This window comes from Quercus robur, chromosome 1, assembly GCF_932294415.1.
Source record: "Quercus robur chromosome 1, dhQueRobu3.1, whole genome shotgun sequence".
Classification (NCBI taxonomy): Eukaryota; Viridiplantae; Streptophyta; class Magnoliopsida; order Fagales; family Fagaceae; genus Quercus; species Quercus robur.
The window spans coordinates 33,497,704-33,786,061 of NC_065534.1; the positions used below are offsets into that span (position 1 = coordinate 33,497,704).

The following is a 288,358-nucleotide window of genomic DNA, read 5'->3' on the forward strand; positions in this document are numbered from 1 at the left end:
AAGCTTTCCAGGCCACCTATAGGATGGAAGAAGAGGTGAACAATCAGAGTAAGGTAGCCGAGAATGAACGCTCCAAGCGCTTACTGGCCGTGCGGACTCTTAAAGCTTCCAAGGATGACCTTGCCAATGCCAAGACTGCCCTAACAGGCGCTATCCGAGACAGGGATAGCGCCTCGGCAGGTTTAGCCAGCGCCCAAAAACAGGCCGAAGACCAAACAAAACGTCTGCTAGAAGCCGAGGATCAGTTGCAAATAGCTAAAGAGCTGATCAAGGATTTAAATAAAAGACTAGTCACGGCAGAGCATGACAAAGGTGTGGCGCAGTATGCCCGTGACGAAGCCATAAGGGCCAAGCGGGAGGCTGAGTTTGCCAGAAACGAGGCTGAGGCTGCCAAGGAAACGGCCGAGGATGACAGTTACAACGCGGGGGTAGCTGACACCCAAGCCTCCCTCAAAGCCCAGATTCCTGGAGTATGCAGGCTTTACTGCTCCCAGGTTTGGGAAGAGGCCTTGAAGCGAGCTGGGGTGGATGCTTCTTCTGATTTGTGGAAAGCGGAAAAAATATTCTACCCTACAGCCATCCGTGAGGCCACCTCCATCAGCTCCATGGCTGTGAGCGACCAACACGAGGAAGGGGTCACTCAGTCGGAAACCGTACAGGTCGGCGCCTCTCCTGGCGAGCTGCTTAAAGAGGGAGAGATTCAGGATGTGATTGAAGCATCTCAGCATACGGATCCCGAGGTACCCAAAGAGGTTGCTGAGCCCGTGGTTGGCACTTAGATGCCTAATGCCGAAGAGCCAGCCATACTTGCCCAGCCCCTACAGGCAGTTCCCCTTGTTGTGGTCCCCCAGAGCACCGACGCCGATCCTGCTCAGCCTTCCCCAGAAGGGACTGTCCTCCAGGGCACCGAAGCTGATCCCGTTCCTCCTTCCCAGGAAGTGGCCGATGCAAAATTAAAGAAGTAGAAACCCCGGCCAGGCTTCGTACTTGTTTTTAGTTTAACGATTAATTTGTTTCTTTTTCATTTTGAAAACTTTGTAATCTGCTAGTAGATTGAACCTGTTGAACACATATATGAAATTCTTTTCTTCCTTTTTCCTTTTGGTTACTTGTTAGTTGCCCTTGCCGATACTTATTATTGTTTATGAATTTTGAACTAATTATTTTAACACGTATGAGTAGTTGTGCATGCGATATATTTAGAATCATATTTCAGAACGTTAGCTTACCTGCACTTGTGGAGCCTTGAACTCATGTCTGACCCTCATTCAATGGAGATATAGGCATCATCTGAGATGTCACGTGTAGTGTTAGGTTCTGCTTAGTATCCAGGTTTCTTTAAAGTAGTTGGTTTCCTCATAGGTTTGAGTTCGAGGACCATGCAATACCTTGGTTCTGTCCAAAACTTGATTTTTAAGTAGTTGGTTTCCCCATAGGTTTGAGTCCAAGGACCATGCAATATCCTGGTTCTGTCCAAAACTTGATTTTGATAAGTAGTTGGTTTCCCCATAGGTTTGAGTCCGAGGACCATGCAATACCTTGGTTCTGTCCAAAACTTGATTTTTAAGTAGTTGGTTTCCCCATAGGTTTGAGTCCGAGGACCATGCAATACCTTGGTTCTATCCAAAACTTGATTTTGATAAGTAGTTGGTTTCCCCATAGGTTTGAGTCCGAGGACCATGCAATACCTTGGTTCTGTCCAAAACTTGATTTTTAAGTAGTTGGTTTCCCCATAGGTTTGAGTCCGAGGACCATGCAATACCTTGGTTCTGTCCAAAACTTGATTTTTATAAGTAGTTGGTTTCCCCATAGGTTTGAGTCCGAGGACCATGCAATACCTTGGTTCTGTCCAAACTTGATTTTGATAAGTAGTTGGTTTCCCCGTAGGTTTGAATCCGAGGACCATGCAATACATTGGTTCTATCCAAAACTTGATTTTGATAAGTAGTTGGGGGAATTAACCCCTCGGCTATGACATGAGACCTTGGTTTTAGGGGAATTAGCTCCTCGGCCAAGCCCCTAGAACCATCCGTGCTGCTGATGCTACGAAGCGCAGCCCCTAGTAAAGAAACATAGCCCCTAGTGGAACTTTACGCTAGAACACTACAACCGGCTGTTAGAAATGACAATGGGACTGTCTCGACCTACTGCCTGTGCCAACACACAAGCCTTCCTCACAGACGGCGCCAATTGTAAGGACACGATTTGTAACGACCCATAATAATATTGGGTTCGCACGTAAAAAAGCCTAAACAATATCATTTATAGAGCGTGGGTTTGAAAGGCTAGGCCTTGGTCACAAGACAGTGGATTTTTTGTGGTGTTCATACATAATTAAATCGTGTTCGCCTTAGGAGTCTTTCTCCTGGAGGCGGGCTGGGAGGCTCTGGTTTTTTGCCATTTTTCCCAGCCAACCCTCTTGGTGCAATAATCTTCACATTATATAGCCCTTCTTGGTTGATCTTAGCCCTCCACTTGTTGGTCAAGCAGGTGCCCACTTCTGTACCTGTCCCATCAGCCGTCCCTCCTTACTTTCTGTTAGTTGCGATGATCGAAGTCACCCTGTCCAGGTGTCTTTTCTCATTAACATGGTCAGGATGCTGGCGGGTGCATTTAATGCGGAGGGGACGTATTTACCCTGAACCAGTTTTGCACCGTACCCTCACGTGGGTCCCATTCTACTCGCATCTCCTTTTGGAGGCTTCTTGGGAGTAGCCTTCATCGAGACGTTACTTTCCTTTTGGCATCCTGGAGCGCCGAGGATAGGGTCGTCCTCAGCTGTTCCCCTCGACACCTCGGTCTTTCCCCATTCGTCCTCGGCACACACCCTCCTCGGCATGGGCCCCGAGCCCTAATAGTGCGTGGGCCGGATCATAAGTTCCCTGGCCCCACACTTACCCTTAGAAGAAAAGAGAGAGACTCTTGAAAATATAAAATGCAATTGAAATCATGACTTCAAGTCACGTATTACAATTTCAAAATGAAAAAAAAAAAATATGTAATTTAAATTATGTATGAAAATATATATTATATTTTACATTTATACTATATTTTGTATGACAATTACATTAATTTACAATTAGTTATTTAGTTTGTAATTAATATCAGTTAACATTTTTCAAATTAATTTTGCTTTTAATATTTACCTTCTCTAAATTGAACTCCTAGTTCCACCATTAATTGCAACTTCCCATACTTTTCTTTAATTTTTTTTTTAAAAAAGTTCAATAACTACAATGAGAGAAGGTAGATTTAATTTATGAATGTCTCTATTAAAAATATCAGAAAATTTCAGTTGAGTTACAATATTCTTTGCAATTCTTTTTTTTTTTTTTTTTGGGAGAAACACAATACTCTTTGCATAAGTACGTATACTTTGTTCATGTGAATGTCTCATGTGAAAGGACTGGGTCTTTTTACGAAATATTAAAAAACAAATTTTTTAATTTTTTTTAATTTTTTATTTATAGCAAACAAATCCTTATTAACTATGTAAAGTGTCAGCCAACTCATCTCTTTCATCTACTTTTGTAATAAGTTAAGCGGACCCGCTAACGTCAATTCGCAAGCTTAATTAATACCCTATTAAACAGCGAAAGCATACGAGCAAGAACTGAAGAAAGTCATCCATTCAGGGTCATGTCCGATAACTTGAGCAATTGCAAGCTTGAAGTGGAAATTTAATGCTCGATCACATAGAACTTTCTCGATGGTGACAAGGAAAATCCACATTTAATTCAAACGTTATTATCAATGTGCTTACATTTTAAGTAAACTCTTACAGGTTAACTACAGCTTTGAGTCAACCAAAACACCGTTGATGCCGTAGTTTGTCACCACCATACGCGGTGAAGGTGTCGTTAATTAGCGCAAGCACACAAAAGTACAAACTAAATTCTGGAGAAATTGATTCTCCAAAAATAAAATAAAAATTCTGGAGAAATTATCTACTGCATCCCTCATTGTCAAAATTGGGATTTTACGTAGAACCATGGGAGGTAAGTAAGATCATAGATCGTAGGATCGAATCATGAATCGTAAGATTCTATATTACTTATTAAAAAAAAAAAACACATTAGTATTTTAAATAATCACATAAATTTTATGTTTAACGCATTAAAAATGGTAATAAAATTACATAATTTTGTTGACAATTAGCCATGTTAAGAGTTTGTTGTTCGGTTAAAAGCAATTCACTGTTACCCAGATGTTCATACATGTAGGAGTTGGGGGCCCACCTGCTTTGGATGAGATCAAATAGTTAAGACTATGAGGACTTGTAATTTAATAATCACAATCGAAATCAAATGAGTAAGTTAGGGGTGGCAATTTGTGTTCGCAGGTCGGGTTTGTGTCACGTCGTGTCATTAGTATTCGGCTATATGAATTGACCCGAACTTGACCTATTTAGTAAACGTGTCAAGAATTCTCAACCCGAACACGACTTGTTTATTAAATAGGTTGACCCGACACGACACGACACATTTAATTCGTTTAATTAACAAGTTATGTAAAAGTCAATACAAATAACCCATTTAATAACCTATTTGATTAATAGGTCATACCAAACCTATATAATTTTTATCAATTCCCATATATCTAAAATTAAAATACAATTACAATCATAAATATAGTAATAAACATATAAAAAACCATTAATTGAGCAATAATATCAAAATAACTAATAATTTTATAAGTTAAAGGGGTCAGACAGGTTCGCATGTTGAACACAAACATGACCCGTTTATTAAACAGGTTAACTGTGTCAACTCGAATATAACCCGAACCCATTTAGTCTCAACCCATAACCTGTTTATAAACGGGTTAGTAGTGTCGGGTTCGCGAGTCGTGTCAGATTTTGCCACTCCTATAGTAAGTTCATATTCGATAGGAAATCCATGAAAATTTATCCAAGTAAGCCATCAACTGTTAAGTCAAACCAGAGCCATCATCTCCAAAGGAGTATCTCTAGCTATTACTTCTAATTGGAGCCACTACCTCAAAAGAGTGTTGCGCACACTTTGACAAATCACTCGCCTTATCATTTATTACACCATCTATAACCTCCCATTGCATTAGATGGGATGAAACATGTCACTCTTTGAACTATCCAAGGTGAGTCACTTTGCAAAGCACCCTAGATTATGAGGAAGTATACCTTGTTTCAATTGTAAGCTTCCTCCCACTCACAGCTAAGTGGGCCCCACAACTGGTAGGTCCCACCAGCTGTGAGTGGGAGGAAACATACACCAGAAACAAGGTGTATTTTCTCTTATAGATTAAGGGTGATATCGATTTGGTGAGGTCAATCTTGGGGCATTTTTTGCACTAAATTGAGATTGTCGGTTATTGCCAATTTTGGCACCAGCATTAAATCATGGTGTGAAGGAATACCAAACCGAGCAAACTACATTTCACTCAATTTAGATGGTTCTCAATCTTCTTATCAACCAAATAAGGCAAAGAAAATAAACCCTATGTCCTTTTTTTCACATTTCTCAACACCCAAACGCCTAACACCTAGCCAACACAACAAATATATATATATATATATATATATTTAAAGGCTAAAATGCAAAGTGTGCCTGCGGAGCATAGGAATTTAAATAAGGTAATTGCACCATGTGTCATACCCATTACCGAGGGGGCCATTATTGTGTCGAGGAGGTCACACCCTCGGATAGTAAGGCCACGTCAGTGGCACGTTACTAGAGGAGGTCATATTGTACAGAAAGAGCTTCGGAGAAGGGGTTAGCCCTGACATGACTGAAGGGATGGTGGCTGCCACCATATTTAATGCATCCTACCAAACCTCCTGGCTGCATTTATGTGGAGAAGACTCCTGAACAGTGCTGCCTTGGCTGCCACAACTCACAAGAGGTTTAGGAAGGTGTTTGATGGGACAAGTACTCAAGTAGTGGCCTTGACGATCAATAAATGGAGATCCAAGATCATCTAAATGGAGCTATATAATGTAAGAGACCTTCTAGGGAGAAGGGATCAAAAAATCTGTAGAGAAAACACTGTAGCAACAAGAACTAAAATTGCATCCTAGTTTAAAAGAAATATACATAAGGACCACTCTCCTCGAATTTTGTGGAGGAAGAGTTTCTTTGCACAGAGCTTGTTTTTCTTTACTTTCTTACTATCTTTGATTCACTGTGCATGTTGTTGGATCCATTAAAGCCTAGCTTTTAAGCCCACTCTCTACAATTTCATTGTATTGGGCTCTTTAGGCCTTCATCCATTCATCCTTTGGGCTTAGGAACCAAAACCTACCCTTACAATAGGCGCCGTTTGTGGGGAAGCTTGAGGTTTAGTGAGTTCAATGTCCAACCATGGTAGGATTAGGGCAAGACCGGGAGGAGTCTATTGGTTCCCAATGTCAAGATTAGTTCCTCAATCTTGAGCAAAGGAGGGACCGCGAGGTTAGCGTACACACCACGAATACTAGTAGGAGCTAGTCTTGAGGCGAGAGTTACATCTCTCGTGAGGAGAATACCAAAAGCATGCAGTTAGAGATTGACCGTCTTCACAGGAGGCTACTTCGCGAGCGACGGAGAAGGACTCCTTCAAATTCTGACCCTTCTTCTGATGATGATGGAGATGGTAGCTACAGGCCCAGGTCCAGGACTCCTCCCAGTGAGTCCTTTTCATATGATGAGGATCGTCATTACAAGCGGAGGAGTAAGAGTCCATTTGACAAAGTTTTGGGCAATGATACTATGAGCAGGGCTTTTAATTAGATCTCTAAGTTACCGTTTGTGCGTAGAATTGAAGGGGGAAAGCTTCCTCAGTGTTTTACTCAACCAACATTCATTATATATAATGGCAGAACGGACCCTGTGGAACAGTCAACCATTTCAATTAGAGAATGACAGTTCCCTCTCAGAATGAAGCCTTGATGTGCAAAGTGTTCCCATCCAGTTTGGGGCCCGTGGCGATGAGATGGTTCGACGGTCTGAAAAAAGGTTCTATTAGCTCCTTCAAGGAGCTCACTAGGGCCTTTGGGGCTCATTTCGTGACTTGCAGTAGGGTTCCTCAGCCCTTGGATTCCCTGCTGTCTATGACCATGCAAGAGGGGAAGACCCTGAAAACATATTCTGACAGGTACTATGAGATGTTTATTGAGATAGATGGGAACTTTGATGACGTGACTATAAGGACTTTCAAGGTCGACTTGCCCACTAAGCACGATTTGAGAAAATCTTTGACCAGGAAACCAGTTAAGAGTGTGCGTTAGCTCATGGACTGTATTGATGAGTATAAGCAAGTCGAAGAGGACCAGTAGCAGGGAAAGGGGAAGGCTAAGGTGGTCCCTTAAGACAGAAGGAATCTTAGGTCGGATAGGTATAATAACAACCGACCTCGAAGAGATTTTACCGGGCATTCTGGACCTACTACTACTTAGGTAGTTAGTACTGTATTCCGAGAGTCAATACACCAAATCCTGGAAAAGATCAAGAATGAGCCATACTTTCAATGGCCAAACAGGATGGGGGAAACCCGATGAAACGCAACCAAAATCTTCATTACCAGTACCACCAGAACGAGGGCACACTACCGAGGATTGTAGGGCTTTGTGGAGCCACTTGGAGCAATTAGTTAATGCGGGAAAGTTGAAACAATTCCTGTATCAACCCAACAGACTAGGTGGTCAAGGAGGGTCAGGGGCTCAGAGAGATTCTTTTGCAAGACCGCCTTTTGGTACAATCAGTGTCATACTTGCTACTTCGGGAAAGATTGGTTCTCAGCCATCTAGGGTGATGTCTGTAGCTCGGGTATCTGTTGATGACTCATCCCTTGATCCGAAGAGGAGTAGAATGGAAGTCTAGTCGACTTTGAGCTTTTCAGATGAGGATAAGGTCGGGACCTTGCAGCCACATGATGATGCCCTGGTGGTCACCCTTAAGATAGGTGGTTACGATGTGAAGAGAGTATTGGTAGATCAAGGCAGTGGCGTAGAGATCATGTACCCTGACCTATTTAAGGGACTGAAGCTGAGGTCCGAAGACCTGACCTGCTATGATTCCCCTCTAATAAGGTTTAACGGTAAGGTTTAACGGGAAGAATGTCTTTCTAAAAGGCCAAATCTGACTACCCGTTCAGACAGGGACAGAGGTCATGGAGGTGAACTTCATCGTGGTAGATGTCTATTCCCCTTACACTGGTATTGTGGCAAGGCCTTGGCTTCACAGCATGGGAGTCGTACCTTCCACCCGGCACTTGAAAGTGAAGTATCCGTTTGGGATTGGGTTAAAGAGCTGGTAGGGAGCCAATCTATGGCCAGGCAATGTATGGTGGCCGTGATTAGATATTAGACCAGGGGTGAGTTCTCAGCCTCTACAGGGTGAGACTTATAGCAATCAAAGGTGCCAGTGCTGTCTACAGAGGTAGAGGAAGAAAGGGCCATATGTGAGCATTTGAAAATAGTTGCCATTGGCGACGATAAGGAGAAGTTCTTTCAGGTCGAAGTTCAACTGCCTCCTTAGGAAAGGCAAGAGTTGATAGATTTTCTCAGAAAAAATATCAACATGTTTGCATGGAGCGCCTATAAAGCCTTTAGGGTGGATCCGGATTTTATTTGCCATCGTTTGAACGTCAATCCCTCTGCCATCCTCAAGAAGCAACCACCTCGACGCTCATCTAGGGAACATTTTGACGCTGTCAAAGGGGAAGTGTCAAGCTCAAGCAGGATAAGGCCATAAAGGAGGTATTTTACCTCGAGTGGTTGGTCAACACAGTAGTGGTAAAAAAGAAAATTGGGAAGTGGCGAGTATGTGTAAACTTTACGAATTTAAATAAAGCTTGCCCAAAAGACCCCTTCCCCCTACCTCGGATAGATCAATTGGCTTCACGGCATGGGAACCGTACCTTCCACCCTACACCTAAAGGTGAAGTATCCGTCTGGGGATTGGGTTAAGGAGCTGGTGGGGAGCCAATTTATGGCTAGGCAATGTATGGTGGCCACCATTAGACATCAAATCAGGGGTGAGTTCTCAGCCTCTACAGGGCGAGGCTTATAGCAATCAAAGGTGCCAGTGTTTTCTACAGAGGTAGAGGAAGAAGAGGCCAAATGTGAGCATTTGAAAAGAGTTTTCATTGGCGACGGTAAGGAGAAGTTCTTTCAGGTCGAAGTTCAACTGCCTCCTTGGGAAAGGCAAGAGTTGATAGATTTTGTTAGAAAAAATATTAACATGTTTGCATGGAGTGCCTACAAAGCCCCTGGGGTGGATTCGGATTTCATTTGCCATCGTTTAAACGTCAATCCCTCTGCCATCCTTAAGAAGAAACACCTCGGCGCTCATCTAAGGAACATTTTGACGCTGTCAAGGGGGAAGTGTCAAGCTAAAGCAGGCTGGGGCCATAAAAGAGGTATTTTACCCCGAGTGGCTGGCCAACATAGTAGAGTTAAAAAAGAAAACTGGGAAGTAGCGAGTATGTGTAGACTTTACGGATTTAAATAAAACTTGCCCAAAAAACCCCTTTCCCCTGCCTCAGATAGATCAATTGGCTTCATGGGATGGGAGCTGTACCTTCCACCCTGCACCTGAAGGTGAAGTATTCGTCTAGGGATTGGGTTGAGGAGTTGGTGGGGAGCCAATCTATACCCAGGCAATGTATGGTGGCCGTGATTAGATATCAAACCAGGGGTGAGTTCTCAACCTTTGTAGGGTGAGACTTATAGCAATCAAAGGTGTTAGTGCTGTCTATAGAGGTAGAGGAAGAAGGGGCGAAATGTGAGCATTTGAAAAGAGTTGTTGTTGGTGACGATAAGAAGAAGTTATTTTAAGTTGAAGTTCAACTGCCTCCTTACGAAAGGCAAGAATTGATAGATTTTCTCAGAAAAAATATGAACATGTTTGCATGGAGGGCCTACAAAGCCTCTGGGGTGGATCCGAATTTCATTTGCCATCATTTGAACGTCAATCCCTTTGCCATCCTCATGAAGTAACCACCTCGGCGCTCATCTAGGGAACATTCTGATAATGTCAAGGGGGAAATGTCAAGCTTAAGCAGGCTAGGGCCATAAAGGAGGTATTTTACCCCGAGTGGCTGGCCAACATAGTAGTGGTAAAAAAGAAAAGTGGGAAGTGGCGAGTATGTGTAGACTTTACGAATTTAAATAAAACTTGCCCAAAAAACCCCTTCCCCCTACCTCGGATAGATCAATTGGCTTCACGACATGGGAGCCGTACCTTCCACCCAGCACCTGAAAGTAAAGTATCCATCTGGGGATTGGGTTGAGGAGCTGGTGGGTAGCCAATCTATGGCCAGGCAATGTATGGTGGCCGCAATTAGACAACAGACTGGTTGTGAGTTCTTAGCCTCTATGGGGCAAGACTTATAGCAATCAAAGGTGCCAATGCTGTCTACAGAGGTAGAGGAAGAAGGGGCCAAATGTGAGCATTTGAAAAGAGTTGTCATTGGTGACAATAAGGAGAAGTTCTTTCAGGTCGAAGTTCAACTGCCTCCTTCGGAAAGGCAAGAGTTAATAGATTTTCTTAGAAAAAATATTAATGTTTTTGCATGGTGGATTCGGATTTCATTTGCCATCATTTGAACTTCATTCCCTCTGCCATCCTCAAGAAGCAACCACCTCGGCCCTTATCTACGAAACATTCTGACGCTGTCAAGGGGGAAGTGCTTAAGCTTAAGCAGGCTGAAGCCATAAAGGAGGTATCTTACCCTGAGTGGTTGGCCAACATAGTAGTGGTAAAAAAGAAAACTGGGAAGTGGTGAGTGTGTGTAGACTTTACGGATTTAAATAAAGCTTTCCCAAAAAACCCCTTCCCCTGCCTCGAATAAATCAATTGGTGGAAGCAACTGTAGGCCATCCTCGGATGATCTTTTTGGACTCCTTTCAAGGCTATCATCAAATACCATTAGCTCTGGGCGATTAGGAAACGATTGCTTTTCTTACACCCACTGGGAATTACCACTACAGAGTAATGCCCTTTGGATTAAAAATGTAAGGTCTACCTACCAGAAGATGATGAACAAGATGTTTGAGCCTCAGTTGGGCAAAAATATTGAGGTGTATATAGATGATATGGTGGTGAAGAGTAAAGTAGAGTCTGACCATATAGATGACCTTAGGAATATTTTTGGGATACTAAGGAAATACAAATTGCACCTTAATGCTGCCAAGTGTTCTTTCAGCGTAGGCTCTGGCAACTTCCTGGATTACATGGATACCCATCGCGAAATCGAAGTTGACCCTAATTAGATTAGAGCAATTAATAACCTACACCCTTCTTGAAATCCCAAAGAGGTCCAGAAGTTGATAAGAATGATTGCCGCCTTGAACCGATTCATTTCTCGGTTGGCAGACAGGTGTAGACCCTTCTTCCAGTTGTTGCATAAGTGAAAGAGATTTGAATGGACTGAGAAATGTTCCTCTACCTTCCAACGATTGAAGGAGTATCTTTCTCGGGCACCTATTATGTCCAAGCCTGAGGAATTTGCTTACATTGCTGTAGCTTCATACACAGTGAGCTTGGTACTGATACGGGTTGATGGGAGGTTGTAGAGACTAATTTATTATGTGAGCAAATCACTACATGAGGTAGAGATTCGCCATTTACCATTAGAGAAAGCCATCTTGGCAGTAGTACTTGCTACGTGGAAGTTCCCAAATTACTTCCAAGCTCACATTGTTGTGGTTCTAACCTAACTCCCTCTTTGATCACTACTTTGGAAGGCTGATTACACAGGGAGGATTGCAAAATGGGGAACGATCCTAGGAGCTTTTGATATCAAGTATATGTCTCGCACTTCTATAAAGGGTTCGGTCCTTGCAGATTTGGTGGCTGAGTTTGCTGAGGCTTCCTTAGAAGAAAATTGTGAAAGGCCAAACATGGATGGAAAATCAGTTAGGATGATCTCCTTGTAGAAACCTCTATCTTGGAAGGTGTATGTTGACGGCACAGCAAATCAAAGGGGATCAAGAGTAGGGCTAGCTGTAGTATCTCCCGAAAGGATCATCATTAAGAAATCCTTAACGCTAGACTTCTAGGCCATGAACAATGAGGCTAAGTAAAAGGCTTTATTGGTAGGAATGGCTATGGTTTAGAAAATGGGAGGAAGAACGATGGAGATATTTTCAGATTCAAGGTTGGATGTAGGCCAAGTAAAGGGAGAACTGAAGGTCAGGGCCGTGAGAATACAGGACTATTTGAGTCAAGTTAGAAGCTTGCAATTAGAGTTTGAATCTTTCTCCTTACATCAAATCCCAAGGAGCAGAAACACACATGCTGACTCTCTTGCTACCTTTGCAACCTTCTCGGTGTAGAGTTTACCTCGGGTTATCCTGGTTGAAGATCTGTGCAAACCTATCGAGACGAGAAAGCAGAGCACCCTTATTCACCCAATTAGGATGGGGCCTAGTTGGATGGATTCTATTGTGTTATTTCTTAAGAATGACATTTTGCCCGAGGAGAAGGGGAAGAATGATAAAGTTCGGAAAAGAGCTCCTCAGTTCTGGTTATCTAAGGATCAAAAGTTATACAAGTGCTCTTTTTTTGGATTGTATTTGCTATGTATCCATCTTGAGGCAGTGGACCCACTCTTTAGATGAGCTACACGAAGGGATTTGTGGAAGTCACACAGGGGGCAGGTCATTGTCCCACAGGGCCCTCACTCAAGGGTACCGGTGGCCAAATATGCAAAAAGAGGTGCAAGAATACGTGAAGAAGTGTGACCAATGTCAAAGATATGCCCCAAATATTCATCAACTAGAGGGTGTCCTCAAACCCTTGTCTAGCCCCTGGCATTTAGGTCAGTGGGGCTTGGACAGTGTGGGGCCTTTTCCTAAAGCAGCAGGAAATAGGAGATGGCTATTGGTAGGTACTAATTACTTCACCAAGTGGGTTGAAACTGAGCCCCTATCAAATATCAAAGATGTGGACATCAAAAGGTTTGTGTGGAAAAATATTGTCACTCGGTTTAAGATCCCTCAAACCCTCATCTAGAACAATGGTCTTCAGTTTGATAGCAAGGCCTTCAAGATGTACTATTGTGAATTGGGCATTAAGAATAGGTACTCCACCATGGCTTATCCATAAGGGAATGGACAAGCCGAGGCTGTCAATAAGGTCAAAGTGAGTGGACTCAAGAAGAGGCTGGATGATACAAATGATAGATGGGTGGAAGAGTTGCCGCACGTTCTTTGGACATATCAAACTAACCATCGAAGGTCAATAGGGGAGACTCCCTTTTCAATGACCTATGGAGCTGAGGCCGTGATTCCTCTAGAGACCGGATTCCCAATGTTGAGGACAAGCTCGTTCACCCCAAGCAGCAATGACAACCTGTTGGAGAAAAGTTTGAATTTAATTGAAGAGTGGAGAGAAAATGCCATGGTTTAGTTGGCATACTATCAACAGAAGCTCAAGCAAGGGTATGACTCAAGTGTGAGATTAAGGCCGTTAGCACCTAGGGACTTAGTGCTAAGAAAAGTTGTGGGTACTTCAAAAAACCCAGCATGGGGAAAATTAGTGCCTAATTGGGAAGGGTCATACCATGTTAACTTGGTAGCAGGCATAGGTGCGTATTTCTTAGAAGACTTAGATGAAAATGTTGTACCACGTTCCTAGAATTTAAGTAACCTACGAAGGTACTATTATTAATGAAAGGTAGCTCTGCCATGCTCTTCTTTCTAGCATTATGTGTTATCTTTATTACTTGTTTGAATATTAAATAGAACATTGGTCATGCCTGACTCCTCGGACCACATACCTTAAATAAACTAGTGTATGACCCGCACAATGTGCGGGTTAGTTAGTTTTATTTATTTATTTTGAATTAGGATACTCTTATTTGTTATTTATGGTAAAATAAATAAAAATCTCTAATTTATAGGAATGGTATCTTAAAATTTTAAAGAAGCTCTATTAATATGGTATTACAATTTTCACTTATTTTATGAAGCTAACAAAAGGAAAATGAAGTGACGATAATTATTTTAGAATACCTGTCATCACTCGCTTGAAGCGTCAATGCTAGGTTTGTAATGCCCTTGATAATAACAGCCTTCAATCTTCTATATAATCCAATCCTTAATACATATTGGGTTACACCTCACCCACATAAGTAATAACCACTAACCATATACCAAAGTATATGGTAAACTTCATTCTCAAAAAAAAAGAAAGGAAACTTAATAAATTTAACATTGTGTTTTATTTTTAGTATAATGATTGTTAATTTTTTTAATGAAAGAATAAATAAAAAGAGTGATTAGATTCTTATTAAAAATAAAAGCAATAAAATGGTCTTAGTGTAAATAAAGACACATCTTGGGTATTTTGTGAAGCATGAACCTTCGAGGAAGGTTCCTATTAAATTACTTTTACTATTCCCAATCCCATCCGTGATTGAGATTTATCTCACCTCTACTATTCCTATAAAGTTACTTTTCCTTTCCTCCATGTTCTTCTTCAGTTCTTTACTTCTTCCTCGTTAGTGAACCTCTGTGAACTCCCTTCACATCAATTTTTTTTTTCCTTTTCACCATGCTTTTCTGCTAACAATTTTAATTTTCAGTTTTTTTTTTCCTTTTTTTAATAATTATTCAGTCTCATGAAAAATAGCACATGAAAATATTCTCACCTTTCAACTAGCTGTAGTAAATCCAACAACTTTCTTTCCATAGTAAATTATTCTATCACTGTTTTTGTAGGGAAAAAATGGTTCAAAAGGTAAATATAAATTGAGAGAGGTTTTGAATGAAAGATGGTCGTTGTAGTTAATTTCACAACTACCTAAGATCACGTTGTTTCAGATTTCTATTAATTGGCTGAAAGAGTTACAGGCTGTGTTTATTGATAAAAGTTGGCAGACAACAGTCTGCTTAAGCGTTTTTTCTTTTAAATGTAAGTATGTAACGGTTCCTAAAGCATTTTTCTTTCAAGGGCGAAGGAGTGCAATGCTTGATTTTTTAAATCCTGAAGACATGAAAGGCACAACGTCTTGCTTTTTATTCCATGCTTTTGACTGGTAGTGTGGCAGATTTTTAAGTGGGATTTTTTCCTACATGTCACAACCTCCTTAATTGTAGGGAAAGACTTTTGCTATTATATATAAATAGCTGGTCGCTAACCCGTGTGATGCATGGGATTATATAACTCTATCTATACATGCTTGGGGAGGATCCAAACAGCCAGAATTAGATTTTTTTCATCGCCATTAGCATTGAAGTACTTAAAGATAGGCTCATAGGTACCTTTTGCATTTAATAAAATTCTTATTTTTTTCAATAGAGGCTCACCAAAATAGGAAGTGACAATTTTTGATTCAGAGCCGTTTACAAAGAAAACAATTTTGTATAAAAATGTGCAATAAATTTTACAATGCCCATATAATAAATATAGAAAGGGAAAACAAATGCAAAATAAATACAGCAAAAAAAACCATATAGCAAACCAAAACAACATACCCATAATCAAAACCGAATCAAAGAATCCCACGAAATAGCAAGTTTACAAATGCGGCCTAGTATTGGGAATTCAACAATTCCCAAGGTCTTAGCCCTCTGTAAGCCAGGAAAACATGACGTGAAATTAGCTGTAATGCAGATATGGTCACGTACACCTTAACCTCAGCACTATATAAAATTGTAACAAAAGAAACAAAGAATTGATTTAAAAATTAAAAAGAACAAAGCAATAAAAGGTAGGACAAATATAACCAAAGAGAAGAAATTTACTATGAAATTCTGCATTGATGATGAGAGAAAAACCCCAGTGAATGAGCAGAGATTAACAAAATAAACATAAAAAGGTAGAGGAAAGTAACAAACCTTGGAGGTGGCATTCATAAACATCAAAGATTGACAATTTATTCAGCAATCTAACAACTCTGATTAGCTAAGTTTGATTATACTTTTAGCAATGTATAAAAGTGTATCTTATCAATGCCACTCCAAAGAAAATCTCTCTGTAGCTTCTCAATTGACCACCTCCACTAGAATAGAATGAAGAGAAAGAAAATAAGTAGGCAAACTGAAAAGAGTGCTCATAAAATGAGTTAACTTGTCTCCCTTGGATAAGTATATTTTAAAGAGTTAACTTGCCTCCCTTGGATAAGTACATTTTAATATACTTATAATGTAGTATAGATAGGGAAATCACCTGATGCAGTCACGGGTAGGATGCAACTTATATTATATATTACATGATAATATGATATCATGTATGAAATTTCATGAAATCTTAGTAAGCACTATGAAACAAAAGATTAGTACGATTGTGACACAATAGTTGCATTGCTTCAAATAAAGGGCCTCTTTGGAAGACCTCCACTAATGCCTAAGGACTTGCATCAATTTAAAGGCCCATTCGGATTGAAAAAGGAATTTTAGTTGAGAGTCCATCTTAGTCATTTGGCACTCACTGGTTCAAGTTTTATTACAATAATTACAAACTTACATGCAGGGTTAGAATTTACTTAATAAAAGGATTAGGATTAGTTTGAATTCGAGCTCTCATATTTATAAAAAGGCCCCTAACTCTTTTCCTGCAATGTAATTAGACTACAACTCAAACTGATTCCCTTGAAATTTGCCATAACAGGAGTATCTTGTAAGCTGGATTTAGAGGAGGCCCATGATTACATCAATGGAATTTCCTTATATATATGCTGAGACAATGTGGCTTTACTAAAAAATGGAGCTGATGGACTTATACCTGTATATCTAGAGTTAGATTCTTTGTTTTGGTCAATGTAGCATAGTATTATATGGAACTCTGCAACTTTGACAGCCAATGATGTCGAATTAAGGGAAGCATATACACCAGCTAATAAATGCCTGTGACATTCCTTTAGGAAGTGCTCGGGGGATAAATCTAGTAGTAGTTGGCCGGGCATTGAGTTCTAGGAGTTTTACCATTTGAATAGAGCTAACCAGACCCTGGAGGTAAAATATGAGTTGGTATATGGCAAGATAATTCTTTGCCAAAAGCACATAGGTAGAGAAATACCATACCATATCATAAGCTTCTTGGAATCCAGCAGGCAAATCCATCATTGTCCCCTGCCATTCATTTAACACTGCATGTACGAATTTATGACCAAAAAGCTGATAAAAGGCACAAAATTATTACTGCATCAGAACATACTAATATTAACAGCACTCACAGACATCTTTAAAAATAAAAATAAAAAACAGCGCCCAAAAAACATTTAATCTACTAAAGAGCATATTTAAGAATTATAACCTCTTCAAGAAATTTCTGTCTCCTAAATAGGCCTCCGCCATCCCCTTCATCGCCATCATCAAAGTCATCAAAGCAATCATCTTCATCGCCATCGACATCACCACCACCATGATTTATTTTCTTTCCAATATCTCCACCACCTCCCCCAATTGCAGTCTGGAATTCCAAAAGTATTAGTCATGTTGCCCAAGACAATGAACAATTCATATCACAATATGTTTATACCAAATTGAAGCAGTAACTTTCAGTTAATTGGTTAAAGGAATGCAAAACCTCAAATCTGAGTACTTAGACCTAGATCAGCACCCAAGTCACAAATAAAAGATCAAATCTATAAATATGTTGGTTCCCCCTAAAATAATACCTACATTCCTCAGAACACTGAGAGACAAAGCCTAGATAGAATTTGATCTTCTATGGTGTTTCCCTGGAAAATAGAAACAGAGAGGAAAACATGTTAGGAATTGAAATCTATAATTGCAGCAAACCCTAATTAGAAACTCCCAAATCCCAAAATTAATAACAACCCCCAAATCGAAAATCTAGTAATTTTCCCAGTGTCCTTGTTTGTTTTCTCAATTTCCTACAAAAATTTAAGCCTCAAAGTTATTTTGGAAACAAAAACCACAAATTATTCATAAGCAAGTAGATTAGGACAACAACAACACAATAGGAAGAGAGTAGTGAAGATTGAGGATTCAAGGTGATCTTACCAACGATCTGATACGTACCCCAAAAGATTCAAAGCTGGTGAAACTTTTGAGAAAAACAGGCCAAAGGGTTTTGTTTTCAGAAAATTCTCTTTTAAGCTATTGGGTTATGGTTCCAACGAACTCTGTTTTCTTTCCTTTTGATTGCAATTACTGATTTAAGCGGTTTGTTTTCTTTTATACTGAAGGCTATCAAAAGGTGTTTTGACACTGCCAAATAGATCAAAAGGTGTTTTCCAAATCAAAACCCAAAAAAAAAAAAAAAAAACTATGAATGTAGATATTAGAAAACAGGGAAAGACTTAGTGATATCAAAATAAATCGAAAAATTGAGAAAACATTCATGGAGAACCCAAAAGCCTAAAACAAAAAGGAATCAAAACCAAAATCAAATCTAAACCTTTCCAACAAAAAAACTCAATAAAAAGTAATATTTCATACCCAAGTCTAAAAAAATAGAGAAAAACGTACCGGAGCCGGTTCCGACGATCTGATGGTGGCAGATATATAGTCTAACGGTGTTGATGCCCATAGATTTTTCTTTCTGCTTGTACCGATGCTCTAAGTCTGGCGAGGGAACGGAGAACTCTCTCTGCCTCTCTATTTCTCTGTCTCTCTTTTCTCTCTCTCTCCTTTCTCCGTGAAGCAATCTTTCTTTTCTTTTCTTTTTTATGTGTTTTAAGCGGTTAGTTTCCTTTTATACCAAGAGGCTCCCAAACAGTGTTTTAACAAAGTGAATCATTGTTTTTTTTTTTTTTTTCGTTTTTTCCAAACGCACCGTGCGGGTTTTTTAAGTTTAAACTCTATACATGTCAGAATTTTAAGGGATCTTTTTTTCCTAACGTGGTAGCACCTCCCTAAAGGCTTCTACTATTATATATAGTATTAGATTAATATTCTTGGTTATTTGTTTAAGTGTTAAAGAGAACCTTGGTTATGTCTAGTTCCTCAGATCACATGCCTTGGGTAAATTAACACTCACCATCACTTGTTTGAATATTAAACAAAACCTTGGTCATGCTTGGCTTCTCAAACCCCACACCTTGGAGAAATTAATATTCTTAGTTATTTGTTTAAGTGTCAAACAAAACCTTAGCTATGTCTGATTCCTTAGACCACATGCCTTTGGTAAATTAACACTCTCCATCACTTGTTTAAGTGTTAAACAAGACCTTAGTTATGTCTGCTTCCTCAAACCACATGCCTTGGGTAAATTAATACTCTCCATCATTTGTTTAAGTGTTAAACATGACCATGGTTATGTCTGGTTCCTCAGATCACTTGCCTTGGGTAAATTAACACTCTCCATTATTTGTTTAAGTGTTAAACAAGACCTTGGTTATGTCTGGTTCCTCAGACCACATGCCTTGGGTAAATTAACACTCTTCATTACTTGTTTAAGTATTCAACAATGCCCTGGTTATGTCTGGTTACCCATGCTTTGGGAAAATTAACACCAAGCAATTTCACCAAGAATGGGACCTCGGCGTATTCATCATACGAAAACAAGGGCTCACCCTAGGTCTTGGTTTGAGGATTCTGAGGGTACATTCATAAGGTACTCTTAGAGTGAGAGACCTCAGACACCCCCCCCCTTTTTTTCCTACTAAGTGTTTTGTTTGTCTTTAAGGACTTAGACCTCCCTATTGATTACACCGTTTTCAGTACCAACACATAGTTATTTTTCTCACTGTTTACATGGGTTTAATTTATTTAAATTAGCAACAATTCATTATTATTAGCTTTTGTTAAAGTATGGGTGTTGGCCTATAGAAACATCAGCGATCTAACCTCTCAACAAAAGACAAAACACAAACTACAGCCAATCAGAGATAAGTATTGCAGGAATAGAAAAAGTTCATAAAGCAAAAATTAATGTCTTTTCATTCAACAAAAGGAAAAGTACATCATGAACTGGCTCAAATTGCCACAACAAAAGGAAAAAGTACAAAGAAAGAAAGAAAAATCCTAAGCTAAGCCTTGGCCAGAGGAGGGTCTTTTTGGCTGACCGACGGGTGGATGGGAGGATTAGCGGCCTTCTTCTCCTGGGCCACGGCTTGAGGCTTGGCCGACTCAGACTCCTTTTCCTTAAGAGCGGCTTCCTTGCCTTTGCCTTTGTCCTCTAAGCGAGCTTTACTCTAAGCAGCCTCCTTGCCCTTGGTCACTTCCACCCCGTGACATTGGTCACCAGCCTTACCAGGCCTTTGAGTGGCCTCGGGGAGGGGGGAGGGGAGGGAGGAGGGGCCTAGGTGGGATGAGGCAGCTCAGCCTCAGTTAAAGCAAGGGCGGCTTCCTCGAGAGCTGTTTCAGGAGCTTCTTAGAGGTCCTTGGGATAGTAAACTTTTTTGGTTTTCCTTTACTCCGAGTCCACAGGAGCTCCAACTACAGTCAAGGCCTCAGTCCAGACCTTGAGGCAGTAGTCCCTACAGACCCTAGCCAACTCATCAGTCAGCCAGGCCTCGGTCTCCTGCACTTCGAGTTCATAGAACTTCTGCCATACAGCGTCTGTGGCTGCCTGAGCCGCCTGGGAAGCCTCCTTAGCCTTTGATAGCTCCGCCTTTTGCTCCACCACCTACTACTTGGTTATGGCCAGCTCTATCTCTGTGTAGTGGAGCTTTTAGCACTGCTCCTCCACTTGCGCCTCAGCGGTCCTAAGGCCAACCTTCACGCTCCTCCGGTCCCTATCCACAGTAGCCAGCTTTAGTGCCAACTCCTTATTTCTGCTCTCAGCAACGGTAAGGTAATTGCTTGTCTCTGGGCGGAGGTTATCCGCGAGCCTAGCCTCATTTCGGGGGTCTTTTACCCACTCCTCAGCGATGAAAACCTCCTAGATTGCCTACACAAAGACAACGATGAAACACCTTGTCAGATAAGTAAAAATAAAAATAAAATTAAAAATTAAAAAAAATAGACCGGCACAAAATCAGTAGGGCACGTCGAGAAACTTACCAAGGCCAAGTTCCTCTTCAGGGACATGAAGAGATCTTGCTGCCTCAAATTCTTTAGGGCGTCCATATCCTTAGGTAGCTGGAGAGGCCGCTTTAGAGCGTTGGCCACATAGTGGGCGTTACTTCTCTAGAATTCACTGATGGAAGAGTTCCAGGGTATCGCCGCGCCAACTAACTCTAGTTGGGGGTTCCAAGTTGGATAGCACACATCAGCTGCGTGCTCAGCCTCCTTGCTTTTGACAGAAGAGGCCTTTCCCGTGCCCTTGGCCATCTTCTACTGCTTGGACTTCTTTTGAGGGACCAACTCCCCCTCCTCGACCAACTCCTTCTCCTTCCTCTTCTTCTTCAGGTTGGCGATAGAAAATGAGTAAACTGTAGGAGGGTGAGGAGGGGGGAGAGCAAGGGGAGGTTGAGACCTCGAGGCGTCCTTGGGCGCCGACCTCTTGGCCCTGTCCATAAGGAGCTCATGCAATCTCTTCTTCCTGTTCAGAGCCATTTCTTCTTCTTCTTCCTTTGAATTGTTGTCCACCTGAGCAACTTTGAACTTGGGGGTATGAACGCCGGAAGACCTGTCAAGCTCATCCTCCGAATCTAAGACTTGGACCACAGGCTCTTCTCACTCCTCTCTCTCTTCCTCGAGATAAAACTGGTCTATCTTTGTCTCCAGTGATAGCCTCGAGTAAGCTGTTTCTTCTTTCAAGACTGCTGCTTTGCATGGAGAGAGACGAGAGGACAACTCAATTGGCAAAATATCTTCTCGGGCTAAAAATTTGGGCTCCGAGACGTCTATCCGAGCTAGTTCAGGATCGCCTGCTCTGATCATGTGGTCCACGTCCTGAAACTTGTCGGACAATGGCTTGAAGTTGAGGATGAGGTGGACAAAGTGTTAGAGGAATAAAAAAAAAAAAAAAAAAAAAAGGCGAACCATAAAACTAAGTCCCATGTCAAAGGACCTAAACCTAGGGCACCCCATCTGGTTCTCCCTCCCAAGTTGGGCAGTGAAGACCGTCATGCCATTCACTAGAGACGATTAGGTAGTCATCTTTCATGCCTTTGTTGGACTTGGGAAGACACGAGATGAGCCTTACAACTGAAGACCTAGATTTAAGGTAGTAGCCCGAGTCTGCCAGATGGCACTCGTACATCCAAATGACGTCGTGCCAGGTGAGGTTCAATCCCATTTACTCGTTGAGAGCGTCTATACTACCTAGAATCCTAAATAGGTTGGGCGCACATTGGTGGAGGCATAGCCAATGGGCGATCAAATAATCCCTAGTCACATTACTCATAGGAAGCCTCATTCCCCCTTCTATGAAGGTGATCATGGGAATGACAACATCCCCTTCATTCCTATGGGTGAACCACTCACCTAGGGAGCTATATCACAAGGAAACGCCCTGGGGAATGTGATACAAGGCCCTAAACCCCTCCATACCAGTAGGAGAATCTATGAGGTGGGCAAACCTACCCATCAGAGCAGACTAAAGAGAAGTGAAAAAAATATTTGTGAAGAAGAAGTAAAAAGTAAAAGGCCGAGGAGACTGGCCGAGGAGAAAATAATCTAGGAGCAAAAAAACTTATGAAAATAAGGACAAGGGTCACTTCAGGAGCTTCTTGAAAGTTTGGAGATTTAAGAAGCCTTGAGAGTTCGAAGATTGGGAAAGGGAGAGAAATGAATCCCCCAGATGCCTTATATAGGAGGTGGAATTAGGTGGGAGTTATCCCACCCAAAATTTGAGGAGAAATGCTAGCCGTAGGATCTTCATCACACTGTAGGACGTGGGGAATAACGCACCGCCTGGAGCATTTAATGAGACGTTGCGGACTCCGAAGTGCTAGAACGGTTGTGGGGCATGCGAAGTGACATTCTCACATGTGGAAGTCAAAGAAACGTGTGAAATTAATTATCCAAGGTCAAAACCCCACTTTTCTCCTCGGATAAGAGGAAAAAACCGGAGTTCTAAGGGGCTATTGTAGGGTACAGGAATTTAAATAAGGTAATTGCGCCACGTATCATACCCATGGCCGAGAGGGCCATTATCGTGCCGAGGAGGTCACACCCTCAGATAGTAAGGCCACGTCAGTGGCACGTTACTAAAGGAGGTCATATTGTAGAAAAAGAGTTTCAAAGAAGGGGTTAGTCCTGACATGACTGAAGGGATGGTGGTTGCCACCGCATTTAATGCATCCTACCAAATCTCCTAGCTGTATTTATGTGGAGAAGACCCCTGAACAATGCTGTCTTGGCTGCCGCAACTCACAAGGGGTTTGGGAAAGTGTTTGATAGGACAAGCACTCAAGTAGTGGCCCAGACAATCAATAAATAAAGGCCCAAGATCATCTAAAGAGAGCTATATAATGTAAGAGACCTTCTAGGGAGAAGGGATTGGAAAATCTATAGAGAAAATACTGTAACAACAAGAACTGAAATTGCATCCCAATTTAAAAGAAATATACATGGACCACTCTCCTTGGATTTTGCGGAGGAAGGGTTTCTTTGCATAGAGCTTGTATTTCTTTACTTTCTTACTATCTTTGATTTACCATGCATGTTGTTGGATCCATTGAAGCCTAGCTTTTAAGCACACTCTCTACAAATTCATTGTATTGGGCTCTTTGAGCCTTAATCCATTCATCCTTTGGGCTTAGGAACCAAAACCTACCCTTACAGTGCCCTTTAAATTTGACTAAAATTAATTTTAGTCTTCTAATTTTACTTTCATTTACTTAAGTCCTCTAAATTTCAAAGTTACTCAATTCAAGCATTTTGTCCACTTTCGTTAAAATAATTGCCATTATGTTATCAATTAACTAATGAAAAAAAATAATTTTTTGAATAAAAAATTTTTGATTAAAAAATCTATAAAATATTTTTATTAATTTTATAGATTGTTTCATGTGAAAATAATATTTTTTATGGGCAATTTTTTAACAAAACTGGACTACAGAAGAGTTACATTGAATAAATTTGAATTTAGAAGATTCAATTGAATAAAAGTAAAGTTGAATGGCTGAAATAAATTTCAGCCAAATTTAGAGGGTACAATTTGCATTTTAGCCAAAAGAAATCAATAAGGGATACAGTCTTAAAATACATACCCACATCTTTCACTTCGACATCACAATTTACCTAGTGGTTCTTTTTTTAAACTAAAAGAAAACTTTTTGTCATTAAAGTTTGAGTTTGTCTTCATTTTGGCTTGTTCACATTTCAATTTTTTTTAACCCTTCATGAAGATGAAAATTTTTGAAAAATAAAAGGTCAAATAGAAAAATCAATCAAACATAAAATGTATAAATGACTAATGTATATGAAAATGAATCAAACATAAATACCAAAATGAAAATTTTGAAATATAAATTGATGGTTTTTAGACCCTTTAAAACAATTGATTTAACCTAGGTAATTAACCAAGTTGTTACTTAGTTCAATTTAACAAATCTAGGTTATCACAATAACAAAGATCATATCATGCAAATCAGTGGAAAGATAAATAACACAAGATATGATCACCTAGGAAACCAAACCGGTAAAAACCTGGGGAGGATTTGACCTAGCTATCCTCAAGGTAAACTTGAATCTACTATCTTGAAAGAATCGAAGTTCATACAATAAGACTTACAAGCCTCCACGCTCGACTTCTTATTGCTACCAACCAGTAGAACTTACTGACACGATCACGTGCAAGCTTCGAATCCATGGACTCCTTCTTTCTTGGATTCACCACCAGATACAAGCACACCCGCTTGTGTTTTCTTTAAGTGTTAAATTATATATGAATTTTTAAGTTTATACAATTGAAGGTCTATTAAAAACCGAAACTCTCGAACCTTAACCTCGTTAAAAAATAATGTGTCTTAGTCTCTTAGAGAAGAAAAAACCTTAGAAATGAAAGAAAAGAAAGAAAAGTTGAGCAAGAAGTAGTGAAAGTGTAAAACATGTTTATACATGGTTAAATTTTATTTTATTTTTAAAACAAACTATTTTGAAAGGAGGGGTCTATCTAAACCGATTCGTTGTTTTAGCAAGTTGGGTTTAGATCGACCCTTATTTCATGGGTCCAAAAGCTCTTATACATAATGTGCACGCAAAAAATGAGACTATTGGGCTGGGCCTCACTCGGGCTCACAATCTATTTGTATAGTGGGCTTGGATTTCCTACGTTGGGTTGTTCTTATCACAGAGACTCACCGAAATTATATTTCTATCACTCTGATTTACTCACCTCCCTCTATTCTCTATTTCTTTGCAAGCTTTTCCAACCCCTTTTCCTCCTTTAGCTTCTCATATTTATAGCCAAGCGTTAGTGGAGGGATTATAATTACTTTCATAGTTAGTGCAATAGGAGGTTCAATATCGTTAATCATAAGTGGGTGTTTAGGTGGGAGTGGGGTGAGGTGAGAGTGGCCTTGGAATTGGTTCCCACTCCAGTAAATATGCTTGGCAGTGATATTCCCTAAGGCACTGTTGGGCATACAAGAGATGGTGTATTTGAACGCATTTCTTCTTGTTTGGGAATGGTTCGCCAAGCAAGGATCAGGTGGCAAAACAAGGTGCGTGCTAATGTAGACTGTCTACTCTTCAGGGTTTTGAGCAGCACAAAGCTTGGGCCTGTGGCTATTGTAGGTTCGGGCTGGGGCCATGGGCCGCACTGCTAAGTCAGAATCCAAGGCTCAAATGGGTCTGGGTACCATAGTGCCATACACATACCTATATTTTTTCTTTGGATTTTGATAAATTATCAGGTCTAATCCTCTTGCCATTTATAGTATCAAACTTGAGGACTGTATGTGGATTCTCTTGGTGGACTCTCTCTCCTTCCTAAAGATTACACTTCCATAACCGAGGGTCCACCTCTTAATGGGAAGGCAGCAATAGAATATTAGAATGTAAGAGCACTAGCAATAGTGGTGCTAAATAGCTATATAGCTATTTTTAGCACCACTAAATATCAAAATGTACCCTACAATAGTGGAGCCAAAACTATATTTTTTGGCTTCACAGCTACAGTGCACTACTACTTTTAGCTACGTATTGTAGCTGAAAGGTAAAAAAAATATTTTTTTTATTTTGCATTCACACTGCTTTTGTCTCTCCTCACTACCTCTATGTGTCTCTCCCAATGTCCACCATGTGTTCACAATACTTTTGGTTGTGGTTGTGTTGTGAAGGTTGAATGAAATATTATTTTAAAAGCTAAAATAAAACCAACGCTGTTGGATGTGAGAACGTAAAATAGATAAAGTGATTTTTTGTGGTGCTAAAAAACTAAAAATTTGACTCCACTACTGTGGATGCTCTAAGTGCTGATTGTATTAGCTAAAATTAAAATTGTTATACACACTTTTTATACTAAAACTAAAATCATGAGTTAAAGACATGATTTCTAACCTGAAATTATGTATCTAATTCACAATTTCAATCAATTCAATTCGTTTGAAACACGGCTAGAAAGAAACATAAATGGACTTTTGTCACAACTTTTGCAACAATTTGCTCATGTGACAAGTTGTGAGTAGTGGAGTAAAAGTGGTGGGTCTACAACTTTACTCATGACTTACCACGTGAGCAAATGATAACAATAGTTATGGTCCTAACATTACTCACGAAGAGATACACTACTATAATGTGGTTTTTGGTATGAGGTAATGTTTTAGGATTTCCAGGAATGTTTAAAGATTCCCATATTTAGTTGCAAATCACGCTAGGGAATCAGATGCTAGGGGAATCTGGATTCCCCTTTAAACCTCTCTCAGTAGGAATGTAGATTCCCTTTAAAACGGGTGGGTATCTAGATTCCCAAACTTAAAGGAAATAGTATTTTTTATAAATTGACAATTTTAACCATTTTTCCTTATCATTTAAGCAATTAAGATAAAATATAAAATAAATCATCAATATCCTTTCCCTTGTCTTTATCTTTTTCCACCAAAATAACATAAATAGGATAGACAACTCTATTAATATATTCTTTAACAAAGTTCTATTTAGGTTTCACGTGTGGAAAAAAAAAAGTTTGAAGGGGATCTTCTATTATTGCCAGGTATTCACTTTTACTATTGTGTGTGTTGCTCAACAAATTATTAATAGTTTATATTTTGTTTTTCATTATTTATTTAGAGGAAGATTTTTTTTTTTTTTTTTTTTTAAGGACTTGGTAGTTCACATTCAAATCTAAGGATAGAATGGGAAAAAAATAAATAATTCATTTAAGATTCCTAGAAATAAACCAAATATTATCATCTCACATCCCTAGGAATCTTAAGAGATTCCCAATGAAACCAAACAGGAATAGCTACATTTTTAGGCATCCAAATTGCAAGAAATCACATTCCTAGAAATCTAGATGCTAAGAGTAATGTGGATTCTCCCATACCAAATGTCAAGTCTTTGTACTGATTGCTTGAAACCATTTGAGCTAAAGGATATATAGAATGTAAATGAGGTCCGCTACATGTCAACAATCTACATCATTAAGGGAACATAAGAACAACAAAGAAATAAAGTGAGAGAGACGTCTAAGATGTTACTGATGAATCATGATCCATAAACATAAAGCATGCCTTATGACATAATCAAATCTTTTTTATGTTCATCCACTTTGGACTTCAAATGATTCTCGAAAAAAAAAAAAAAAAAAAAAACTTTGGACTTCAAATCAAACTTCAAAAAGATTACAGGAAAACTAAAATTTCTACTAAAAAATAAATGTTTATTAAGCATTATTAGTTCTGAGACGACTTGTTCCTCTATAGTATCAATGTATCATCAACGATTTGAATAATTTAATAACTCTCCCAAAATCTTGGGATTGTTGGATACCAACATTAATCCAAGCACTATACGTTATATCACATAAAACAAAGTAAACAACAAGAAGATTATAAAGAAGATGGCAATGCATCATCTGTGAAAGTTCAAATAGTGTATAAAACACCCTTGAACATTTAGACCCCCAAAAACAAATTAACCAATTCAAACTTTATGACAAACAACTAGTGTGCGGAAAATGAACATAAGCTATAAACAGAATTGGAAATCAATCTAAGCCAATTATAAATCACATCCACAGCAGAAAATAAAAGGCAAAGATAAAGGAAAGGAAGATGCAAACACAAGGATAACACCCGATATTTTATCGAAGAGGAAACCGAAGCCCTCGGCATAAAACCTCTCTGCCGCCCTCCAAGCGGTAAGTAATCTACTAGAAAATGTAGTTGGGATACATGAACAGCAATAGACCCTCCAAGCCTAATCTACCCAGTGTACCTAAGCCCTCCAAGCTTCTTGCTCCAACGAGGTTGCGCCGAACTTATTTCTTTTCTAGCTTCCCGGATTCCGCTACTTGACCATAGCATCAACCAATGTAGATTGGTTCCTTCCTAACTGCTTCCCAAAACACCAAACAACCCTCTCACAGTAATGGATATGGTGAGAACAGGTTTTGGTAAAAGACCTCTCAAGGGTTTAACAATGGAGAGGAAGAGAGTTGAGGAATTTGAAGAGTCTCTTATGTAAAGATTGTTGATGAATCAATCTTGTTTTACTCTAGGGTTTTTCTCTCAAAATTCTCTCTGGAAGCTCTCATTCTTTCGTGCGTATAAGGGGTATTTATACTAGGGTGAGAATGGAATGTGAAACGTCAGGTTTTTCAAAACAGGGCTGGCTCGCGGCTTGGCCTTGTGACTTGACTGAGTTGCGAGATCCAGCCGCGAGATAACAGAACGGCAGTTGTCCTATTTTGTCCTGTAGTGCTCCAGCTAGCATGACGCTTCAACTTCTAGCATGCTTGGCATGTGTGCTACTTCTGGCGGCTTGCAGTCGCGAGTCACCCGCGAGATGCAGCCGCAGGACTCTGTTTTCTTGCACAGTCTTGAGCATTCAACACTCTATCTCACTCATTACCCTTACAACAAACCCACCTAAATACAGGGTTACTAATTGTTGAAATACAAACAAATTTGGTACGAAATAAAGCCAACAAGATGGTTGATTAAATTCAACCTTACAATCTCCCCCTTTGGCTATTCCGTGACAAAACCCTAAAACAGACTCTAGACTTAACAAGTGAGTTGGGAACAGTTGAGCAAAACTCACTCACACCTAATTCTAGAAACTGTGAGGCACTTGAATCATATGAACATGAAACTCCTGAAACACGACAATACACCATGATCATTGTATGCAGAAAACATGAAATGCATATGAAACAAGCATAAAGTGATCAAGCAAAGATGAAGTTAAGAAACAAACCATGGCTTGATCAAACAAGTAATCACCATAAGGTAGTGATCACAATGCTCATTTACACTTAGAATGAACACTTGAACATACAAGCTAACAAGAACAATGCAAGTTACTTGTATGCTCAACACTCAACGAATGCATAATACACCAAGTATATGCATCTAGGAACAATCCTACAAAGGCACAAGAGTGACAGTACTTAACAAGAAAATGTATGACATTTAGATAGAAGTACTGATTTAACAAAAACATAGAGGCTGCATATAGCATGGTACAAACCATAAAGCCTACAAGTAAAGAACATAAACCCTTAAAACTTACAGAAGCAACATGGGTACAAAACACAAAATACTGAATATAAACTTAGACAATATAAACTAAAAGTGCATAAAGTTTCTCCCCTTCAAAGTGATGAGAAGCTATGATGCACTTGGAACATATATACTTGTAACTTGAAACACTTGCACAAAACACATTAGACCCTCAAGGTAAAGCAAGTAATAAAAGGACAGGTATAATGTAACAAATAAATTGCGATCAAGTAAACATAATGTGAGACATGTGAGCAACTTGATCATACACCAAAATAGTCATATAGAAATGACTACAATAATCACATAGCAAAGCAAATGATCATCCGAACATGCATTCAATGGAGCACAATAGCATAGGGATATATGCATGTCCAAAACAAAAACAAAAACATGATGCGATGAGAACCACAAAGCATAACTTAAAGCACCATAAAGCCAACAATAAAACAAACAGAACAAAGTTTTCTTATTATCTCAATGTCTTCTCCCCCTTGGTATATGCATCTCCCCTATGGAATATCTCTCTCCCTACAAATGTACATGAGAAATAAAATTTCTCCTCCTAAGGATGTGCACAAGAGTCATATAGAAATGACAAAATACTCCGGTATACTCTCTAGAGTATACTCTCCCCTTTTTGTCAGGAATAGACAAAGGGTCAAGAAGAAACGAGGGCAAGAGATGAAGGTACGAACAATGCTAATGATGCATGAGGGGTGCGAGATGAATGAGAAAATGAAGCTCAAACCTAAGACAATGTAAAATGCTACAAAGCATAAGGTAGACATGACATGCTAGGATGAAAAAACAAGGTTAAGACCAATTCATGACAAGGGTAGCAAAGGTGTGTGCAAGAGGTGGCTATGTGCAATGCATGACCAATGCATGAAAAATGCACATGTGGAGCAAGGTGTGTTAAATATACAACCAATGAACCAAACATGTTCCTAATGAGGAAACATGAGAAACCCCAAAGTTTGGTACTCATCAAAGTCCAAACAAACGAGAAAATGTCTAAGAGGCATTTTATCAAACACCTAGCATGCACACTATGAACAATAATGTGAAACAATGCATGAACATCATGAAATCCTCCCTTAATACATGTTCTTTCTACCACAAGGGATCAACATCCAATGCAAATCAGGAAAAGAAACCAATCCCATGAAGAAATTTGACAAAAAATAAGTTTTCCCAACCCCTATGATAAAAATTCTAACCAAGAGCACAAAACTCTCCAAAACATAATCTAAGGATCATAATTATTGAAAAGAGTTTATAATTACCTTAGAAATGTTAATGGAATGAAAAACCATTCAAATTGGTTGGGTTTAGATGTAAAAATATTGAAAGAGGGGTTTTAGAGAGGATAGGAGAGGTTTAAAACAAGTTTCCCATGAAAAAACTCTTTAAAATGCTGATTCTGGGTATTTCGCGACTGGCGAGTCGCGAGCTGAGTCACGAAACCATTCTGTGTAAAACTCGCAGCTTAAACTCGCGGCTTACAGTCGCCAAAACGAGTAGCCAAAACTAGCAGCTTGCTGGCAGCTCACGCAAGTAGCCAAAATGAGTAGTCAAAAATTTTGACACTTGTTTTTCAAAACAGAAAATGTTTAAATATTGAAAAACAAAGTATGCACTAAACATGAATACAAAAAGTGATAAAAATCACTTCCAAAAACATATAAAATGATCAAAAATCTTTTTGGATTAATCAATATATGATAGAGCACACACACATCACATTTAGACAAGTACAATCTTAACAAATGAATAAGACATTCATTAAACATTAGGCAAATGTGTTGTGTGTGTGTATCAAATGTGGAATAGTCCTTAATCTAGAATGAAGTTTCAATGATCAATTCAATCAAGTCATACACAACTAGTACTAAGTCAAGTGGTCTATCTCAATTATAGAAATGAACATATATGACCTCCTACAAAAAAAATGATTACATACGATGAAGCTTTTCATTTGGCTTCTTTACAATTCATAACATTTGATTATTTTGAATCAAAACATCTCATTTTGAGATCGATGTTTGAAATTTGTGATATTTCAATTTGATGAATAAGCCTTTGGCTTTTTGGGCATAATACATTTTCATATAAGTCGCTTTCCCTTTTTCCTAGTCGAATACTAGTATGTGCGATGGCTTTTGCAGCTCATTATCTCTTTTCATTTTGAGATTTACATTTATTGAGCTCTTTAAACAATAAAAATAAAAGAGTGGGAAGAGATATAAGCACAAGTCTACGCATGTATCAAAACCAACATGACTATTGACTAATCATACATGACAATCTTGAAGATCGATTTACAACAATCACATAAAAATGTCAAGATTTTTCCCACAAAGATATAAGTGCAAAATAATAAGCTAAGCTCGTAAATGAACAAAGCCATTTTTACAAAGGTACAAGGCCAAACTCACATGTGATATGTACTCAAACATATACGATCAAACATTTTGAATTTTTCACTTTTTATGTGGTTTTGGATTTTTTTTTTTTTTTTTTTTTTTACTCACACAAAAACAGAAATATAAAAGTAAGATAAAAAAACAAAACACTGCATAAAAAAAATGCAAGATGCACAAAATGCATGAAGATATGACATTTAATGCATGAAGGGTCCTACAAAGATCGAAAGAATTAGATCAAGGACCAAAAGAGCGAAAGCTCAACCATAGGAACCCTTCCTCATCCAAACGAAACGATTTTTTGGAATGAGTGTCTTAAGAGAAATGAGACGAGGGTTGGAAGAATGAGAACCGGAGATGCACATAGTCAAGGAGTTAAGAGCATTAAACATTTTCTTTAACAACATGCTATTTTCACTCAAAACCGGTTTACTCTTTTTAGCACAATTTCCAAAAAACTCAAGTTTTTCTTTTCTTTTGATTCTTTTAAAAACATGAAACTTAGAGCATTGAGGTCTTAGATGACCAAAGGCACCACAATGGTGACACACAACGTGTTTAGGTCCACTAGGCCTTTTGGGAAGGGATCTGCAATATGGTTTTGTTCCCTCTTCAACTTATGACATTGAGTTCACTTATGACATTGAGTTCTTATATGACCAATCACATCACAATGGTGGCAAGTTGGAACAAACTTAGATCCATCCAAAGCCTTAGGTTGAGACCTAAACAGAGGCTTTGACTTAACAACCTTTCTCTCCACCTTTTGATTTCTTTTATGTGGAGGAATGTACACCGATTTGTCCTTTAAGGTAGAATACACACTAGGCACAAAATCGGGTACCACAACATGATTGCAACAAATATTTTCATCCTTTTTAACAATAGGTCAGCAATCAAACACTTGGCATGCATCTTAAGAGATTCATTTTCACATTTAAGATCATCAACAAGTTTGTTAGACAAAACAAGTTTAGCATCCAAGTCCATATTCAAACATTCAAACTCTTTCAGCTTTTCAAGAGAAATTTTAGCAAGTTTTTTATATTTCTCAACCAATTTGTTGGATTCATTGAACTTAGCAATAAAATCATCCTTTTCACAAAATAACTTGCTCAAATTCTTTTGAAACTTCTTAGCATTTTTCTTCAAATGTTTGTCAACAACACCCATAGATTCAAATTACATGTCATCACACTTATGAGGATTAACACTCATAGAGGCATTTTTACAAACACGTGGCATGTTACATTCATCACCAATCAAATCATACAAAGAGGCATACAAAGCACAATCCGTGGCAAAAAAAACACAAGGGGTCAAAGATCACACTTAGGTATTTAAACCACAACAAGTGTACTCGCTCTGATACCAATTGAAATTTCAAATAGTGTATAAAACACCCTTGAACGTTTAGACCCCCAAAAACAAATTAACCAATTCAAGCTTTATGACAAACAACTAGTATGCGGAAAATGAACATAAGCTACAAACAGAATTGTAAATCAATCTAAGCCAATTATAAATCACATCCACAGTAGAAAATAAAAGGCAAAGATAAAGGGAAGGAAGATGCAAACACAAGGATAACACTTGATATGTTACCAAAGAGGAAACCAAAACCCTCGGTGTAAAACCTCTCCGCCGCCCTCCAAGCGGTAAGTAATCCACTAGAAAATGTAGTTGGGATACATGAACAACAATAGACCCTCTAAGCCTAATCTACCCAATGTACCTAAGCCCTCCAAGTTTCTTGCTCCAACGAGGTTGCGCCGAACCTATTTCTTTTCTAGCTTCACGGATTCAGCTACTTGACCATAACATCAACCAATGTAGATTGGTTCCTTCCTAACTGCTTCCCAGAACACCAAACAACCCTCTCACAGTAATGGATATGGTGAGAACAGGTTTTGGTAAAAGACCTCTCAAGGGTTTAACAATGGAGAGCAAGAGAGTTGAGGAATTTGAAGAGTCTCTTATGTAAAGATTGTTGATGAATCAATCTTGTTTTACTCTAAGGTTTCTCTCTCAAAATTCTCTCTGGAAGCTCTCATTCTTTTGTGGGTATAAGGGATATTTATACTAGGGTGAGAATGGAATGTGAAACATTAGGTTTTTCAAAACAGGGTTGGCTCGTGGCTTGGCCTTGCAACTTGACTGAGTCGCGAGATCCAGCCGCGAGATAACAGAACGGCCAGTTGTCCTATTTTGTCCTGTAGTGCTCCAACTAGCATGACGCTTCAACTTCTGGCATGCTTGGCATGTGTGCTGCTTCTGGTGGTTTGCAGCCGTGAGTCACCCGCGAGATCCAGCCGCGAGACTCTGTTTTTTTGCACACTCTCAAGCATTCAACACTCTATCTCACTCACTACCCTTACAACAAACCCACCTAAATACAGGGTTACTAATTGCTGAAATACAAGCAAATTTGGCACGAAGTAAAGCCAACAAAATGGTTGATTAAATTCAACCTTACAATCTGTTAGTTGATAGCTTAGTATGACCAATCTTCCTATCATTGAATGTTAAGTTAATTGCCTTTCAAATAAGACCATAATTTTTATATTTAAAAAATAGATAGATAAACCAATAATTTTGAACTATTTTCTTTTCTTAAAGTTAGATGGTTTTTTTTTAGTGGGTTCTAGTTAATTCAACTGGCAAAGTCTTTGATAATTAAATAAGAGATCTAGGGTTCAATTCTAGCTGCCTACACCAAAAACCGATTGGTGTTTTGGTTTGATGATAAATAGCTATCACTAAGAGTAGACGCATAGGTTGAAAGTTGAAATTCTCTCAAAAAGAAAAAAAAAAGTTAGAGGGTTTCTTCCCCAATTAATTGGAATAACTAGGAGAGCTTAGAGAAAATAAGTGAACTCCAAGTTTGCCCCTAAAGAAGTAATTTGACTCTCAGGATAGTTTGATAGATCAGTACATCAGAGATTGCTCTACCATTAGAGATGAATGAAGAAAATAAGTATAGATATTGTTAAATATGGGAGGTGAGGTGGGGGATTGAATCCAAATTTCTTACTCTAATACAATATTAAATTAGTAATTCTCCCAAAAGTTTAAGCTTATAGGAGATAGTGAATATATTCATTTAACCTAATAATTATTAATATTATTTCCATGAAAATTTTGCTTGTCTTAGAGATAAAGCAATTAATTTGATTTTAATTTTTTTAGGAAAAAACAGCATTGTATCTTTGATATAGATAAGTGAAATTCAACTACTTTTTTAAAAGAGGGCGAAAGTCAAGGGATGTTCTAAGGGTATTAGTTTAGGAAATATACTCAATTAAAAAAAAATTATGAGAAAAAAAGTAATTAATTTTTTTTATAGCTTTTTATTTTTCACAACAAATCATAGTTAGTAAGTTTTTATTGTTTATAATTTAAATCCACAACTTAAATTACTTTTTTGTCTATCCTTAACAGCCAATAACAATCTACCATTTAAGATTTGTTATGAAAATATTGTGAATATAATATTTCTCTTTTATATTTTTTATAAAAATTATGTCAAAACTTTCTTAAAATGATTTATTACATGATTAAAAAAAAAAAAAAAAAAGCAAAAGTACTATTAATATGTCTTTCTATCATATTATTTCTTATTGAGAATATGCCAACAAAGTTCAAACAAATCTTTGGGTGCATATAAATCCCCGACATATCTACCGAAGGGAGGGAAACTGTTTTATTTTTTCAAGGGAGTAAGAAATTAGCCTGTCTTCAATGAATTGATGTACAAATTTTATTATTATCTATATATATATATATATATATATATATATATAAACGAAGCCTCTGAAGTTCCCACAATTTTCCACATTAGCAAATTATTTTTAAAAAAACATAAATGAAAAAAAAAAATAAGCAAAGAAAAACCTTTTCTAAAACCCGATAAAAACCTAAATATAAAAAAAAACATAAGTGCAAAAAACAGCTCTGTCGTTCCTCTCTTTGCTCTATTTCTCTACCTTCTCCTTCCCCAAAACCCAACACTAAAAATCAATCCTACCAAGAAGCCATCCACACACTGTTAGGTCCGAGATAGAAAGAAGGCATCACCAACTATATGGTTTCACAATCGGAGAGTTTTTCAGGAAGCGAAGGTGACGATGGGACCGCAATAGAGCTTGAAGAGAAAATCAAATCAGACACCGCCACTATTGGTAAATAATTTTCTATACCATTAACATATTAGGAATTCATGACCCTATATTATATTTTGATTAGGAATCCATAACCCTAACCAAATTTGGTTAGGAATCCATAACCCTATATTGTATTATAAATAATATTTTTTTAGGGATTATTTGTTACCATGCAACTCAGGGCTAAAAATTTGTATTTTTCATTCCTCTCTTCTGAAATTTTTTTGCTCACTTTACAATTCTGAATTTTTATTACTCTCTTTATATTCTTCAGTTTTTTTGGATTTAATTTTGTGAATTTTTATTTGGGTTCATGTGGCTACTGCTTAAAAACTTGACTTTAGTGTATAGTTTGGGGATTTAAATTTGAAATTCATAAGGAATTTTAATTTCTAATTCTTTGAGATTGTGTATTTGAAATTCTTTTATGATTCATATGTTAGATATTGGGATTGGTATGGGTTTGAATTTTTTATGATTCATATGTTAGATATTGGGATTGGTATTGATGGTGGGATAGGTTTATATTGTAGAAAACAACATTTAGATAGTTTTGGTAATAGTTGATTGTATTGTGCAATTTTTTTTTTTTTTTTTTGGCTGCGCTATTGTAACAGGATCTAATTTAGGATTTAGGGAACATTCAAAATTCATCAATTGCTCTTATTGGAGTGGTCTATATTGTACATGTGGTTTGTCACTCTTAAAGAGCATGATGTGCTGTGACGTGCTAAAAAGTACTTCTCTTTGTATTGGACACTAAATGTGTAGCCATAACTTTTAATTTTTGCTTGAAAGGTGATCCACAATATTTTACCTATGAATAAGCTCAATCTTTACTGTAGGAAAATAATTCCATCATTCTCAAGTGAAATATGTAGGGATAGTGCAGAATTAGTGACACATGAAATATGGGAGTGCTCAGAAGCGCCAGAGTCTAGAGACCAACCATGATGTTTCCATAGGTATAGTGTTATTAGCAAAATGGGCATGTCATGGAGGTGGAGTTCATGCTAAATATAGCCTGGTTGTTATGGTACAATTGGAACCAATGGTGGGTGAGTGAAGCTAGACAGCAATGAATTTGGTGCAGACAGCTTCTAATCTTGATATGGAAATTTATGGACGCTTACTAATTAGACAAGAGTGGTTGTTGAATAGTGTAGATATAGACCTCCTGTAGGTATCATGTATGTATTACAAGCAAATCAAGATCTAACATTTTAGATGGTTTTTTAGGATCATCAAGATCTATTATTGCTTAAATTTTATAAATTTTTTCTGCTATTAGATAATGCAATGGGTTTGAATGATTGATAGGATGCTTTTAAACCCATATATAATGGTTGCATGATAATGATTTTTAGTTATCAGAGTTCTGAAATTACTAGAAGTTAATCTGTAATATCGACATGTTTAATGTTGGCGACGCTCTTTTATTTGTCAGAATTGAATTGATTTTACTATTTCATGAATAATACTACATTCTTACATGGAAGCATCTATTAGTGGAGAAGGTTTTGAATTGACTACTTAATTCAACTGAATGTACATTGTATATTATGTTTGATAACATTCATTAGGAAAATATGAGGATTATCTGTTATTCATCCTCTCAGTAAATATGTAATCCTTAAAAATAAGTGATTTTTGTTATGATAAGCAGAAAAGCAGGAAGTACTACTTTGATTTGGATACATTGTCATTGGCCTCGGTTTTTGATTTTGTTGTTGGAAATGAATTTCTTATAAGGAGACATGCATATATTTACTTACTAATTTTATTGTGTTTCAGTATTAATCTCAGAGGGGTTTATGCACTTATGCCCACCGTGTAAGGTTAAATCTATAGTACTTGAAGATGTTTCACAAGGATGCAAAATTAATGACATTGCATATGATTTACAATTGAAAGTTCAAAAACGTGTATAAACACCCTTGAACGTTTAGACCCCCAAATTACAACTTAACCAATTCAAGCAATATGTCAAACAACAAGTGTGCGGAAACTTAACATAAGCTATAATATGGAATTGGTTAAAAACTATCTAAGCCAAAACAAAACACAATCCACAGCAGATAATAAAAAGGCAAAGATAGAGAGGAAGGAAGATGCAAACACAAAGACAACACGCGATGTGTTATCGAAGAGGAAACCGAAGCCCTCGGCGTAAAACCTCTCCGCCGCCCTCCAAGCGGTAAACAATCCACTAGAAAATACAGTTGGGATACATGGACAGCAATAGACCCTCCAAGCCTAATCTACCCAGTGCACCTAAGCCCTCCAAGCTTCTTGCTCCAACGAGGCTGCACCGAACCTTTTTCTTTTCTAGCTTCCCGGATTCCGCTACTAGATCGTAGCATCAACCAATGAAGATTGGTTCCTTCCTAACTGCTTCCCAGAAATCCAAACAGCTCTCTCACAGTAATGATAATGGTGAGAATCAGGTTTGGTATAATGCCTCTCAAGGATTTGACAATGGAGAGGAAGAGAGTTGAGGAATTTGAAGAGACTCTAATGTATAGATTGTGGGTGAATCAATCTTGTTTTTCTTTAGGGTTTCTCTCTCAAAATTCTCTCTGGAAGCTCTCTTACAATCGTGGGTAAAAGGGGTATTTATACTGGAGTGGAAGAGGAATGTGAAACGTCAGGTTTTACAAAACAGGGGTGGCTCGCGGCTTAACTAAGTCGCGAGATCCAATCGCGAGATAACCGTATGGCCAGTTGTCCTGTTTTGTCCTGTAGTGCTCCAGCTTGCATGACTGTTCACCTTCCAGCATGCTTGGCACGTGTGCTGCGTTTGGCGGCTTGTAGCCGCGAGTCACCCGCGAGGCCTAGCCACGAGTCTCTGTTTTCTTGCACACTCTTGAGCAATCTTCACTCTATCTCACTCACTACCCTTACATCAAACCCACCTAAATACAGGGTTACTAATTGCTGAATTACAAGCAAATTTGGCACGGAATAAAGCCAATTAGATGGTTGAATAAATTCAACCTTACAACAATTGATCTCTACTATAATGACTTGAAAATAACTGGAGACAATTTTATAATCTTTAATAAGAAAGTCAAAAACCTTAGCCTCTATCATAGCATGAGCAAACCTACCTTTCAGATTGGTGAAGAAACATTAGACACACACCTTTCAGTTGCTCGCACATTCTAAAATTCCATATCCTAAAGGAGCCAATTCTTCAGATTTCATATTCAAATTTCACGTGATTGTGAAAGAAGCATCTTTAGAGGGACTTCATGACTACTCTATACTTGCTTTAAACCAATGTAATATTTTTTTCCTTTTCTTTCAATCTGTGGTTTTTTTTTTTCTTTATTTTAAATACCACTTAGTATTTGCAAAGTCTCAAAGTCTCAATTATTAATTTATTATTTATAAGTTTGCTATGAGAAGGTTTTGGTGTTCTATTTTGGGGAGTCGGCATTAATAGTATTGTGGTAGTCCTACACTCTTCAGTGTTTGTTATTTTTAGTTATTGTTCATAACATGTGTTCAGTGAAATTTCTTTTAGAAACATATAGGAATTTAGCATGCTATTGTGACTAATGGCTATTAGAAATTTTTGATAAAATCACGTTTCTATGCACCAATTCTTTTGGCTTTTCTTAATTGATAAAGTGGGCTACATCTTCCATTACATCTATGTCTTGCTATTTTCCCAGGAACATATATTTGCTAAATGAGCTTCTATTTGTTTCAAAGGAAAAATATTTTATTTTCAACAAAAACAACTGTTTAACAACTTGCTCTGTTGGGTTAAATTATTGTAATTGGCTGCATATACTTTCATTCAGAAGAGGTGCTTAATTCAAGGGCTTTTCACCCCTGAGAGGCTAAGCAGTTTACTTACTATGATTGACAAAAGAAGCATAGTGACTAACCATCTTTAATCTTGCTGTTTGTAGCATCACAAATTCACAATGTTAATATTTCTTGAAGGTCATTAAAATGGATATTAGCTAGTGTCATCTCATCATATACATATAATAAATGCAAAAAAGCTACATTTGTTGGGTTTTCTTTGGTTTTCAATGCAACTGAGCAATTGTAGCAAGTAGTTATGGATAAAGAGGTTGAACATGACCTAGGTGCTCTAGGAGGGTGCCTATTTTTTTTCTTTCTATATTCCTAAAAGGATTTAAATTCTAGACATCTAAAGTTTTTGATGGCATGATTTGTTTCCAATCTAAATTCTAGATCAAAAGGATTCTAATTTTGTTGGCAAAGTTCTGCCTCCTTTGCCTTCCTTTTTGCAAAAAAAATTGGTTGAGAATAATAACTCCTATGAAGCTGAAGCTCCAGTTGTTTCCAATTGATGATGGTACTCACAAAATGGTGAGAGATTAAAAAAAAAAAAAAACTTCTACTTTTTGATAAGTGAGATTTAAAGTTAAAAAAAAAAAAAAAAAAAAAAAAAAAAAAAAAAAAAAACTTAAAGAGTAGCATAATCCTCACATGAGGCTCTTTTTTTGTGTGAATATTGTTACATTTTAATTGAGTTGGTTGTTTGTAGTTCTTTTGGGCACTTTTATATATATTATTGTGAATGATGCTTTGATGAACATTTTCTTTCATTCTTTTTATTTTCTTTTAGGTTTGGGAAGCGTTGTAGACTTTGCATTTTATTTTCTTTATTTTCCGCTAAATTGAAGTAATTTCCTATTTGTAGTCAGAAATTTTTAATTGAGGTGTTGGTCTTTCTTTCCTCAAGCAAATGAGTTAGGCTGCTTATATTTTGTACAAATGTAACTTTTGCTTGAAACCGCCGATTGACAATTTTTATTCTTAAAAATTTTAACTTGCAGGGGATGGGATAAAGAAGGAGGATGCTTGCGTCAAGACCATCAGGTGGAATACTCTCATGGAATTGAGAAATCATGATAACTCTTGCAGCTACTATTGGCTTGCAAGAAGGAATGGAGGACCTACATTTTTTTTTTTTTTTTAATAGTAGTGGTTTATCCTAATAGTTTAGTTTGATTTTCATTTTGCTTGCACCCCATTAAGTTGAAATGTTCCCTCAAACATCACTGTCTTAGCTTTAAGATAAAGATAGACTTAGCATTATTAGTTACTATTACTATATAATTTTTTTTCAATAGCTTGTTGTAGTAATTGTGGAAATTGTTAACAGATGAATAAAAGCACTTAGAGTGTGCAACAATTTGATATACAAAATTTGATGTTTAGTAAGCATTTGGTTCCAAGAATACTAAAGCCAAGAGTGTGAAGTAGTTGCATGTTTTGGGGGGTTGTTTGCTTTTCTGGCATTATGTCAATTGAGCAAGAGGTTTTTATGGGATGCTACGCTTCTAAGTATGCATCTAAATAGGTGTTTGGTATAGTAGCAACTGTTTGGTATAGTAGCAATATGAAGTTGAGACAACTAATAATGAAATTGAAAATTGGGAAATGGTTTGTTGTGCGCTTTAGGTGGAAGTTGAATCTAAATTGGCTCTTCGATGAAAAGTTCATGTAGAATAATTGTTTAAATTATTCTTTATTTTATTATTTTTATTTTTATTTTTTGTTGAAAATTTTAATGCAAACTTTGACTGGTGTAAAATGTCATTTTGGTCAATTTTGTGAAAAGTTAATTGGCCATTGAAACAAAAGTGTGTAAATATTAACTGTAAACACATCCAATTAAGAAAAACTCCAATCCTCTAATACAACCTTAACTAATAGATAAATGCTATAAATTTGTAAAGTTATTATAAAATGTGATAAAAGTTATGCTTTTATTTAACAAAATCAATGCATTTCTAAACCTCTAAGAACAACTTTTCATAGTTAGATTTTACACAAACTCCTTTGTGATCCTAACACCTTATGCCATTAAGAAAAAAAAGTTTAAGATGTTATAAAACTATAGATTTACTATTCAAAATGATGTTATACCCTTTTTTTTTAGTTTTAATAAAATGTTAATCTATTGCGTCCGTTATACAATGATTGTTTTTTATCATTAGACCTAAACTCTTATTTTAAAAGAATAAAAGAAAGATTAAATTTAATAGAACAAAAAGACGGATTAAATTTATTTTCCAATAGTTTTCCCGTGTATCGCACGGGTTAGCGACTAGTTATTATTATTATTATTATATATTTTTTTTGTCTTTCATATACTTTTAAAAAATACGTTCTATTGGTCTACCCAAACTTGAATGCTACTATAGAGTACTTGACTTGGTTAATCCAATAAATTCAAACCACAAAATGACAAGTTGAACCTTCTAATTATCCTTTTCGATCATTGTGGTTTGAGTTGGAAGAATCAGCGCACAAAGTTTGTTTCGGTGCAACATTACTTATTCTATATTAAAAAAAAATTGTATTACATATTATATATATTGATGTTTACAAAGCTACACATTCTTGGCTTGGCAGAATTCCAAACGACGGGCAACACAACATATGAATTATGACCAGTGCGACACCCCAAAAAAAAAAAAAAAAAAAAAAAAAAAAAAAAAACCAATGTATCTTTGACTAGAAAAAGTAAACTTATATGCCTTTTCTTTTGTAGGAAAAGAAGTCCACTAAACTAAAACAAGTATATTTATACTATGACTCTAAAAAAAAAAAAGGTATATTTATACTATATTGTCGAAGAAAGAAAAGTATTTGTTTGATTATTTTGTTAGACCGGTTCCCTCTTTCTACATAGGAGGTAACTTTGTTGAAAATATCATATTAATTTGTTTTCCTTTTATTATCTTAAAATAGTTTTTAAACAAGCTTGGGTTCTTTTTCATTTCTTTTCTTTTTTCTCTATCTCACTTCATTTTTTGCTTTCTATATTATATAAACAAGATCGAATTCAAGTTACATCTGATATAACTTTAAAGAATATTACACTACTTAATATATTTTTAATTAGATGCAACTTTTAACGAATTCATCATTGGATTACATTATCTTCATGTATTCTTCATGATGGCAAAAGTTCAAGGTGATCAAATTAAAGATCAATAATCATGTCGTCAATTAATCAATTTTTTTAAATTTCAGTTTTTGTAGCTTAAAATAATACATAAAAGATGAGTTTATGGATCAAATAATAAATAATATCCAATTGGCATGAAAATTGGCATGCATGTTAATTAAGAACGTATACAACATGTAATCTAACTGTGAGATTTTCAAAATATGTATTTAATAATAAGTTATTGGATGGAGTGATATTACATAAAAGATGAGTTGATGGATTGAATGGTAATTAAATAATATCCAATTGGCATGAAAACTGACATGCATGTTATTTAAGAATGTATAGAACGGGAAATTATTTTGTACTCCCGGAGTACCATAAATGTGTACTCCCTCCTCTCACATGAATGGTGGGTTCCACTAATTAAATTCATGGTGGGACCCACCATTCATGTGAGAGGAGGGAGTACGCATTTATGGTACTTCGGGAGTACATAATAATTTTCCGTATAGAACATGTAATTCAACTATGAGGTTTTCAAAAGATTAATTTAATAATAAGTTATTGGGTGATGTGATACTACTTAAAATTATCTATATATACACTTTATTAATGGAATTAAAAAAAAATGGAGGGAAATAAATGAAATTCATCAAACATACTCAATGGTCAATATATATTGGTGTTAGAAACAATTACTCCTAGACACCAAATTCTGCCTCTTCATTTACAGCTATGTTGAAATTTTTAATAGTCAAATAGGAATTAATAAAATTTTCCTCTCTTACACGGCGACTTAGTCCGGTTTTTAGTTTTTTCGGTCCCCACAACCGCAAGAATTAAATGATACATATAGAAACTCCATTGGCGCCAGTCATTTGAGGTGAGCCTTTATAGTATCGTAGGCATTAAGGAATATAATTAAGAAAGCGAAAGTCCTAAAAACGAAGGTGATGATGCTCAGATCGTCAGTCAAGGATGATCGTCCAGATTGATGTCGTCCTTAACCAACCCAATCCTCAAGAACGAGTGAAGGAAAGAATGGATGTGATTCGTTGACGTGGTACCTGCCAAAAAGTCTCTGATGCCAAAGTCAGAAAGATTGACAAAAGAGAATTGTGAAAATAATATGCTAGAGTTCTTTGCCTTACCTCCTCCCCTTTTGGGGTTATGTATTTATATGCATGCACTCGCAGGTGGTTTCTTCTAGCTGTTGGTGGAGCCTTGATGGAGACTTTATTCTTTCCTGGTAACGCCTTTGCGGGGTGTTAATAGTGAGCTGACCCTCCCGACGGTCTGGAAGCTGACTAATGTTTTATAACAGTTCCTCGAGGAGTGGAGGTGGATTTACTTGTCCTCAAAGCGACGGCCATTTCTTCCAGGACGAGCTTGGTTAGGCTATCCGTCTCTAGTCGTGAACGGGTGGATGTTGATGATTTAATCGAGCCTATCAGCTGCCCCCCTATTCCTTGGTCGTCCATACCTTGGACGGTCGTAGGAATATGAAAGGGTTTTACAGGTTCATTTGAGTAAATGTACGTATATATTTTTATTTTGAAATATTTATATTTATATTCTCCTTCCATTTTTTTTTTTTTTTTTTTTTTTTTTTTTTTTTTTTTTTTTTTTTTTTTTTTACGGTTATGGCGTTTGGGGTTCTACTTCGCATTGATTGCTTAATGGCGGTTGTGACTCACTTCGCGGCCACGTGGTTGATTTTCTTTGGCTGGGGGATCTCATTTCCGATGAAAACCTTTTTAGTTTTCCCACACTTTCCAAGGCAGAACCTTTTGATTTCTTTGGCTTTTCCTTTCCTCATTTCCCCATATTCTATGCAATTGGTTTCTCTGACTCCCTCACTTGCATGTTTTGCTCTTAGTCTTCTCAGTTTTCTCCCTAATTTCCAGGTACGCCCCCCATTTATGCTTTCTTTCCTTTCTGAATTTTGCTTGTATCTGTGTCTTTTAAGTTCTTTCTTCTTTCTGCACTATCCCCTCTGCTTACTGAGTGGTGTTATTTCTTTTTAATGGTGGATAACTCTGAAGTTAGGCATAACTCTCCCTCCGTAGCATTTCTCTTTGCCCGTTTAGGGGCCTTAGTGGAATTTTCCGGCGACTCATTGGGTGCGCTTTCACCTAGTGGTTCATACCCAAAAGTTGAGGAGTTTGTCTTTAGGGGTAGTGGGTTAGGTTTGGCATTGGGTGTCTTATACCCTTTATTGTTCAAATCTTAGGTTTGGTTTCGGTCCTTCCATGCCCTCAAGGAAAATTTTTCCTTAAAAATAGAGGTTTTTAGCAAATTTAAAGATAGGTTACAATTTCCTGAGGGGACCAGAGCTCGTCTTCCCAGAAAGGGTGAAAAGGCTTGCGCCTTTGCCCACGGGGAAGTCTGCTTTTATGAGGCTGCTTTTTCATGTGGCCTCAGGTTTCCCGTCCATCCGTTCATCATGGAGCTTCTTCATCACTTAAACCTTGCACCAGGGCAACTTATGCCCAATTCTTGGAGAATAGTTGTTAGTTGTATGGTGATTTGGACAACCATCGTGGACGGAGACATGATCACGATCAATGAGTTCGTCCATCTGTACCGTCTGAAAGAGTCCAAGGAGTTTGGATATTACAAGTTTGTACCTTGGAATAGGAGGTCGCGTCTGGTTGTTGATCTTCCGTTGTCCTTTCGCTACTGGAAGTCTAGATACTTCTTTGTATCAGGTGATGGTTGGGAAACATTGTCTGATGACTTTTGGGGGAACGTTCCTATGTTGCTGTGCCGGTGGGAGACCCTTTTGATTGGTGCGTTTGCTCCTTATGAGATGCCCCTCACCTTTTTTTTTTTTTTTTTTTTTTTTTTTTTTTTTAACTTCCCTTTTGCTGTTGTGTTTGCAGTGAAAGATTGTCTAGAGCTTGAGAGCAAATTCGAGGAGCGGGTTCAGGCGGTAATCAGGTACGCAAGGACGATCGAAGATTTTGGTGACTTGATTGATCCGCGCACTTTAGCTCATCACTGCTTGGAGCCGGAGCCTTCCCTCTACGTCCTTAGTACCTTTGATCGAGAAGAGAAAAAGTGTAAGCTGTCTTTGCAAGCAGATTTGTCTTGTTCTCTTTATCTTCGTCCTTAACTTCTTGCTTTCTTTATCTTCGTCCTTAACTTCTTGCTCTCCTTTGCGTAGAGATGACGTCCAAGTTTAACAAGGAGATGCACAAGAAGATTAAGGAGAAAAAGAATGAGCCTCTTTCCAACATAGGTCAGAGGAGGCTGAGGATTACAGATAAGGAGAGGGAGAAGGAGAAGGAGGTGGTGGAGAGGGGCTCGTCCACACCTGCCTTTGATCTGGACGAGGGTTTGGCTGCCTCTCCTGGTATTTCGGTTGAGGAGGTGGCCCGTCCTTCCAAGAGGTAGAAAGTGGCGAGCAAGGGGAAGGAGAAAGTTGGTGCCAGTGTTTGGTCGGATGTCAAGACGGCCATGGCCATGCCAATAAGCTCCTTACTCCCGGGGAGATGAAAGAAATCACGAGTGTTCCTTCCCACTAGATGGTGAGCCATCACGTTCACAAGCTTGTGCAGGTAATCCTCCACACTTTTGTCCTTTTATTCGTCCTTAATTGCCCGACCATTTCTATTTGATTTTGATGGGACTTTTTGTCATCAGGTGTTGGGGAGACAATACATATTACCACGCAGTATCTGGCAAATGAGGAGAAGGCCGTCGTGGCCAACTTGAAGGTGGAAGCACTAGAGACTGAGGCTTCGAGCTTGCGGAAGGACTTGATCGCAGCCATGGACTCCCTCAACACTTCCAAGGTGCAGGTTCAAGCCTTGACGAAGCAGCTGGAAGCTGAAAAGCAGTCAGTGAAACAGAAGGACGAACTCCTAGCAACAGCTGCCCAAAGGATGAAAGTTGTTGTGGCCAAGGCCGTCACTGCTTTTCAGACCACGGGCGAATATAACACCATCTTGTTCCAGTGGTACTTCAAGGGATTCGAGCTGCTTCAGAAATACTTGATGAAGCATGGACCTGGCACTGACCTCAAAGACTTAGATTTTGAGGCTGTTGACAAGGAGATTGAAGAGGAAGAAGCAGCTCAGACAGCAGCGTCTACTGGTGCGGAACCTTCCCAGGCAAACAAGGACGATGATGTTGCCCCTCCAGCTTGATCCTATCTTTTTTATTGAAGAAGTTTCTATTTTTTGTTTTGTTTGTATGTATTAAGTTTCATAGACAGCTGATGTTTGGATGCCCCATTTGTTTTTTTGGGGCCCCCTTTTGCCTTTGAACAATTTAGGTTTATATAGTATGTCTGTTAAACAGTTTGGCTTTATATAAACGTCTGCGTATTTACCTTTGCCCTTCATGATTGTATGTGTTGTGTCAAGATTTTCTTTTGGACGTTCATCTCTCCCCGTTGGGGACTTAGAAAAAGTTTGTTGGCATTTATCCTCATCATCTTGGGCACCTTGGGGGACTTTTATCCCGTGCACTTTTTTTTTTTTAGGGGTTTCGCATCATTGTTTTGGACGATGCTAATCCCTTCGTCTCTGGACGCTGTTCACACATATTATCGTCTTTTTAACTCTGGACGACGTGCGTCTATTCAAGGAATCTAATCGTCTTTCATGGTTGGAAATTTATCGTCTTTCACCTTTGGACGACGTAGATCCATTTAAGGAATCTTATCGTCTTTCTTCTTTTTGGACGATGTACATCCATTTAAGGAATCTTATCGTCTTTCTTTGTTTAGGACGATGTACATCCATTTAAGGGATGTTATCGTCTCTCTTTGTTTAGGACGATCGTTTGCATCTTTTGGGAAAAATTGTAGCGCATGGCTTGCTGAATAACACTTATGAAATGTTGAATAATACTTATGAATTGAATAAATGGATTCTGAATAATCGCTTACATAAGACAGGAAGTATTAAATTGGGTTTTACAATCAGGCTATGGTTCCTTTTCGTAATACCTCTTTAGATGTTCGACATTCCATGGATGAGGTAGTCTCTTTCCCTTTGAGTCTTCCAGATGGTAACTTCCCTGATGTGAATAATGGACGACTCTGTAGGGCCCTTCCCAGGTCGGGCCTAGTTTGCCTTGTGCTGGATCTTTTGTTGCGAGAGTGACTTTTCTAAGGACGAGATCTCCAATGTTGAATCTTCTCAGCTTCACTCTCCGATTATAATACTCAGCTATCTTCTGCTGGTATTTGGTCATTCTCTGGGATGCTTGGTCTATAACTTCGTCCAAACAGTCCAGGTTCTACTTCAATTAGTCGTCATTGGTTCGCTCGTCAAAGAATTCTCTCCTGAGGCTAGTGAGCCCTACTTCGATATGGATGACTGCTTCTGTGCTGTATGCCAGACTGAACGGTGTTTCTCTTGTTAATGTTCGTGTTGTCGTCCTGTATGCCCACAAGACACCTGGTAACTCTTCAGATCACGTTCCCTTTGCCCCCACTAACTGAGACTTGATAATCTTAAGCAGGGTTCGGTTGGTTACTTCCATCTGTCCATTGGCCTGAGGGTGACCTAACGATGAGTACCTGTTTTTTATGCCCAAGCCCGAGCAAAATGATTTGAATTTCTGGCTGTCGAACTGACGACCGCTATTTGATATGATCGTCCTGGGTATCCCGAACTTGCAAACAATATTTTTCCATACAAAATTTTGTACCTTTGCTTCAGTGATCGTAGCCAGGGCTTCAGCTTCCACCCATTTTGTGAAGTAATTGCTTGCGATGAGCAGGAATTTCATTTGTCTCTTTCCTTGGGGTAAGGGACCCATGATGTTGATCCCCCACTGTGCGAATGGCCAGGGCGAGGAGATTGTGGTCATCTTTTCTCCAGGGATTCTTTGAACATTTCCATACCTTTGGCAACTATCACACTTCTTCACGAAATCGGCTGCGTCTTGCTGCATTGTTGGCCAAAAGTAGCCCGTTCTCATGATCTTCCTGACAAGGGACTTTGGCCTCATGTGGTCCCCGCAGATTCCCCCGTGCACTTATTCCAGGACGTATTTGGCTTCTTCCTCTTCTACACATCTCAAATATGGTTGGAATTAACCCTTTTTGTAGAGTTCGTCATTAAGTATCGTAAATCTGGCTGCGCGTTTCTGGACCTTTTTAGCTTCTTCTGGATCTAGCGGTAGATGTCCTTCTCGAAGGAACGACAAAATTGGGCTCGTCCATCCAGGGACGGTGTGCACCGAGAGAGTTTGAAGTCCCTGGATGCTAGAAATGTTTTGTTCTTCCATCCTCCAATCGAGCATTTTATTTTGGTTGTCCGTTGAGGCACTTCATGCTACCTCGTCAGCTTCAGCGTTCTGCTCCTTGGGGATCTGAATGAACTCTGCGTGATTAAAGGTACTTACCAGCTAGTTCGTCAGTTTGAGATACTTCTGCATCCTTGCCTCTTTTGCTTTGTATTCCCCTCTCACTTGCCCTATGACGAGCTGTGAGTCGCTTTTGAGCACAATATTTTCACCTCCGAGTGCCCGAGCTATTCTCAATCTCGTCAATATGGCCTCATATTTTGCCTCGTTATTGGTTACAGGGAATTTGAGCTGGACCCCATACTTGAGAACATCTTTTTCAGGGGAAGTGATAACGATGCCTGCTCCGCCTCCTTTCTGAGTGGACGACCCATCAGTGTTTACCATTCAGAGACTTTCTATGCTCTCGGGGGTGGTGAATTCTGCTATGAAATCGGCCAAGGCCTGAGCCTTTATTGCTGTTCGTGGACGGTATTTTATGTCAAACTAGTTGAGCTCGATTGCCCACTGTACCATTCGTCCTGCCGCTTCGGGTTTGTTCATTGCTTTTTTGATGGGATGGTCTGTCATTATAGTGATGGGGTTGGCTTGAAAGTATGGACGAAGTTTTCTTGAAGCTACAATCAGGGCGAAGGTGATCTTCTCTATGCGAGGGTACCACGCCTTGGCACCCTGGAAAGCCTGGCTGATGTAATACATAGGAAGTTGCAGCCTGTCTTCTTCTCTGATCAATGCCGCGCTGATGGCCATAACAGACACAGCTAAGTACAGGAATAAGTCTTCGCCCTCTTTCGACGGGCTTAAGAGCGGAAGGTTGCTAAGATAGCGCTTCAACTCCTGGAACGCGGTTTCGCATTCCTTCGTCCAGGAAAACACTTTCTTCAAAGTCTTGAAGAATGGAAGGCATTTGTCTGTAGCCTTTGAGACGAACCTGTTGAGGGCTGCTATTCTTCCTGTGAGGGATTGCACTTCTTTGACCGTCCTAGGTGAGGACATTTCAAGGATGGCCTTGACCTTTTCGGGGTTTGCTTCTATACCTCTCTGTGAAACCATAAACCCAAGGAATTTTCCTGAGGAAACTCCAAAAGCACACTTGGACAGGTTCAACTTCATGCTGTACTGCCTGAGCATATTAAACATCTCCCTAAGGTCGTCCAGGTGATCCTCTTCCTCTTTGCTCTTGACGAGCATATCGTCAACGTATACCTCTACGTTTCTCCCAATTTGTTTCTCGAACATCTGATTCACCAACCTTTGATAGGTGGCACCTGCATTCTTAAGTCCAAAAGGCATGACTCGGTAACAGTATAGCCCCTGGCTGATAATGAAAGCAGTCTTTTCATGGTCTTCTTCAGCCATTTGTATCTGGTTGTATCCGGAGAACGCGTCCATAAACGTGAGAAGTTTGTGTCCTGCAGTGGAGTCCACTAGCTGGTCAATCCTGGGTAGTGGGAAACTGTCTTTTAGGCAAGCTTGATTTAGGTCTGTAAAGTTGACACACATTCTCCACTTCCCGTTTGCTTTTTTGACCATGACAACGTTGGCCAACCACTCGGGGTAGTGGACTTCCCGAATAAATTTGGCTGCAAGTAATCGTCCATCACTGCCTTGTTTCGCTCGGGGGCAAAGACTCTCCTTTTCTACTGGACGGGCTTCTTTCCCAGGTCAACATTCAGGTGATGTTGAATGAGGCTTGTTGGGATTCCGAGCATATCGTCGTGGCTCCAAGTGAATATATCGAGATTATTTTTCAGGAAGATGACGATCCCTTCCTTCGTCCTGGGACTTAAGTTCGTCCCTATTTGGGTCATCTTCGGTGGACTCCCTTCAGCCAGCTCTACCGTTTCTAGCTTCTCCATGATCTCTGGCAATTTTTCTTCGATCGTCCATGCATGGTTCTCTTTTGAGGCCAGGACGGCCTGGTAGCACTCTTTTGCCAACACCTGATCTCCTTTAATTTCTCCGATCCCCTGTTCTATTGGAAACTTCACCTTTAAGTAGTATGTGGAGATAGCAGCCTTTCAGCGATTGAGCATTGGTCGTCCTATGATCACATTGTAGGACGAGGGTGAGTCCACTATCAGGAAATTGTGCTGGTTGGTTACCTGGAGGGGGTATGATCTAGCTGTCACTGTTAGTGATGTGCAACGAAAATTCGCTAAGTTAAGTCTCCTGTCCATATGCGTCGTCCAAAGGATAGACGAAGTTATTCATCAGTTACTCGTCCGTCTGTGCTCAACACAGACGGACAGACGAACTTACTATCATCCGTCCGTCCTCAAGGACGGACGGGCTTCTTAACATTCGTCCGTCTGTAAAGGACGGACGAGCTTGGCAACATCTCTTCGTCCATAAAGGACAAGGGAGGATTACTGTCTTCGCCGAGTGGAAGAACAAACCGACACCAGCCAAGCCCAACCGTTGCGAAATACGAACTTCTAAATCAGTTATTTCCGAGCCTGTTGGATTCCTCAACTGTAGGAGCGGTTACCAAGCAAGTAACCGCTTCCCGTATACTATATAAACACACGCCAATGAAAGAGTAAGGGATTCTATTCTGTTCTTGAGAAACTAAGTTTACATTTCTTCAGTCAGAGACTAACTTCACCATCGGAGGGTTCTTGGCCGGCTACCACCGGTCTCCTCTGAGTTTTTACTTGTTTTCTCAGGATTCAATCGCAAGTTTACCAAGGCCCGGCATTTTCAGTCCACTGATATCCCAGAGTTCATCAGTTAGTGTCACTCTTCCCCTGGGGTATGCCTTGTCTCTGCTGAAACTAACGAAGGGAGACTCAAATGAACGGAGCCTTTTAGGGTCTAGTTTTAGTTGCTGGAAGGTGGAAAGATAGATTATATCGGCTGAGCTCCCACTGTTGACCAGGACCCTTCGAGTATTGAACCCCTCGATCATGATTATAATGACGAGTGGGTCATCATGAGGTTGCTTTACACTTCTAGCATCTTCTTCAAAGAAATACATGTCTCCGTTGGTTCGTCTTTGCTTCAAGGGAGGTATACTGTGAACACTGTTTACCTGCCTTTGGTATGACTTCCTGAGGGATTTTAATGATCCTCTCGTGGTTGGTCCCCCGACGATGGTCTTTATCTCCCCCAGTGCGCTTTGTGGACGAGGTGGGGGGCGGTCTTTGTCTCTCCTTGAACTGACCTGCTGGCTTTTCTATCCGTACCTGCCGAAATCTCCCCTTTTTGCATACTGTTGTAGTTTTCCCATTATGGATGAGCTCTTCAATCTGCTCCTTCAGATCCCTGCAATCCTCTATGTAATGCCCATGGTCTTTGTGAAAACGGCAGTATTTCCTCTTGTTGCGCAAACTAGGCGCTGAATGGAGTGGTCTTGGCCACTTGAGAGACGGTTCGTCCCTTATCTCCGTTAGAATCTAGTCAACGGGCATCATCAACGGTGTGAATTTCATTGGACGAGGGTTCTTGTCCTCCCTCCGCTTATTTCCTTCGTCATTCCGTCGATCAGCTCGGTTCCTTTTTTGTCCTCGTCAATCGTCCTCCTTTTCCTTCTTCTTTTCCTTGTTCTTCTCTGCTCCGTCAATGGCTGCTAGAGCTTCTACCGCGTTCATATACTTCTGTGCTTTCAACAGTGCTTCAGCCATTGTTTTAGGGGGGTTCTTTGCCAAGGACACCACAAAATCTCTGGACTTCAACCCTGCTTTGAAGGTTGTGAGATGTACTTTGTCATCCGCCTTGTCTACTTCCAGCATTCCTCAGGTGAAACGTGTCACATAAGACCTTAACGGCTCCTTCTCTCCTTGTCTGATGGTGAGCAGATGGTCGACTGTCCTTTTTGGACGCTGCCTGCCTACGAAATGACGAACAAAGGAACTGCTCAACTGTTCAAAGTTATCAATGGATGATGTTGGCAACTTGTTGAACCACTCCCTAGCCGCCCCTTTGAGAGTAGTAGGGAAAGAGCGACACAAAATCTCATCAGGTGACTGTTGAAGGCCTAGGGTCGTCCTGAAGGTATTCAGGTGATCTAAGGGATCTTTCAGCTCGTCGAAGGGTTCTAGCTGAGGTAGATGGAACTTGAAGGGTACTGGACACTCCTGGACGGTCATGGTAAAAGGTGAGTCCATCTTCCGGACGATCCTCTCCAAGCTTTGGTCCGTCTTTCCTTTGATGGCGTTTCTCAATTCGTCCATCTCTTTCCTCATCTCTCTTAAGAGATCCGAGCTTGCTTCTTCCGGAATGCTATTTCGTCTTCTGTTGTTGTCTTCGTCGTCGCCTCTATCTGTACGATTACTTTCCTGTAGCAACTGTTGCTTCATCTCTTGGTTCTGCCTGGTGAGTTCTTCCAGAGTGGCCGACAACGACTGGATTTGTAGGGCCAATGCAGCGGGATCTGGATTTGTACTGGATTCCATTTGGACTTGCGAGCTAACTAGGACAGATCACGTGTTGAATTGTCCCCACAGACGGCGCCAAACTGATGATGCTCAGATCGTCAGTCAAGGATGATCGTCCAGATTGATGTCATCCTCAACCAACCCAATCCTCAAGAATGAGTGAAGGAAAGAATGGATGTGATTCGCCGGCGTGGTGCCTGCCAAAAAGTCTCTGATGCCAAAGTCAGAAAGATTGACAAAAGAGAGTTGTGAAAATAATATGCTAGAGTTTTTTGCCTTACCTCCTCCCCTTTTGGGGTTATGTATTTATATGCATGCACTCGCAGATGGTTTCTTCTAGCCGTTGGTGGAGCCTTGATGGAGACTTTATTCTTTCCTGGTAACGCCTCTACGAGGTGTTAATAGTGAGCTGCCCCTCCCAACGGTCTGGAAGCTGATTAATGTTTTATAAGGTTCCTCGAGGAGTGGAGGTGGATTTACTCGTCCTCAAAGCGATGGCCATTTCTTCCAGGACGAGCTTGGTTAGGCCGTCTGTCTCTAGTCGTGAACGGGTGGACGTTGATGATTTGATCGAGCCTATCAGAAGGTATATATATATATATATATACCGTTAGTGTGTGTTAATCATTGCCAAATGAATCATCTTTGCTTAGACTTTCTCCCCTTAAAGGTCATATTCTCGTGTATATATTCGGCAAAAAAGAAGTATACTCCTATAAGCTTACGTCTGAAATTAATCAAGCTAGCTCGATAGAGGTAAATGACCAAGTATTCTATCAATATAATTAAACTTTTCATAGTATGACTAATACAAATTAATGAGAACTTATAAAATTGTTTTTGATGACTATTCAGTTCAAGAAATTTTATATAGAAAAATAAGAAGTCATGCTAAGGAAAACAAAAGGGGGTTCATGGAAGTAATTACAAAACCCATAAAATGAGAAGGTAATTAATACTTGTATTCAAAACTTTATATAGAAGTAATTATTATAGAAGTAATTGGAAAACCAAAATAGTATGAGAAACAAACAAGAAGTGCTACGTTAACAATATTTTTCATAACAAATTACATGTGGTAAGTTATTATTGATTTAAATTTAATTCACAACTTAAATTATTTTTTTGCCTATCCATAACAACTAATAACAACCTATCACTTAGAATTTGTTGTGAAAATATTGTGGACATAGCATTTATCAAAACAAAAAAGAGAAAGCAAGTGCATACGTGTGTAATTAAAATTTAACATTACAAGTCGTGACCCAAAAAAAAAAAAAATATTACAAGTCGGTATGTTATTGAATGAAAAGATTAGGTCTGTGTCCAAATCTTGCCAAGTCAAGAAGCACTGATTTGATATCTTAACTTAAGTTATAATCATATCTGAAACGATGTTTTAAAATCTAACGGATTAAGAATCAACAATACTTTAACATGTTTTAATCAAATTTATAATGGCATTTTGATATTTTTAGATACAGCCAATAATCAAGGATTTTGTTCAACAATACATGAACTTCTGGCCTATTTTAATCTCACCAGCAAGATAGTGATACCTATTCCAACCTTAATTATCTCATTTGCTTATATCATGAATTATTTATTTTTATTTTTTGCGAAATGCTTATGTCATGAATTAGAGTATAAAAGTTTAAGCTTTATCTCCCTTCCATTTATCAATTGTATTTTTTAATTAGAGCAAGACTTAAGTACAATATTTAGGTGCTATTTCTTAGGTTCTCATTTTAAGATTTTGCTATGTGGATTTTTTCTTATTATATGAAAGTGTATTTTTTTAGTTAAGTAGTCATATGGTTAAATCTTAAGATGGAAACCTAAGGAACATCATCTAAAGTATTGTATCTAAGTTTTTTCCTTTTAGTTATATAAACTTGTATAACCAAGGTTGTCAAAATCGGAATCCTGCGTAGGATCGTTGAAGGTAGATGGGATCGTAGATCGTAGGATCGAATCGTGAATCGTAAGATCCTACATATTTTCAGATTTAAAGCAAAAAACACATTGATAATGACTTTGTATGTTGAATAATCACGTAAATTATAAATTCATCCATAAAAAAACTAAGATTTGCATCATATGATGTAATTTGCATGTCATACATTACTAAGTCTATACTAAAGAAACAAAGATATTTAAGTTTTAACCCAATGTATTTAAAAAGTTCAATAAATGTTTAATTAACAACCAAATACCAAAATATTTATCAAAACATATGGAAAATATTTTCCTAGTTCTAAGTTCCAAGTTTGAAATCTAAAATAAGCTAGCAAATAGAAACTAGCTAACTACAATATGAAGTCCAAAAGTAAGATGAATATTAAGGTGAAGTGAACATTTAAATATTCTCATTCTAAGGTTCTTATAACCACCGTCCTAAATTCCTAATCATCATCATCCATTTTATCATCTATGTAAACATTATATATTTGTATACTAGAATTGTAAAAGACATCAAGATGCAATTTCATACTCAACTATTTAAGTTATACCATTCAGCAACAATTAAAGAGCATGCTCAAAAAAAATCAATCAATCAATATACAAATACAAGCATAACTGATAAAATTATATATATAAAAATATTTTAGTAATATTAGAACACAAATTAGTATATTGATCAAACAAATTTAACATCATTATAGCTTAAAAGGCAGCAAAGCCAACATCAAATTCTTCATTTAGAAATAATGAAGCATTCCTTCATTTTGATTACAAATGAACTAAAAACTAAAAAACATTTGCTTAGGTTAACATAGTTTTATAAAAATAAAATTAAAAAGTCATATTATCACAACATGAAAAAATAAAAACCCTTAAAGCTTCACCAAAACAAAAAATTTATCCCATAAAAAAAAAAACAAAAAATTTATGTTTTTGGTAAGATCAGTAGGATCCCATACGATCCTATGATCTTATACGATCCTACACAATTCTACATACGATCCTACCATTTTTACGATCCTAGTGCAATCTTAAATGTTTTGGTGAGGTGGGATCGTAAAATCGTGCAATCTTATGATCCAGATTGCGATTTTGACAACTATGTGTATAACTTTGCTTGGTCAACTTGATGCATTTTAAATATCATCATATATTATACTATATAACAAAAGTTGGGCTTAGAGGCTGTAATTGCACCGCCAAGTGATTACGTTTACTAATTAGTAAATTAATTTCATATTATTTATTAGGATGTATTTCCTCAAATTAAGAGATAATATTTAACAAATGTTTAATTTAGGTAAAAATTTATCATTTAAATTTCAACAAATTTAAATTCTATTTAAACTAAAAGTCTATTATAAAAATTTCTAAACATAAATCTCAAACAACAACTCACGTTTTTGTTCACCAAAAAAAAAAAAAAAAGTCACGTTTTCTTAAAAAAAAAAAAAAAGAAACCCCACATTTTGATTTCTACTTCAACTAAAAGTTTATTATCAATATTTTAAGAACATAACTAATTAGTAAATTAATTTTATACATTTAGACTTTAAAATTTTTAAATTCTATTCAAACTAAAAGTCTATTATAAAAAAAAAAAAATTAACTTAAATATTTCAATAAATTTAAATTCTATTGTAAAAAATTCTAAACTTAAATCTCAAACAACAACCCTCGTTTTCTTTATCCAAAAAAAAAAAAAAAAGTCAACTTTTTTACTTCTGCTCCAACTAAAAGTCTATTATTAACATTTTAAGAACAACTAATTTGTAAATTACTTTTACATTATTTGTTCTGATATATTTCCTCAAATTAAGAGAAAATATTTATCAACTGTTTAATTTAGGTAAAATTTTATCATTTAAATTTCAACAAATTTAAATTCTATTCAAACCAAAAGTCTATAATAAAAAAATTATAAACCTAAATCACATACAAAAAACCAAGTTTTGTTTCTTAAAAAAAAAAAAAAAAAAAAAAAAAACCCACACATTTTTACTTCTACTCCAACTAAAAGTCTATTATCAATATTTCAAGAACAACTAATTAGTAAATTAATTTTATTCATTTAAACTTCAACAAGTTTAAATTTTATTCAAAATAAAAAGCCAATTATAAAAAATTCTAAACTTAAATCCCCGACAACAACCCATGTTTTCTTTCTAAATAAAATTTAAAAAAAAAAAAAAAAAAAACAACTAACTTTTTGACTTCTACTCAAACTAAAAGTCTATTATCAAAATGTTAAGAACAACTAATTAGTAAATTATTTTTATATTATTTTTTATGATATATTTCCTTAAATTAAGGTATAACATTTAACAACTATTTAATTTAAGTAAAGGCAAGAATTTAAAATCCACACTTTAAGTTTCACTTGAATTCATTTCAATTCTCTAATTTTACTTTTGTTCAATTGAGTTCTCTATGTTTCAAATTTTTTTCAATTAAGGCTTCCCATCCACTTCCATTAACTACTTGCTGTTAAGTGTCTAATTTTTAAATTTCAAAGACCAAAAAAAAAAAAAAATTTGTTTAAATTATTTTTTTTAAAAGAAGATGAAGAACAAATCTAGTTGATCTTCCTTAGCCCCACTTCAAACCCAAACTCTATTCATCAACTCCCCCATTGCCCCCCCCCCCCCCCCCCCCCCCACAAACCTCTTATGGCATGAATCCAAAGAATCTAGTTTACTCAACATCTGCAACTTTCAATCAATGATTTCCCAATGGCAAAAATATTCAATTACTCAGGCTTTCAATGAAAGCACATTTTAGATTCACATAGATCCTATAGCCTTGGTAGTATCCTTAAAAAGGTCAATAAGAGGCAATTCCTCCATAGGAGAAATAATAGAATCTTACATTCGTTGACTGACAACTAGAACAACAAGCATATTCCAATGACCGAAACCTCAAAATAAGAAAAATACATACAACAACATACTAATCTTAAATATGTTCACTGGTCAAAACTTCCACACACACACACAAAAACCATCAAATTGATCAAATTCCAGTTGCAAAATTCAAAAGAAAAGAGAGGGAGGGAGGGAGGGAGGGAGGCTTATGAGTATGAGGAATTCAAAGTGTTGGTCACCAACTGCTTGGTCTAGTTTGTGGGGCAGTGAAGGGGTTAAGGACTAAGGTTTTAGTATAAAGTGGGGTTGAGGAAGAGGAGGAGATAGAAGAGAATGGTGGTGAAGGTAAAGAAGAATGACATTTCTTGGTTTGAGTTACCAATAGTGTTTCTTCATTACGCAAATTTGTGAAACCATATATGTTTTTATTTTAGATTTGAAAAAATGGAAAAAAAAAAAATTAGACACTTTAACGGCGAGAACTTAACAGAATTGGACAAAATCCTTAGTTGAACATATTTGAAATTTAAATAACTCAATTGAACAAAAGTAAAGTTAAAGGACTGAAATGAATTCATGTGAAACTTAAAGGATGGGTTTTACAATTTTGCCTTAAAAATAAAACTAAAAGTCTATCATAAAATATTTTTAAACTTAAATCTCACACAACTAATGTTTTTTTTTTTTTTTTTTTTCCCCGGCAAGTTGCATCTTATTAGGATATTATGCTACAAGACTCTTGACTAAGGAATAAAATTTAACAATAATTTAATTTAGATAAAAGTTTATCATCTAAGTTTTAGAAATTTAAATTCTACTCCAATGAATAGTTAATTATCAAATTTTTCATATATATATATATATAGAGCCATGAATTTCCAATATAATTTCTCTTAACCAATAAAATCATCTCTATAATTAAACGCACACAATACACCTCACGTTGTTGTATTTTTTTTTTTTTTTTCAAGATGCAATTTATGCTTATATTTTAATTTAATAAATTCATCTTACTTTGTTTTTTGCTTCTGAATTTGTGTGCATGATAAAAAGCAAAACAATGGACACCCATTTAAGTTCTTGGTTCTCTTATGTAAGTTTTTGTTTTTTGTTTTTTGTTTTTATATTCTCAAATTTTGAACTCTTTTGTGTATGTTTTGATTTTGAGCTTTGGTTATTGTTTTTAATTTGTGAGTGTGCTGATTTTTTTAATTATACTATAACTAGGAAAAAATCGATATTGAGGAACTTTTTATTATTATTATTCTTTGTGTTTATTAGGGCATAAATTAAATATAATCCAAATAAGAATTATCAAACTCATATCACATCTCATATGAAGAAATTAACACAAAGCTCAAAGATAATTTAAAAATAGATAAACAATTATAAAATCTAAAATCTAAACTCTATATTTATATTTTCAGTGCTTAATGAACCAAGCTTGAACCACTTCAAGCTTATTACATTCAAGATCAAATTTACAAAGGACAACATGCTTTCTTTGACTAATAGAGCTGAGATAATATATATATATATATATATATATAACTTCATATTTTATCAGAAATTGTTGCTATTGAAATATAATTGACAATCATGATTAATGCAATTTTTTTTTTCAATTTTCAATAAGTAAAAATGATTGTTGGATAAAACTTGTATAAGCTTAAGCAACTTATTTGATTTTATAAATAAATTTAAACTTAGGGTTTGAAGGATACATTTTTAGTTCCAATTTTCAACCTCTCTGGTAAAAAAAAAAAAAAAAAAAAAAGAAGAAAGTTACAACCTCTCTTGAGTCTTGTGATGTATGAAACTTCGAGTTTGATTCTTTCTTGTGCCACCCCCTATTCATTAATGTCTACAACTTGTAGAAAAGAAGTAAGAAAGGAAAAGAAGTAAATGAAGGAAGATGTTACTAATTACTAATGAAGAGGGTAAAAATATAGCCTGACGGACCTCCATTAAATGGGAAGTACTTGTGACACACATTTAATCACCATAGAATCCCAAGGTAAATGGAATTCTAGCACAAAGAGGATTTCGGAAGATACACGCATTAATGAAGATCTTCTCGACAAGGAAATGTCTTGTCCATCACGTTTGGGACTATTCAAGAGGATTCCTATAAGGAAAATACTTCTACACCAAGAAGGAGAGCTCAACCTTCTACTACTATAAAAGCCCCAATACCCTCACAAATCAAGGTACACATAATTTACCATTCTCTAGCACTCTAGAGTTGTGAGAATAATTCTAACTTGACTTTTGGAGGCTATTCGGCTGACACCACACCGGTGCTCTCTGTTAGGTCCTCTTTCTTTTCTGTGCAGATATTGTTACGAGCGTGCGAGGATCGTGTAGCTCACTACTGATATTTACGGCATCATTAGTTGGCACTGTCTATGGGAATTAGTTGTAACTGCAACTTGTAGGCCATACAAATGCTACCCGGACAAAGGGTTGCATGGTACTTACACGCTCGATGGCAACCACCAACAACGTTCAGGAAGACGAGCCACAACCTACTACCCTGGAGAGACAGGTCCAAACCCTTGCAGCGGTAGTGGAGCGCCTCATCAGACAAAACCAGACCCTAGAGGAACAACTGTGACAGAAGAACGCGGTGATGGGAAACCAAGAAGAAGATTAAGAAGGTGCCAGTGTTGATCGCAAGAACCAGGAGAGACCGGAGGGTAGTAATGCCCCAAGCAAACCAGAGCGACAAAACATAAGCCTCCCAACCTTCATGGATATGGCTCCACCTATTGTTGCGGAGATGTAGGCAATGAAGGAGCAGATGGAAGTTATGATGAACACCCTCAAGGGACGAGTATCCAGCGATCTTGATGACCTAGTCAACCGAACCGACTCACCGTTCACTACCTCCGTCAATTGCTTCCCGCTGCTGCATAAATTTTGCATGTCACAGATAGACAGTTACGACGGAGTCAAGGACCCTCTAGATCACTTGGAGACCTTCAAGATCTTGATGCATCTTCAAGGAGTTGCAGACGAAATCATGTGTAAGGCCTTCCCTACAACGCTGAAGGGTGCTGCAAGAATTTGGTTCAGTGGGTTAACGCCTAGCTCTATCAGTACTTTCAAGGAGCTGAGTGCCCAGTTCACTTTTGCACTTCATTGGAGGGCACAGATACAAGAAGTCTACTGCATGTCTGATGACCATTAAGCAGCGGGAGGACGAGACGCTGAGGTCCTACATAACTCGTTTCAACAAGGAGGCCCTTTCAATTGACAAGGTAGATGACAAGATACTCGTGGTGGCATTCACTAATGGGTTACGAAAGGGTAAGTTCCTGTTTTCTCTATACAAGAACGATCCAAAGACCATGTCGGGTGTGCTTTACAGGGCCACCAAATATATGAACGCGGAAGACGCACTACTGGCCCGTGAGGATAAGCCCAGGAAAAGGGAAAGGCAGGAGGACACAAGGCAGGATAGGGGGCACAAGGTGGCTAGGACTGGAGAATGATGGGATGATAGACACTCCAAACCCCTCATTGGGAGGTTCACAAGCTTCACCCCATTAACTACCCCAATAGATCAGGTCTTAATACAGATCAAAGACGAAGGGGCCTTGACGTTCCCTGGCAAGTTGAAGGGAGATCCCAGCAAGAGGCCAAGGGACAAGTACTGCCGCTTCCATCGAGACCACAGGCACAAACAGCTGACTGCTACAATCTAAAATAGCAGATAGAGGCCCTAATAAGACAGAGGAAGTTACAGAGGTTCGTTAGCAAGGAAAGAATGGATCCACCCCAAGAGCAGGCCCTACGACGGGAGAATGAGCATCCAAGGCCGCCCATTAGAGACATAAGGATGATCGTAAGGGGCACGACAGCTTCTGGGTCGTCCAAAAAAGCTTGGAAGACTTACTTGAGAATGGTCCAGAACGTCCAGCTTACGAGCACTGTACCCAAGATGGCACGGATCGACAACCCCGTCATCGGATTTTCAGAAGAAGATGCTCAAAGGCTGCACCACCCATATGACGACGCGCTTGTTGTCAGCCTGAGGGTAAGAGACTACAACATGCACCGGGTTCTGGTTAACAACGGCAGTTCGGCAGACATCCTGTATTACCCGGCTTTTCAGCAGAAGAGGATTGATAAAGAACAATTGGTCCTAGTTAATGCCCCTCTAGTTGGTTTTGGAGGGTTGAGAGTGTTCCCCATCAGTGCCGTCACGTTGTTAGTAACGGTGGGTGATTACCCCCAGTAGATTACTAAGGAAGTAACATTCCTGGTGGTCGACTGCTCGTCCGCTTACAATGCCATTCTCGGACAACCCACCTTCAACTCATGGAAGGCTGTAACTTCAACCTACCATTTAATGATCAAATTCCCAACAGATTATGGAGTACGAGAACTGCGTGGAAATCAGGTGGCAGCGCGAGAATGCTATATTGCTATGCTAGAGATGGACGATCATCAGCAAACAATGTGCATAGGAGAACAATAGACAGTAGCGTAGCCAGTTGAAGAATTAGAAGAAGTGATCCTTGATGACTTAAGGCCAGAACAGACGACTAGAGTGGGTACACTGGCAAGCTGGCCGGTACGCCAAGAGCTCACGGCATTCCTAAGAGACAATCAAGACGTGTTCGCCTGGGATCACGAGGACATGCCAGGAATCGACCCTTCAATCATGGTTCACAAGCTAAATGTATCACCCTCATTTTCCCCAATTCGGTAGAAGAAATGAGTATTCGCTCAGGAGCGGGACAAAGCCATTGCCGAGGAAGTACGAAAGTTTCTTGAGGTAGATTTCATCCGAGAAGTGTACTACCCCGATTGGTTGGCAAACGTTGTCATGGTTAAAAAGGCCAATGGAAAATGGAGGATGTGCGTAGACTTCACGGACCTTAATAAGGCCTGCCCCAAAGACAGCTATCCATTCCCTCAGATAGATACTTTGCTAGACTCAACTGCAAGACACTAGCTTTTGAGCTTCATGGATGCTTTCTCGGGCTATAACCAGATTAGAATGGAAGAAGCCAATCAAGAGAAGACCTCTTTTGTCACTAGCCAGGGACTGTTTTGCTATAAGGTGTGCCATTCAGACTCAAAAATGCTGGAGCAACATACCAAAGATTAATGAACAAGATGTTCGCGCACCAGATTGGGAGGAACGTACAAGTTTATGTTGATGACATGCTAGTGAAGAGCCTACATGAAGATGATCACCTAGGCGACCTCCATGAGACCTTTGACACCCTCCGGTCATATAACATGAAGCTGAATCCAAGCAAGTGTGCGTTCGGAGTGACGGCAGGGAAATTCTTGGGCTTCATGGTATCCGAAAGAGCTATAGAGGTTAACCTGGAGAAAATGCGAGCCATAATAGAGTTAGAACCGCTGAGGACGGTCAAGGAGGTGCAAAGTTTGAATGGCAAAATCGCAGCCCTGAATAGGTTCGTCTCGAAAGCGACTGACAAATGTCTACCTTTCTTTCGCACTCTGAGAAAATTGTTTGAGTGGACGAACGAATGCTAGATGGCGTTTGACAACTTAAAGGCATATCTTTCATCTCCCCCGTTGCTCAGTCCATCCAAGCCAAGAGAAGAGCTTTACCTATACTTAGTTGTTTCACAAGCCGCAGTTAGTGCAGCTTTGGTGAGAGAGGAAGACGAATCTCAGAGACCAGTCTACTTTACAAGCCGAGCGCTCCAAGAAGCAGAAGAGAGGTACGCTCAGATGGAGAAGTTGGCCTTCGCGTTGATAAATGCAGTGCAAAAACTCGAACCGTACTTCCAACCATTGTTGTCTTGACAGACAAACCCTTGAGAAAAGCCATGAGTAGCCCTGAGACTGCGGGACGAATGGCTTTGTGGACAGTGGAGCTTAGCGAGTTTGACATACAGTACCATCCACGAATTGCTATAAAAGGGCAAGTAGTGGATGACTTCATTGCCGAATTCATCCTCGGAGACGGCCAGGGGGCAGAGGAGACGTGACAGTGGAATATTTATACGGACGGATCTTCAAATAGACGAGTAGAAAGGGCTGGCGTGGTGATCCAAACCCCGGAGGGGGATAAGATCGAATGCATGATCCGACTGGATTTCCCCACAACCAACAACGAGGCAGAATATGAAGCATTGGTGGCAGGGCTAGACCTCGCAAAGGCTGTAGGTGCTGAAAACGTGGTCGTACATTGTGACTCACAGGTAGTAACAAGTCAGATTAATGGCGGCTACTAGTGTAAGAATGAAAGAATGAAGAGGTATCTAGAAGAAGTGAAGAATCGAATCGGCAGCCTCGAAGTCAGATTCTTTCAAATCCCGATGGGGGAAAACGAATGCGCCGGCCAACTAGCAAAAGTAGCCTCGGCAGAACTTATGCTTGTCCCCAAATGGGTATTGTCATTTGTCCAAGTCTCCTCGCTTATTGATGACGGAACAAATGTGCAGGAAGTAAATTCTGAAACCAATTGGACTACACCATTGATATCATACCTGAAGATTGGCGTTTTACCAGACGGAAATGACGCTGCTAGAAAGTTAAAAGTCTAAGCATCAAGATTTGTGCTGAAAAAAGATGTTTTATACAAAAGAGGGTTCTCTCAACCGTACCAGAGGTGTCTATGCCACGAGGAAGCAGATTACGTAATGAGAGAAGTCCATAAGGGTATTTGCGGAAACCACTTGGGGGCACGGTCAATGGTGCACAAGTTGATTGGAGCAGGATACTATTGGCCTACAATGCTGAAGGACACACAGGCTTATGTCAAGGCCTGCGACAAGTGTCAAAGGTTCAGTAATCTCATCAGGCAACCATCCGAAGAACTGACCCCCATGACGGCCCCTTGCCCCTTTGCTCAATGGGGACTAGATATCATGGGCCCCTTCCCAACAGCAGTTAGGCAGCTAAAGTTTCTGGTGGTCGGTATCGACTACTTCACTAAGTGGGTGAAAACAGAAGCCCTAGCCACTATCACGTAGAAGAACATTAGAAGTTTTGTTTGGAGGAATATCATGTGTAGGTACGGGATACCCAGAGTGCTTGTCTCCGACAACGGAAAGCAATTCTACAACAGTGCATTTAGGGACTTCTGTTTGAAGCTAGGTATCAAGAATCACTACTCATCGCCCGCACACCAATAGACTAATGGACAAGCTGAAGTCACGAACTGCTCCTTGCTCAAGATTATTAAGACCCGACTCGAGGGGGCAAAGGGTATTTGGCCGGACGAGCTACCAAGCGTTCTATAGGCATACTGAACTACAGCAAGAACACCCATTAGAGAAACGCCGTTCAAACTAGCATACGGAAGTGAAGCTGTCATCGCAGCAGAAGTAGGACTCACAAGCTATCAAGTGGAAACTACGATAGGGATAAGAACGAAGAGGCCATGCGCCTTTAGCTCGACCTAGTAGACGAAGTACGAGCAACAACGGAGCAAAGGATGGCACGGTATCAGAATCTCATGGCGAAACACTACAACTCCATTGTTAGGCATCGGGATTTTCAGGTTGGAGATCTTGTACTACGGAAGGTAATAGGCACTACTAGAGATCCTTCGCAAGGAAAGCTCGGCCCCAATTGGGAAGGACCCTACAGAATCGCATCATGGCAGAGGAAGGGCACCTACCATCTCGAGCCGCTGGACGGGCGAAGGCTTCAGCACCCATGGAACATGGAGCACCTACGGAAATACTACCAGTAGAGATGAAGAACAACGACGTTTTTTTTTTTTTTTTTTTTTTTTTTCTTCCAGTTTATTTAGTTTTTACTACAATTACCAGTTTTACTTAGACAATTTTTGTTACAATAATTTAAGTTTCTTTTTAAGCCCAAGGGGGCAGGTACTTTTCTACAAACACTTTTTTTAAAAAAGTAGAAGAATATTCAGACACATCTATGTCTTTTCTGCCGCAATTCTCATAAAGTCCATAGAGTGGACGGATCATCATAGGAGAATGAAAATTCAAAGTCCACAAAAGTGGATGGGTATAAACAAAGTCCAGATAATGGACGGATTATCCTAGGAAGATGAAAATTCCATGTCCACAAAAGTGGATGGGTATAAACAAAGTCCGGATAATGGACAGATCATCCCAGGAGGATGAAAATTCAATGTCCACAAAAGTGGACGGGTATAAACAAAGTCCGGATACCAGACGGATCATTCAGGAGGATGAAAATTCCGAGTCCACAAAAGTGGACGGATATAGACAAAGTCCGAATACTGGATGGATCATCCTAGGAGGATGAATATTTTAAGTCCATAAAAGTGGACGGGTAAAAAAATAAGTCCAGAGACTGGACAGATCATCCCTGGAGGATGAAAATTCCAAGTCCACAAAAGTGGACAGATAAAGATAAAGTCCAGAGACTGGACGGATCATCCCAGAAGGATGGATATTCTAAGTCCACAAAAGTGGACGAATAAAAACCTAAGTCCAGAGACTGCACGGATCATCCTAGGAAGATGGAAGTTATAAGTCCACAAAAGTGGACGGGCATAAACTAAAGTCCAGAGACTAGACGGATCATCCCAGGGGGATGAAAAATTCCAAGTCTAAAAAGGATGGTATAAACTACCTAGTTCATGAAGTGGACGGTTCATCCATGAAGGATGAAAATACTACCCAGTCCATATAGTGGACAGTACATAAAGGATGTAAATTTTATTTAAATCCATAAAGTGGACGGTTCTACATGAGGAAAAAATTTAGATTTTAGTCCAAAAAATGAACGGATCGTCTAGAAAAATCAAAACTTTAGTCCTTTTGGTGGACGGACCATCCTTGAATATTAAGCCAATAAGGCGAACAGTCCATCCAGGTCGATGGAAATTTATATAGAAAAGGGTGGACGGACTATCCATTGAGGATAAAAGTCTAACTGAATTCGTAAGGAGGATGGTCCCTCTAGACATTAAGATGAACGCAACTTAAATTCCATAACACAATGTGGACGGAAACATTTTGGAAGTTAAGTTTTAACCCAATGGCCGTAAAATTAAAGGCCTCACATAGTGGACGGGTCGAATGAAAAACGGACCACTACATTCATAGCAACCATGAAACAAACAATTAAACCAAAATGGGCAGATAGAAATATAAAACCCTCAAAGGGGAAATTGTTTAACATGAACATAATGACAAATAAAATTAAGGGATTGTTTTTCCAACTTACAAAAAATATAAATAAATAAATAAATCTACTCCTGAGGGTCTGCATCCTTCTCCTGACAGGTGTCATCTACCCCAATTTGAACTTAACCTTGGGCATTCTGGGCCAGAGCTAACTCTCCGTCGCCTCGAGCTGCATCCTCAGCAAGTGTCCTCTGAGGCAACGGGCATGACGGAGGTTTGAGCTTGGTCCTCAACTTTAATATTTGAAACATTTGGGTCGGGGTAGGCCTTCTTAAGCTGACGGAGGGCGTCGTCAAAACCCTACAGGAATGAGTCTCCTAGCTCTAACAGCAAGGCATCGGAGTCACGGTACTCACGTATCTCTACCTCCTTAGCCTAACAGAGCCTATCCTTCAGGTCCTGTACCTCCTTGTCCTTACCCTCAAAGGCCTTCTTCGCCTCCTCCGTGCTCTGCTCAAGATCTTTTCTTACCCTCTTCGAAAGTTCAAACTTTTTCTCCATTTTGGATTTCCAACTTTGTAGTTAGTTCAGCTCATCCTCCATCTACTCTGCCTTTGCCCGTACACACTCCAGGGCTGTCTCGTGGGTAAGACACCATCCCATCAACCCTTTCATCATAACCATGGCCTGAAACACAAGAAAAAGGGGAGTTAGATGGAAAGCCAACTGGAAATGACAGACATAAAGGTGATGGGCTGGATTACCTAAGCGATTGCAAAAAGACCCGTCTCCCCCATGGCTTCTATGGAGTGGTTGCCTAAGTCCTCATAATCCTCCGACGAAATGATGGATGAGAGCTACTCCAAGGCATGTTTAGAATCTTCGTGAAGGAGGATGAGCGATTTCTCTTGATTGGTGGACGGAGCCTTCATAGGGCCTTTTCCAGCCCTGTGCTTCACTGGGGCGACCGTCTTCGCATCCTCAGCCATTAGCCCCACAACGGGCTCCAAAGGGAGTTTGGGCTTCTTAGCAGGACGGCCCCTTTGGGCAACTGCTTCCTTTTTGTGGACGGGTTGCTTGAGCTCGTCCCCTTGGGAGCCACGTTGCCGGACTCCCTTTTCTTGGCAACCTACGACCTAATCAGTGCTCTCTTCTTAGCGTCGTCCATTTCTGTAAAGGTGGATGAATGAAGTTAATTACTAAGATAAAAATGAAGACCATTTAAATAGAATAAGGACGACGGACTTATGTCTTCGAATTTTAGCTTCGTATTTGACGGCTGCTGGTGTTGGCTTAGGTCCGTTACAATACCAATGGATGGTATTAAGTGTGACTAATTTTGCCCAAGTTCTTTCCTTCGGCTGGGTCTTAGAAATTTTTTTTTCAAGGAAATTGAACTCCTCAAGTTCAACTTGTGGGGGCCGTCTAACTGCAAAGAAGGAAGAACGGTTAAAATTGTTAGAAAAGTTATAATAAACTGAATGGTAGTTCACACACTAGGACGGGTGCATACTAGACGGATGCAATATGCCCCAAGTCGTGTCGACAGGCATGTGTTCCGTGTCCCCTGGACCACACATCCACTCGTCACCTTCTAGGAAGAAATAACAGCTCTTCCAATCCCTATTTGAGTCTGGTGTTTCAAATATAACCTTTAACAACGGACTCCTAGGCATGAAACTATACATCCCCTTGACTTGTCTATCGCATCTAGACGGTAGTAGTGAAGGAATTCCCTCACCGTTAGCCTCCTGGCACCGTTTGTCATAGCACCGTACAGGACCTCCATTGCTATAAAGACCCTCCAGGCATTTAAAGACACTTGGTTGACGGATAGGCCCAGGAATTTGAGGAGCTCGTGGTGAAGGGAACTTAGTGGAAACCTAAGTCCCGCCTTCAGTATCTGTTCATACACTCCGACACCTTCTACCCCTTCATAGTAGCATTTCTCTAACTTATAAGACAGACGGATGGGGATGTTATCTGGAATTTGGAAATTATCCCTTAGAGTGTTGAAGTTAAAATTATTCACCGTCCACTCCGGTAGCATGATGAACTCCCTAAGTCCATCAGCACCTACGACAGATTTTAGTGTTTGTTCCTCGTCGTCATCAGAAACCTCTTCTTGTTCAGCCATCTCCATATCCTCATTTGTTGAGGACGAGGAAGAGGCGGACGGACTCCTCTCTTCGCCTGGACTCTCTTGGTCTTTATGACCAGATGGGTATACTTCCTCGTAATCCGCCCTGTCATGGACAACTAACTGGTTACTCGACGCACTAGACATTGCCTACACGTGACAACAAAACCTAAGACTCTGACGGATTTAGAAATGATGACGGGTGTATAAAGTCAAGGAAAATTTTTAAAAAAAAGGTAAAAGGGACTTGTGAAAATAGAGTACTTACCAATTTTTCGAATGAACGGAGGAAGTGTGTTGACGACGGATACAGTAACTGAACGGAGTGGTCTCTGACAAGGATGACGGTTGCGCTCTGACAGTGTGTTTCAGCTAAAAATGGAGAAATGAGAAAGGAAGACACTGATATTTATAGAGGAAGTGCACGGAAGACGAAGCGACGCTTCGATCCAAGGTAAAATCCAATTGAAGAGTGACACGTGTCATGCGTCATAATGGCTTCTGGACAACCTGTCAGGTGTTGGCGCAGTTCACGACATCCACATTGAAACCATCGACCCACAAGCCTTTGAACCGTGATCCCCAGAACCTTGAACCATCACCCCACTGGTCCTTCTACTCAATGACGATCGACTCATGGGGTGAAGGGGGCAATTGAAGAGGGTAAAAATATAGCCTAACGGACCTCCATTAAATGGGCCTGACGGATCCATATCCGTGGGCCGATAGAGGGCAGGCCCAATGTGTGCAAAGGTCTGTTATAAATAGATACAGTAGAAACCCTAGATGTGAAGTTCTTGCGACACACATTTAATCATCATAGAATCCCAAGGTAAATGGAATTCTAGCACAAAGAGGATTCCGGAAGATATGCGGGTTAATGAAGATCTTCTCTACAAGGAAATGTCTTGTCCATCACGTTTGGGACTATTCAAGAGGATTCCTATAAGGAAAAGACTTCTACACCAAGAAGGAGAGGTCAATCTTTTACTACTATAAAAGCCCCAGTACCCTCACAAATCAAGGTACTAATTATTTACCCTTCTCTAGCACTCTAGAGTTGTGAGAATAATTCTAAATTGACCTTCAGAGGGTATTCGGTCGACACCACACCGGTGCTCTTTGTTAGGTCCTCTTTCTTTTCTGTACAGATATTGTTACGAGCGTGCAAGGATCATGGTGATATTTATGGCATCATCAACTAATATGAAAAATTGAACCACAAAATCCACCCACTTCCTTCCAACTATCTTTTTCCCTTTTGACTTAAGCCATCATTTCTTTGCAAAATCACAAAACATATATGATTGATCACATCTCACTTATTTTGTCAAATACTAGTAATAACTCCCTGCAAAAAAGGCAACTCACACAGCAACTTGGCGAAAACAAACGGCCAAAACAAGGCAACAATGAACAACTGCACATAGTCTATTACTATTAGTAGTAGTCATACATATACACACTATTACTGACAGGACATCGTCAACCATTTCGTTTCACACAGTTTCCACTGAACCCACTTCCTAACTCCCTCGCTTTTTTTCCCAACACTCCATGTCACCTTCTCTCTCTCTCTCAATATATAAATACTCCCCACCACGATTCTCCATCAAAAACCAAAACAAACAATTTCAACTTCTTCACACTAGCACTCTCTCTCTCTCTCTCTCTCTCATTCTCATTCTGCAACAAAATAAAGAAAGAAAAACAAAAAGCTTTTGTGATATTTGTTAATGCCAAGTAAAGGAATGAGGAACGTGTTTTTCAAATCACCTTCACCTTCACCTTCACCTTCTAGAACAGTGATGATTCCACCAGCTTCACCTAGCCGCACTTTCTCTGAGTCTCTAATGGACGAGAACATTGAGATTGCTGAGTCTCTTATTACCAAATGGGACTCCAATAACGCTTCTTCCTTTGCAAACATCACATTGCTTTTCCACACTGATCCTCACAAGGCTAAACAGTATTTGAACTCTGATTGAGACTTACAGGCCGCTATGCAGCACTTGGTTACTGAGAACTCAAGCTCTGAAAAGATTGTCATGGCTTAGAATTTGATGCAACTTGCTATGAAGAGGTTGGAGAAGGAGTTCCATCAGATTTTTCCTGTGAATAGGGCTAACTTGGACCCTGAATCGGGATGACTACTGCTTTGAACCGATTTATATCCATGTCAGCAAATAGGTGCAGACCCTTTTTCTTTTTACTGCATAAGTGGAAAGGATTTGAATAGACCGAGGAGTGCGTTCTAGCCTTTCAACAGCTTAAAGAGTACCTATCTCGGCCACCCATCATGTCCAGTCCTGAGGTGGACCAGATTTTGTTTGCTTACCTGGCGGTAGCCTTTCATATGGTAAGTTTTGTGTTGATACGAGTAGACAGTGGTGTCCAAAGACTAGTCTATTACGTAAGTAAGTCGCTTCACGAAGCCGAGGTTTAGTATTTATCACTGGAGAAGGCCATTTTGGTAGTAGTGCATGCTACACGGAAACTCCCCCACTATTTTCAGGCGCACATCATGGTTGTTCTAACTCAATTACTGCTCAAATCAATATTTTAAAGTGCAAATTATACCAGGAGGATTGCTAAATGGGGCACGATTCTAGGAGCTTTTGACATCAAGTACATGCCTCGTGCCTCTGTAAAAGGCCAAGTCCTCGCCGATCTAGTGGCCGAGTTTGCTGAATTTCCTAAAGAAATAGATGCGAAGCAGTATGGCATGGATGAAAAATCAGTTGGCTTAATCTCTGCCCAATATCCCCCACCCTGGAAAGTATATGTGGATGGAGCAGCAAACAAGCGGGGATCAGGAATGGTGCTGGTTCTGATATCCCCTGAAAGGATCACCATTAAAAAGTCATTGAGGTTGGGATTCTCGGCTACAAACAACAAAGCGGAATATGAAGCTTTGTTGGTAGGAATGGCAATGGTCTAGAAAATGGGTGGAAAGGCAGTGGAAATGTTCTCAGATTCAAGACTGGTCGTAGGCCAGGTAAAAGGGGAACTGGAAGCTCGAGATACAAGAATGCAAGAATCTTTGGGTCAGATTAGGTGTATACAAATGAAATTTGAATTCTTTGACTTATCGCATATCCCCAGAAGTGGAAATACCCACGCAGACTCTTTAGCTACCCTTGCCACTTTCTCGGCACAGGATTTGCCCCGAGTGATACTTGTCGAAGACTTATGCACCCCTACCCCAACAAAGAAAGATTTGCTCCAAGTCCATCAAGTCAAGTTAGGATCAAGCTAGATGGATCCTATATTGCTGTTCCTTGAAAGGGATATATTGCCTGAGGAGAAAGTAGAAGCTGAGAAAATACGAAGGAAAGCTCCTCGGTTTTGATTGTCCGAGGACAAAAATTTGTATAAACGTTCTTTTTCTGGGCCATATTTGCTTTGTGTACATCCCGAGACATCAGAGTCACTCCTAGAGGAACTATATGAAGGAATTTGTGGAAGTCACACGGGGGGAAGATCCCTATCTCACCGGGCCATTACTCAAGGATACTGGTGGCCAGGCATGCAGAAAGAAGCACAAGAATATGTTAGAAAATGTGATCAGTGTCAGAGATTTGCGCTAAACATTCACCAGCCTGGAGGAGTTCTTAATCCTCTTTCCAACCTTTGACCTTTTGCTCAATGGGGTTTGGATATTGTAAGTCCTTTCCCTAAAGCACTAGGAAATAAAAAGTACATGCTGGTCAGCACAGATTATTTTACCAAGTGGGTCGAAGCTGAACTTTTGGCTAATATCAAAGATGTAGATGTCAAAAGATTTATCTGGAAGAATATCATTACTCGATTCGGGGTTCCCCATACCCTCATCTCGGATAATGGCTTTCAGTTTGATAGCAAAGTCTTCAGGCAATATTGTTCTAATTTGGGGATAAAGAATAGATATTCCACTCTAGCCTATCCGCAAGGAAATGAGCAAGCTGAAGTTGTCAACAAGGTTATAGTGAATGGACTTAAAAAGAGGTTAGACGAGGCAAAGGGAAAATGGGTGGAGGAATTACCACATGTCCTTTGGACGTATCGAACAATGCCTTGACGGTTAACAGGAGAGACCCCTTTCTCAATGACATATGGAGCCGAGGCTGTAATCCCTCTAGAAACAGGTTTCTCGACGTTGAGAAAAAATGCATTTACCCCGGACAATAATGATGGGCTGTTGGGAAAAAGTCTGGACTTGATCGAAGAGCGAAGGGAGAATGCAATGGTCCAACTAGCTTACTACCAGCATAAGCTCAAGCAAGGTTACAATACCAATGTAAAGCTGAGGCCGTTGGCCGTAGGAGATCTGGTATTGAGGACAATTTTGAGAACCACCAAGAATCCAGCCTGGAGAAAATTGAGGCCTAATTGGGAAGGACCGTACTTGATAACTTCGGTGGCAGGAATAGGTGCATACTATTTGGAGGATGTAGATGAAAAAATTGTACTCCACCCTTGGAAGGTAAACAATCTAAAGAGGTATTATTATTAATAAAAATAGTCCTATTTAGTTTCTCTTTAATTTATTCCAATCATGTATCATGTGTTTCCCCATCTATTGAAGTATTAAACAGAAACTAAGTTATGTCAGGTTCCTCGGACCACAAACTTAGTGGAAATTAATACCCTTTGATATCTATTGAAGTATTAAATAGAAACTAAGTTATGTCAAGTTCTCCGGACCACAAACTTAGTGGAAATTAATCCCCCTTGAACTGAGTTATGAGTTATGACCAAGTTTATAAGCCAAGGTAAAATCCATAAGCATCACTTAAAGCATTTTAAGGTACCCTGGACTTGCCTGTTATTTAAACGGTTGGATATTTTCTCAAAGTTGGAAACTTATTAGAATTGATAAATTAAAAGTATGTCTTGATAGTACTGTGAATTTAATAGTCATAATCTACTCGGACTCTCAGTTAAAATATGTAAAAGTGTGTTTTCCCTTGTGTTAGCAACTTCACTTTTTTATTGCATATGGTTATGTACGAACAAAGAACAATCAAAATGAAAATTGCATAAATAAAAGATAAAATAATAATAGCTCATATAAATTTGGAAAGGTAAAGTGCACATCTCATTAAAACCTGTCTTAAAAAGAGGGTAATTTCATTACATTAACTGTAACTATCCTATGAAAATAAAGACTTATGGTTTTAACTTTATCTGGAGCCTGTTCTTGGGGGCTTTGTCAGCTGCTTTAGGAGGAACCACTTTTTCTTTTTCCTTAGAGACTTCTTGAAACTTTGAGAAGCCACCCCATCCTGAGGAACCCCTACAGCCTTGTCTGAAAAGGTATCTTTGGGAGCTTTAGGCTCTTTGGACTGGTCCTATTGACTGGGAGGAAGAGGATCCCGAGTCTGGGCTTCCTCGACAGGGTCAACAAAAATAGGGGCCGCCTCCCCTTGGTTGGAAGGAAGGTCCGAGACTCGTATGGCTGGAGGGAAATAGACATTTTTTGGCCTCCTCAGCTTAGAAGAAGCCTCAGCCCCAGTTCGGTTGAGAGCTTCTTCCCAAGTCTGAGCATAACAGGCTCGGCATACGGCAGGGACCTCTGCTCGGAGGGTATCCTCGGTCTCGGCTACGCTGATGTCGTAGCCATGTTGTTCAGCCTCATCCCTTGCCTTCTCGGCCTCTATTTTTGCCTTCTCCGCCTCAACTTTTGCCTTTACGGCCGGATCTTTGAGCCTCTAGGCTTCTTCCAGTTGCTTTTTAAGGGTTGCCATTTGTTCCCTGGAAGCAGCCAACTGATCATTGGACTCACGCAGGCGCTTCCTTTGATCCTAGGCTTGTCTTTGTGCACTCTCCAGAGCCGAGTCAGCACTCTTGCGGGCATGTTCCTCATCAGCCAGCTTTTTCCTCAATTCTACATTGCTTTGATCAGCAATGTTGAGCGTCTGCACAACTGCTACCCGCCTTTTTCTCTCATCTTCCATTTGCTGGTAGCAGGAGTTGGTTATCTCCTCAAGCCTGAAAGTGGCTTGGACAGCCTAAAAGAAAATGGTCAGTAACATAACAAATAAAAAAAAAAGTATATATATAATAATTATAAGTAAAAAAGGGGGGGGGGGGGGCGGGTTAGCATCATACCATGCCCAAATATCTGTTACAATTGAGGAAAACCTCGTTCTTCCTGATATTCTGCAACTCGGTCATATCCTTTGGAAGTAACAAAGCTTCCTCCAAGGTCGAAGCAATGTGTCACCTAATGCCCTCGTTGAAATCCCTGAGTGATGCATCATCTCTCAAGGGCTCACCGCCGAGCATGGTTGCTGGGAGCCAAGCCTGAGACTCTAGAGGCTAAGTATCTACCCTTTCCATGCCTTGTTGTGACACATGGCTAACTTTTTGCTGCTTCGCAACTCGTTGAGCCTCGTCTTCATGAGTAGGATGAGATCTCCTGGTCTCCACCACATCTTTACCTTTCTGCTCTCTTTTCCTCTTCGGATTAGTAGGTTCAAGCCTAGAAGGCAGAGATGGCTGAGGAGGAGGCAGAGGAGATTTGGCAGGAGGAGGAGGAAGTTTAGGTTGAGTGGACTTCCCCGATGCACCTATTTCGGGTTGGTTTTCTATTAATTCCATCAAGCTCCTCTGGGATTTCCTCTGGATACCCATTTTGTCTGATGTACTCTCGGGGGATAAAGGTTGGTTGAACGCTTCGAATTTGTCCGAGGAATCTGATACGTCTACAATCCCCTCTGAATCTTCTTTTTCTTCTTCCTCTTCTTCAAGAATAAGTTGGGAGGATGATGCTCCTATTGAAGGGTTGGCAACAAAAAGTGGTTGAGTACGGGAAGTGCCTTCAGGAAGTGGAATACCCTCTGGAACAATGATCTCTTGGTAGGCAACACTGATATGGTCAATCCGAGGATCGTTGGCTTTTATCACGTACTTTGGGGCTTGGAAGGCAAGAGAAAGGGGTGTATACCGGAGAATCAGGTGTGACGTTCGTAGTTGACCGTCAGCTTCGTTTACGTACACCTCGACCTGCAAAATCCTATCTAAACTCTCTTTGTTGATTAAACTGAGCTTGGGTTTAGTAGAACTCTTATCTGCAAAATCATTGAATTAGTATAAAATTTTGTCAGAGATAGGGGTGTTGGGAAACAAAAGAGAAATGCAAACCAAGACACATGAATCTACGGCTATACCCCCACCTGGTTCTCCCTCCTTAGTCGAACAGGGTAGGCCATCGTGCCATTCCCCAGAAAAGATTAAGAAATCCTCCTTTAAGTTTTTGTTTGAAGTGGGGAGACACTGGATTAACCTTATTTCGGGATGCCTCGACTTAAGGTAATATCCCTGTCCTGTCAAGTGGTGTAAGCTGTATACCAAATTCACATCGTGGTGGGTCAAATTTAGGTTCATTCTCTCGTTTAAAGCTTTTATACTCCCCAGGACCCTAAACAAATTTGAGGTGCACTGCGTGGGAGATAGTCTAAAGAACCTGAGGTAATTCCTAGTGATGGTACCCATGGGAATGATCATCCCTCCCTCTATGAAGGTGATCGTGAGAATGACCACCTCTCCTGTTTTCCTAGCATCTACCCACTCCCCCTGGGCAGCGTACCTCATGCCTACTGTTGGTGGGATCCTATACTTAGTCCTAAAACTATCCATACCCTCCTCGGACTCAACTAAACGTTTGAACTTACCCATTTTTCTAAGAGGTTTTGAAGAAAAATTAACAAGTTTAAAATGAAAACTAAGAGGGTTTAAGAAAACTTACACTTTTAAAAAAGGAGTCCTTGGACAAATTTCTAGTATTTGTAGATGCATAGGGAGATGAGAGAAAGAGACAGGTTCAGTGTATGAGCTCTAGGACTGTGTGATTGTTGAAAGTAGGAAAAGGAATTGATTTGAAAAGCTATTTATAGTAGCGCATAAGTTACAAGTGGGAAAGTTCCCACTCGTAAAACTAGAAAAATCCTCCACTGTTTGATTTACATCCTACCGTTGAACGTGGGGGGCAAAGGTACCGCCAAAGTTTAATGATGGCACGCTTTGGACACCGAAGCGTCAGAAGCGTGCCTTGAGTAGGTAAAAAGGCATTTAGAGAACCGAGAATATAGAATAAAACCATAAACGGGATGGGCTGAGGACATCAAAATCATCCTTTCCTCCTGAGGAGTCGAAAAGCAAGATTTTGAGAGGTTATTGTGGGGGCCAGTTAGTCAAGAGGTATTATTAAGGCTGTACGAATTGGGCCTATGGCTCAATCCGAGGACATTAATTAATCCGAGAATGGCCAAATGAGGTTATAATGGGAATCGTATAAAGAGAAAAATAAAGATAGTACGAGACAAGTCTGACACATGTCCGAGGAGAAAAGCCATCTCAGGAACAAGGATCCGAGGTCGGTAAGAGTGTCATATCACCCTAGACCTTCTTCAAAGTTACATCATAACTAGGAGTTGGACGTTGGACAAGGGGTAAGTAAAGGGAGGCAACAAGTATCGTCAAAAGCTACTACCTCCACATTAAATGCCTCTCAACTAACTCTCTGACCGCATTAATGTGGAAGTGATATCTAAACAGTGACCAAGCAGCCTTACAGCTACTATTTGATGGTTCTGGGAGGTGTTGGATGAGACAAGAAGGAGCTCCTAGAATCCAATCTACACATGTATGGTAGGGATAACACCAAGATTGCAATATATAGCACGGGAAGGTGACCTAAAAGAGGGATCGGAAAAATCAAGAAATCTTTGTAAGAATACAGTGAACTCTTGTAGCTTTGTCCAAATACTAGATATTATAACATAAGCTCCTCAAGCCGTGCCGAGGATAGATTTTCTCATCTACTTGTATTCAATAATCTTAGTTCAGCAACTTTTATTGTCCATCTTTTGGAGTAGAACTAGTTCTTTCACCCACACTCTATAAATTCATTATTTGAGCTTGTTGGGCTTAAACTCAATCCTACACTGGGTCCAATCCAAATTCAGTCTTTACAGTAACAAATTTGATTGTACCTCGTCGTTTGAGGTCAGCCTTTATAGTATCTTAGGCATTAAGGAATATAATTAAGAAAGCGAAAGTCCTAAAAACGAAGGTATATATATGATGATGAACTGATCGTCAGTTGATTATGATCGTCCAGATGGAAGTCGCTCACCAAATCAATCTTCTGCAATCCGTGGACGAACGAAAGGAAGCAATTCACCGGCGTTGTGCCTGCAAAAAGGTCTCCGATGCCAAAGTCAGAAAGATTGACAAAGGAGAGCAATGAGAATAGTGTGCTAGAGTGTTTTTCTTACCCCACCCCTTTTGGGGTTCAGTCTTTATATATGCGTGCTTGCAGGTGATTTCTTCTAGCCGTTGGTGGAGTCTTGATGGAGGTTTTCATCTTGCCTTGTAACGCCCTTGCTGGGTGTTAATGATGAGCTGCCATTCCCAATGGTCTGAAGGTTGATTAATGTCTCGTAACCGTTCCGCGAAGAGTGGGAACGAGTGTTCAGGTCTTTGAGCAACGACCTTCTCTCTTTGGACGATTTTAGTAAGGTCGTCCCTATCTTGCATTGTATGGACGATTACCATTTTGGTCGGGCGTATCAGCTGCCCCCCCTATTCCATGGTCGTCCATTTCTCGGACGATTATAGGAATATGAAAAGATTGTTATTATCATTATTTTTTATTTATTTATTTTTTTCAGTTATGGCGCTTGGAGTTCTGCTTCGCATTGATTGCGTAGTGGCGGCTGTGGCTCCTCTCAGTGCCACGTGTTTGATTTCTATTGGTGGGAGTGCCTCGTTTCCGGTGAGTGCCTTTTCAGTTTTCCCGCACTTTCCAAGGCAGAGACCTTTGATTTCTTTTGGCTTTTCCTTTTTCCATTTCCCCATTCTCTGTGCGATTGATATCTCCTACGCGTATTTTGCTCCTCACCTCCTCAGTTTTCTCCCTAACTTCCAGATACGCCCACCCCCATTTACGCTTTTCTTTCCTTTCTGGCTTTTCTTTGCATTTGTTTCACTTAAGTTCCTTTTCCTCTCTGTACTATTTTCTCTTCTTACTGAGTGGTGGTGTTAGTTTTTTCTTTTTTCCCTTAATGGTGGATAATTTCGAAGTTAGGCGTAACTTCCCTTCCGTAGCTTTTCTCCTTGCCCGCCTAGGTTCCTTGGTAGAGCTTTCCGGTGACCTATAGGGTGCGCCTTCGCTTGCCGGTTCGTACCCAGTAGTTGAGGAATTTGTTAGTAGGGGTACCGGGTTAGGTTCGGCGTTGGGTGTTTTATACCCTCTTTTGTTAGAGTCTCAAGCTTGGTTTCAGTCTATTAGAGGGCACCTAAGAGAGGAAAATATGGGTTTAGAAGAAGGGTTAGGTGATTTAGAGAGGGGTTCGTCCTCAAACGTGGTCGAGGAAGAGGCCGGGATCGGTGCTACGACCACCGCTCTTTCCCGTGCTCCCTCGTCCTCCCATTCTCCTGCTCCAGTGACGGTCCATCAATTTCATGCCCTCAAGGAAAATTGCTCCTTGAAAGTTGAGGTTTTTAGTAAATTTAAGGACAGATTCCAATTTCCAGAGGGAACTAAGGCTCGTCTACCCAGGAAGGGCGAAAAGGCTTGTGCCTTTGCCCACAGAGAAGTTTGCTTTTACGAGGCTGCTTTTTCGTGTGGCCACCGATTTCCCGTCCATCCATTCATAATGGAGCTTCTTTACCATTTTAACCTTGCACCGGGGCAACTTATGCCTAACTCCTGGAGAATAGTGATTAGTTGTATGGTGATTTGGACCACCATTGCTGACGGGGATATGATCTCAGTTAATGAGTTCGTCCACTTGTATCGTCTGAAAGAGTCCAGAGAATTTGGGTACTATGAGTTCGTACCTTGGAATAGGAAGGCTCGTCTGGTAGCTGACCTTCCGTCGTCCTTTTGCTACTGGAAATCAAGATACTTCTTTGTATCTGGGGACGGTTGGGAAACGTTGCCTGATGATCTGTGGGGGAACGTACCTAGGTTGCTGCGACGATGGGAGACCCCTTTGATTGGTGCGTGTACCCCAATGTTGTTGGCCCTTTTTTTTTTTTTTTTTTTTTTGATGTCGTCCTTTGCAGTGAAAGATCGTCCAGAGCTAGAGGCCAAATTTGTAGAGCGAGTGCAGGCTGCGATCAAGTACGCAAGGACGATTGAAGATTTTTGTGAGCTGATTGATCCGCGTACCTTAGCTCGTCACTGTCTGGGACCAGAACCTTCCCTCTACGTACTCAGCACCCTCGACCGTGAAGAGAGAAAACGTAAGTTGCACTTCACGTCTTTTCTTCGTGTTTATCTGTGAAAGTTCAAAAACGTGTACAAAAACACTTTTGAACGTTTAGACCTCCAAAAACCAATTTAATCAACACACGCAATATGTTAAACAATAGTGTGCGGAAACTTAACATATGCTATAACATGGTATTGATTAAACAACTATCTAAGCCACAACAAGATAAACCACAGCAGATAATGTAAAGGCAGAGATAGAGAGGAAGGAAGATGCAAACACAGCGATAACACCAGATATGTTATCGAAGACGAAACCGAAGACCTCGGCGAAAAACCTCTCCGCCGCCCTCCAAGCGGTAATCAATCCACTAGAAAATACAGTTGGGATACAAGGACAGCAATAGACCCTCCAAGCCTAATCTACCCAATGCACCTAAGCCCTCCAAGCTTCTTGCTCCAACGAGGTTGCGCCGAACCTTTTTCTTTTCTAGCTTTCCGGATTCCGCTACTTCACCGTAGCATCAACCAATAAAGATTGGCTCCTTCCTAACTGCTTCCCAGAACTCCAAACGACTGTCTCACAGAGATGATAATGGTGAGAACCAGGTTTGGTATAAAGGCCTCTCAAGGATTTGACAATGGAGAGGAAGAGAGTGAGGGATTTTGATGAGACTCTAAGGTAGAGATTGTGGGTAAAACAATCTGGTTTTTCTTTAGGGTTTCTCTCTCAAAATTCTCTCTGGAAGCTCTCTTTCAATCGTGGGTTAAAAGGGTATTTATACTGAAGAGGAGTGGAATGCGAAACGTCAGGTTTTTCCAAAACAGGGGTGGCTCGCGGCTTGACCTCGCGGCTTGACTAAGTCGCGAGTTCCAGTCGCGAGTTAACCGTATGGCCAGTTGTCCTGTTTTGTCCTGTAGTGCTCCAGCTAGCATGACTGTTCATCTTCCAGCATGCTTGGCACGTGTGCAGATTCTGGCGGGTTGAAGCCGCGAGTCCAGTCGCGAGTCCCAGCCGCGACTCTCTGTTTTCTTGCACACTCTTGAGCAATCTTCACACTATCTCACTCACTACCCTTACAACAATCCCACCTAAATACAGGGTTACTAAATGCTGAATTACAAGCAAATTTGGCACGGAATAAAGCCAATTAGATGGTTGAATAAATTCAACCTTACAATCTCCCCCTTTGGCTATTCCGTGACAAAACCCTAAAACAGACTCTAGACTTAACATGTGAGTTGGGAACAGTTGATCAAAACTCACTCACACCTAACTCTAGAAGCTGTGAAGCACTTGAATCATATGAACATAAACTCCTGAAACACAACAATACACCATGATCATTGTAAGCAGAAAATTATTAATGCATATGAAACAGGCAAAAAGAGATCAAGCATAAGATGGAGTTAATGAACAAACCATGGCTTGATCAACCAAGTGAACACCACAAAGTAGTGATCACAGTGTTCATTCACACTTGGAATGAACACAAAGACATACAAGTTAACAAGCACAAGGCAAGACACTTGTATACTCAACACTCAACCAATGCATAGCTCACATGGCATATGCATCTAGGAACAATCCTACAAGGGCACAAGAGTGACAGTACATAAACCACAATGCTGAACATTTAGATTTAAAATACTGATTTCACATAGCATAAAGGCTGCACTTAAGCATGGTACATACCACAAGGCCTACAAACTATGCATAAAACATAAACCCTCAAAGCTTACAAAAGCATATGGGTACAAACTAACAAATACCTGAATAACAACATCAAACATATATAAAAGTTTATCCAAGAGTATATGAGGAAAGTTAGAAACAGTTATACACCAAAACACAGTGTATCAAAACCAAAATAACCATTAGTTTATAAGATGAGACGAAAACAAAAATATGTGTGTGTGTGTGCTCCCCCTATCACTATGCACACTTCCCTTTGAACTTTTTCTCCCCCTTACTGAATACTCTCCCCCTTTTTGTCACGAATAGCTAAAGACTCTCATCCAACTTCCGTTGAATCTCATCTAGCTGAGTCTCCATAGTCTCGAGGCGCATTTGGACATGGTTGTTTGTGGAATAGAGAAGTGCCACAAGCTCATCAACCCGTTTCTGAATATGCTCAAGAACACTGCCAACTCTGTCAGTAGGAGAAGCAGTGTGTGCTTGCGGAATACCAGCCGGTGAAGCTTCAGGAACATCACGAGATGCAGATGTGGTATGTGCAGGTGTCTCTGAGTCAGGAGCAAATGAAGGACCCGGAGAGATTTGAGCATGTCTTAGTGATTTGGAGGAGTGACTTCTGCTCGCTTGAAGAGTTAACAACGAAATGGGACGTTGACGAGTCAACATTTTACCATCTGCAGGAGGAGTAATGCCAGCACTAAGGATGAGTTTCATGACTAGACTGCAAAATGGAATGATTCCTCGAGCTGTAGATCGACAAGCGGTCTTCCTCAGGTTGTAGTAGATGTGAGCACATATATCAATAGGGGCTCCGGTAATGAGATCACACAGAAATATAGCTCTCCCAAGATTGATGAATGTAGTGTTGGACAGTGGGTAGAGGTTGGTGAACATGATCAACTTCAGTGTGGTCAACTCAGGTGCAAACTTTGCGGTGCTGATGGAAGTTCCTGCACTAGACACCTCATGATCGTGTCCTAGGATTTGTAGAATTTCCCCAACCTCTGGATTTCGTTCATCATAGGGAGTTAAGTTCACATTCTGAGGTCTGGTGATGCCGAGAAGATCTGCGATGGAGTCTGGGGTAACACTAAACTCTGTTCCTCTGACCCAGAAAATGAGGATAGGTCCAAGATCAGATGCATTGGAGAAGCATTCCTTGACCAGCTCATCCATTGGATCATCAAAGTTTCCGAACAAGTTTGCCCAGTCTCGTTTCTCAAAGATTCGAGGGATGAAAGTAGTCCCTAAGGTGTTGAACTCTACGACCCGCTCCACTATAGTTGTTGACTTGTCAAACACATTTGAGTAGGCGTGTGAGTTTAGGGGAACTCTGAATCTATCCACATTGGGATCTTGAGATGCTTGAGATGAAAGACGAGTCCTTTTAGCAACTGGGGTTGCTGGTTCGTCAGAAACAATGTCTTTACCCCTGGAAGATCGACGAGACATCTGCAAGAGAACAGACCAACAGAAAAGAACCAAGCAACAATACCCCACAAAAGATTGTCAACAAGATTCAGTATAAACAATATTTCAATATAAAAACCCAGACTGAATATAGTGCAGACCCAAACAATCCTTCCAATAAACCACAGAAGCACAAATCAATACGTGCATCAAACTTGGTGAAAGTGCACCAAGACAAAGAGAGACGCAACAACTGTCATTGAGACAGGTTAACATGACCATTATATGTAATAACAAACAGCATATGAATATTTAGAACAGATAACAAACATCACTCCAACAGAGACATGAACATGGGGAAAATATTTCAATCATGAAGAAACCTAACATCCACACATCAATATTCAGGCAAGAGTAATGAGTAAGTCACATGAACACCAAACCCATTTCAGAAAAGATTCTCAGATTCAATAATCAGCAAAAATTCAGAACAATGAAAAACACATTGACTGCTCAGCATGAACACGGGTGAGAACAATATCAAAAACAGGATACTCCAAACCCATTACACATAGAGATAAGAATAACGAACACAATACCAGTCCAAACAGTAACAGAAATATGCAGGAAAAAGAAACTGAGATTGAAAAATCAAAACCCATACCTTTTCTTGAAGATTTGGAGAAGAAATGAAGTACCAAAAGGGTTTGAGAAAAGGATTCACGAAGAGGTTTGGGAGAAAACAGCAGTTTTTAAGAGAAGGTGAACAGTTACAAAAGTTCGAGGGAAAACTGAAAGAGGTTTAAAAACTGCTCCTGTTTTTGCACAACACGCGATTTTCGCGACTGGTTCAAGTCGCCACACAGTCGCCAGCTCAAGCCGCCAAAGCACATAAGAGGAAAATTTTGAAAAATTTTTCTAAGTGTTTTTCGCGACTGGAAGGTCTACCCGCGAGTGAGTCGCGAGCTGAGCCGCGAAAATCTCTGAGTGAATCTCGCGACTGGACCTTCCACTCGCGAACAAGTCGCCAAAAATGACCAGCGAAGATGCGACTGAAGCTCGCGACTTAACATACCCGCGACTGAGCCGCCAAAACAGGGCAAAACTGTAATTTTGAAATTTTTCAGATTTTTCCAGCAAAACACTTTCCAAAAACACCTAAAACACTCAAAAATCTTTTTGTGCTTGAATTAACAAAGATTGAGCATGTGAAAACACATTTTATCAAGTACAATCACACAAATGAATAAGGCATTTATCAAACATAAACTTGTGTGTTGTGTGTGGATATCAGCATTGAAATAGTCCTTTGTCTAATGTGAAGCTTCAATGATCAATTCAACCAAGGCATACACAATTAGCACTAGATCATGTGACCAATCTCAATTACAGAAATATGAATATATGACTTCCCACACAACTTGATAACATAACTAGGAGCCTTTCATTTGACTCCACTTTCAGCCATAACATTTGATCTTTTGAGGCAATCATCTCTCATTGTGAGAGGTATAGACAACATTTTTCTTTGAAGAACAGGCCTTTGGCCTTTTTGAAAGAAATTTCACTTTTGATATAAGGTCGCTTACCCTTTTTCCTAGTCAAATACTAGAATGTGCGACAGGCTTTTGCAGCTCAATATCTATTTTCATTTGGAGATTTACATTTAGTGAGCTCTTTTTAGCAAAAAAAATAAAAAATGGGAAGAGATATAGACACAAGTCTATGCATGTTTCAAGATCAACATAACCATTCACCAATCATTCATGACAAGTTTGAAGATCTATTTACAACAATCACATAGATTTCAAGATTTTTCCCATAGTGATATGAGTGCATGAAAACAAGTAATGTTCGAAAATGCACAAAGCCATTAGCACAAAGGTACACGGCAAAACGAGTTTTAAGACAAAAACTCAACACAGTCAATCAAGCTTTTTGATTTTCAAAGTTTTATGTAATTTTTGGATTTTTGACTCAAGAAACAAAAAGACTGATAAAACACAATTAAGAAATATTCACAAACAAACAACCAAAAACAAACACAACAAGCATACCAAACAAACATATTCACAAAGCATAGGAAGTATTAATGCATGGACATGTTGTAATGCTTATGCATGAGTACCCCTTTTCACCCACACGTCACTTGCGTTTGGGGTGATTTCCTTAAAGGATTGGGTACGGGAGTTAGGGCTTTCAAACCTTCGTGAGAAGCTTTCCAAGCAGTTGGTGAATGCACCAATCATCTTCATCACGTTCATCATTCCGGGATCTCCGTTTTGCTCTCTAGGTTGATCCCCTGCCCACGTTCTCCTATCAACTCTTGGTCCTCCTGACCCTTGAGGAGTAGCACTGTTCTTTGCTCTCAGCTTTTGGCAATTTGGTCGAGTGTGCCCTTGAAGTCCACAGTAATGGCACACATACGTTCCTCTAGGACCTCTTTGTGGTCGTGGACGTGACTTGGCACGAGACTCGGACCTGCCCATAGACTGATTCCGATGATTCAGCATCCGTTGGTCCACCACATTCTTCTTTTTCTCCACCTCGAGGTTCACACTCGTAGAGTCAGCTACAACTGGATCTTTGGACTTCACAAACTTCACTTCTTTGGTGATATTTCCAGTTGAGCTACTTCCTCCGGTATATCCCAGTCCGGATTTGTCTGAGAAGCTCTTTTGAGATGATATAACATCATCAAGCTTCTTGGTGGTGACCCTCTCTATTTTTGCATTTGCTTGAACAACCTCACTTTCAAGAAATCTAACTTTAGTGTAAGCTTCGGAGAGCTCACCATTCAAAGTTTCAATCTCGCATTTGGCCTCCCTATATCGGATTAGGAGACTTTTGTAGTCCTCCTCAGCCTTCTTCATCTTTCTTACAGCAGCCTTGGCCACCCTTGTGTATTCACCAGATTTCTCCAAAAGTGAGTTGTAATTTTCTTGAAGAGTAGCTGTGCTTTCTTCTTCTTCAGCTTCCGATTCTTCAACAATTCCTAGTGAGTCATCCTCACTATGTTCTCCAAGTTCTTGAACAAGCAAATTCAATTCATCCGAAGACTCAACATGAGCAATAGTCATGAAAGCTGAATAGTTCCCTTCTCCATCACAGCTCTCTTCAGATTCTGAGTCGGATGAGTCTGAATCACTCAAGGTCGTGGCATACACCTTGCCTTTTGATTTCAAATAATTAGGGCATTCCCTCTTGAAGTGTCCATGCCCGTTGCATTCAAAACAAGTAACACCTTGTGTGGATTGGGATTCTTTTCCATCTTTCCTTTGGAAATCCCTCTTCTCCCTTCCAGAATTTTGGAATTTTCTCTTATCATCAAATTTTCCATTGTTTTTGAATTTCAAAAACTTCTTGAAATTTTTAACAAGATAGGCTACATCCTTGTCCACCATATCTTCTCCCGAAGAGCCTTGATCTTCAACCTTTTCATTAACAGTCTTTAGAGCAATGGATTTACCCTTCCGTTGATTTGGCAGCGACATTTCATAGGTTTGTAGAGAACCAACCAGCTCTTGAACCTTGATGTCGTCAAGATCCTTGCTCTCTTCAATGGCTGTTACTTTGGCACGGAAGCTTTCCGGCAATGATCGAAGGATCTTCCTTACAATCTTGGAATCCTCCATCTTCTCCCCCAAGTTAAACTTGCTGACAACTACTTCATTTAACTTCCCATAGAATGAGTCGAAAGACTCATCCTCACTCATCTTGAGCTCCTCAAACCGAGTGGTCAGCATTTGTAACTTGGTATCTTTCACCTTCTTCGTGCCTTCATAAGTTGTTTCCAGAATCTCCCATGCATCTTTGGCAATAATAATGTGAGAAATCCTGTGAAATTCATCTGGAGACACACCACAGAAAATAGCATTTAGTGCTTTACTGTTAGCATTAGATGCAGTAAGTGCTGCCTTATCCCATGTGGATTTGGCTGCTTCAGGTTTGGTCCAACCTATCTCAACAGCATCCCACACGGATTCATCAATAGAGCATAAAAAGGCTCTCATACGAACCTTCCAAAATGCATAGTTACTTCCATCAAAATATGGAGGTGCATTAAGGGATTGAGACCTATCCATCTCAAAAAGAAAGGGAGTCAAGGATCACACAATGGTAATAAAACCAAACAGATGTGTACCCGCTCTGATACCAATTGAAAGTTCAAAAACGTGTACAAAAACACTTTTGAACGTTTAGACCCCCAAAAACCAATTTAATCAACACACGCAATATGTTAAACAATAGTGTGCGGAAACTTAACATATGCTATAACATGGTATTGATTAAACAACTATCTAAGCCACAACAAGATAAACCACAGCAGATAATGTAAAGGCAGAGATAGAGAGGAAGGAAGATGCAAACACAGCGATAACACCAGATATGTTATCGAAGAGGAAACCGAAGACCTCGGCGAAAAACCTCTCCGCCGCCCTCCAAGCGGTAATCAATCCACTAGAAAATACAGTTGGGATACAAGGACAGCAATAGACCCTCCAAGCCTAATCTACCCAATGCACCTAAGCCCTCCAAGCTTCTTGCTCCAACGAGGTTGCGCCGAACCTTTTTCTTTTCTAGCTTTCCGGATTCCGCTACTTCACCGTAGCATCAACCAATAAAGATTGGCTCCTTCCTAACTGCTTCCCAGAACTCCAAACGACTGTCTCACAGAGATGATAATGGTGAGAACCAGGTTTGGTATAAAGGCCTCTCAAGGATTTGACAATGGAGAGGAAGAGAGTGAGGGATTTTGATGAGACTCTAAGGTAGAGATTGTGGGTAAAACAATCTGGTTTTTCTTTAGGGTTTCTCTCTCAAAATTCTCTCTGGAAGCTCTCTTTCAATCGTGGGTTAAAAGGGTATTTATACTGAAGAGGAGTGGAATGCGAAACGTCAGGTTTTTCCAAAACAGGGGTGGCTCGCGGCTTGACCTCGCGGCTTGACTAAGTCGCGAGTTCCAGTCGCGAGTTAACCGTATGGCCAGTTGTCCTGTTTTGTCCTGTAGTGCTCCAGCTAGCATGACTGTTCATCTTCCAGCATGCTTGGCACGTGTGCAGATTCTGGCGGGTTGAAGCCGCGAGTCCAGTCGCGAGTCCCAGCCGCGACTCTCTGTTTTCTTGCACACTCTTGAGCAATCTTCACACTATCTCACTCACTACCCTTACAACAATCCCACCTAAATACAGGGTTACTAAATGCTGAATTACAAGCAAATTTGGCACGGAATAAAGCCAATTAGATGGTTGAATAAATTCAACCTTACAATCTGCATTCTTTTTATTCTTCCTTACGCCTCTTTTATTCGTCCTTGATCTCTTTTGTGTAGAAATGACGTCGAAATTTAACAAAGAGATGTATGAAAAAATTAAGGGCAAAAAGAATGAGCCCCTTTCCAGCATAGGCCAGAAGAGGCTGAGAATCACAGATAAAGAAAAGGAGAAGGAGAAAAAGGTGGTGGAGAGAGGATCGTCCACACCTACCCTTGATCTGGACGAGGGTCTGGCTGCATCTCCTGGCATTTCAATTGAGGAGGTGGCTCGTCCTTCGAAGAAGCAAAAGGCTGCTAATAAGGGGAAAGAGAAGGTCGGTGCTAGCGTTTGGTCGGACGCTGGGACGGCCATGGACCGTGCCAACGAGCTTTTTACCCCTGGTGAGATGAGGGAAGTCACGAGCATTCCTTCACACGAGATGGTGAGCCGTCACGTTCATAAGCTTGTGCAGGTGAATCATCATACATCTTGTCCCTTTCTTCGTTTTTATCTGCTTGACCATTTTTGTTGCTTTTGATTGAACTAATTTTTATTAACTTTGTACTCGTCCATAGGTGTTGGGGGAGACCATGCACATCACTACTCAGTATTTAGCGAATGAAGAAAAGGTCATCGTGGCCAACTCGAAGGTAGAAGCTTTGGAGGCTGAGGCCTCTGGTTTGCGGAAGGATTTGATCACGACCATGGATTCTCTCAACGTTTCCAAGGAGCAGGTTCGTGTACTGACAGAGCAGCTGGACGTTGAGAGACAATCTGTGAAGTAGAAGGACGAACTCCTAGCGGCGGCCGCTCAGAAGATGAAGGTTGCAGTGGCCAGGGCCGTCACTGCTTTCCAAACCACGGAAGAATATAACACCATTCTTTTCCAGTGGTACTTCAAAGGGTTCGAGCTGCTGCGAAGGTATTTGATCAAGCATGGTCCTGGCGTGAACCTTGACGACTTAGACTTTGAGGCCGTCGATAAGGAGATTGAAGAGGACGAAGCGGCTTAAGCAGGGGCGTCTACCGGTGTTGAACCATCTCAGGCCACCCAGGACGATGATATTGCCCCTCCAGCTTAATTCTGCCTTAAGGAAAATTTCTTTCTTTTTTTTTTTTTTTTATGCACTAAGTTAAGAACAGCTGTTGTTTGGATGCCCCTCCTGTTTTTGGGGCCCCCCATTTTTGCCTCTAGAACAATTTAACTCTATGTTTGATTTTATAAATGTCTGTGTTTGTTTTTGCTCTTCATGATTGCATGAGTTGTGTGAGGATTTTTGTACCTTCCTGGGGGTTTTGGAAAGGTTTCCCCATTTACTGACTTTTTGGTTGTCCTGTATGGACGAGATTACGTTGATCAACTTGAGGGGTTTGATCCTCTTGCTCTTCTGTACAGACGAAATCATGTTGTGTGATCAGTTTGGGCGATGCACATGGACATCAAGGAATTTTAGCTTTTGAGACGACGTGCATCCGCTTAAGGAACTTTTGTCGTCGTTAAGCTTTTTTAGAAATGATGTAATTCGTTTAAAGAATTTTGTCGTCATTAATCTTTTTTAGAGACGACGTAATTAAGCTTTTTAGGGACGATGTACATCCACTTAAGGAATTTTATCGTCGTTAAGCTTTTTAGGGACGATGTACATCCATTTAAGGAATTTTATCGTCATTAAGCCTTTTAGGGACGATGTACATCCACTTAAGGAATTTTATCGTCATTAAGCTTTTTAGGGACGATGTACATCCATTTAAGGAATTTTGACGATGTACATCCATTTAAGGAATTTTATCGTCATTAAGCTTTTTAGGGACGATGTACATCCATTTAAGGAATTTTATCGTCACTAAGCTTTTTAGGGACGATGTACATCCATTTAAGGAGTTTTATCGTCATTAAGCTTTTTAGGGACGATGTACATCCATTTAAGGAATTTTATCGTCATTAAGCTTTTTAGGGACGATGTACATCCATATAAGGAATTTTATCGTCACTAAGCTTTTTAGGGACGATGTACATCCATATAAGGAATTTTATCGTCACTAAGCTTTTTAGGGACGATGTACATCCATATAAGGAATTTTATCTTCATTAAGCCTTTTAGGGGACAATCGTTTGTGCTTATCTTTGAAAACAGTGGCGCATGATTTGCTCAATAACACTTAAGGGATGCTGGACAATACTTATAATTCGAATAATTGCTTACATAAGATAGAAGTATCAAATTGGTTTTACAATGAAGTTTATGGTTCCTTTTTGTAATACCTCTTTAGATGTTCGACGTTCCACGGACGAGGTAGCCTTTTTCCTTCTGAATCCTCCAGGTGGTAACTGCCCTGACGCAAATAATGGACGACTCTGTAGGGTCCTTCCCAGGACGGTCCCAATTTGCCATGTGCTGGATCCTTTGTTGCAGGGGTGACTTTTCTAAGGACGAGGTCACCAATGTTGAATCTTCTTAGCTTCACTCTTTGATTATAGTATTCTGCTATCTTCTGCTGGTACTTTGCCATTCTTTCAGCTGCCTGATCTCCATTCTCGTCCAGGCTGTCTAAGTTTTCCTTCAATTGGTTCTCATTGGTTTGTTCATCAAAAAATTCTCTCCTTAAGCTTGTGAGACCAACTTCGACTGGTATAACTGCTTCTGTGCCATATGTCAGACTGAACGGTGTTTCTCCAGTTGGTGTCCGCGCTGTCGTCCTATATGCCCACAAGGCGCTTGGCAGTTCTTCAGGCCACATTCCTTTTGCCCCCACCAACCGGGACTTGATGATCTTGAGCAGGGTCCGGTTGGTTACTTCCGTCTATCCATTGGCCTAGGGATGACCTAGTGATGAGTACTTATTTTTGATGCCCAAGCTCGAGCAAAATGACCTAAAGCTTTGGCTGTCAAACTGTCGACCGTTGTCTGATATGATCGTCCTTGGTATCCCGAACCTGCAAACAATATTTTTCCAAACAAAATTGTGTACCTTTGCTTCGGTGATTGTTGCCAGAGCTTCTGCCTCTACCCATTTTGTGAAGTAGTCGATGGCGACGAGCAGGAACTTCACCTGTCTCTTTCCCTGAGGTAAGGGACCCATGATGTCGATCCCCCACTGTGCGAATGGCCAGGGAGATGATATTGTGGTCATTTTCTCCCCGGGGATTCTTTGAACATTCCCATATCTTTGGCAACTATCACACGTCCTCACGAAATCAGCTGCGTCTCGTTGCATTGTTGGCCAAAAGTAGCCAGCTCTCATGATATTTTTGACGAGGGACTTTGCCCCCGTGTGATCTCCGCAGATTCCACCATGCACTTCTTCAAGGATGTACCTGGCTTCCTCCTTTTCAACACATCTCAAATACGGTTGGGAGTAGCCTCTTTTGTAGAGTTCGTCATTAAGTATCGTAAATCTGGCTGCTCGTCTCCTTACCTTTTTAGCTTCCTCTGGATCATCCGGTAGTCGTCCTTCTTGAAGGAATGTGACTATCGGGCTCGTCCATCCATGGTCTGTGTGGACGGAGGAAATTTGAAGTTCCAGTATGCTGGGGTGGTTTTGTTCTTCCGTCCTCCAATCGAACCTCTTACCTCCGCTGTCCGTTGAGGCATTTCGGGCCACCTCATCAGCTTCTGTGTTCTGATCCCCGGGATCTGGACGAACTCTATGTAATTGAAGGAGCTGATCAATTGGTTCGTCAGCTTGAGGTATTTCTGCATCCTTGCCTCCTTTGCTTCGTACTCCCCCCTTACTTGTCCAATGACGAGTTGGGAATCGCTCCTGAGTACAACATTCTCAGCTCCTAGTGCCCGGGCTACTCTCAATCCTGCCAGTAATGCCTCATATTCTGCTTCATTATTGGTCACAGGGAATTTAAGTTGGACTCCATACTTGATGACATTCTTTTCGGGAGAAGTGAGGACGATGCCAGCTCCGCCTCCCCGTTGAGTGGACAATCCGTCAGTATTAACCGTCTAGATGTTCTCTACGTTTTCAGGGACGATGAACTCCGCTATAAAATCGGCCAGTGCTTGTGCTTTTATCGCCACCCTTGGACGGTATTTTATGTCGAACTGGCTGAGCTCGATTGCCCACTGCACCATTCTTCCTGCTGCTTCGGGCTTGTTCATTGCTTTTTTTATGGGCTGATCCGTCATCACGACGATGGGATTGGCTTGAAAATATGGACGAAGTTTCCTCGAAGCCATAATCAGGGCGAAGGTGATCTTCTCTATACGTGGGTACCATGCCTCGGCACCCTAGAAGGCCTGGCTAACGTAATACACAGGAAGTTGCAAACCACCATCTTCTCTAATCAATGTCGCGCTGACAGCCGTGATCAAGACGGCTAAGTACAGGAATAGATCTTCACCTTCTTTGGACGGGCTCAGGAGGGGCGGGTTGCAAAGATAACTTTTCAGCTCTTGGAACGCCGCTTCGCATTCCTCCGTCCATGAAAACGCCTTCTTCAAAGTCTTGAAGAATGGAAGGCATTTGTCCGTCGCCTTCGAGACGAACCTATTGAGGGCCGCAATTCTCCCTGTTAGGGACTGCACTTCTTTAACCGTCCTAGGTGAAGACATTTCCAGGATGGCCCTGACCTTTTCGGGGTTTGCTTCAATCCCTCTCTGCGATACTACAAACCCGAGAAACTTTCCCGAGGAAACTCCAAAGGCACATTTGGACGGATTTAGCTTCATGCTGTACCGTCTGAGAGTATTGAATGTCTCTCTGAGGTCGTCCAGATGGTTCTCTTATTCCTTGCTCTTGACGAGCATATCGTTAACATAAACCTCCACATTTCTCCCGATTTGCTTCTCGAACATCTAGTTTACCAATCTTTGATAGGTGGCCCCTGTGTTTTTGAGCCCAAAAGGCATGACCCGATAGCAGTAAAGTCCCTGGCTGGTGATAAAAGCGGTCTTTTCTTGGTCTTCTTCAGCCATTTGTATCTGGTTATATCCTAAAAACGCGTCCATAAATGTGAGAAGTTTGTGTCCTGTTGTGGAGTCTACTAGCTGGTCGATTCTGGGCAGCGGGAAGGTATCTTTTGGGCATGCTTGGTTCAGGTCTGTGAAGTCGACACACATTCTCCACTTCCCATTTGCTTTTTTGACCATGACTACGTTGGCCAACCACTCTGGGTAGTGGACTTCTCGGATAAATTTTGCTGCAAGCAACTTATTTACCTCGTCCATCACTGCCTTATTTCGCTCGGGAGCAAAGACTCTCCTTTTCTGCTGGATAGGTTTCTTTCCCGGATCAACATTAAGGTGATGCTGGATGAGGCTTGCTGGGATTCCTGGCATATCCTTGTAGCTCCAGGCGAAAATATCGAGGTTGCTCTTCAGAAAGCTGACGATTTCGCCTTTCGTCTTTTGACTCATGATCGTCCCTATTTGGGTCGTCCTTGGAGGATTCCCTTCAGCCAGATCTACCGTTTCAAGTTTCTCCATAATCTCTGGCGTCTTCTCCTCAATTGTCCACGTATGGTTTTCTTTTGAGGCCAGGACGGCATGGTAGCATTCTCTGACCAGTACTTGATCTCCCTTAATCTCCCCGATACCATGTTCTGTTGGGAACTTCACCTTTAAGCAGTAGGTGGAGATAGCAGCCTTCCAGCGATTAAGCATTGGTCTGCCAATGATCACATTGTAGGATGAGGGTGAGTCTACTATCAGAAAATTGTGCTGGTTGGTTACCTGAAGGGGGTATGACCCGGCCGTTACTGTTAACGTCGCGATTCCTCTGGGGTATACTTTGTCTCCGCTGAAACTGACGAGGGGAGACTCAAAAGGACGGAGCCTTTTTGGGTCCAGCTTTAGTTGTTGGAAAGCAGGAAGATAGATTATGTCTGCTGAACTTCCGCTATCGACCAGGACCCTTCGCGTGTTGAACCCCTCGATCATGATCATAATGACGAGCGGGTCATCATGGGGCTGCTTCACACTTCTGGCATCTTCCTCAGAGAAATGCAAGTCCTCACTGGTGCGTCTTTGATTTGATGGTGGTATGTTGTGGACGCTGTTTACCTGTCTTTGGTATGACTTCCTGAGAGACTTGAATGATCCTCCGGTGGTTGGTCCCCCGGCGATGGTCTTTATTTCCCCTAGTGCGTTCTGTGGACGAGGTTGGGGGCGATCTTCGTCTCTTCGTGCATTAACCGGCTGGCTTTTCTGTCCGTACCTGCCGAAATCCCCCCTTTTTACATACTGTTGTAGCTTCCCATTACGGATGAGCTCTTCAATCTGCTCTTTTAGGTCCCTGCAGTCCTCCGTGTAATGCCCATGATCTTTATGGAAACGGCAGTATTTCCTCTTGTCGCGCAATCCAGGTGCTGAATGGAGTGGTTTTGGCCACTTTAGGGATGGTTCGTCCCTTATTTCTGTTAGAATTTGATCTACTGGCATCACCAGCGGGGTGAACTTTGATGGACGAGGGTTTTTGTCCTCTTTCCTTCGATTTCCATCGTCATTCCGTCTGTCAGCCCGATCCCGTTTTAGCCCTCTTCGATCGTCCTCCTTTTCTTTCTTCTTTTCCCTACTCTTATCTGCTCCGTCAATAGCTGCCAGGGCTTCTTCCGCGTTCATGTACTTCTGAGCTTTTAACAGTGCCTCGGCCATCGTCTTAGGGGGGTTCTTTGCCAAGGATGCCACAAAATCCCTGGACTTCAATCCTGCTTTGAAGGTCGTGAGATGTACCTTGTCATCTGTCTCGTCTATTTCCAACATTCCTCGGGTGAAGCGTGTCACATAGGACCTCAGTGGTTCCTTCTCTCCTTGTCTTGTGGTAAGCAAGAGGTCGGCAGTTCTCTTTGGTCGCTGTCCTCCTACGAAGTGACGGACAAAGGAGCTGCTCAACTGCTCGAAATTGTCAATGGACGATGTTGGCAACTTGTTGAACCATTCCCTGGCTGCTCGTTTGAGGGTCGTAGGGAATGAGCGACATAAGATCTCGTCAGGCGGCTGTTGGAGGCCTAGGGTCGTCCTAAAGGTATTCAGGTGATCCAAGGGGTCTTTCCGCCCGTCGAAAGGTTCCAGCTAGGGTAGACGAAACTTGGAGGGTACAGGGCACTCCTGGACGGCTATGGTAAAGGGCGAATCCGTCTTCCGGACGATTCTCTCCAAGCTTTGGTCCGTCTTTCCTTTTATGGTGTTTCTTAGTTCGTCCATCTCTTTCCTCATCTCTCTCAAAAGATCCGAGCTTGCTTCCTCCGGAGTGCTGGTTCGCCTTCTATTGCTGTCTTCGTCGTCTCCCCTATCTGCACGATTGCTTTCTTGCAGTAGTCGTTGTTTCATCTCTTGGTTCTATCTCGTGAGTTCTTCCACGGTTGCTGACAACGATTGGATTTGTAGGGCCAGCGCAACAGGATCTGGATTTGTACTGGATTCCATTTGGACTGGGGACAAATCACGTTTTGAATCGTCGATTCCCACAGACGGCGCCAAACTGATGATGAACTGATCGTCAGTTGATTATGATCGTCCAGATGGAAGCCGCTCACCAAATCAATCTTCTGCAATCCGTGGACGAACGAAAGGAAGCAATTCGCCGGCGTTGTGCCTGCAAAAAGGTCTCTGATGCCAAAGTCAGAAAGATTGACAAAGTAGAGCAATGAGAATAGTGTGCTAGAGTGTTTTTCTTACCCCACCCCTTTTGGGGTTCAGTCTTTATATATGCGTGCTTGCAGGTAATTTCTTCTAGTCGTTGGTGGAGTCTTGATGGAGGCTTTAATCTTGCCTTGTAACGCCCTTGCTGGGTGTTAATGATGAGCTGCCATTCCTAACTGTCTGAAGGTTGATTAATGTCTCGTAACCGTTCCGCAAAGAGTGGGAACGAGTGTTCAGGTCTTTGAGCAACGACCTTCTCTCTCTGGACGATTTTAGTAAAGTCGTCCCTATCTTGCATTGTATGGACGATTACCATTTTGGTCGGGCGTATCAATATATATATATATACCGTTAGTGTGTGTTAATCATTGCCAAATGAATCATCTTTTCTTATACTTTCTCCCCTTAAAGGTCGTATTCTCGTGTATATATTCGGCACAAAAAGAAGTCTACTCGTATAAGCTTACGTCTGAAAATAATCAAGCTAGCTCGATAGAGGTATATGACCAACTATTCTATCAATATAATTCAACTTTTCATAGTACGACTAATACAAATTAATGAGAACTTATAAAATTGTTTTTGATGACTATTAGTTCAAGAATTTTTATATAGAAAAAAAAAAAAAAGTCATGCTAAGGAAAACAAAAGGGGGTTCATGGAAGTAATTAAAAAACCCATAAAATGAGAAGGTAATTAATACTTGCATTCAAAACTTTATATAGAAGTTGTAGGAGCACGATTTGATTCTTAAGCCCAAAAGGTAAAAGGACTTAAGCCCAAAGAGCCCAATACAATGAATTTGTAGAGAGTGAGTTAGAAAACTAAGCTCTAATGAGTTAAATAACAATTATGGTCAATCCAAATGACAAGAAAGCAAAGATAAACTAGTTTTACCCAAAGAAAATCGTCCTCAGCCCAATCCGAGGAGGTTAGTTCTTATTTATATATTTTTTTTGAATTTGATTACAAGTATAGTTCCTGTTGTTACAGTTTTTCCCTCAATTCCTCAATCCCCTCCCTCAGGGTCTTCTTTCTCTTTTATACTATCTTCCTTCTTTCATCTCTACCCTCCACGTGTAGACCAAGTAGTCTATCAATATAATTCAACTTTTCATAGTATGACTAATACAAATTAATGAGAACTTATAAATTTGTTTTTGATGACTATTCAGTTCAAGAAATTTTATATAGAAAAAAAAGAAGTCATGCTAAGGAAAACAAAAGGGGGTTCATGGAAGTAATTAAAAAAACCCATAAAATGAGAAGGTAATTAATACTTGTATTCAAAACTTTATATAGAAGTAATTGGAAAACCAAAATAGTATGAGAAACAAGCAAGAAGTGCTATGTTAACAATATTTTTCATAACAAATTACTATTGATTTAAATTTAATTCACAACTTAAATTATTTTTTTGCCTACCCATAACAACGAATAACAACCTATCATTTAGGATTTGTTGTGAAAATATTGTAGACATAGCATTTATCGAAACAAAAAAGAGAAAGCAAGTGCATATGTGTGTAATTCAAATTTAACATTACAAGTCGTGACCAAAAAAAAAAAAAATTACAAGTCGGTATGTTATAGAATGAAAAGATTAGGTCTGTGACTTAAAAAAAATAAAGATTAGGTCTGTGTCCAAATCTTGCCAAGTCAAGAAGCACTGATATGATATCTTAAGTTAAGTTATAATCATATCCAAAACAATGTTTTAAAATCTAACGGATTAAGAATGAACAATACTTTGACATGTTTTAATCAAATTTATAATGTCATTTTGATATTTTTAGATACAGCCAATAATCAAGGATTTTGTTCAACAATACATGAACTTCTGGCCTATTTTAATCTCACCAGCAAGATAGCGATACCTATTCCAACCTTAATTATCTCATTTGCTTATATCATGAATTATTATTATTATTATTTTTTTATTGAGAATGCTTATGTCATGAATTAGAGTATAAAAGTTTACGCTTTATCTCCCTTCCATTTATCTATTGTATTTTTTAATTAGGGTAAGACTTAAGTACAATACTGAGATACTATTTCTTAGATTTCCCTCTTAAAATTTTGCTATGTGGATTTTTTCTTATTGGATGAAAGTGTATTTTTTAATTAAGTAGTCATATAGTTGAATCTTAAGATAGAAACGCAAGGAACATCATCTAAGGTATTGTAACTAAGTTTTGTCCTTTTAATTAAATAGACTTGTATAACCAAGGTTGTCAAAATCGGGATCCTAATTAGGATCGTTGAAGGTAGGTGAGATCGTAGATCGTAGGATCGGATCGTGAATCATAAGATCCTACATATTTTTATATTTAAAGCAAAAAACACATTGATAATGACTTTGTATGTTGAATAATCATGTAAATTATAAATTCATCCATAAAAAAACTAAGATTTGCATCATATGATGTAATTTGCATATCATACATTGCTAAGTCTATACTAACGAAACAAATATATTTAATTAAGTTTAAACCCAATGTATTTAAAAAGTTCAATAAATGTTTAATTAACAACCAAATACCAAAATATTTATCAAAACATATGGAAAATATTTTCCTAGTTCTAAGTTCCAAGTTTGAAATCCAAAATAAGTTAGCAAATAGAAACTAACTAACTACAATATGAAATCCAAAAGCAAGATGAATATTAAGGTGAAGTGAACATTTAATTATTCTCATTCTACGGTTCTTATAACCACCGTCCTAAATTCCTAATCATTATCATCCATTTCATCATCTATGTAGACATTACATATTTGTATACTAGAGCTGCAAAAGACATCAACATGCTATTTCATACTCAACTATTCAAGTTATACCACTCAGCAATAGGTAAAGAGCATGCTCAAAAAAATCAATCAATTAATATACAAATACAAGCATAACTGATAAAATTATATATAAAAAACATTTTAGTAATATTAGAACACAAATTAGTCTATTGATCAAACAAATTTAACAATATTATAACTTAAAAAGCAGCAAAGTCAACATCAAATTCTTCATTTAGAAATAATGAAGCATTCCTTCATTTTGATTACAAGTGAACTAAAACCTAAAAAACATTTGCTTAGGTTAACATAATTTTATAAAAATAAAATAAAAAGTCATACCATCACAACATGAAAAAATAAAAACCCTTAAAACTTCATTAAAAAAGAAAAAATTATCCCATAAAAAAAAAACAAAAAACAGAAACAAAAACAAAAAATTTATGTTTTTGGTAGGATTAGTAGGATTGGTAGGACCCCATACGATCTTACACGATCCTACATACAATCCTACTATTTTTATGATCTTAGTGCGATCCTAAACGTTTTGATGAGGTGGAATCGTAAAATCGTGCGATCCTATGATCCAGATCGTGATTTTGACAACCATGTGTATAACTTTGCTTGGTCAATTTGATGCATTTTAAATATCATCATATATTATACTATATAACGAAAGTTTGGCTTAGAAGCTGTAATTGCACCGCCCAGTGATTATGTTCACTAATTAGTAAATTAATTTTATATTATTTATTAGGATATATTTTCTCAAATTAAGTGATAATATTTAACAAATTTTTAATTTAGGTAAAACTTTATCATTTAAATTTCAACAAATTTAAATTCTATTCAAACTAAAAGTCTATTATAAAAATTTCTAAACTTAAATCCCAAACAACAACTCACATTTTCATTTTTCTTTAAAAAAAAAAAAAAAAAAAAAAAAAAACCCATGTTTTGATTTCTACTTCAACTAAAAGTTTATTATTAATATTTAAAGAACATAACTAATTAGTAAATTAATTTTATACATTTAGACTTTAAAAATTTTAAATTCTATTCAAACTAAAACTCTATTATAAAAAGATTTTAAACTCAAATATTTCAGTAAATTTAAATTCTATTGTGAAAAATTCTAAACTTAAATCTCAAACAACAACCCACGTTTTCTTTATCCAAAAAAAAAAAAAAAGCCAACTTTTTTACTTCTACTCCAACTAAAAGTCTATTATTAACATTTTAAGAACAACTAATTTGTAAATTAATTTTATATTATTTGTTATGATATATTTCCTCAAATTAAGGGATAATATTTATCAATTGTTTATGTAAGGACACGATTCGTAATGAACCACAACAGTGTTGGGTTCGCACGTAAAAAGGCCCAAACAATATCATTTGTAGAGCGTGGGTTTGAAAGGCTAGACCTTAGTCACCAGGCGGTGAGTCTTTCGTGGTGTTCATATATGGTTAGGTCATTTTCGCCCTAGGAGTCTTTCTCCAGGAGGCGGGCTGGGAGGCTCTGATTTTTGGCTATTTTTCCCAACCCCCATATGAATTACTTTCTTTTCCTTTTATACTAGTCGGTATTTTTTTATCCTTCGTCCACGTGTAGGATCGACATTCCAAGATACTTGTCCCATCAGCCCATACCCGGAGTGGTTGGGGGTGGTTGAAAAAGCTGGAGAGTATGACTCTGTCATGTGCAGAGTATTGAATGGCAGTAAGGACAGCTTTCTCCGATCGTTTATACTTTCCAGCATACCCTTTTCTATTGGCACATATATTTTAGATTTTTTCCCAAGTTGTTTCTATACCATTTTTACTCTTTCTTCCGAGGAGCCTTTGGACTGGCCGAGGACTGAATCGTCCTCGGCTGTATCCCAATGCTATTTTGTACTTGCATTACAGTGTCTGGGCCATAACCTTCCTCGGCTTGGGCCTTTGGGCCCCAACGAATAAATGGAGTTGGCCCAAAATATTGTTGGGCCCCACAATAGCCCCTCAAAACCCTGCTGTCCGACCTCTTGGTTGGAGAGGAGGGTTTTGGTAATACTGAACCTTTATTATGACTCATTTAATTCAGCCTTTCATTAATGCTGGCGGTTCTTCATCTGCCTAGGAAATGTACCGGTCTACGAGACATTCTTTTGAATTTACTCCTGACGCGTTCTCGCCGTTTGGTTATCCGAAACGCGCTTTTAATGACTTCTATTTACGAGACTACTTAAATTCGATGGTTTGTTTGATGACGTGGGGAAGCGGAACGGGTACATCCTCGTTTACAAATTCTCTTGGAAATCTGGATAAAATAAATACCTTCCGTTTTGCCCTTCATATAAGAAGACAAGTAGGAGGCTATCACTCTTGTACAGAGACCCTTTTTATCCTTCTGAGATCTGAAATCCTTAGCCTCCCCTAGAGTTTACTTTACCCGCTAGTTATACATTAAATCGTGATACGTTCACCATAATAATAAGTAATGAAGGAACCATACCCCTCCCGAAAACACCATGTTCTAATAAAGCTCGAAATGGCTCGGTCAGGGCAGGGATGGCGAAGACTCAAGATCTGTCTCACCTTCCTTTCAACCAAAATCCGAAGCAGGGGCTCGTCACATCAAACTTTCGGCGCGACTGAGCCGAGGACACCCATTATCAGTACCAGCCGCTCTCTGATGAGCATAGCTAACATGGCACCAGTGTGTTAGGAGTCAAGACTGACGCGGGGACTAAGTGCTCCCGCTTCTTCCTCTCTTCGTTCACTGGTGCCTCCTTTTGCCTCTCTTTCTTCTTCTTTCCACCACCAGATCCATCCTGGTGCTTTTCCTTCTCCCTCTTTTGCTCCTCCTTCTTTCTATTCATCTCCTCCATCTTCTTCTGAAGAAGGTCATTCTCTCAATATGAGCGTTACTGGGGCAGAGTTTGGAAGGACTTCGGAGACGAGTTTAAAAAGGCATCTGACTGTTTACTTGTCTGCATTGTTGTTTTTATTTTTTATTTTTATTGTTTTGGTAATCCACCTTTTGTATAGGCTTGTTTAAGCCCTTCTTTGTACGTTGTAATACATCTTTATATTAATAAAAACTGTTATTACTTTACTTCACATTTTCTATCTCTATATTTCTGAAATGATAACGCGGTGAATAGACGTACAATCTTGTAAATTCTTTTTATTTTCAAACTTTGACCGACGTCCAGGACCAAAATCCTAGTTAATAAAAAGATCTCGCGCTGTGTTTATAGAAACTATCCGACTTAATAATACTGAATCAAACAAGTGATACTTAGGGCTGAAACCCCTATTAGGCAAAAAAAAGGAAGGACATTATGATGAGCTTACTGAGTCGGCCTGGTACAATACCTCCGACCTTAGAGCACAATACTTGGGGCCGTAGTCCCTTATCAAAGAAAAAAGGCACTATTATGAACTTACAAGTGTTATTCGGCACAATAATATAGCATTGAATTAATGACACCTGGGGTCAAAATATTTACTGAGGAAAAGATATTATCATAACTTTAATAGAGTCATTTGGCACAACAATGCCGACCTGCGAGAACAACACTTACCCCGAAATAGCCAAAATGGCAACTGAATGCTCGGTGCGGGGCAGGAAGTAATCATCCGAAGACACCTAACCCAAGAAAAATGAACCAGGTTGCCGAGTAATAGGGCGCTTCACCATCTTCTTAACAACTTTGATAGCCTTAACCTTTTATGGTATTTGAGCCGAGGATTGAGTAACTTGGAATTTTTTATTAGGCTGTCGACCTTACGAAACTCAGTTTTCCCTCAAAACCTGGGTTTTCTCATCTAAGTAGTTGGTTTCCCCATAGGTTTGAGTCCGAGGACCATACAATACCTTGGTTCTGTCCAAAACTCAGGTGGGAATTATCCCCTTGGCTATGGCATGGGACCTTGGTTTAAAGGGGCCAGCTCCTCGGCCAAGCCCCTAGAACCATCCGTGCTATTGACGCTACAAAGCGCAGCCCCTAGTGAAGAAACGTAGCCCCTAGTGGGACTTTTCTCTAAAACACTATATCCAGCTACTGAAAATGATGTGAAGGATGGTATCAACCCACCACCAGTGCCAAGACACAAACCTTTCCCACAGACGGCGCCAATTGTAAGGACACGATTCGTAACGAACCACAACAGTGTTGGGTTCGCACGTAAAAAGGCCCAAACAATATCATTTGTAGAGCGTGGGTTTGAAAGGCTAGGCCTTAGTCACCAGGCGGTGAGTCTTTCGTGGTGTTCATATATGGTTAGGTCATTTTCGCCCTAGGAGTCTTTCTCCAGGAGGCGGGCTGGGAGGCTCTGGTTTTTGGCCATTTTTCCCAGCCCCCATATGAATTACTTTCTTTTCCTTTTATACTAGCCGGTGTTTTTTAATCCTTCGTCCACGTGTAGGATCGACATTCTAAGACTGATACTTGTCCCATCAGCCCATACCCGGAGTGGTTGGGGGTGGTTGAAAAAGCTGGAGAGTATGGCTCTGTCATGTGCAGAGTATTGAATGGCATGAAGGGCAGCTTTCCCCGGTCGTTTATACTTTCCAGCATACCCTTTTCTATTGGCACAGATATTTTAGATTTTTTCCCAAGTTGTTTCTATACCATTTTTACCTTGTCTTCCGAGGAGACTTTGGACTGGCCAAGGACTGAATCGTCCTCGGCTGTATCCCAATGCTATTTTGTACTTGCATTACAGTGTCTGAGCCATAACCTTCCTCGGCTTGGGCCTTTGGGCCCCAACGAATAAATGGAGCTGGCCCAAAATATTGTTGGGCCCCACAGTTTAATTTAGGTAAAATTTTATCATTTAAATTTCAACAAATTTAAATTCTATTCAAACTAAAAGTCTATTATAAAAAATTTATAAACTTAAATCACATACAACAAACCACGTTTTCTTTCTAAAAAAAAAAACCCACATTTTTACTTCTACTCCAACTAAAAATCGATTATCAATATTTTAAGAACAACTAATTAGTAAATTAATTTTATACATTTAAACTTCAATAAGTTTAAATTTTATTCAAAATAAAAAGCCAATTATAAAAAATTCTAAACTTAAATCCCTGACAACAACCCATGTTTTCTTTCTAAAAAAAAACCAACTTATTGACTTCTACTCAAACTAAAAGTCTATTATCAAAATGTTAAGAACAACTAATTAGTAAATTAATTTTATATTATTTTTATGATAAATTTCCTTAAATTAAGGTATAACATTTAACAACTGTTTAATTTAAATAAAGGCAAAAATTTAAAATCCACCCTTTAAGTTTCACTTGAATTCATTTAAGTTCTTTAATTTTACTTTTGTCTAATTGAGTTCTCTATGTTTAAATTTTTTTTCAATTAAGGCTTCCCATCCCCTTCCATTAACTACTTGCCATTAAGTGTTTAATTTTGAAATTTCAAAGACCAAAATAAAAATAAAAATTATTTAAATTATTTTTTTTAAAGAAGACGAAGAACAGATCTAGATGATCTTCCTTAGCCCTACTTCAAACCCAAACTCTATTCATCAACTCCCTCACTACCCCCCGCAAACCTCTCATGGCATGAATTCAAAGAATCTACTTTACTCAACATCTGCAACTTTCAATCAATGATTTCCCAATGGCAAAAATATTCAATTACTCAGGCTTTCAATGAAAGCACATTTTAGATTCACATAGAACCTATAGCCTTGATAGTATCCGTAAAAAAGTCAATAAGAGGCAATTCCTCCATAGGAGAAATAATAGAATCTTACATTCGTTGACTGACAACTAGAACAACAAGCATATTCCAATGACCAAAACTTCAAAATAAGAAAAATACATACAACAACATACTAATCTTAAATATGTTCATTGTCAAAACTTCCACACACACACACACACAAAAACCATCAAATTGATCAAATTCTAGTTGCAAAATTCAAAAGAAAAGAGAGGGAGGGAGGGAGGGAGGATTATGAGTATAAGGAACTCAAAGTGTTGGTCGCCAACTCCTTGGTCTAGTTTGTGGGGCAGTGAGGGGGTTGAGGACTAAGGTTTTAGTATAAAGTGGGGTTGAGGAAGAGGTGGAGATAGAAGAGAATGGTGGTGAAGGTAAAGAAGAATGACATTTCTTGGTTTGAGTTACCAATCATTTTTCTTCATTATGCAAATTTGTGAAACCATATATGTTTTTATTTTAGATTTGAGAAAAAAAAAATAGACACTTTAACGGCGAGAACTTAACAGAATTGGACAAAAGCCTCAATTGAACATATTTGAAATTTAAAGAACTCAATTGAATGAAAGTAAAGTTAAAGAACTGAAATGAATTTATGTGAAACTTAAAGGATGGGTTTTACAATTTTGCCTTAAAAATAAAACTAAAAGTCTATAATCAAATATTTTTAAACTTAAATCTCACAAAACTTATGTTTTTTTTTTTTTTTCTTCCGCAAGTTGCATCTTATTAAATTAATATTTTATTAGGAAATTATGCTCAAGACTCTTGACTAAGGAATAAAATTTAACAATAATTTAATTTAGATAAAAGTTTATCATCTAAGTTTTAGAAATTTAAATTCTACTCCAACTAATAGTTAATTATCAAAATTTTCATATATATATATATATATATATATAGAGAGAGAGAGAGAGAGAGAGAGAGAGCCATGAATTTTCAATATAATTTCTCTTAGCCAATAAAGTCATCTCTATAATTAAATCGCACACAGCACACCTCACGTTGTTGTATTTTTTTTTTCAAGATGCAATTTATGCTTATATTTTAATTTAATAAATTCATTTTACTTGTTGTTTTTTTGCTTCTGAATTTGTGTGCATGATAAGAAGCAAAACAATGGACACCCATTTAAGTTCTTGGTTCTCTTACATAAGTTATATATATATATATATATATATTCTCAAATTTTGAACTCTTTTGTGTATGTTTTAATTTTGGGCTTTGGTTATTTTTTTTAATTTGTGAGTGTGCTGATTTTTTTAATTATTCTACAAATAGGAAAAAATTGGTATTGAGGAAGTTTTAATTATTATTATTCTTTGTGTTTATGAGGGCATAAATTAAACATAATCCAAATAAGAATTATCAAACTCATATCACATCTCATATTAAGAAATTAACACAAAGCTCAAAGATAATTTAAAAATAGATAAACAGTCATAAAATCTAAACTCTAAACTCTATATTTATATTTTCAGTGCCTAATGAACCAAACTTGAACCACTTCAAGCTTATTACATTCATGATCAAATTTACAAAGGACAATATGCTTTCTTTGACTAATAGAACTGAGATAATATATATATATATATATATGATGGGATAGTGAAAAATTAGTTTAATCTCCAGTTCGTCTATAAGGATTGTCCAGGGCCAATAAAGCAAGCAAGATCAGGAATCACCCAAGGACAAGAAAAGATGTTCATGGACAATAATATCGCTCATGAAGAAATCTCCCATGGAGGATAACTAGGTCGTCCATGAAGGTCGTCCATGGACGATGATCAGATGTCCAGGGACGACCAAATCGTCTATATAATGGACGGACGAACGCGCAACACTTAGGATGCTTTCAACACTTTGGAATGGTTACTAAACCCATAATTATTGCCATGAATTCCTAGAATAAGTTAACTTCCGTTAGCGGTTACAACTTCTGTAGCCGTTGAGGAAGTTATGTCCGGACTCATTGGCTTCCACGAATCTTGAGGAAGTTATTGGGTAAATAATCGTCCCTAGGGTCTCTATATAAAGGATCGGTCTGAACCAAATGAAGGTAAGAACATTTTGATACTTTACTCCCAAAAAGTTGGAACTCCATTCTTGTGAGAGACTAACTTTGCCATCGAAGGGTGTTTGGCCGGTCTACTCCAGTCCCCTTTTGATTGCGTGTTCACTTTTGTAGGCCTTCCACAGTCACCAGTAGCCCACCGAAGCCGGAGCGTTCAACCTACTGATTCTGTGCGATATCAATATATATATATATATATAACTTCATATTTTATCAGGAATTGTTGCTATGGAAATATAATTGACAATCATGATTAATGCAATTTATTTTTTTCAATTTTCAATAAGTAAAAATGATTGTTAGAGAAAACCTATATAAACTTAAGCAACTTATTTGATTTTATAAATAAATTTAAACTTAGGGTTTGAGGGATACATTATTAGTTCTAATTTTCAACCTCTCTTGTAAAAAAAAAAAAAAAAAAAAGAAAAAAAAGAAGAAGAAGAAGAAGTTACAACCTCTCTTGAGTCTTGTGATGTATGGAACTTCGACATTGATTCTTTCTTGCGCCACCCCCTATTCATTAATGTCTACAACTTGTAGAAAAGGAACTTCGAGTTTGACTCTTTCTTGCGCCGCCCCCTATTCATTAATGTCTACCACTTGTAGAAAAGAAGATTGGGTCTTGAGCTTTGAGTTTGATTCTTTCTTGCGCCACCCCCTATTCATTAATGTCTACAACTTGTAGAAAAGAAGATTGAGTCTTGTGATGTATGGAACTTCGAGTTTGATTCTTTCTTGCGCCACCCCCCTATTCATTAATGTCTACAACTTGTAGAAAAGAAGAAAGAAAGGAAAAGAAATAAGTGAAGGAAGATGTTATCACAAAACATTTATGATCGATCGCATCTCACTCGTGTCCAAATCTTCTGTCTCATTGTTCCTGCTCCACTCTATACTCCACTAATAAAAACTTGCCACATGTTCATCTAATTAATTAATTATTACTATTAATTAATAATGGTAGTATTAATAAGTCAATAATGGTAGTAATTAATTAGTTAGGTGAACATGTGGCAAGTTTTTATTGGTGGAGCATAAAGTGGAGCAAGATGTTATCACAAAACATTTATGATCGATCACATCTCACTCGTGTCCAAATCTTCTGTCTCATTGTTCCTGCTCCACTCTATACTCCACTAATAAAAACTTGCCACATGTTCACCTAATTAATTAATTAATTAATTACTACTATTAATTAATAATGATAGTATTAATAAGTCAATAATGTTAGTATTAATAAGTCAATAATGTTAGTAATTAATTAGTTAAGTGAATATGTGACAAGTTTTTATTGGTGGAGTATAGATTGGAGCAAGAAAATTGGGACACTCCACTCACACATTTTGTCAAATACTAGTATTAACTCCTAGCAAATAAGGCAACTCACACAGCAACTTGGCGAAAACAAACGGCCAAAACAAGGCAACAACCGAGTATAGTCTATTACTATTAGTAATAGTCATACATATACACACTATTACTGACAGGACATCGTCAGCCATTTCGTTTCCACCGTACCCACTTCCTAACTCCCTCGCTTTTTTTTTTTCCCAACACTCTCTCTCTCTCTCTCTCTCTCAATATATAAATACCCCCCACCACTCACCACGATTCTCCATCAAAAACCAAAACAAACAATTCCAACTTCTTCACACTAGCTCTCTCATTCTCATTCTCATTCTGAGGAACGTGTTTTTCAAATCACCTTCACCTTCACCTTCTAGAACAGCGATGATTCCACCAGCTTCACCTAGCCGCACTTTCTCTGAGTCTCTAATGGACGAGAACATTGAGATTGCTGAGTCTCTTATTACCAAATGGGACTGTACTAACGTTTCTTCCTTTGCAAACGTCACCTCGCTTTTCCACGCCGATCCACACGAGGCTAAACAGTATTTGAACTCTGTTAGAGACTTACAGGCCGCTATGCAGCACTTGGTTACCGAGAACTCGAGCTCTGAAAAGATTGTCGGGGCTCAGAATTTGATGCAACTTGCTATGAAGAGGTTGGAGAAGGAGTTCTATCAGATTTTGTCTGTCAATAGGGCTAACTTGGACCCTGAATCGGTTTCGGTTCGCTCGTCGAGATCTTCGGCGGCGAGGTCGAGCACTTCCGATTTTAAGGAAAGCGATGAGTCGGAGGAGGACGAGTTTCGATTCGGGACTGAGTTGGATGACTCGCTCTCCGATGTGGAGAGAGTTTCGATGATCGCGATGGCGGATTTGAAAGCCATTGCGGATTGTATGATATCGTCTGGTTATGGAAGAGAGTGCGTCAAGATTTACAAGATCATTCGGAAATCAATTGTCGATGAGTCGCTGTATCATCTCGGTGTTGAGAGGCAGATTAGTCTTTCACACTTGCAAAAGATGGATTGGGAAATGGTGGAGTTGAAAATCAAAACCTGGTTGAACGCAGTGAAGGTCGCCGTGAAAACACTCTTTTACGGCGAGAGAATTCTCTGTGACCACGTGTTCTCTGCCTCAGATTCTATCAGAGAGTCTTGCTTCTCTGAGATTTCCAAAGAGGCCGCACTAATCCTGTTTGGATTCCCGGAAACCGTGGCAAAGTGCAAGAAAACCCCCGAGAAAATGTTTCGCACACTGGACCTATACGAAGCAATATCAGACCTCTTGCCTGAAATCCAATCCATCTTCTCGTACGAGTCAACCTCCACCGTCCGATCACAGGCCATTAATTCCTTGATCAAACTCGGCGATGCGGTGCGTACAATGTTAATGGATTTCGAAACCGCCATTCAAAAAGACCCGGCGAAAGCTACAGTCCCAGGCGGTGGGGTCCACCCATTGACACGTTACGTGATGAACTATATCTCTCTTCTCGCCGATTACAGTGGCGCACTCGCCGATATAGTCGCCGACTGGCCGTTAAATCTACAAACTCCGTTACCAGAATCATATTTCGGTAGCCCAAGCGAGCTCGATGATAGCCCAGTTTACGTACGATTTGCGTGGCTAGTCTTGGTTTTACTCTGCAAACTCGACGGCAAAGCTGAGCTATACAAAGACGTGGCACTCTCGTACTTGTTCTTAGCCAATAATCTCCAATACGTCGTTGCTAAGGTCCGCAGTTCGAGTTTGAAGCTTTTTCTTGGTGATGATTGGGTGAATAAGCATGAGTTGAAGGTGAAACAGTACGCTTCGAATTACGAGAGAATAGGATGGAGCAAAGTGATATCTTCGTCGCCGGAAGATCCAACGGCTGAGATTTCGCCGGACCAAGCCAGGGACTGTTATAAGAAATTCGGGGCGGCGTTTGAAGAGGCTTATAAGAAACAGAGTTCGTGGGTCGTGCCCGACCCGAAACTGAGAGACGAGATTAAAGTTTCAGTGGAGAGAAAGCTTAGTGCGGCGTACGGGAATTTCTATGAGAAGAATCGGGGCGGGTCGGGGTCATTTGTCAAATTTGCGCCTGATGATTTGGGGATTTACTTGTCGGATTTGTTCTATGGGAATGGGAGTACAGGGAGTGTTTCGTCACATTTGCGTGGCAGACGTGGACATTGAGATTTTTATTTTGGCCGGTTGTTCTTGCCGGCCTTGGAAGTTTTTGAGACTTGTGTGTTTTATGCCAAACAAGATTATGGACAAAGTAGCGCGTAAATAATAATCGACAGATGTATAGAGAACGATACTTTTCTTTTTTTTTTTTCTTTTTTTTTTTAATTGTTGGGAGAGGTGTCTACACTTTACAGGCCCACACGTATATGTTTTAATTGAAAAATGTGATATTGATATGTTGATAATATTTTTAAAATATTTTTATAATAATTCATAAATGGCAAATAAGTGATAAGTTATTTTTGTTAGAGCAAAAAAATAATCTTAGTATTATATTCAAATTTAAACCACTAATAATTAACTATCTATAATTTGTTATAAAAATATTGTAATCGTTATACTTCTCTTGAAAAATATGGCAAAGAGTTTCTCACAAATTTTAGCTATGTTCAGACTTACTCAAGTGCTGGTACCCTTTATTCATTTTTTGCTTGAAATTTTAGAGAGAGAATCTTTGGATAAAGAATGGCGTTTGTGATTATTTTTAGCTTATGACATAGAAGGAGGAGTCAGCAAGTAAAAATTTTGTAAAAAGAGTAATAGGCATGCATGGAGTCTTATATTTTCTATTTGTTCCTTGATTAATTTAGGCCCGGCTTGAGTCATCGGTGAAAACCCATTTCCAGATTGAGTTTATAGAGTTTAGTTTAGCCGGAGTGAAGCTCAGCAACATACTGTGAGATATCTCAAACAATAAGGGCAAGAGACAAGACACAAGAGGAATGATTATTTATTAAAAGTATCCCACTCATTGTCACCAAAAAAAAAAATCCCACTCATTAACAAGTATATAAAGCAGAAAAGGGGTAGATGAATAATTTTTTTCTATTTTAAAAGGAGGAATTAGCTATAATTGGGTTAGATAGATAGCCGGCTGGATTGGAGGAAGAGGGCAAAGATTGTTTCCAAGTCGTTGAATAATTAATTGAAAGCCTAAAGTAAAAAATATTTCTAGATTTTATCATTAAACAAACTTGAATCCATATATCAGACTAACATGTCTTGTAGTCTTATGCATTTGGTTTTCCCTACTTCAGTGGAAGAGAAGCGGATCAACTTCAACTTATTGATGTGGAAATTATATGTTCACAATGGCCGACTGCAAGATAATACAAAATAGAAGTATATTCCTTTCCTCCATCTCCATGCAAAGAGGAGGACCCCCAAAACAATATTTGTGGACACGACAAAACATTGCTCTACTGATATGTAAAGAAAACCTTGAGTGGACAATATTTCATATTAACAAAATCAAAAGCCAATGTCAGAGCTCAAGCCTCAGGTACGTAGTTATATTCCTACATTTCGTTCACTTGTGAATTGGGTTTGTTTTAATATGTCTCATTGATAAAGTGGCACTTTTGTTTTCAGTCTTTATGTATCTTATATAGTGATTTTGTATTTCCCTATGTCATGAACAAATTGACTAAGTGGTCATCATCTCTTTTTTTGATGAATAATGTGGCAATCGTCTTTACTTGTTTCACATCCTACATTAGTTGCCTGTGTGTAGTATTTCTCAATCAACCCCTATAAAGTTGTTTCCTAGTGATCCAATGAGTTCTGCAGACAAATGTTCTAGATAACATAGATTATATTGGTGGACAGGTAATTTAATGGCAGTTGAGCATTATGTGAAGTCATAGGTACTGGGAGTGCTAACCTCTATTCATTCTACTAAGATGCAGAAGAATGGTCATATTTTTTAAGTACTTTAGGGGAAGTCTCCAACTTGACTAGGTAGGGTGTTTCTATATCATGTCAATGAAGGAGGTCTGAATGTAATTTCCCTTATAAAAATAAAAAAGAAGAGAAACACACCTCATGTGGTGTAAGTAAATAAGCATATGCAGATACAATGATCTAGTCCATATGAAAATTGGCTCTTTATGTGTATGTGAGAGAAAAAAATGAAAATGAATGGAAGTTTCTCTTCTTTGTTATTTCTAAAGATATCATTGGAAGTTTAAGCAATGGTCATCTACAAATATGCACTGGTCAACGCACAATTTTGCTTTTGTGTTGCTGAACTTGATACATACTTGATATGTGTTTGTGTTGTGCATAAACACAAACTATTAAATGAACTGACAAAGTTGTAAGTCAAGCATAAGTGATGCAGATCATGCTGCTGCAAGTTCCTGGAACAATATTACTTGCAGTTATGTGACTTATGTCTTTAACCTACATATGAAAGAGAATTATTTTTTCCATTTCTTCTCCCCCCCCCCCCCCCCCCCCCCCTTTATGTAGGATGTGCTAATGTGTCAAAACAAAACATTATCATTTTTATGTATCATCCATTCCTATGTGTAATTCTTGTTTTTTTTACTAGGCACAACAAAGGTCCGGTCGGAGGCAGTTGGAGTAGTGTCAAAGAAAGAAGATTTGAAAGATGAAAATCTTGTATTTGTTGCTGGAGAGAGAGAGAGAGAGAGAGAGAGAGAGAGAGAGAGAGAGAGAGAGAGAGAGAGAGAGAGAGAGAGAGAGAGAGAGAGAGAGAGAGAGATTACATGAAAATTCTTCATACTCAATCCACCACACTTTCCTAAAGGTCCTCCACAAAGTCCACTATTCCCAATAAAAGCATCTTTACCAAACCTATCCAAATCATGGATTGAGTAAGAAGAATTGATTGAAAAATTGAAAATGAATAAAAGATTTGCTTCTTTGTTATTTCTAATGATATCATTGGAAGTTTAAGTAGAATTATTTTGCCATTTCTCTCCCCACCACCCACCCCCCTTTTTATGTAGGATGTGCTGATGTGCCGAAACAAAACATTATCATTTTTATGTATCATCCATTCCTATGTGTAATTCTTGTTTTTCTACAAGGCACAACAAAGGTACGGTCAGAGGCATTTGGAGCAGTGTCAAAGAAAAAAGATTTGAAAGATGAAAATCTTGTATTTGTTGCAAGAGCTACGAGAGAGAGAGAGAGAGAGAGAGAGAGAGAGAGAGAGAGAGAGAGAGAGAGAGAGAGAGAGAGAGAGAGAGAGAGAGAGAGAGAGAGAGAGAGAGAGAGAGAGAGAGAGAGATGAGAGGGAAGAAGAGTGAAGAGTCAGAGAAGAGTGAGAAAAGAAGAAAAGAATAAGAGAAAAGAGAGAGTCAAAGAGTGAGAAGCAAAGAGGAGAGAGAAAAAAGTATTATTTTACTTATACATACTAGCGACAGTAAGTTCTATATACCCAAACTTACTGTAGGTAAGATGGGGAAAAAAAAAAGTTTACATACCCAGATGTGGGGGGTTTTTTAAGGCTTTAATTGGTAAAATAGCAACTAGGAGGGGAGGGGGGGGGGGGTGTTTTACACCTCCTAATGCTAAGGCTCTAAGGTTGCATATATGCAACCTCACTATTCATAGGATATAAACCTAAAAACTAATATTTTATCAACTCTCCTACTTCTCTCTCTTATTTGACTATTTTTCTCTTTCTTCTCTCTATTTCGCTCTTCACTGTGTCTCTCTCTTCTCTCTATTTCACTATGTCTCCCTCTTCTCTCTATTTCACTGTTATCCGTCTCTCCCTCTTCTCCATCTTCTCTCTATTCTCTTTGTTTCTCTCTAATCTATCTTTTCTTATCTGACAAATTTTTGGTTGGAACAAATCTATGGTGGCTAGGTTTCAAGGGTGGAGATTTGGTGGTTGCTGGGTTGGTTTCAGTGGTGGAGTTAAATCGATGGGTAAGTTTTGGTGGTGGGTCTTGGTGATGGTGGGTTTCGCTGATGGTGGGTTTTGGTGATAGTGGGTTTTGATGGTGGCTGGATTTTAGGGATGAAAATTTGGCGGTTGTGGGGTTAGGTTTCAGTGGTGGAGTTGAATCGATGGCTAGGTTTTGGTGGTGAGTCAAAGTGATGGGTCTCGATGATGGTGGGTCTTGATGATGGTGGGTTTCAATGATGGTAGGTTTTAATGGTGGGTTGGTTGGTGGTTGTTGTGGGTTTTGCAGCGGCTATGGGTGGTGGGTGTGGCAAGGTCTCTATGTCTCGTCTCTCTCCCTCTCTGTGATTTTGGTAGTTTTTTTTATGGTGGTGGTGATGGATTCTAGGTGGTGGTGGTGTGTTATGGGGATGGTGGCTAATGTGGTTGAGGGTTTTTTTTTTTTTTTTTTTGCTATGGGGTTTAATTTTGGGATGGGTATTGACTATGGTGGTGGTGGTTGGTTTTGATTGTTGTGAAGAATTGGTGTTTGTGGCTGAGTTTTGGTGGAAGGTGGGTTGCATGGGTTTATTAGAGAGAGAAACAAAGAGGAAGAGAGAGGAAAGAGAGATAGAAGAGAAGAGGGAGAAACAAAGTTTTTAAAGTTTGAAGTTAACCTTTTTATAAGTTTGAAGTTTCCCAATAAATTATCACCGCGCATCCTTGGTACGGTAATCACTCCACAGGTATACGCGCTTGTGAAGTATAGAGGGCAAAAACCGGGGTTCAAGTTTTAAGAGGGAGCTTCACACACATATACACTTAGATAAGGCTAGAGTAGAAATTCTATCTTGTATAAAAAATAAAAAATAAAAGTTTCCCAATAAATCCAAATAAATACTTCTATTCAAGATTTTATTGACTTTATTAGTAAATGCCATGCTATTAGGAGACATCGTAAAAGTACGATCCAAATTTCCCTGTGTTTGGGTTGAATCATTTTCCTTATATAGAATAAGTTGAATAAAATTATAATTATAGCTAAAAAAAATCTATTGTATATATAAATAAAATCCAAGATGTTAACTCTTCATAATATGACACATAAAATTTAGAGACTCACAGATATACAAGTAGGATCGTGCCAAAAAACAAATTTGAACATAGTTAATAACATAGTTATTCTAAGTTACTGTATCTAACTTTTTCTCAGGAAAAAGTTACTGTATCTAACCAAATAAACGAAGCAAGCTAACAAATGGCCAAATACATGAGGCTTATTAATAGATTGTAATAATTAGCCTCCAAACCTACCTTAATCCTTTAGTTATTTTTTTGTAAGGGGTTTTATCAATTGGGTCTGTGAGTTATACAAGGAACTGAAGTAAGTATCCCTCTTCTATTTTACAATACTATTAGAGAATTTCTTTTCCTGTAACAAAATTCAATCACAACAACTCCATTGTGAGATGATAAAAGATTTTCCCATCTCGACCTAATAAAAACTAGTTAAATTGCTTTTATTATTCCTCTCCTAGCCAGAATCAACAACAACATCAAAAATAGTCCAGCTCATGCAGTTACTTTTTTTAATTAGATGAGGAAAATTGATAATGAATTGAAATGTTACCAAATTTGCTTTTACTTACACCAACGACATGTGAATGTCGTTGATTCCCTGATAAAAAATGCTAAGGTTGACACATGGTGTCGCGTACACATGGTGTCAATGTTAGAAATCTGAACAACCTTGAATATTTGAGAAAAAACAGAACTGGATTGAACCAGCAGGCCTGTTGATTTGCAGGGAACGATCTCGACCCAAATGTTTTCTGATTTTTAACCATACACACACGGGTTCACATATTCAGGTCAATCTCTTTCAGTTTTTGTAATCTTGTGTAGAGAACAGTGTGGGTCCATTAGGTCGAATTGACACTACAATACGCGGTTCTCCTTCCTAAGCATACACCCATCCACAAATAACTAAGATCCATTGATTTGATTATTTTCCAACCATCTAGATTCTAGATGGCTAGAGATCTTTTATTTTTAAGATTCTTAATATATGTGTTGGAACTTGCAAGGACGATGAAGCACCCCATAAATTAAAGTGGTATTTTAGATAATGATTCAAGTATTTAATTATGGTTTTTTTTTTTTTTTTTTTTTTTTTTTCTGAATAAGTACTTAATTATGGTGGGTCCCAATTAAATCATCTATAAAAAAAATTATTGTCAAATAAGGGATTAAGTTTAAATCCTATTTACACAAAAAAATAAACTTATTTGTATGATTGTGTATTGAAATATTAGTAAAAAGTAATTATCACATAGGTTTCAACTCTTATCATTTCTCTCTCAAAAAAAAAAAAAAAAAAAAAAAACTCTTTATCATTTCAAAAAAAAATTGAAATTAAAAAAAAAATCAAATAAGAGAGTTACTTTATACCTAATTATGGTGAACCACCTCAAGTTTAAAATAGTGGATCTGGCAGTGTCATTTGAGTTTGTATTATTTTCAAAAAAAAAAAAAAAAAACAATAATTTGAGTTTGTGTTAAGGACAATTTAATTCTAAATTGATTTGAGGTTATCTTTTTCAAGTCATTGTATACCAATTTATAAAACTATCTATACATGGGTTACAGAAAGTTCACCTCTTTGGGCTTCTTGTTAATCCCAAAAAGGATAAATAATAGTATGAAGTCAAATATTGCCACGGTTGACTGCCGTAAACTGTAACCAGATGCCAAGATATCGACTAAGAAAAAAAAAAAGGTTAAAAATACAAACTATTTTAGAAACAGTTGATGTGGTGAGAGTTTGTTGATAAATAAAAAGAAAATATTAAAGTCATAAACTATTTTACAAACCTTTTTACAAATTATTTATGTGGTAAATAGTTATTAGTAAGTAAAAAATTTGAAATTAGTGGTAAGTCAAGATGAAAATTGATAAAAATTTACTACTTTAAAATATTACAAAGTAATTTGTAGCCGTAATATTACTCAAAAAGTAGTAGGTCAAATGAAAATTAATAAGAATTTACCAAAATAGTTTGAAAAAATATTGGAAAATATTCAGTGTGACTACTGTAGCATTACAACAAATTAAGAGCCGGGAAATAGCTTGATGTGCCTAATCCTAACCATGATTACCGGATGAAGGTTCAAGGAAAATGACACCTGTTCAATGTTTATTCAGTAGACGCCACAATAGATTTCCTTACTAATTTGGCCGGCTTCTAGAATTTAGTAGAACTTCAGATAAGCAGAACTCTGCGATATTTCATATTTCTAAACTTTTCAATTTCTTTTAAGGTGAAATTGAGCAATTTATAAGTAAGGTTTTCAGATCCGGACCGTTCATTGAACCGTAAAAAGTAGAGGTTCAAGATTTTTGAGGTCGAACCGAGGTCGAACAGTGATGATGTCATAATTAATTTAATAATTAATTAAAGCCTAAATATATATATATATATATATATATATATTAAATTTATAAAACTAGCAAAATTGACAATATATCTATATATGTGAGGGAAATATAATGATTTTCAAGCATATATTTAATAATTAAATAAAAAAGTTAATAAAATAAAATAATAACCACAAAAACATTAAAATTTATGATTATTTTTTGAAGTAAAGTTGAATATCTTTGAAGGATTTTAATTATAATTTTTTTTATTCCTTGTAAGAGATGGATAATTTAATTAAGTAGAATAAAATTGCGTTAAGTTGTTTTAAAAAAAAAAAAAATTGCTAAAGGGTTGGACCGCACGGTTCTCATCGGTTCATGCGGTCCAACCCCGGTTTTAACGGTTCACGAAATTAACAAAAAATCCGGTTCTTTATGCTTAAAAAACCGGTTTTCATCTCGGTTTCCGGTTTTCACGGTCCGACCTCCCGATCCGGTCCAATTCTGAAAACTATGTTTATAAGTCCATAACCTATACTCTTCTGCTCTCTATGTATGATATTTTATAATTTCTTAGTTCACATTTCAATTTCATGTAAGAAGGTAGAATTAAACAATTTATGATGGGCTCCATACTATAATAATTATCACACTGTAATTTGGACCTATGTGTATAGGAAATTTTTTAAAGCATTAGATTGCCTTTAAATATTGAGCTTTTGATTCTCAATATATATATATATATATATATATAGAGCATTTAAATTTTTTTTATATGATAATTTATTTGCAAATATTAAAATTCTTGTTTTCTATATCTCACAATGGATTACACAAAATGAAATTTTATATTACGTACATATCTCTTACATAATCAACAATTTAGCCAACTGTTAGAAGTATTGGTTAAATAGTTAAATTTTTGGGACAATCGATAATTTAACATGATATCAGAGTATGAGATCTTAAATTCGATCATTGTCTTCTCCACTCTACCTCCCATTTAAATTCCTACGTATTGAGTCTCACCTATTAAAAAGTAGTTTTGGCCCACAAGTAAAGGGGAGTATTAGAAGTATTAGTTAAATTATTAAATTCATCATATCTTAATAGTTTATGCTTTGGGACACTTAAGATATTTTTTCTCATTGTAAGATATTTAGAAGTGAGTTTGGATTAAACTTGTATTTTAGTTTATTGTTTATGAATATATATATATATATATGTAGGGACACGATTTTTAACGGCCCGGGAATGACCTTGGGCTCGTATGTAAAGGGCCCGAACAATATTATTTGTAGAGAGTGGGATTGGAAAGGCATGCCCTTAGGCGCTGGGCAGGGGTCTGGTCCTAGTTTCATGAGAACTCATACAAAGGTAGGCTTGGACTGCATAGTTGAGCCTTACCTCGATGTGGTTTAGAAGGTTTGGTTCCTCGGAATTATTCCGAGGAGCATTACATTCTCACCAGTCTTCCCTCCTTTTTTCTCCGGGGTCCCCTCCTTCCTTGCCCTCTTTCCCTTTTATACTAGTATTTACCTCCCGTTCTTCATCTACGTGTCAGTTTCTCCTTATTTGGGACAATTACTCGTCTTATCAATCTTCACGTCAGAGTGGTTGGAAAAAGCTGGATAGCATGATATGAGGTATGGGCTTGTCAGGTGCTGGGCTCCACGTTATGGTGTGGGCAGCTTTCTCGCTTGTATTGCTCTTGTACTGAGTTTGTCCTTTTCTTCAGGCATTTTGTGAGGTGTTGAGTGTGAGATCGTCCTTGGCTACATTCTTGGGCCTTCAGGGAATTGCATTGCGCGTCCTCGGCGGTTGGGCTTTGTAGGACAAGGCTTTGGGCCCTTAACACAAAGTGGACTGGGACCTCAGATTTTGGGCCCCACAATATATATATACACATATTTTAAAGCATTTTTTTAGAGTATAATTTATACATTTGTTTATTTTCAACAAATAAGCAAATAATTTATTGGCAAAAAAACTAATCTAAACATACGATTACTAGAACAATTTGTAGGGTCTACAAAGGACTGGATGGCAGCAAAAAGCTTTATACCAATAGTTTCAGAAATAGACCAAACAAAAAGCTTACGGGTCCATTAGCTAGACGTCATTCATGATATCATGAAGATATTCTCGATTCCTCGTTGGTTCCGAGTGGTGTTTACTGTTTTCGGCCACTAGCAATATTGAAACATATATCAATATGTAGATCGAGGTTAGGTCTTTATCAGAATTTAGAAACATGCACCACCTTCTAGCAAAATTTGACTCTCAGTATAACCTTGTTTACGTATGCACGCAGGATACTATTTATTACCAAATGTTTTTAATTTCTAATTACATGGAACAAATGTGAAGTGATCAATGCACAGTTTCTTTGATTTAATTACTTCCGCTGAATTAATCAATTTGCTACATGCAAATCGACCTATCTGACATAGCGTACTCGTAATAAATAATACTTACGAGTTACGACCAAGTTGTATACTATTACTTTTAATTTTACCCAGTTTGAACTTTGAACTTTGTCCTTGACATTTTCTTACAAAATTTTCAACCCCTTGTTTCAAATTTTGTAGAGAAATTCAACCTAGCTAGTTTTGTCATGTTCGAGAGAGAGAGAGAGAGAGAGAGAGAGAGAGAGAGAGAGAGAGAGAGAGAGAGAGAGAGAGAGAGAGAGAGAGAGAGAGAGAGAGAGAGATTTCTGGCTCCTAGAAAAACAAAAACAAAGACTGAAAAAATTTAGACGCGGTTGTATTTTTCATTCTCAACCTGAAAAAGAAGGGTTCAATATTATGTGTCTAAATTAACCATAGAATGAGAGAAAACCACTCAGTGTGCAGCTGGTGTCCATTAGATCAGGGTTTTAATTAGGGCAACTATAGGGATAAAGGCCCAGGATAATATGTTGGGTCTTGGGCTTTTGTTCGAGGACGTTGAATGGTCCGAGGATGGGCAAATAGTCGTTTAGGGTCCCAATTTAAAGTCTCATGTGTTATGAACGAATGAAAGGTTATCCAAAGAGGAATTACTCCTCAGATGTGGCGTGTGCAACTTAAATATGCATTTCAACAAGTAGAATGACCCTCCAAGAAGTTACGATGACAGGAACATACTTCATGAATATACAAGAAGGCAGGAAGCCCAAAAATATCTAAGGGAAAGCTATTGCCACCGTATTAAATGCATGAGAACTACTTTTCTAGCCGCATTTATGTGGAGAAAACTTCTGAACAGTGTTACCTTGGCTATCACAACTCACAGAAAGCCAGAAAGGGTGTCTGATGGAACAGGTACTCAAGTGAAAGTTTAGATGATTAACAAGTGTAGAATCAAGATGTTCCAGAAGGAGCTATTTAATGTGAGAGACCCTCCCTGAGAAGAGGATGGAGAAAAAAGCAAAGAAAGAAGACTACAGCAATCTAAATTGTCTTTGTATTCAATTGTGATCAATATATACAAGTGTGACTTCCTCGGACGGAAAGTCTATTAATATCAGAATCTCTTATTTAGTATTTGATTGCCATTTAATTCAGTATTAGTCGTTGTTTAATTCATTAAGTCCTGGTTCTTCGACTTACTCTCTACAAATTTATTATATTGGGCTCATTGGGCCAATATCCCATACATTTTGGGCTTGGATTGTAAATTGAGACCTTACAGCAACCATACTACTTATTTTATACTTACTAGAATATTAATTCGCATCATTGGCCGAGCTATGTAGTAATGTAGAGGTGAGTAATTTCAAGCTTGAAGTTGTAAAACTAATACTCAATCGATCACAGAGAACTTCCTCGATGATTACAAGGAAACTCAACATTAATTTTACTCATCAATATTATATTTACATTTTAAGTAAACTTTTTACTGGATACAACTTTTAGTCAACCATAACACGGTTGATTTGATTAAGCCGCACTCTGTCACTAACATACGCGGTAAGGTGTCATTAATGACCTCACGCACACAAAGGAAAACTCTGGAAACATTGCATTGCGCTGCCTAACACATTAAAAACTGCCATTATTATTATTATTATTATTATTATTATTAATTTTACATATACAATAAAGTTAGATAATGTTTGTTAAATATATTAGCAACGCATACACGAAAGTTACATGATTCAGCTTTGTCAGCTTATGTCCATGGAACCATTAAGAATTACATCTTTATTATGTAATAATGTAATATAAAGTCTATGTTACAATAAATCCTAACATGAGTATATATAAACGACTAAATTCTAGACTACTAGTACATGTATGAATGGGCTTGTACCTATTACATCGGTTTAGTATATCTAATATATCTCTAATAATGTTGAGAAAAAATTAGTATAAACAATTATAAGAAATATAACACAATTTTGACTTGTGTTAGGAGCAGTTCACCCATGTGACAAGTCTTTATAACACAACGTATCTATAAATTCTCCTTGTTAGAAATACAGAATGATTATATTGTATTTCTTAAATAAAAGAATATACATCAGTGCCTTTATATAGGAGGCATATGTGTGCGGTACAAGTAAAGTGTACTATACAAGTAACCTAACTGGGCCTAAAGCCCATTAACATAATATACATTAACACTCCTAATTATTTTGTTTATTGATATTCACAAGGCTTTATAAACTTCCAATATATATGTGAGAATTCTTAAAATCCAAACCCACATCACAATCTACACAATTGTAGATTTGTTTTAGACGCACAATAAAGAAAGCTCTTGGAACCTTACATGTAAAATAGTGGTGCTCAATTTTTTCGCATAATTAGCTTGAAAATGATTTTTATGTGAAAGGAACCGGGAGTGTCAATCTCTTTTTCAAAGTTAGCTATGATTGATAGGAAGAGGAAGAAGAAAATAACTGGTTCCTAATTTCCACATTCTAATTTTTTTTCTAAAAATGTAGTATTATGAAGTATGAACTCCCCAGTCCAAACATCGTCACTTGTCACGTTAAAGATGATAAACATCATGTGTCAAAGATGATAAACATCATATATTATGGTTAGGCAAGTACGTAGTAGTATAATCCGTGACATATCAGACTATCGAATATTGCTTAGCAAATAGAGAGATTCAATTCTATTACATATCTCTTATATAATCAACACTCAACAGTACTACACCCACGAAGTTCTCCTTGTAGGAAATTTGTGGAGTGTTTGGATTAAACATTTTTTTTTTTGAGTTTATTTTTTTATACATAGTGTAAGGACGCAATTTCGTAACAAACCGTAACAGTGTTGGGTTCGCACGTAAAAAGGCCCAGACAATATCATTTGTAGAGCGTGGGTTTGAAAGGCTAGGCCTTAGTCACCAGGCGGTGAGTCTTTTCGTGATGTTCATACATGGTTAAGTTATTTTCGCCCTAGGATTCTTTCTCCAGGAGGTGGGCTGGGAGGCTCTGGTTTTTGGCCATTTTTCCCTGCCTCTTGTCCTGATTGTTCCCTTTTCCTTTTATACTAGCCTGTGTTTTTTTATCCTTCGTCCACGTGTAGGATCGACATTCCAAGACTGATACTTGTCCCATCAGCCCATACCCAGAATGGTTGGGGGTGGTTGTAAAAGCTGGAGGGTATGGCTCTGTCAGGTGCAGAGTATTGAATGGTGGTAAAGGCAACTTTCCCTGGTCGTTATTATTTCCAGCATACCCTTTTCTATTGGCGCAGATATTTTAGATTTTTTCCCAAGTTGTTTCTGTACCATTTTTGCCCTTTCTTTTTATGGGACCTCGGACATGCCGAGGACTGAGTCGTCCTCGGCTGTGTCCCAAGGCCATTTTGTACTTGTTTTAATGATCCTGGGCTATAACCCTTCTCGGCTCGGGCCTTGGGCCCCAATGAATAAATGGGATTGGCCCACGAACTGTTGGGCCCCACAATAGCCCCTCAAAACCCTACTGTCTGACCTCTTGGCTGGAGAGGAGGGTTTTGGTAATACCTAGCCTTTATTATGGCTCGTTTAGCTCAGTCTCTTTATTAATGTTGGCGTTTCTTTATCTGCCCAGGAAACGTACCGGTCTACGAGACATTCCTCTGAACTCATTCACAACGCGTTCCTGCCGTTTGGTTATCCAAAACGCGCCTTTAATGACTTACATTTACGAGACCATTTAATTTCGATGGTTTGTTGACGATGCGGGGAAGTGGAACGGGTATATTCTCGTTTACCAATTTTCTTGGAAATCTGGACAGATTAAATACCTTCCGTTCCACCCTTCGTATAAAAAGGGAGGCAAGAGGATATTTCTCTCGTACAGAGACCCTTTCAATCCCTCTGAAGTCTGAAACCTTTAGCTTCCTCCAGACTTTACTTTATTCACTAGTTGTATCCTAGCTCGTGATACACTCGAGATAAGAGCAAATAATGAAAGAACCATAACCCACCAAGAAACTCCACATTCTTACAAAGCTTAAAATGGCTCGGTCAGGGCAAGGATGGCGGAGACTCAAAATCCTTTTTACCCTCCTCTCAGCCAAAATCCGAAGTAGGGGCTCGTCACGTCAAACATTCGGCGTGACTGAGCTGGGGTCACCCATTATCAGTACCAGCCGCTCTCTCATGAGCATAACTAACATGGCACCAGCGTGTTAGGAGTCAGAACTGAGGCAGGGACTAAGTGCCCCTGCTTCTTCCTCTCTTCGTTCACTGATGTCTCATTTTGCCTCTCTTTCTTCTTCTTTCCACCACCAGATCCATCCTGGTGCTTTTCCTTCTCCCTCTTTTGCTCCTCTTTCTTTCCTTTCATCTCCTCCCTCTTATTCTCCTCCTTCTTTTCATTCATCTCCTCTATCTTCTTCTGGAGAAAGTCCTTCTCTCAATATGGGCGCTACTGGGGCAGAGTTTGGAAGGACTTCGGAGACGAGTTTAAAAAGGCATCTGACTGTTTATTTGTCTGCATTGTTTTTTTTTTTTTTATTATTATTATTGTTTTGGTAATCCACCTTTTGTATAGGCTTGTTTAAGCCCCTCTTTGTACGTTGTAATACATCTTTATATTAATAAAAATTGTTACTACTTTACTTCGCATGTTCTATCTCTATATTTCCGAAATGATAACGCGATGAATAGACGTACAATCTTGTGAATTCTTTTTATTTTTAAACTTTGACCGACGTCTAGGACCAAAGTCCTAGTTAATAAAAAGATCTTGCTCTGTGTTTATAGAAACAATCTGGCTTAATAATACTGAATCGAACAGGTGATACTTAGAGCTGAAACTCCTATTAGTCAGAAAAAGAAAGGACATTATGATGAGCTTACTGAGTCGGCCTGGCACAATACCGCCGACCTTAGAGTACAATACTTGGGGCCATAATCCCTTATCTAATAGAAAGGCGCTATTATGAACTTGCAAGTGCTGTTCGGCACAATAATATAGCATTGAATTAATGACACCTAAGGTCAAAATATTTGCTAAGGAAAAGATATTATCATAACTTTAATAGAGTTGTTTGGCACAACATCGCCGACCTGCGAAAACAACACTTACCCCAAAAATAGCCGAGACGACAACTGAATGCTCGATACGGTGTAGGAAGTAACCATCCGAAGACATATCACCCGCAAAATGAACAGCCCCTCTAGGTTGCTGAATAGTGGGGCGTTTCACCATCTTCTTAACACTTTTAATAACTTTAACCTTTTATAGTATTTAAGCCGAGGACTAAGTAACTTAGAATTTTTATTGAGTAGCCGACCTTACGAAACTCAGTTTTCTCATACAAGTAGTTGGTTTCCCCATAGGTTTGAGTCCGAGGACCATACAATACCTTGGTTCTGTCCAAAACTCAATTTTCTCATCCAAGTAGTTGGTTTCCCCATAGGTTTGAGTCCGAGGACCATACAATACCTTGGTTCTGTCCAAAACTCAGTTTTCTCATCCAAGTAGTTGGTTTCCCCATAGGTTTGAGTCCGAGGACCATACAATACCTTGGTTCTGTCCAAAACTCAGTTTTCCCATCCAAGTAGTTGGTTTCCCCATAGGTTTGAGTCCGAAGACCATACAATACCTTAGTTCTGTCCAAAACTCAGTTTTCCCATCCAAGTAGTTGGTTTCCCCATAGGTTTGAGTCCGAGGACCATACAATACCTTGGTTCTTTCCAAAACTCAGTTTTCTCATCCAAGTAGTTGGTTTCCCCATAGGTTTGAGTCCGAGGACCATACAATACCTTGGTTCTGTCCAAAACTCAGTTTTCTCATCCAAGTAGTTGGTTTCCCCATAGGTTTGAGTCCGAGGACCATACAATACCTTGGTTCTATCCAAAACTCAGTTTTCCCATCCAAGTAGTTGGTTTCCCCATAGGTTTGAGTCCGAGGACCATACAATACCTTGGTTCTGTCCAAAACTCAGTTTTCTCATCCAAGTAGTTGGTTTCCCCATAGGTTTGAGTCCGAGGACCATACAATACCTTGGTTCTGTCCAAAACTCAGTTTTCCCATCCAAGTAGTTGGTTTCCCCATAGGTTTGAGTCCGAGGACCATACAATACCTTAGTTCTGTCCAAAACTCAGTTTTCCCATCCAAGTAGTTGGTTTCCCCATAGGTTTGAGTCCGAGGACCATACAATACCTTGGTTCTGTCCAAAACTCAGTTTTCCCATCCAAGTAGTTGGTTTCCCCATAGGTTTGAGTCCGAGGACCATACAATACCTTAGTTCTGTCCAAAACTCAGTTTTCCCATCCAAGTAGTTGGTTTCCCCATAGGTTTGAGTCCGAGGACCATACAATACCTTGGTTCTGTCCAAAACTCAGTTTTCTCATCCAAGTAGTTGGTTTCCCCATAGGTTTGAGTCCGAGGACCATACAATACCTTGGTTCTGTCCAAAACTCAGTTTTCCCATCCAAGTAGTTGGTTTCCCCATAGGTTTGAGTCCGAGGACCATACAATACCTTGGTTCTGTCCAAAACTCAGTTTTCTCATCCAAGTAGTTGGTTTCCCCATAGGTTTGAGTCCGAGGACCATACAATACCTTGGTTCTGTCCAAAACTCAGTTTTCCCATCCAAGTAGTTGGTTTCCCCATAGGTTTGAGTCCGAGGACCATACAACACCTTGGTTCTGTCCAAAACTCAATTTTGATAGATAGTTGGGGGAATTATCTCCTCGGCTATGGCGTGGGACCTTGGTTTAAAGGGACCAGCTCCTCGACCAGGCCCCTAGAACCATCCGTGCTATTGACGCTACAAAGAGCAGCCCCTAGTGAAGAAGCGTAGCCCCTAGTGGGACTTTACTCTAAAACACTATATCCAGCTACTGAAAATGATGTGAAGGATGGTATCAACCCACCACCAGTGCCCAGACACAAGCCTTCCCCATAGACGGCGCCAATTGTAAGGACGCGATTTCGTAACGAACCGTAATAGTGTTGGGTCCGCACATAAAAAGGCCCAGACAATATCATTTGTAGAGCGTGGGTTTGAAAGGCTAGACCTTAGTCACCAGGCGGTGAGTCTTTTCGTGATGTTCATACATGGCTAAGTTATTTTCGTCCTAGGATTCTTTCTCCAGGAGGCGGGCTGGGAGGCTCTGGTTTTTGGCCATTTTTCCCCGCCTCTTGTCCTGATTGTTCCCTTTTCCTTTTATACTAGCCTGTGTTTTTTTATCCTTCGTCCACGTGTAGGATCGACATTCCAAGACTGATACTTGTCCCATCAGCCCATACCCAGAGTGGTTGGGGGTGGTTGTAAAAGCTGGAGGGTATGGCTCTGTCAGGTGCAGAGTATTGAATGGCGGTAAAGGCAGCTTTCCCTAGTCGTTATTCTTTCCAGCATACCCTTTTCTATTGGTGCAGATATTTTAGATTTTTTCCCAAGTTGTTTCTATACCATTTTTGCCCTTTCTTTTTATGGGACCTCGGACATGCCGAGAACTGAGTCGTTCTCGGCTGTGTCCCAAGGCCATTTTGTACTTGTTTTAATGATCCTGGACTATAACCCTTCTCGGCTCGGGCTTTGGGCCCCAATGAATAAATGGGATTGGCCCACGAACTGTTGGGCCCCACACATAGTTTTTTAAAGCTTTATTTTTTAAAAAGTATAATTGTACATTTGACAAAAATCCCAATCTAAACATACACCTACTTGAACAATTTGTGGGGTCTACAAAGGTCTGAGACGGCAGCTAAAAGCTTCAAGGAAGGCCTCTTATACGTAACCGATTCTTTCCATAATTAAAAACATGGTGGAAATAGGCCAAACAAAAGCGTATGGGTCCCCTAAGTGAGCTGACCAGGGGAAAATGTATGTGTGAACTGTGAACCAAATAGACAGAGAGTGTAGCCTAAGACGTCATTCATGATATCATAAATCATAATTCATAAAATATTCTTGATTCTTGGCTCTGAGTTTTGACTTCTGAATGGCCTTTTTCGGCAACCGGCAATATTGAAACATAAACGAGGTTAGTCTATGTCAGATACTAACACCACCTTCTAGCATAATTGAAATTAGGGACAAAAACACGTTGTTGTTATACACGTGTTTTTAAAAAAGTAACTGAAACTACTTGAAATTTGTGATTTAGCATTGGCTTAGTATTAAAATATAAAATAAGGCCATTACCTGGTCTTTTAGTTGTAAAAAATTTTACAATAGTGCAATCATATCCTCATATATTTATGATGGTACTCTAGCAAAATGGTATAAGTTTTTAATATATTTTATTTTTATTTTTCTCTCTTTGTGTCTCTTTCATTCTCTAGGAAAATAAAATTTGGGTGGTATATTTGTATAAATATATTATTTTAATGTGTTATCTACGAAAATAAAAGTTAAAATATTAAATTGTATGTTATAATTGATAAAGTAACTTTTGAAATAACAAAATAGAATAGTTTGAAGATAGAGAATGTGATTGCTCACTGTTTCAGTTAATTATTTATGTGTATGTAAATAAGGTGCAACAGTGTGTAATATTGAATTACATGGAATAAATGTGAAATGATGCAGATCAACCAATCTACTGGATGCAGATCAACCTATGTGACAATGTGTACTCGTAATGGTGTTGTTTAGCAGTTTCTTTTAATGCCCTTAACAAAACAAAATATAAAAAATAAAAAATAAAAATTACCAAGTTGTATACTAATAAATAGTTTTAAATTTAATCAGTTTGAACTTTGTCGTTTTGACATTTTCATTCAAAGCTTCAACCCCTTATTTTAAATTTTATAGAGAAATTCAACCTAGTTTTGACATGTTCGAAAGAGAGAGACAAAGCGAATTCTTTCTCGCTCCTAGAAAACCCCAAACAAAGACTTGAGATGCGGTTGTTTCTTTCATTCTCAACCTGAAAGACTCGATCATCATATCATATCATGTGCCTGTCTAAGTTGTTTAATTTTCTCTCTTTCGTCTTCCTTAAGCAAAATGTTGAAAAACAAAAGGGTTCAACAATTGTCTAAAATTAACCATTGAATAAGAGAATACCTTACCTCTTTGTGTGCGCGGCTGATGACCATATTATTTCTGGGTTTCAATTAGAGCCTCTACTTGTATGCATATTAAAATATTCATTCAAATTTGGTGTTTGAAGTATATTAATATACACTGCTCCCATTTATTTCAGTACTGTTTGCTTTATGTAAAAAGATTTACAACTCATTAATTTGCTCAAGCACACAAATGGACAAACTAAATTCTAGAGAAATTGATAAATTCATCTATACCATTATTAAAAAAAGGCTAAAATGCAAAACTCATCCTCTAAGTTTCTTTATAATTCATTTCAGTCTTTTAACCTTGCTTTCGTTCATTTCAGTCCTTTAACCTTGCTTTCGTTCATTTCAGTCCTTTAATTTTCTTATTTATTCAATTAAGACATTTCTTTCAACTTTTATTAAAATTTTTTGAAAAAAAAAAATCTGGAAGATACTTTTCAATCATTAATTGAATTTTTTTTTTTTTTAAATTTAACAAAATTTAAAGCAAAATTTTAAAAATTGAAAAATTAACCACAGCATATAACAAAAGTTGATGGAAAAGTCTTAATTAAATAAACTTAAAAGTTAGAAGTTTGAAATAAATTTTAGTGAAACATAAAAGGTGAATTTTGTATTTTAGTCTTAAAAGAATGCATGATACAGTCAAAGATACAGCTATTGCCTAAAATTATAAAATATATACATATATATATATATATTTATACATATATATATATATATATATATATATTAGGGAGTATGATATTTACCTTAACTTGTAAAAATTCTCTAAATTATATACCATCAATTTGTAAAATTATTGAATCGGCTTTGATTTAAGATGTAATGTACTTATCTTTTGATTAATAAAGTTACGCATTTCTTATCAAAAAAAAAAAATGTAAAATTATTGTAGTAAAATTTGTAATACCTCTAGCATTTTCCTAAACAAAATATCACACACAAAATAACTTCTTCTTCTTTTTGCTTTGCAATAAAAATATCTTACTTTGTTAAAAAAAAAAAAAAAACATTTATTTTGTGTTTGATATATTGTTAAGGAAAATGCTAGAATGACTACAAGTTTTACTACAAAAATCTTACAAATTGATGTGGCAAGAATATGATTAGCACCATCTAAACAACATAATAAATGAAATGTCGATTTTTTTTTAAAAAAAAAATTGAAGCTTATGTAATAAAGTTTGCAATATTCCTAAGATCATTATTTTGTTAATACCAAACCAATGCTAGTTTCCTTTTCATGAACATTTTTCCCCCCAAACACCCCCCCCTTTCCACTCGTTTGAAGTCTTGGCTCTATCCCTAGATACAAGTTCACTTTTTTAAATAATATAAAATATCCTCACACATTTATGACAATAACTTTAAAAAATAATAAATAAATAAATAAATAAAAACTTCATATTATAATGTCAAAGAAGAAAAACAACATGTCTTAAACACAATAAATTTTATGTGACATTTAAAATTTAAAACATAATACAAACTAAATTATAGCTAAAAGCAGTTATAATAGTAACTTCTCACATTCTCTACTTTTAGTTTTTGCACTAAAAGAACTACTTATAGCTAGGGGACAGAAGGGGCAATTGTTCCCCTACTCCACCAAAAATCCCTTCTGTACTTACATGTGATGAAAAGTTACTTAAATATTTTAACTTGTAATGGAAAAAAAAATGCTTAGGTATTTTGCCTCACTAACTTAGAAAAAAAAAATCACCATTTTAGAAACCAAAATCTCTCTCTCTCTCTCTCTCTCTCTCTCTCTCATATATAGAGTAAAATGCACCTGAAATCATGATTTTAAGTCACGTTTTACAATTTCAAAATGAAAAAAATAGTGTGATTTAAATTATGTATGAAAAAATATATTATATTTTACATTTATATTATATTTTTTTATGACAATTACATTAGTTTACAATTACTTATTTAGTTTGTAATTAATATCAACTAACATTTTTCAAATTAATTTTGCTTTTAATCTTTGCCTTCTCTAAATTGAACTCCTGGCTCCACCATTAATTGCAAGTTCTCATACTTCTTTCTTTAATTAAAAAAAAAAAAAGGTTCAATAACTACAATGAAAGAAGGAAGATTTGAATTATGAATGTCTCTATTAAAAACATCAGAAAATTTCAGTGAAGTTACAATATTCTTTGCATTTTTCTTTTTTTTTTTTTGAAAAACACAATACTCTCAGCATAAGTACATATACTTTGTTCATGTGTATGTCATGTGAAAGGACTGGGTCTTTTTACGAAACATTAACAAACAATTTTTTTTTTTTTTTTATTTTATTTATAACAAACAAATCCTTATTAACTATGTAAAGTGTCAGCCAACTCATCTCTGTCATCTGCTTTTGTAATAAGTTAAGCGGACCCGCTAACGTCAATTCGCAAGCTTAATTAATACCCTACTAAACAGCAAAAGCATACGAGCAAGAACTGAAGAAAGTCATCCATTCAGGGTCATGTCCGATAGCTTGAGCAATTGCAAGCTTGAAGTGGAAATTTAATGCTCGATCACATAGAACTTTCTCGATGGTGACAAGGAAAATCCACATTTAGTTCAAACCTTATTATCAATGTGTTCACATTTTAAGTAAACTCTTACAGGTTAACTACAGCCTGGGATGCACGGACGCGGCTCCCAGGCCGGCGCACCCGCGTCCGACGCGGCGGGACGCGGCGACGCGGGAGGGACGCCGCAGACCGCGCGTCCGTCCCGCGTCGTGCCGCGTCGCGCCACGTGGCAGATCCCGAATCGGGCCGACGCGGCCAAAGTCGGCGCCGACGCGGCCGAAATCGGCGCCGACGCGGCCGAAATCGGGCCGACTCGGTCCGTATCGGCCGTATCGGCCTGTATCGGCCGAAACGGCCGAAACGGCCGAGTCAGGCCGAAATTCAAAAAAAAAAAAAAAAAAAAAAGTTGCAAACGCACCGTAATACCCAGACCCCTTAAGTCCCTCACACTTCATCCAGTCACTCCGTCCCTCATCTCCTTCTCTGTGTTCATAGCTGCTTCGTCCCTCATCTTCGTCCCTCATCTCCTCAGTCACTCCGTCCCTCACACTGCACTGCTTCAGCCTTAGGTGTGCTCTCTCTGCTCTTTTCTTTAATTTTTATTCTTTGTTCTTTACGATTTCTCTCTTTCAAATTGCTTAGAAATAAATGTGTGAATCTGAAAATTTACGTTTTAGTTGTTATCTATTATTACTCTTAAATTTGGTATTTGTTTATATAATATGAAAAAGTAAAAGTATGCTTAGCAATATATTAAATATATATTATAAAAATATTTTTAATAATTTTTTAATCGCCGAGTCCTGCCGCACCCGCACCCACCTTTTTCAAAAATTGCCGAGTCCCGCACCCGCACCCGCACCCGCACCCGAGTCCCGAAACGCACCCGTGCTTCATAGACTACAGCTTTCAGTCAACCAAAACACCGTTGATTAAGCCGTACTTTGTCACCACCATACGCGGTGAAGGTGTCGTTAATTAGCGCAAGCGCACAAAAGTACAAACTAAATTCTGGAGAAATTGATTCTCAAAAAATAAAATAAAAATTTTAGAGAAATTATCTACCGTATCCCTCATTGTCAAAAGTAGAATCATGAGAGGTAGGTGAGATCGTAAATCGTAAGATCGAATCATAAATCGTAAAATTCTACATTATTTGAGGAAAAAAAACACATTGGTATGTTAAATAATCACATAAATTATATGTTTAACACATTAAAAACTGTAATAAAATTACATAATGTTGTTGACAATGAGTCATGTTAAGAGTTTGTTGTTCGATTAAAAGCAATTCACCATTACCCAGATGTTCATATATGTAGGAGTTGGGGGCCCACTTGCTTTGGACGAGATCAAATAGTTAAGACTATGAGGAATTGTAATTGAATAATCACAATCGAAATCAAATGAGTAAGTTAGGGGTGGCAATTTGTGTTCACAAATCGGGTTCATGTTGTGTTAAGCCATTAGTATTCGGCTATATGGGTTGACCCGAACCTGACTTATTTAGTAAATGTGTCAGGAATCCTCAACCCGAACACACGACTTGTTTATTAAACAAGTCGACCCGACCCGACACATTTAATTCGTTTAATTAACAAGTCATGTAAAGGTCAATACAAATAACTCATTTAATAACCTATTTGATTAATAGGTTATACCAAACCTATATAATTTTTATCAATTCCAATATATCTAAAATTAAAATACAATTACAACTATAAATATAGTAATAAACACACACACACACACATATATATATATATATATATATATAACCATTAATTGAGCAATAATATCAAAATAACTAATAATTTTATAAGCTAAACGGGTAAAACGAGTCAGATAGGTTCGCAGGTTGAACACAAACACGACCCGTTTCTTAAACGGGTTAACTGTGTCAACCCAAATATGACCTTCAACCCATAACCCATTTATAAATGGATTAGTCGTGTTGGGTTCGTGGGTCATGTCAGATTTTGCCACTCCTAGAATAAGTTCACATTCGATAGGAAATCCATGAAACTTTGTTCAAGTACGCCATCAACTATTTAGTCAAACCAGAGCCATCATCTCCAAAGGAGTATCTCTAGCTATTACTTCTAATTGGAGCCACTATCTCAAAAGAGTGTTGCGCACACTTTGACAAATCACTTACCTCATCATTTATTACACCACCGATAACCTCCCATTGCATTAGATGGGATGAAACATGTCACTCTTTGAACTGTCCAAGGTGAGTCACTTTGCAAAACCCCTAGATTATGAGGAAGTATACCTTGTTTCAATTGTAAGCTTCCTCCCACTCACAGCTAAGTGGGCCCTACAACTGGTGGTTCCCACCAGCTGTGAGTGGGAGGAAACATACCCCGGAAACAAGGTGTATTTTCTATTAGATTAAGGGTGATATCGATTTGGTGAGGTCAATCTTGGGCATTTTTTGCAATAAATTGTGATTGTCGGTTATTGCCAATTTTGGCACCAGCATTAAATCATGGTGTGAAGGAATATCGAACCGAGCAAACTACATTTCACTCAATTTAGATGGTTCTCAATCTTCTTATCAACCAAATAAGGCAAAGAAAATAAACCCTATGTCCTTTTTTTCACATTTCTTAACACCCAAACGCCCAACACCAATCCAACACAACAAATATATATATATTTAAAGGCAAAAATGCAAAGTGTGCCTGTGGGGTACAGGAATTTAAATAAGGTAATTGCGCCACGAGTCATAACCATGGCCGAGGGGGCCATTATCATGTTAAGGAGGTCACACCCTCAGACAGTAAGGCCACATTAGCAGCACATTACCAAAGGAGGTCATACTGTAGAGAAAGAGTTTTGGAGAAGGGGTTAGCCCCGACATGACTAAAGGGATGGTGATTGCCACCTCCTTTAATGCATCCTACCAAACCTCCTGACTGCATTTATGTGGAGAAGACCCTTAAACAGTGCTGTCTTGACTACCGCAACTCACAAGGGGTTTAGGAAGGTGTCTGATGGGACAAGCACTCAAGTAGTGGTCTGGACGATCAACAAATGGCGGGCCAAGATCATCTAAAGGGAGCTATATAATGTAAGAGACCCGTTAGGGAGAAGGGATCAGAAAATATGTAGAGAAAATACTGTAGTAACAAGAACTAAAATTGCATCCCAGTTTAAAAGAAATATACACAAGGACCACTCTTCTTGGATTTTGTGGAGGCAGGGTTTCTTTGCATAGAGCTTGTTTTTCTTTACTTTCTTACTATCTTTGTTTCATTGTGCATGTTGTTGGATCCATTGAAGCCTTGCTTTTAAGCCCACTCTTTACAAATTCATTGTATTGGGCTTTTTGGGCCTTAATCCATTAATCCTTTGGACTTAGGAACCAAAACCTGTCCTTACAATTGACACCACTTATGTGGAAGCTTGAGCTTTAGTAAGTTCAACGTCCAACCATGGTAGGATCAGGGCAAGACCGGGAGGAGTCTATTGGTTCCCAATGTCAAAATCAGTTCCTCAACCCTAAGCGATGGAAGGACCACGAAGTTAGTATGCACACCATGCAAGAGTGACATCTCTCATGAGGAGAATACTAGAAGCATGCAGTTGGAGATTGACTGTCTTCGTAGGAGGCTACGCCGAAAGCAACGAAGAACAACTCCCTCATATTCTGACCCTTATTTTGATGATGATGGAGATGGTAGCTAAAGGCCCAAGTCCAGGACTCCTCCCAGTGAGTCATTTTCATACGATAAGGACCGTCATTACAAGCGGAGGAGTAAGAGTCCATCTTGTAAAGGTTTGGGCAATGATGCTATGAGCAGGGCTCTTAATTAGATCTCTAAATCACCATTTGCATGTAAAATCTAAAGGGGAAAGCTTCCTCGGTGTTTTACTTAGCCAACATTCACCATGTATAATGGTAGAATGGACCTTATGGAGCACGTCAGCCACTTCAATTAGAGAATGGCCGTTCAGTCCTGGAATGAAGCCTTGATGTGCAAAGTGTTCCCATCTAGTTTAGGGTCCGTGGTGATGAGATGGTTAGACAGTCTGAAAGAAGGTTCTATTAGCTCCTTCAAGGAGCTCACTAGGGCCTTTAGGGCTCGTTTCGTGACTTGTAGTAGGGTTCCTCGGCCTTTGGATTCCCTACTGTCATGACCATACGAAAGAGGGAGACCTTGAAAATGAATTCTGACAGGTACTGGGAGATATTCAATAAGATAGATGGGAACTTTGATGACATGGCTAAAAGGACTTTCAAGGTTTTCTTGCCTGCCAAGCACGATCTAAGAAAATCTTTGACTAGGAAACCAGTTAGGATGTGCGTCAGCTCATGGACCGTATTGATGAGTATAAGTAGGTCAAAAAGGACTAGTAGCAGGGAAAGGGGAAGGCTAAGGTGGTCCCTTAAGACAAAAGGGATCTCAGGTCAGATAGGTATAATAACAACCGACCTCGGAGAGATTTTACTGGGCATTCTGGATCTACTACTACTCAGGTAGTCAATACTGTGTTCTAAGAGCCGGTACACCAAATCCTAGAAAAGATCAAGAATAAGTCATACTTTTAATAGCCAAACAGGATGAGGGAAGACCCCATAAAGCGCAACCAAAGTCTTCATTATTGTTAGGACATATGTGATTCACTTATTAAGAACATATGTCACTATTTTATGTAATTGGCTTATCATTTGACAAAAAATACTTTACTTGTATTTGGGTAGATCTAGGATGTGTTTAATATTTCAAGAAATTGTGTTTCAAGATCAAGTGTTGAAGACATGCAAGTCTATCCAAGATTCAAGCTGAAGAAGTGCTGCTCATTAAAACTCGATAGCTAGCTATCCATCGAGTTTAAGAAGCTATTCCAGCCCCGAGGCTCGACAACTGCTTGAAAGCATCTCTATAGATAACTATCTATCGAGCTTTATGAAAAACAAAATTTCAGTTCTGTTTTGACTCTAATCTGGGATTATGTGTTGGACTTTCTTTTCTTCTAACCCTAGACATATAAAAGGATTATTTTAAGGGCTGTCAAAGTATATGCAAGTTGCACAAGTGTTGAGAAAAGTTTGTTCAAGTAATTTGTAATCGGAGACAAAGTTTTTCCCTAATTCATCATTCTTGTGAAAAAGTTACTATGTATGTGCACCGTAGGGTTTTGTGACCAAGCATCTTCTTGATCTTCATCGTTGGGATGAATTGAAGAACTTTGCAGCCAACAACCTTCTCTAGTTGGTGATTGAAGTCACATACTGGGATCCGCGCATTGATTAGTCACGTACTTGAAAGCCGTGCATCGAAAGGGGAAATTATCACTACAGAACAAGTTCAATTGGGTATTGGGGTAAGGGTTCAACTGTAGGTTGGTATAAGGTACTGGGATTCCTTTACTTGTAACTGCTTGTTTTGATAATAGTGGAATTTTGGAAGTGGTGACCTGAAAATCACCTGGTGGGGTTTTTGTCGTTAGGTTTTCCCTATTCGTAAACAAATCACCGTGTTATTTATTTTTCGCTGCATAATTAGTTTATTGGTGATTTGTTTGTGCTACCACGCGTTTGCATGATTAATTAACTTAATTAATTCACTTGGCTAAATTAATTGGTTAATTTATCACAAGGAGTCAATTCATTTTTGGCCTATCAATTACCAGTACCACCAGGAATGAGGGCACACTATAGAGGATTGTAGGACTTTGTGGAGCCACTTGGAGTAATTAGTTAAGGCAGGAAAGTTGAAACAATTCCTGTATCAACCTAACGGATAGGGTGGTCAGGCAGGGTCAGGGGCTCAAAGAGATGCTTCCGCAAGATCGCCTTTAGGTATAATCAGTGTCATTCTTACTGCTCTAAGAAGGACTAGTTCTCAGTCATCTAAGGTGATGTCTGTAGCTCGACCATCTGCTGATGGCTCGTCCCTGATCCGAAGAGGAGTAGAATGGAAGTTTGGCTGACTTTGAGCTTTACAGATGAGGATAAGGTCGGGACCTTGCAGCCACATGATGATGCCCTGGTGATCACCCTCAGAATAGGTGGGTACGATGGGAAGAGAGTATTGATAGATTAAGGCAGTAGTGCAGAGATCATGTACCCTAACCTATTTAAGAGACTGAAGGTGAGGTTCGAAGACCTGACCTGTAATGATTCCCCTCTAATAAGGTTTGACGGGAAGATTGTTTTTCCAAAAGGCCAAATTTGACTACCTGTTCAAACAGGGACAGAGGTCGTGGAGGTGAACTTCATTATGGTAGATGCCTACTCCCCCTACACTACTATTGTGGTAAGGCATTGGCTTCACACCATAGGAGTCGTACCTTCCACCTTGCACTTGAAGGTAAAGTATCTGCCTGGGAATCCAGTTGAAGAGCTGGTAAGGAGCCAATCTATGGCCAGGCAATGTATGGTGGCCACGATTAGACATCAGATCAGGGGTGAGTTCTTAGCCTCTACGGGGCGAGACTTATAGCAATCAAAAGTGCTAGTGTTGTCTACGGAGGTAGAGGAAGAAGGGGCCAAATGGGAGTATTTGAAAAGAGTTATCATTGGCGATAATTAGGAGAAGTTCTTTCAGGTCGGATTTCAACTTCCTCCTTGGGAAAGGTAAGAGTTGATAGATTTTCTTAAAAAAATATTAATGTGTTTGCATGGAGCACCTACGAAGCCCTTGGGTGGTTTCGGATTTCATTTGCCATCATTTGAACGTCAATCCCTTTGCCATCCTCAAGAAGCAACTACCTTGGCGCTCATCTAGGGGACATTCTGACGCTGTTAAGGGGGAAATGCTCAAACTCAAGCGGGCTGGGGCCATAAAGGATGTATTTTATCCTGAGTGGCTGGCCAACACAGTAGTGGTAAAAAAGAAAACTGGGAAGTGGTGAGTATGTGTAGACTTTACGAATTTAAATAAAGCTTGCACAAAAGACCCCTTCCCACTACCTCAGATAGATCAATTGGTGGACACAACTATAGGCCATCCTCGGATGAGCTTTTTGGACGCTTTTTAGGGCTATCATCAAATACCGTTAGCTTTGGACGATCAGGAAAAGACTGATTTTCTTACACCCACTAGGAATTACCACTACAGAGTAATGCCCTTTGAACTGAAAAATACAGGGTCTACCTACCAGAGGATGATGAGTAAGATGTTTGAGCCTTAGTTGGGCAAAAATATTGAGGTGTATATAGATGATATGGTGGTGAAGAGTAAAATAGAGTCTGAGCATATAGATGACCTCAGGAATATTTTCGGGATAGTGAGGAAATACAAATTACGCCTTAATGCCACCAAGTGTTCTTTCGGCGTAGGCTCTGGCAAGTTCTTGGGTTATATGGGTACCTATCGTAGAATCGAAGTTAACCCTAATAAGATTAGAGCAATTAACAACTTGCACCCTCCTCGAAATCCCAAAAAGGTCCAAAAGTTGACAGGAATGACTGCTGCCTTGAACCGATTCATTTCTCGGTCAGCAGACAAGTGTAGGCCCTTCTTCCAGTTGTTGCATAAGTGAAAGGGATTTGAATAGACTGAGGAATGTTCCTCGGCCTTCCAACGATTGAAGAAGTATCTTTCTCAGCCACCTATCATGTCCAAGCCCGAGGAAGAGGAGGTTCTATTTGCTTACATTGTTGTGGCCTCACACGCGGTGAGTCTGGTACTGATACGGGTTGATGGGGGGGGGGGGGGGGGCTGTAAAGACCAGTTTATTATATGAGCAAATCACTACGTGAGGCAGAGGTTAGCTATTTACTATTGGAGAAAGCCATCTTGGCAATAGTTCTTGCTTCACGGAGGCTCCCACATTACTTCTAGGCTCACATTATTGTGATTTTAACCCAACTCTCTCTTCGATCACTGCTTTGGAAGGCTAATTACACAAGGAGGATTGGAAAATGGGAACGATCCTAGGAGCTTTCGATATCAAAGATATGCCTCACATTTCTATAAAAGGTTAGGTCCTTGCAGATTTGTGGTTGAGTTTGCTGAGCCTTCCTTAAAAGAAAATGGTGAAAGGCAGAATATGGATGGAAAATTAGTTAGGATGATCTCTTTGTAGGAACCTTTATATTGGAAGGTGTATGTTTACGGCGCAGCAAATCAAAGGGGATAAGGAGTGGGGTTGGTTCCAGTATCTCCCGAAAGGATCATCATTGAAAAATCCTTAAGGTTGGACTTCTCGGTTACGAACAATGAGGTTAAATACGAGGCTTTGTTGGTAGGAATGACTATGGTTCAGAAAATGGGAGGAAGAACGGTGGAGATATTTTCAGATTCAAGGTTAGTTGTAAGCCAAGTAAAGGGAGAACTGAAGGCCAGGGATGCAAGAATGCAAGACTATTTGAGTCAAGTTAGACACCTGTAATCAGGATTTGAATCCTTCTCCTTATAATAAATCCCAAGGAGTAGAAACACGCATGCTAACTCTCTTGCCACCCTTGCAACCTCCTCAGCCCAAAGTTTACCTCATGTTATCCTAGTTGAAAATCTGTGCAAACCTACAGAGACGAGAAAGTAGAGTGCCCTTATTCACCTGATCAAGGTGGGCCTAGTTGTATGGATCCTATTATGCTGATTCTTTGGGATGACATTTTGCCCAAGGAGAAGGGGGAGGCTGATAAAGTGTGGAGAAGAGCTCCTCAGTTCTAGTTGTTCGAGGATCAAAAGTTATACAAGTGCTCTTTTTTTGGGCCGTATTTGCTATGTATCCATCCTGAGGCAGTGGACCCACTCTTATAGGAGCTACACGAAGGGATTTGTGGAAGTCACACAGGGGGCAAGTCACTATCTCACAGGGCCCTCACTCAAGGGTACTAGTGGCCAAATATGCAAAAGGAGGCGCAATAATACATGAAGAAGTGTGACCAATGTTAGAGATACACCCCAAATATTCATTAGCCAAGGGGTGTCCTTAACCCTTTGTCTAGCCCCTGGCCTTTAGCTCAGTGGGGCTTGGACATTGTGAGGCCTTTCCCTAAAGCAACAGGAAATAGGAGATGGCTATTGGTCGGCATTGATTACTTTACCAAGTGGGTTGAAGCGAAGCCCCTGTTAAATATCAGAGATATGGACGTCAAAAGGTTTGTGTGAAAAAATATTGTCACTCAGTTTAGGATCCCTCATACCCTCATCTCGGACAATGGTCTTCAGTTTGATAGCAAGGCCTTCAGGAGGTATTGTTATGAATCGGGCATTAAGAATAGGTACTCCACCCTAGCTTATCCATAGGAGAATGGACAGGCTGAGGCTGTCAATATGGTTATAGTGAATGGACTCAAGAAAAGGTTGGATGATGCAAAGGGTAGATGGGTGGAAGAGTTGCCGCACATTCTTTGGGCATATTGAACTACCTCTCGCAGGTCAATAGGGAAGACTCTCTTTTCAATGACCTATGGAGCTGAGGTCATGATTCCTCTAGAGACTGGATTCCCAACGCTAAGGACAAGCTCATTCACCCCAAGCAGCAATGACAGCCTGTTGGAGAAGAGTTTGGATTTGATTGAAGAGTGGAAAGAAAATGCCATGATTCAGTTGGCATACTATCAATAAAAGCTCAAGCAAGGGTATGCTCAAGTGTGAGATTGAGGCCGTTAGCACTTGGGGACTTAGTGCTAAGAAAGGTTATGGGTATTGCAAAAAAACCCAGCATGGGGAAAATTAGGGCCCAATTGGGAAGGGTCATACCGTGTTACCTCGATAGTAGGCATAAATGCTTATTTCTTGGAAGACTTAGATGAAAATGTTGTACTACGTCCCTGGAATGTAAGTAACCTGTGAAGGTACTATTATTAATGAAAGGTAGCTCTGCCATGTTCTTCTTTCTAGCATTATGTGTTATCTTTATTACTTGTTTGAATATTAAACAGAATATTGGTTATGCTTAGCTCCTTGGACCACATACCTTGGGTAAATTAATATTCTTGGTTATTTGTTTAAGTGTTAAATAGAACCTTGGTTATGTCTAGTTGCTCATACCACATGCTTTGGGTAAATTAACACTCTCCATCACTTGTTTGAATATTAAACAGAATCTTGGTCATACCTAGGTCCTCGGACCACATACCTTGGGTAAATTAATATTCTAGGCTACCTGTTTGAATATTAAACAGAACATTGGTCATGCCTGGCTCTCGGACCACATACTTTGGGTAAATTAATATTCTTAGTTATTTGTTTTTAAGTGTAAACGGAACCTTGGTTATGTCTGGTTCCTCAAACCACATGCCTTGGGTAAATTAACACTATCCATCATTTGTTTGAATATTAAACAGAACCTTGGTTATGTTTGGCTCATTGGACCACATACCTTAGGTAAATAAATATTATGGACTACTTTTTTGAATATTAAACAGAACCTTGGTCATGCCTGGGTCCTCGGACCACATACCTTGGGTAAATTAATATTCTTGATTATTTGTTTAAGTGTTAAACAAAACATTGGTTATGTCTGGTTCCTTAGACCACATGCCTTGAGTAAATTAACATTAGTGTTAAACAGGACCTTGGTTATGTCTAGTTCCTCAAACTACATGCCTTGGGTAAATTAACACTCTCCATTATTTGTTTAAGTGTTAAACAGGATCTTGGTTATGTCTGATTCCTCAGACCACATGCCTTGGGTAAATTAACACTCTTCATTACTTGTTTAAGTATTCAATAGAGCCTTGGTTTTGTCTGGTTCCTCGGACCCATGCTTTGGGAAAATTAACACCTAGCAATTTCACCAAGGATGGGACCTCAGTGTATTCATCATACAAAAAAAAAGGCTTACCGTAGGTCTTGGTTAGAGGATTCTAAGGGTACATTCATAAGGAACTGTTAGAGTGAGAGACCTCAGACACCCCCCCCCTTTTTTTTCCTACTAAGTGTTTTGTTTGTCTCTAAGGACTAAGACCTCCTTGTTGATTACACTGTTTTCAGTACCAACACATAGTTATTTTTCTCACTGTTTACATGGGTTTAATTTATTTAAATTAGCAACAATTCGTTACTATTAGCTTTTGTTATAGTATGGGAGTTGGCCCATAGAAACATCAGTGATCTAACCTCTCAACAAAAGATAAAACACAAACTACATTCAATCAGAGATAAGTATTGCAGGAACAGAAAAAGTTCATAAAGAAAAAATTAATGTCTTTTCATTCAACAAAAGGAATAGTACATCAAGAACTAGGGAAAACTGCCACAACAAAAGGAAAAAGTACAAAGAAAGAAAGAAAAATCCTAAACTAAGCCTTGGCCAGAGGAGGGTCTTCTTTGCTAACCGGCGGGTGGATGGGAGGATTAACAGCCTTCTTCTCCTGGGCCACGGTCTGAGGCTTGGCTGGCTCACCTTTGCCTTAGGAGTGGCTTCCTTGCCTTTGCCTTTGTCCTCTGGCCGAGCTCTACTCTAAGTAGCGTCCTTGCCCTTGGTCACTTCCACCTTGTGACCTTGGTCAACAGCCTTACCAAGCCTTTGAGTGGCCTCGAGGGTGGGGAGGGGGGTGGGGGAAGAGGGGCCTGGGTGGGAGAAGGCAACTTAGCCGCAGTTAGAGTAGGGGTGACTTCCTCGGAAGCTGCCTTAGGAGCTTTTCAGAGGTCCTCAGGATAGTAAATGTTCTTAATTTTCCTCCACTCCAAGTCCACAGGAGCTCTAGCCACGTTTAGAGCCTCAGTCCAAACCTCGAGGCAATAGTCCTTTTAGACCCTAGCCAACTCATTAATCAGCCAGGCCTCAGTCTCCTGCACTCTGAGGTCATAGAACTTCTGCCCTACAGCATCTGTGGCTGCTTGAGCCACCTGGGTAGCTTCCTTAGCCTTTGACAACTCCGCCTTCAGCTCCACCACCTGCTACTTGGTCGTGGCCAACTCTATCTCTGTGTAGTGGAGCTTTTAGCATTACTCCTCTACTTATGCCTCAGCGGTCCTAAGGCCAGCCTCCGCGCTCCTCTGGTCCCTATCCGCAGTAGCCAGCTTTAGAGCCAACTCCTTATTCCTGCTCTAGGCAACGGTGAGGGACTTGCTGGTCTCCACGTGGAGGTTATCCGCAAGCCTAGCCTCATTTCGGGCATCTTTCACCCACTTCTCGACGATGAAAACCTCATGGATTGCCTGTGCAAAGACAACGAAGAAACACCCTGTCAGATAAGTAAATAAAAAATAATAATAAAAATAGACTAGCACAAAATTAGTAGGGCACGTCAAGAAACTTACCAAGACTAAGTCCCTCTTTAAGGACATGAAGAGATCCTACTGTCTCATGTTCATTAGGGCATCTATATCCTTAGGTAGCAAGAGAGGCCGCTCTAAAGCATTGGCCACTTAGTGGGCATTACCTCTCTGAAACTCCCTAATGGAAGAGTTCCAAGGTATCGTCGCACCATCCAACTCTAGCCGAGGGTTCCAAGTTAGATGGCGCACATCAGCCACGTGCTTGGCTTCCTTGCTCTTAACCGAAGAGGTCCTTCCCATACCCTTGGCCATCTTCTACTACTTGGGCTCCTTTTGAGAGACCAACTCCTCCTCCTCGGCCAACTCCTTCTCCTTCCTCTTATTCTTCAGGTTGGCGATAGCAAACAAGTAAATTGTAGGAGGAGGAGGAAGGGGGAGAGCAAGGGAAGGCTGAGACCCCAAGGCGTCCTTGGGCATCGGCCCCTTGGCCCTATCTACGAGGAGCTTACATAGTCCATTCTTCCTATTTAGAGCCATTTCTTCTTCTTCTTCCTCTGAACTGTCGTCTACCCAGGCAACTATGAACCTGCGGGTACAAATGCCAAAAGACCTGTCAAGCTCATCCTCTGAATCTAAGACCTGGACCACAAGCTCTTCTCACTCCTCTCCCTCTCTTCCTTGAGATGAAACTGGTCGATCTCTGTCTCGAGTGACAACCTTAAGGAAATTGTCTCTTTTCTCAGGACTACTACTTTGCGGGGAGAGCGACGAGAGGACAAGTCAACTAGCACAATATCATCTCGGGCTAAAAATCCAGGCACCGAGACGTCTATCTGGGCTAGCCGAGGATCACCTGCTCTGATTGTGTGGCTCATGTTCCAAAACTTGTTGGACAAGGGCTTCAAGTCGAGGATGAGGTGGACAGCTCTCAGTTGTCTATCTTTGCTCACAAACGCTTCGGCTCTTAACACCTTGTTGAGGTCCGCGACGTTTAAGAAGTTAAGGTTGGGAGCTACGTGCTTTTTATCTGCGAAAACAGCTGAGAAGCAAAATCACAGTTAGAAAGATGAACCCTCAGTCAGAAGAGAGCAAAGTGTTAGAGTCAAAGGACCTAAACCTAGGGCACCCCACCTGGTTCTCCCTCCTAGGTTGGGCAATGAAAATCGTCATACCATTCACTAGAGGTGATTAGGTAGTCATCTTTCATGCCCTTATTGGACTTGGGAAGGCACAAGACGAGCTTAACTACTGAAAGCCTAAAATTAAGGTAGTAGCCAGAGTCTACCAGCAAATGGCACTCGTACATCTAAACGACGTTGTACTAGGTGAGGTTCAACCCCATTTGCTCGTTGAGAGCGTCTACACTACCTATTATCCTAAATAGGGTAAACGCACATTGGTAAGGGCATAACCTATGAACAATCAAATAGTCCCTAGTCACACTACCTATAGGAAGCCTCATTCCCCCTTCTATGAAGGCAATCATGGGAATGATGACCTTCCCTTCATTCCTGTGGGTGAGCTACTCACCTGGGGAGCAGTATCGCAAGGAAACGCCCCAGGGAATGTGATACAAGGTCCTAAACCCTTCCATACCAACAGGAGATTCTACTAGGTGGGTGAACCTACCCACCAAAGCAAACTAAAGAGAAGTGAAGGAAATATTTATGAAGAAGAAGTAAAAAGTAGAAGGCCGAGGAGACTGGCTGGGAAGAAAATAGCCAAAGAGCGAAAAAAAACTTATGAAAATATGGACAAGGGTCACTTCAGGAGCTTCTCAAAAGTTTGGAGATTTAGAAAGTCTTGAGAGTTTGAAGAATGGGAAAGTGAGAGAAATGAATCCCCTAGATGCCTTATATAAGAGGTGGAATTGGGTGTGAGTTATCCTGCCCAAAATTTGAGGAGAAATGCCAACCGTAGGATCTCCATCGCACCGCAGGATGTGGGGAACAAACTGCCTCCTGGAGCATTTAATGAGACATTGCGGACTCCAAAGCGCCAGAATGGTTGTGGGGCATGCGAAGTGACATTCTCATGTGTGGAAGTAAAAGAAACATGTGGAATTAATTATCCAAGGTGAAAACCCCACTTTTCTCCTTGGATAAGAGGAAAAAACCGAAGTTTTGAGGGGCTATTGTGGGGTACAGGAATTTAAATAAGGTAATTGCGCCACGTGTCATACCCATGACCGAGAGAGCCATTATCATGCCGAGGAGGTCACACCCTCAGACAGTAAGGTCATGTCAGTGGCACGTTACTAGAGGAGGTTATACTGTAGAGAAATAGTTTCAGAGAAAGGGTTAGCCCTGACATGACTGAAGGGATGGTGGCTGCCACCTCATTTAATGCATCTCACCAAACCTCATGACTGCATTTATGAGGAGAAGACCCCTGAATAGTACTGCCTTGGTTACCGCAACTCAAACGGGGTTTGGGAAAGTGTCTGATGGAACAAGCACTCAAGTAGTGATCTGGACGATCAATAAATAGAGGACCAAGATCATCTAAAGAGAGTTATATAATGTAAGAGAACTGCTAGGGAGAAGGGATCGAAAAATCTGTAGAGAAAACACGGTAGCAATAAGAACTAAAATTGCATCCTAGTTTAAAAGAAATATAAATAAGGACCATTCTCGAATTTTGCTGAGGAAGGGTTTCTTTGCACAGAGCTTATTTTTCTTTACTTTCTTACTATCTTTGATTCACTGTGCGTGTTGTTGAATCTATTGAAACCTAGCTTTTAAGCTTACTCTCTACAAATTCATTATATTGGGCTCTTTGGGCCTTAATCCATTCATCCTGTGGGCTTAGGAACCAAAACCTTCCCTTACAGTGCCCTTTAAGTTTGACTAAAATTAATTTCATTCCTCTAATTTTACTTTCGTTTACTTAAGTCCTCTAAATTTCAAAGTTACTCAATTCAAGCATTTTGTCCTCTTTCGTTAAAATAATTGCCATTATGTTATCAATTAACTAATGAAAAAAAAAAATTGAATAAAAAAAATTTTGATTAAAAAATCTATAAAATATTTTTATTAATTTTATAAATTTTTTCATGTAAAATTAATATTTTTTTACTAGCAATTTTTTAACAAAACTGGACTATAGAAGAGTTACATTTAATAAATTTGAATTTAGAAGACTCAATTGAACGAAAGTAAAATTGAATGGCTCAAATAAATTTCAGCCAAACTTTTAGAAGGTACAATTTGCATTTTAGCCAAAAAAAAAAAATCAATAAGGGGTACAGTCTAAAAATACATACCCACATCTTTCACTTCGACATCACAATTTACCCTGTGGTTCTTTTTTTAAACTAAAAGAAAACATTTTGTCATTAAAGTTTGAGTTTGTTTTCATTTTGGCTTGTTTTCATTTCAATTTTTTTCAACCCTTCATGAAGATGAAAGTTTTTGAAAAATAAAATGTCAAATAGAAAACTCAATCAAACATAAAATGCATAAATGACTAATATATGAAAATGAATCAAACATAAATACCAAAATGAAAATTTTGAAATATAAATGACCAAAAAAAAAAATAATCCCAAATTTGAAGCCTAAAAAATATAGTTTAATTTTATCTTTTTCTAACACAATTGATATAGACATACAATAAAGAAAACTCTGGGTAACTTTCATGTGAAACAGTAGTGTTCAAGTCCTTCATATGGTTAGCTTGAAAATGACTTTTATGTGAAAGGAGCCGAGAGTGTCACTTTTCCAGAGTAATATATGATTGAAAGGAAGAGGAAGAAGAACATAATTGGTTCATAATTTTCCACTTTTTAATTATGTTTCTGAAAATGTAGTTTAGGAACTCCCAGGGCAACCAGCGGTATTTGTCAAGTCAAAGATGATAAACGTCACTGATTATGGGTGTTAGGCCACCTGGCGAGCAGTAGTAGAAGCCATGTTGTATATTGCTTTGCAAATAGAGAGATTTTAATTTTTACCTTCCATCGCTGTCAGTTGTTTATTGTAAAATCTTTTGAGTATTTTATTGTAAAATATAGTTAAATTTTTTTTTTTTTTGGTTCACAGTAAAATTCTTTGTAGTTTTGCAAAACATTTTACCAAAAATACATGGTAATTAAACCTGTACGGCACCTAACATCCAAGTCCATCTGGGCCTTGGCCATGAATTCACAATAACTACGAGTCTAAGCTGGGTGTTGTCCGGATACTTGAAAAGCGGACTGCGGGTGCCCCGTTCGCATACGGCTCGGAAAACCATCCCCAGATGATATACACATGCCCGGTCGTATCGCCATTTGAGTGCTCGGCAAAACCCTAGGAAACTCTGCTGCCGAACACATTTGCTGCAGTGGGAACCATTTCCAAAGCCACTCGTACCTAAACATCCACTTAAATTTATCAATATTGGGCCTCTCTTTGCACTAGTTAAAAAAATAATGATGATCACCCCATTAACGATGGGCTATAAATAGGAGAAACTAATGAATGGAAGGGGGATGCAATTTTTGTGAGGAGAAAGGAGAGAGAAAGAGAGAGTCTGAGAAGAAGAAAACGTAGAAGAAGAGAGAAAAGTTGTCTCATTGGGTCCCTAAGTCTAGAACAACCCAAAGTAGGATACCCAACCCATCATACAAATAAGTTGTGAGCCTAAATATCGGTTTGGTCCAGCAAACCCGTTTTTGGTGTGTACAATTGGCGCCCACCGTGGGGCTCTCATATGATGCTGTGGTTCTAGAGGGACTCGAGCTTGGGAAAAATGTCTGAAAGGCATTTGGGGGGTCACGTAGAAAGTGGATCCATAAGGTCTTCTTGGGGGTCTAGTTGGCAAGAGCGCAGACAGAAGGAACGAGAAGATAGGGAGTACGACCAATGAGAAGAAATGTCCGGCATAGGAGAAGGATCGTACCAAACCCAACGAACGGTTTCTGGTGCTACGGGACGTAGGCAGAGGGAGGAACGAGATGAAGAGCTTGAACGGCTGCACAGACTAATCAGGGGTTTGGAGCTGGAGGTAAGTGGTAGGCGTCAGAGAAAAGACAGAAATGACCAACAACAAGAGGTTGGCATCGGGGGAAATAGATATGGGGTGGGATCTAATTAGTTTGGATCTCGACTATAGCGAAGTCGTTCACATTCTCGAGAATCCCATTGTGAGAGACCGCGCCCTCGACCCGTTATTACGGAATGTTAGGCCAAACCCACGTGAATGGATGGAGTCGTGTTATTGCCTCTCAAAATGGAGGTTTGACTAGTTATATTTTCCCTTTTAGATTAAGGGTTTTACAATGGAGTCGCCATTTATTTAATTATTGGAAAAATAAGAAAACCATAATTGAAAAATTCATCATTTTATTAATTTGAAATTGAATTTACATTGATCCTAGGAAAATTACATGGCTTTGGTCCTAGATACAGTCTAAGATAAAGTACATTGCTTTGTTTCCTAGTTACAATCTAGAAATTGAAAATTACATGGATAAGAATTTGATCTACTAACCCTTGATCTAAGCTCGGAGGCTATATTACAAGGTGGGAAGGTGGGAAGGTGTTAGGCACCCACCTTGCCCGGTGAAACCGGTCTTCTAGATTATGGTGGCCAACATTCATATCATATCATCCAATATGTTATCAATCAATTTGCATGTTGAATTTAATGTGTGTGCATGTGATAAACCCTAATTCAATTTATTAAGGATTGAAAAAATAAATTCTAGTGAATGTGTGTGGATGGTAATAATCTAGATTCAAAAATTTGAAAGAATTATTAAACAAACATGTTTTTCATATTTTTGATGTAGATTTAAGATTAAATCTAGAGATATGCATGAACATGTGAAGAACAATCAAGAACATGTGAAGAACACATAAGAACAATTAAGAACATTTAAACATATTCAAGGGAATTATTATGCTTTAATCCTAAATTCTCATCATAACAACACAAAAAACAAGTTAGGGAAAGAGATTATACCTTCATGCAAGATCCATATGGTGGAAGAGGAGACTCTTGGTAGAGGTCCTAAGGTTGGAGGAAAAGAAGAGTTAGGAGAAGAAGAGTGAGTCTCACTCAATACCTTGAGTCTTAGGAAGACCAAGATATGACAAAACTACTCAACTTCACTAGAACTCAAGAGAGGGGAAGAGATGGGGTTTTTTTGTATGCCTTGAAATTAAGGAGATGAGGGGTTTATATAGTAGTGGTGGAGGAAATATGAATGGAAGGTCATTTAATGAAGGTTGACAAAGAATCATGAACCTAGACCTTATTTTAGCCTTTGGGGAAATTTGGTAACGATGTAACAATTTGTAGATCCAACTTCGAAAAATCATATCTAACTCAATTTTGCTCGTAATTGTCTCATTATTATGCTCAAATTGAAGCCCCGAATGTCTAGTTTCTGGAAAAATTAACTTCATTCATAGATTCAAAATATTCTGAGAGATATTGATGAAATAGTGAGCAGAGGTCTATTGTTAGAAAATGGTTTCAGCACAATTAACATTAATAGGTCCCAAATTAGCTCCCAATTAATATTAAATGGCTCCAATCACTCCCATTTCAAACTTAACTGGTTCCAAAATCACTCTAATTAAAAGATAATTGCACAAATTACTCATTGAATAATTAATGTTTAACTATCTAGTTAATTAAGTGTGTGCAACCCTACCATATAATGTAGTCCTAACCAATCAAATTATGACACATCATTGATCTCAAATTGATTATACTTATAACCAATTGAAATCAATTGTTCATAATCACATATAGTCAAACTCAATTTGTGAAGGTGCATCTCAACCATTAAAACTTGATTTGATAATAGCTTTCAATCTAGTGATCCGATTCGGGCTTATGACCAGTCGATTTAATCATTACAACATCAAGATCATTTTGGTGAAATGAGATTAAGGATCTAATGACCAGAATCAAGATGCATATTTTCAAGGTGAAATTACCCTTTTACCCTCCAAGTGAGATTAAATGCAGGTTGCAAAATAGGGTGTTAACACCCATTAGTATCAAGACTGTTCACATTCGCGGGGATCTCAACGATATAGGAATAGGTCTCCCTCCCTGGAGTCGGAGCAACGTCAAGACCGCTCACATTCTCATGAAAATCAAGTTCGAAATTCAGTCTCCCGGCAGGAAAGGTGGCCTCGGAATGCTGCCATGGATGCGATGGGTCGCACTTTGCGAAAAGCAGCTTAGTCCCCGTTTTTGATCGAAATCGAGCGGGCCGAAATGCCAGACAGGTTTACGCGCCCACCGTTCAATTGTTATGATGGGAAAACTGATCCAGTAGAGCACGTCAATCATTATATTCAAATGATGTCTTTGCATACTCATAACGATGCGCTGATGTGTAAGGTATTTCCTTTGAGTCTGAGATAAACTGCTTTGAGGTGGTTTAACGGGTTATGGAAATGAATCATACGTAGTTTTTCTGAGCTAATTCAGGAGTTCGGCGTTCGGTTTGTGACCTGCAGCCGAGTACCTCAACCAGAAGATGCGCTTCTGTCAATGAAAATGAGGGTGAGAGAGACCCTCCATAATTATACCAGCTGGTATTGGGAGCTATACAATGAGATAGGTGGGGATAACGAAAGGGTCGCAGCAAGCACTTTTTGGATGGGGTTGCCCGAGGATTTTGGGCTACGAGAGTCGTTGACTAAGAAGCCTCCCGAAGGCATGCGGCAGCTTATAAGACGCATCAAGGAATATAAACGATTAGAGGAGGCTGCAGAGCAAAGGTAAAGCACCAATGATGAATCGTTCCCGACAAACTGGTTTCCCGTTTAGATCTCGGGGGGGTCTGACGATTCAAGAGCCGATCGCACAGATGAGAGAAGTGAATGTGGTGTTTAAGGAACCGGTATACAGGATTCTTGACCAGATCAAACACGAGCCGTATTTTCGATGGCCGAATAAGATTGGAGGAGACCCATCTAGGAGGAATCAGAATCTATACTGCACTTATCACCGGGACAAAGGTTACACTACCGAACAGTGCCGGGTGTTAAAGGATCACCTCGGGCAATTAGTTAAGGTCAGGCATTTAAAGGACTTCGTGCTGGACTCGGGAGATAGAATTGCAGGGCAAGATACTCGGCAAAGGGGAAACCCTCTCCCACCCCCTGTAGGGGTGATTGAAGTTATTCATGTTGCCCCGGAAAAGCTCATTGCAGGAAGAAGGAAAGAAGTGTTGACAGTAGTACCAGTAGAGGGTAACCCGGACCTACAGTCGCCGGGTAAGAAGATGAAGTTTGCACAGGAGCTCATGTCATTCAACGATGACAATTTGGAGGGGACGATCCAACCATATGATGACGCATTAGTGGTCATGGCCTGGATAAATGGCTTCTTAGTAAAAAGGGTGATGGTAAACCAAGGAAGCGGGGCTGACGTAATGTAACCGGATCTGTTCAAGGGACTCGGACTGAGGAAAAAGGACCTGATGAAGCACATTTCACCCTTGGTTGGGTTCGACGGTAAAGTAGTGATTCTTGAAGGACAAATTTCACTTCCCGTGATTATGGGAGGGAAGGAGGTGGCTGTGACATTTATGATAGTAAGTTCATTTTCCCTATATATGGCCATTCTGGGAAGATCGTGGATCCATTCAATGAGGGTTGTCCCGTCTACACTACATGTAAAGATCAAGTTTCCAACCGAGCAGGGTGTCACCATGATAAGAGGAGACCAGCAAGCGGCCAGACAGTGTCTTATTGCCGTAGTTAATTGGAAGCGGGGGAATCGAGTCAATCAAGGAGAAACAACCGGACAACTGGTAAGAGACAAGGGGATTGGGCGGTCCGAACAGGAGTATGTTGAGTGGGAAGATGCATCCCGAAAGGTCCCTTTATAGCAATCACAGGGGCCCCGAGAAGGAATGGGGTTAGCTACGCCAAGGAGCTAGTAAAGGTAAAGATATTACCGGACACTAATAAATATTTTCAGGTTGGAGTGAGCATGAGTAATGAGGAAAGGGTCTAAGTATTGCTGTTTCTGACTCAAAACATGGATGTCTTCACTTGGAACCCCTATGAAGTTCCCGGGGTTGATCCCGGGTTTATTGTGCACACTTTTAATGTAGACCCCTCGTATCCCCCGAAGAAGCAGAAGCCGAGAAGATCAGCCAAAGACCATGTTGAGGCGGTAAGGTAGGAGGTAGAGAAGCTGAAGGAGGCCGGAGCAATAAAGGAGACATTTTTCCCGGAATGGCTGGCAAATACCGTGGTCGTCAGGAAAAAGAACGGCAAGTGGAGGGTCTGTGTGGATTTCACGGACTTGAACCGAGCATGCCCAAAGGACCCATTTCCCATGCTAAAAATTGATCAATTGGTGGACGCCACTTACGGGTACCTAAGGATGAGTTTCCTAGATGCCTTTCAAGGGTACCATCAGATTGCCCTAGCCACCGAAGACCAAGAGAAAATAGCATTCATATTCCCCGACGCTAATTATCATTACACTGTGATGCACTTTGGGCTAAAGAATGCCAGGGCGACATACCAGCGGATGATGACGAGGATGTTTCAAGATAAAATTGGGCATTTGGTCAAGGTGTATATTGACGACATGGTGGTGAAGAGCAAGCAAGAGGCACGACATGTAGAGGATCTCCAGGGGGTGTTTGAGGTGTTGCGGAAACATAGATTGTGCCTCAATGCAAAAAAATGCGCCTTTGGAGTGGGAGCAGGCAAATTTTTGGGGTACTTGATCACCAACCGTGGGATAGAGGTTAATCCTGACCAGATAGAGGCCATGAAATGTCTTGGGTCGCGAAGCAATCCGAAAAAAGTATAAGTGTTGACTGGGATGTTGGCCACTCTTAATCGGTTTATCTCAAAATTCTCAAATCGCTTCCGTCCATTTTATCAACTTTTAAAGAAGTGGAAGGGATTTCGGTGGGATGATGAATGTGAAAAGGTTTTCGAGGACCTCAAGGAGTACTTAACGTAGGCGCCGATGTTGACTGCACCAGAGCCCGAAGAGGAGCTATTTATGTACCTCTCAGTATCCGACCATGCTGTAAGTGCCGTACTTTTAAGAGACCGAGGAGTACTGTGTATGTGTTGACCGAATACCCCCTAGAGTTCTTATTGAAAAGATCTGATTTCATGGGACGAATTGCAAAATGGGGGACATGGCTCGGGGCATTCGACGTAAGATATAAGCCGAGAAGTTCAGTCAAAGGGCAGGTATTAGCTAATTTTGTAGCGGAATTCTCTCCTAAAGTGGAAATGGTCTGTCAGTTGGAACATCGCCCGTGGAAGGTGCATGTGGACAGGGCTTCCAGCGCCAAAGGGGCCAGAGTTGGGATCATCATAATTACCCTGGAGGGTATTCTCTTGGAGCATTTGCTTAGAATAGGGTTTAACACCTCCAACAACGAGGCAGAGTATGAAGTTTTGCTCGCTGGATTGAGGGCAGTCTCAAGGTTAGAAGTCTGGGATGTGGAAGTTTATTCGGATTCATGACTCATAGTCAACCAGGTGCAAGGAAGTTTTAAGGCTCGAGATCCTCAGATGAAAGCGTACTTAGAATTGGTGAAGCAGACTATAAGTAACTTTTGTACGATGAAGGTGATCCATGTGGCTCGAGCACAGAACAGATATGCCGATTCTCTCGCCACTTTGGCGTCGTCAATTGTCGAGGAGATTCCCCGACTAATCAGAGTGGAACTTGTCCCTGACCCTAGAATTAAGGTGGCGGGAGATGAGGGGGCTACAAGGGTCGAAGTCACAACAGTCGCAACACTTGGACCAAGCTGGATGGATCCCATCGTTGATTTCTTAGCCAATGATCAAATCTCGGACGATGAGAAGGAAGCCAACAAGATCCGCAGGGTAGCCGCCCGGTATTGGTTGTCCAAAAACTGAAAACTCTATCACAGGTCATTCGAGGAACTGTACCTTTTGTGCTTACACCCAGAGAAAGTAGGCCAACTCCTGGGCGAGCTGCATGAAGGGGTATGCGGCAGCCATGCAGAGGGACGATCATTGGCACACCGGGCAATGGCTCAGGGATTCTGGTGGCCCCCAATGCAGAAGGACGCTGCGAAATACGTTCTAAAGTGTGAGCAATGTCAAAAGCATGCCCCTCTGATACACCAGCCTGCCGGCCATTTGAACCCTATTAGTAGTCCTTGGCCCTTCGCACAATGGGGGCTGGATATACTCGGACCATTTCCCCGAGCAACGGGCAATCGAAGATTTGTTTTAGTAGCCGTCGATTACTTCACCCAATGGATGGAGGCGGAGGCTCTGGCTAATATCCGGGACGTAGATGTGAAGAAATTCATATGGAAAAATATAATCACCAGGTTCGGGGTTTCAGACTCACTTATATCGGATAATGGACTGCAATTCGACAACTGAGCTTTCTATGAATTTTGCAGCAACCTTAGTATCAGGAACAGGTATTCTTTTCCAGCGTATCCTTAGGGTAATGGCCAGGCTGAGGCCGTAAACAAGGTAATCGTGAACAGCTTGAAGAGAAGACTAGAAGGTGCGAAGGGCAACTGGGCCGAGGAATTGCCCAATGTTTTGTGGGCGTACCAAACAACTTCTCGGAGGTCTACGGGGGAGACCCCATTCTCTCTCACGTACGGGGCGGAGGCCGTGATACCAGCCGAGGTCAATTTGTGTAGTGCGCGAGTTTCAGAATTCAACACGTCCCAGAATGACGATCAGCTGATGGAGCGACTAGATTTACTTGAAGAATACCGGGACACAACGACTATATGACTAGCTGAGTATCAGCAAAAACTGGCCCGGTGTTATAACCAAGATGTAAGGGTGAGAGAATTCAATGCCGGAGACCTGGTACTGAGGAAAGTAGTAGGAAGCATGCGAGATACAAACGCCGGGAAGCTAACTCAAACTTACGAAGGGTCGTACAAAATTACAGCTAATGCAAGTGTAGGAGCGTATTATCTGGGAGACATGAACGAGATACCGTTACCCTGGCCTTGGAATGCTTATAATCTTAAGAAGTTTTATCAATGACCGTCCATGCACAGAAGAATGTACTTTGTACTAACTAATATGATAACGATGTAACTAGTTCGTACAAGCCCAACCAATTCTTTTTTGTTTAGTACGTCCGGTTGATAAACATAGAGGAAGCTGAAGAGATTCAAGCAGTTAGAAATTTTTTTAAGGACAGAAGCCTACTTCTCGGTTCAATCCTTATCACTGAGCAGGTGGAAACGTTATCCAAAAATTTCTAAGGATAGAAGCCTGCTTCTCGATTTGATCCCTATCACCGAGCAGGTGGAAACCTTATTCAAAAATTTCTAAGGACAAAAGCCCGCTTCTCGATTCGATCCTTATCACTAAGTAGGTGGAAACCTTATTAAAAAATTTCTAAGGACGGAAGCCTGCTTCTCGGTTCGATCCCTATCACTGAGCAGGTGGAAACCTTATCCAAAAATTTCTAAGGACAGAAGCCTGCTTCTTGGTTCGATGATACGGACAGAAGCCTGCTTCTCGGTTCGATCCCTATCACTGAGCAGGTGGAAACCTTATCCAAGAATTTCTAAGGACAGAAGCCTGCTTCTTGGTTTGATCCCTATCACCGAGCAGGTGGAAACCTCATAAAAATATTTCTAAGGACAGAAGCCTGCTTCTCGGTTTGATCCCTATCATTGAGCAGGTGGAAACCTCATAAAAATATTTCTAAGGACAAAAGCTTGCTTTTCGGTTTGATCCCTATCACCGAGCAGATGGAAACCTCATTCAAAAATTTCTAAGGACAGAAGCCTACTTCTCGGTTCGATCTCTATCACCGAGAAAAAGGGGAACCTTATTCAAAACGTTCTGAGGGCAGAAGTATTACAAAAGAAAATATTATGTTCCAAGTCAGAAACATGCCCTGTTCATTAGTGATGCACGGAAACTTTGAAGTATTTACAAGGAGGTTAAAATATAAATGCATAATCACAAAAACGATTAAGGTAACTGGCTGACAAATAAACCTTAATCAAAACTAAGCATGAAAAATCAATTACTTCATCACAAAAACCCGGTGACATTAAGTTTAAACCCAGAAATTAAGTAACTGTTTAGTAAAAAAACCAGAAATTAACTGTTTAATCGCCACAGCCCGGCGACATGGGCAAATCAACTTAAAATAAAAGTTATTAAATGAAAGAAAATAAAAGGTAAAGTAAAACAGGTTCGGCAATCAGGAAGTAAGATCCACAGGCTGCGTCTCAGAGGTCATCTCGACGAAATGGTGCTTGGATACAGGGGGCTGGAGATGAACATCTTCACCAGGAGGGCCGTCAGTAGGGGGGTTGCTGGTGGCTTCTGTCCCGATCATTTCCACATGAGCGTCAATTTGCTCCACTAGCTCCCTTAAGCTAGCCATCTCCTCCTCATCATTTGGCCCTGTAGGGTTCTGTGCGGCCGGGGTAGAGTCTAGAAAGGGGATCCGGCCAGGGTCCCTAAGAGGGGAGTCCTCGGGCACCCCTAAGGCCTATAGGGCAGCCATCCAGCCCTCCTGGAAAGACAGCTGCCAAGCTTGCATCACTATCGGCTCCACACCCTTCTCCGCATCGGTAAAACCCTTGTCATACCACTTGCTCTCACAAGCTTCCAAGGCCACCCATAAATCAGCAACTTCCTCAAACAAGGTAGCGTTTAAACTTGCTGTTTCGGTCAGCTTCACATCCGTTTCATTTTACCGCGTCACCAGCTCCGCCGACCTTTTCTCTGCTGACGCCCGAGATTTCACCATAGCAGCGGCCCTCTTCTTGGCTGACTCAGCAGTTTTCGTTTTCTCCTTAGTCGTTTTTACAGCCTCTTCTCGGCCAGCTTTCTCCCGATCAACCTCCTCAGTAAGGTCCTTCCTCTCATTCAGGATATGGGCTAGCTAAGCAGCCTGTTAAAGACGACATTATTCACACACGGTAACTTAAAGGAGTAACGAATACGACAATAATAAGAGTATGCGTAAAAAGCAAGTGTATAAAGGAAGAGAAGTTACCGCGACAGTGTGCTATTGGAGTCTTCTCCCCATGGACTCATCGGTCCCATTAGCAAAAGCGCTCACATCCTCGGGTAAAAGGAGACCGTGCACCAAGCTTTGGGCAACACGGCCCCCTACACCTTTCTCCCATGCCCGAATGCTTGCACTGGCCGGGAGGGGCATGCCATCTAGCTCAAATGTGGGTTGCCATAACTGCACCAGTCTAGAGGATGAGGCCACCTTCGTTCCAACCTGGGTCGGGGGCTCCCGAATAGTGACACCCCGAGACGGTTGGTGGGAGGTTTGAACCTGAGCCTCTCCCGGGCTAGTGGAGGATAGGTCAGCAAGCCGTTGTCTTTTACGAGTCCGCCCGGAAGGAGGAGGAGGTGGAGGATGAGCGGGAGGAGCTGGGACACGCCCTTTGGGTGGCTGCTGCTGAACGGCCTGATTTGTCCCAAGAATGAAATGGCTGACGGTCAAGGTCTTGCGGGTCACCATGTCTCCAGGAACAGAATGTGTCCTGGAAGAGTCACTGGATTCTACAGCTTCTTGTTCGGCTACCTAAACAGGAGCCTCGGGTTCTACAGGGACAACTTCATGCTGAACGGCCTCGTGTGCACGTTCCCGGAGATATCTGGAGGCTGCTTCGACTGATTTGTCCTTTATAGGTGCGAGTTCATCCGAACAGGTGTATCACGGGCTGAGGTCTCGGGCTTCGCCTACTGTAAAATTGGGAGGAAGAAAGTTCGTATGCCGAACATCTATGTAGGAGAGGAGAGGACTGTCAACAATAAGGGCTTAGCTAAAGGGTTGCCAAGTGGAGTACACCGGATCTATGCTGAGGATAAGTTGAGACACACGGAGTTGTCCGTCCCGATGCACAAAAATTTCGGACCTGAGCACAAAGTTTAAGTCTCGAACATGAACTGTTTTAATGTCTTGGAAAAACACTGAACCGTCTGCAGCCAAAAAGGACGAGTCAGAGTTAGGGCAAATAAAATAGTTAATAATGGAAGGGATATAATAAATTAAAGGTTAGAACGAACCAACTTCGCTTCGAGATAAAGGGGGACGGATATCTCCGGCAAACCAATTGTCGCGCACCTGGATATATTCCCCGGCAGAATTCCTATTAGAGTCTGGCAAACATAAAATCAGCCATACCCTCGTGTCTCTAGTCTTCAAATATTAATTGGATTTCTTCTTTCCACATAGGCTCTACATGTGGTTTATGTCGTGATGGTCTAATTGCAAACCAAATGTTTGGTTTAACCTACTTACATAACTCACTACCCGGTAAAAGTTGGGGGGAAGTTAGTCGGGACTCAGTCCATAGTATCTAAGGGTATTAAGTAAAAGTGGGTCTATAGAAAACCTAACCCCACCCTCTAGAATTGACATCAATGGGAAAAAAGCTGTGCCAGCCCCTTTGTGGAGGGCGATCTCGTTTTCATGGCAATACGCCATCTCCATATCATCAAGGACGCTAAAGTTCTGCCTGAAAGCGGCTAAGGGCACTCCGGCATTCAAGAGATAAGCAAAACCCATCCTAAAACCTAAAATTCAAAAAGAGCTCTTGGGAAGGAATTAAAAGCAAAGGAAAGGGGAAGAAGACTTACTTTTGGCTCTAAGGGAGAGGAGAATTCTGGGTTTTTGGACTGGTGCGCAGGTGAATGCTCGGTAGAGAGAAATTTCAGAGGAGCGAAGAATGAAAAGTAAGAAGATGGATTATGATGAACTATTTATAGGAACTAAAGAAAATGAGCATCAGTTAATGAGCAATAATTAGTATTAATTAGTAATGATGAAGTAAAAAGGAGTGGCCTTAGAAATACCCAGAGCAACCAACACATGCGCCTCAGTTTGTGAACCGACAGGTAATAATGACAGTAAAACCAGAAGGCATGAAGCAACGTGCCTTTTGAGAAACGCATTAATGGACCATTGTAACCGCCCAGAACGCACCCGTTGGGTTTCTCAGGCAAACTGCTGCCTCTTTGGCTCCTTGATTCATCCCCGAGAGCTGTGAACAAATCAAGGGGGGGCTATTGTACGGCACCTAACATCCAAGTCCATTTGGGCCTTGGCCATGAATTCATAATATAGGCCGGGGGTCCAACCTCCGCACCACTAAGGATCCCGCCCCAAACCCACAATAGCTATGAGTCTAAGCTTGGTGTTGTTCGGATACTTGAAAAGCGGACTATGGGTGCCCCGCTCGCGTACAGCTCGGAAAACCATCCCCGGACGATATACACATACCCGGTTGTATCGCCATTTGAGTGCTTGGTAGAACCCTAGGAAACTCCGCTGCCGAACACATTTGCTGCAGTGGGAACCATTTCCAAAGCTACTCGTACCTAAACATCCACTTAAATATATCAACATTGGGCCTCTCTTTGCACTAGTCAAAAAGATAATGATGATCACCCCATTAACGATGGGCTATAAATAGGAGAAACTAATGAATGGAAGGGGGATGCAATTTTTGTGAGGAGAAAGGAGAGAGAAAGAGAGAGTCTGAGAAGAAGAAAACGTAGAGGAAGAGAGAAAAGTGGTCTCATTGGGTCCCTAAGTCTTGAACAACCTAAAATAAGATACCCAACCCATCATACAAATAAGTTGTGAGCCCAAATATCGGTTTGGTCCAACAAACCTACCCATTTTTGGTGTGTACAAAACCTTTTATGGTAAAGTGCAAATTATATCCCTAAAGTTTGGGAGTCTTTAAATTTTATATCTTGAAATTTCAGAATTTGAAATTTACTCACTAAAGTTATATTTCATTTGTATTAGCAGTCATTCCGTCTGTATTTTACGTTAAGTATAAGCTTGTTGCGTGTCTTTAATTCGTCCAATAAAATGATGTGACATCAGTGTCTTTACAGCAGATCATTTTCACTATGCCATGTTCTATTAGATGAACTAAACACATGTTGCTAGTTTATGTGTGGTACTTAATAGAAAATATGGATAGAGAAATTGTAAATGCAAACAGAATATAATTTTAAAAGGTAAAATTCAGATTTTGAAATTTTAAAATGTAAAATTCAAAACACCCAAATTTCAAGAATGTATTTTGCACTTTAAGCCAACATTTTACAAAAATATACAGATATTTTCTCTCATATAGTGACTAGGCTGCCAATTCAACGGCTGGAAGGCATCGACGTTGATAATTTGTGCTTGAAAATTTTTATGTCACACCAAAATGAGTGTCAATGTTTTTGGATGAAGCTTGTCGCATCAAAGAAAAAAAGGTCGCGAGGCCATTGGCCACATACTTGGAATTCTGGTGATGTCTTTGAAAGTGAATGATTTGGCTATATTTGTATATAAAAATCTGTAACTTTTGCTTTGGTTAGTATATTCTTATGATCTTATCACACTCTAATCCCAATTTTGTGAGGAAAACAAAAAAAGGATGTGAATGATTTTTTAACACCTTTTGTTTTATGTTTTATCTTTTCCGATAAACTCTCACCGAGTCTCCGTTTTCTTCTTTCATGTATAAGATTTGTATTTTTTCAAAAAATACTTTTTTTTCTTTTTTCTTTTTTTGAGTTGGGCAAAATTATAATGATATCAGCTTCCTTGGCGAAAAAAAAAATACTTCTTTTCTATTCATTGTTTTATTTCTTTTTATAGAGTTTTATTTTTATTTTTTGTTTCTTTATCCAAGTTTTGTATTTACCTTTCCATAAGTTTGTATTATAATTTTTAAATTTATTTGTTTATATACAATTTTTTTACAATCTACATAAATCAATATACTTTTACTAAAAGAGGTTGGGTTGATTAGGTTCAAGTTCGATCCAGTCACAAGTTGTTCTAAACGAATTATAAATCTTATGTTCTTTATATATCTAGTTGTCTGTCTGCTTTTTCAATTCAAATAAGTTAGCAAATAAAAAAAACACCAAAATACAAGTGACACTACAAAAAAATGGGTCTGTAGCCGCGTTTAAAAAACGCGGCTATAGACCCCAAAAACGCAGCTATAGGGTAGAGCCACGTTTTCGTAACTGCGGCTAAAGGTTTGCCCTCTAGCCGCGTTTCTTAACCGCGACTATAGGATTTGGGCCTATAGCTACGTTTTTAGAAACGCGGCTATAGGCTGAGACCTATAGCCGCGTTTTTAGAAAACGCGGCTAGAGACCATCTTTAAGCCGCATCTGAAAACGTAGCTATAGGTTTTTTAAAAAACCAAAAAAAAAAAAAAATTCTAGGTTTTTTTTTCCCAGAAAATTCAAAATTCAAATATAAAAAATTCAAAATTAAAAACAAATCCAAAAAATTCAAAATCAAATACAAATCCAGAAAATTCAAAATCAAATACAACATACTCACAATACAAACACACCCAAAAAGTTCTAAATCAAACACAACATACTCACAATACAAACACATGCACCCAGAAAATTAAAAATCAAACATAAACCCAAAAAATTAAAAATCAAACACAACATACTCACAATACAAACACAACCAGAAAATTCAAAATCAAACACAATGTGCTCCAAAATATAACAGAAACCCATAAATCTCCTCTCATTCAACAAAACCAACCAAATCTAACACTAATTCCATTCAGGAAAACAAAAGCCCAAGCTCAGAAACACAAAAGAACACAAACCTGTGAAGAAGGAAGAAAGAAAAAGGAAAAAAAAAAAAAAAAGTACCCAGATGTGAAGGAAAAAAAAAAAAAAGAAAAAAAAGAAAAAAAAAAGAGAGAGAAAAGAGTTAGCTAGATGTGAAGAAGGAAGGAAAAAAAAAAAAAAAAAAAGAAGAAGAAAGACTTAACCAGATGTGAAGAAGGAAGAAAGAAAAAGAAAAAAAGAAAGAACGACCAAGCACCTGAAGACTGAAGAAAGAAAAGAGAGTATGTGGGGGTAGGTGGGAAAGTGGGGGTGTAGATGGGAAAGGAAGTGTACGTGGGAAGCTTCAGGATTTTTTTTTTTTTTTTTTTTTTTTTTTTTTTTTTTGGTTGTTGGTGTTGTTGTTGTTTTTTTTAGCGCTACCTATAGCCGCGTTTTTAAATCGCAAAAACACAGCTAGAGGTTACCTATAGCCGCGTTTTTTAAAAACGCGGCTATAGGTCAGCCTTTAAAAAATTTATACCGGGACCTATAGCTGCATTTTTCGGGTTCTAAAACGCAGCTACAGGTTACCTATAGCCGCGTTTTTCAAAAACGCAACTATCGGTCAACTTTAAAATAATATATACAGCTAGACCTGTAGCTAACCTTTAGCCACTTTTTAAAACACGAAAATGCGACTATAAGTCTACCTTAAAAAATATTCGGTTGGACCTATAGCTGCGTTTTTTAAAACGAGGCTACAGCTGATCTTTAGCTGCGTTTTATGTTAGCTATAGTGGCGTTTTTCCAAAACGCGGCTATTTCACCCTCAAATTCAAAATTATTCGACTGGACCTATAGCCGCGTTTGAAAAACACAGCTATAGTTAAGTTATAGCTGTGTTTTTAGAAAACGCGGCTATAGCCCGCGTTTTTTGTAGTGTGATACAAGTGTTAAATTATATATGAATTTTTAAGTTTATACAATTGAAGGTCTATTAAAAACCGGAACTCTCAAACCTTAACCTCGTTAAAAAATAATGTGTCTTAGTCTCTTAGAGAAGAAAAAACCTTAGAAATGAAAGAAAATAAAGAAAAGTTGAGCAAGAAGTAGTGAAAGTGTAAAACATGTTTACACATGGTTAAATTTTATTTTATTTTTAAAACAAACTATTTTGAAAAGGGGGGTCTATCAGAACCGATCCGTTGAGCGAGTTGGGTTTAGATCGACCCTTTTTTCATGGGTCTAAAAACTCTTATACATACATATATTTTTTCTTTGGATTTTGATAAATTATCAGGTCTAATCCTATTGCCATTTATAGTATCAAACTTGAGGACCGTATGTGGATTCTTATGGTGGACTCTCTCTCCTTCCCAAAGATTGGACTCCCATAACCGAGGGTCCTCTTAATGGAAGGGTAGCAACAGAATATTAGAATGTAAAAGCACTAGTAATAGTGGTGCTAAATAGCTATTTTTAGCACCACTAAATATTAAAATGTACCCTACAATGGTAGAGCCAAAACTATATATTTTGGCTCCATAGCTACAGTGCACAACTACTTTTGACTGTGCATTGTAGCTAAAAAAAAAAAAAAAAAAAAAAAAACTTTTTATTTTGCATTCACACTGCTTTTGTCTCTCACCTCACTACCTCTCTGTGTCTCTCCCAATCAGGGGTGTCCAACCAGACCCGGTACCCGACCCACCCACCCAACCCGGCCGATCCGGCCTGAGAACCGACTAACCTGACATCGGCGACGGTCAGAGGTGGATCCCTGAACCCAAAATCCGAGGCCGGCAGGTCGGTTGACGGGTTAGAGCATGGAAAACCGATTTCAACCGACTCGACCGGAAAACACACCGGAAATAGCTTTCTCCGCCGATTGAAGTAGTTCACCGGTATGATCTTGTCCGATCTGTCGAGATCCGGCGAGATCTCGTCGAGATCTCACCGAATCTCTTCAAGATCGGGCCTGATCTTGTTGAGATCTGCCAAGATCTCTTCAAGTTCAGCCTAATCTTGTTGAGATCTGCCAAGATCTCTTCAAGTTCAGCCTAATCTTGTTGAGATCAGCCAAGATCTCTTCGAAATCCGGTCAGATCCAGCAAAAATAAGCAGATTTCGGCAAAAATCCGGCGCGATTCGCATGGTCCGAGCCCGACCGGAAAACTTTAACGTCCGACCACCTGAACCATTGCCGTCGGCAGGTCAGCAACGGATCCATTTTTAAGAGACCCGAAGTGATTGGATCAGTTCCGGGTTGGGCACAAAACTAACCCGGACCAACCCGTGGACAGCCCTACTCCCAATGTCCACCATGCATTCACACTACTTTTGGTTGTGGTTGTGTTGTGATGGTTGAATGAAATATTATTTTAAAAGCTAAAATAAAACCAACGCTGTTGGATGTGAGAAAGTGAAATAGATAAAGTAACTTTTTTGTGATGCTAAAAAGCTAAAAATTTGACTCCATTACTTTGGATGCTCTAAGTGCTAACTATATTAGCTAAAATTAAAACCATTATACACACTTTTTAAACTAAAACTAAAATCATGAGTTAAAGACTTGATTTCTAACCTAAAATTATGCTTTTAATTCACAATTTCAATTCAATTCAATTGAAACATGGCTAGAAAGAAACATAAATAGACTTTTGTCATAACTTTTGCAACAATTTGCTCATGTGACAAGCTGTGAGTAGCAGAGCAAAAGTGGTGGGTCTACAACTTTACTCATGACTTACCACGTGAGCAAATGATAACAAAGTTTATGGTCCTAACATTACTCATGAAGAGATACATTACTATAATGTGGTTTTAGATACGAGGTAATGTTTTAGGATTTCTAAGAATGTTTAAAAATTCCTATGTTTGATTACAAATCACGCTAGGAAATCAGATGCTAGGGGAATCTGGATTCCCCCTTTAAACCTCTCTCAGTAAGAATGTAGATTCCCTTTAAAACAAATGGGTATCTAGATTTCCAAACTTAAAGGAATTTGTATTTTTTATAAATTGACAATTTTAACCATTTTTTCTTATCATTTAAGCAATTAAGATAAAATATAAAATAAATCATCAATATCCTTTCCCTTGTCTTTATCTTTTCCACCAAAATAACATAAATAGGATAGACAACTCTGTTAATATATTCTTTAACAAAGTTCTATTTAGGTTTCACGTGTGGAAAAAAAAAGTTTGAAGGGGATCCTCTATTATTGCCAAGTATTCACTTTTACTGTTGTGTGTGTGTTGCTCAATAAATTATTAATAATTTAATTTTGTTTTTCATTATTTATTTAGAGGAAGATTTTTTTTTTTTTTTTAAAGGACTTGGTAGTTCACATTCAAATCTAAGGATAGAATAAGAAAAATTAAATAATTCTTTTAAGATTCCTGGAAATAAACCAAACATTATCATCTCACATTTCTAGGAATTTTAAGAGATTCTCAATGAAAACCAAACAGGAATAGCTACATTTCTAGGCATCCAAATTGTAGGAAATTTCATTCCTAGGAATCTAGATGCTAGGAGTAATGTGGATTCTCTGTACCAAATGCCAAATCTTTGTATTGATTGCTTGAAACCATTTGAGCTAAAGGATATATAGAATGTAAACGGGGTCCGCTACATGTCTACAATCTACATCATTAAGGGAACGTAAGAACAACAAAGAAATAAAGTGAGAGAGATGTCTAAGATGTCACTGATGAATCATGATCCATAAACATAAAGTATGCCTTATGACATAATCAAATCTTTTTTTATGTTCATCCACTTTGGACTTCAAATGATTCTCGAAAAAAAAAATTGACTTCAAAAAGATTACAGGAAAACTAAAATATCTACTAAATAAATGTTTATTAAGCATTATTAGTTCAGAGACGACTTGTTCCTCTATAGTATCAATGTATCATCAACGATTTGAATAATTTAATAACTCTCCCAAAATCTAGGGATTATTGGATACCAACCCTAATCCAAGCACTATACGTTATATCACATACAACAAAGTAAACGATATGAAGATTATAAAGCAGATGGCAATGCATCATCTGTTAGTTGATAGCTTAGTATGACCAGTCTTCCTATCATTGAATGTTAAGTTAATTGCCTTTCAAATAAGTCCATAATTTTTATATTTAAAAAATAGACAGATAAACCAATAATTTTAAACTATTTTCTTTTCTTAAAGTTAGATGATTTTTTTTAGTGGGTTCCAGTTAACTCAACTGGTAAAGTCTCTGATAATTGAATAAGAGATCTAGGGTTCAATTATAGTCTACACCAAAAAACGATTGGTGTCTTGGTTTGATGATAAAGAACTATCATCAAAAGCAGATGCATAGGTTGAAAGTTGAAATTCTCTCCAAAAAAAAAAAAAAAAAAAGTTAGTGGGTTTCTTCCCCAATTAATTGGAATAACTAGGAGAGATTAGAGAAAATAAGTGAACTCCAAGTTTGCCCCTAAAGAAGTAATTTGACTCACAGGATAGTTTGATAGATCAGTACATTAGAGATTGCTCTACCATTAGGGATGAAAGAAGAAAATAAGTATAGATATTGTTAAATATGGGAGGTGAGGTGGGGGATTGAATCCAAATTTCTTACTCTAATACAATATTAAATTAGTAATTCTCTCAAAAGTTTAAGCTTATAGGTGATAGTGAATATATTCATTTAACCTAATAATTATTAATATTATTTCCATGAAAATTCTGCTTGTCTTAGAGATAAAGCAATTAATTTGATTTTAATTTTTTTAGGAAAAAGCAGCATTGTATCTTTGATATAGATCAGTGAAATTCAACTACTTTTTCAAAAGAGGGGGAAAGTTAAGGGATGTTCTAAGGGTATTAGTTTAGGAAATATACTTAATAAAAAAAAATTTATGAGAAAAAAATTAACTAATTTTTTTACAGCTTTTTATTTTTCACAATAAATCATAGTTAATAAGTTTTTATTGGTTATAATTTAAATCTACAACTTAAATTACTTTTTTGCCTATCCTTAACAGCTAATAACAATCTACCATTTAAGATTTGTTATGAAAATATTACGAATATAATATTTTTATGATATATTTTTTATAAAAATTATGTCAAAACTTTCTTAAAATGATTTATTACATGATTAAAAAAAAAAAGAATCAAAAGTACTATTAATATATCTTTCTATCATAGTATTTCTCATTGAGAATATGCCAACAAAGTTCAAACAAATCTTTGGGTGCATATAAATCCCCGACATATCTACAGAGGGGAGGGAAACTGTTTTATTTTTTCAAGGGAGTAATAAATTAGCTTGTCTTCAATGAATTGATGTACAAATTTGTTATTATTATTATTATTTTTGTTGTCTTTCATATGCTTTTAAAAAATACGTTCTATTGGTCTACCCAAACTTGAATACTACTATAGAGTACTTGACTTGGTTAATCCAATAAATTCAAACAACAAAATGACAAGTTGAACCTTCTAATTATCCTTTTCGATCATTGTTGTTTGAGTTGGAAGAATCAGCACAGAAAGTTTATTTCGGTGCAACATTACTTATTCTATATTAAAAAAATTGTATTACATATTATATATATATTGATGTTTACAAAGCTACGCATTCTTGGCTTGGAAGAATTCCAAACGACGGGCAACAAAACAAATGAATTATGACCAGTGCGACACCAAAAAAAAAAACCAAAGTATCTTTGACTAGAAAAAGTAAACTTATCTGCCTTTTCCTTTGGAGGAAAAGAAGTCCACTAAACTAAAACAAGTAAATTTTTATTTTTCACAACTAAAACCTCCTTTAGTAATAACGGGAGTTTCTTCTAAAAGTTTCTCTGGAAGAGGGTACGGCATGCCAAGACCCTAGCTTTCAGTAGAATGTTTTAGTGCCTATTGGGAGGGAGGCTATCTCTAGTTATTTCTATTGTATTCAGTGAGCAGTGAGGAGAGTAAGTGTTAGTTCTCTGTAGACAGTGATGGAGAAGTTGTTAGGTTCGTGGGAGAAGTTGACGCTTTCAGAATCTGAAGGGAATAAGTTTGTAGTCCAAGATGAACAAGGAGTGGGTGAATTCTTGTTGGCAGCGAAATTTTATACCAAGAGAATTCTGAACATGGAGGCTATCGCAAAGACTTTCACCTTGCTATGGAAGACCAGAAAGGGATTTGAAATTAGGGACATGGGGGAACACATGGTTTTGTTTGTCTTCCCTGAGGCTTTAGATATTGAGAGGATTCTGCGAGGGGAGCCTTGGACGTTCGATAAACATTTGGTTGCTCTGAAAAGGATGGACACGAATGAAGATATTAGAAAGCTGGATTTTAGTGTGACTCACTTCTGGGTGCAGATTCATGATCTACCCTTACGGAGCTTTTCAATGGCAGTGGCGAAGGAGGTTGTTTCAATAGCTGGAAGTGTAGATTCAAGAGCATTGGCGGAAGGGAGTGGGAATGCCTTTAACTTCATGCGACTGAGGGTTGCAGTAGATATATCTAAACCAATGTGTCGAGGTCGGAAGATCACTATGGCAAACGGCAAGGAAGGTTGGGTAAGCTTCAAGTATGAGAGGCTTCCCAACATATGCTACTGGTGCGGCATGTTGACGCATAGCGATAGGGACTGCCTACTATGGGAAAAAAGTAGAGGATCTTTGAGAGGAAAGGATCAGTAGTTTGGGGCATGGCAGCGTGCTTCAACACCAAACTTGTCGCAGCGATCAGTGATCCGAGTGGCGGGGATAGAGGATGACGAATGCAGGGATGATGATGATGATCAACACGGAGTTGCAGAGGGACAGAAGCCGGTGTCGGAGATGGACGACGATGGGGATGCGGAACAGGGAGGGGAGTCCGGTGAGGATCCGAGGGGCGTTCTCCCTATCATTAAGGCTATTCCGAAAAATCCGGAAGATAGTAACGGAACAGATACTGATATGGAAGTAAATTCGCATAATTCAACGGTTTCAAATCTGGTCCATAACATGCAGGATGCGGATTTTCTAGAGCAGTTAAAGGGCATTGATGCTGATTTGAAGAAATATGATAATGATGAGGTAGTTACGGAAACACAGAAGGAAGAAAGTTCAGTGGAAGGCTTGGGAAAGTCAACGGAGCAGAACTTAAGTGGACTAAAGTCTTTGGGCTTGGACTTAAGTTTGGTTAAGGCCCACGATGAAGGAAAAATAAAACAAAGAGGTTGGGTCCGTAGAGATAGAGTTATAAGTGAGCCCAGGGTGCAATGTCCATCTCTGTTAACAAAGAGAACAAACAGAGACGAGGAAGACGAAAACAGAGTGCTGGAGGTGAGTAAGAAGAAGATGACCATGGACAATAAAAAGACAACGGTGGAGGCTGGTTCCCAGCCCCGCTGGAACCAATGAGTCTTTTAGCATGGAACTGCTGGGGGCTTGGGAATCGCCGAGCAGTTGATGAGCTTGTAGACATAGTGCAAGCAAAAGGTCCCGTGATCGTGTTTTTATCGGAAACATGGTCGGATAGAGAACATATGGAATGGGTTCGATGTCAGCTGAAGTTTGATGGGTGTTTCACAGTCTCTAGTGATGGAAGAGGGGGAGGATTGGCTATGTTATGGAGGGATAAAGATGTAGTATGGGTTGACAGCTTCTCCAAGTATCACATTGACGTCATTGTGCATGGACGTACGGCGAATGCTTGGCGCTTGACGGGATTCTATGGGGAGCCTGAGACATCCAGAAGAAGTGAAGGGTGGAATATGTTACGCATGCTTTATTCAAAACCAAAACTCCCATGGTGTGTTGTCAGTGATTTTAATGAATTATTGGAGGTGAATGATAAGAGGGGAGGGGTGCCACGGTCCCACAATCTCATGCAGTCCTTTCGGGAAGTGCTAGATGAAGGTGGCTTTGTTGACTTAGGGTACACAGGTCCAAACTTTACATGGCATGGAAGAAGGAGAGGTGAGTTGGTGTGGGAGCGGCTAGACAGAGGCGTTGCCAACTACGAATGGTTAGATCGTTTTCCAACCGGCAGAGTTGAACACCTCCATTGCTTCACCTCTGATCATGGACCGCTATTACTTAACCTTGATCCAAATGGGGAGAGCCAAAGATGGAAGCGTAAGCCATTTAGGTTCGAAGCGATGTGGACGGCGGATCCAGGGTGCAGCAACACAGTGGCTAGAACATGGGCAACTCATGCGGTTGGCACTCCTATGCACATAGCAACTGTGAAGCTCAAAAAATGCAAGAAGAATTTGAAGAAGTGGAGTCGGCAACATTTTGGAAATGTGAAGAAACAGATAAAGGATACAAAGGAACTTCTGTGGCAGGCAGAAGCTAAATCAGTCATTGATGGAAATTATCAGGATGTAGTAACACTAAAGGCAGAGCTAAATAAGCTTTATGACAAGGAAGAACAGATGTGGCATCAAAGGTCTAGAGTTCAATGGCTTAGAAGTGGAGATAGGAACACCAAGTTCTTTCATGGAACTGCTACTCAAAGAAAACGGAGAAATTTCATTAAGGGGCTTAGGGACAATTGTGGAGTTTGGCAAACGGAAGAAGGAGTGGTCTCAAAGATGCTTGTTGATTTCTATGCGGGTTTATTCACAACATCAAATCCGCATAATTTAGAGAGCATTTTAGAAGATGTCCAAGAGGTGGTAACGTCGGAGATGAATGCCAAGCTCACAGCCCCATACACAGGAGAAGAAGTAGAAAGCGCCATAAAAGATATGGCTCACCTAAAAGCCCCTGGACCAGATGGTATGCCTCCACTCTTTTTTCAAACTTATTGGTCAGATGTGGGAATGGATATTACTCAAGCTGTATTATCTTGCCTTAATTCTGGATCTATTTTAAAATCAATAAATCACACTTTTATTGCTTTGATTCCAAAAGTTAAGAATCCAGAAAGAGTGTCTGAGTTTAGACCTATAAGTTTATGCAATGTGATTTACAAAATGGTCAGTAAGGTTATAGCAAATAGGTTAAAGCCTATGCTAAATAAGATCATCTCAGAGACTCAAAGTGCTTTTGTTGCGGAAAGGTTGATTACTGATAACATTTTGATTGCTTATGAATCATTGCATCATATGAAGACAAGTTGTACAGGTAAAACAGGTTTCATGGCCCTAAAGCTTGACATGAGCAAGGCGTATGACAGGGTGGAGTGGGTTTTCTTGGAAAAAATTCTGTTGAAGTTGGGTTTTCATAGATCTTGGGTATCGCTAATTATGGAGTGCATTTCCACGGTGTCCTATTCCATCTTGGTGAATGGGGAACCCCAAGGAATGATTTATCCAACTCGAGGAATTAGACAAGGGGACCCTTTGTCTCCTTACCTATTTCTCTTTTGTGCTGAAGGTCTAAACTCAATTTTAAGAAAAGCAGCAAATAATGGAGAGATTCATGGCTTCTCACTTTGTAGAAAGGGACCAAAGCTAACCCATCTCTTTTTTGCAGATGATTGCCTTTTATTTTGTAGGTCCACCTTGGAGGAATGTGAGAAGATAAAAGAACTCCTAGCTACCTATGAAGCGGTCTCAGGTCAAGTAGTGAATAAGGAAAAGACAACTCTTTTCTTTAGCAAAAACACAGATGAAGCTACTCAAGAAGCAATCAAGGAGTCTCTTGGCTTTCCAGCAATCCAGCATTATGATAAATATTTGGGATTACCTTCATTTGTAGGAAGGAATAAGAAGGCATGCTTTACTCAAATTAAAGAACGCATTTGGTCCAAAATGCAAGGATGGAGAGAAAAGTTGCTTTCACAAGCTGGTAGGGAGATTATGATCAAGGCCGTTATCCAATCAATTCCGGCATACTCCATGAGTGTTTTTAAGCTTCCGGTGAGCCTATGTAAAGACATTGAGGCAATGATCCGAAAGTTTTGGTGGGGGCAAGGAGAGACAAAGAAGATTCATTGGGTGAAATGGAGTACCTTATGTTCATCCAAAGTGGTTGGTGGTATGGGCTTTCGGGATATTCAAAATTTTAACAAGGCAATGCTTGCAAAACAGGTTTGGCGGTTATACCACAAAAGGGACACTTTATTATACAAAGTCCTAAGTGCAAAATATTTTCCAGAGGGGAGCATATTAGAGGCCCCTATATCTTCCAATGGGTCATATGCGTGGAAAAGTATTTTACAAGCTAGAGAGGTGATCTTAAAAGGTGCTGTCTGGAGAGTGGGAGATGGGTGGTCTATTAATATTTGGGAGCATCAGTGGCTTCCGGAACCTGGAGGAGGCAAGATAGTTACACCAAGGAGGGATGTAAGTGTTGAAAAAGTCTCTGATCTTTTCTATCCTAATACCACAGAATGGAATATTGAGTTGCTGGAGACCTCCTTTTATCCTTGGGAGGTGGAGACAATAAGGAGAATTTACGTGAGTAAGTTGCATCAAGTGGATTGCCTTGTATGGCCTTTGTCGCCGGATGGGAGTTACACGGTCAAGACAGCCTACCATATGCTTGCATCTGAGGTGCTCCATTCTTCTCCTTCTTCCTCTGGTGGGGTGGTTGGGAATGTGTGGAAACGAATTTGGAAGATCAATACTCCCCAAAAAATCAAGCACTTCATTTGGAGAGCGGCTAAGGACTCACTGCCCACTAAGCACAACCTGTTACGGAGGCAAATCCCAGTGGGCGAGACTTGTTCATTCTGTGATGACCACCAGGAGACGATTCTTCACGTGTTATGGCTTTGTGACCATGCAAAGGCAGTTTGGAAGTCATGTCACTGCTTCGCACAACTGTACCAAAGGGTGTTTAGATCTTTCTTGGATCTCTTTTAAGCTGTGTTGGAGCAGTGTTCTGCCCTCAACGTGGCTGTCTTCACCACAACTGCATGGAGTCTATGGCAGCGCCGAAACAGGCTTCGTGAGCATCAACCAACGTGGCCACTTCATGAGGTCCACAAACGTGCGAAGGAGATGGTGATGGAATATTTGGACGTCCATACTCAGGTCCTTTGCCCAATTTCACGCTCAACTTGGGCTGGTTGGTTTCCACCACCAGAGGGTGTCTACAAAGCAAACTTTGATGCGGCATTGTTTGAGCATTGCAACTGTGCTGGACTTGGAGTGGTCGTGAGGGACTGTAATGGCGAAGTTATAGCAGCTTTGAGCCAAAGGATCGCACTACCCCATTCAGTAGAGCAAGCTGAAGCGCAAGCGGCAAGTCGAGCCATTACACTGGCTAAGGAGTTGTGTCTGTCACGGATGGTTTTTGAAGGAGATTGTCAAAAGGTTATTGTAGCCATAAACTCGCCAGGAGCATGCCACACTCTGTTCAGTCACATTATAGAAGAGATTCGCTGCCTAAGCTCTACTCTGGTTACCAGTTGTTTCGTGCACACTCGTAGGGAGGGTAATAAAATAGCCCATGCCTTAGCTAGAAGAGCAGTTCTAACTGCAGATATTGATGTTTGGGTAGAAGAGCTACCCGGGGATTTGGATGATATACTCCATTCTGAAATTATTCAATAAAACTCGCTTACTTCTTTCTCAAAAAAAAAAAAAAAAAAAAATTAAAACAAGTATATTTATACTATAACTCTTAAAAAAAAAAAAAGTATATTTATACTATATTGTCGAAGAAAGAAAAGTATTTGTTTGATTATTTTGTTAGAACGGTTCCCTCTTTCTACATAGGAAGTAACTTTGTTGAAAATATCATATTAATTTGTTTTCCTTTTATTATCTTAAAATAGTTTTTAAACAAGCTTGTGTTCTTTTTCATTTCTTTTCTTTTTTCTTTATCTCACTTCATTTTTTGCTTTCTATATTATTTAAACAAGATCGAATTCAAGTTACGTTTGATGTAACTTTAAAGAATATTACACAACTTAATATTTTTTTTAATTAGATGCAACTTTTAATGAATTCATCATTGAATTACATTATCTTCATGATTGCAAAATTTTAAGGTGATCAAATTAAAGATTAATAGTCATTTCATCAATTAATCAATTTTTTAAATTTGAGTTTTTGTAGCTTAAAATAATACATAAAAGATGAGTTTATGGATCAAATAGTAAATAATATCCGATTGGCATGAAAATTGGCATGCATGTTAATTAAGAACATATATAACATGAAATCTAACTGTGAGATTTTTAAAATATGTATTTAATAATAAGTTATTAGGTGGTGTGATATTACATAAAAAATGAGTTTATGGATTAAATAGTAATTAAATAATATCCAACTGGCATGAAAACTGACATACATGTTAATTAAGAACGTATAAATTTTTTTTTTTTTTTTTTTTTTTGTAGTGAAACATGTAATTCAAAGATGAAATTTTCAAAATATTAATTTAATAATAAATTATTAGGTGATGTGATACTACTTAAACTTATCTATATATACACTTTATTAATGGAATTAAAAAAAAAAATTGGAGGGAAATAAATGAAATTCATCAAACATACTCAATGGTCAATATATATTGGCGTTAGAAACAATTACTCCTAGACACCAAATTCTGCCTTTTCATTTACAGCGATGTTGAAATTTTTATTAGTCAAATAGGAATTAATAGATTTTTCCTCTCTTACACGGCGACTTGGTCCGGTTTTAGTTTTTTCAGTCTCATACATTAAATTACAACAATTTCTTTCTTTCTTTTAAACCAACGGCCATTGGCGCCAGTCCACATAAGAAACTCCATTTAGAATCGGTCAACAACTTAATTTTAAATACCTCAGTATTTTATTAATGTGCTATTATGATTCTTAAAAGGAAAAATTATTATAGTCTACTAGTCGCTAACCCGTGCGATGCACGGGGTAAGTAAATGAAAATTAAAAGTAGTTATTATTTTTTTGGAGCAAAAATTAAAAATATTTATTTTGCTTAAAGGTTTATGTCTTGGCTTAAAAGAGGTATGACTTGAAAACGATTGAAATTGAATGAAAATAAGTAATTTTATTCAAAATAAAGGTTTAGAAAATTCTTTTTCTTTCATATTATTGGTTCCACATAAATCTAATACAATCACTTTTCTATTTTTTTTTTTTTCTAGATTGTGAGTTCTTTAATTCTGTTAACATTAAACCTGATAAAAAACTTACATACCTTTTTGACAAAATAAATCCAAAACCCAAGTTTTGAAGGCACTCCAAGAACCAAATCAATGCAATACCTTACCAATGTGAGCAAAGAGGAAGAGGACATGCGGCATATGAAGAGACTAAGAAAAGAAGTAGTGGACGGTGGGAGTGTGTTATTGTATTTGGCTAGAAGTCAAACATACAACCATGTTGATTACCACATAACAATACATTGCAGAACAATACGAATTGCAAAACACAAACATAGAAAATTCATCAAATATTAAAATGTGAAAACATACTAAATAAAGAATAAATGCATCGACAATATAAAAGACTATAAACAAATTTATTGAGTTTATCTAAAAAGCCAAACAATCATCATTAGAACAACCAAACATCCTTAAAAAAAAACAACAATTCCATTCAAACTATGAAAAGAAACTACCTTTAGAAATTACAGTAGATGAAGAAGAAGTAACAGCGAGAGCCATTTGGTTTTTGAGAAATTTTCTCTAACAAACTTTGTTTAAGGATTTGGGTTTGTGGGTTTTAGATTTTTCTGTTTCGATTTAAGTTCTAAAAATTTCAGTGTGTGGTGGTGAATAATAAATTTGGATTAAATAAGGAACCAAAGGGGGAAAGGCGTGTTTCAATTTGTTTATGTGATCTAAATTACTCTTTGCAGAAGCCGTGTAATTATGGGTGTGAAAAATTGTAAACGTGAGTCCTTATAGAATTTTTGATATAGAATTTTGGTTGAAGTAGAATTCAAGCTCTTAAAACATATATTTAATAGAGTTTTACTTAAACTAAACTATTGTAACACTTGATAGGATAATTACACGTTGAAGAAAAATAATAAATATATAATATATAAAACCTAAAATAAAAAGAAAAAGAAAATAATGATGACGTGGAAAATTGTGGGAGCTTCAAAGGTTTTGGTTTCGGTATTCATTGAAATCTGTTGTTTTAAATTTGTTGCAGGGAAGGAACAACACAAATGTACAAAGAATTATAAATTGAATAGCTGTGAATTGGTTTGGAGATAGTATTGAACAGCCATAAATTAAAGTGATATAATGCTCTACAATAATTTCACAAGCAAATACCAAATGGTAAGTAACTAAAGGCTAATACCAAATATTTTATGAATATTTTTCCTTCTTTCTCTCCCTACGGTTTTCTTTTGTATTTTCCTTTTCATCTCACATTGGCTAATAGGTGAATGTCAAAATCCTAGTTGATACCAAAGTACATGTTTAATATTGTTAAAACAATATAGTTCACGAACATAAAAAATCCTAAAAAATCAAAGAATTAATCCCACAATTCAAATAACTGTAAATTGTAAATCATCTTAAAGATAAAATCCAAAAAAAAAAAATAATAATAATAAACAATATAACCCCACAATTACAAGACCACCACCACCACATATATCAACACATCCGTGTACAACAAAGTAAATTATGAATCATCTCAAAGCTTAAATCCCAAAAAATAAAAGTAAAAAACAATATAATCCCACAATTACAAGACCACCACCACCATGCACAAACTCACAAAAAACTCAACAGTTGTATGGTTGAATGAAAAGGCTCTACCTGGTTAAGCAAGAGTTGAGGATGCAACAAAAAGCAAGGCGTAGGATAGGCTCTAGCATAGAAGCTCCTTATGGTCTCCTTGAAAAAATTTAGGCATTCTAGGGTTTTTGCGTTAGGAGTAGTGTGCGTGTTCTCCTTTTCTTTTTGTGAGAGGCCAATCGAATTTAAATTTAGGGCTTCTCTAATTTTGCGTAAGTTTTTTTTTTATTATTTAATATTATGCTGACGTGGAAAATTGTGGGAGCTTCAGAGGCTTCGGTTTTATATATATATATAGATTATTATGGTAGTATTTTTTTTATCGAATAAAAACTAAAAAAGTCTAAAAAAAACATTGATATAATTAATATTGTTACAAATTTGTCATTTGAGGTGAGCCTTAATTTATAGTATCGTAGACATTAAGGAATATAATTAAGAAAGCGAAAGTCCTAAAAACGAAGGTATATATATATATATATATATATATAAACCGTTAGTGTGTGTTAATCATTGCCAAATGAATCATCTTTGCTTAGACTTTCTCCCCTTAAAGGTCGTATTCTCGTGTATATATTCGGCACAAAAAGAAGTATACTCCTATAAGCTTATGTGTGAAATTAATCAAGCTAGCTCGATAGAGGTAAATGACCAAGTATTCTATCAATATAATTCAACTTTTCATAGTATGACTAATACAAATTAATGAGTACTTATAAAATTGTTTTTGATGACTATTCAGTTCAAGAAATTTTATATGGAAAAATAAAAAGTCATGCTAAGGAAAACAAAAGGGAGTTCATGGAAGTAATTAAAAAAAAAAACTCATAAAATGAGACGGTAATTAATACTTGTATTCAAAACTTTATATAGAAGTAATTGGAAAGCCAAAATAGTATGAGAAACAAACAAGAAGTGCTACGTTAACAATATTTTTCATAACAAATCACATGTGCTAAGTTATTGTTGATTTAAATTTAATTCACAACTTAAATTATTTTTTTGTCTATCCATAACAACTAATAATAACCTATCACTTAGAATTTGTTGTGAAAATATTGTGGACATAGCATTTATCGAAACAAAAAAGAGAAAACAAGTGCATACGTGTGTAATTAAAATTTAACATTAAAAGTCGTGACCAAAAAAAAATATTTACAAGTCGGTATGTTATTAAATGAAAAGATTAGGTCTGTGACTCAAAAAAAAAAAAAAAAAGATTAGGTCTGTCTCCAAATCTTGCCAAGTCAAGAAGCACTGATTTGATATCTTAAGTTATAATCATATCCGAAACAATGTTTTAAAATCTAACGGATTAAGAATGAACAATACTTTGACATGTTTTAATCAAATTTATAATGGCATTTTGATATTTTTAGATACAGCCAATAATCAAGGATTTTGTTCAACAATACATGAACTTCTGGCCTATTTTAATCTCACCAGCAAGATAGTGATACCTATTCCAACCTTAATTATCTCATTTGCTTATATCATGAATTATTTATTTTTATTTTTTGCGAAATGCTTATGTCATGAATTAGAGTATAAAAGCTTACACTTTATCTCCCTTCCATTTATCTATTGTATTTTTTAATTAGGGCAAAACTTAAGTACAATATTTAGGTATTATTTCTTAGGTTCCCCTCTTAAAATTTTGCCATGTGGATTTTTTCTTATTGGATGAAAGTATATTTTTTAGTTAAGTAGTCATATGGTTGAATCTTAAGATGGAAACCTAAGGAATATCATTTAAAGTATTGTATCTAAGTTTTTTCCTTTTAATTAAATAGACTTGAATAATCAAGGTTGTCAAAATTGGAATTGTACGTAGGATCGTTGAAAGTAGATGGCATCGTAGATCGTAGGATCGGATCGTGAATCGTAAGATCCTACATATTTTCAGATTTAAAGCAAAAAACACATTGATAATGACTTTGTATGTTGAATAATCACGTAAATTATAAATTTATTCATAAAAAACTAAGAGTTGCATCGTATGATATAATTTGCATGTCATATATCGCTAAGTCTATACAAACGAAACAAATATATTTAAGTTTTAACCCAATGTATATAAAAAGTTCAATAAATGTTTAATTAACAACCAAATACCAAAATATTTATCAAAACGTATGGAAAATATTTTCCTAGTTCTAAGTTCCAAGTTTGAAATCCAAAATAAGCTAGCAAATAGAAACTAGCTAACTACAATATGAAATCCAAAAGTAAGATAAATATTAAGATGAAGTGAACATTTAATTATTCTCATTTTAAGGTTCTTATAACCACCATCCTAAATTCCTAATCATCATCATCCATTTCATCATCTATGTAGACATTATATATTTGTATACTAAAGCTGCAAAGGACATCAAGATGCAATTTCATACTCAACTATTCAAGTTATACCACTCAGCAACAATTAAAGAACATGCTCAAAAAAATCAATCAATCAATATACAAATACAAGCATAACTGATAAAATTATATATAAAAAAAATATTTTAGTAATATTAGAACACAAATTAGTATATTGATCAAACAAATTTAACAACATTATAACTTAAAAGGCAGCAAAGCCAACATCAAATTCTTCATTTAGAAATAATGAAGCATTCCTTCATTTTGATTACAAGTGAACTAAAAACTAAAAAACATTTGCTTAGGTTAACATAATTTTATAAAAATAAAATAAAAAGTCATACTATCACAACATGAAAAAATAAAAACCCTTAAAACTTCATCAAAACAAAAAATTTATCCCATAAAAAAAAAAAATTATGTTTTCGGTAGGATTAGTAGGATCCCATACGATCCTACATACAATCCTACCATTTTAATTACAATCCTACTGCAATTTTAAACGTTTTGGTGAGGTGGGATCATAAAATCGTGAGATCCTATGATCCAGATCACGATTTTGACAACCATGTGTATAACTTTGCTTGGTCAACTTGATGCATTTTAAATATCATCATATATTATACTATATAACAAAAGTTGGGTTTAGAAGCTGTAATTGCACTTCCAAGTGATTAAGTTCACTAATTAGTAAATTAATTTTATATTATTTGTAGAGACACGATTTTTAACGACCTAAGAATGACATTGGGCTCGTATGTAAAGGGCTCGAACAATATAAACTGTAGAGTGTGGGCTTGAAAGGCTGGACCTTGGTCACCGGACAGCGGTCTGGTCATGATTTTTATGGAAGTTCATACGAAGGTAGGCTTGGCCTGAATAGCTAAGCCTTACCTCGATGCAACTTGGAGGGTTTAAGTCCTCGGACTGTGTCCAAGGAGCATTATATCCTTCCCATTCTCCCTTTTTGTAGGATTTCATCCTCCTTTCTTGGGATCCCCTTTCCCTTGGCTCTCTTTCCCTTTTATACTAGTGTTTACCTCCCGTTTAGTGTTCACGTGTAAGTTTTGCTTTTTGGGGTACAGACCCGTCCTATCAATCCATACCTCGGAGCAGTTGGGGGTGGTTAGGAAAAGTTAAATAGCATGGTCTGGAGTACGAGCCTGTAAGATGCGAGGTTCCATACTACAGTGTTGGCAGCTTTCTCCCTTGTACTGCCCCTGTACTGAGTTTGTCCTTTTTTTTCAGACGTTTTGTGAGGTGCCGAGCATAGTATCGTCCTCGGCCATATTCTTAGGTTTTTTTTGGACTCTTACTATGTGTCCTCGTAAACTATTCTCCTCGGCTCGGATTTTGGGCCCCATCGTGAGGTGGGCCGGGGCCACAAATTCTCTGGCCCCACAATAGCCTCTCAAAATCCTGCTGCCCAACCTCCTGGTTGGGGAGGAGGGTTTTGGTGATGTCGGGCTCAAATCATAGCTTGCCCAACTCTACACTTTATTAATGTCGGTGTTTCTCCATTTGCATGGGAGGTGCACCGGATTATGTGGCATCCTTCTAGATTTACTCACGCGGCGTTCTCGACGTTTCAGTGCTCGAGGCGTGTTTTTAATATGTCCCCTTTACGAGGCTATTCAAACCTTACGGTTGCAGATGGTGTTGGAAATTGTACCAAGATCGTCTTGTCTGTAGCACTTCTTGGAAACCTGCATGGATTAAATGCCACCAGTTTGCCCTCTATATAAGTAGGATAGGGGGTTACTCCCCTTACATATAAACCTTTCGGCCCCTTCAAATTCATAATCCTTTAGCCATACTTACAGTCTCCATCTCTAGTGCAATCCACCCTTAGAGCAATAGGTTTGAGGCACGGGTGGGGGTGAAGGATCTACACTCGCTTCAGAGGCACCGGATCCTTCTGAGACTCAAGGTGGTGTGGTCTGGACAGGGGAGACACAGACTCAAGATAATCCTCCGTTTTGTCAAGGTGGGGATGATATCTCTACCTCTTTCAGTCAAAATCCAAAGTAGGGACTGGTTGCATCAGATTCTTGGTGCAACAGTAGTAAGGTTTTCTGTCATCAGCGTCATCTGCTCTATCGTGAGCGTGGCTAACATGGAGGCTCATCAACTTCCTACTCCCTGCACCTTTTCTTCAAAGGTGCTAGCCCCATGTTAGGTTCTTTTGCTGCCCGAGTTATGGGCATGTAAAAGTATTGAGGAATGGTTTCCGTAGACAATATTTTGGAACTGCTGCATCTCTTTTCTTTGCGCCTCTTCTTCTGCTTTTTTTTTTTTTTTTTTTTTTTCATTTTCTTGTATCTTTTCTTTTTGCTCATGTAGTTAGTTTCTAGCATAAGCTTATTCAAGCTCTTTCATTGTACGTTGTACACTTTCTTTGTCTTAATAAAAGATGAATCTGTTTCCTTCTAAATACTTTTCTTTTCTGCAGCAATTACTTTGTGAATGGGTGTACTACATGTGTATTTTCCTTTAATGATACTTAGGGCAGGAAACCTTGAACCAAAAAGCTATTAATTTGATCTTATCGACATTATCAAATATAATGATGCTAACCCACAGTAGACTAAACTTATAAGACTAACCGAGATGACAGCTGAGTGCTCCGTAATGCGAGTAAGGCAGCCGTCCGAGAATGAGAAATTCAAAATGAACCATCCGAGAGTGTTGCCGAGTAGTGAGGGACTTTGGCCGTGTTTTTGATAAAACCTGGCCCAATCGCATTAGTTCCCTAGGTATTGAGGATCCGAGGACAAACTGGGGATTCCATTCGATCTAGGGATTAACCCAACTATTAATGGGTAACTCCTCTCCGGGTTAGAATCTGAGGGCCATACAACGTCCAGGTTGTGTCCAAAACTTGCATTTTTTTCTTTTAAGTAGTTGGTTTCCCCGTAGGCCTGAGTCCGAGGACCATACAAGGCCTTGGTTCTGTCCAAAACTTGTATTTTTTCTTGTAAGTAGTTGGTTTCCCCAGAAGCTTGAGTTTGAGGACCGTACAAGGCCTTGGTTCCGTCCAAAACTTGTATTTTTTCTTGTAAGTAGTTGGTTTCCCCAGAAGCTTGAGTCTGAGGACCGTACAAGGCCTTGGTTCCGTCCAAAACTTGTATTTTTTCTTGTAAGTAGTTGGTTTCCCCAGAGGCTTAAGTCCGAGAACCATACAAGGCCTTGTTTCTGTCCAAAACTTGTATTTTTTCTTTTAAGTAGTTGGTTTCCCCGTAGGCTTGAGTTCGAGAACCATACAAGGTCTTAGTTCTGTCCAAAACTTGTATTTTTTTCTTTTAAGTAGTTGGTTTCCCCCTAGGCTTGAGTTCGAGAACCATATAAGGTCTTAGTTCTGTCCAAAACTTGTATTTTTTTCTTTTAAGTAGTTGGTTTCCCCCTAGGCTTGAGTCCGAGGACCATACAAGGTCTTGGTTCTGTCCAAAACTTGTATTTTTTCTTGTAAGTAGTTGGTTTCCCCAGAGGCTTGAGTCCGAGGACCATACAAGGCCTTGGTTCTATCCAAAACTTGTATTTTTTCTTGTAAGTAGTTGGTTTTCCCAGAGACTTGAGTTCGAGGACCATACAAGGTCTTGGTTCTGTCCAAAACTTGTATTTTTCTTTTTTTCTTGTAAGTAGTTGGTTTCCCCAGAGGCTTGACTCCGAGGACCATATAAGGCCTTAGTTATGTTCAAAACTTATATTTTTTCTTATAAGTAGTTGGTTTCCCCAGAGGTTTAAGTCCGAGGACCATACAAGGCCTTAGTTCTGTCCAAAACTTGTATTTTTTTCTTGTATTTTTTGAAAATTAGCCCCTCAACCAAGGTAGGGAGAGTTAGTTTGATGTTGGAAGCCCCTGGAGCTGTCCGTGCCATTGGCACTGCAAGGCGTAGCCCCTAGCGGAAATTTATGTCGGAACAACAATAGCGCGTTGCTGGAAATAAAGGAACCTTCGCAGACCCTTGCTTGACAGAGGCTTGACTCCATCGCCACCTATGCCAACGCGCAAGCCTTTCCACAGACGGCGCCAATTGTAGGGACACGATTTTTAATGACCCAAGAATGACATTGGGCTCGTATGTAAAGGGCCCGAACAATATAATTTGTAGAGTGTGGGCTTGAAAGGCTGGACCCTGGTCACCGGACAGCGGTCTGGTCATGATTTTTATGAAAGCTCATACGAAGGTAGGCTTGGCCTGAATAGCTAAGCCTTACCTCGATGCAGCTTGGAGGGTTTAAGTCCTCGGACTGCGTCCGAGGAGCATTATATCCTTCCCATTCTCCCTTTTTGTAGGATTTCATCCTCCTTTCTTGGGATCCCCTTTCCCTTGGCTCTCTTTCCCTTTTATACTAGTGTTTACCTCCCGTTTAGTGTCCACGTGTAAGTTTTGCTTTTTGGTGTACAGACCCGTCCTATCAATCCATACCTCGAAGTGGTTGGGGGTGGTTAGGAAAAGTTAAATAGCATGGTCTGGAGTACAGACCTGTCAGATGCGGGGTTCCATACTACAGTGTTGGCAGCTTTCTCTCTTGTACTGTCCCTGTACTGAGTTTGTCCTTTTCTTCAGACGTTTTGTGAGGTGCCGAGCATAGTATCGTCCTCGGCCATATTCTTAGGTCTTTTTTGGACTCTTACTATGTGTCCTCGTAAACTATTCTCCTCGGCTCGGATCTTGGGCCCCATCGTGAGGTGGGCCGGGGCCACAAATTCTCTGGCCCCACAATTATTTATTAGGATATATTTTCTCAAATTAAGAGATAATATTTAACAAATGTTTAATTAGGTAAAACTTTATCATTTAAACTTCAACAAATTTAAATTCTATTTAAACTAAAAGTCTATTACAAAAATTTCTAAACTTAAATCCCAAACAATAATTCACATTTTTGTTCACCAAAAAAAAAAAAAAAAAAAACTCACGTTTTCTTAAAAAAAAAATAAAAAAATCCCACGTTTTGATTTCTACTTCAACTAAAAGTTTATTATCAATATTTTAAGAACATAACTAATTAGTAAATTAATTTTATACATTTAGACTTTAAAAATTTTTAATTCTATTCAAACTAAAAGTCTATTATAAAAAAAATTTGAAACTTAAATATTTCAATAAATTTAAATTCTATTGTAAAACATTCTAAACTTAAATCTCAAATAACAACCCATGTTTTCTTTATCCCAAAAAAAAAAAAAAAATCAACTTTTTTACTTCTACTCCAACTAAAAGTCTATTATTAACATTTTAAGAACAACTAATTTGTAAATTAATTTTATATTATTTGTTATGATATATTTCTTCAAATTAAGGGATAATATTGATCAACTATTTAATTTAGGTAAAATTTTATCATTTAAATTTCAACAAATTTAAATTCTATTCAAATTAAAAGCCTATTATAAAAAATTTATAAACTTAAATCACATACAACAAACCAAGTTTTCTTTCTTAAAAAAAATAATAAATAAAAAACCCACATTTTTACTTCTACTCCAATGAAAAGTCTATTGTCAATATTTTAAGAACAACTAATTAGTAAATTAATTTTTTACATTTAAACTTCAACAAGTTTAAATTTTATTCAAAATAAAAAGCCAATTATAAAAAATTCTAAACTTAAATCCCCAACAACAACCCATGTTTTCTTTCTAAATAAAATAAAATAAAACCAACTTTTTGACTTCTACTCAAACTAAAAGTATATTATCAAAATGTTAAGAACAACTAATTAGTAAATTAATTTTATATTATTTTTTATGATATATTTCCTTAAATTAAGGTATAACATTTAACAACTGTTTAATTTAAATAAAGGCGAAAATTTAAAATCCACACTTTAAGTTTCACTTGAATTCATTTCAGTCTTTTAATTTTATTTTTGTTCAATTGAGTTCTTTATGTTTCAATTTTTTTTCAATTAAGGCTTCCCATCCACTTCCATTAACTACTTGCCGTTAAGTGTCTAATTTTGAAATTTCAAAGACCACAATAAAAATAAAAATTATTTAAATTATTTTTTTTAAAAGAAGATGAAGAACAAATCTAGTTGATCTTCCTTAGCCCCACTTCAAACCCAAACTCTATTCATCAACTCCCTCACTGCCCCCCACAAACCTCTCATGGCATGAATTCAAAGAATCTACTTTACTCAACATCTGTAACTTTCAATCAATGATTTCCCAATGGCAAAAATATTCAATTACTCCGGCTTTCAATGAAAGAACATTTTAGATTCACATAGATCCTATAGCCTTGGTAGTATCCTTAAAAATGTCAATAAGAGGCAATTCCTCCATAGGAGAAATAATAGAATCTTACATTCGTTGATTGACAACTAGAACAACAAGCATATTCCAATGACCGAAACTTCAAAATAAGAAAAATACATACAACAACATACTAATCTTAAATATGTTCACTGGTCAAAACTTCCACACACATACACACACACCATCAAATTGATCAAATTCCAGTTGCAAAATTCGAAAGAAAAGAGAGGGAGGGAGGGAGGGAGGCTTATGAGTATGAGGAATTCAAAGTGTTGGTCGCCAACTCCTTGGTCTAGTTTGTGGGGTAGTGAGGGGGTTGAGGACTAACGTTTTAGTATAAAGTGGGGTTGAGGAAGAGGTGGAGATAGAAGAGAATAGTGGTGAAGGTAAAGAAGAATGACATTTCTTGGTTTGAGTTACCAATAATGTTTCTTCATTACGCAAATTTGTGAAACCATATATGTTTTTATTTTAGATTTGAAAAAAAAAAAATTAGACACTTTAACGGCGAGAACTTAACAGAATTGGACAAAAGCCTTAATTGAACGTATTTGAAATTTAAATAACTCAATTGAACGAAAGTAAAGTTAAAGAACTAAAATGAATAATTTACAATTTTTCCTTAAAAATAAAACTAAAAGTCTATCATCAAATATTTTTAAACTTAAATCTCACAAAACTTTTTTTTTTTTTCCGCAAGTTGCATCTTATTAAATTAATATTTTATTAGGATATTATGCTATAAGACACTTGACTAAGGAATAAAAGTTAACAATAATTTAATTTAGATAAAAGTTTATCATCTAAGTTTTAGAAATTTAAATTCTACTCCAACTAATAGTTAATTATCAAAATTTTCATATATATATATATATATATATATACAGAGCCATGAATTTTCAATATAATTTTTCATAACCAATAAAATCATCTCTATAATTAAATCGCACACAATACACCTCATGTTGTTGTATTTTTTTTTTTTTCAAGATGCAATTTATGCTTATATTTTAATTTAATAAATTCATCTTACTTGTTTTTTTTTTTGCTTCTAAATTTGTGTGCATGATAAGAAGCAAAACAATGGACACCCATTTAAGTTCTTGGTTCTCTTATGCAAGTTTTTTTTTTTTTTTTTATTCTTATTTTTTATATTCTCAAATTTTGAACTCTTTTGTGTATGTTTTCATTTTGGGCTTTGGTTATTGTTTTTATTTTGTGAGTGTGCTGATTTTTTTAATTATACAATAACTAGGAAAAAATCGATATTGAGGAACTTTTTATTATTATTATTGTAAGGACATGATTTGTAACGACCCTTAATAATATTGGGTTCGCAAGTAAAAAGGCCCAAACAATATCATTTATAGAGCGTGGGTTTGAAAGGCTAGGCCTTGGTCACAAGACGGTGATTTTTTCTTGGCATTCATACGTAACTAACTCGTGTTCATCCTAGGAGTTTTTCTCCTGGAGGCGGGCTGGGAGGCTCTGGTTTTTGGCCATTTCTCCCAGCCTCTTCTTTGGTGCATTAAACTTCTCATTATATAGCCCTTTCTAGTTGATCTTAGCCCTCCACTTGTTAATCAGGCAGGTGCCTGCTTTTGTACCCGTCCCATCAGCTATCCCTCCTTGCTTTTTGTTAGTTGCGATGATCGAAGTCACCCTGTCCAGGAGTCTTGTCTCATCAACACGGTCAGGACGCAGACAAGTGCATTTAATGTGGAGGGGACGTATTTACCCTGAACCAGTTCTGCATCGTGCCCCCACATGGGTCCCATTCCACTCGTATCTCCTTCAGGGAGCTTTTTGGGGGCGGCCCTCGTCGAGAAGTTGCACTTCCCCTTGAAGTCCTAGAGTGCCGAGGATAGGGTCGTCCTTAGCTGTTCCCTTTGACACCTCGGCCTTTCACCATTCGTCCTCGGCACACACCCTCCTCGACATGGGCCCTGAGCCCTAATAGAGCGTGGGCTGGATCATAAGCTCCCCGGCCCCACAATTATTATTATTATTATTATTATTCTTTGTGTTTATTAGGGCATAAATTAAACATAATCCAAATAAGAATTATCAAACTCATACCACATCTCATATTAAGAAATTAACACAAAGCTCAAAGATAATCTAAAAATAGATAAACAGTTATAAAATCTAAACTCTAAACTTTATATTTATATTTTCAGTGCTTAATGAACCAAACTTGAACCACTTCAAGCTTATTACATTCATGATCAAATTTACAAAGGACAACATGCTTTCTTTGACTAATAGAACTGAGATAATATATATAAATATATATATATATATATATAACTTCATATTTATCAGGAATTGTTGCTATTGAAATATAATTGACAATCATGATTAATACAATTTTTTTTTTTCAATTTTCAATAAGTAAAAATGATTGTTAGATAAAACTTGTATAAATTTAAGCAACTTATTTGAGTTTATAAATAAATTTAAACTTAGGGTTTGAGGGATACATTATTAGTTCCAATTTTCGACCTTTCTTGTGAAAAAAAAAAAAAAGAAAAGGTTACAACCTCTCTTGAGTCTTGTGATGTATAGAACTTCGAGTTTGATTCTTTCTTGCGCTACCCCCTATTCATTAATGTCTACAACTTGTAGAAAAGAAGAAAGAAAGGAAAAGAAATAAGTGAAGAAATTATTTTTGATAGTATGACTAATACAAATTATTCAACTTTTCATAGTATGACTAATACAAATTAATGAGAACTTATAAAATTGTTTTTGATGACTATTCAGTCCAAGAAATTTTATATAGAAAAAAAGAAGAAGTCATGCTAAGGAAAACAAAAGGCGGTTCATGGAACTAATTAAAAAACCCATAAAATGGGAAGGAAGATGTTACTGATTACTAATATTTAAAATTGAACCACAAAATCCACCCACTTCCTTCCAACCATCTTCTTCCCTTTTGACTTAAGCCATCATTTCTTTGCAAAATCACAAAACATTTATGATCGATCACATCCCACTCATTTTTCAAATACTAGTAATAACTCCCTGCAAAAAAGGCAACTCACACAGCAACTTGGCGAAAACAAACGGCCAAGACAAGGCAACAACCGCGTATAGTCTATTACTATTAGTAATAGTCGTACATATACACACACTATTACCGACAGAACAGCGTCAACCATTTCGTTTCACGCAGTTTCCACCGGACCCACTTCCTAACTCCCTCGCTTTTTTTTCCCTACACTCCACGTCACCTCTCTCTCTAGCTCTCTCTCAATCTATAAATACCTCCCACCACTCACCACGACTCTCGATCAAAAACCAAAACAAACAATTTCAACTTCTGCACACTAGCTCTCTCTCTCTCTCTCTCATTCTGAAACAAAACAAAGAAAGAAAAACAAAAAGCTTTTGTGATATTTGTTATTGCCAAGTAAAGGAATGAGGAATGTGTTTTTCAAATCGCCTTCACCTTCAGCTTCACCTTCTAGAACAGCGATGATTCCACCAGCTTCACCTAGCCGCACTTTCTCTGAGTCTCTAATGGACGAGAACATTGAGATTGCTGAGTCTCTTATTACCAAATGGGACTCCAATAACGTTTCTTCCTTTGCAAACGTCACCTCGCTTTTCCACGCAGATCCTCACGAGGCTAAACAGTATTTGAACTCTGTTAGAGACTTACAGGCCGCTATGCAGCACTTGGTTACCGAGAACTCGAGCTCTGAAAAGATTGTCGGGGCTCAGAATTTGATGCAACTTGCTATGAAGAGGTTGGAGAAGGAGTTCTATCAGATTTTGTCTGTCAATAGGGCTAACTTGGATCCTGAATCGGTTTCGGTTCGCTCGTCGAGATCATCGGCGGCGAGGTCGAGCACTTCGGATTTTGAGGAAAGCGATGAGTCGGAGGAGGACGAGTTCCGATTCGGGACTGAGTTGGATGACTCGCTCTCCGATGTGGAGCGAGTTTCGATGATCGCGATGGCGGATTTGAAAGCCATTGCGGATTGTATGATATCGTCTGGTTATGGAAGAGAGTGCGTCAAGATTTACAAGATAATTCGGAAATCAATTGTCGATGAGTCGCTGTATCATCTCGGTGTTGAGAGGCAGATTAGTCTTTCACACTTGCAAAAGATGGATTGGGAAATGGTGGAGTTGAAAATCAAAACCTGGTTGAACGCAGTGAAGGTCGCCGTGAAAACACTCTTTTACGGCGAGAGAATTCTCTGTGACCACGTGTTCTCTGCCTCAGATTCTATCAGAGAGTCTTGCTTCTCTGAGATTTCCAAAGAGGCCGCACTAATCCTGTTTGGATTCCCGGAAACCGTGGCAAAGTGCAAGAAAACCCCCGAGAAAATGTTTCGCACACTGGACCTATACGAAGCAATAGCAGACCTCTTGCCTGAAATCCAATCCATCTTCTCGTACGAGTCAACCTCCACCGTCCGATCACAGGCCATTAATTCCTTGATCAAGCTCGGCGATGCTGTGCGTACAATGTTAATGGATTTCGAAATCGCCATTCAAAAAGACCCGTCAAAAGCTACAGTACCAGGCGGTGGGGTCCACCCATTGACACGTTACGTGATGAACTATATCTCTCTCCTCGCCGATTACAGTGGCGCACTCGCCGATATAGTCGCCGACTGGCCGTTAAATCTACAAACTCCGTTACCAGAATCATATTTCGGTAGCCCAAGCGAGCTCGATGATAGCCCAGTTTACGTACGATTTGCGTGGCTAGTCTTGGTTTTACTCTGCAAACTCGACGGCAAAGCGGAGCTATACAAGGACGTGGCACTCTCGTACTTGTTCTTAACCAATAATCTCCAATACGTCGTCGCTAAGGTCCGCAGTTCGAGTTTGAAGCTTTTTCTTGGTGATGATTGGGTGAATAAGTATGAGTTGAAGGTGAAACAGTACGCTTCGAATTACGAGAGAATGGGATGGAGCAAAGTGATATCTTCGTTGCCGGAAGATCCAACGGCTGAGATTTCGCCGGACCAAGCCAGGGACTGTTATAAGAAATTCGGGGCGGCGTTTGAAGAGGCTTATAAGAAACAGAGTTCGTGGGTCGTGCCCGACCCGAAACTGAGAGACGAGATTAAAGTTTCAGTGGAGAGAAAGCTTAGTGCGGCGTACGGGAATTTCTATGAGAAGAATCGGGGCGGGTCGGGGTCATTTGTCAAATTTGCCCCTGATGATTTGGGGAATTACTTGTCGGATTTGTTCTATGGGAATGGGAGTACAGGGAGTGTTTCGTCACATTTGCGTGGCAGACGTGGACATTGAGATTTTTATTTTGGCCGGTTGTTCTTGCCGGCCTTGGAAGTTTTTGAGACTTGTGTGTTTTTTGCCAAACAAGAATATGGACAAAGTAGCGCGTAAATAATGATCGACAGATGTAAATAATGATACTTTTTTATTTTTTTTGATGGGGGGAGGTGTCTACACTTTACAGGTCCACACGTATATGTTTTAATTGAAAAATGTGAAATTGATATGTGGATAATATTTTTATAATATTTTTATAATAATTCATAAATGGCAAATAAGTGATAAGTTATTTTTGTTAGAGCAAAAAAATAATCTTAGTATTATATTCAAATTTGAACCACTAATAATTAACTATCTATAATTTGTTATAAAAATATTGTAAATGTTATACTTCTCTTGAAAAATATGGCAAAGAGTTTCTCACAAATTTTAGCTATGTTCAGACTTACTCAAGTACTGGTACCCTTTATTCATTTTTTGCCTGAAATTTTAGAGAGAGAATCTTTGGATAAAGAATGGCGATTGTGATTATTTTTAGCTTATGACATAGAAGGAGTCAGCAAGTAAAAATTTTGTAAAAAGAGTAATATGCATGCATGGAGTCTTATATTTTCTATTTGTTCCTTGATTAATTTAGGCCCGGCTTGGGTCATCGGTGAAAACCCATTTCCAGATTGAGTTTATAGAGTTTAGTTTAGCCGGAGTTAAGCTCAGCAACATACTGTGAGATATCTCAAACAATGAGGGCAAGAGACAAGACACAAGAGGAATGATTATTTATTAAAAGTATCCCACTCATTGTCACCAAAAAAAAAAAAAAAAATCCCACTCATTAACAAGTATATAAAGCAGAAAAGGGGTAGATGAATAATTTTTTTCTATTTTAAAAGGAGGAATTAGCTATAATTGGGTTAGATAGATAGCCGGCTGGATTGGAGGAAAAGGGCAAAGACTGTTTCCAAGTCGTTGAATAATTAATTGAAAGCCTAAAGTAAAAAATATTTCTAGATTTTATCATCAAACAAACTTGAATCCATATATCAGACTAACATGTCTTGTAGTCTTATGCATTTGGTTTTCCCTACTTCAGTGGAAGAGAAGCGGATCAACTTCAACTTATTGATGTGGAAATTATATGTTCACAATGGCCGACTGCAAGATAATACAAGATAGAAGTATATTCCTTTCCTCCATCTCCATGCAAAGAGGAGGACCCCCAAAACAATATTTGTGGACACGACAAAACATTGCTCTACTGATATGTAAAGAAAACCTTGAGTGGACAATATTTCATATTAACAAAATCAAAAGCCAATGTCAGAGCTCAAGCCTCAGGTACGTAGTTATATTCCTACATTTCGTTCACTTGTGAATTGGGTTTGTTTTAATATGTCTCATTGATAAAGTGGCACTTTTGTTTTCGGTCTTTATGTATCTTATATAGTGATTTTGTATTTCCCTATGTCATGAACAAATTGACTAAGTTGTCATCATCTCTTTTTTTGATGAATAATGTGGCAATCATCTTTACTTGTTTCACATCCTACATTAGTTGCCTGTGTGTAGTATTTCTCAATCAACCCCTATAAAGTTGTTTCCTAGTGATCCAATGAGTTTTGCAGACAAATGTTCTAGATAACATAGATTATATTGGTGGACAGGTAATTTAATGGCAGTTGAGCATTATGTGAAGTCATAGGTACTAGGAGTGCTTACCTCTATACATTCTACTAAGATGCAGAAGAATGGTCATATTTTTTAAGTACTTTAGGGGAAGTCTCCAACTTGACTAGGTAGGGTGTTTCTATATCATGTCAATGAAGGAGGTCCGAATGTAATTTCCCTTATAAAAATAAAAAAGAAGAGAAACACACCTCATGTGGTGTAAGTAAATAAGCATATGCAGATACAATGATCTAGCCCATATGAAAATTGGCTCTTTGTGTGTATGCGCGAGAAAAAAATGAAAATGAATGGAAGTTTTTCTTCTTTGTTATTTCTAAAGATATCATTGGAAGTTTAAGCAATGGTCATCTACAAATATGCACTGGTCAACGCACAATTTTGCTTTTGTGTTGCTAAACTTGATACATACTTGATATGTGTTTGTGTTGTGCATAAACACAAACTGTTAAATGAATTGACAGAGTTGTAAGTCAAGCATAAGTGATGCAGATCATGCTGCTGCAAGTTCCTGTAACAATATTACTTGCAGTTATGTGACTTATGTCTTTAACCTACATATGAAAGAGAATTATTTTTTCCATTTCTTCTCCCCTCCCCCCCCCCCCTTTTTATGTAGGATGTGCTGATGTGCCGAAACAAAACATTATCATTTTTATGTATCATCCATTCCTATGTGTAATTCTTGTTTTTTTACTAGGCACAACAAAGGTCCGGTCGGAGGCAGTTGGAGTAGTGTCAAAGAAAGAAGATTTGAAAGATGAAAATCTTGTATTTGTTGCTGGAGCTACGAGAGAGAGAGAAGATTACATTAAAATTCTTCTTACTCAATCCACCACACTTTCCTAAAGGTCCTCCACAAAGTCCACTATTCCCAACAAAAGCATCTTTACCAAACCTATCCAAATCATGGATTGAGTAAGAAGAATTGATTGAAAAAATGAAAATGAATAAAAGATTTGCTTCTTTGTTATTTCTAATGATATCATTGGAAGTTTAAGTAGAATTATTTTGCCATTTCTCTCCCCACCCACCCCCCTTTTTATGTAGGATGTGCTGATGTGCCGAAACAAAACATTATCATTTTTATGTATCATCCATTCCTGTGTGTAATTCTTGTTTTTCTACAAGGCACAACAAAGGTACGGTCAGAGGAATTTGGAGCAGTGTCAAAGAAAAAAGATTTGAAAGATGAAAATCTTGTATTTGTTGCAAGAGCTACGAGAGAGAGAGAGAGAGAGAGAGAGAGAGAGAGAGAGAGAGAGAGAGAGAGAGAGAGAGAGAGAGAGAGAGAGAGAGAAATGAGAGGGAAGAAGAGTGAAGAGTCAGAGAAGAGTGAGAAAAGAAGAAAAGAATAAGAGAAAAGAGAGAGTCAAAGAGTGAGAAGCAAAGAGGAGAGAGAAAAAAGTATTATTTTACTTATACATACTAGCGACAGTAAGTTCTATATACCCAAACTTATTGTAGGTAAGATGGGGAAAAAAAAGTTTACATACCCAGATGTGGGGGGTTTTTTAAGGCTCTAATTGGTAAAATAGCAACTAGGAGGGGGGAGGGGATGTTTTACACCTCCTAGTGCTAAGGCTCTAAGGTTGCATATATGCAACCTCACTATTCATAGGATATAAACCTAAAAACTAATATTTTATCAACTCTCCTACTTCTCTCTCTTATTTGACTATTTTTCTCTTTCATCTCTCTATTTTGCTCTTCACTGTGTCTCCCTCTTCTCTCTATTTCACTATGTCTCCCTCTTCTCTCTATTTCACTGTTATCCGTCTCTCCCTCTTCTCTCTCTATTTCTCTCTTCTCCATCTTCTCTCTATTCTCTTTGTTTCTCTCTAATCTATCTTTTCTTATCTGACACATTTTTGGATGGATCAAATATATGGTGGCTGGGTTTCAAGGGTGGAGATTTGGTGGTTGTTGGGTTGGTTTCAGTGGTGGAGTTAAATTGATGGGTAAGTTTTGGTGGTGGGTCTTGGTGATGGTGGGTTTCGCTGATGGTGGGTTTTGGTGATAGTGGGTTTTGATGGTGGCTGGATTTTAGGGATGAAAATTTTGGCGGTTGTGGGGTTGGGTTTCAGTGGTGGAGTTGAATCGATGGCTAGGTTTTGGTGGTGAGTCAAAGTGATGGGTCTCGATGATGGTGGGTTTCAATGATGGTAGGTTTTAATGGTGGGTTGGTTGGTGGTTGTTGTGGGTTTTGCAGCGGCTATATGTGGTGGGTGTGGCAAGGTCTCTATGTCTCGTCTCTCTCCCTCTCTGTGATTTTGGTAGTTTTTTTTATGGTGGTGGTGATGGATTCCAGGTGGTGGTGGTGTGTTATGGGGATGGTGGCTACTGTGGTTGTGGGTTTTTTTTTTTTTTTTTTTTTGCTATGGGGTTTAATTTTGGGATGGGTATTGACTATGGTGGTGGTGGTTGGTTTTGATTGTTGTGAAGAATTGGTGTTTGTGGCTGAGTTTTGGTGGAAGGTGGGTTGCATGGGTTTATTAGAGAGAGAGACAAAGAGGAAGAGAGAGGAAAGAGAGATAGAAGAGAAGAGAGAGAAACAAATTTTTTAAAGTTTGAAGTTAACCTTTTTATAAGTTTGAAGTTTCCCAATAAATCATCACCGCGCATCCTTGGTTCGGTAATCACTCCACAGGTATAAGTGCTTGTGAAGTATAGAGGGCAAAAACCGGGTTTTAAGTTTTTAAGAGGGAGCTTCACACATATATACACTTAGATAAGGTTAGAGTAGAAATTCTATCTTGTATAAAAAATAAAAAATAAAAGTTTCCCAATAAATCCAAATAAATACTCCTATTCAAGATTTTATTGACTTTATTAGTAAATGCCATGCTATTAGGAGACATCGTAAAAGTACAATCCAAATTTCCCTGTGTTTGGGTTGAATCATTTTCCTTATATAGAATAAGTTGAATAAAATTATAATTATAGCTAAAAAAAATCTATTGTATATATAAATAAAATCCAAGATGTTAACTCTTCATAATATGACACATAAAATTTAGAGACTCACAGATATACAAGTAGGATCGTGCCAAAAAACAAATTTGAACATAGTTAATAACATAGTTATTCTAAGTTAATGTATCTAACTTTTTCTCAGAAAAAAGTTACTGTATCTAACCAAATAAACGAAGCAAGCTAACAAATGGCCAAATACATGAGGCTTATTAATAGATTGTAATAATTAGCCTCTAAACCTACCTTAATCCTTTAGTTATTTTTTTGTAAGGGGTTTTATCAATTGGGTCTGTGAGTTATACAAGGAACTGAAGTAAGTATCCCTCTTCTATTTTACAATACTATTAGAGAATTTCTTTTCCTGTAACAAAATTCAATCACAACAACTCCATTGTGAGATGATAAAAGATTTTCCCATCTCGACCTAATAAAAACTAGTTAAATTGCTTTTATTACTCCTCTCCTAGCCAGAATCAACAACAACATCAAAAATAGTCCAGCTCATGTAGTTACTTTTTTTAATTAGATGAGGAAAATTGATAATGAATTGAAATGTTACCAAATTTGCTTTTACTTACCCCCAACGACATGTGAATGTCGTTGATTCCCTGATAAAAAATGCTAAGGTTGACACTTGGTGTCGCGTACACATGGTGTCATTGTTAGAAATCTGAACAACCTTGAATATTTGAGAAAAAACAGAACTGGATTGAACCAGCAGGCCTGTTGATTTGCTGGGAACGATCTCGTCCCAAATGTTTTCTGATTTTTAACCATATACACACGGGTTCACATATTCAGGTCAATCTCTTTCAGTTTTTGTAATCTTGTGTAGAGAACAGTGTGGGTCCATTAGGTCGAATTGACGGCCAAAATGACCCATTAGCATTAATTTTTGAAATATTTAGCAACAGAGCACTGTTTCGGAAATAATTAGGGAAATACCACTTTTTCTGGTACTCGAGCATGGTGAGCTCGAGTACCATCTTTTCATTGGTCAAACATCTTCTCAAAAAAAAAAAAACGCCGCTATAGGGCCCGAAAACGTCACTATAGGGCTTAAAAACGCCACTATAGGGCCCCTTGAACCTGTTATGGGGACTTATAAAAAAATTTTGCAGGAAAACGCCGCTATAGGGCCCAAAAACGTCACTATCGGGATTAAAAACGCCACTATAGGGCCCCTTGAACCTGTTATGGGACTTACAAAAAAAATTTTGCAGGAAAACGCCGCTATAGGGCCCGAAAACGTCACTATAGGGCCCTTTGAACCTAGTATGGGGGCTTAAAAACGCCGCTATAGGGCCCGAAAACGTCACTATAGGGCTTAAAAACGCCACTATAGGGCTCCTTGAATATGGGGCGATGGTGGATTAAAAAAACATGGTACTCGAGCTCCTCAAACTCGAGTACCAGAAAAAGTGGTATTTCCCTAATTATTTCCGAAACAGTGCTCTGTTGCTAAATATTTCAAAAATTAATGCTAATGGGCCATTTTGGCCTCGAATTGACACTACAATACGCGGTTCTCCTTCCTAAGCATACACCCATCCACAAATAACTAAGATCCATTGATTTGATTATTTTCCAACCATCTAGATTCTAGATGACTAGAGATCTTTTATTTTTAAGATTCTTAATATATGTGTTGGAACTTGCAAGGACGATGAAGCACCACATAAATTAAAGTGGTATTTTAGATAATGATTCAAGTATTTAATTATGGTTTTTTTTTTTTTTCCTGAATAAGTACTTAATTATGGTGGGTCCCAATTAAATCATCTATAAAAAAAAAATTGTTGTCAAATAAGGGATTAAGTTTAAATCCTATTTACACAAAAAATAAACTTATTTGTATGATTGTGTATTGAAATATTAGTAAAAAGTAATTATCACATAGGTTTCAACTCTTATCATTTTTCTCTAAAAAAAAAAAAAAAAACTCTTATCATTTCAAAAAAAAAATTGCAATTAAAAAAAAAATCAAATAAGAGAGTTACTTTATACCTAATTATGGTGAACCGCCTCAAGTTTAAAATAGTGGATCTGGCAGTGTCATTTGAGTTTGTATTATTTTCAAAAAAAAAAAAAAAAAAAAAAAAAAAAAAAAAACTAAACAAAAACAATAATTTGAGTTTGTATTAAGGAAAATTTAATTCTAAATTGGTTTGAGGTTATCTTTTTCAACTCATTATATACCAATTTATAAAACTATCTGTGGGGCCAGAGAATTTGTGATCTTGGCCCACTTTCCATCAGGGCCCAAGACCCGCGCCAAGGAGAGTCGTTGCCGAGGACATGCAGCGAAAGTCCAAATGGCCTAGAGATGCAGCCGAGGACGACCCTGTCCTCGGCATCCCAAGGCCTAGAAGGGAAGAACAACACGTCATCAAAGGCAGCCCCCAAAGCGCTCCTAGAAGAAAAGGCTAGTAGAATAGGACTCGCACGGGGGTATAGTGTAGGAGCAGTTCAAGGAAAAGACGTCACCTCCGCATTGAATGCGCCAACAAACGTCCTAGCCACATTGATGGGAAAAGATCCTTGAACAGTGTGGCTTCGGTTATTGCAACTAACAGAAAGTGGGGGAAGGCGGGTGATGGGACAGGCACTCGAGTAGTAACCTGTCTGATCAATAGATGGAAGGTCAGGATCAACTGAGAGGGGCTATATAATGTAAGAATTCATGTGCCAAAAGATGGAGGGACTCTTGAACCATTGTAACCGAAAGTAAAAGGAATAATAAGAACATTAAACTCCTCGGACGAGGTCTAGTGACCAGAGCCGCTTAGGCCGTGCCAGAGAGAAAGTTTTCTTGGACAAACTCAGTTCACCTCTGTGCAACCACCATGAATACCATGACTAATCACTGTCCAGTGAACCCAGGCCTCGCCTTTTAGCCCACTCTCTACAAATTTATTGTTTGGGCCTTTAACGTTCGAACCCAATACTCCAATTTGGGATCGTTACAAATTGAGTCCTTACAATTGGCGCCGTCTGTGGGGAGGCTTGTGCGTTGGCACAGGCGGTGGTTAGTTATGGTAGGATCAAGCTCCTGTCAAACAAGGGTCTGCGAAAGCCCCTCCATCATTTCCAATAGCACGCATTTGTCGTCCTAACTCAGCTCCCACTCAAGGCTGCACTTCGAAGTGTCAGTGGCGTGGGCAGTTCTAGGGGCTTCCAATATCAAGTTTATACCCCACACACCTTTGTTAAGGGGCTAATCCTCGCCGGTTCAGTAGCCTGATTCACCGAATTCCTCTAAGTTTTGGACAGAACCAAGATCTTGCATGGTCCTCAGACTCAAACTTATAGGGAAACCAACTACTTCAAAAAATATAAGTTTTGGACAGAACCAAGGTCTTGCATGGTCCTCAGACTTAAACCTATGGGGAAACCAGCTACTTCAAAAAATATAAGTTTTGGACAAAACCAAAGTCTTACATGGTCCTCGAACTCAAACCTATGGGGAAACCAACTACTTTAAGAAAATCTAAGTTTTGGACAAAACTAAGGTCTTGCATGGTCCTTGGACTCAAAACCTATGGGGAAACCAGCTACTTTAAGAAAATCTAAGTTTTGGACAGAACCAAGGTCTTGCATGGTTCTCGGATTCAAACTTATGGGGAAACCAACTACTTTAAGAAAATCTAAGTTTTTGATAGAACCAAGGTCTTGCATGGTCCTCGGACTCAAAACCTATGGAAAAACCAACTACTTTAAAAAAATCTAAGTTTTGGACAGAACCAAGGTCTTGCATGATCCTCGGACTTAAACCTATGGAGAAACCAACTACTTCAAAAAATATAGGTTTTGGACAGAACCAAGGTCTTGCATGGTCCTCGGACTCAAACCTATGGGGAAACCAACTACTTCAGGAAAGTTTAAGTTTTGGACAGAACCAAGGTCTTGTATGGTCCTCGGACTCAAACCTTTGGGGAAACCAACTACTACAAAAAGAAAGTGCTAGACAGAACCAAGGTCTTGCATGATTCTCGGACTTAAACCTATAGGGAAACTAGATACTCCAAGAAAATCTAAGTACCAGACACGGCCCAACAACACGCTCGGCACCTCGGATGATGCCTTTAGTTCCCCAGAAGTATGTCTAGATACAAATTCAACGGCCCGTGGGCGTGGGTAAGTTAGAATTCTGGGATGTGATCCCAAATATATCATATGCACAACCATTCATACATGTTAAGATAACTAGTTCAAAAACCATGAGATTCGCAACAATAGTAAATATCGGCAAGGGCAATGAACATGTAATTTAAAGGAAAAAGGAAGAAAAGAATTTCATACATGTGGTTAAAGAGTTTAATTACAAGCAAACTCTAAGGTCCTCAAAACAAAAGGGAAACTAATTAACAGTTAAACTAGAAACAAATACAAAAGTTAGCTAGGGCTTCTATTTCTTTAATTTCGTTTTGGCCGCTTCCTGGGAAGGCTGAGCAGGATTAGCCTTGGAACCCTGAAAGACATCCCCTTCTTGGGAAGGCCAAGCAGGATTAGTCTCGATGCCCTCGGAGACATCAGCAAGGGGAATGGCCTAAAAGGGTTGAACCAAGAGGGCTGGCTCCTCGACATCAAAGATCTGAGCACTGACTGTGGACTTGGTAGCCTCCTGGGACACCTCAAGATTCGGACCTCCAGGTGTTTTTGGCGCTCCATGAAGCTCTTCTCCCTTAGTCGGCTTGTTAGGAGTGAGAACAAGCTGAGCAGCCTCAGTCTCTTATGGAGCGCTCATAGTCTCTGAGCTAGCGGAGGCGGTCTCGCAGATGGCCGGAGGATAAAACACGCTCTCCGCCTTCCACAAGTCGGACGAAGCCTTCACCCCAGCTCGTTTGAGGGCCTCATTCCAAACCTGGGAGCAGTATAGCCTGCATACACCAGGGATTTGAGTTTTAAGGATGGCCTGGGTTTCAGCCACCCCCACATCGTAAGCCTCCTCCTCGGCCTTGTCCTTGGAAGTTTCGGCCTCAGTCTTGGCAAACTCAGCCTCTGTCTTGGCCCTCACCGCTTTGTCCTTGGCGCATTCCGCCACGCCCTTAGCATTCTCTGTCTCGATCAGTTTCTTCTTTAAATCACTGATTAGCTCCTTGGCGATCTTTAATTGCTCCTCAACAACAAGTAGGCGCCTCGTCTGGTCCTCGGCCTGTTTTTGGGCATCGGTCAAACCTGCTTCAGCACTATCCCTGGCCCTAGTCACCTCCTTTAAGTCCTCCCTGGCCTTCGCGAGGTCAGCCTCGGAATTTTTGAGGGTTCGTGCAGCCTCTATACGTTTATTACGCTCAAGTTTTGTGGATTTACTCTGCCCCTTAGCTTCTTCCTCCAGCCTATAGGTGGCTTAGACAGCCTGCCAATTGAGACAAACACATTATGAACGAGAATCTAAGAGTAAGAGTTGACGGAGTCATAGGTTTTAGGAGCCTTACCATACCCAGGTACCTCTTCACGCTGAGGAAAACCTCCTGCATCCTCATATTCTTCAACTCTTTCATATCCTCATATCAGTCGGCGCGGATTGGGCATCGATCCCTTTCCCTTGGCCTTGATGCCCGATCTTTAATTGTTTTTGAACTCGCAGGGCTTCGTCCTCCTCTCGAGAGGATTGGGATTTCTCCTCATCCATTGGTTCCTTACCCTTGGGACTCCTTTTTCTCTTTGGGTCGGTGGGCTCAGGCCGAGGAGGCAGAGTTGATTGGGAAGGAGCAGGAAGTTTAGGGCAAGGAGATTGTGACTGCGACCGGGAAGGAGAAGACCTATTCTGGACAGGCTGGGGCTGTGGTGGGGGAGTTGGAACACTGGATTGTGACTTTCCCTGTGCACCCTTCCCCGGCTAACCCTCAATGAGGTCGAACAAGCTGGTCAGGGGCTTTCTCATAAGACCCATCTCCGCCCGAGAGGATGTTTCCATTGACAACAGTTTCGCTTCGGACAAGTCAGGGTCACCCATGTCACCGGAAGGATCCTCGGATGGGTTAGCTTGGTCAAATACCCCGAACCCCCTCTTCGGACAGACCCAAATCACCTTCGTCCTCCGCTACTTGGTGAGACGGGGAAGAGCCCGCCAACAAGATGCCCTCCAGGACAGGAGATCCTTCAGAGATCATAAACCCGTGCTCGACTATAGTGATTTTCTGAAGCCGAGGATCGTTAGCTCTAATCACGTGCTTTAGGGCAGCAAATGACTTCTGGATGGGATCGTACCCTAAGATTTTATGAGCAGCTCTGACTTGACCATCCTCGTCATTTACAAAAACCGCCGCCTTAAGAACGGTCTCCAAATCCACCTGGTTGATCAGATGAAAGTGTCGGTGAAAGGCTTGTGGATCTATAAAAAAAAAAAAAAAAAAAAAAAAAAAAAAAAAAAAAAAAGGAATGTTCATAGTTAGTAACCGAACCATACAAAATTAAGACGGCGCAAAAGATTGGCCCCCTCCTACTCTCTACACCCCACCTGGTTCTCCCTCCACAATTGGCCAAGGAAGGCCATCGTGCCACTCCCTGGATACAATAAGAAAGTCCTTGTTCAATCCTTTGTTGGACTCGGGGAGGCACTAGATTAGCCGAACCCATGTTTTCTTTCTAAATAAAATAAAATAAAACCAACTTTTTGACTTCTACTCAAACTAAAAGTATATTATCAAAATTTTAAGAACAACTAATTAGTAAATTAATTTTATATTATTTTTTATGATATATTTCCTTAAATTAAGGTATAACATTTAAAAACTGTTTAATTTAAATAAAGGCGAAAATTTAAAATCCACACTTTAAGTTTCACTTGAATTCATTTCAGTTCTCTAATTTTACTTTTGTTCAATTGAGTTCTTTATGTTTCAAATTTTTTTCAATTAAGGCTTCCCATCCACTTCCATTAACTACTTGCCGTTTAGTGTCTAATTTTGAAATTTTCAAAGACCAAAATAAAAATAAAAATTATTTAAATTATTTTTTTAAAAAGAAGATGAAGAACAAATCTAGTAGATCTTCCTTAGCCCCACTTCAAACCCAAACTCTATTCATCAACTCCCTCACTGCCCCCCACAAACCTCTCATTAGGGGTGGCAAAATCCGACACGACCCGCGAACCTGACACGGCTAACCCGTTTATAAACAGGTCATGGGTTAAGGCTAAACGGGTTCGGGTCAAATTCGGGTTGACACGACTAACTCGTTTATTAAACGGGTCGTGTTCGTGTTCAACCTATTGAACCCGTTTGACCCGTTTGACCCGATTAGCTTATAAAGGTAATTTTACAATTTTACCCTTAAAACCTAGGTATATAAGCTTAGCTATGATTCATTCTCCTCAAAACCAGACCTAACGCCTCTCTGCTGAACCTTGTGTCTCTTCGTTTTCATCAGCAGCCATTACTCTGTCTCCTCCGACTCTTCTTCTTCTCCTCAAAACTCCAGCCTCTCCTACAGATACAGATTCTACCATCTACATTATAAAATCAAAATCCTAGCCGCCTCATGTCTCTCAACCCTATACTCTCTCTTCCCCTCAAATCCCTAGCCAACCCCTCTAATATCTCTTCCCCTCAAAACCGTGGCTGCCATCTCTGCTCTCTGTTCTCCTTCACAACGTCACAACTTCACAAGTTCTTTTTCTTCAGCTTTCAACCACCGAAAAGGTATATATGTTCTAGATTTTCGTTTTGTTTTCTTACTTGTTTGTATTCTTTTCGTTGATTTTAAAATAACTAGGTCTTGCTCTATGATTTCTTTTCAAGATTCTTTGTATCTATCATCTTAAAATAAAATAATTGTAGATCTACTCGTTTATTTTGTTAATCACTATCATGTTGATTGTTTTCTTTTTTTTTTTTTTTTTTTTTTTTAGATAAAAGATAAAAATTTTATTCGATACTGTATGATAAACAGTACATGTAACATCAAAATAGGGGAAAACCAGATTTATTTTGTAGAAAAATAAATACCGCAGAAAACAAACACAGCAGAAAAATAATACTGTGTAGAAAAACACTGCAGAAAAATAACATTGTGCAGAAAAACTACACTGCAGAAAAATAACATTGTGTAGAAAAACACCAATGTGCAGAAAAACTACACTGCAGAAAAATTCCACTGTGCAAAAAACACAACTGTGCAGAAAAATATTTGTCACTCTTGTTGCACTGTTTAGTATACTAGTAATCACTATATTGTTGATTTTTAGTACATAATAGGAGATCTTTTTTACTGATATAAAAAATAAAAGTAGATATGTTTATTTTTTGTTGATTTAAAATAATTTGTCTTGCTCTATGATTTAATTTCAAGTGTTTTCTGTTTCTATCATCTTAAAATAAAATAATTGAAGATCCATTTGTTTTTTGTGTTAATCATTGTAATGTTATAGTAGATTTTTTTGTTTGTTTTGTTGATTTTAAATTTATTTGTTGTTCTTTATGATTTCTTGTCAAGTTTATAGTGATTACTAGTATACTAAACATTGTGTAGAAAAACACCAATGTGCAGAAAAACTATACTGCAGAAAACACCACTGTGCAGAAAAATATTTGTCACTCTTGTTGCATTGTTTAGTATACTAGTAATCACTATATTGTTGATTTTTAGTACATAATAGGAGATCTTTTTTACTGATATAAAAAATAAAAGTAGATATGTTTATTTATTGTTGATTTAAAATAATTTGTCTTGCTCTATGATTTAATTTCAAGTGTTTTCTGTTTCTATCATCTTAAAATAAAATAATTGAATATCCATTTGTTTTTTGTGTTAATTACTGTAATGTTATAGTAGATTTGTTTGTTTGTTTTGTTGATTTTAAATTTATTTGTTGTTCTTTATGATTTCTTTTCAAGTTTATTTGTTTCTGTCATCTTAGAATTACTAAATTTCTTATCAATAATTTTTCTTTAAATTGGTCTAGATGGAAAGTGATGAGCTGATTCCTATTGGCATTGAGTATGAAAGAGAAGACCTTGACTTGGAAGATGAACTTGATGAAGTGGTTGAACTTCCTCCACCAAAGAAGGCTAAGACTAAGTCTAAGAATAAGACAAACAACGAAGACAAGGAAAGGAGGAGGACTTCAACCGTTTGGCGTTTCTTTCAAATGCTTCCCACAAAAGATGAAGAAAAGCCCACATGCAAATGCAAAAAGTGTGGAAAGGTATATATTGCTGCTGGAGCATATGGTACTGGAAATTTGAAGCGGCATTTGAAGGTATGTCCAAGAAAAGACACAACGGATGTTGGGCAGCTTATACTTGGCCAGAATGCAATGTCTGTAAGTTCACCTAAGTTTGATCCTGCAACATTTAGGGAGTTGTTATGTGCTGCAATTACAATGCATGAATTACCTTTCCGGTTTGTTGAGTATGTTGGTATACGGGCAATATTTTCATACTTGTGTGTTGATGTCCCTAGTATCTCTAGAAATACTGCTAAGAATGATATGGTTAAGATGTATAAGAGGGAAATAGAAAGGATGAAATCTGTGTTAACATCTGTTCCTAGTAGAGTTTGTTTGACATCTGATTTGTGGACTTCTATAGCAACTGATGGTTATATGTGTGTTACAGCTCATTTTATTGATGCTAATTGGGTCTTACAGAAAAGAGTGTTGAACTTTTGCTTTATGCCACCACCACATAATGGTGTGTCTTTGTTTGAAAAAGTCTATAAATTGCTATCTATGTGGGGCATTGAGAATAAGATTTTTTGTGTGACGTTGGACAATGCTTCTTCCAATGATATTTCTGTTGACATGCTTAGAACTCAATTGAAAAATAAGAAAGCACTTGTTTGTAATGGTGAATTTTTTCATCTTCGTTGTTGTGCTCATATTCTCAGTTTGGTTGTACAAGATGGTTTGAAAGAAATTGATGTTGTTGTTTAAAAAATTCGTGAAAGCATTAAGTATGTAAGAGGCTTACAAGGGAGGAAAAAAAGTTTTTATGAATCTGTTAAGCAAATGGATTTGGATGGTAAGAAAGGTTTAAGGCAAGATGTGCCTACTAGATGGAATTCAACTTTTTTAATGCTTCAAAGTGCTCTCTCTTATCGACGTGCTTTTCAACACCTAGAGTTAACTGATTACAATTTTAAGCACTGTCCTACTGGTGGTGAGTGGGAAAAGGCAAAAAAAATTAAAAAGTTTTTGGCTGTTTTTTATGATGCGACATTGGTCTTTTCTGGCACAAAATATCCCACAACTAACTTATATTTTCCACAAGTTTTCATTGTTTATTTTACCTTGAAGAAAGAAAGTGATAGTGAGGATGAGTACATGAGAAAAATGGCAGATCAAATGCTTGTGAAATTTGAGAAGTATTGGATAGAATTTAGTGTTGTGTTGGCCATAGCAGTGGTTTTGGACCCTAGGTATAAGCTGCCTTTTGTTGATTGGTGCTATCAAAAGCTTTATGGGTATGCTAGTTCATTCCAATATTTGAAGGTTCGTGAAAAATTATTTGCTTTGTTTGGGGAATATGTGAGTAATGCTTCTGCACCTTCAATATCTTCTGAAATGGCTGGTCAAGCTACTCAAGAAACTAAAGAACAATATGCTAATGAGGGATCTTTGTTTATGATGCAAGTGTGTGTTTTTTTTCTTGTTTATTTATTTATATTATGTTATTTATATTCTGCCTAAATTAATATCTATTATGTTGTTTTTGTATGTAGGAATTTGATTCTTTTCGTAGTATGGATATGGGTAGGCAGGCACAAAAAACTTAATTGGAGCTCTACTTGGATGAACCAAGAGTAGATAGGAATTCAAAATTAGACATTCTTGCTTTTTGGAAAGGAAATGAATTTCGATATCCTGAACTTGCTGCTATGGCTCGTGATGTTTTGAGCATTCCTGTTTCTACCGTTGCTTCAGAATCCACTTTTAGTGTTGGGGGACGAGTCATTGATCAATTCAGGAGTGCACTTAAACCTGATGTTGTGGAGGCATTGGTTTGTAGTAGAGATTGGTTATATGCAGATATAGGTAATGTATTTTTTATTTACATGTTGGCTGAATAAGTTATAAGTTTTATGATGATTTTTTAAAAAGAAAATAATATATATATGTCAGATTTCATATATGTCAGATTTCCCATATTATGTCAACTTTAAATGGCAGAAACGTTGCTCTATGGACAGAATATAATAGTTTATAGATGTTATTTGGCGGACTTGGTAGACAGTAGACAATATCTATGATGTGTTATCCTATCATTGTTGTCCAACTTAGCTGTCAATATCTATGTAGGATCATGAAATTTCTTCTCCTTTTCTCTTTATGACATTGTGGTAGAAACTAAAACTTTACCGGTGAAATTAGTGTTTTATAGCTAATAATTTATAAAATACGAACTCTGAATTTTATGGAGCTTTTCTAAAAGTTTCAAATATCAGTATTTCCTTGTAAAGCTCTTTTTAGCTTTAAAAACTCACAGGTTAAGTTCTGCTTAATGCAGAGTTGATATGTATTATTTTTTAAAACTTAAATTTGTCTAGGTACAACTATATTTTTATCCACATTTATCCAAGTTCATTACTACTAATTACTACTATGTGAATTACTATTATTTACTTAATTGATTCAATTGCTTGATTACCCACAGTTTCTAAATTTCTTATTTATAATGCTTTGATAAGTTTTTAATGTTTCATTAAATTTTTTGATGTAGAACTTGCACAATCACAGTTGGAAGAGCTCACTGAAGATATAATGGACATGAATATCAATAAGGATGAGCACATGGAAGACACCTCTTCAATGAGACCCTCAACCTCTTCTAATCCAGTTTCTTAATCAATGATGTCTTTTACTTTTTGATGTGGCACTTGGATGGTTGGACTTGGATTTTTTTGCCATCATGGAAATATTGGTCTGCCATGTAATTATTTTGGTTTGTCTTTTAGTTTTTGAGATGGCACTTGGATGCCATGTAATAATCTTGGCTTTTTATTATGGAACATTGACATATTATTGAATTTGAATTTGATTGTATGGAGGTTGGAACCTTTTGGACTAGTAATTTTATTTTGAAGGAATGAAAGAATTATTTGCTATTGTTATTATTTGAATTTTTATTACTTGATTTATGGTTGAATTATAAACTTAGATACATGGAAGTTGATAACAGGTTATTCGGGTTAAGTTTAATTAAACAGGTTGTTCGGGTCATAATCAAACAGGTTATTAACAGGTTATTTGTGTCGATCTTAGCTTGACCTACTAATTAAACAGGTTAAACGTGTCGTGTCGGGTTACTCGTTTAATAAACAGGTCGTGTTAGAGTTGAGGAATCCTGACCCGATTACTAAACAGGTCGGGTTCGGGTTGACCCATATAACATGATACTCACACCTCAACCCGACACGAACCCGACACGCGAACACGAATTGCCACCCCTACCTCTCATGGCATGAATTCAAAGAATCTACTTTACTCAACATCTATAACTTTCAATCAATGATTTCCCAATGGCAAAAATATTCAATTACTCCGGCTTTCAATGAAAGAACATTTTAGATTCACATAGATCCTATAGCCTTGGTAGTATCCTTAAAAATGTCAATAAGAGACAATTCCTCCATAGGAGAAATAATAGAATCTTACATTCGTTGGCTGACAACTAGAACAACAAGCATATTCCAATGATCGAAACTTCAAAATAAGAAAAATACATACAACAACATACTAATCTTAAATATGTTCACTGGTCAAAACTTACACACACACACACACCCACCATCAAATTGATCAAATTCCAGTTGCAAGATTCAAAAGAAAAGAGAGGGAGGGAGGGAGTGCAAAAGAAAAGAGAGGGAGGGAGGGAGGGAGGGAGGCTTATGAGTATGAGGAATTCAAAGTGTTGGTCGCCAACTCCTTGGTCTAGTTTGTGGGGTAGTGAGGGGGTTGAGGACTAAGGTTTTAGTATAAAGTGGGGTTGAGGAAGAGGTGGAGATAGAAGAGAATGGTGGTGAAGGTAAAGAAGAATGACATTTCTTGGTTTGAGTTACCAATAATGTTTCTTTATTACACAAATTTGTGAAACCATATATGTTTTTATTTTAGATTTGAAAAAAAAATAAAATGATAAAAAAAAAAGACACTTTAATGGCGAGAACTTAACAGAATTGGACAAAAGCCTTAATTGAACGTATTTGAAATTTAAATAACTCAATTGAATGAAAGTTAAAGAAATGAAATGAATTCATGTGAAACTTAAAGGGTGGGTTTTACAATTTTTCCTTAAAAATAAAACTAAAAGCCTATCATCAAATATTTTTAAACTTAAATCTCACAAAACTTATGTGTTTTTTTCTTTTTTTTTTCCTCGCAAGTTGCATCTTATTAAATTAATATTTTATTAGGATATTATGCTACAAGACTCTTGACTAAGGAATAAAATTTAACAATAATTTAATTTAGATAAAAGTTTATCATCTAAGTTTTAGAAATTTAAATTCTACTCCAACTAATAGTTTGTAAGGACTCGATTTGTAACGACCCCAAAATGATATTGGGTTCGCACGTTGAGGGCCCAAACAATATAATTTGTAGAGCGTGGGTTTGAAAGGTTAAGCCTTGGTCACCGGACGGTGATTGGTCATAGTGTTCATATAGATTTAAACCGTGTTCGCTTGAGGAGTCATTCTCCTTGAGATGGACTGGGAGGCTCTAGTTCTTGGCCTTTTTTCCCAGCCCCTTTCCTGGACTACTTGTTTTTCCTTTTATAGTAGATTTCACTCCCCTCCCAACGTCCACGTGTAGGTTCAACTTTCCAGGACTGATACTTGTCCCATCAGCCCATACCCAGAGTAGTTGGGGGTGGTTGTAAAAGCTGAAAAACATTGCTCTGTCTGACGCAGAGTATTTAATGGCAGTAATGGCAGCCTTTCTTTTGTCCTTTGTCACCATACTATCCAGGACTCCTTTATCTATCAATGCGGATGTGTTAGGCTCTTCCCAAAACTGTTCCTATGTCGTTCTTGTCATTTCTTTTAGAGATGCCTTGGGGATGCCGAGGATAGAATCATCCTCGGCCATGTCTCAAGATTACTTGGACTTTTATTATACGTCATCGGCTCTATCTCTCCTCGGCTCGGGCCTTGGGCCCCAATGTAAAAATGGGCCAGGGTTGCAAATTATTGGGCCCCACAATAGCCCCTCAAAATCCTGCTGCCCCACCTCTTGGTCGGGGAGGAGGATTTTGCTGGTGTCGGGCCTGTATCATGGCTTACCCAGCCTTGTCCCTCATTAATGTCGGTGTCTCTTCATCTGCCTAGGAAATGTGCTGGGTTACGAGACATTCTTTTAAATTTACTCACGATGCGCTCCTGCCGTTCCCATGTACGAGGTGCGTCTTTAATAACTTTCCTTTACGAGGCCAATCAAATCTGACGGTTATAGATAACGTTGGGGAGTCAAATGGACACTATCTCATTTGTAGCTCTTCTTGGAAATCTGTATGGATTAAATGCCACTGAACTTACCTTCCATATAAGAAGCAAGACAAGAGAGTACTTCCTTTGCATAATGACCCTTTAACATTTCTAAAGCCTTAAACCTCAAGCTATGCTCAAAGTTTTCCCTATCAGCACAATCAAACCTTAGAGTGTGATATGCTTGAGGTAAAAGTGGGGGTGAAGGAACCACATCCTTTCCAAAAGCACCGTATCCCTCTGAAGCTTAAGATGGCTCGGTCAGGGCAGGGTTGGCAGAGACTCAAGATATTTCTCATCCTCCTTCAGCCAAAATCCGAAGCAGGAGCCAATCGCATCAAGCTTTCGATGCAACTGAGTTGGGATTGCTCATCATCAGTACCATCCGCTCTCCTATGAGCATAGCTAATATGGCACCAGCGTGTTAGGAGTTAGGGGTGACGCAGGGACTAAGTATCCCTGCTTCTTCCTCTCTTCCTTCACTGGTGCCTCCTTTTGCCTTCCCTTCTTCTTTTTTCTCATCACCAAATCCATCCTGGTGCTTTTACTTCTTCCTTTTCTTCTCCTCATCCATCAAAGGGGGTCTCCCTCTCATACACGGTCGCTACTGGAGCAGAGTTTAGCAGGATTTGTCGTTTCATTGTACTTCCTTTTTTTTTTTTTTTTTTTTGCTTCTGTAATTAGCTTCCTGTATAGGCTTGTTTAAGCCCCTCAATGTGCACTATACTACTTCTTTATATTAATAAAAGTTGACATTATTTCATTCTATGTATTCTTTCTTTTCTGCAATAGTTATGCTGTGAGTAGATGTGCTATCATATGACTTCTTTTTATTTTTATATTCTGAACGATGCTTAGGGAGGGCAAAAACCCTTATTAAGAAAAAGATATTACTCTGAGCTTATTGAAACTATCTGGCACAATAATGCCGACATGAAAAAAACGATATCTAGGGCAAAAACCCTTATTAAGAAAAAGATATTACTCTGAGCTTATTGAAACTATTCGGCACAATAATGCCGACCTAAAAAAGCGATATCTAGGGCAAAAACCCTTATTGAGAAAAAGATATTATTTTGAGCTTATTGAAACTATCCGGCACAATAATGCCGACCTGAAAAAGCGATATCTAGGGCAGAAACCCTTATTAAGAAAAAGACATTATTCTGAGCTTATTGAAACTATCCGGCACAATAATGCCGACTTGAAAAAGCGATATCTAGGGCAGAAACCCTTATTAAGAAAAAGATATTATTTTGAGCTTATTGAAACTATTCGGCACAATAATGCTGACCTGAAAAAAGGTTGCATACCCCAAACTAACTGAGATGATAGCTGAATGCTCGGTGCTGTGCAGGAGGTAATCATCTGAGGATGTATAACCCAAAATGAACTGCCCATGTGGGTCGCCAAGTACTAGGATGCTTCGCCACCTTCCTAGTGACCTTCATAGCCTTAGTTTTTTTTGGCATCCAGTCCGAAGACCGAGGTACGATCGTACCAAACTTAAACGCTCGTTTTCACCAGTTACCTTAGAACTAAGAATCTGAGGACAGGTTGGGACCTTCATTCCGTCTAGGACGTAACCCAATTTTTGGTATATAATCACCCTGTATGACTGAGCAATTTAGAATTATTCTTAAGTGGTTGGTTTTTCCATAGGTTTGAGTCTGAGGACCATGCAATACCTTAGTTCTGTCCAAAACTTGATTTTTAAGTAGTTGGTTTCCCCATAGGTTTGAGTCCGAGGACCATGCGATACCTTGGTTCTGTCCAAAACTTGATTTTTAAATAGTTGATTTCCCCATAGGTTTGAGTCCGAGGACCATGCGATACCTTGGTTCTGTCCAAAACTTAGTTTTTAAGTAGTTGGTTTCCCTATAGGTTTGAGTCCGAGGGCCATGCAATACCTTGGTTCTGTCCAAAACTTGATTTTTAAATAGTTGGTTTCCCCATAGGTTTGAGTCCGAGGACCATGCAATACCTTGGTTCTGTCCAAAACTTGATTTTTAAGTAGTTGGTTTCCTCATAGATTTGAGTCCGAGGACCAAGTAAATACCTTGGTTCTGTCCAAAACTTGATTTTTAAGTAGTTGGTTTCCCCATAGGTTTGAGTTCGAGGACCATGCAATACCTTGGTTCTGTCTAAAACTTAGTTTTTAAGTAGTTGGTTTCTCAATAGGTTTGAGTTTGAGGACCATGCAATACCTTGGTTCTGTCCAAAACTTGATTTTTAAGTAGAGGGATTAGCCCCTCGGCCAAGCTGTGGGACATTGGTTTGGGGGGATTAGCTCCTCGGTCAAACTCCTAAAACCATCCGCGTTACCGACGCTTCGAAGTGTAGCCCGTATTGAAGAAACATAGCCCCTAGTGGAACTTTATGTTAGGACACTACAACATGCTGTTGGAAATGATGGGGGGACTTTCTCGATCCACTGCCTGTGCCAACACGCAAGCCATCCCCACAGACGGCGCCAATTGTAAGGACTCGATTTGTAACGACCGCAAAATGATATTGGGTTCGCACGTTGAGGGCCCAAACAATATAATTTGTAGAGCGTGGGTTTGAAAGGCTAGGCCTTGGTCATCGGACGGTGGTTGGTTATAGTGTTCATACAGATTTAAACCATGTTCGCTCGAGGAGTCATTCTCCTTGAGACGAACTAGGAGGCTCTGGTTCTTGGCCTTTTTTCCCAGCCACTTTCCTGGACTGCTTGTTTTTCCTTTTATAATAGATTTCACTCCCCTCCCAACGTCCACGTGTAGGTTCAACTTTCCAGGACTGATACTTGTCCCATCAGCCCATACCCAGAGTAGTTGGGGGTGGTTGTAAAAGCTGAAAAGCATTGCTCTGTCTAACGCAGAGTATTTAATGACAGTAATGACAGCCTTTCTTTTGTCCTTTGTCGCCATACTGTCCAAGACTCCTTTATCTATCAATGCGGATGTGTTAGGCTCTTCCCAAAACTATTCCTATGCCGTTCTTGTCATTTCTTTTAGAGATGCCTTGGGGATGCCGAGGATAGAATCATCCTCGGCCATGTCTCAAGATTACTTGGACTTTTATTATACGTCCTCGGCTCTATCTCTCCTCGGCTCGGGCCTTGGGCCCCAATGTAAAAATGGGCCAGGGTTGCAGATTATTGGGCCCCACATAGTTAATTATCAAAATTTTCATATATATATACAGAGCCATGAATTTTCAATATAATTTCTCTTAACCAATAAAATCATCTCTATAATTAAATCGCACACAATACACCTCATGTTGTTGTATTTTTTTTTTCAAGATGCAATTTATGCTTATATTTTAATTTAATAAATTCATCTTACTTGTTTTTTTTTTTTTTTTTTTTTTTTTTTTTTTTTTTTTTTTTTTGCTTCTAAATTTGTGTGCATGATAAGAAGCAAAACAATGGACACCCATTTAAGTTCTTGGTTCTCTTATGTAAGTTTTTGTTTTTTGTTTTTTTATTTTTTATTTTTTTTATATTCTCAAATTTTGAACTCTTTTGTGTATGTTTTCATCTTGGGCATTGGTTATTGTTTTTAATTTGTGAGTGTGCTGATTTTTTTAATTATACTATAACTAGGAAAAAATCGATATTGAGGAACTTTTTATTATTATTATTCTTTGTGTTTATTAGGGCATAAATTAAACATAATCCAAATAAGAATTATCAAACTCATATCACATCTCATATTAAGAAATTAACACAAAGCTCAAAGATAATTTAAAAATAGATAAATAGTTATAAAATCTAAACTCTAAACTCTATATTTATATTTTTAGTGCTTAATGAACCAAACTTGAACCACTTCAAGCTTATTACATTCATGATCAAATTTACAAAGGACAACATGCTTTCTTTGACTAATAGAACTGAGATAATATATATATATATATATATATGATAGAGAAGCGGAAAATAATCCATCTCCAGCTCGTCCAAAGGGTTCGTCCAAAGCCTATAGCGCAGGTTGATCCAAGAGTCAACCCAGAAGAAGGAGAAACGTCCATTGAACAATAGCGCCACTTTATAAGCTAAGTCTCCCATTGATGACATGATCGTCCATTAAGGTCGTCCATGAGCAGCCACCAGATATCCCTGGACGACCAGACAGTCCTACACCGGATGGACGAAAGCGCAACATTTGAATAAGTTAAACTCCCACTGGCGGTTATAGTTTTTATATCCGTTGAGGCAGTTAACTCCGGCGTTGTTGGATTCCACAAAACCTGGGGAGGTTATTGGACAAATAACCGCCCCAGGCTCCCTATATAAGGGACTGGTCTGAACCCAACAGAGGTAAGATTCTCTCTCAGACACATTTCCAAAACACTTGGAACTTATTCCTCTACGAGTCTAACTTCTCCATCGGAGGGGGTTCAACCGGTCTTCTCCGGTCTCCTCTTTGATCGCATTTTCTTCCTTGCAGGCCATCAACCGTTTGAACAGCCCACCGAAGCCAGGCCATTCCACCTTACTGATTTGGAGCATTATCAGTTGGCGCCGTCTGTGGGAACCAAGGTTGTTTTGCGACTTTCTTTTCCGCGACAAAAGGGTTAGGATGGTCAGGACCAGGTCGAGGGCTACTAGCCCTGGCCGTCAGGGAAGCAGAGGCGCTTCAAGTGATCCTCAGCGTGATCGCCAATCCGCACCAGTCATGCAGACGTCATCTGTTCAGAATATGCAATCCATGGCGGCCGCAATGGCGGAATTGACTCGCCAAAACCAGGAGTTAAGGATGGAGATCACTCAGAGGAGACAGACACGTGAGGAACATGCAGGGCAGACGCAAGGCCATGGTGATACACAGAATACTGAGATTGGAAGTCAGTTTAGAGGCACCACTTCACGGACAGTGCCACACTTGAAAGAGGAGATGGATCAAATGAAGAAAGTCATGGAGGAGATGAAGGAGAATATGAGGAGAACGAATCCTATAGAGGATTTGGTCCACAGGACTGACTCTCCTTTTACGGCTTCCATCAATGGTCACCCTCTACCATCAAAGTTCAAACTACCTTCCCTGGACTCGTATGATGGGACGCGTGACCCCTTTGATCACATTGCAACATTCAAGACAACAATGCACCTTCAAGGGGTCCCTGATGAAATCATGTGTCGAGCCTTCCCTACTACCCTTAAAGGCCCGGCACGAGTTTGGTTCAGTAAAATCCCCCCAAGTTCCGTAAGTTCTTTCGAAGAGTTAAGCAAATTGTTCGTTAACAATTTCATCGGGGGACAGAGGCATAAGCGCTCTTCGTCCAGCTTACTGACCATAGAACAAGGGGAGAACGAGAGCCTGCGGTCATTCATCACTCGCTTCAACAGAGAAGCCCTTAGTGTGGACGAGGTGGACGACAAGCTTCTACTGGCAGCCTTCCACAACGGGATTAATTCGGATTTATTTATCCACAAGCTATATGAGAAGGAGCCTCAAACCATGGCCGAGCTCGTCCATTCGGCTCAGAACTTCATGAATGCAGAAGATGCAATCATAGCCAAGAAGAGGAAAAGAGCTGAAAGGATGGAAGCGCACCCAGCTCGACACTCAGAACAAGCCCCTCGTCCAAAGAAGGGACGGACGGAAGATAGGAAGGAACGAGATAGCAGGAAGACAGGTCCCTTGGGAAGAAGCCAGAACTATACGCCCCTGAACTCTCCACTTAATCAGGTGCTCATGCAAATCAAAGACGATCCTACTTTAAAATGGCCAGAGAAGATGAAAGGGGATCCCAACAAGCGCAATAAGAACAAATATTGTCGCTTTCACAGGGACCATGGGCATGACACGGATGAGTGTTATGACCTAAAGCAGCAAATAGAGAACCTTATCAGACAAGGAAAGTTGAAGCACTTTGTTGGAAGGGATCGTACAGATGAGAAGCTGAAAGGCAAAATAGAGGAATCATCCCGGCCCCCACTAGGAGAAATAAGGATTATCGTTGGAGGGAACTCGACGGGGCAATCTTCCAAGTCAAAGAAGACGTATCTCAAAGTGGTACAAAGCGTCCAGCTCTCTGGACGATCACCAAGGACGAGACCAATGGACGAGCCAACCATTTCCTTCACCGACGAAGATGCTGAGAGGATCCATCACCCGCATGATGATGTGATCGTCATTACACTGCTCATTGCAGATTATACAACCAGGAGAGTGTTAGTTGACAACGGAAGTTCAGCAGACATATTGTACTACCCCGCCTTCCAACAGATGAGGCTTGGACGAGATCAACTTCGTCCAGTATGCTCGCCACTGATAGGATTTGAAGGAATGAAGGTGCAGCCTGTGGGTACCATTACATTACCAGTTGTGGTAGGGTCATACCCGCAACAGATAACCAAGGAAGTCAATTTCCTTGTGGTAGATTGTGCATCTTCATACAACGCCATTATTGGAAGACCCACTCTTAATAGTTGGAAGGCGATAACTTCGACCTACCATCTATCAGTCAAATTCCCTACGAAGTACGGGATAGGACAAGCACAAGGAGATCAGTTGGCAGCTAGAGAATGCTACTTAGCCATGATGGCTTTGGACGAACAAGTGCAGACAATGAGCATCGAGGAAAGAAGAGTTATTGCAGAGCCCACGGAAGTGTTGGAAGATGTTCTTCTACAAGAAGATGATCCAGAGAAATTTACTAGAATTGGAACATGTATGAAGGAGAAGGCAAGAGAAGACCTCATCCAGTTCCTGAGAAAAAGTATCGACGTTTTTGCATGGAGTCATGACGACATGCCAGGAATCGACCCAAGTGTGATCACTCATCGGTTGAATGTATACCCCTTTTTTAAGCCCATCCGTCAGAAGAAGAGGGTATTCGCTCCCGAGAGGGACAAAGCAATCAAGGAAGAGGTTCAAAAACTGACCACAGCAAAGTTCATTAAGGAAGTCTATTACCCGGATTGGTTAGCCAATGTGGTGATGGTGAAGAAAGCTAATGGAAAGTTGAGAATGTGCGTAGACTTCACGGACTTGAACAAAGCATGTCCCAAGGATAGTTATCCTCTACCACGCATTGATCAATTGGTGGACTCTACTGCCGGCCATCAGTTGCTGAGCTTCATGGATGCCTTCTCAGGATATAATCAAATCAAGATGGATGAAGCTGATCAGGAGAAAACTTCCTTCATTACCAGCCAAGGCTTGTTTTGCTACAAAGTAATGCCCTTCGGCTTGAAGAACGCAGGGGCAACTTATCAGAGGTTAGTGAATCACATGTTTCGTCCACAGATAGGACGGAATGTGGAGGTTTATGTCGACGACATGCTTGTGAAGAGCGTAGACGAGGGAAGTCATCTAGACGACCTACAGGAAACCTTTGAAACACTTCGGCGATATAAGATGAAGTTGAACCTAAGCAAGTGTGCATTCGGAGTGTCGTCGGGAAAGTTTCTGGGGTTCATGGTCTCGCAAAGAGGAATTGAAGCAAATCCGGATAAGATCCAGGCTATATTGAACATGGAGCCACCGAAGAGTATCAAGGAAGTCCAATCCCTCACAGGACGAGTTGCCGCTTTGAACAGGTTTGTTTCGAAAGCCACAGATAAGTGTTTACCTTTCTTTAAAGTCCTCAGGAAGGCATTTGAGTGGACGGACGAATGCCAAAGGGCCTTCCAAGACCTGAAAGATTATCTCACAACTGCCCCATTATTAAGTCCATCCGTGCAAGGAGAAGAACTGTACCTATACTTAGCGGTGTCCCCACATGCCGTAAGTTCAGCTTTAATCAGAGAAGAAGGGAAAATACAAAAGCCGGTGTACTACACTAGCCGGGCACTCAGAGGAGCAGAGGGAAGATATCCGCTCATGGAGAAATTGGCTTTCGCACTAATAACGGCTTCTAGGAAGTTAAGACATTACTTCCAAGTTCATATCATTAATGTCATGACAGACCATCCGCTTAAGAAGGCAATGAACAAGCTGGAAGCCGCAGGACGACTCGTTCAGTGGGCAATTGAACTTAGTGAATTCGACATTCGGTACCAACCGAGAAATGCAATAAAGGCTCAAGCTCTAGCAGATTTCATCGCAGAGTTCACTCCAAGTTACGAAGACCTGGGGGAAGGAGAGTACAACAACAAATGGGTCATCCATGTAGATGGATCGTCTACATTATATGCTGGAGGAATAGGAGTTGTTTTGCAGTCGCCAGAAGGGGACAAATTGAAATACAAGGCTCGTCTGCAATACCAGACTACTAACAATGAAGCGGAGTATGAAGCCCTTTTAAAGGGGTTGGAACTGGCCAAGTCCGTAGAAGCAGACTCAATACTTGTCCTGGGAGATTCTCAATTGGTCATAGGCCAAGTAAATGGGACATGTGAAGCCAAGGAAGACAGAATGAAGAAATATCTAAGGAAGGTAGTACGCCTTGTGAAGAAATTCAAAAAAGCAGATTTTGTTCAAATCCCAAGGGAAGAGAATGTGGAGGCAGATACTCTGGCGAAGGAAGCATCTGCGAATGAGGCCTTGGATGAAATGAATGATGTACACTACATGCCAAGCATAGACCTTCCAGAACTGATGCAGATAGAGGGAGAAGGAAATTGGATGACCCCGATAGTGTCATACTTAAAGGACGGAAGGCTTCTAGAAGAGAAGGACGAAGCTAGGAAGCTCAGGGTCAAGTCAGCCAGGTATGTGCTTATGGACGAGGTGTTATATAAGAGAGGTTTTTCCCAGCCTCTCTTAAGATGTTTGGCTCCGGACGAGGCAAATTACATGTTGAGGGAGGTTCACGAAGGAGCATGCGGGAACCATTCGGGAGCCAGATCACTCGTCCATAAAGTTATCCGAAGTGGATTCTATTGGCCAACCATCCAAGCTGACGCTAAAGCATATGTCAAAGTCTGTGATCAATGTCAACGCTTTAGCAACATTCCCAGACAGCCAGCAGAATATCTCACGCCAATGATGGCCCCTTGGCCTTTCGCACAATGGGGACTAGATATTTTGGGGCCCTTTCCGACTGGAACTCGGCAAATGAAGTTTCTGGTGGTGGGAATAGATTACTTCACAAAATGGGTGGAAGCCGAACCCTTAGCCAAAATTACACAGCAGAATGTCAAGAACTTCGTCTGGAAGAACATTGTATGCAGATTCGGAGTACCTAGAGTACTAGTGTCTGACAATGGACGACAGTTTGACAACACACCCTTCAGGGAATTTTGTGAACAACTTGGAATGAAGAACCATTACTCCTCACCCTCCCACCCACAGGCCAATGGCCAGGCAGAAGTAGCGAACCGATCCTTGCTGAAGATCATCAAGACTCGGCTCGAAGGGGCAAAGGGGATATGGCCGGATGAATTACCAGGTGTTTTATGGGCTTATAGAACGACAGCGAGAACTCCAACAGGAGAAACTCCTTTTAAGCTAGCCTACGAAAGCGAGGCAGTTATACCAGCAGAAGTACACATGACGAGCCACAGGGTCAGGAAGTACCAAACTGAGGAAAACGAGGAACAGCTCCGTCTTAACCTTGACCTTATGGACGAGGTCAGAATGGATGCAGAACAAAGGACAGCAAGGTACAAAAATCTCATGGCAAGACAATATGATGCTATGGTAAAGCCTAGGCGTTTCAACATCGGAGATCTCGTCTTGAAGAGGGTTACCTTGGCAACAAGAAACCCGGCCTACGGGAAACTTGGCCCAAATTGGGAAGGACCTTATAGGGTTATCAACTGCAAAAGGCAAGGATCCTACTATTTGGAAGCTTTGGATGGGCGGAGGCTGGAACACCCTTGGAATGTTGAGCACCTCAGGAAGTACCATCAATAAGTGCTGACTCTTCACCAGTGTCCTTGGACGAGATGTATGGACGAGAAGAAGTGTTTTACTACTGTTTAGTGTTTTTAAGTATTTTAATAATCCCCTAGAAAGTACATTAGTGTTTTCACTTTTGTGCTATTCATGGACGAGTTGGTTTGTATTTTTAAATTCAATAAGGCACTAGCTAATAAGCATGTGCCATGCCTGTGGACGAATGTTTACATAAGTTTGGATTTTCAAATATATATATATTGTTTTCAAATATATTATTGGAATCCTTATATGTTCATTCAGATTGATCCGCAAAAAGAAAGCGAGCATGGACGAATGAAATCCTTGGACGCAAGGATATATCGTCCATAAACCTTTCTCCAAAGGAAAGATGAAAAGGTACATCCGTCCAGAACATGGGACGAGGTGAAACCTAACCTGAAAATGAAACTGAGGTTCATCCGTCCAGAACATAGGACGAAGATGAAACCCAAGCTAAATACAAAGCAAGTTTCATCCGTCCAGAACATAGGACGAGATGAAACCCAAGCTAAATACAAAGCAAGGTCCATCCGTCCAGAACACAGGACGAGATAAAACCCAAGCAAAAAATAAAGCATGTTTCATCCGTCCAGAACATGGGACGAGATGAAAAGGGCATACTCGTCTAGACCCCAAGACGAGATGAATTCCCAAAAGAGTTCGTCCGAGACGCAGACGAGCCAAGACTTCAAAATTAGCTTAACAATCCATTACCTTGGACGAGAAACGATAAAAGTCTAATCATCCAGGACGACAAAATGATCGTCCATAATTTCGGAATGATGAAAAATCTAGCCAAAGGAATCAACATACTTTATCTTGGTGATGTAATAAAATTCACCCCCATGACCAAGACGAGGTGAACTGAATTCCTAGATGGACGAACCACATTGCTGATATGAAAATAAAAATTTCATACATAAAGCTGAAAACATATATATTCAAACACAATGGAAGTAAAAATAGAAGTATTCATTTCTTTCATGAAATTCAAAGGGTGGACGACCAACGTCCAAAAACCCCTTTAGTTTTGAATATGTATATAAAACTCGTCCACAATCCTGGATGAGATGATTGTAGTTGCATGAGCTTTAAAATAAAAGAAAAAAGAAGTAAAAAGCCCAAAACAACGGGCACTTCCATGAAAAAGCAAATAAAAATAAATTCTCTAAGGAAATAGATTTCACTTGGGTTCGTCCTGAGTAACTTCAGTGTTAGCATCGTCCATGATATTGACGTCCTCGGAACTCGTCTGCAACATGGAACTCTCTGTAGCAAGAGGAAGCTTGAAGGAGTTGAAGTCCAAATCAGGATATGCGTCTTTGGCATCAGCACGGAAGTCTTCATAACCAGCTGCATAATGACTGTCTAGACGATTCTTATACTCGTCAGACTTCTTAAAAGCAGCAATTGCTTCTTCACGTGCCTTCTCCAAGGATGAGGTAAGCTCTGCAACTTGTCCTTCTAGATGGACGATGCGGGTATCCTTCTCTAAGTTGTCAGCTTTGAGCTCCTCAACATCGTTCTTCAGCTTCGTCTCGCTTCCCAGCAGACGATTAAAGTCCTCGGTCAACCTAATGACCTCCCCCTTCTTGGATAAGACCTCATGGCTTAGCTCCTTAGCCTTATCCTTGGCTGTCTTGGCCTCTGTAGCAAGCTCCTTGGCCTGGCAAGTCGCTGTATAAAACTTTGACATGGCCTGCATTTGGACGAAAAGGAGTTAAGACATTTCATTCAAAATTAAATGTTTACACACAAGGACGGGGAAGAAACTTACCTTGAAAAGGTCATGGATGCCAGAACGCTCAAACTCCTTCACTGACATGTTGTAACATTCGTTAACTTCATGATCAGTGACGATCCCTTTGAACGTCCTCCATGCATAACCCTCGTCCAGAACCAAATTAGAGGGACGATCAGAGGACTCAGACGGGCTAGGCTTGTGAGAAGTTTTGGGAGCAGGGGGAGGATCAGACTGGGCAGGATGAACTATTTGGACGGGCTCCACGTCCACAGGTTCGTCCAAGTTCACTGTTGGTGGTACGAACTTAGGAACCTTGGGAAGGGAAGTCTTACTTGGCTTTTGCTTCTTATGGCCACGACGACTGGGAAGGTCGTCCAGGTCCACATTGCTTGAGATTGGCTTGGACTTCTTCTTCCCAGTCTGGACGGAAGCCACTTTGGGAGTTGGGGCAGCAACATCCTCGTCCCCGCTAGCCACTGTCTTCTCTTTGTTTTCCCTCATTGTGCTTATCCCTATGACGAGAAAAAATTAATCAGAAAAATTAAAAAGAAAATCAAAAGAAACGAGAGCTGAAATAATAGAATATAATGGACGACACTTACTTCGACAAGTGACCTCCTCGTGACTTAGGTTCTCAGCAGTAGGAAGTGGACCAAGTCCCCAGGTTGCTAGACGACTAAGGGTAACTAAGTCGTGGAAAGTCCTTCCTGGAAAGGTGCGAACCACGTCTATCCGGTCCAAGAAAAACTTGTCCAAGCGTGGACGAACAACAGCTGCATCACCAAGATAAATGGTTAGACGAGTAACAGATAAGAAATTTTAAAGGACAAACAGGGTAAAATGGAAAGAAAGACATACCCTCAGGATGAAGATGACCTAGAGGGCTGGTAAAAGGTGGGAAGAGGGGAATACCCACATCAGCTGGGTCCCCAGCCCAATTTCCAGAAATAATAAAAAATTCTTTTTTCCAAAGCCGGTCAGACGAACTACGGCCTGTTATTAAACTGTAATATGTACCTCTGGACGAAAATTGGTAGAACCCAGCAGATTTTTTGATCTCTGAGGGCTTATAGCAGTAAAGGAACTCGTCCACTGTAATTGGACGGTCCCCTTCCAATGCCTCACGCCATAATACTTGCATGGCAACTATCGTCCTCCAGCCATTGGGGTTGAGCTGGTTTGGCCCAATACCCAACCTTTGGAAGAGGTCTCTGCAGAAAGAGTTTAAGGGAAACCTAAGGCCAACTAATAGGTAAGAAGTATATACCCCTAAGCCAGAGGAAGGGGAGCAACACCATTCTCCAGGCTGGGGTAGACGAGGGTTAAGTTCTTTAGGAATTTGGTATCTATCTACAAGGGTTTTTAACTTAGCACCGTCTAAGGTGGATGCTACTTCTGGGGCACAACTATAGATTACATCTTCTTCGTCCTCTTCCTCGTCTTGAGGAGGACTAGACGGCTGTCTGGACGAACTAGCCTTAGATCCAGAAGCTGTCCTACGTCGTTGTTCCTGAAATTCCTCTAAAGGAATGCCAGGAACCCCAGACGAGTAATGCTCGTCTGAGGACTCACTACAGGACGAACTACTTACACTACCCTCACTCTCAGAGCCGTCCAGGTAGTCGTCTATCTCTCTCTCTAAACTAGAAGATGAGGACATGTTTGGAATGTAGAAGACTTAAAATGAGAGCCTAAAAAAAAAAAAGAGAAGAAAAAAAAAAGAAAAGAGGAAATACCTGATGAAACTAGGACGAGAGCTAGACGAGAATCTTGGACGAATTGGCAGAAGAGAGAATGAGGAAAAAAGTGAGGGGCATGAAAGAGAATGTACTATTTATAGGCCCCAGCAACAGGGTCAACGAAACGACGTTCGCCACTCAGAGATAGACACGTGGCGAATCTTTTGGGAAACGAGATCGACGCGACTGGCCAACCAACGGTTTCGCGACACGTGGCGTACGAAAAATTGAAATTTGGCCAAAATCACAACGATGTCCTGGACGACCCTTTGAACAAAGGGGCAACTGATAGAGAAGCGGAAAATAATCCATCTCCAGCTCGTCCAAAGGGTTCGTCCAAAGCCTATAGCGCAGGTTGATCCAAGAGTCAACCCAGAAGAAGGAGAAACGTCCATTGAACAATAGCGCCACTTTATAAGCTAAGTCTCCCATTGATGACATGATCGTCCATTAAGGTCGTCCATGAGCAGCCACCAGATATCCCTGGACGACCAGACAGTCCTACACCGGATGGACGAAAGCGCAACATTTGAATAAGTTAAACTCCCACTGGCGGTTATAGTTTTTATATCCGTTGAGGCAGTTAACTCCGGCGTTGTTGGATTCCACAAAACCTGGGGAGGTTATTGGACAAATAACCGCCCCAGGCTCCCTATATAAGGGACCGGTCTGAACCCAACAGAGGTAAGATTCTCTCTCAGACACATTTCCAAAACACTTGGAACTTATTCCTCTACGAGTCTAACTTCTCCATCGGAGGGGGTTCGACCGGTCTTCTCCGGTCTCCTCTTTGATCGCATTTTCTTCCTTGCAGGCCATCAACCGTTTGAACAGCCCACCGAAGCCAGGCCATTCCACCTTACTGATTTGGAGCATTATCAATATATATATAACTTCATATTTTATCAGGAATTGTTGCTATTGAAATATAATTGACAATCATGATTAATACAATTTTTTTTTTCAATTCTCAATAAGTAAAAATGATTGTTAGATAAAACTTGTATGAACTTATGCAACTTATTTGAGTTTATAAATAAATTTAAACTTAGGGTTTGAGGGATACATTATTAGTTCCAATTTTTGACCTCTCTTGTGAAAAAAAAAAAAGGTTACAACCTCTCTTGAGTCTTGTGATGTATGGAACTTCGAGTTTGATTCTTTCTCGCGCTACCCCCTATTCATTAATGTCTACAACTTGTAGAAAAGAAGAAAGAAAGGAAAAGAAATAAGTGAAGGAAGATGTTGCTAAATACTAATATGAAAAATTGAACCACAAAATCCACCCACTACCTTCAAACCATCTTCTTCCCTTTTGACTTAAGCCATCATTTCTTTGCAAAATCACAAAAACAAAACATTTATGATCGATCACATCCCACTCATTTTTCAAATACTAGTAATAACTCCCTGCAAAAAAGGCAACTCACACAGCAACTTGGCGAAAACAAACGGCCAAAACAAGGCAACAACCGCGTATAGTGTATTACTATTACATGTACACACTATTACCGACAGAACAGCGTCAACCATTTCGTTTCACACAGTTTCCACCGGACCCACTTCCTAACTCCCTCGCTTTTTTTTTTCCCTACACTCCACGTCACCCTCTCTCTCTAGCTCTCTCTCAATCTATAAATACCTCCTACCACTCACCACGACGCTCCATCAAAAACCAAAACAAACAATTTCAACTTCTGCACACTAGCTCTCTCTCAAAAAGCTTTTGTGATATTTGTTATTGCCAAGTAAAGGAATGAGGAATGTGTTTTTCAAATCGCCTTCACCTTCACCTTCACCTTCTAGAACAGCGATGATTCCACCAGCTTCACCTAGCCGCACTTTCTCTGAGTCTCTAATGGACGAGAACATTGAGATTGCTGAGTCTCTTATTACCAAATGGGACTCCAATAACGTTTCTTCCTTTGCAAACTTCACCTCGCTTTTCCACGCAGATCCTCACGAGGCTAAACAGTATTTGAACTCTGTTAGAGACTTACAGGCCACTATGCAGCACTTGGTTACCGAGAACTCGAGCTCTGAAAAGATTGTCGCGGCTCAGAATTTGATGCAACTTGCTATGAAGAGGTTGGAGAAGGAGTTCTATCAGATTTTGTCTGTGAATAGGGCTAACTTGGACCCTGAATCGGTTTCGGTTCGCTCGTCGAGATCTTCGGCGGCGAGGTCGAGCACTTCGGATTTTGAGGAAAGCAATGAGTCGGAGGAGGTCGAGTTCCGATTCGGGACTGAGTTGGATGACTCGCTCTCCGATGTGGAGCGAGTTTCGATGATCGCGATGACGGATTTAAAAGCCATTGCGGATTGTATGATATCGTTTGGTTATGGAAGAGAGTGCGTCAAGATTTACAAGATAATTCGGAAATCGATTGTCGATGAGTCGCTGTATCATCTTGGTGTTGAGAGGCAGATTAGTCTTTCACACTTGCAAAAGATGGATTGGGAAATGGTGGAGTTGAAAATCAAAACCTGGTTGAACGCAGTGAAGGTCGCCGTGAAAACACTCTTTTACGGCGAGAGAATTCTCTGCGACCACGTGTTCTCTGCCTCAGATTCTATCAGAGAGTCTTGCTTCTCTGAGATTTCCAAAGAGGCCGCACTAATCCTGTTTGGATTCCCGGAAACCGTGGCAAAGTGCAAGAAAACCCCCGAGAAAATGTTTCGCACTCTGGACCTATACGAAGCAATATCAGACCTCTTGCCTGAAATCCAATCCATCTTCTCGTACGAATCAACCTCCACCGTCCGATCACAGGCCATTAATTCCTTGATCAAACTCGGCGATGCGGTGCGTACAATGTTAATGGATTTCGAAACCGCCATTCAAAAAGACCCGGCGAAAGCTACAGTACCAGGCGGTGGGGTCCACCCATTGACACGTTACGTGATGAACTATATCTCTCTCCTCGCCGATTACAGTGGCACACTCGCCAATATAGTCGCCGACTGGCCGTTAAATCTACAAACGCCGTTACCAGAATCATATTTCGGTAGCCCAAGCGAACTCGATGATAGCCCAGTTTCCGTACGATTTGCGTGGCTGGTCTTGGTTTTACTCTGCAAACTCGACGGCAAAGCCGACCTATACAAAGACGTGGCACTCTCGTACTTGTTCTTAGCCAATAATCTTCAATACGTCGTCGCTAAGGTCCGCAGTTCGAGTTTGAAGCTTTTTCTTGGTGATAATTGGGTGAATAAGTATGAGTTGAAGGTGAAACAGTACGCTTCGAATTACGAGAGAATGGGATGGAGCAAAGTGATATCTTCGTTGCCGGAAGATCCAACGGCTGCGATTTCGCCGGACCAAGCCAGGGACTGTTATAAGAAATTCGGGGCGGCGTTTGAAGAGGCTTATAAGAAACAGAGTTCGTGGGTCGTGCCCGACCCGAAACTGAGAGACGAGATTAAAGTTTCAGTGGAGAGAAAGCTTAGTGCGGCGTACGGGAATTTCTATGAGAAGAATCGGGGCGGGTCGGGGTCATTTGTCAAATTTGCCCCTGATGATTTGGGGAATTACCTGTCGGATTTGTTCTATGGGAATGGGAGTACAGGGAGTGTTTCGTCACATTCGAGTGGCATACGTGGACATTGAGATTTTTATTTTGGCCGGTTGTTCTTGCCGGCCTTGGAAGTTTTTGAGGAGCCTAAGAATTTTCTCAAAAAAAAAAAAAAAAATGGAAAGCCAAAGAAAAGCAAAACTATCTTACAAACTCAAGATAAGGTTCCATAATTAGCTTCCAAATATTCTATAGCATGGGCTGCAGCAGACCTAGCTAAAAAAGAGGGGTTAGGACGTGGATTACCGTAGTGAGCCTCATTCCGCCTATTCCAAATCACCCAGCTGGTTGTAAAAAATATTGCAATATCTGGGTCATTTTTCCTTTGCATAATTTGATCAGCCATATCCACAAATGAAAGATTTGTGCAATGAGACATGGTCTCCCTTAAGCATGTGGACTTCCAAACCATATTAGAATATGTACAGCTTAGCAGGATATGGTCTGTTGACTCCACCCCATCCTTACAACATTCACATCCAGCATCAAACAAAATTTTTCTTCTAGCTAGATTTGCTTTTGTAGGCAATATATCTCTACAAGCTCTCCAAATGAAAGTATTGATTTTATTACATACCTTGGTTGCCCAAATCGCTTTCCAAATTTTATTGCACTGTGAGTAATTGGATGATTGGCCATGAGAAGATCTTAGTTGTTGAGTTTGTATCATCTTGTATACACTTTTTACCGAATATTCACTCGTGTTTATGTATGCCCAAGTTTGGATGTCTTGCAACGCTCTATTGCTCAAAGGGATAGATTTAATAACTTTAGCTTCATGTGGGAGGAATACATGATCAATCATGGATACATGCCATGATCTTGTAATTGGATCAATGATCCACTGTGGCCATTGACGACATTGTGGAGCATGGGGTTACCACCTTAAATGATGGTGGAGTTGGAAGCCATCGATCTTGCCAAATTCGAATTTTATTTCTGGTTCCTACTCGCCATCTCAAACCATTGTCCATAACAGATCTGGCTGCCACTATACTTTTCCATGCAAAACTCCCTGAATTTGGTGATGGAGCATCTAAAAAAAATATATTGGGAAAGTACTTTGATTTGAAGACTCGATAGAACAAGGAGTGTGTATTTTTCATAAGCCTCCATCCTTGTTTGGCTAACATGGCTAAGTTGAAGGAATGAAACTCCCGAAACCCAATTCCTCCCATCGACTTGGGCATACAGAGTTTAGACCAACTCAACCAATGTACTTTCCTTTCTTGCATCTTTTGACCCCACCAAAATCTGCTCATCATCCCTTCAAGATCTTTAAGCAAACCTTTCGGTAGCAAGAAACATCCCATGGCATATGTGGGGATAGCTTGTGCCATGGTGATAACACCTTAAAATGTATACTTGTTATATATTTATATGGGCGTTATCTCCTTATTATTATGCTTAATTTGTATAATTAAACCATGATTTGCATTAGTCCCTATTATTTATCTTTACATAATCTCTTGAATAAAATACTATTCATTGTGTGTAATTTTCTACTTTCAGGAAATTATGTGAGAAAGATGAGTTTACAGAAATTTGTGAGAGAATGGAGGCCAAACTAGAATTAAAGTGGAGCTAAAGGACCATGCTTAAATGTCTAAGGTGGTGCAGCTGGAGTGCTTGGATCGTCTACCATGATTGGAAGCTTCAAATAAATAAAGAAATCAAAGAAGCAGAATCTAAAAAGGAAAAATCTGATTTGAGCACTGATCAGTATTTTGAGCCTATCTCTCTCCTCAAAAATCCAATTGACACAAGGCTAGATGGGTTGTAGCTATAACTTACATATCTACAACTTTCCAGTTTTGAGTTTTTCTAAATACTCAATTTTTGAAGGCCGAAATTAACTCACAAGTTACCGCTGTAAACCTGGACGGAAATTAAAATAGTAAATATTTTTTTTTCTTTGGACACTTAGACATTAGTGTTTTGAAGAGGGGTTGTGTAGAACGAATTTTGGAGAGAAAACCTTGTATTTTTCTTTCTCTAATGGCAGCCTAAACTCTTTGCTAGGGCTAGGGGTTATGTTTCTTCTATACATAATGAATATTCTATGTGATTCTTTCTAGGATTTTATCTACAACATAATTGATGGTTCAATTAGATTTCTTTTGATGTATTAGTTCTTCCATACTTTTAATAAGTTCAATCATGTTTTTCTTATTGTTTAGATGAATTTCTAATAGTTTCAAATAGAAATCAGGATTTAAAGTGAATGGGTTTTTCTGAAAACTTTTCTAACCGCATTATCAATCGAGATTATCATGCGTTCTTGAATTGTCTCAGTTCAACTGAATCATAAGTTTTTAATTGTATAAGAACAATCAATTATGAAATAGATATTTTCTTAAATCACAAAGAATTTCATATTGATATAGAGAAACACCTTGATGCCCTAGTATTTACATTATTGATTTAAATAAGTTATCATTGTTATTCTTGTTTACAATTACCAGACAAAAATTATTCTTCATCTTCACCAAAAGTTTTTTTAATTACATTGTCTTTGAATTTGCCTCGCTCCTTGTGGTTCGACCTCGATACTCAGAGAATTATATTGCTACGATCTCCTGCACTTGGGAGTGAGCAAGCACATGGCTTTAATTAAAATTTCCTTTCTAGCTTGAGACATCATCTTTTCCTTCCAAACCTTTAGTTTACTCCAGACTCTTTCAATGATTGGAGAAAAAGCTGCTTTTTTGTTACGCTCCACTATACTAGGCTGCCCTAAATACTTCTCATATTCTAGGATTGTCTCTGCACCCAATGCTTGTTTGATTGATTCTTGAGTCTCAAAGCTAGTATTGCTGCTAAAGAAAAGAGAAGTTTTATCAGTATTAACCTTTTGTCCTAAAGCATCCTCATATAACTTAAGCAAAGAAATGACTTGTTGGCACTCCTCTACTGAGGCACGACAAAATAATAAACTGTCATCGGCAAATAGGAGATGAGAAATACAAGGACCACCTCTGCTAGCTGCCACTCCTCTTATAATTCCATCTGTTTCTGCCTTTCTAAGCAACGCGGTAAGCCCCTCAGCACAAAACAGAAAGAGATAAGGTGACAGAGGGTCACCTTGTCTCGGTCCTCTTGTAGGCAAGATATAACCTGTAGGATTGCCATCGACTAAAACAAAAAAATGAGCATTTGTTATACATGCCATTATCAATTGCACCATTTTGCATGAAACCCCATTTTCTCCATCACCCTTTTTAAATAACCCCATTCAACCCTGTCATAAGCTTTGCTCATATCCAATTTAATAGCTACCTGACCTATCTTGCCCCACCTCTTCTTTTTCATGCTATGCAAAGTTTCATATGCAACTAAAATGTTATCTGTAATTAATCTTCCCGGGACAAAAGCTATCTGAGTATCAGAAATTAAATTTGGGAGGATAAGCTTCAGCCAATTGACTAACATTTTAGATATGATTTTGGGAATTAGTGCTATGTGGGTATTATTTATATTTCGAAGTATAATTCCAAAATTTAGACATGATAGCACAGCATTAGTTACATCAGCACCTACTATATGCCAAAACTTTTGAAAAAAGAAAGCAGTCATACCATCAGGGCTTGGAGCTTTTGAAAGATGCATCTAAAATAAGGCGAATCGAACATCTTCTGCATGAAAATCTCTCACAAGCCAATCATTCATATCGTCTGTAACTACTCTAGGAATATGGGCCACCACTTCTTCAATAGCATTCAGATTTGAAGATTGGAAGAGAGTTAAGAAATGTTGAATTATCACCCTTTCTATATAGCTTTGTTGCTCTATCACCGTACCATCCATTTTCTTTAGCGAGACAATTAAGTTTTTTTTCCTCCTTGCAAATGCCTTCGCATGAAAAAATTTTGTATTACGATCACCTTCACGCAACCAACTGATACGGGATCTTTGTTTCCATTAAATTTCTTCTTTCTCAATTAAAATATTAATTTCATGCCTAAAAGCTTCACATTCAGCCCATGATGCATCCCTGTTGTTTTCCTCAAGCACTTGCAACCTATTTCGCTTTTCCTTTATCTTTTTGCCTAAGGAACACAATGAATTTTTACTCCAGGCTAACAACCTCTTCCTGCATTCTTTTATTTTGTTACACACCTGGAACATAAGACTTCCATTGAAGGAAACAAACCAAGCATTTGCAATTGCGTCCTCACAACCTTCATCTTTCACCCATGCTTCCTCAAACTGAAATCGTTTTTTATACATCCCAATTTGATACTGCAATTAACTTCTTAGTTGTACCCCAATGGCCATGTGATCAAAATTTGAAAAGCTTAAATGATGAACATCAAAGTGTGGAAAAAGATCATACCATTCTTGCAAAAAGGCCAAAGCGTGCGCCGAGAGAGAGAGCTGGAACCCTACGGTCCAGAGAGAAAGAGAGACAGAACTCTCTAGAAAGAACTGGAACCCTTCGGTCCAGAGAAATGCACCAAAATTCTTTGATCTGTCATATATACGAGGTCTATATATTATAGTTTTTTTTTTTCTTAATTATGTTTGGATATTTTTCAGAGGTGTCTACACTTTACATGGCCCACATGTACACGCATAATGTTTTAATTGAAAAATATGGCAAAGAATTTCTTACAAATTTTAGCTATGCTTAAATTTCAGTTCATTTTACTAAAAAGGGTTCTTTGAAAAAAAAAAGATTTACCCAAAATGAAGTAAAAAGCTTTCAAGTGGAGAAAATACATTCGGTGCATGTATCCTCTCTCATACATGGAGGTAAACTTTACACATGTAGGGTCTACTTCCATGTGAGAGGAAGGATACATACAACGGTTCAAGTGTTAGTATTCAAAGAGACGGAATCTTTGGATAAAGAATGGCGATGGTGATTATTTAGTTTACGACATAAAAGGTGGAGTCAGCAAATAAAAAATTTGTAAAAGAGTAATATGCATGCATGCAGGGGCGGAGCCACTTGGCTCCTTGGGGGGGGCCATGGCCCCCCAAAAATTTTTCAAATTTCCATTAGAGTATGTAAAAAATTGACATGGGCCCCCCCAAAAATAAATATCCGGCCCCCCCAAATTATTTCAACCATTTTTCTAGAGTTCTAGTCCAATACAACTTAAAATAAAAGAAAATTCTTGGCCCACATCTAGCCCCATCAGCCAACCCCAAATCCCTAATAAAACAAAAATTTTCTCCTTTAAACTAAACACACTTCCAACCCAGCCCAACCCCAAATCTAAAATGCCTAATCAAACAAAACAAAGGCACCTTAAAATTCAATCCTCACCATTAGAAAAAGGAGAAAACAATCTGATTGTCACGTTGCCTTGTTTTTTTTCCCTTCTGTTCTCAATTCACGCCTCCATAGTGTCACGCCTCTCCTTAGAAACAATCTTCTCAATCCTCACCTGCTTGCCTTGACACCGCAAACTCCACTAGCCTTTTGACCTGTTCATCACCTCAACCTCAAGCCCTCGTCTCAATCTCAATTCCTCAGGGTATCTCATTCTTATCTCACTTCTCTATTTTTTTTCTCTACAATTGAACTGAATATTGAAGTCTGAATAGAAGAATAGAAATATCAAATATGTGTATGTGAATATGTGATATCTCTTTGCCAGCAAAGCAATTTATGCTTATTTGACTTTGTCTTTTTATGTTTATTGTTATTGTATTCTTTATTCTTGTCCCATTGACTCCACTGGCTAGCTCTATGACTTTTGGCTTTTGTGTTGTTTGTCTCTTCAGTGGGGGTAGGGTGGGGCTTGCATTGTGTAGTTGGGTAGTGTAAGGACACGATTTACGGCCCAAGCCCAAGATGTATGGGATCTTGGTCCAATGAACCCAATACAATAAATTTGTAGAGAGTGGGTCCAAGAACTAGGCCTTAATGAGTTGGACAACGGCTGGTATTGAGTTAAATGTCAGTCAAACACAAGTAAGAGGATCTGATATCAATGGACTTTCAGTCTAAGGAGGTCACCCTTGTATAAATTGATCACAGTTGGATACAAAGACAATTTAGTTTGCTACAGTGTTTTCTCTCTTTTTCTTCTGATCCCTTTCTCATGGAGGATCTCTCACATTATACAGCTCCCTTAGGATTATCTTCATCCTACACTTGTTGATTGTCTGAGCTCTTACTTGAGTATCTGTCCCATCAGACACCCTCTTTGACTTTTTGTGAGTTGTGGTAGCCAAGGCAGCACTACTCAGAGGTCTTCTCCACATAAATGCGGCCAGAAAAGCAGCTGCAGTGCATTTAATGCGGTGGTAGCAGCTTTTCCTTAGATATTTTTGGGTTTTCTTCCTTCTCGTATGTTTATGAGGCATGTCCCTATCATTGGAGCTTTCTGGAGGGTCTTTCTAATCGTTGGAATAGATACTTGAGCTGCATTCATTATATCCGAGGAGGAGTTCCTCCTCAGACCACATTCCATTCGTTCCTTACTTATGAGACTTTAAATTGAAACCCCGAATAACTATTTGTTCCTCCTCAGAACTTTCAATGTCCTCGGAGAAAGCCCAATGCCCAATATATAATCTTGGGCCCTTATCCCTATAGGTAGTAAATTAAGTAAAATATAAATAATAATGAATAAAAATCTATGGAAGGCAATTGGGGTGAGGGAAGTGAGTTTGTGTATTTTGTTTATGTTGTTTGTTACTTTGTTTATACTTTTGAGTGATTTGTTTATTTAATTTTTTTTTATCCTAAAAGGTCATTACTTAACTAAAGGTGTATTTATTATAATTCATGTAAGAATGAATTTTATATGATAATTTATTATATCTCTCTCCCAAGTTAGTTTATCATTTTTTAAATTGATTTTTTTTTTTTTGGATTGAAATTAGGTACCAAATAATGAGCAAACGTCAAACAACTGATGCATTCTTTAAGAAAAAGATATTAGTTATTCAAAACTTAGGACATCTGTAGAAACAAATGTTGATACTTCAATGCCTAATAAGCGTCCCTCCAAATGTTCAAGAATTCAATCTAAGGAGATAGATCATGATCCAAGAACACGTAAACAAATATATGAATTCTTTTTCAATGAACAAGATGAAATTCGACATGCTTATCTCATGGCCGATCCATATCAACCTAAAAACATAGAATATCCATACAAAGGACCGAAAAATCATCGTCATTAGTTTTCAATCTTCGTGGTTTGAATCACATTCAAATTGATTGGAATACTCACCTTCAAGGAATGCAATCCATTGTCTACCTTGCTACCTTTTTGGTAAGAAACCAACAGGTCATCCTGGATCAGATGCATTCACTGAAAAAAGTTTTAATAATTGGAAAAAAGTGAAGGATGGAATGAATTGTTCTTTAATTGATCATGAGGGGAAAGATCCAAATACATCACATAAAATTGCTGTGAAATGTTATGAGGATCTAATGAATTATTCAGGACATATTGACAAGCTAGTTGAGAAACAAACATCAAAAGAAATTATGAATTATATTTAGTATATCTCTATTACAACCCGCCCTCCCCCCCCCCCCCCCCCAAAGTAATTATTCCTGACTACACCCCTGCATGCATGGAGTCTTTGTTGGAAAATCTGATTTTACATTTCATACAAAACTCACAACAAAAGCAACAATCACAAATCTACTTCATTCATGAGAGATAACATGTAACCTTAAATTCTAGAACAAAAAATAGAAAGCGTACCTTGATGCTATGAAAATCAAAACCAGGACTTGAGAATACCTTTAATCTTCATCTCAATTTCACATAGTGTCGAAGAAGAGTGGTCTCTCAATCAGTCTTTATGTACGTTGATTCTCAAAGAAAGTCCTCCTTCTTCTCCTTGTAGAGAAAAACTGTTTTCTTTTCTTTTCATCATACGTACATTCTAACTACCTTAGTAGTTACTTTATTTAATAAGTAGTTACTTTATTTAATAACTCTTATTAAATAAAAATTGATTATCTAATTGGATTAGCCTTTTGGGCCTATCCAATTAGGCTTTAGTTTGTGGGTTGAGATGGACCAAAGAGAACAAATAAGACTCTAACACCAATGGGCTTTGGGCTTATCTGTCAACTCTTGACAAGTCCAAAATTACCATTAATTATATTTAAAACCACTATATAAATATAATTGTACTCTAGGTCTTATTAATAAATTATATTTCAAGATTCTAATGATATCATTTGACCCCTCCATGAAATATCCATAGTGAACAAAGTCATAAAGAACTGTCACTTTGTAAACAACTATTTTATCCTTAAGTATCCGGTTTAATCTTTTAGTTATTCACATTTATTGAAATCCAATTTCAATAAATATAAGCTTTAATAACTCCTTACTAAAGTGGGCACCCTGAATAACCATTAAACTTATCTCAAGAGGATATTTTGTGTCTCTATAAAAAGAGATTATGGATTTCACCTTGAGAATATGTGTTCTCTTAACACTATGTGTGGTTACCCAACATACTAAGGTTTTAACCGTGAATATTAGATCTCACTCTTGATATATCAAAGTAACCTACATTTCATGATCGGGTTTACTATCCTCTCAAGATTAAGAGTCTATGAAATTAGAAGTCATGAGATTAATTATTTAGATGACAATAGTTAATTGAATAATTAATCTCACAGTGGTTCAGTTTAATATGTCTTAACTCTTAAGACACATTAACACATCAACTAAAAGTCTCCACTTCCATGATTAAGACAAATCATCTTAGTTGATGTGTTATAGTCTTCGCAAATAAAACGTTCAATTTCACCACCGACTAAAAACTTCGTTTTGAGTTTACAAGGAACTTGTGATTTATATCTTCTATGACTAAATCACATAAACCACATACAATGCATCTCATCATGGACTAAGATAATGTCCCATTAGTTCACTTATAAATAGTCTCATATAATTAAACAATTTAATTATTTATGACATGTTATTAAATTGAATTTTAGAGCATAAACTACAACAGTCTTATATTTTCTATTTGTTCTTTGATTAATTTAGGCCCGACTTGGGTCATCAGTGAGAACCCATATCCAGATTGAGTTTATAGAGTTTAGTTTAGCTGGAGTTAAGCTCAGTAATATTCTGTGAGATGGCTCAAACAATAGAGGCAAGAGACAAGACACAAGAGGAATTATTATTTATTAAAAATATCCCACTTGTTATCACCAAAAAAAATCCCACTCATTAACAAGTATATAAAGCACAAAAGGGGTAGATGAATAATTTTTTTATACTTTAAAAGGAGGAATTAGCTATAATTGGGTTAGATTGATAGCCGGCTGGATTGGAGGAAAAGGGCAAAGATGGTTTCCAAGTCGTTGAATAATTAATTGAAAGCCTAAAGTAAAAAATGTTTCTAGATTTTATCATCAAACAAACTTGAATCCATATATCAGACTAACATGTCTTGTAGTCTCATGCATGTGGTTTTCCATACTTCAATGGAAGGGAAGCGGTTCAACTTCAACTTGATGTGGAAATTATATATTCACAATGGCCGACTACAAGATAACACAAGACAGAAGTATATTCCTTTCCTCCATCTCCCTGCAAAGAGGAGGAACCCCAAAACAATATTTGTGGACACGACAAAATATTGCTCTACTGATATATAAAGAAAACCTTGAGTGGACGATATTTCATATTTGATTGTCAACATTCCCATTTCGCTTTACACTGTAGACTACTTTTTGGAGTTCACTTTTATTTTATTTTATTTTATTTTTATGAAAGGGCCTGTTTGGTGTACAAGTTTTAACACACATTTTCACATTTTAAACAACTTTACACACATTTCAACAGACTTTTTCACCTACACCTATATCAAAAATACACAAATAACATTACTTAAACTCTTCTACCAAACAAGCCTAGGCATTTCTTGTTTCTCATTATTGACCGTGCACTTTATAATATATATATATATATATATATTTATTTATTTTAATTCTTTCACCGTTTCACAGCAACCATAAGAGCACTAGTCATGCGGGTGTAAAAACCTCCTATTGCTATTTTACTATCTAAATCCTTACAGTCAGACTCAGATCTTCTAGATTTTCTAGAGTATCCTATCAAATAAATTTTCTTAAATCTTTTTTGAGTAAAATATTTTCTTAAATCTTAACCCTTTTTTAATGATTTAATGATGTGAATTTTGTCATATCATCATTCTACTAACAATAACCTCAATTGTTTTGTTTGCAACATTATTTTATTATTTTAAGAGTACTGTTAGTGAAATACTGACATGGCAAAATTTAGACTTTTAAATTATAAAAGAGTAGTTAAAATTTAAAAAATTGTATTAATAGAGTACCCTAAAAAATCTAGAGGATCTGAATCCCTTAAAACCATGCTCCATTTGGGTTTGTAAACCCAAAATTTTTTCCATCCTTGCGAGCATTCTCATCAGCTCTCTCATAAAAAATGTCATTTTGACACACCAAAAACCTACTTTATCATTTTAGCACATCATTTTACAACATACCATTTATCAGATGTTCTATTTTTTTACCACTTCATTTAAATATTATTTTTGAACTCTTTTTAATTCTTATTTAATTCTTTCTTTATTATTTGTTCCTAACAATCATATTCTTGTTCTAACGGTAACATTCTTGTTCAAATATTCTTGTTCTAATAAACGGTAACATTTTCAAATAATCCTCTTATTCAACTGTCATATTTTTTTAAATCCATATTTTCCATTTAGCATTTTTTTAAAATAAAAATAAAAACTTAGAACCTGTCACCTTCAAAAAAAAAAAAAAAAAAAAAAAACTCAGAACCTGTCACCTTCAAAAAAAAAAAAAAAAAACCCTCAGATTCTGTCACCTTCAAGAAAAAAATAATGTTGAACCTGTCAAGACTCATATCAAAAGCCAAAAACATATTTATATAAATGCAATCTAAAAGCCAACCTGTCAAGTTGAAGTTGTTTCAATTGAACTAAACTACCAATGTAGCCCATAGAAAACTTACACCCATAACTCATATCCAATAACATCAACTCACACAGAAAACCCATTGAATTAAACAGAGTTGAGCTTGCCACTTCCTTGATCACAAATGGTACTTAAATTTAACACAACACAACAATTGGCTAGTACTTAAACTTAACACAATGAAACAACATAGCCAATCAGTTTTAATGGTAGCTTCATAAACAAAATGAAACAAATAAACCAAATCAAAAGTTTTAATGGCAACTCCATAAAAAGAAGAGGAGAGAAATAAACAAAACCAAAAGTTTTCACAACTCTCCTTGTAATTGCCATAAATGTTCAACGAGATTCTTTTGGAGTTGAGAATGAACTTCTTTATCCCTAATGCGTTGATGAACTTGAATGAATTCCATAAATTCATTTGTCGGCTCACATGACATTGGTGTACATGAAATCTCATCAATTTGTTCATAATTGAAGTCCACTGCTTCAGCTTCATCTCCCTCATCTTCAATAATCATGTTATGAAGAATTATGCATGCTTTCATAATGTCTTGTAGTGTTTCATGATAGAAAAACCATGCAGGTCCACGTACAATTGCAAATCGTGCTTGAAGCACTCCAAATGCACGCTTTACATCCTTCCTATATGCCTCCTAAGCTTTTGCAAATAATTTTCTTTTATCTCCTAGTGGAGATGAGATTGTCTTCACAAATGTTGACCATTTTGGATATATGCCATCGGCAAGATAGTATCCCATTGTGTAATCATGATCATTGATTGAGTAATTAACTGTAGGAGCACGTCCTTATGCAAGCTCAAAAAATACATGAGACCGCTCCAACACGTTAATATTATTATTTGACTCAGGTAATCCAAAAATTGAGTGCCATATCCAAAGATCATATGAAGCCACTGCTTCCAAAATAATAGTTGGCTGACGAACATGACCACAATACATCCCTTTCCATGCAGTTGGACAATTTTTCCATTTTCAATGCATGCAATCAATACATCCCAACATACTTGGAAATCCACAATTTTGGCCATGGGCTAATAATCTAGCGATGTCTTCATTGTTTTATGACCTCAAGTATTACTCTGAGAAAATAGCAACCATTGCTGCAACAAATTTTTTCAGACTCATCATTGTAGTGCTTTCGGCTATTCTCACATATTCATCCAAAAAATCAGCTGTTACTCCATAAGCAAGCATCCTAAGTGCAGCAGTCATCTTTTGAAAGGGAGATAGACCAAGTTTTTTGTCATTATTTCTTTTTTGGATAAAGTAAGGTTCATGAGCTTCTACCTTAGATAGGATTCTGTCGGACCGTGTGCCTTACCAATCCATCCAACCACCAATTGGTGAAGGATGAGGGGGCACATATCTTTTATAGCATTCAATCGCAGACCAAGCCCATTGGTATTGGAGCAAATTGTGAAATCCCTCACAGATTCAAAGAAAAAGAGAACGTCTCATTCGAAATCTCCTTCGAAATACTTTGGGAGGATATACAGGTTCTTCAGCAAAGTAGTCATCATAAAGCAGTTTATGGCCTGCCAAATGATTACAGTTGATATACCGACGACGCTTACATTGTGATGTCTCACCCGTGAAAAGTTTTATAATTTTCTCATCTTCATCTGATTCATCATCAAGCAATTCACGAAAAAAAGAACGACCCATGGAGATAAACTAGAAGAAAACATTGGAAAACAATTATCAGTATAGATGCAAGAAACATAATATGAAATGAAATCGATAACTTTAAAAGAAGGTTTGATCATTATGTAAAGAATATAAAATTTTCTTTAAATACAAACGTGGCCTAAGATGAGATCCTCTCCTATCTTCTTCTAGCACTTAAGAATTGTAAACCAATGGATGCATTTCAGAAACAATTAGAAGAGCCCAACAGTCAAGACAAGCATAGAAACTATAAGAAAATATAACAAAAAAAAAATGTATATAGTATTATATGTGCTGGCTCCTAACTTTTTGATTGCTCACTAATAACTCAGTAGTTAGTCACAGGCTCATGTGAATTATTATATGTGCTATTAGCAAATTAGTTATAGGTATATACAGCACCAAAACAGAATCAGGGCACTTACACACTGGCCTCTCAGCCCAATCAGCAGTGTCAATAGCACAGCACAGCACCAGCATTAAGCATGACAGTAATATAAATTTTATAGTAATATAAAATCAAACATAAAAAATACACGACATTTTATATAAGCTAAAATGTTAGGATTACCTAATAAAATAGTCTAGACCTTTTTCTAAGATCACAAAATACATATCAAGACCCAAAATCAGCTACACCCAAAAAATGCCACAAAATACATATCAAGGCCTACAATAAGTTCCTACCAAAAAAAAATAAATAAATAAAAATAAAGGCCTACAATAAGTTACTACCAAAATAAGGTTGAAACAAGACATCACCAACATCATCTCAACCCAATGAACAACTTGATCTTTGTTTTGCAAGGATTTCCTTTTTGAGTCCATCATAAAAAGTTCTTTGGTCTTCGTTCATGCCACTTTTGTCTAGCATCATAATTCTTTCATTCTCTTTCAACTCTTTCAAGCAAACCTTTTCCGCTTTGATATGTACTTTTTCTTTTTCTTGTGCATAAGATTCTTCAAGCATTTTCATTTTCTTTTCCAAATATTTCGTTGTAACATCTTTCCCATCATCTTTTCTCTTTCGATTAGCCTTTTCAGCTTTTCTACCTATTGGCCTCTCAAAATCCATAGTGTCACCAACCCCCCCTCCTTGATCTATTGAATCTGGAGTTTGAGGCATTTCTTTTCTTGAATCTTCCCTAGGCATAGTAGATGCCCACTTGGGAAAATCCTTCAACATTTGCCAACAATGTTCATATAGAAAAAAGTAACCGTATATTTCTTTAAACAATTCCCTTGCTTTCTCAATCTAAAAAAAATTAAATAAATATAACGTAATTATTCAAACATTTCATTTCTGTTGTAAATCTAAAAAAATTAAAGACCATTGCAAAATTTATACCTTCATTTCAACAGTGGTTCCACTTTCATTCTTTGCTTCAATTTTAGCTAAGGAACCACAAAATTTAACTGTTTCCCTATTAATCACTCCCCATCGGCTTGTTAGGGATGAAATACTACGTGTAGAGTCAGTCTTATGGTCCTTGAAGTATTTTGCAACTTTGCCATAAAATGTTGTTTTATATTGCTCATTACCATGCACAGGATCGACACTGGTATTGAGCCATGTTGCTACAAGTAGCTTGTCTTCCTCAGGACTGAAGCCGATACCATGTGTTGTTTTTTTCTTAGAAGTGGCAACTTCATCATTCAGTGGAGAATCTTGGACTAACATAGGACAGATAAACCGAAAAGTTCATCCTCAAGATTAATATTCCCCCATAAGACATCAGTGAACGATGAATAATGTCTTGAGTCCATGCTCTAAATGCTGGAATTAGAATTTAGAGCATGGACTATTAGAATTTTGTAGTGTCTCATAGATTATTCGTAGTGTCTCATAGCCTAAATGCTAGAATTAGAATTTAGAATCCGTAGTGTCTCATAGTTTACATCCAAGTAATCATTCGGTAATGCAAAAGAATTGAATAAATAAATAACACAACACACAGCACACATCAGAAATGAACTAAAGAAGATAGAGAGAATAGAAGTAGACACCGAAATACTGAGAATCACAGAGAAGATGGAGAACTTACCTATGGACAGTAGACGTAGAACGAATCGATGTGATGAAACCTTCAGAGAAACGGTGAATCGATGAAACTTTTAGAGAATTGGCGAATCGATGAAACCTTCAGAGAATCGGTGAAACTGAGATTGAATTGACGATACCGAGATTGAACAGCAAATCGGCGATACCGAGATTGAACAGCGAATCAGCAATACCGAGATTGAACAGCGAATCGGCGATACCAAGATTGAACTGCAAATCGGCGATACCAAGATTGAACTGCGAATCAGGGACTCTGAGATGAATTAAACCGATTTGGTGTATGAGATCATAGAATAAAGAGGAGAGAGTGAAAAAAAGGGGGAAAAAAGGGGGAAAAAAAACTGGTGAAGGAGATTTTATAGATCAGTGATGGTGGAATTTGTGAGATGGTAGAGAGTAAATCGGTGGTGGCTTAGATGGAACTGCAAATCAGCAACTCTGAGATGAACTTCCAATTCAATGTATCAGATCATAGAACAGAGAGGAGAGAGCAAAAAAAATGTAAAAAAAGGGGGAAAAAAAACCGGTGAACCTGATTTTATAGATCAGTGATGGTAGAGAGGAAGTTTAAGGGAGTATGGGAGAGAGAAAGATGGCATCGTGAAGCAGAAAAGAGCAAAAGGGAGAAGAAAAGAGTGTGGGAGAGTGGAGATGGTGAAGCAAAAAAGGAGTGGCTGAACGTGAAGATGAAGTTATATTTTAATCGGGATGAGAGAGAAAGATGAATAAATTAATAATAAACGTTAATGGCATTCCCGTCCATACCATGCCAAAAATGAGAGCATACTGTAATATGTCTCAAATTTTTAGCACATTTAGCACACCTCATGATGCTCTGTTTTTGGTGTTTGGTGTGTTAAATGCCAAATATTTGGCATTTGGCACACCTGATGAGAATGCTCTAAAGTAAAAGTACTAGCATCTGAGTTTTTAACCCAGTCAACATCCCTATTTCGCTTTGCACTGTAGACTACTTTTTGGAGTTCACTTTTATTTATTTTTATGAAACTTGGCATTTCTTGTTTCTCATTATTGCCAGTGCACTTATAATATATATTTTTAATTCTTTTACCATTTTGCAACAACCTAAAACCACAATTGTTTTGGGGGGCTGAATTCTGATTTGATGGATTGTGAATGGTAGAGAAAATATAATGAGTTTATATGAAAGTGATAAATAATCATTCACAAATTTACAGTGGACTATGTTAAAATTGTAACAAAAATAGTTATGACTTTATAAGATAAGAGTAATTTAAGTGGTGGGATAAAATGTGTGTATTTTAAACTAGCAATTGATTCTCAAAAAAAAAAAAAAAAAAAAAAAAAAAAAAAAAAAAAAAAAAAAAAAAAAAAAAGGCACGGTCTCTCTTCCTCGCCCAAACTTTTCTTCTTTCTCTCTTTCTACTAAATTTGAAACATAAAGGCTATATGAGGTTTTCTATGGGTTTAATTTTTTTTTTTTTTTTTTTTTTTTGGGTGGATTTGTTTGGGTTTCCTTTAATTTGTGTGTGGGTTTTGTTTAGGATTCATTTGATTTGTTTGTGGGTTTTATTTCATAGTATTTTCAATGATTTGTTTTGGGTTTGTCTTTATTTTCTATTTCTATTTTGGTTTGTGGGTTTGTAATGCAAATTATGTGTTTGATGCTTCTCTGAACTGTAGATATACATAAACAGAGCATGTGAATTGTTATATGACTATACTGCAATATTTTTTATGTTATCCAAATAAATCAGTGATCAGCTTAAAAAAAATTTCACCGAGGACAAAATCATCACGTGATTAGTACCTTGGTTCTTGTTATAATTATTTCTGAATAGAATTGCCCTTGTTTCTTTTGGATTAGTTGTCCGTATTTTCAGTGAGGCTGTTCAACTAAGAATTTTTCTTTAATTATTTGAGAACCAAAAAGCTTGGGATCATTTAAATTGAGGACAGAATCATGGTTTAACTAAAATAGAATTGCCTTTGTTTCTAGTGAGATAAAAGCTTTTGGTTCAATTTTTTCAAGACTCATTGTGTGTGTGTAAACGGTTCTTGTCGGCTATTTATTGAATTTTTTCAGTGAGGCTGTTCAACTGAGATGGTGCTTTGGTAAAAGCATCATGCAGTGGTAGGTGAGGAGGCAAGGTACATTAGATTATATGACACCAATCCCATAATCTTACACTTGAACTTTCATTAGAGAGGAGAAGGAAATTGAAATGGTAGTGTAGGAATTTTTGCAGCCAGTGAAGGATTTGTAAGCTTGTCAATTGTGGCACTGAAACCTGTCCTTATAATAAGGTACACACAAGCAACTTATCACTGGATTAAGGAATAGTTTCCTGAAATACAGGTAAACTTTCTCCCCATAGCAAATCCTATTGCCTACATCTCCCAGACACAAGTGAGAATGGGGAAGCCTACATCTTGATCTTATATTTCCCTAAGATTAAAAAAAAAAAAAAAAAGGTGACTAGAGGTGTATTTACATTTCTCAATTGCTTACAATCATGACATAAAGATACAAGTTGTAGGCAATGTTCCCCCAAAATACTATAATGTACATTATGCATTTCTTAATACCTAATTCATTTGACCAAAAACTTCCATAAAATTTCTCCGACATCTTAGAACTAATTTCCTTAATCACATCCCATAATTCAAAAATGTTGCTTAAGGCCATGAAGAAGTTTTTGAGAAGGAAAGAAAATGAAACTCTAAAGTCTTCAAAATACACTGCTTATGTAGTTGCGAGTTGGGCTCTTTGGAATGGAAATGAATTTTGTTTCTATTTAGCCATCCCATAAATACCACAACCCCATAAATGAAAATTCTGTTTGCTGTCTCAATTAACCTTTCCTAGTTTGTGAATTTATTGCTCATGCACAGGTTGTATGAGGCTTATGAAAGAACAACTTAATTGGAGTAAAAAAATAGAGCTCAAAGCGGAAGTTCTTCGTGGGATAAAGGAGATTGGAAGTGTACTCTATTGGATGGGACTTCTTGATACTGTGTTAGTTTCCTAAACTCTTCATGGCAATAACTATTTTTATGGATTTCAAACTGAAGTATATGCATTAAATAGAAATGGGAATACTGTGTTTTTTTCCCTTCTTGTTACTAATCTAACATTTTTTAGGATGTTGACAGATTTGATACCAAGGTCCAATACTCCAAATACCAAATACCAGATTTGAAAACATAATAGAAATGGGAAGAAAAGATAAGCAACCACTATCCCTATCTGGATCACAATCTCAATCTCAATCACAACCACATTCAAGACAATATATTCAATGGAATATGGAAATGGACAAAACATTAGCAAGTATTTTATATGATCAATTAGCTCAGGGAAATAAGGAGGATGGGTACTGGAAAGAGGTGGCATACCAAGCTGTTGTGGAGTACATAAATGCTCAATTGATTCTCAATTTGACAAAGGACAATGTTAAGAATAGACTAAAGGCGTGGAAGCTACATTTTGCTATAATTACTGATATAAAAAATTTAAAGTGGAATTGTTTGGGATGAAGCAAAGAAAAAGGTTGTTGTCACAGCAGATAATCACCATGTGTGGGATGCTTACATTAAGGTATGATCCCTTATGACTTTTTTCTCTTTAATATGTTCATCACAGATTTTATCGAAGATTTTGTTTGTTCTCTTTTGTTTTCTAAAAAATTAGAAATAATAAAAGTTGTTTATGTAACGTTACGTTATATGATTGATCAATTAGACAATTAGTGTACCCTTTTGTAATGGATAGTAAATGTATTGGTGGAATTTAATTACTATATATTTTTAGGCACTGTTTATTTGGTTTTGTAAAGGTGGGTCTTGTAGCTTGTTTTACTTGAGGTAGTTGGAATATTATGCAGAAACAGTTTCCATTGGCAAGGCATGCCAGGTAGAAGTACAGTGAGTAGGAGCAACTTCTTTTCTAGTTTATCCATCCATTTCTGTTCCCCCTTCATCCATAAAAATAGAGAATAAAAAGTTAAATTATAAATAGTTCATGGTGGTGCTTTGCCCCTTCAGCTCAATTCTTACTTCTAATTTTCTTTTTTCTTTTTTTCTTAGAGAGGAAGTTTCGTTTATGGATTTGTTGTTGGTTGTTGGAGTGATTTCCATGTTTGTGATTAAAAGGGCAGGATTTTGGATGTCAAGATTAAACTGAATGATTATGGAGTTACTAACTACACTAGTGCAATTAATGGCGTGTCCTCTCTCTCTCTCTCTCTCTCTCTCTCTCTCTCTCTCTCTCTCTCTCTCTCTCTCTCTCTCTCTCACACACACACACACATTGCATTCACTATCACAGCAATATGAGAATGCTTTGTAATCTTTTCAAGTTGCTTTGATTTTTCCTGTTTGTATGACAGGCTTTGAAAACTGAATGGGACTTGAGAATTATAATCAACATGACAAGATTATTTGCTTAGACGGCTTCATTTTATATTGCTTCATTCACTACACTGATTTGCTTAGACTATGCAAAATAATCTGCTAATGTCCTTTTTTTTTTTACTTCTTTAGAAAATTTCTAAAGCATGCCCTTATAAAAACAAAGTTATTGACAATTGGGACGACGTTGAGATCTTGTGTGGGAGGTTTAGAGCTACTGGTATTGGTGTAGAACATATGAACGAAGTAGTTGAAGTTATGACCGAGGAAGGAGAAAATGAGGTGAATTCTCCCATTAAACAACAACCATGTCAGCATTCTGTATCAACAAGTTCTGCAGTTGAGCCTCACCAAAGAAAAAGGAGTAGAAAAGATCCACTCGTTGAAGTTGTAGAAATTGGTTCCTCTCTTAAAGAGTATTGTTCATCTGTAAAAGAGTACTTCACAGCAAAGAAAAATCAAGAGCAACCACAACCTTCCGATGAAAAGATACATGCAATGGTTTCAAAAGTGCCTAGACTCATGTGGCTTGAAATATTCAAAATAGTTGAGAAGTTAATATATGAAGGTGCAGAAGACTTTAAGTTTTTGAAAAGTCTTTCAAATGATGATGATAAAAATGATTGGATACGACTTCTGCTTAGTCCTTATTAATTTGTTCTTTTGGAAGTTGTGTGAAAGACACATATTTTGGGTATTTAATTTGTTTCTCTTGATATATAACTTTTTAGTTGTTAATAACTTTAAAATAATTTTTTAGTTTGAGATTTTGAATGTTGTGAAAAAAAACCCATGTATTTGGGTGTCCTTTCTAGTTGATATAAAACATTTTAGTTGTCAATAGCTGGCAAGATATTTTTTTAGTTGTCTATGACTAAAATTTTTTAATCATCATCTTGTCAATTGGATTATTAATATTACCTCATGTATTTAAAATTTAAATGTAGAATGATTAAGAGAAATAATAATTAAAAAATATATTTTGTTGATCTTAAATCCAAATCCAAATTTACGTATCCAAACAATGAAATTTTAAATAATGAATTTCAAATCCTTCATTATTTAGAAAGATCCAAACAAAGAATTTCAAAATCAAGGGATTTCAAATCAAGGTATTTTAAATCAATGGATCTCAAATCAAAATCCAAATGTTGTCATCCAAACACAACCTTCAATAATAAGATTTTACAAATTTCTTTATTATTGAATATCAAGCCATATAAATTAGGGGTGGCAATGTATAACATGACCCATGAACACATATACAAACACAACACAATTTTTTTGCGGGTTAGTATTTAGTGTAAATGAGTTCATGTCAAAATGGGTTGACATGTTTTAACACAATTAATGAATGGGTTAATTCTGGGTTGACCTACTCAACCTGAAATGATCTGATTAATATAAATAAACATTATTTTTATCTAATATAAATTTGAATTCTAAACATAAGGGAGTAATTAAGATAATTTTATTGGTTATATTGATAAATTTTTCATTAAAAATCTAAAATCCCTAACCCTTTACCAAAAAAAAAAAAAAACCTTTTTTTTGTTCTTTATCTTCTTAGGTTGTCTACTAAACATGTTGAAATGAGTAATAAGTTAGAGTTGAGCTATGCTTCGAATACCCTTACTTTGACATACCCCTAACATGAATTGTTACCTACTTGCTTCTAATATAAATAGATGACTTTACAAGACATACATAACATTCCAATAAAAACTCGGTCTTTTTCTACTGCAATTAAATAAGATTAATCTAACAATGTATCTCAGTTTTACCTATTTACCCAACTCCTAATAAAAATAATAAAATAAATTAAAATAAAAGGCACATAAGAGTCTAAACATACCCAACTGAGCTGTCATCCGACTAATGGACTGGGAAGAATCCCAGTCCAATAACAAATAGTGGGGCTCATTCGTTAAGGTCCAAGCCTTGATGGTGGAATATCATTGTAGTACAATCAAGGTCCAAGCCTTGATGCACATCGAATATTAAATATGTGACCTAGATTTCAAATGTAGGCTGGACCTTGAAACTCCTAAAATAGCTTGGAAGTTGCTCAACCCAAAGGGTCCTATTTGGTCTTGTCTGTTTGGACTTTGCACATGTCCTAGGGAGCTAGAGGTCTTAAAGAGACTGGACCCCTTTTCCTAAAAAAAAAAAAAGTAATAAAAGAGAGTGGACCCTTAATATGTAGGTGGAAAGGGGTTTGTAGTATAGGAAGGGCTTACCTTCTATTATATAGCCCAATGGCCTAAAATATGGATAATGTTCTAGAGGTCTAGTGCCGTGGGATTTCTGATTTTAAGTTAAAACTCAACTTGTAATTCATTAGGAAGATTTCAGTGACTTCATTTATTTATTTTTGGGGGCAGAATGTGGGAGATTTGGGGTGAACTAAAACTTATACAAAATTTTGAAAACTAGAAACAAGTTGTTAAAACTGGACTATAAAGTATATAAATTAACAATAAGTCCGAATTTAGTAAGAATAGGGTGTAAAACCCTTGTTTTACACTATCTAATAAAAGATTTTTACATTAGCATTTTACTTAAAATTTAATACATTCTATCACACCTAATAACATCTCAATAAACTCTCAATTTGGTTGGATTTATATATAGGTATTAGAATTGATTGGGTGTAGTGTTTATTCTTAAATATGTGATAAAATGATATGACATGTTAGAATTAGAGAGGTAAAATAGAGGTTTTACACACTATCTTTACAAAATTTAATCTCGGAATAAGGAATCAATGAGAAATTGATGATCTTTGCATTTGTGGAGTGGATACGCGCGTGTTTGTAATGACAAATGTTAGGAGGCTCTTAATGCCAAAAGATGTACATGGTTGATTTTGCATGAGCATAAAAGATGGGTCCTAATAAACATCTTATTTGGGTGAAAATAAATATTTTATTCTAAAATTTACTCTATGTATATAATCAGTTTTAGAAATAAAATAAGAATACTTGAATTTAAGTAGTATGACATTAGCAATTATCATGTATACAAGATATGTGAGAATTAACATTTCCTACCTAAATAATAGGTCTCGTTTCAAGGGAATTGTAAATTTGCAATTCTAAAAATTTGTAAAACGAAAAATTAAATTTTCACAATTCTTGAGAATGAATAATTATTATTCCAAATTCTTGCTCAACGAAGACACTTTGATCATAGTCAACATCATCAGGTATGCAATCTAAATGATTTTTTTTAATTCAATAGTTATAATGAGAGAGGAAGAATTTGGATCTTGAATGTCTTGAAAATGCCCAAAGGTATCAACCAATTGAGTTACAAGACTTTTGATAGTTTCAATTGTTTCCTTGTATCCAACATTCAACTAATAGCTTTAGATACTAATCCAAACACATGAAACATTACTTTACATTAACAACAAAGTTCCATAACTGAGTTTTATAAACTATTTATTAGGGGAAAATTATTTAAACTTGTTACCATTTCTTAATGTTACACTACTTAATAAGTTCTTATCAGATTAAATTTCTAAAATTCCTCCATTGAATTATATATTCTTCTAATATGATATTATTTATTATTCAATCCATAAACTCATGATTTGTATATAATTTTAAATTACAAATAACTTGAAATTTAAACATTATAGATAATGTGGAGGGAATAAGGAGAGAATGAAACCCTACAGTGGGTTTGTTAAAATACAGATCCAATGGAAAATTATTAAATGGTGTAAAAGTTACACCAAATGTAGCTTGAATCTAACTAATAAAAAACTAAGATCCAGTTTCACATGGTTAACTCTTTGCAACATTACATTTTTTCATAAATTTTATATTGAATTAATGATTTGATAATCTTGTTGTTAAATGACATATTATTGTTCTTAATATGCACACTAAATTATGTGTTAATTAGATGTTATTTATTATTTGATATTTTAATTCATGTTTTGTGTATAATCTATAATGTCAACATTGAAATTAATAACTTGAGTCTTAAATATTTAATGATGAGATAGTTATTGATATTTGAACATCTTAATATTTTGTAAATATATAAATAATCGAAAAATAATGTAATCAAAAGGTTGATTTATCAAAATTCTATTTTAGTGAAAAGTTATGAAATGATATAAAATATTATATAGAGTTATATTAAATGTAGCTTAAACTTGATCTAATATATAAAACTGCTGCTACGATTAGTGGATTCTATGACATGAAATTCAACAATTTTCTGTCAGAGCACTAGGTTGGGGCCTTGGGGGAACACTTTTAGACTTTTAGTTCCTTTCTTTCCAATGACCATAGTTGTTTACGTTTGAAGTACTCAGATCACGGATGTGGAAGGCCAATTCGACTCCGGTGACGTTAAGATAGGACCACAGAGGTCGAGATCTAGCCTTGACTAGTTTTTGCTTATCCCCATTTTGGATCTTATTTAAGGCACCCTTAAAAGAAAATAACTCATTCTATCCTAGTGTAGAATCTGTAGATTAGAGGCCGCTAATTAAACTCTAGGCAAGTGTAGTTCATTAAAAAAAAAAAAAAAAAAAAAGAGGCCATTAATATGTGCTAGGGTTGTTGAGCATTAAAGGCAAGAAGACAAGAACGTTTCATTTGAAGAAAATATAGATAAACCTTTCATTTCACAAAATCAGTTTTTCAGCTCATGAGCATGATACTTTGGCAAAATCATAAACTCCAAACTCACACCAACAATCATCAAGCCAACGTGATGACAACTGTTACAACTACCCTATTTCACGGATTCTTCACCTTCATGGTTTGCAGCTGCTGCACTTAACTACAGTACTGATGAATTTTTTTCCAAAAGATACCATCTGTGTTTTTTTTTTTGAGGCTAAAACTTACTACGCATGTGTACCTGAAATTGCGTTTTTAGTTATAAAACACATGCAAAAATGCTCTTTTTTTTAAAGAGTTCAGTTAATGCGTACTCTTTAAAATAATTTTCTTAGGAATTAAAAAAGCTATTAATATTTTTTTAATTTTCGAGAAAATTTTTTCTAAAAATGAAAATTATTGTGTGTCCTTAAAACACACATTAGTAAAATCATTTTTAAATTGCACTTATTTCTGTAAGGATTATGATGGAAAATTTTCATGTTTTGTTGACTACATAGTACATATATGCAACATGAACTACGGATGGTACTCTACAGTGTTTTGTTAAATTATATAGGTACAGGAGACTTGCTTGCATCCGTTGTTGAAGGCACTTCGTACTCTACCATAGAGTACAATAATAATCACTTGCGCATTTTCTGTATAACCTTGGCTTCAATTGCTCCACCACACCCTCTCCCCCATATAAGACAATTATCTCTAACGCCCCTCACATTGTGAGGGCCTACTCCATCCAACCTATTAAGCCATCCTCTTATATAGGAGATGGCATGAAGCACGCCTCTCACAAGCATGGTGTGCTCCATACAACTAGGATATTAGATATATATATATATATATATATATATATATATGGAGACATACATAAAGTAATAGATATCTTATAAGCCTGTTCCATGCAAATTTCCGCTCAAAGATTGTGGGTTTCACACATTTATAGGACTCACAATCTATGAGTGAGCACATAAACGAATGAGTTACCTTAAAGTTGAAATAATATTATCGCTAACATGATTGATTTTACAACAAACTTCATAATTAATGATTGAGTATAAGTGATGGACACTACTGTTAGTCTGACATTCATGTATCCAACATTTTTTCTCAACTATTTACAGTCGACTACTTCTAAAATTTTGAAAATTTCTTATAAAAAACAAGTAAGTTTGTAAAGCATCATTTAAGTTTTTTTTTTTTTTTTTTTTTTTTTTGGTTGGGTGAGAATGGCATTATTTAAGTTAAAAAGGTTAATCCTAGAAGTCGAGTGGCTTCCACCCCAAATCGTACTAGAACCCAAATATGTAGAAAATCATCACATTTAGCATTAGCATTCAGTGTGCTAAAAAAATGCTATTTTAGCACACCAAAGTACTATTTTTGCAACATTAATACAACATCTCACAATTCACCATACATCTTATCTTCTATTCTAATATACAACAGTAAAAACACATTATAATAACCTAAAATAACTTTTACCGTAAAAAAATATAAATAAATAAGCCAACATCACACCCACAACTTATGATATTGAAACCCACCACAATCACTATCCAAAATCAACCAACCACCAAAAAAAAAAAAAAAAAAAAAGCCCCAGCCACTGCCATATCCACCAAAACGTTGCCACCAAGGCTGGCTCCAGCATATAGGCAACTAAGACAATAACCTAAGGCCCCTAAATAAAAGAAGATCCTCTCTAATATTATATTATATTTTCATTAAGACTTATTTACCCTTTTAACTAGATTAAAATAAATTTAAGGCCCCTTTTATTACCTAATAGAATGCATTGTATATTAAAAAGACCCACTATAATTCAAAACAGACAAAACTAGTCTGTACTTTTTTTTTAAAACAATAGATAAAGAGTCTATACTATAAACTCTCACTCTAGATATTACCATGTGGGATGATGTGATATCGCCTCAACTCATTTGTGACTTTATTTTATTTTATTTTTATATATTTTAGTTAGTTGATTTTTCCCATTTCCATTGGTACTGATTTTTTTTTTTTTTAATATTTCAAGTAATTTATTTAATTTGTATTGTTTTAGTATATTTTCATTAGTTATCCTTTAAGAATAATCTTTCTCTTTTTTTTTTTTTTTGTATTAGTACTAATTTATTCAGTTATATGCACAAGTTTAGAGTATAAAGTGACCGCATCATCAGTAAAGTTGCAATCTTACTTTTGATAAAATTAGGTCTATTGTTCTATACCTTAAATTTCATTTTAGTTAAATTGAAATTTTTTATTATAAATTGTGTTTCAATTATTTATAAATATGTTTAAAAAATATAAATTTCTACTAGAAAATATCCATCTAGATATGAAAAACTTTATGAAGAAAAAAAGACGAAGAGAAAACTAGAAAAAAAAAATGAATCTCAAAATGAATCTATATATAAATTTGTTATTAATATTAAAAAAGACACACAAAAAATTTGGGTGAAAAATACCAAATGAACAAAAAATCCATTAAAAATATTTAGAAGATAATAATGAAAATAGTCTTAATTAAATAAATATTTTTTAATTATAAAAAATAAAATAAAAAATTCTTACTTAAAGTTTTCGCCTTAGGCCTTAAAATTGGTTGAGCTGGCCCTAACTATCACCCCCAACCAAAAAATACCACTCAAGCCACTACAAGAAACGAGGGCTATAGCCGCATTTCTAAAATGCAGCTATAGACCCTAAAAACGCAGCTATAGGTATAGCCGTGTTTATATTGCGCAACAATAGCTCTTGCGAGTTTATAGCCACGTTTTTTTAAATGCGGCTATAGACTAAGACCTATAGCTGCATTTTTAAAAACCCAGTTATAGACCATGTTTGGGCTGCGTTTTAAAACCGTGGCTATAGATATAGTTTTGGCTGCATTTTAAAAACGCGGCTAAAGCCTCCTACAACTACGTTTTTGAAAGACGCCTATAGGTTTTTTTTTTTTTTTAATTTCTGGGTCCCCCCCCCCCCCAAAAAAATTCAAAATCAAACAAAAACCCAAAAAATCCAAAATCAAACAACCCAAAAAATTCAAAATCAAACACAACATACTCACAATACAAACACACCCAGAAAATTCAAATCAAACACAAACCCAAAAAATTCAAAATCAAACACAATATGCTCCAAAATACAAGAACACAAACAAAATATCTCCTTCAACGAAACCAACCCAAATTGAACACACAGTCTATACAAGGAAAACAAAAGCACAAGCTCAGAAACCCATTTGCCTTAGTCTACCTGAAACCCACATCCAAACCCACTTTGAAATCAAACACAGATCCAAGCTAAAAATCGCACCTTTCAAACCCCCAATACCAAATCCCAAAGAAACATAAAAAAAATCCCCATATTAGAAACACGACCAAAAAGAGTCCATATGCTCAAACCCAAAATTAATCAAAACACAACCAAACAAAAGAAAATAATTTTCGGCCATGGTCAAAGAAAAAAAAGCAAAAGAAAATGGAAAAAGAAGGGGAAGCAAAAAAGTGTTTCTCTCTCACTCTCACCTTCCATCGGCGACGATCTCTACATTCTTGACCTCAAGTCGGTGTCGTGGACTGATTTTGGCTGCTGCTACTCTCTCTCTCTCTCTCTCTCTCTCTCTCTCTCTCTCTCTCTCTCTCTCTCTCTCTCTCTCTCTCTCTCTCTCTCTCTCTCTCTCTCTCTCTCTCTCTCTCTCTCTCTCTCTCTCTCTCTCTCAGTGTGTCTATTTTTTAAACCTCTCAAATGTTATTTAGCATGCCCAAGAAATAGACCTTACAGCTAGCATGTTTTAAAAACCTTTCAAACTGATATTTACTGATACTTGTTACTTTACAGCTAGCATGCTTTGACTTTTGTTACCAAATGAATTGAATTTAATAGTTTAAGGGAAATTAAATCTAATACTTTTTTTACCAAATGAATTGGAAATTGTAATTGGCCTGGGCAGTGTGCTAGTCAAAATTCACTACCTAGCCTTTTGCATTGCATTAAGGGATTTTTTTTTTTTTTTTTTTTTTTTGAGAAGAAGTTTAAGGGAATTGATAAAAAAAAGTTTTATAATTGTATTAAAAATACTAACTTTTTCTTTTCTTTTGAAATTTTGAATTATATATATATGGACCTATAGTTGAGTTTTAAAAACGCGGCTATAGGTCCATATTTAAAAATAATATATATATATTTTTTTAAAGGAGGACCTATAGTCGCATTTTTAAAAACGTAGCTATAGGTAATCTATAGCCGTGTTTTTTAAATGTGGCTATAGGTCCTTTAAAAAAATAATATTCGGATGGACTTATAGCCACGTTTTTAAATATACGACTATAGGTTCTCCTTTAAAATAAAAATTATATATACATTTTTTTTTCGGTTGGACCTATAGCCCCGTTTTTTAAACGCGGCTATAGGTCCTCCTTTAAAAAAAATAAATAAAATTTATTCAGCTGGATCTACGTTTTTTAAACGCAACTATAAGCCCTATCCAAAAAAACATGGCTATAGGTCAGCTATAGCCGCATTTTTTGTAAACGCGACTATAGCCCGTGTTTTTTGTAGTGAGCACTAATTCAAGTCCAATACCACTCATTTCTAAATCCTACAGCAAACCCATGATCACAAAAACCCACCATTACTGCCATCGACCCACCACCGTCGATCCATCAATCCACAAACAAAAGTAGCACACTGAGCTTGTGTTATGGTTTTTTGTGTGCTAAAACACAACAAAAAAGATTTATGTTTGCGACGGCCAGAGTTTGTTGCAACAACACAAAAAGTCATCGCAAATTAGTCTTGCCAAGGGCAAAAGGCCGTCAGAAAAAGCCTTGTTAGTAATACTATATTACCAACGAGGCCATCGCTAACACTCATGTTCAACAGCACAACTCCGTTGTAAGTACTAGATAATTTCCGTCGTAGATTCAACTTCATACAAGGAAGCTGGATGACCAAATACATTTTGCGACGACCTAAGGCCGTTGTTAATGCATAGTTTCGATGAACAAATGCCGTTGTAGTTACTTCGTTTGTCATCAAAAGTACAACTTCATACGAGGAAGTCGGACGACCAAATACTTTTTGCAACAAACTAAGGCCGTTGTTAATACTTTTTTTGGATGAATAAAAGCTATCATAATTACTTGGTTTGTTGTCGAAAATAGCTTTTGTGATGAACCATAGTCGTCATTAATGTAGTTTTCCGGCGACTTAAAACCGTCGTAAAATACTTGGTTTGTCATCAACAATACATTATCAATGTGACCATTTACTTTTTTCAATGAACTTTGACCATTATTGAAAACTATTTACCATGTCACTAATACATTATTTGCAACAAAATAACTCTGTTGGTAATAAAAGAGAGATTATTTCCAATACTTTAATTGCAAGGAAACATAAATCTCCCAAAAGTTTCTCCATTGAAATAACTAGCACAAATCCATTATTGTAGTGCATAATGCAATAAAAACAAAAATATTAAAACATCTACAAAATAGCATCAGATGTTCATTAGTACATGAAAGCTATAATATCTTTCACTAAACTTGAAAACATAAATATTAGAAGACTAATCATTATATGAGTCATTGTCCTTCTTTTGAGAGTTTCCTCCTCAGAGTCATCTTCTCTATTTTCATCCACATTTTGATCACCACCTCTAGCATTGATCTGCAATATTTTGATTAAACTAAATAAGTATACAAAAAAATTATTACTATGTAAATTATATTTACAATACATAATAAAGATATAACTAAAACGTACTAATTTAACATTAACAACAATCCCCACGATGAATGACAATAGTATTATCAACATCAAAGAATACATAATCCTTACTATTGACAATAGTATCATCAATTAAAAAAAAAAAAATCCTTACTACTAACAAGAACCTTGTAGTTCTCTTGTGAATGAGAACTCCAAAGAATAAATTTGCCACCAATAATTACACTAATTAGTAACATTAATAACATTTTCATAACAAACACTACAAATCATGTACCTTGCATGGATAGGTAAAGAGATACTAATTTCAATAACATATTTTTAATCTAAATTTAGCGATCCAAATAATTGAAATCTATGATGAGCAACTTTACAACTTATTTCGACAACCTCAAGAAAATAGCAAAAAATTTTAATGTTGATTATACTGAAATATATATATACACCTGTGTAGTAAGTTCTTGCATAGAATTAAGGCCCATCGATTTCAAAACATTTGCTATAATAAGAGGCATTTCCTCTTTCAATTGACTAATTATTCCCTCAAATTCCATTTTCTCAATAGACCTTTTATCCTCTATTTCTTTCAAACAAAGCTCAAAATTCACCTTTTCTTTTAAGCAATCCCCTTGACATCACTTACTACACTGGCTAGATGAACTTGGGCCATATGCATCGAGGTCTAGTCATTTCAAATAATATTTTCGGACTTAAGAATCTAATAAAATGAAAGAAACACATAACATGTAAAATATAAAATATAAATGAAATATAAGCACTAAAAAATAAATGATTAAAATAACCAAAAAATAGGGGAAAAAGACCTTCTGTCATGTATCTCACACTTGTAGCTATGGCATGGATAAACACCCTTAGCCTTTCCTTAACCTCTTTTCTTCTGTACAGTAGATCCTGCCAACAATGGAATAAGTAAAAATAAATAAATAAGCTTTAGGCATACCATTGGTATATTAGTAGATAAATTTTAGGGAAATATTAAGTATTACATTTGCTACCCCCATTAATCACACTATTAGAAGAAACAAGTGCTTCATTAGTTGGAGACTCGAATGATGAAGGTGAAACTTGTGATTGACTAACATTATCATCCTTATCTCTTGCTTGTTCTATAGCTCGCTTCTTACCTTTCTTTGTCATTCATTTGTAATATAGTTAAAAAGAAAGCCACCACTTTTATAAGTTGTAATTATTTAGTCAACAAAAATAAAACTAAAATTAAGGACCATATTAAAAAGATCAATATAAAGATTAAAATAATTTATTCTCATTGATAATATAAAAAATAATAATAATAACAATTATTTTCATTCTACATATGCGTTCAAATCAAACAATCTAGAGGAGATGATACTTTTATATATAATAATAATAATAATAATAATTATTATTATTATTATTATTATTATTATTATTATTATTGTTATTGTTGTTGTTGTTGTTGTGATCCCTAGAAAATATTATAGTCTATTGGTTTCTCCAATGAAAGTAAGAGTCCCAATGTAAAGAATTATAGACCCTATCAAAGGAGAAAAAAAAAAAAACATTCATGTAAAATTCAATAGGATAATGTCGATTAAATCATATTAAGGTGGCCCCACATCAATAGTTCTTTATTTCTTTTGCCTCTAGTTTTGCCCTTCTAGTGGCCCCACATCACTGCTCGTCTAGTTTTCAATTTAACTCTTTTTTTTTTTCTTTTTCGAAAATAATAGGAATAGGACAGCCATGGACACAACTACAAATACCTTAAAATTTACAAGCACAAATAATAGGAATAGGACAGCTGTGTATAGTCATTTGCTTCACTCTGTAACCCCTTTTGACTAAAAAAAATCACAAAAAGAGAGAGAGAGAGAGAGAGAGAGTACCTTGCCGGCGGCAAGTAGAGGAGATGGTCAGTGGTGGATTGCTAGAAGGTCTATGAGAAATAGAGAATGACAGAAAACCCTTTCTTTCTTTTTCTTTTTTTTTGCTAAACAAAACTCTTTCTTTCTTAGAATCAAATGAGAGCAAACATGATAGTGAGTTAGAGACCTAGAGGCTAGAATGACAATCGGCGCTTTTGTTTCTCTTTATTGTTATTATTAATTTTTTTTTTTTTTTTTTTTTTTGTAACTAATGAGTTATTGTAACAAATATTATATCTGTTGTGGCAAACAATTTTGTTATAATAAGATATCCATTATAACAACTGTGTAAAGCTAGCTCAAACTCAGCTATTATGACAACAATTGTGCTTTGTCACAATAAATCCTTTTTATTTTTTTGAAAGACCACTAGAATTAGGAAAAATTGAACTCTTCCTCCATAACTAAAAAAAATATACAAATTTTAAAACATTTAGTACAAATTTTTCTTAGTTTTTAGTTTTTTAATGGGTTGTAGAGAAACTTGTTGTTACAAGTATTTTGGTGCTTGATAAACTTTGTATTATTATTTAATATTTTTCAGTAATGTATGTACTAATCATTATTGAATTTTGGTAAAGAAGATTTTATAAAAAAGCATGAAAGTCTAGAAAACCCTAAAACACAAAAGAATACCTAAAACCCACTCAAAATCTCCATACTCAACCTAATGTTATCCAATCGAGTGGTCACAGACCACCTTCGATGGTTGATCATGTTTGACCAAGTTTTACAAATTTTGACTACTCATTTAATGCAATTCAACCGTCTGATTGCTGTCATATTTCACCAACACCAATAGCTCACAACATTCTTCCAATCCAACGGTCGAATTTTGGATTTAAGTCTAGAGCATTATGGACATGTGTAATTGTACCAAAATGCTAGGAATTTTTGGTTGGTCACATTCTCCCAATCCAACTGTTAGATTGAGCTCAAAATTCATCAAAACTAATATTTTATCCCACTCTTTCAATCAAATGGTCAAATTTTAAATCTGATTTTTTTTTTTTTTTTCATAAGATGGATACATGTTGTTGTATCCACCTATCATGACACTTCAATCACTAAAAATATTCAATACTCTTCCAAGAGAGTTATACAATATATAAACATTACTAAGAATCGAGAAAATGACTTACAAAATACAACCCAAAACCTACAAAATGACCTTAATGGATTTGCATGTGACTTTTGACTATTTTGTTTTGCCATTTTAAAACTTGAAACTGATAAAGCATGAAAATTGAGAAAACCTTAAAACATTGACCAATACCCAAAACCCACTTAAAACCTCACTGATCAACCAAATTTGATCAAGTTAAATGGTCTTGGAACCAACTCTGAAGTTTGACCAAAGATTGACCAAGTTTGATTGACTTTGACAAAGTTTCGCAAGATTTGACTACTCTATTTTCACAATTTGACAGTCTGATTGTTGTCGGGGGCGAAAAAGTTTTTCCTTCTGACAAATAAGATTTGTGTTGGGTTAGAGGCCTAAACCGAAACTCAATGATGGGCTCGAGACATGGCCCAAAGGCTATCGGTAAAGATCCGAAGAATTCACTTTATTTTATGCCTTAGGCTTAGGTTGAGAGTAACAAGAATGACTTCTAAACAATTCCTATAGCAGACACGTTAGCATGATTAAAAAGCATACTGTAAGAAATAGCCCAGCAATAAAATGTTTTTGCAGAAAAGTAGCCTAGCGGTAAAATGTCCCAGCGGTAAAATGTCCCAGCGGTAAAGTAAGACAAAACAGAATAAACCTTTAGCTATTAGCTATTTCACAGATTAAGTATCCACATTTTCAAACTCATTATCCATTGGCTCTAGAGAAGAGTCTTCTAACACAACAATATGAGGAAAAAAATTCTATAGTGATAGTTACATCATAACCTTCAATAGTAAATGAGTAAATGAATATTATGGGCTCCATTATAACAAATAATGAGGAAAACTCAGTGTGAGATGAAGGGAGAGAGAGAGATTCCAACTAGTGTAGCAAGATCATTGTGGTGTCAGGGCATGCTCATGGATATAGTATATGTAGTGAGTAGAGAGAGTCATTTGTGAGTAGTATGAATAATGAGTGAGAGTGTATGGTAAAGCTACTTGGACTTTCTGATGGGGACAGATAAATGTTTATGAGTAAAGGTATGAGGAGTGTTTGTGGGCTAGAAGCTAGAAACTAAGAACTCAGAACTTTGCCAGAGCTTAAAGAGAGTTTAGACAGAGAAGTTAAGGAAGAACTCTTTCTATCAGTGTATCTCTTAATGTGTATTGGTCCCTCTAAAGGATTAGTAGAGATTTCTATTTATAGTTGAGTTTGAGGGGGGTAATTAGCTAATAATCTTTGCTAAATCTTTCTCAATTTTCAGAAAATCCTTAGAAAATCGTTCCTAGGATTTTTTCCAAGAGTGGTAAGCTCAGCTTTTTGAATGTTCTTGCTGTTTTGGGTAATAAAAATAGGGGACTCTAGCCTAGCATTAAATGCTGATTGGCCTTAGCTGATGGGATTAAAGCATGTATTAGGCTAATAATCTTGGTTTTGCTACTGTTAGAATTAGAGCTCCCTAGGGCAGATTGTATCACCCCAAGCTAGGTGTCAATCTTGGAGTCTTATGCTGGGAACTCTACTAGGATCCCTTTGGTGCCCTCCAAACCACATTTTCCTAAATTTCCCCATTTGGGTTCATGTGCTTGGTCTATGAACCAGAAAGTACACATTTTTGGCATGATAATGAACTGATTTCAAGTTGTTCCAGAAGCTTTCATGGCCTGGTTATGGTTGCCCTTGGCCCTTGACCAAATGGGTTGGAGAAGGAAGGAGATACAGTTGGCTGCAGCTTCCTATCTTTTTGTCATGTCATCTCAGCTTTATGTCACATGAGAAATGATGGAATTCAGCTTGGCAAGGAAGGGTTTAATCCCTGCTATACACGTGTCCCTCTTCTGATCTAATTGGACAAGCTGGAACTGATGGTGATGGGCTCCAGCTGTCAAGTTGTGCTGAAGTTTGACTGAACAATTCACGTGAGCTTCAGCTGCTAGGATTTGTATATGAGCTGGGTTGGCTCAGCTAGGCTTTGAGCTTCCTTGGGCTTAGTCATCCCTACAAAAATGAATGGTTTTGCCATGGGTAATATACATGGGCTTTTGTAGTTAGTTGATTATGGAAAAATTAGCATAGTTCCCATAAATTTTGTAAAAGAAATATTTTTGAGAGATGAGTAATTTATTTTCCCATGAGTTAGGGACTTTAGTATATATTTTGCTGAGAAATAGTTTTGGGCTTTGAGCATAATGTAATTGTTTTGCCAAAATAGTATTTTGGGCTTTCATAGATAATTGCCAAAATAGATTTGGGCTTTGTAAGGTAGTGCCAAAATAATATTTGAGCTTTATAAAATAGGTGTCAAATTAGTATTTGGACTTTGTAAAATAGGTGCCAAATTAGTACTTGGACTTTGTAAAATAGGTGTCAAATTAGCTTTTGGGTTTTGTAAGATTTTGTAAAAACATTGTCGTGTAGCAATGGGCTTTAAGAAATGCCAGTAGCAACAGGCTTTAGGTGCCGTGTAGCAATGAGCTTTAGAGGTACAGTGTAGCAACGGGCTTTAGAGGTGTCGTGTAACAACGGCCTTTTAATAGGTGCCGTGTAACAACAAGCTTTAGAGGTGTTATGTAGTAACAGGTTTTTAAAGGTACCGTGTAGCAACGGGCTTTAGAGGTGCCATGTAGCAATGAGCTTTTAAATGTGCCGTGTAGTAACGAGCTTTTAATAGGGTTTTGTTGGGCCTATTTGGATTTTTCCCACAAGGTAAATGTTTTTGGGCTTTTTTTTGTAGAGATAGTATAATTTTGTGGCCCAATTTTGGCAGTAATATGATGGGTATTTTTGTGAAAAGCCAAGTTGGATAATATGTGGGTAATATGTGTGAGAGGGCCCAAGATAATTTATGGGGCTTATATAGGGAATATTTGTGAGAGCCCAAGTTGGGTAATAATGTGGGAAATATTTGTAGGAGCCTTATAACATGGAGCATATTTGAGTAATAGGTGAGAAATATTTATGTGGGCTCAAAATAGTTTATGGGCTTATGTGGGCATTTTTGTGAGTGGGCTAATGAAATTAAGGCCCGAAAATTTGTACTTCAACAATTATCATTGTATTTTACAAACACAAATATTTAACCGCACTCTGCCAATCCAATAGTCAAATTTTGGATCTCAGTTTGTTGCATGATGGTCATGTGTCATTATACCCACCCACTAAGAAACTTTGGTTAACTCTGTTCACACAATCCGACCATTTAATTAAGCTCAAATTCGCCAAAACCAATAACTTACCCCACTCTTTCAATATAATGGTCAAATCCAGTGGTCTTAGAACCAACTTTGAATTTTGACCAAGATTGACCAAGTTTAATTGACTTTGACGAAATTTCGCAAGATTTGGCTACTCTATTCTCACAATCTGACTGTCTGATTATCACTGTAATTTACAAATATAAATATTTCACCACATTCTACCAATCCAACGGTCAGATTTTGGATCTCCATGTGGTTTCATGATGGACACATGTTGTTGTACTCACCCACTTAGAAACTTTGACTAACCTCGTTGACATAATCCGACCATTCAAAATTGCTGAAATACGCCATCAAAGCTAGGAAATTACCAAAATGCCCATAAACTTCTAAAAAAATTACCAATGTCGATGGAGTAGGTCCATTGCAAATATTATTTATTGGGAGGGATCCAATTCCATTACTAATACATTTTTTCTTTTAAAGTAAATTAACTATTTATGACGATCAGCATGTTCGTCGTAAATACAAACTCAATTAGAAAAAAAAATATAAATATTAATTGCGATGAATAAATGTCGTCACAAATGTGAAAAGTAAGGGGGGAATTTTCCCTCCAAAATATTTTACCATTTTCAATGGCTTCATGTCTGTCGCTGATACACTTTTTTTTATTTACGATGGAATAATATTTGTCGCAAATAATAACACCATAAAAAATATATATTTTGTATTTTCGATGCACAAAAGCTATCACAAGTGTTAATAGTGCCGACAGTGTTTCTTCTGTTGTCGTAAATAATACCCCCTTTTATATTTACAATGGAAGATTGTTTGTCGCAAATACTAACACCATAAAAAATATATGTTTTGTATTTTTGACGTACCAAAGCTATTTCAAGTGTTAATTGTTTCGACGGTTTTTCTTCAATCATCGTAATTAATACTTTACTAGCGACGAACATTTTTATGATGTCGTAAAAAGTAAGGTGGGAACACTTCCCTCCAAAAAAAAATCACATTTTCGACAAAAATAATAGGCATTTTCGACAAACTCATTTTGCCGTCACAAATTTGTTAATATTTGACGAGTAATTGTCGATGGAAGAGATTTGCCATCAAAAAAGCTAGTTTTTACGAGAGCTTTTTGTAGTCATCAAAAAAGTTTCATCACAAATAACAATTTTTTTTTGTAGTGAAAATCTAAAATAACATGTTGGATGTTTTAGCACACCCAATATTATTGCTATAAAAAGGGGATTTAGGCATTTAGCCGCAAACGTTGATGAAAAATTATGCCGATTGAAATGGCACATGAATTGCCAACAGATTTTTAGCGACCAAAAAATAAATTAGTAGTGTTTTAGGAATCTCAATATTTCAAGCTACAACACTGGTGGTGATGCCGCCATGGTAGGTAATGCCTTTACATAGTAGATGTTTTATTATGATTTGATTTGCCATCGGCTATTCTTCATTCCGACCCCTTTTTGTCTGGATACATCATATACTTGAACTCATCTTCTTCTTTTCTTTTTTTTCTTTTCTTTTTTTTTTGGCTGGATAATTGAACTCATCTACTTTGAGCCAAGAAAAAAAGGGGGAGTAATGAGCCATAGTTTTCCATTTGTGCAAATAATGGGAACGCATAATCAATGTTCTACTTTCCGTACGTTAAATATTATGATAATACTATTCTCCTAGACATATAATGCTAGAAGCAATCATTCTTATCACGAAAAAAAGTAGATAGTGACCCTTTAGCAAACAATCTAATTCAAAATTAAGTATTGGGGACCCAAAAAAAAAAAAAATCCAAAACTAATTAGCTTGAAACATCTAGTTATGTCCACCATGTGCTATGAAAGTGAGACGTTCAATCACAAGCTTTGGATAATCTTGAATAACGTTTGGCATAAACCTTCGAGCAAACTTTACCTAGCAAGTTGGGAAGTATTAAAAGTTTGAAGTATTTATCCTTTTTTCAATAGAGTTTTAATATTCGCTCTTGATGATTACTCTTTATCATCACACAATGACACTAAATGGTTTTTGATGACAATAGGGATCAAACTCTTGATTCTTTATTCAACGACCAGAAGCTTTACTAGTTGAAAAAGGCTTCCCTGGCTAAAACTATTCATGGAATAAAGCTGACTCAACCAAAAGACCTTTGTTTGACATTGTACCACGTTTTTAGCTTTACACTACTTGGAAAATCACAACAATTAAATCTAGCAAATAAAAGGGAATCATGGTGCTTTTAGTTTTTGAAAATTATTAGTTTGCATTGTTCTATTCAAGTAAGATTTACACTATAGACTAAAAATAAATGTATAAAATATTGTATACTTTTAACATTTTTGTACAATATTGTCTGCATTTGTTTAGTACATAATGTAAATTTTACATGAATAATGCAATGTAAAACAATAATTGTCCTTAAAATCTCTACTTTTTTTTTCTCCTCCATTTGTTTGCCTTTCAGTTTCAAATCATGGATTTTGCCATAAATGAAATCAAAATTTGCTTCTATATTTTTTAAAGCTTGAAAGGGATTGCAGTGACTTGTTTCTTAACTTGGCTAATTAAATTTACGCACCTAAGACCTAACCTACATAATCATTAATGTGTCATGAAATTAGAACGACAGATAGACGTTACATCGCTACCCCGAGTCAAATAAGGTTGGCATTAGAAAAATGCCGTAAGATATACATCAAACACTTGGATTTGGTGAAGTCTTGTATAGTTAGCAAGAGCTTGCTAACTATTACACCGATCGTGACAGTGCCAAGATGGAAAAAAAAATTCCAAATGGAACTTGTAGACAACTCATTAATAGCCAAATTTGAAGGTCAATGTGATAGATCCACTTTACCTTTTTGGCACATGAAGTATCCTGCATGTCTCTATTAGCTAATAAAAGGTTTATGTAGACGTGTAGTTGATATCTTTTTAGAGATCACAATGCATGTTTAGCGACTAATAGCCGCCCTCGTATTCTTGAAGCTAACATATTATGATATTTAAGACCCTCTATGATAAGTTTTATATAATGGAAAATAAGATAGATTTAAATTCTAAGCTTGAATTAAATCCATAGAAACTAAGATTTCAAAAACTATGAAATTTCTTTATATCCAAACATCTGCTGCGCATACCGAGCCTCCGCATAAGCTGGTTTGTTCCTCCCTTGCTACGTGAACTTCTTCTTTACTGTGTTAAGCATTATTTCGTTTTTGCATTAGTGAAGAATTGCTTTGTTGCTTCATGGACTATTTGTTTTACAATTTTTTTATAAGAATTTTTTTTTATTAATTTCCAAAGCCAAACACAGTCACAAATATATACAGTAATATTATCCCTCCTGACCTGATGGGACAATGGCTCTAGGAAATTTTTTGAGAGTTGTCGATAAAAAACTTAAATTATACAAAATTTAATAAAAATAGAACTTCATATATTAACGGAAAAAAAACACACACACACAAACACATAAAGTCTTACAATTTTCTTTTATGAATTTTTTTATTTTGAAATCGTTATATGATAGTCTCATTATCAACTTTATAAGCTACATTTCTTTCAAAATTATAGTTAAATAAAATTTGTCTTGGACTTTTTCCTTTTGTTTGTAAGGACCTAATATATTATTAAAGTAACCAAAGTTTGGCTACAAATTAAACAAATTAATATTGCTACATATTTTGAAAATATAGCCGTTTGAATTGCATGTTCTCTATGTTCAAGGAACACATGTCAAATTTCATGCTAATCAGATGTTATTTGCTATTCAATTCATAAACTTATTTTATATATATAATTTTAGACTACAAAAACTCAAAATTTAAACATTTGATTGATGACATAGTTATTAATCTTTGATCTTCTTGAAATTTTGTAAATATAGAGGATATAAGAAGAAAATGTAATTAAATAGTAGATTTGACAAAATTCATATCCAATAAAAAAATATTAAATGGAGTTGTAGCCTTAATCTACAACCAAGTTCATTGCCAAAGTTTATCCAGAGTTTAATTTTGTAGGGCTTAAAAAAAATTTAGAGTGGTCACAACGCTTTTTTTAAGATAAAAAATTCATAAATTTTTTAAGTTTATACATAATAATTTTTTTTCCAGACCAGAGTGATCTTGTGACCATCCTAAACTCTACGCGGAGCCGCCCTAGGGACAAGTCATGCAATCATAGATTACCAGAAAATTAAGAAGTAGCCACAAACAGAATTAGAAAACTCCTACTTGCAGTAAGGCAATGGGCTGCCTGGGCCATATGTTTACTTCATGTTGACTTGTGAAGCTATCCCCGTACGTTGAATATAGAGAATAATTAATGACCTTCCACAAATTTCACCAAGTCTTTCAAGCTTGACAAGTTTGATTTGGATCGAAGCCTGACGGATTTGAATTGAAAGAAAAGCCAAATCCTCTTAAACGCTTAATTAATAAACAATTCACAATAATAGATAAACAAAGTCAAGCCATAGGCCCATAAACGCGTGGCTAGTAGCCAACTTGAAAAATATTGCTGGCAAAATTCCAACCCAAACTCTTTGATTGGCGCTTGACCCACAGGCATGGTCCAAGCTTATTAGCAACTAATTGTTACGCTGGAAGATGCCTACTAAGCCTTAGACATTCATTGACTGCAGTATGCATGTGAGAGACTTGACAACCAGTACCAAAGCAACATTATGGTTATGTACTCAAAAGTTTTGAGATTTTAGAGTTTGCCAACTTAATTTTTCTTACAAGTGTTATTAAGATTTAAGAGTGCACAACTCTGTGAAAGAAAGAAATTGCATCTTCTTTCTTTCATTGGGATTTTATGAACTTATCAAAATAGTAGTAAATGTAAATGCTCTATTTACTTAAAGCTTTACCAAATTAATTATCCATTTTTTACAAACTAAGTGATATGAAGTATTGCGTTTTTCATAAGCCTTATAATTTAACTAGTACTTCTTGGTGTTTTCAACAAAAGCATTGCAGGTTTGAATCCCTCCTCTTCTATTATAACTACTAAATAATAATAATAATAATAATAATAAATGCCTTTAATTTTGGGTGGAACTTAACAATTTATTTACTTTTTAAAAAAAAATAGATATAATTATACCTTTAAATAAACAAGTCAATCCAATCTAACATTTAACATAAATCATTGATAATCTATATATATATATATATATATATACACATGAAGTATGCAAGATAGAGGTGTGTGATATATGTGACATGATAAGATCTTTTCATTAGTTTAAATATTCATAATAACAACACATTGCATTATTGTTCTTCAATAAAATAATAATAATAATGCAATGCATTATTGTCATCCAATAACTATCTACGGGTAACATAGCATAGTGCACCATGGGTCATTTGTTGACCGCATTGGCACATTATATACCATCATTGTTTAACCATATTAATAAATTGTAATTCTTCTATATCTACCACCTTATCTCTCTTAAATGTAGGAAACTGCATTGGGTAAGCTACTAACCGTGAACTATAATTGCTTTCCATTTGGAAATACTATTAAATTCAATTATTGTAGTGAAGTGAGAAGAATTAGCTGAACCAAACCAAAAATGATAAACAAACTAAATGAAGTTAATTAATCCAATAATTAGGAATGGAAAGTCTTTCTTTGCTTTCACAGTTTCACATGCCATGCCTAATGTGTGATCGGTGTTTTATTTGTAATAAAGATTGATACCAAATATGCACGCAAATCAGTTCGTTGGGAGTTGAGTGATGGAAATGGGTCTTAAGCAATTTCACATGTCCAACTCACATTGAGTCACACATATTGTTCTTATAAGTGTTGCCCATTTGAATTCTCATATATCAAAGCCTTACAAGTAACAAAGTTACAAACCCTCTCATAGTTCCATCTCTCTCTCTCTCTCTCTCTCTCTATTCTCTCTTTTCTCTCTCTCTCATTCATTCTCATGGAGCTTCTCATTTTACTCTATGCTCTCCCTATCTTCTATTTCTTGTTCGTGATATGGAAGGGGGTTGATGCCAGAAGAGACCAAGAATGTTACATTCTAGACTACCAATTGTATAAGCCCACCGATGACAGAATGCTAGACACTGAGTTCTGTGGGGAACTCATCAAGAGGACCAAGAATCTTGGTCTACTTGAGTACAAGTTCCTCCTAAAAGCCATTGTGAGCTCAGGCATTGGTGAGCAAACCTATGCACCAAGAATCATATTTGATGGCAGGGAAGACAATCCCACAATTCTTGATGGGATTGCAGAGATGGAAGAGTTTTTTTACGACTGTATTGGAAAGCTCTTAGCCAGGAAATCCATTTCTCCCTCAGAAATTGATGTGCTTGTGGTTAACGTGTCCATGCTCTCTTCAGTTCCTTCTTTAGCAGCTAGGATTATCAACCATTACAAAATGAGAGATGACATCAAAGTTTATAATCTCAGTGGGATGGGTTGTAGTGCTAGCCTTATCTCAGTTGACATAGTCAGAAACATCTTTAAGTCCAACAAGAACTTGTATGCTCTTGTTGTCACTTCTGAGTCTTTGAGTCCAAATTGGTATTCAGGTAATGATAGATCAATGATCCTTGCAAATTGTTTGTTTCGGTCTGGTGGGTGTGCAATCCTTTTGACTAACAAAAGGGCCTTGAAACACAAAGCCATGTTGAAATTAAATTGTCTAGTTAGGACTCACCATGGGGCTAGAGATGAGTCATATGGTTGTTGCATACAAAAAGAAGATGAGCAAGGGAGGTTAGGTTTTCACCTAAGCAAGAATCTCCCTAAATCTGCAACAAGGGCTTTTGTTGATAATCTAAGAGAGATGTCACCTAAGATTTTACCATTGAGTGAATTGCTTAGGTTTTTGATTGTGTCCCTTGTCCGAAAAATGAGTCAAACCTCTAGTAAAGTTGGTGGGGCAACAAAACCTGTAATCAACTTTAAGACAGGTGTTGATCATTTTTGTCTCCACACTGGTGGAAAGGCTGTCATAGATGGCATTGGATTGAGCTTGGAGCTTAGTGAATATGATCTAGAACCAGCAAGGATGACACTGCACCGTTTTGGCAACACATCAGCCAGTAGCCTTTGGTATGTGTTGGGGTACATGGAAGCAAAGAAAAGGCTCAAAAGGGGTGATAGAGTATTGATGATAAGCTTTGGTGCTGGCTTTAAATGCAACAGCTGTGTGTGGGAGGTGATGAAGGATTTAGGTGATGCAAATGTGTGGAAGGACTGCATTGAAGGGTACCCACCAGTCTCTTTGGCCAACCCTTTCATGGAGAAGTATGGTTGGATCAACCAAGAGGATCCAAGCACCTTCAAAATCCCAGAGTAAAACAGGTTAAAACATTTTTAACTGTGCCCCTCTTTCATACAGTATTTTCAATCATTTTTCTGTACACTATATTATAAGGGAGGTTCTTTTGGTTAAAACTATAAGAAGGTTCTTATTATTGTTGAAATCCTTTGGCGGATTTCATGACCACGCAATAAGCTGTTCTGTTTTTTCTTTTCTTTTTTCTTTTTTTCACGTTCAAGATTGATAACAGTACTGCTTTATTTGGGTTTGAAAGAATTAGATACAAGCAGCTTGCACTTCTTGTGAAATACAGGATTTGAATTCTTCATATTAGTTTTTGATTATTTACAACTTGTCTTATGGTCTCATGGATATGTATTACTATTTTTTTTTCATACAACAGATTGCATGTATGTACAAGTCTATTGCTATCACATTTATCTCTCCCACAGTCCCACCACGCGGTTTCAAGTTTGATTGTAAATATCTAAAGTTGTTTGGAGAATTAATTGCATACACAGGACTCGGGGAAACTTTATTGGCCTTTTAACTTTGCATTGTTGGCACTTGCACATATAGATGAAAATTTTAAAATGCATGTGACAATTAAAATTCTGACCTGTCCAATGTCTATTATAATCATGGCTCATGAATCAGTGGTTAGATTATGAGACTTCAATCATGTTCCATCATAAATTACCTCTCTTTTTTTCCCTAATGAATTCCACTAATAAAGTGTCTCAAAGTTGATTAAATTAAAGAATTTAGATTTGAATAAAAAAAATTTAATTTAATAATTAAAAGTAATTATTATGAAACAAACATTATAAATTCAAATTCTATCATATCATTAAAATAAAATATTTTTATCATATCTTTAAAGAAAAACACCCAAAATAACATTTTTTCACTAAACAAATAAAAGAAATGAGTGGATATTGTTGATAGGCATTACAATATGAATAATGTTAGAGATACAAATTTTTTTATAAAAAGTTTTACAAACTGTTGATGTGGTGACTGATTATTGGTATATAAAAAAATGATGTTAATGGTGGTTCTAAATAAAAACTAATAAAAAGCTGACCACATCAACATTTTATAAAATTATTGTAAAATAATTTATAACTGTATCATTACTCTTACTGTATTAGTCCCAAGTCTACTTCAAAAACACAAAATAAAATAAATTTTACTAACATCCCAGACAACTTATTAATTAGGCACACTCACACGTCCTTTAACATATTGTGCTTCACAAATGCTTGATTATGATTGGCATCCTAAAATAATAAAAAATTTCTAAAATTCCAGACAACTTATTAATTAGTCGTACTCACACGTCCTTAACTTACATATTATGTTTCACAAATGCTTGATTATAATTGGCATCCCAAAATAAAAAGTAAATGTACCAAAAAGAAAAAACCTTAATAGCGATTTTAAATCATAATAATAGTGTTGAGTCAGAGCAGGAGGGTCCATCCCATGAAACCAACTTAATTTCATAATAAATATATACCATAAATTGGGTTTAAAGCCATACCCTACAATAACCTCTGGGCCAACAAGACCATGGGCTCCATTACTCCCTTGGACAGTTCAGAATTCAGATGCAACTGGCATTTTGCCCTAAAAATTCTGACCAAACAAAGAGGAATTTGCAAAATCACCGCTTCAACTTCAACACTACCATTTAATTTGACACAGCTTAAACAATTATTAGCCGTTGTTGTTGCAATGGTTACTGGCAGTAAAAGCTTTTTAAGCTGACCCCCCTGTCGAAATTCAAGGATATGTCATATGTCTTCAAGAATGTGTGTAACTTTTCTTTTTGGGCTTCAATTGAAGAGACCCTCTCAAAAAAACCGCATTCTCTTTTTTTACCCCAAAAAAAATTCTGGTTTTAAAAATATTTATTGCAACAAAAAAAAAAAAAACAAAAAAATTAATGTCCTCAGTCCTCAATGTTATAATGAAGGCAACGACCCCTCCTAACCTTTCGGTTTGGTATCATTTTAATCTATTAAACCAGAATTCATATGTCACATTTCATTATTCATCTATCTTTTGGGGATTTTCTATTGTAAATTTGGAAAATATTAAGGTCATGAAAAGGAGGTTCACTTGCCCAACAAAGTATTTAAGTGTATGAATATGTTAGATAGACACTGTTATTCACAATATTTTCATAACTTATTGAGGTGTTAAGTTGTGATTAATGTGAAAAGAGTGTTTATTTAATGAGTTTAGCTTACCTTTAGTACTTTTTTAACTGAATGTGTCCTTTTGTTTTAAATACAAAATAGCAAGTGATACTGGGTTTTAATCTCCACATTTTATTTAATTAGTGGGTGATGTGGCAGTTTCTCATTAAAATAAAAGGAGATTCCAATTAAAAAAATACTAAAAGTAAACCAAACTCTTATTTAATATATTGAAAGCAATATTACTCATTCATTTTCCATAACTGCGAGTATCACAAATTAAATTCATATTAGAATTCACCATTTTTGTGAGGAGGAACATTATATATGAAGTATTGAATAAATTTTTTGGTAGAAACATAAGTCTAGTATTGTTAAAACTTTTTCTTCTATCAATCACAACTTCTAAATGTAGAGGTTTAACAATTTAAGTATCAATCACAACTTCTAATGGCCTTTTTTGATTGAGGGAGGAGAAGTAGAGTAGAGTAGAGTAGATTAGAGTAGAGTAAAGATGGCTAAAAATAGGCTAATTTTTGGTCAATTTTACTTTACTCTACTCTACTCTCCCTCCCTCCCCCTCAATCCAAACAAACCCTAATGCTATGTTTGAAAGTTTGGAAGTTTGGAAGAAGGGGGGAATAGAAGAGAGTACTGGAGAGGAGAGTAGAGGGGAATGGTTATCTTCTACCTTATTTGAATGTTTTTAAAATTAAGTAAGGGGGGAGGGAAATAATGAGCCTTTTCATAGTTTGTAATTTTATTAATATGGTAGAGGTAAATTTGGTAACTCATTTGGTCAAGCATTTCTATACCCTACTCTCCCTTCAAATCTCTCCAATTTAGGGGAATTAAAAATGAGGGATTAGAAGTAGTTAGAACCCCTCCTCCCTTAAAAAACATTCAAATAAGGTAATTTAACTTACTCTCTCTCCAGTTTTAGTGTATAAATTAGGGTATGCACCATGTTAACTATTCATTTTCTCTCAGCACAAACGTAAACATTGGGGGGGGGAAAAAAAAGGATATGTCATCAAAACACTTGATCACCTAATTTTGTGTATATAATTGTAGCTTATACAACAAAAATACTTATAGCAATTAAAGAGCAGCTTAACTTCATATTGAACAAGAATAATAGCACCTTGTAACTAATCAATTGGTTGGTACTTCTTAACGTTTTCAATAGAGATGTCCATCGTTCAAATCTTCCCCCACAATTATGGAATTATCAAAAAAAAAAAAAAAACAAAACAAAAACAAAAACAAAGTTCAGCTTATGAGTCCTGACAAAAGTCCATAACAGAAAAGGAGTATAGAGTAGAGAGTAATGTATAGACAGATAAAAGGATAAAAAGGACACAGGGAAGGGTCATTTTCGAATTGAATTTGTTGCCAAATGAAAATCTTATTTGAAAACAAATAGCCATTACTTTTGCAACCTTTATGTCCAGGGTCCCCCTAACAAGAAGGACCACTGAAGAAAAAGGCTCTGTGATCTGTCTTCTTCAGTTCTTCTCTTTTTCTTTTATTTTTTTTTTTATTTTATTAAATAGCTTTGATCTGTGAAAAAAGGGAAAGAAAAAACTTATATGATCAGTTGCGTATTTAATTGTGTATTACAAAAACCATCAGACAGCACCATAAATGTTCCAGTAAAGCTAGCCTCATTGGCCAACTTGTGGTTTCAACTTCAGCTTGATTTGGATGTCCTCCTCACCTGCTTTATTCGCCGAAAATCTTGGTATGGAAAACCCTTCTAACTTCTAAGTTCTAACCTTAGTAGACAGAAAAACAACAGCGTCAGAGGGATGCATGTGTTCTAACACCAAGTATAGTCCGTATTTTATTTATTTATTTATTTTTACTTTTAATAAAAAAAATTCTTTAGCCCCATAGAAAAAATCCCACACATGTAGCGGATGTGTTTAATTACCAGATTCATCTCGAGTAGAGTTGATTAGCCTCAAGTTTAGTAATTTCTCAATCAAGAAGATACTTTGGCAAAATAAGAATGAATACACAGTACGTTGAGATAGTCACAGCCTTGATACCTATTTGTTGTGAGCGTAGCCAATAATAATTGATTTATGAGAACTAAAAATAGACAAATAGTAAAGAAATTACACAAGTAAAGATTTATTATATGGTTCGGTCTTGGTCTTGGGCTTATGTTCACACTATCAAGGAGAAAGTATTATTAAGAAAACAAAAAGGATTATAAAGGTGGGACAAAAATATTCTCACAAAACTCAAACCTCAAATAAGCTATTAAAAAAAAACTCTCTCTCACATAAAATATATAGAAGAGAAAATACCCTTTTCTATTTTCCATTATAAAAGCATAGTAGAGTAGACATGAGTGAAAGAGCCCATGCATATATAGAAACTAGGGTTGGCTAGATGTCTCACTGCTTATCAAACATGCTTAAAGGTGTGGCCGACATCTGTGGGATATAATCCCATGCGCTGCAACGTTGTGTGCACTTGGTGCACCTCCTTTATAATTCAAGCCAGTGCTTCCACAAATCTCCACTTTAGCTTGAATTGAATCAAGCTATATATAGAAATGAAACTCCTATCTACCACCAAAAAAAAAAAAAAAAAAAAAAGAAACTCCTTTATCGCTTCCTTCAAATCCCTTAAGGGCTATCACTGACGGTAAACGCCAATCAAGTCTAAGTAATGCTTAAACTTGTGCAAAGAAACCAATTTAGTCATTGATGATGCCGAAAAAGTCACCAGTGAGCCACAGGTACTTGCGCACTCGAGATAGCACCTGCACAACACAAAAGAGAAGACCTTGCAGAGAGCACCGGTGTGGTGCCGGCCAAGTACCCTCCGAAGGTCAAGTTAGAACTTCTTACAACTCTAAAGTGCTAGAGATGAGTAAATTATGCATACCTTGGCTAGTGAGGGTATTGGGGCTTTTATAGTAATAAAGGGTTGACATCTCTTCCTTGGTGCGGAAGTCTTTTCCTTATAGGAGTCTTCTTGGGCGTATTTGACGGGATCCTTTCCTTATAAGGATCCTTTGAGAAGCATCAAACGTGGAGGGCAAGGTATTTCCTTATGTATGCAATCGTGGGTAGCAAGTAAACTTGCATCAGGGTCGTTAGCTTATTTATTTCCTTCAACCTTACTAGCGTCAGTTTGTTGATGTCGTCAGCCTTTAGGTGTGTCTCGCAGACTTCCTTCATTCCCTCAATCTAGTACATTAGTTGTTGACTCCTACATGAGAAAGTTGACGATTGTAACTGTACCTTGGCTAGTGAGGGTATTGGGGCTTTTATAGTAATAAAGGGTTGACATCTCTTCCTTGGTGCGGAAGTCTTTTCCTTATAGGAGTCTTCTTGGGCGTATTTGACGGGATCCTTTCCTTATAGGGATCCTTTGAGAAGCATCAAACGTGGAGGGCAAGGTATTTCCTTATGTATGCAATCGTGGGTAGCAAGTAAACTTGCATCAGGGTCGTTAGCTTATTTATTTCCTTCAACCTTACTAGCGTCAGTTTGTTGATGTCGTCAGCCTTTAGGTGTGTCTCGCAGACTTCCTTCATTCCCTCAATCTAGTACATTAGTTGTTGACTCCTACATGAGAAAGTTGACGATTGTAACTGTACCCCTTAGCTTATGCCTGATAACTTATCTAATACTGTCAGCTTTATGCCTTGTATGAATAAGTACTATTTTTATCCTTATCAGTCATCATATAATTTTATGACTACAATGATGTTCTGCGATACATATAATTTTTAGTTAAATGTATGGCACTTATAAAACACAACAATATCATCCTAGCTACTGCAAACCAAGATTACCAACAAAAACCTTTAAACCAAATAACTTCCTTATTCTTTCTCAAAAAAAAAAAAAAAAAAAAAAAAAAAAAAAAAAAAAAACTTCCTTATTGCCTCTATCCCTACCATAAACTTTACCGCTATAGCAAACAAAATAACCATCGGCTGTAACATTTCCTTCCAACTAATGGTATAACTAGATAATATGAAGACGTAACCTACCAGAGGTTTCCTTTAATCCAAATTACCAGCATAATCAAAATCTACAAATCCAACATTATTGCTACGATTAATAGAAAGCTTGTCGTATACCAAGCCAACATCTGCAGTGACTCTTAAATATTGAAAAATCAATTATACGACGTACCAATCTAAATGTATTTTTACCAAAATCAGACACACACACATTGATATATATATATATATATATATATATCTGCTAATTCCATTAACTGCAAGTAAAATATCTAGACAATTGCAAACTATGGCATATACATCATGCTACCATCTGCACTAGCACAAGGAATATGCTACATGCATGTGATCATTTTCCTTCTCATACTGTGGTGACAAATTTGCCGAAAGTGTTAGGACATATGTGAATCATGTTAGGAACATATGTCATTTAGAATTGGTTAATCTTTTGACAAAATGCACTTTACTAATAATTAGGTAGATATAGGATGTGTTTAATACTTTAAGAAACAAGAGTTCAAGTCAAAGTGTTAAAGTCATGCAAATCTATCCAAGAAACAAGTGAAGAAGTGCTGGATTTTAAAACTCGACAACTATCTCAACAGATAGCATCTATTGAGGTTTAAAAGGGATCTTCAATCCAATAATCGACAGCTGCTCGATAAATAACCTATCTATCGAGATTTATGAAAATCAGTTTTTTAGATCTGATTCACATAAATCCGTGTATATTTATTTAGGCTTTTTTTTTTTTTTCACAACCTTAAACATATATAAAGTTTATTTTAATGGTCATCACAGTTGATGAAACTTAATGCAAAAGTTTTTCATAAGCATATTGTGACCAGAGACATATGCCCTAGTTTATCTTTCTCTTGAAGAAGCTGCTGCGTTTATACGTCGTAGGGTTTTGTAACCAAGGAGTATCATGTTGATGAACTGATGAACTTTACAGCCAACATCCTCTTCAAATTGGTGGTTAGTCACGTACTTGGATTCGTATATCGATTGGTTAGTCACTATTGGGAGCCCTGCATTGAAAATGAGATATTGTCACTACAGAACAAGTCCAATTGGGTATTGGGGTAAGGATTTAACTGTACGTTGGTATAAGGTACTGGAATTCCTTTACTTGTAACCGTTTATTGTGATAATAGTGGATTCTCGGGAGTGGTAACCTTAAAATCATCCGGTGGAGTTTTTCCCTTGGAGGTTTTCCCCATTCATAAACAAATCACCATGTCAACTTTATTTTTCGCTGCATATTAACTTAGTTGGTGATTTGTTTGTGCTACCATGCGTATTGCATGTTAATCAGATTAATTAATTAACTTGACTAATTAATTGGTTAAATCATCACAAGGGATCAATACATTCTTGGTTTCTTAATCTTCCTTTCTCGATAGCTATTATCGCAATTTCGATCCATCAAAGTTTTTGAGAATTTGTCTCGATAGCTTCTCGATAGCTTCTCGACAGCTTCTCGATCCATCGAGAAAGTTTCTGTATGCTCAATAGCTACTTGATAGCTTCTCAATCTATCGAGGTCATTTTGCTGTGGACACCTCTTGATAGCTCCTCGACAGCTCCATCTGTCGAAAATTAAATCTCGACACCTCTCGACACCTTTCAATCCATCGAGAATCGTGATTTCCTATATAAAGCTTCAGCGCAATTTTTCTCGATCTCTTTCGATTGTTTCTGACTCTTCACCACCCCAAACACCATTCGCTCACTCTAAACCTCTTCCCCACTCAATCGTCGGCCTCAAGAGTGATTTCTTCCTCTGGTATGATCTTCCTTCTAACATTTTATCATGTATTTCATCTTTTTTTACCTAACTTTTGGGGTTTTTGAAAAATTTGGGGTTTTTCAAAATTGATAAGGTTTTTGCAAAATTTTTGGATTGGGTTTTCTTTAAATAATCTTAAATGTTCATGCAGTGCATCACATTTGCATTTTTACAATGTTTCATGCATTATAGATGTGTGTTTACTATGTTGAAATCATGTGTGCTGGTAGGATTGGATTGGGCTGAGCCCATGATGTTTTTATTATTGCATGTCACATGCTCATGCATTTTTCATGCATACGTACCATTTATTATCTATCTTATTGATATTGATCTGTGCTTGGTACTCTTCTGTTTGTCTCTCTCGCTCTCTTTCTTTCGGTTAGTTTGCTCTATGGCACCTAAGCATAAGTCTACTCCATCCCGGAACCCTCTTCGTTCCAGGGCAGCATCTTCTTCTAATTCTACCCCCTCTCATGTTCAGTTCCGTGATGAGAAGGCCTGGATGGACTTCTCGGAGAACTTTTCTCGACGAGGCATTCATTCGGAATGTCAAGTCGTCCTATCGGACTTTTTCGATACTGACCTTCCCACTGTCATCTACAGTAAGGGTTGAAAATCCCTCTATGGCATCCTGGTCACTTGTCCCTCCGTGATCATACAAGAGTTTTACTCCAATATGCACGGATTTGATTACTCTGTAACTTATTTCATCACTCGTGTTTGAGGTACGCGCATTGTAGTCACTCCAGATCTTATATCCTAGGTGCTACATGTACCAAAGGTAAAGTTTTCTAACTACCCTAGCTGTGATCATCTTCGGACTGTATCTAAAGATGAACTCATGTCTCTATTCTGTGAGACACCCTCATCTTGGGGTGACCGTCAAAACACCCCCTTATTCAGGCTTTGCAAAAGGTCCAAGGTTCCTGAATATGGTGATGACATTTGTTTTACATCCTTTGTCTCACTATAATTCGATTACTGAGCCTTGTGCTCGATTTTTTTTATCCCTACTTGAGGGACTTACTATAGATTTTCCCTCTCACTTCATACTCTCCCTTATAGATGTTTATAAGGAAACAGCAACCCATGATAAACTCATTTTCCCTTTTACTATCATGCGAATTCTCCGCCATACGTCTATCTCCTATCCTGAGTCTCCACATATCTCTGTCATTTGTGCCATAAACGTAGCAATCGTTCGATAGAGTGAGGCCCAACTTTGACCGAAGCGGCCACGAACTGAGATGGCGACTCCTTCGGCTTCTTCTGCTCCATCCACCTCCACTCCTTCTTCTTCTGCGGGTGGAATGACTCTCAAGCTATCATGGCACAGCTTGTGCATATAGATGCTTGCCTTGACATTTTTAGTGATGAGTTGTGTCAAGTGAACACTCGTGTTGGTCGTACCGCACGACAACAAGCTGTCATGGGTGGTTTCATTGCATCTTCTTCTCTATCTCCACAGGCTTTAGAGGATGAGAGTGATGATGGCTCCAGTAGTGATAATGTTAATGAGGATGATGGTGCTAGCTCTTCCGATGATGAGGAGATGATTGTTTTTCAATGACTTACCCTTTGTTATTCGTGACAAAAAGGGGAAGTAGTTTTGGATATGAGAGTAGTTATGTACTTAGGGGCAGAGTTAGTATAGGAGATATTTTTGTTAGGAGGAGTGTTTTTGTTTAGAGGGATGTAGTAAGGACTTTTTGTATCTTTTCTTTCTTTAATTTTTAGATACATTGTTCTTACTTTGTAATAGTAAATCATCTTGTATTCTTTTTTATATATATTGAGGTTGTTATTACATTCCTTTACCTATCTCTTCATGTGTTGTTTCTTTTTTTTCTTTATGCACATGCTTCTTATTTATTGTATGCAATCTTTTATATTTCTATTTCACACTAAGATGTCGTGATGAGTTTTGTTTAATGTGTTTCAGAAATATAGGTTGTCAAAATCTTTCTTGTCATGAACTCTCTTCTTGCAAAGATTTTCAAGAGTTTGTGTTAGGGTTAGATTTTATTGTATTCAACAAGTGAGTATAAGTTAAGTGATTTATGACTTCTCTCATATTATCATTTTGTTATTGTGGTTTTGTCACGGATTGCCAAAGTGGGAGATTGTTAGGACATATGTGAATCATGTTAGGAATATATGTCATTTAGAATTAGCTAATCCTTTAACAAAACACACTTGTAATTGGATAGATCTAGGATGTGTTTAATACTTCAAGGAACAAGAGTTCAAGTCAAAGTGTTAAAATCATGCAAATCTGTCCAAGAAACAAGTGAAGAAATGTTGGATTTTAAAACTCGACAGATAGTATCTATCGAGTTTTAAAAGGGATCTTCAGCCCGATGCTCAACAGCTGCTCAATAGATAACCTATCTATCGAGATTTATGAAAATCAGTTTTTCAGATCTGATTTCACACAAATCCGTGTATATTTATTTAGACTTTCTTTTCTCACAACCCTAAACATGTATAAGGATTATTTTAAAGGCCGTCACAGTTGATGCAACTTAATGCAAAAGTTTTTCACAAGCATATTGTGACGAGTGACATATGCCCTAGTTCATTTTCTCTTGAAGAAGCTGCTGCATTTGTATGCCGTAGGGTTTTGTAACCAAGGAACTTCATGATCTTCATCATGTTGATGAATTGAATAACTTTGTAACCAACGTCCTTCTCAAGTTGGTGGTTAGTCACGTAATTAGATCTGTGCATCGATAAGTTAGTCACGTATTGGGAGCCATGCATTGAAAAAGAGAGATTGTCACTACAGAACAAGTCCAATTGGGTATTGGGATAAGGGTTCAACTGTAAGTTGATATAAAGTACTAGGATTCCTTTACTTGTAACCACTTGTTATGATAATAGTGGATTCTCGGGAGTGATGACCTTAAAATCACCTAATGGGGTTTTTGCTTTGGAGGTTTTCCCCATTCGTAAACAAATCACTGTGTCAACTTTATCTTTCGCTGCATATTAACTTATTTGGTGATGTGTTTGTGTTACCACGTGTATTGCATGTTAATCGGGTTAATTAATTAACTTAGCTAATTAATTGGTTAATTTATCATAAAGGGTCAATACATTCTTGACCTATCAGAAAGCTTAAAATGTACTACTAAATTTAACCTACACATTACCTCATTCATCACCAATTGATGATGATGGAAAATAATAGTCACGATTCCACACAAGTTTTGGAAGACATGCTAAACAAATATTACAAAGAGCTTGAAATTGGCACCATGTGAAATGTCAGTAAAAACTTTCCAATGCATAGCTCAACACTACTCATGCACAATGGTGAAATATTCTCAACAGACAATATATTGGGGAATTTCTCCCATACCATTTGTTTATTGGACAAATGGGATGGGATCCTATAATTTCCAATTATTAGGGTTGATTTTAATTTCTTTTTTCTTCTTTTAAACGATGGTTTTAAAAGAAATTTATAAATTTGTTTTATATGACATATGATATTCAAGCAAGTGAATTTATGCATTAATGTTGATAAAAGATGTTACAATCATATCAAAAAAAAAAAAAAGATATTATAATAATATTTATTTATGGAGATATTAATTTTGAACAAAAGGCAATAATACAAATTATAAAAATTTATACCACCGTAGACTCTTGGTCACTCCACAAGTATAAGTGCTATTTGTGAGGTGTGGGGTTCAAGTCTCCAAAAGGGAGATCTACACACATATGCACTTAGATTAAACTGGAGTAAAATTTTTATCTTGTATAAAAAAAATTATAAAAATTTATCATTTAAAACATAATAAGACGCTGTGCCAGATCCAAAAAATATTATAAATATAATTTTATAAATAAGGAAATTTAACTGTAATGTGATTTACTCCACTACCATTTTACATTGAACTAAATAGTTAAATATAAATTCGCATATTCATTTGTGTGTGCTTACCAAACATATTCCAAATTCTTGTATTCTTTATACTATTGATTCAAATTTTAATATAACTACCATTTCAATGTATATACCAATAGTCAAGGTTGTCAAAATCGAGATCCTATGTAGGATCGTAGGAAGTAGTTAAGATTGTGGATCGTAAGATCCTACATTATTTGAGAAATATACAAAAAATACACATTGGTATGCTAAATAATCACATAAATTATGCATTCATTCATAAAAAACCAAAAATTATTTGCACCCATTTGATGTAATTACCATACATCACTACATCTATTTGTAAGCATCATTTAAAGAGACCAAAAACCTCAAAACGTGACACTTTATTTCTCTACATTAGAATAGCAAAATTTGGTCTATTAGGAAGTTATTTTTCATTTTGGTCCAACTGAGCCTTCTGTTAAGTTAATGAAGATTACAAGAAACTAGAGTTGTTTGGGATCATCAAAGTCGTATGATCCTACCAATCCTGAACAATCGCAAAGATCCTTGAAAGATCCAGATCATTTTGGACAGGTGAAATTGTAAAATCGTGGGATCCAAATCGGGATTTTGACAACCATGCCTGTAGTAATATCTCTAGAGAAAAAAAAAATCACACTTAATTGTTTCATGGTCAACTCTCAAAATATTGATTTTTTTTTTTTATTGTCAAAAAACACTGAATTTTTTAATTGAATGGTAGAAATGTACAATGACGGGATGGAAAAAAATAATTATTGTCTAGCATTTGTTTTTTTGGGGGGGGGGGGGGGGGTGGTTTAATTTGTAAGATTTTAAGAAAACTTAATGTGGCTCACATTTAAATGATAAATGAAAACTCATGTCTTAAGGATTTTATTTGTGAAAGATATTACGGTGAATAACAATTTCTAAATAACTCTCAATTGATGTAACCCCTTTGATTAATAAACACCTTGAAGTTACAAGTTTTAAATTCCTTGATGAAAGGAGGGTTATGAAACAAATCTTAATTTAAAAGGGTCTGTAGTCTAGCCTCTATATATAGTCTATTTCTATCAAAAGGAAATATGTAAGATAAAGGTCATAAACTAAAAGACACATTTTATAGATATAGTATCATATAATGAGTCTTCTTTTTCTCTAAACACTTAAACAACTATGGCTGAAGGTATGTTTATGTTTATTTATTTTCCGCTATATCTCTGAATATTGTCTTACATTTGGTATCAGAGCCATCTATTAGAGACATATTTTATGTAATTGACTAATCTTTTGACAAAATGCACTTGTAATTGGGTAGATCTAGGATGGGTTTAGGACTTCAAGAAACATGTTGTTCAAGTCAAGTGTTAAAACCATGAAGATTTGACCAAGAAACAAGTGAAGAAAAGATGTTTATTAAATCTCGACAACAATCTCGACAAAAATACTTCTATTGAGGTTTATAGTTGAAGCTTGACATAAGCTATTTCTGTCGAGACTTACGAAATCAAAACTTCCAAATCTGATTTTTGGCCCAAGCTAAAATATTTGTATAAGGTTTCTTTTCTCATAACCCTAGACATATATAAAACTTATTTTAAAAGGCTGTTGTGCATGCAGAAAGTGTCCTAGTTCATTATTCTCTCTGAAGAAGTTATTGTGTCTTTATGCCAAGATTTTTGTGACCAAGGAGCTTCATGATCTTCATCATTGATAAACTGAAGAATTTTGCAGCCAACAACCTCTTCAAGTTGCTGGAGTTAGTCACGTACTGGGATCTGTGCACATTGGATAGTCACGTACTAGGATTCGTGCATCAAGGGAAAGATTGCTGCTACAATACAAGTCCAATTAGGTATTAGGGTAAGGGTTTAACTGTAGATTGGTATTTTGGGATAGGCCAAAAGATTTGGTAAGATTCCTTATATTTATAACCACTTGTAATGGATAATAATGGATTCTTGGGAGTGGTGACCTTAAAATCACCCGATAGGGTTTTGTCTCGGTAGTTTTCTCTATTCATAAACAAATTACCTGTGTAAAATTTATTTTCCACTGCATTTAGATAATTTGGCGATTGGTTTGTACTGCCACACTATTACATGAAATTTGATCTAATAAATTAACTTGGGCATTAATTAATTAATTGTAAGGGGTCAATTCATTTTAACCCAACACCATCCTTCATACTATGTTGTTTAGTGATTTTAGTTAGAGGTATGTTTATGTTCCTATTATTTCCAATTGTTGTATATTTGTATGGTAAAAGTTTGTATGCACTAATTTAATTTTGGGATGAAATTTAAGTTGTCCTAAATGCAAATATAGAACATGTGTACTCTAAATCCTAGAGAACAAGTTTTATTTTGCATCTTTATTGGTATATGTGTAACGAATTACCATTGAGTTTTGAGATTGGAAGTATTAATTTGGAATCCTATTATCTATATAGAACTAGACATGTTCAATGGTAGTTACATTGTATGTATTTGTTTTTCATTACATGTGCGAGTCAAGGATTTTGTTTTCTTTAATATTAAATTATCCACATATAGTACTTTACAATATGCTAATGTGGACTAGTGGGTAATTTGACTAAAATACATGCCAAGGCACCTAAAGTGTTCATAAATTTGATTTTGATTTTGATATTCATCAAGTGCTCATCCAAGTATTTATGTTTGTTTCTTAGATATAAACTCTTAATTATTTGGAAAATAATTTGTGACAATATGGTGGCTCATATGACAAACATCTCAATAATTTGTACAATTTTCAATTGTAAATTGCTTTAGAGACTATTTTTTGTGGATCAATATATTTGGCATGATAACACAAATAATCCTTATATTTTGGAAACCATAACTTTTTACAATAAATTATGGAGATGAATGTGTTGCATGTAAGTTTGAAATTATTTCATAAAGTTTATTGTTACACTTACATATGAGATTTGGATCATTCAAGTAAGTAATTTATTTAAGTGCATTTTAGGTTTCTTTGCACTTATCATGTATTTAAATATTATTTCATGTCATTTTGGAGTGCAAACTGTCATAATTAATATTAGGATTGGTTGATCTTTTTTTTTTTTTTTTTTTTTTTTGAGAATCAGGATTGGTTGATCTTTATGATGCTATTTGAAGTGCTGAATATCAAAATGATATGGGAGTGGCCATAGCATCCTAAGCCATGATGATAATCACATCAAGAAATTTTTACAAGACTTCATTAGGTACAAAGGCATCTAAGCGGCAATTAATTCATGAAGATAATGACTTGGCCCCATAGGGAGGTTATTATTTTTATGATTTCATTGGAATAAAATGGTGAATGTAGCATTAAGATGAGATTTTTCCTAGGCCCATAGGTATGGAAAATTTGATTCTTAGGTTTATATTTACTAGTTTTATGAATAAAGTTTTATAATAAATCCATGCATGATGCGCCTCTACCCATAGGAAGGTCGGATTTACTACTAAATTGACATTGGTTAATTTGGAATTAAAGTTTAAGTTTCATAGCATTAAAGTTTATTTTATTTGGGTTTGTGGATCTTTGTTTTGGTACTCATATGGATGAACCGCCCACTCATTGAATAAATATGTCAAATGAGAAATTAAGTACGAGGGTGAGAGAGATCTAATTGCTCAAGAGTAAGAACATGAGAATTTATTCCTATAAAGCTAAAGGTTTTGTGAAAGCTATTAACATTAATTTACAAGATCCATTAAGGTTTGACTCCCAATAAAAGTTATACTTTGCAAAAGTTTGGCATATAGGTATCCCACTAATGGTAAATAAAGATTCACCAACTTTGTTATGCTATTTGATTTTATTGGTCACATTGTTAATCAGTGTATATACCTTAAGATTAGTGGGAGTAAATGCATTGTTTTTACGCCTAAATATGAATGACACACTACTTGGAAGTAGTGATTTGATTTTGTCATGTATGATATCCTATATGCTTTGAAGTTATAAGATAGGCATTATGGATAGGTCTTAAGGTGGTCGATTTTATGATAAGACCTTTAAAGATTTTTTAAAGATAACTCAGTTATAATTTTCTTCTCTAAGGACAATGATTGTGAAGACCAAAATAAACATATCGACATAAAGTAACTCAGTCTAAGAGAGAATTTTAAGAAACTGAAAGTGTCCATTGAGTTAAAATTATTGAGCTAATATATATTAATTCCATAACTAAAGGTTTGAAGGCAAAGTAGTATAAAAGTCTTTTGGACATATGAAACTTGTTAGCTCATTTGGTTTTAATTTCTCTCTAATTATTCTATGTTTTGGATACATATTTGGTTAGTTTTGGAGAAGAAAATATATGAATTTTATTTTGTGCACATAAAGTATATGTATTAAGTTAGATATATTTGTGGAGATATATAAGAATGATATATCCGCGGAGATGTATAAAAGAGTACCCGAATGGCTAATAGGTAGTCCATTCATAAAGAATTAATGGCTCATAAAGTACTCACGTAAGGATTACCATACATTATAATACATGGAAGGAAATACTCATTATAATTAAAGGCATTATCACCATGATTCGTGTATTGGATTCTTTATTTGAGTGGGAGCATTTCACAACTAGTTGACATTAGTAAGATCATGGCCATGTTAAAGTTAATATCATTTATCAAGTAATTCAAATGTCAAGTGGGCCAAGTGGGAGAATGTAAGATTTTAAGAAAACTTTATGTAGCCCACATTTAAATGATAAATGAAAACTCATGTTTTAAGGATTTTATTTATGAAAGACGTTATGGTGAATAACAATTTCTAAGTAACTCTCAATTGGTGTAACCCCTTTGGTTAATAAACACCTTGAAGTTACAAGTTTTAAACTCCTTGATGGAAGGAGGGTTTTGAAACAAATCTTACTTTAAAAGAGTCCCTAGTCTAGCCTCTATATATAGCCTGTCTCCAACAAAAGGAAATATGTAAGGTAAAGGTCATAGACTAGAAGACACCTTTTATAGATACACTATCATATAGTGAGTCTTCCTTTTCTTTAAACACTTAAACAACTATGGCTGAAGGTATGTTTATGTTTATTTATTTTTTGCTGCAACTTTGAATTTTGTCTTACATAATTTTGTGAGTAAATATATATGAGTTCTAGTTAATTTAATTGGTAAAGTTTTTTGTAACCAAATAAAAAAAATCAGCAGTTTATCCCGATTACATTAAAAACTAATTAATGTCTTAGCCTAATGATAATGAGTAATTATGAAGGCCATAAGTTTGAAATATTACAACATCTCTCACCAAAAATAAAAGTGACTAGATGCACCTATGGTAGTGTCAAGTTAGAATTTGGTATCAACTTTCCAACATGTCTAATGGGTCCTAGTTAAAAATATTACACAACAGAAAAATCTAAAAATTCTTTGAACTTGTCTCTCACTTGTCAGGTCATGGACTTTTGGTTCTGTATGTTTGGCTATATTCGATGGTTTTAGCAAGCAAGTCCTCTAGTCATAAACTACGGCTATAATTTGTTAGGACATATATGGGAATTGTTAGAAACATATGTGATGTAAATTAGCTAATCCTTTGACAAAACACACTTTATTTATAATTTGATAGATCTAGGATGGGTTTAGTACTTCAAGAAACAAGTGTTCAAGTTTAGTATTGAAGCCATGCAAGTCTGACCAAGAAACAAGTGAAGAAATGTTATTCATTAAAGCTCGACAGAATCCTTTCTATGTAGGTTTAATGTTGAAGTTCGACGAAAGTTGTATCTATTGAGAATTACGAACTTAGAATTTCCAGATCTGATTTCATGCATATCCATGAGTATTTGTGTAGGGTTTCTTTTCTTAAAACCCTAGACATATATAAGGATTATTTTAAGTGCTGTCACATGAGATGCAACTTGATGCAAAGTAATTATATATGCATATTATGACTGGAGACAATTTACTCTAGTTTATCATATTCTCTCTAGAAGTTACTGCATTTTTGCTCCAAGGGTTTTGTAACCAAGAAGCTTTTTGATCTTCATTGTTAGATGAAATGAAGAACTTTGCAGCCAATATCTTCCTCAAGTTGGTGTGCTAGTCACGTACTGGGATCTGTGCATCATTGTTTAGTCATGTACTAGGAGTCGTGCATTGAATGAAGAGATTGTCGCTACATCACAAGTCCAA

At 37.8% G+C, this 288,358-nt stretch overlaps 4 protein-coding genes and 2 long non-coding RNA genes across 12 annotated transcripts; 3 read left to right on the forward strand and 3 right to left on the reverse strand.

The window, feature by feature from the left end:
• Window positions 1-15,227: 15,227 nt before the first annotated feature.
• LOC126732487 (uncharacterized) lies at window positions 15,228-18,655 on the reverse strand. Of its 6 annotated transcripts, XR_007659491.1 has the most exons (5): window positions 18,401-18,655; window positions 17,584-17,646; window positions 17,220-17,375; window positions 16,988-17,080; window positions 15,228-16,912 (listed from the first exon to the last, which is right to left on the reverse strand). It is a non-coding gene; the product is annotated as an uncharacterized LOC126732487 (long non-coding RNA). The 6 variants fall into 6 exon arrangements; XR_007659492.1 differs by having other exon boundaries at window positions 15,228-17,080; window positions 17,588-17,646; window positions 18,371-18,655; XR_007659489.1 differs by having other exon boundaries at window positions 15,228-17,080; window positions 18,371-18,653.
• A 52,665-nt stretch (window positions 18,656-71,320) lies between these two features.
• Window positions 71,321-111,208, forward strand: LOC126732494 (exocyst complex component EXO70H1-like). The gene is made up of 2 exons (XM_050435394.1): window positions 71,321-71,445; window positions 109,134-111,208. Exons 1-2 carry the CDS (start codon window positions 71,400-71,402, stop codon window positions 110,954-110,956), a joined length of 1,869 nt encoding a protein of 622 aa, XP_050291351.1. The 5' UTR covers window positions 71,321-71,399; the 3' UTR covers window positions 110,957-111,208.
• Window positions 109,135-227,815, forward strand: LOC126732498 (exocyst complex component EXO70H1-like). 2 transcript variants are annotated; one of them, XM_050435409.1, is made up of 2 exons: window positions 109,135-109,139; window positions 189,481-191,427. In XM_050435409.1, the coding sequence occupies exon 2, from the start codon at window positions 189,495-189,497 to the stop codon at window positions 191,289-191,291; it is 1,797 nt and encodes a 598-aa protein (XP_050291366.1). In that variant the 5' UTR covers window positions 109,135-109,139; window positions 189,481-189,494; the 3' UTR covers window positions 191,292-191,427. The 2 variants fall into 2 exon arrangements, with proteins under 2 accessions (XP_050291366.1, XP_050291361.1); XM_050435404.1 differs by lacking the exon at window positions 109,135-109,139 and adding an exon at window positions 225,605-227,815 and having other exon boundaries at window positions 189,305-189,619.
• A 10,670-nt stretch (window positions 227,816-238,485) lies between these two features.
• Window positions 238,486-242,759, reverse strand: LOC126702674 (uncharacterized). Its single transcript, XM_050401525.1, has 6 exons — window positions 242,755-242,759; window positions 242,050-242,183; window positions 241,217-241,542; window positions 240,782-241,123; window positions 239,695-239,874; window positions 238,486-238,833 (listed from the first exon to the last, which is right to left on the reverse strand). The coding sequence occupies exons 1-6, from the start codon at window positions 242,757-242,759 to the stop codon at window positions 238,486-238,488; spliced, it is 1,335 nt and encodes a 444-aa protein (XP_050257482.1).
• Window positions 242,760-256,389: 13,630 nt separating this feature from the next.
• LOC126714074 (uncharacterized) lies at window positions 256,390-258,779 on the reverse strand. Its single transcript, XR_007651537.1, has 3 exons — window positions 258,597-258,779; window positions 257,532-257,619; window positions 256,390-256,647 (listed from the first exon to the last, which is right to left on the reverse strand). It is a non-coding gene; the product is annotated as an uncharacterized LOC126714074 (long non-coding RNA).
• Window positions 258,780-268,718: 9,939 nt separating this feature from the next.
• Window positions 268,719-270,645, forward strand: LOC126732520 (3-ketoacyl-CoA synthase 12-like). The gene has a single exon (XM_050435430.1). It carries the CDS (start codon window positions 268,930-268,932, stop codon window positions 270,313-270,315), a length of 1,386 nt encoding a protein of 461 aa, XP_050291387.1. The 5' UTR covers window positions 268,719-268,929; the 3' UTR covers window positions 270,316-270,645.
• The last annotated feature ends 17,713 nt before the right edge of the window (window positions 270,646-288,358 follow it).

Coding starts and splice junctions, on each gene's coding strand:
- LOC126732494 (XM_050435394.1), top strand. CDS start 71,400: ATGCCAAGTAAAGGAATGAGGAACGTGTTTTTCAAATCACCTTCAC. Junction 71,446..109,133: donor GTTTTTCAAATCACCTTCAC/CTTCACCTTCAC, acceptor TTTTCAAATCAC/CTTCACCTTCACCTTCTAGA.
- LOC126732498 (XM_050435404.1), top strand. CDS start 189,438: ATGAGGAATGTGTTTTTCAAATCGCCTTCACCTTCAGCTTCACCTTCT. Junction 189,620..225,604: donor TCTTCCTTTGCAAACGTCAC/CTCGCTTTTCCA, acceptor TGCAAACTTCAC/CTCGCTTTTCCACGCAGATC.
- LOC126702674 (XM_050401525.1), bottom strand. Junction 241,124..241,216: donor GAACCACTGTTGAAATGAAG/GTATAAATTTTG, acceptor AATTTTTTTTAG/ATTGAGAAAGCAAGGGAATT. Junction 238,834..239,694: donor ACTACTTTGCTGAAGAACCT/GTATATCCTCCC, acceptor GCAAAAGCTTAG/GAGGCATATAGGAAGGATGT.
- LOC126732520 (XM_050435430.1), top strand. CDS start 268,930: ATGGAGCTTCTCATTTTACTCTATGCTCTCCCTATCTTCTATTTCTTG.